Source organism: Cnephaeus nilssonii (assembly GCF_951640355.1).
Source record: "Cnephaeus nilssonii genome assembly, chromosome: 6".
NCBI lineage: Eukaryota > Metazoa > Chordata > Mammalia > Chiroptera > Vespertilionidae > Cnephaeus > Cnephaeus nilssonii.
In genome coordinates this window covers 4,683,165-4,971,522 of record NC_137077.1, presented here as the reverse complement: position 1 = coordinate 4,971,522, position 288,358 = coordinate 4,683,165, and the positions used below count along the sequence as shown (strand labels likewise).

Below are 288,358 nucleotides of genomic sequence, written 5' to 3'. Positions count from 1 at the left end.
GGGAGTGCTTTGAATCTACAAATCAGTTTTAGGAGAATTGACATTTTAACAATATTGAGTCTTCCAATCCATAAATACAGTCTACCTCTCAACTTATTTAGGTTTTTAAGTTTTTCTGTCAGCAACATTTTATAGTTTTCCATGTGTGGGGATTATACATTTTTTGTCATATTTATCACTAAATATTTCCTAATTTTGATGCTACTGTAAGATTTTTTAAAAATTTTCCATTTCTGATTGTTGCTCGTACATAGAATTGGTTTTATATATGATCTTGTATCCTACAGCCTTGATAATTCTGGTAGATTTTTTGGTAAAATCTATTGCATTTTTTCAAGAAGGGAAGGTTTTAATATATGGAATTAAAGGCTCGCACAACTGTTAGAAAGTCTGGGAGGAAAAATTCAAGGAGGCCACTGTTCTTGTTGATGAGATTAGAGTGCTAGGTTCCCAGGAAAGCATTGACCTCAGTTGCCTGCAGTGCCAGTATGGCTTTAACTCATCTGGAAGCTACTGTGAAAGTGGAAAGTCCTGTGTACTGATGCCCATGTTATCTGCTTACAACTGTTTTCAGAGAATATTGACTTCTTTTCTCCTTCCAAATATAAGGTGGGTCCCTCTCACTGACAGCAGCTAACCTAGAACAAATGGAGAATGGAATTCTGGGAAATGCAGCTCCAGACCTTTCCCTGCAGTGCAGGGAAAACCTTAGTAGGTGGTGATCACAGAGAACATTAATAGAGATATATGCAAGATCCTGCACTTGGTCATGAACTGACTTGGCAGTACTGTGAAAAATATTGGGATTGGGAGGTTTTAACTCCATAAGATATGACTTCCAAGAAGGCAAACTTGTTCTTTGACAGTATGGGCAGTGGTATATTACTATCTGGGACAAGGAAGTAGCAGGCCTACTCTGTATAGTACTGCTTTGTCAAATAACTGGATGAGTATAGACAAACTGGAACATGTTTAGGGGATGTGGAATGTTTGACGGAACTGAGAATGTCTCAGGGATGCATGATGGATGACTACAAATATTTAGAAGACTTGTTCTTTGCCGTCTAAAAGGGAAGGCTTAGGACCAGTGGTTGGAAGCTATAAGGACACAGTTTCTAAGGCAGCATAAAGAACTTCCTGCACAGCCACATTATGATTGAATAGGAGGTCAGGAGTTTCCTTTGTTACAGATTGCTGGACTGCCAGGCAAGTGTATATAAGATGTAAGAATTGTGGTTTCAAATGAGATGTTCCTCGGGCAGCATTGTAACCTTGAAATTCTTTGCAGGGAAAAATCCCCCAAATTATTGGTTACAACTTTTGCCACATGGAATTTCTGAAAGTGAAAACAAGTTCTTTTAAATATATTATCTTACTTTATTTGGTTTGAGTAATTCCAAATAAGGTTATTTCTTGCATGTGCCTCAAAATATGGAAAGAGGGAAAGAGTCAGAAGCTGTGTGTGCAAAAGTCTTACTGCCATATTTCATTGATTCTGCACTCGCTTCTTTTACATGCTTGGTATCTCTGACATCTGCATGCAGTTGATGGCACCCTTCAACTACTGATGCTTTACATTTGCTGTCATTCAGATTTTATTTTACCTGCACAGATTTGGTCTAACTATTCTTAATGTTATTAATTCAATGGAATTCCATGCATATTTTATACTACCTTAGTTGTTTAATTGCCTTCTAATATACTAACTTTATAAAGATTACACTAAAATTTGGCACTGAAACACAGATGGGAATAACAAGGCATAAGCTTGATATTAATGAGGTTATTTGTCTTTGAAGACATGAACACAATTCCATATTTTCTTGGAAAGAAACAACCCAAGTGCATTATACCTGTGAAGTTCAAGGTACGGTCCAGGGATCAGTAGCTTACTAGTATTAGAAATGAGTCGTAGGTCCTAGCCCACACCTACTAAATAAGAATCTGCATTTTAACAGATTCCCGTTAAAGTTTGAGAAGCATTGTTTTCCACAATGTTTTTCTTAGAGGATGATAACCCATGTGTAGAAGGAGCTATGTTCAATTTTTCTTCCTGCAAGCCACTCAGTGTTAGAATTATTTAAAAAAATATATATTTTATTGATTTTTTACAGAGAGGAAGGGAGAGGGATGGAGAGTTAGAAACATCGATGAGAGAGAAACATCGATCAGCTGCCTCCTGCACACCTCCTACTGGGGATGTGCCCACAACCAAGGTACATGCCCTTGACCGGAATCGAACCTGGGACCTTTCAGTTCGTAGGCCGATGCTCTATTCACTGAGCCAAACCGGCTTTGGCTGATTTTTTAAAATATGTTTTTATTGATTTCAGAGAGGAAGGGAGTGGGGGAGAGAGAAAAAAACATCAATGATGAGAGAGAATCATTGATCAGCTGCCTCCTGCACACCCCCTACTGGGGATTGAGCCCGCAACCCAGGCATGTGCCCTTGATTGGAATCGAACCCGCGACCCTTCAGTCTGCAGGCCAACACTCTTATCTACTGAGCCAAACCAGCTAGGGCTTAGTTAGAATGATGCTGTTTGGCCTTGTCTACTAATTTAATATCCTGTGCAAATTACATTAGCATCCCATTAAATTCCCTCATTCAAATACAGCAAATGAAAAAATGTTAAGGACAAAACCAACACATTTATTTGGAGTACCCTACTCTGTAATTTCCTCTGCCTTAATGGATATATTCCAACATGTTATCTTTTATAGTGTGTACATTTTTAATTAAAAATACTCCAAATGGATACTTTGAACACTTTATTTAACTCTTTTCATTATATTCCTTTTGTAATTTTCCTCACCCCAAGTACGTGTGCCATATCATTAATGCTATGATTGTTAATGATTTTGTGCCGGTTATTTTCTTATTTTATAAGTTGCCAATATTAACAATTGTCTTAAGGAAATAACTATCCATAAAAGTCACATATATCAGATGTGCTTTGGAAACCTTATATAAATCTGTGTTAGAGTTCTTAGTATATAGACAGTAAGAATTCACTGTCACTTATGCCAAGGGTTTATTAAATGGTGATGCTATCTCACAGATCCTTGGGAACCAGACCATGGACGGGGGGAAACCAGTTACGGGTGTCGGCTTTAGGACCACGTCGCCTCTACCATGCTCCCTGGGAGGATGAATGCCCTGTACCCTGTCAGTTCCCTGTTAAAGTCACACACAAGTACAACTTATTGGTAGAACATAAATCACATCTCAGTCTCTAGTTATAAAGGAGTCAGGAAACAGACCAGAAGGGGCTTGGAATGGAGTTGACTGAGCAGATGCACATGTCCTGCTGAAAGTAAATAATAGCTCCTGTTACTATTACATCACCAATTAAAGAATTATATTGTGAATTATGTGGTAGAGGAACATTTTAAATACCCCTAAGGTATCATATTTATCATATAATGTACTTGAGTCAAGGAACCGTGATTGATAAAACTGTAGCGATTTGAACATATTAGGGTAAAGTACAGTTTCTAGAATATTTTTGGAAATGCATTTCTGTGAATGTCAGGACTAAACGATTTCTAAAATTCTTTTGGACTTTTATGTGGCTTTCACAAAGAGCTATTTAAAAATTGTTTAAAGTAGAAGTCCTTGACAAAAATTTTAAAAGGCGAGTTAATGTTGGAGGCTTTTTTAAAAATTAAAAATTGTATTGAGATAATTGTAGATCCACATGTACTTGTGAGAAATAGCAGAGATTCCATGTGCCTTTTACCCAGTTTCCACCAGCGAGTTCTTCTTGAAAAATTGCAGTATAACATCATAACCAAGATACTGACTTCGAAATAACTCACTGGTCTTATTTATGTTTCCTCAGTTTTACTTGTACTTATTTGTGTATGTGTGTTTAGTTCTGTACAATTTTATTACATGTAGGTTCATATATCCACCACCACTATCAAGATACAGAATCATTCCACCACCTCAAGAATCAGTAGTGTTGCCCTTTTTTTTAATAGCCACACTGCCTCACTCCACCTCACCCCCTGATAACCCCACTTGTCATTTCAGAAATGTCATGTAATTGGAATCATACAGTATGCAACCTTTGGGATTGGCTTTTTCACTTACCATAATTATCTGAAGATTCATCCAAATTGTTGATGTATTAATAGTTTGTTCTTCACGGTGTTGGCTTGCTTCTGGCATGTTTCATGCGTTGGATGGATCAGTTGTATATGTTCAGTTCTGTCTACCTCAGTTGTGTGGAGTTGGTTAAAAACTGGAACCAAAGGTGCCACACTTACTGACCACAGAGCATGAGGGATGGGTTTGATGCTGTGATAACCAGTTATCCCCACCTGAAAGAAAAGGGAAGTTCTCTTTATAGCTGAAGATATTTTTCTGCCAAGATGAGTCCTGGTTGTTTAGCTGAATTTAGGCTCTTACCATCTTTTCACTCTAGTCCGCATATTGGTGATTACTACTTTCAAGTAAGAAATTGTCAGCCCTGCTTCTACTTGATGTTTGAGCCATGATGGGCTTGGGCACATGAATTCAAGAACCATTGGTCATGGTTTTCAAGTTTGTGGAAAGAAGTTGATTTCCTACCTTGATTATCACAAGCCATGAATTCACATGTTCAAGATTTGGTACTTAGAAAACAGCAAAAGACTGCAAGCTGTTGTCAGAGCAAGAACAGAGGTTGCTGCTCTGAAGCTGTTGTCCAGTTTGTGAAGCAAGATCCAGCCATTTAAGAAGTTAAACTATGCCCTGGCCAGTGTGGCTCAGTTGATTGAGTGTTGTCCCATGCACCAAGAGGTCATGGTTCGATTCCAGGTCAGGGCACATGGGTTGTGCGCTCAGTCCCCAGTAGGGGGCAGCCGATTGATGTTTCCCTCTCATCCTGCATCAACACCACCTAGATGCCTTCCCTGCATGGATGCCCTCTTCACCCAGCTTGGGCTCTGACTCAGCATTGGGATATTTTAAAGCTCCCCAAACAATGCTAATGTGCAGCTAAGATGGAGTACAACTCAGAAAAAAGGTGAACCCCACACTATGTGATCCATTATTAAGTGAATGGCAGGGTTTTGTTTGTTTGTTTTTTATATTGTTGTTGTTGTGGTTGCTTGCTCATTCTTTTTTTTAATTTTTTAAATCTTTATTGTTCAGATTATTACAATTATTCCTCCTTTTTCTCCCCATACCTCCCCTCCACCCGGTTCCCACCCCACCCTCTGCCCTTACCCCCCCCCCCACTGTCCTCATCCATAGGTGTACGATTTTTGTCCAGCCCCTTCCTGCACCCCCACACCCCTTTCCCCCCGAGAATTGTCAGCCCACTCCCTTTCTATGTCCCAGGTTCTATTATATTCACAAGTTTATTCTGTTCATCAGATTTTTTATTCAGTTGATTTTTAGATTCACTTGTTGATAGATACGTATTTGTTGTTCATACTTTTTATCTTTACCTTTTTCTTCTTCTTCCTCTTCTTAAAGAATACCTTTCAGCATTTCATATAATACTGGTTTGGCAGTGATGAACTCCTTTAGCTTTTTCTTATCTGTGAAGCTCTTTATCTGACCTTCAATTCTGAATGATAGCTTTGCTGGGTAGAGTAATCTTGGTTGTAGGTTCTTGCTATTCATCACTTGGAATATTTCTTGCCACTCCATCTGGTCTGCAAGGTTTCTGTTGAGAAATCAGCTGACAATCGTATGGGTGCTCCCTTGTAGGTAACTAACTGTTTTTCTCTTGCTGCTTTTAACATTCTCTCTTTGTCTTTTGCTCTTGGCATTTTAATTATGATGTGTCTTGGTGTGGTCCTCTTTGGATTCCTTTTGTTTGGGGTTCTCTGCGCTTCCTGGACTTGTAAGTCTATTTGTTTCACCAGGTGGGGGAAGTTTTCTATCATTATTTCTTTAAATAGGTTTTCAATATCTTGCTCTCTCTCTTCTTCTGGCACCCCCATAATTCGGATGTTGGTACGCTTGAAGTTGTCCCAGAGGCTCCTTACACTATCTTCATATTTTTGGATTCTTTTTCCTTTTTGCTTTTCTGGTTGGGTGTTTTTTTTGCTTCTTTGTATTTCAAATCTTTGACTTGATTCTTGCGTTCCTCTAGTCTGCTGTTGGATCTCTGAATATTATTCTTTATTTCAGTCAGTGTATGCTTAATTTCTAGTTGGTCCTTTTTCATATCCTTAAGGGTCTCACTAAATTTATCGGCCTTTTCTAGAAAATTCTTGAAAAACTTTATACCCGTGGTTTTGAACTCTATATCCAGTCGTTTGCTTTCCTCCCATTTCTTTCATTTGTGACCTGTTTCTTTGGACTTTTATGTGGCTTTCACAAAGAGCTATTTAAAAATTGTTTAAAGTAGAAGTCCTTGACAAAAATTTTAAAAGGTGAGTTAATGTTGGAGGCTTTTTTAAAAATTAAAAATTGTATTGAGATAATTGTAGAGCCACATATCCTTGTGAGAAATAGCAGAGATTCCATGTGCCTTTTACCCAGTTTCCACCAGCGAGTTCTTGAAAAATTGCAGTATAACATCATAACTAAGATACTGACTTCGAAATAACTCACTGGTGTGTTATTTTGGCTGCTTTCCTGAGTTGATAGAGTGGCTTTGTGTGCTAGGTGTCCTATAGGGCCCAGTGGCTCAGCCTCCCCAGTTACCTGAGGTGGACACTCTTGGTGCACCCCTTTGTGGGCTGTGTGCACAGTCTTGTTGTAGTTAAGCCTTGATTGTTGTTGGTATCACTGGGAGGAATTGACCTACAGGCCAATTGGCTCTGAGGATCAGCTGTGTCTACGATGGGAGAACTTCTGTGCTGGAGACACCCTTATGAGGCAAGACTTGCTTCAGTGGGGCTTTGGTGCTCACTGAGTCTGCCCCCTGAGTGTGTCCCTTATGGATCTGAGGAGTTGTAATCTGGATGGTCCTACTCTGACCCCTGGGTACACTGGCTTTTGGATCTCTAAGAGGTGCTAATTTAGCCTCTGCCTGAGGCCACCAGCAGGAGCTATGAAGAGATCTGCAAATTCCTCTTCTTTGTTTGGGTTTTGGAAGTGCCCAGATGAGGCCCAGCTGTGAAGCAATGCAAGCTGCTGTGGGGCCTTGGGCCTTCTTTTGGATGTTCTGGGTCTCTCTGACTCACCTGCAGTTTGTTAGGTAAGTTTAGATTTCAAAGGACCAGGCCATTCATATGCAAAAGCCTCCACACACAGCTTGGATCAGGCAGAGTCTGAGGGTGGAGCAAACAGCAATGGCTTCCCATCAGCCCTGCCCTAAGAGGCCCCCAGGTCTCAGTGTCCCTTGGTAATCGCTGCAAGCACCTCTGAGAGCAAGCTGCCCTTGAGTTCCACCCGCTGCCAGACAGTCCAGTTTCCCCCTGTATGATTCTGGGTCCCCAGAGTCTCGCCCGGAACTATAGTTCAGAGCAGTCGGGAGCTTGTGTCTCCCTCTGGATTGAAAAAGCCAGCCGCGTACTCAGTTGCCAGCCCTCTCCATGCACACCTCCGTACCTCTGCACTTTACTTCCGCAGCTCCTCTGAGTCTCAGTGTGCTTTTCTCTTCCCTTCTAGTTGCAGAATTTCCACTTAGCCAGCCTTCCTGTGGTTCTGGATGATGTCCATTTTGTCTTTTAGTTGTAGTTTTGAAGTTGTTGTGCGAGGCAGCAAGTTCAGGTGTTTACCTATGCTGCCATCTTGGTTTCTCCTCAAATGGCAGGTTTTTAATTTGGGTTTGGTTTTAGAAAATAAATTCTTTTGAAGGAAGTGAAATTTAAAGAGAAGACTCAATTCTACCAATATACACAGGAAAAGATCAGCGTGAAAGCACAGCCTGTCCCTGGAAAGCTTTGTAAAATATTTGTTTTGGAAGTAAATCTGCTTGTAGTGAACATGAATTTCAATTTCTTTCCCTAAATTACCTGTTTATAGGGGAAAATACTTGAAAAGGTTAGTTGTTTTTTAAGAATGTGTCTCATTAAAGACTTACCGCTTCTTTTACATTGCATTTTGTAAATGAACTTTTAATTTTAGAGTAGATTTAGAAAAATGCAACTTAATACTTTTTAAAGCATTGTATATTTAAGTAGGAGATATTCATGCTGTATTTGCTCTTTCTTAGTAATCACTTGCACTTTAAAATCTGAAAACCAAGTTATAGTATCTGGGTCATGCGGAACCCCATCTTCTTCCACTCGTATCTAGAGGAAGCAAGAGGCTCTAGAAACCAAATATAACAGGATCTGTGGTCAACCTGCCTTAGGTGGTCAACATCCATCTTGCCAGTTTTCGTAAATCCATTTTCTTAATGCATGGCTGCAAGTGGATTTTCACCTGGAGATCCACACAGACGGATGTACACATAATCTGACTCCAAAGAAATCCAGCTCTAAACCTAAGGAAATTTCAATAAAATCTCTTTCATGGTTGCAGTTATAAAGTTTTCATGGAAGTTACCTTTAGAGTGTGAATTGTGCACATTAGGCTTTTGTATATTTATGCTCAGAGGTTGTACAAGAAGAAAATGTGAATGTGGATAGAGCCACCGAAAACTTGACATGTAGATAAAACATTTTTTTTCTGTTGTTGTTTGTTTTATGTAAGTACAGCATTAATTACATATTCATGAGAGCTCACTTCAGGGTTGGTCCTCAGTTCCTTCTGTATGGGTAAAGTGATTTCCACTCCCCAAACTTGAGTCCTTCAGGAACCATCTTTGTGATTTTTGCCACATATGCAAACTTTTACCTTAATGTTTCTCTTCAATTTATCTGACTTTTAGGTCTTTCCTAGATAATATCTGTGAAACCATGGATTTGATGTGTTGATCCCCTAAAATCACCAGTACTGTTTGGTACTTGGGGACCTGGGTACTAGATCTCCAACTTGCCTTCAAATTCTGAAATTCAATAAACAAGGCATCTGGGGTCTCCTGACTTGAACTTTGAAGATACAACAATGGTTGCTTATGCATTTTTCCCAGTTGACCCATAACAGTGAAAGTTGGCATATATAAATGTTAAATTTTAAAGTTACTTTTCAAATGTGAGGTATAAATTACATTATCTTAGTTTCTTAAGATTTCATCACATTTCTTTAACTAGGATGTTTATTATTATGTATCATTTTTATTTTAATTGATTGGAGCAAAACCCGATTGTCCTGATTCAGGTGTGCCAGGAAGATGCAACAGTGAACTCACCCAATCAAAAGTACCTGATATATAGGACACTCAGCCTTAAAAACACAAGATATAGGACATTGAGTATTATGTTAATCACTTTGAAAATGTTTTAGGAGACATCTAAATTATAAATACCTTTGTGCCATAATTGAATTAATATATTCTATGTTATTTGTGAAGACTATTGCCAGAATCGAATTGGATATTGTCATATGTTCACATCACGTTCTTTGATGAATGGAAATACACTAATCGTGTGTGTGTGTGTGTGTGTGTGTGTGTGTGTGTGTGTTCTTTTAAGGAAGATCTCAAAAAAACTCACTTTAATGGACTTCTTTGAAGCCAAACTTAATGTCATGTTTTGCAAAAGGGGTGACAAACCAAAATTAGGGATAACTAAATTAGGTTTTTGCATTCTCTCAGTTTAAGTAAAATACCATGTTCTGCTCAGTCACAGAGATGAATTGTTGCATACACACCATCTACCAGCAGATATTTAACTTTCTGGTCTGACATTACTTTAACAGAGAGAAGGAGCAAGAAAGGGAAGAACAGTTAATGGAAGACAAGAAAAGGAAGAAAGAGGATAAAAAGAAAAAAGAAGCCACTCAGAAGGTGGGTTTATTCAATTAAGTTTATTAAATAATGCTGCAGCTGATTTTATTAAAACAGCAGTAAACAATACAGTAAAACTTCGATATAATGGGCTAATTTGGACAAGGGGGTGTCCATTAAAGTCAAAAGTCCGTTATATAATAAAGTAGGTTTTCTGAATGTGTATGTTAAAAATTTGACAAATTAGTTTACATGTTTTTACTTATGTAGACACATTTGTGTAATTAAAATTAAGTATGCATGAAAAGTTTAATTTCACAGAAAAGTTTTCTATATGTATTATAGTAATTTTAAATTTATACTGCATAAGTCTAGTAATGCATGCATTTATTAGTCACCACAAATAAACAAATGCACACAGCTGGGGTGTGGCCTAGCGCAGGTCTGAACATCAGCAGGCCCAAGTTAAACTGCTACAGAGGAAGCCAGCTTATCTCAGATGCCAAAGCCTGGACCAATCAACTGTGCCAGGAAAGTAGTTAGAATAAGGCAGCTCTGAACAGCACATCTTGAAGGAAGCTGCAGCAAAGGGAGGTATAGAGAGGTAGGGGTACTAGACACACAGTCCTGTGAGGGCCCAGGATCTTTTCTTTTGTAGTTAACCTTTGATACTGGCTAAAAAGATATCACAACAAGAAACTGCAAAGCCTAATTCAAAGTTCTGGCCATTTTAGTAAGCTACTATGTAATTTGACTAATCAATACAGCCATTTGACAATTGAAACATACCAGATGAGCTCCAAAAACATCACCTCTGTGGTGCCAAACTCAGTCTTCCTCCTCCTCTAGATTTGGTTTATAGAGTGAAGCTATGTCCTAAAGTTCTTTTTTTTATAATTACATTGTTCTCTCTGATGAAGTGAATGCTGGATTTTTATTATGCAATAAACTGGTATATTCTGGACTCATACATATTTGTGAATAAAAATAGCATTCACACTATTAAAAAAACAAAATGCTGCAGAAAGTCATGCCCCTTGACAATAAAACCAATTACCATGCTCAGGATGTGGTGTGATCACATGCTAATCCTTCACCGGACTTTGTTTAAAAGCCGTGACTCTTGATTTAAGTATGTAGACTATAGTTATAGGTTTGTAATATTTATTTATGTTAGTGAAATTACTGGTATTTTTTCCAACATAGGACTGATTCACTAAAATTTGTTAAAAATAACTGAATTAATAACAACAAGTAACCTGTTAATTATAAGCAAATCTTGGTTAAAAACATTTTGTAACTCACAGGTGTTGATTTTCACATGTGACATATGGACCAGAAGTTTTGTTCATTAAATCAAATTCCACAAAATCAAGGGTTTACTCTATTGAGAAAGGCAAGACATTTACTAACACTTAAAAACTCTTGTCATATTTCCTTATTTGTATCATAATTAATCTCCATTTTCTTAAGCAAGCTTATGGAATAACTTCAAAGTTACCGCAGTTTGCTCTTCTTATGGCCACCTCCAGCATTGTCATTTATATGAGCCTGCCTTTTGATAATTGCATAAAGAAACCTCCCTCCGAGAGGATCTGATGGGCCTGCTTAGTGTTTTGGGGAAGAGAATGCTGCACAGCTTTCAGGGATTTGCTTAGGGGGAAGGAGATGCTAAAAGAAAAAAAGGGTAGACAGCTGTCAACTGAAAAGTCTTAGTTCAAGTGTTTGTCTCACGGGCTGTTGGAGTAGAGATGGTTTGAGCCCTTGCCCAGCTCCCTTCGTGGCAGAGCATGCCCCTCTGCCCTGGACGTTGTCTGAGCTCATTTCTCTCACCTTGCCACGTTTTTAAGCATCACCAAATGTGGGCTTTGGCTCGGCAAGGTTGCTTTCTTTGATTCTTTTTTGGAGGCAAAATTGATTTTCCTCCTGTTCTTGTTACTGCTATCTGAAGCACTTGGGAAGCAGGGGCTCCCCGTGAGAGGCGGGTTTAAGGGTCCCTGCTGTGGTCCCAGGCTATTGCAGATAAGTTCAGGGAGGTGAAAACTGTTAAAAGGTTCAGAGGGAGCTGTACATTTAGAACAAACTCAAGGCAAACACAGCCAATGTTGTACAAGGTAAAAGGGACACTGTAAGTTTTCCCAGCATTGTTGGATATAGCATTTCCCATAATTCAGCTTTCTGAATTATTGAAATTAGTTCACTTATGAATGCCAGCCGTAAAAACAATACTGGAAATATTTTCTGAATTGGAATGCCTATGATCCTACCACATTAAACCTATGGAATGTATTTTATCTTTTCTTCATTAAAAGGAATATTGATTACTGTTTGGGGCTGTAATAGATTGTTGTGCTCTTTTAGGTTTTGTCTGCTTTTAATTGCTTCTGTTTCTATTTATAGTGCTGTGCTTACCATCACATCTTCCTGCTATAGGGTACCTGCTTCTCATGTGTTCCTTCTAACCTAAGCTTGTTAGAATTATCTAAATTGATAGTAAAGAGTTTGACTAAAGTTGTTAGATAATGACCCGGATACTTTTTAAATACTTTCTTCTGGATATGCAGCCACATTTCACAACTGAGGTTGCAAATAAGCGGATCCACCCACCAGCCATACAGTGTTATGGGCATTGCCCCCGTGCCCCACACATGCTGACCCTCCAACTGGAGTGATGGGAGAGTGAACCTCAGTGAAGGCTTCCTTTCCTTTAGGGCATTCGCATTTTATTTACTAACTTGGTACAAAAATTGTATTTTGCAGCTGTGGGAATGGATGGTTAATAGGCTGGACACTAGGGAACTTGAGCAAAGGCTGTGAACATGAAGATGCCAACTAGAGCAGTTGACTAGGATATGTGCAGTTCATTCTAGTCCTTTATGTCGGCAATAGTGTTCTTTTAACCTGAAAATGTCAATATCTAGAAACAATTAATACAATATGCATCTGTAAACTTTCATTGTGGATCCTACTAATGGAAAAATGATCAGAATTAAAGATGGTTTGGATTTATTCAAGAGTGAATTGGGGCCCTGGCCCGGTAGCTCAGTTGGTTAGAGCATTGTCCCAATACACCAAGGTTGTGGGTTCCGTCCTCTGGTCAAGGCACATACAAGAATCAAGCAGTGGATGCATAAATAAGTGGAAAAGCAAAGCAGTGTTTCTCTCCTTTCCTCTTCCTCTCTCTCTCTCTCTCTCTCTCTCTCTTTCTCTCTCAAATCAATAAATTTAAAAAATTTTTTAAAGAGTGAATTGGGATGATTTATGCAGAGAATGTAGTTTATTCAGCTGGACGGTCTATCTCTGTGCTTGCATCTGCATCAAAAATTGGTTAAGTTTTGGTAAATAGGAAAATCACCATAAGTAAAATTTCAAATGGAAAATTTGGAACAATAAAAATTCAGTCATTTTGTTCAAAAAATGTTCTAGATTGGCTGACATGAGATCTAGGCCAACACGTGGCCTTTGATACTGTTTTATCATACTGAGCTATTATGAAATTTCAGAATGAAATTGTGATTAAGCAGTTTTAAGGAGAGACCGAAAAGCTTACCATGTGATTGTCTTAGTAGTTTTCAACTTTATTATAGAGATGACACCTCAGCTGGGAGGCATAAAATGTGCTATGATGCAAAGAATGTGTAGAATGTGCCAGAGGTTCTATTATGTAGTCCTTCAGTCAGTCAGTCAGCAAACATTTGTGACCCTTTTTAGCCCCTCCACATCTTTTTTGCTGCCTGGCCCATTGCTTTATAATCATTGCTTCGCTTTTGTCTTCCCCATTAGACTGACTGTAAGTTTCTCAAGATTTTATTCATATTTACATTTCCAGTAACTAGGGTAGTAAGTGCCTGATGCATACGAGTCACTCAGAAAAATATTTGATAAATGAATAGTCAAGAATGAGTGCTGGCAACATAATTTTCTTGAAGAATTGACTTTTCAACCTAAATTAAATTATTTCGACACAGAAATTAAACATGACCTTTTCCCATTGTGTTCAATGTTTGTGGCGGTTTGTTCTTTCTAGAGCCATCACTGAGTAAACTGTTAGATTTCCATTCATGAGAGAGGTGTCAAAGAAGGATTCCATTAACATTCATTAGGCTGATGCTGCTAAAGGATCATTGTTCAGTGTTGGCAGAACACATGCTTTGATCATCCGGCTTTTCACCATCAGGGGGACATCTCTTTTAACAGAACCCACATCATAAGACACATCAACATTATTTTGGTTTGTCACTTACATTTGGGGAAGACATTGACTTTCTGTATAACTGATCTTCATAATGGCATTCTAAGAAATATTTACAATAGTATAAACCTTAAATTGCCACAAGGAATTGGTATGTGGATACAAATCTGTTCATTCTTGGTTAAATGGGGTTATACAAAAAGCATACAGTTGAATTGAGCTCTGTAACAATTAGTACTGGGAAACACTGTCTACCAGAAATTCAATCCAGTAGAATTAGTTTGTCTTTTAATGCAAGAATGTAAAAACCACTCCAGGAGGTCACACAAGTAGATTGTTTAATTCAGATTCAATGTCTGACACTGGTGTGCTGCAATCTATTGTAAAATGGGCTGGTTAGCTACAGGACATAACCCTCCAAAGATGAGCATGTTTTTATGAACACCCATAGCAGTAATTTAGTATGATTACTAGTCACAAATAATCAAATCTCTTCTATATGAATTTTTTTATTGTATAAGTCAGAGAAACAATATAAAAATGCTTTGGAAGATTGACACTTGGGAAAAGGGTTCAAAATTACCTATGATCTCAATAATCTCCTCTGGTGCCTAACACTTAGCAGTTCCTCAGTAAATGTCTGTAAGATAACCACTATTGGAATTCTGTAGCACTTTTTTTTTTTTTGAGCATTTTCTTTTGGATGTTTTCTTATGCATGCACTTTTGTGGTTTTGTTTTAGTATTATAGGGCATGTATAATTAGGCACCCTTCTTTATTTTCCTCTCTTATTAACAGAAACAGTTGTTCATGTGTCTCCTAATCATAATTTCCAAACTTTCTAATAACCCATCAGTATATTCAGCCTGTCCAACCTTTTAGGTTAATCACTTCCAAAGATATATCAGTGACAAATAAAAAAATACTTTTAACAGAGGAATCTTTATTTGTTCAAAATTTACATATTTCACTCTTGCTGTATTTCATACTAATTTACATAAACTTTGATAAAAATAACCAACATTTATTGAACATTGGCATAGCATATCTGTTTAATCTTTACAACCACCTTTTGCAAGGAATAGCTGTTATTATCTCCAGTCACCAGATAGATAGAAAACTCAGATCGAACAGCCAGGAAGTAGCACAGCTTGGTTCTGAATCCTGTTCTCTTACCATGACCTCTGATGCCTTTGATGATGGGCCTCGGAACTTTAACTTTCTAGATTTGAGATCAAGTGTGTGAGTCCATACTCACAGGGGAATCTTTTTGTCCCTATGGCTAATTTAGTTTCTGGGCCATATCCATTTGCTTTTCTCGAGTCATTAACAACCAAAATGGCAAACAGCATTCCTGGTTCAAGGACTTCATCATTTAATGAGAGTGGAATGCTTTTTGTTCTAACTTTTAGTATCCTTCATAATGATGCCATGTAAGTTATGATGGCCACTGTCTTTAGGAGGGTGTCTGAACTGACTCCCAGCGTCTTTTTCTGGGTTTTTAACTATGTCTGTGTATCTGGTAGCTAGAATTACTTGAGTTACTGGAATTAAAGTTGTCTTATAATGTCAAGTTAGAAAGCATATCTCATTGACTTGTAACTCTCCATTTATTTTGCAGGTCACGGAACAAAAAACCAAAGGTAAATTGGGTTTTGTTTGTTTTTTTCCTTTTTAAGTCATTAGAATCTTTTGTGTTTCGATTTTACACCCTTGCTGACTGAGCCTCCAGTGCACTGGATAAGTGAGAGTGGGTGTAGAGTAATAAAGTTGGTGGTTTGAAGTCACTGACGAGCAGTAGTGACAAATAAAAAGTACTTGTCATGGTGTTTGTAGTGGCCTTTTTAGTAGCCTTACATTTTTTCAGGAAGTAAAAAACTTTAGAAAAAGTGATACTTGTTTTTAAAAGCATATGGGTCATGATTTTGAACTCAACCTTTTCAAAACTTTTCTTTCATCATTTTTTTTTTTAAGTGAAAATTGTGGAGAGAGCAGGACAGGGATTTCTGTTGGAAGTTATATGCAGACATGGACTAGAGTTGGTCCTCCTACCCAGGTAACAGATAATAAAAAGCACTTCAGGTAGAAGCTAATACCCCCCGTTGTTGGATATTAGCATTGAGTTTCTGGGATTGATGCAGTAGATTTAACAGGGGTGGAGGATAAGGTTAGAAATTAAAAGATAGACTACGTAATGGAGGACTTTATACATAGCGATTTAGCTTTGTTAAAAAACTATTCAGGTGATGGTTGTCTTGATGGGCATTATCTATGAAATGATTAGTTTATAAAAGCTAACCTGACCTTAGCTGCATTAGTAAAAATATGGTATCTAGAAAGGGATGTGCAATTCCTGAATGGGCACCACACTATGGAAAGAACAGAGACAAACCTTTGTGGACAGTGTGGCATTTGGGCCAGATTGGTTAAGAAATGTGAACCTGCGTCACCACTAGGAAAGTTAAACACTCAGGGATATTTAACCCCCAGGGGAAGGCTTCCCACCTGGGGAAGATCAGTATCTGTCTTCAAAGATTTGAAGGGCTCCTCTGGTGCCTAACACTTAGCAGTTCCTCAGTAAATGTCTGTTGGGTGTTTGCTCATTGAGACCCATTCTCATCCCAAAGGTACCAATGATGAGTGAAAGCAACACAGAAAAGCTTCCAGCTCAATATACATTTTAAAAATTTAGATATTGTTGTCCAGAGCAGTAAGTCATAACCTTTACCTTCTTGGGACATACCTGCAGGACAGCATCTTTCCATTAGCATACCTGGGTGATGGACCATTGCAGTGCATTGGGCACAACTCTGTTTTTTGAGCGTATTCTAGAAGGCATATTACAGTGAGTGCATTTGGTGGTTGGGATAATTTTGAGTTTAATTTATTGATACTTGAGGTGGGGGGTTTTCCCCAAGTAAATAATTTACAAACTAAATTACTTGCAGTATTCTTCACACCTTGCAGAGACACCTGTGTGTTCTAATACTGGTAGGAGCTATTTCTTCAGGGATAGAACTGGCTTTCTCTAGGGAGTGAATGAATGTGAGGTATTATAAGACATGTGGCTCAGGTAGGTGACCCAGATGAGAGGTAATGAGGATTTGAACCTGTTTAGGAGCAGTGGTGATAGAAAGATGCTTTGGTTCAGTAGAATATAATGGTGATTAGATAATGGACACCTTCCAGGTTTCTGACTTGAGCAGCTGGTTGGATAGTGACTCCATTCCTTGAACCAGACGATAATGGGAGGGGAGCAGGGGAACAAGTTTAAGGGTGACAGGAAGGGTGGGAGAGTTCTGAGTTGGAGATAGTGATTTGGGAAAGATTTTTACATGGTGGTAGTTAAAGCCTAAGCTTGGGAGAGTTTGTGTTCAAATAACTTAAATATGAGAAGGGTACAGGCCTAACCTTCACATTAAGATTTTTTTAAAACTTATGACCAAATTCAGCTGCCATCTTGCAACTCTTATTAAGAGTATAGTCAAAAGCAGGAGCTGCCAGCTGTGACCCTTGAGCCAAATCTGACTCACTGCCTATTGATGTACAGCCCGTGAGCTAGGAATGTTTTGTACATTTTTAAATGGTTGGGAAGGAAATAAAAGAACAACAATTTTACAACAATAAAAATGGTATGAAAATTGTATTTCAGTGTCATAAAGTTTTATTGGAACACAGCCACACTTATTCATTTATACATTGTCTGTGGCTGCTTTTGCCCTGAAAGTACAGAAACAAGTCGTCAGGACAAAGATCATATGGCTAGCAAAGCCTAAAATACTTACTCTCTGGCCCTTTACAGAAAAAATTTACTGACCCCTGACCAAGAGTATGAGAAACCACCCTGGCCAGTGTGACCTTCGTTGCTTGGGTGTCATCCTGTGCACTGAAAGGTTGCTGGTTCGATTCCTGGTCAGGGCACATGCCCAGTTTTCGGGCTTGATCCCCAGTATAGGGGCGTGCAGGAGGCAGCAGATCGATGTTCCACTGTCACATTGATGTTTCTCTCTTCCTCTCCCTTCCTCTCTGTCTAAAACTCAATTAAAAAAAAAAAAAAAAGTATGAGAAACCTGCAAAGGAAGAGAGACAATCTGAAGAGCTAGCTGGAGTAGGTCTCACAAAAACAAAGAGGAAGAGAACAGCCAGTAAGGTCAAGTTGAAGAAAAGTCAAAGAAGAAAAGGTCCAGCGAGTGCCCATTAGACCAGCGGTTGCCAACCTTTCGGACCTCACGGACCACCTGTTGGCAACTCCTGCATTAGACAGCAACGAAGGTCACTGTGATTTAAGGAGGAGAGAAGCTCCTAGGGAGATGTTAGGGCAAAAGCCAGTGTACATTGGGTTTGGGGAGTGAGTGGAAGGTAAAGAACTGGAGACAGTGCTTAGAGGTTACTGAAAATGGTTCAATGCGCATGGGCCACTCACTGTGTGTCACTAATCTTTGACATTTTTTTGTACTACATTTTAACTGATTATTCTTCACAAGAAATTTTCAGTCTAAAATAATGTCTTTTCTAGGGCTTGTTTGTATTTGCTACTTTTAAACATTTTCTGTATTTTTTATGTGCGGTGTTTTGTTTTTTTTTAATGTTTTAAATCCCTTTCAAGGTATTTAAAGAAAATAGTGATTTGTATTGGTTCTGCCTGTTTCAGAATTTTCTTCATATTTTTATCTTTTAAAAAGTAGCATCTTAGTGAAATTTTCCGGAAATAGAGGCAATTAGAAGTTCAAACTGAGATGAGAATGGTATAAGATAATTAAGGCAACGGAAAGGGAAAAAATATTCAATCCTTAGAGTAAGTAAATGTTTTGGGGGAGTAAATGAATGATTTATGATCCATTCACTGAGCCAAACCGGTTTCGGCCGATTTATGATCCATTCTATCTCTGATGTGATGGTGGGGAAATGCCCTGAGGAGCTTTAGCAGGGAATGTTGCACAATATGTGATACCCACTAGATTTCTTTGGTTGTGCTGTGAGTATTGTAAAGTTAGTTGAACTGGTGTTCAGACCTCAATCCAGTAGGCTGGTCTTACTGTGTCTTATTCTATCTTAGGGCAATGAGTCAAGGCATGTAACAGACCTCGCTAACTTATAGACTAGCCCTTTTGTAGAAGAGCAGCCTCATAGGAACCTAGCTCCTTCCATCCTAAAAACTACCTGGGAAGAATCCTCCCAGCCTTTGCCAGCTTCTTGTGTATTCTCATGATGGGGAACCGGGATTGAGAATGCCATACAGTATTGAATCTTCCAGGCACAGATAGAAAATGGATCATTAAATAATTCATCTTTATTCATCAATTTATCAGTTATTTATCCATTGGCTATTATAGCAGAGGGTACTGTGTTAAAAATATTAGACAATGACCAGTTTATTTTCTTAAGTCATATGTTTATTCTGACCTACCTTCCTTACTGGGAGGCCCAGTATAGCCTCCTGGTGGGCTCAGACCCCAGGGTTGCTTTGACATTACTACTCATTTCTCCTGTTACTCAGAGTACTCACCAATGTCCAATGGGTATAGATTGAGCCCCCTGATTTCTGATGATATACCTCTCTCCTCATAAAGGAGCCAGTTCAACGAGTGACATGCTGGCCCAGCATCACTTCAGCAGTCAGAACGGTACTGCCACCAGAGCTGGCCCTAACATTACTCTGGATGTCAGGGATTTTGGCCTCAGAATCATCTGAATTATCAGGCTCAGTGATTGTTTCTGTATTACTGCCAGCCTCTATTTGCCAGGTAAATTTTCTTGGAAAGGGTGGCAGTCTTTGGTAGGATGAAGCAAGGAAGGTACAGATCCAGAAGAACAGCCCCCGTAGTGTTGAGCCGAGGGTCCTGCAGAGTATAGCTTGACAGTTACCCAACACATCCACACACTTCTTTTGCCTTTTTTTTAAAGTAAGTGAAAACATTATTAAATCAATAGGAAAAGTATCTACATTTGTTTTAAATGTAGAAATTTTTGTTTTAAATAAAGAGTTGGAAAAAACATACATGATACACTTAAAATGGGAAGAGGTGGGGCAAAAGCAAAAGGATGATAACATTTCTAATATTTACACACAGTGCCAAGCAAGAGTCTTTGAGTTCAGGTAGCTGTAGTAACCAGCGAGTTGATTTTGTGATCCTCTAGATCAGTGGTTCTCAACCTTTCTAATGCCGCGACCCTTTAATACAGTTCCTCATGTTGTGGTGACCCCCAACCATAACATTATTTTCGTTGCTACTTCATAACTGTAGTTTTGCTACTGTTATGAATCGTAATGTAAATATCTGTGTTTTGCGATGGTCTTAGGCGACCCTGCTAGCGGTTCACGACCTACAGGTTGAGAATCGCTGCTGTAGAGCCTAAGACCATCGGAAAACACAGATATTTACATTACAATTCATAACAGTAGCAAAATTAGTTATGAAGTAGCAACAAAAATAATTTTATGGTTGGGGGTCACCACAACATGAGGAACTGTATTAAAGGGTCGCAGCATTAGAAAGGTTGAGAACCTCTGCTCTAGATTGAGGTTCCCTGTGGCAGACCTTAAGAAAAAAGGATGAAAGATGTATTTCTGGCTTTGTGGGACTTAAGATCTGGTGAGGAAGAAGAGGCTGTAAAGGGAGCATTTCAATATAATATGGCAAATTCAGTAGTGAAGAGAGATGGACGGCGTTTTCCAGGAGCACAGGTGAAGGGTGCTTAGCCTGCCCAGGCCAGGGACTTTGAGAAAAGTTTCTCAGAGGTCGGTCTTGAAGAATGTGGATGACAGGAAAGGTCCCTTGGGCTAAAAGCCTTAAACCTTTACCAAAGACTTTGCCTGGGGACCACATGTACCCTCAGAGCTGCTGGGCAGCCCTTCAGGAAATTCCACTATTGCTTCCCTCTCCCTCTTAGTGGACTGGAATTCCATGATATTGGTGTCTTTGAATACTTGTCACCATCACGCCCACCTCCATCCACCCTACCTTCAGTAAACGGAAGATGCTGCAATTTGGAAAGACCATGTCCACCAGGAATCGGATTATTGGGTTGTCTTATTGTAACTGGTCCCACATAAGCATTCTTAAAAGTAATCTTTAGAAAAATGTATTTGATTTCAAAAATTGTTTCCCAATCTCTTTCAGTGCCCGAAGTGACGAAACCAAGTTTAAGCCAACCAACGGCCGCCAGCCCAATTGGCAGCTCTCCATCGCCACCAGTCAATGGTGGCAACAATGCCAAAAGGGTGGCAGTGCCGAACGGACAACCGCCAAGCGCCGCCCGCTACATGCCTCGGGAGGTGCCTCCGCGATTCCGTTGCCAGCAGGACCACAAAGTGTTACTAAAACGTGGGCAGCCCCCTCCACCATCCTGCATGCTCCTTGGGGGTGGGGCAGGGCCTCCTCCCTCCACAGCACCTGGAGCAAACCCAAACAACGCACAAGTGACAGGAACGCTGCTGCAGAGTGAGAGTGGGACTGTACCAGGTGAGGAATCGGTGTCACCGACTTGAATTCATGGCAGCTTTAGAGAGGGAGAGCACTTACATTGCCTGGTGAAAAGTCCACAAAAAACATTCATTATAAAGACTACTGAAGTTATTCAAAAGATGGGAGAGGATCCTAGTATGAAATGTACATCAGCATTTCTCTGCTGAAACTGGGTTTTAGTGTCCAGTGCGTGCATGCTCTTGGCATGAGAGGTTAGTATAGCTGCTGTTTGTCATCGCTTTTTGGAGCCTTTTTTCCTTCTCAGACAAAAGCGTTACAAACCTAAGCCTCCATTGTTCTGTCACCACAAGTATGTGCTCCAAGTATGATCGGAAGTGGGGCTAGTTCAAGAGCGTGTTCAGAAGCTTAGATGTTCATGTTTATGCTCCCAGAGTGCTAGGCAGGTAGAAAGAATGGTCTCTTAGATTACTGTCTAGAATTTGGGGATTTTTTAGACTTTTTAAAAATATTCAAAGTATTTCTTTAGGGCAGTGGTCGGCAAACTGCGGCTCGTGAGCCACATGCAGCTCTTTGGCCCCTTGAGTGTGGCTCTTCCACAAAATACCACGGCCTGGGCGAGTCTATTTTGAAGAAGTGGCGTAAGAAGAAGTTTAAGTTTAAAAAATTTGGCTCTCAAAAGAAACTTCAATCGTCGTACTGTTGATATTTATTTGGTTCTGTTGACTAATGAGTTTGCCGACCACTGCTTTAGGGGGCCCTTGATTTTGAACATTATTAAAAACTATATGTAGATACAATGATCTTTAGCTAAAGGGCTCTACTAGAACTTTTGTGATTCCCCCCCCCCCTCACCCCCAATGTGTGAATACTAAATTAGTTAATAGCTAAGAACTTTCAAATATATATTTTTAGCTCATTAACAGATTTCAGCTTATCTCTTAAAATGTTTTTTTGAGATTGCATTAAAACTCAGAACTTGAGCACAGTTAAGCACTGGCAAGGACACTTTATTCTAGGATGCTTTATTCTAGTCTAAGTTTGAATATAGAATTGCCCAGAAAATTCTCTTACTGTCTCACGTGCAGAGTAAGGGTGGAAAGAAACCTACGATGACATAGGCTTCATGCAGAGATAAGCCCTGTGCATGAGTCTTCCCTGTTGTGACCATCAGGCCAGGCCCAAAGCTCTCAGGGAAGGCCTCCTGGCACTTCCTTCTTGGCCCCTTATAACCAAATACAAAAGGAAGTATGTGAGGGGCAGTTGTGTTTGGCATTTATTTCTGCAGCCCAGTTTAGCCAGGCCCTGATGTGGACATAGGTCCAGTGTGAGCCAGAATCTCTTGTTCATATTTTTAAAACCAAGGAGGCCCCTAAATTTCAAGAATATGAGAGTCTGTGCTTCCTGACTTTTATATCACTTTATATAATATTTTCTTCAGGGTCATATTGATTTTAAGCTGCTTGGTTTAAAGGAGTTAAAGTTTAGAAGAAATTATCAGTCTTAAAACATGTCATTTTCCCCCCACCAAATAAGGTAAATTCCACCAAAATATGTACTAAGCCAGACTAATTCATCAGATTAAGTTCCTTGGGCATACACACTAATTCATGTTGATCTGCCCTTGGCATCCAGCTGGGTGGCATTTATTATTCAGCCAATGCTCACTGAGCAGCGATGGACTGGACACTGTAGAATTCAAATGTTAGCAAGATAGGGTCTCTGCCTAAAAAGCACTAACATAGGGGAGGGAAGACATGAACACAGTGTTCTAGCACTGGAGCAAATTGGCTCTAGACAGGAAAAGACTATTTTTGGTTGATGAGCTCATAAAAAACTTCAGTCAAAAATGTGGCACTTGAACTAGGCCCAGAAAAATGGGCAAATTTCAGTGTATGAATTTAGAATGAAAAAAACAGTAAGTTCTGATGTGTAATGATGCCTAGGTGAGAAGGTGCTAGTTGTGGAATGTCAAGTAGTCTGAAATGTAGATGTCTACATAGAAATAGTGGAAGATGAGACTAGAAAAGTCTCTTGGTCCCAGGTCATGGAGTATCTTGCTCAAAAGACCAAAGAGTTGAGCTTTATTCTTGTGCAACAAAGTGATGTGCTTTAGAAGAGGCCCTCCAGCCGGGAGTGTTTAGAGTAGGTTGGAGATGCAGAGCAAGCAGGGTGTTGTTGCATTGTCCCAATACAAGAAGGCCCTTCTCTGTCAGTAGGAATGGCCAAGGGATAGCTTTGAGAGATGTTGTGGAGTTAAACTTAGCAAGTACACCAACCAGGTAAGACGAAAGAGAAGAAATGACTAAAATAGGGGTGGTACAGTTCACTAAGACAGGCAACTGGGTGGATAAGCTAGTTTGTGGGGAAATGTGACAAGTTCTCTTGGGGGCGGTTTGAGCTTGAGATATTACTAGAGCATGCATAAGTATCTGTGATTGATAAGACAATCTCTTTCCCAGAGTCAACCCTTGGAGGTGCTGCTGCTTCAAATTATGCAAATTCCACTTGGGGCCCGGGAGCCTCCTCCAACAACGGCACCTCCCCCAACCCAGTTCACATCTGGGACAAGGTGATTGTAGACGGGTCTGACATGGAAGAGTGGCCTTGTATTGCCAGCAAAGATACTGAGTCTTCTTCCGAAAACACCACCGATAACAACAGTGCCTCGAACCCTGGCTCGGAGAAGAGCACTCTGCCAGGAAGCACCACTAATAACAAAGGAAAAGGGAGCCAGTGCCAGTCTGCAAGTTCTGGGAACGAATGTAATCTTGGGGTCTGGAAATCTGACCCTAAGGCTAAATCTGTTCAATCTTCCAACTCTACTGCAGAGAGCAACAATGGACTAGGAAATTGGAGGAATGTGAGTGGTCAGGATAGAATTGGACCTGGCTCTGGCTTCAGCAACTTTAACCCAAATAGCAACCCATCTGCCTGGCCAGCACTGGTTCAAGAAGGAAATTCTAGGAAAGGGGCATTGGAAACAGATACTAGTAATTCCAGTGCACAGGTTAGCACAGTAGGTCAGGCATCCAGGGAACAGCAGTCAAAGATGGAAAATGCGGGTGTTAATTTTGTTGTCTCTGGCAGAGAACAGGCTCAAATTCATAACACTGATGGACCAAAAAATGGAAACACTAACTCCTTGAACTTAAGTTCACCAAACCCCATGGAGAATAAGGGAATGCCCTTTGGAATGGGCTTGGGGAACGCCTCCAGGAGCACTGATGCCCCTTCACAAAGCACTGGAGATCGAAAGACTGGGAGTGTTGGATCTTGGGGTGCAGCTAGGGGGCCTTCTGGAACTGACACAGCCTCTGGACAAAGCAATTCTGGAAACAATGGGAACAATGGAAAAGAGAGAGAGGACTCCTGGAAAGGAGCTTCTGTTCAAAAGTCAACTGGGTCAAAAAATGATTCTTGGGACAATAACAGGTCTACGGGTGGGTCCTGGAACTTTGGCCCTCAGGACTCTAATGACAGCAAATGGGGTGAAGGGAACAAAATGACATCTGGGGTCTCTCAGGGAGAATGGAAACAGCCGACTGGGTCTGATGAGTTGAAAATTGGAGAATGGAGTGGTCCAAACCAACCAAATTCTAGCACTGGAGCATGGGACAATCAAAAGGGCCACCCCCTCCCTGAAAACCAAGGCAATGCCCAGGCTCCCTGTTGGGGAAGATCTTCCAGCTCCACAGGAAGTGAAGTTGGAGGTCAAAGCACTGGAAGCAACCACAAAGCAGGAAGTAGTGACAGTCATAATTCTGGCCGTCGCTCTTATAGGCCCACACATCCTGATTGTCAGGCTGTCTTGCAGACTCTTTTGAGCCGAACTGATTTGGACCCCAGGGTGCTCTCAAACACTGGCTGGGGCCAAACTCAAATTAAGCAGGACACGGTGTGGGATATTGAAGAGGTGCCAAGGCCCGAGGGGAAATCTGACAAAGGAACTGAGGGGTGGGAGAGCGCTGCCACACAGACCAAGAACTCAGGGGGCTGGGGAGACGCACCCAGCCAAAGCAATCAAATGAAGTCTGGATGGGGGGAGCTCTCAGCCTCTACAGAGTGGAAAGACCCCAAGAACACAGGAGGCTGGAATGACTACAAGAACAACTCTTCCAATTGGGGAGGGTGTCGACCAGATGAAAAGGCATCTTCCTCTTGGAATGAGAATTCCAGCAAGGATCAGGGGTGGGGAGGTGGGCGCCAGCCCAATCAAGGATGGACTTGTGGAAAGAATGGTTGGGGAGAGGAAATCGATCAAGCAAAAAACAGCAATTGGGACAGTTCTGCAAGTAAACCTGTGTCTGGGTGGGGCGAAGGAGGGCAGAATGAAATTGGAACTTGGGGGAATGGTGGGAACGCAAGCCTAGTTTCCAAAGGCGGGTGGGAAGATTGCAAAAGATCCCCAGCATGGACTGAGACAGGCAGGCAGCCCAATTCCTGGAATAAACAGCACCCACAGCAGCCACAGCAGCCACCGCCACAACCAGAGGCTTCTGGTTCATGGGGAGGCCCACCCCCACCACCTCCAGGCAATGGACGACCTTCTAATTGCAACTGGAGCAGCGGGCCACAGCCAGTAACCCCTAAGGATGAGGAACCCAGTGGTTGGGAAGAGCCATCCCCACAGTCAATTAGTAGAAAAATGGACATTGATGATGGCACTTCAGCATGGGGAGACCCCAACAGTTACAACTACAAGAATGTGAATCTGTGGGATAAGAATGCCCAAGGGGGCCCAGCACCTCGAGAACCAAATCTGCCTACCCCAATGACCGGTAAATCAGCATCAGGTAGGCAGTTGCTTTTCTTGCAGGTTTTGATGAAGAAGATAAATCCTAAACCGAGGTATTTTTATTAACTGCATTTATTCAATTTGGCTGTGTTCTGGGAATCTTTCCCACATTAACAGAAGCTCTTTTTTTATAAAATGATAGTGATAACAGATGCTAGTAGTACATTTTAATGTTCTTTCTTGGCAAAAGAAAAAGATGGTATCCCTGTGTTAGCTTCCCAAAATTATTCTTTTGCAATTGTATTGGTCTGCAGAATCCTAAAGACATACTATCTTGCTAAACAAACTATGCTCTAGATTTAAAAATAAGGAATTAAAATAGTAGCAGAAATAGACCTGATTTCCATTCTGGTTCTGCACATGGCCACATCCTCTGTTTCTCTTTGCCCAGTGAAGGGAAGTATTGTGTGTTCTTGCAGAGGCCATCAGAATGCTGTAGCAAAGCTGGGATCTGGAGGGTTTGGTCACTTTCCAGATAATTTTAATGATCACCTTTGAAAGTAGAGTACTTTGTATAAGAGGTTGTTATCTCATGATAATCACTTGTCCACCTTATTCGAATAGGAAATACTATACCTAGGATATGAAAAGTAGTGCTGGTAATATCATTCTTAGTTTGGCATTGTCAACTTGAATGCCCCCATGAAGCATATAGTTCAACAAACTAGAGGGATGCACTATTCAACTGCTTTTTTTCCCCCCCTTTGTTTTTTGTGGGTTTTTTTTTTTAAATTTTCTTAGTATTAATCACAATATTCAGTTTTCCACTCACTCCCCAAAGTGTTCAGTGAATTTAATTATGGCCACTTAGAAAATGATTACTTTTAACTAGTTCTTTTTTATTTCAAATATTAAAAAGAATGAGAAAGGAAATGTGGGTTGTTCATTAATTCCTTGTCTAGAATAAAACCTGCTAATATACTAAAAAACAAACAAAAACTTTATCCATATAGTCGGCCCTCTGGACCCACCGGTTCCCCATTGACAGATTTTATCCAACCACAGATCAGAAATATTTGGGGGGAGGGGAGATATAGAATTACATTGTTGTATACTATGTAGGCCTACAATGGTTGCGTCTGTACTGAACATGTACAGACTTGTTTTCTTGTCATTATCCCCTAAACAGTACAGTATAACTGTTTACCTAGTATTTACATTGTATTAGGTATTAAAACCAATCCAGAGATGATTTAAAGAATGATGGAGAATGTGCATAAGTTATATGCAAATACTATTCCATTCTACATAAAGGACTAGTGCATCCATGGATTTTGGTTCTGGAACCATCCTCCTCAGACACCAAGGGATGACTATAGTAAAAACCTTCAAACTATACAGAAAAGCAAAGGGTAATAAAAGAATCTTAGTCCCTAGGGTCTCTTCCCACAGGTAACCTCTTAGAATTTTGTGTCTCATTCAAACGTTTTGTTCATACCTATAGCAAAATATATCTAATCCTTTAATAATTATACACAGAAGGTATTGCATTATATACACTGTTCTTCACCTTGCTGTTTTCATTATACTTAAAAACTTTCCATGTTACCACATACATTTTTGTCCTTCTAATTGCTTTGTATATAGTATTCATTTTATGGATGACCCACGATTGGTGTAACCAGTCCCTTTCTGATAGATCTTTGGGCTGCTTCCAAATGGTTTCCGACAGTGGTGCAGTGGGCATTGTTGTACATGTAATTTCATCTACTTTCATAAGTTTATGGTACAATTTCCTGACAGTGGAATTACTGGGCCAAAAGTGATAATGCCAAATGCTCTCCATGAACATGGAACCCGCTTGTATTTCTCAGAGTGCCTGTTCCCCCACCAACCCACTGGATAGTATGCTGTTTAACACATCCTTCTTAGAGCCACATTTCCTGTCTTTACAGTCTGGAGCAAAAGCACACCACCTGCTCCAGATAATGGTACTTCAGCTTGGGGTGAGCCAAATGAAAGCAGTCCTGGGTGGGGCGAAATGGATGACACAGGAGCATCGACCACAGGCTGGGGGAATGCACCTTCCAACGCTCCAAATGCCATGAAACCTAGTAAGTATACAGCGTTATTTTGTAGGGATTCTCTGTTAATGTTGGGGGGGGGGGGGTGTCAGACATTTTGGGAAGGGCTGTTTAGTGTTTAAACTGTTATTACAGTGAGATTCAGGACCTTGAACCTTTAATAAATGGTTAGTAGCAAATGGTGGGGACTTGAATTGGCATGTGTTAAAATGCACACAGTGAACTAAAAGTCACAAGTTAATTTTGTTGATTTTACGTTAGGTTTAGTATCTGGACAGAATTGAAATGGTGTTGTGGTGCTTTTTCTTTCTTTCTTTTTCTTTTTTTTTGCCCAGTAACTGAAATATTGCTTTCCACATCTATTTTGCATTTCTACTTCTTTTAGTATAATTTAAAAAGAGTTTCCTTGGCTTTTAATGTGGGACATAATCTCTGCTGCCCAGTGACTTCATTCTTCTGTTCCTTCCTATTTTCCCTTTGTCTCTCATACAACATCCACCCACATAGAAACATTTAAGGTTTCTTGAACCTGGCAAAGATTTCTTCATTTGAATTTTTAAACAAAGCACGTCATACTTTGAAAATCTAAGCTATACTTGATCCAGCTGGCAATATGTAGTCACAGTAATTTGCAAAACTTTGTAAACTGATGCTTTGGAATGTCTCAGTGGATGTTCCTCAATTGAAAAATTCAGATGCCTGTTTTCATTTGTTTGTAGTTTTCCTAAAAAGTATTCCAACATCTCTTTCCTACCATGTTGCAGACTTAAGGAATTGTCTTTTGGGGGGAGTGTGGTCATCCTGAATGTTCAAAATTTGAACAAGTATAAAAAATTCCATTGGATTATGGTTTTAGGTACATTCTATATGTAATTTGACTACATTTTTAAAATTAGGAATCTCTTCCACTTCATAAAAATTGCTTTATAAAGACTTTAACTTTCATTGTAAACTGGTTGTATTGTCATGGGAGCTACCATTCTGTAGACTTGAAATACATCCAAAAAGCTGTTGAAAGACATTAAGAGACCCTTGGCACAAGGGGGTACTTTAGCAGTACTTTCAGGATCTTTATGTCTTCCCCAACCTCAGAATCACCTTTCTTTCATCATAAAACCCTCACTTTTCTCCAGTTTTAAAAAATGTTTTCTACTCTTCAGGAATATCTGTAGTCATAGCTATAGTTATAGTTCCCCTTCTCTGGGTAATTTAAATATGTACTGCTCAGAGGAAGGAGCTTAGATCATCTCAGCCTATTAATTGATGCTGGTCATTAACCTGTTATCATTGTTTCTAGACTACAAATATCTATGACTAATAATAAGTTCTCTTTTTTATCTTTTTCATAAGAAGACATTCGTTGAAAGTTCAGCTCCTTTCTCTGAAAGAAGGGTTGCATGGATGTCTTTGTTTTTGTAAAGGGGTCAGTATGTTATTTATATTGGGCTTTTAATTCCTATTGCTTGTCAGAGGATGGCAAAAGGCCTATCCTATATAATAAAAGGCTAATATGCAAATAGACCGAATGGCGGAACAACCGGTCGCTATGATGCGCACTGATCACCAGGGGGCAGATGCTCAATGCAGAAGCTGCCCCTGGTGGTCAGTGCACTCCTGCAGGGGAAGCGCTGCTCAGCCAGAAGCCGGGCTCACAGCTGGCAAGTGCAGCAGCGGTGGCAGGAGCCTCTCCTGCCTCCGCAGCAGTGCTAAGGATGTCCAACTGCAGGCTTATGCCCGCTCCCCGACATCCCCCCAGGGATCCCGGACTGTGAGAGAGCACAGGCCAGGCTGAGGGGCCCGCCCTCCCCCGAGTGCACCAATTTTGTGCACTGGGCCTCTAGTGCTTACATAATAATGAAATATCTCATATGCAGAAGAAACCATCCTGATTTTCAGTGGCATTTTCAGTAGCAGGGAAAATATCACCCAAGCCCTGCCTCTACTGTCCAGTCAGAAAGCCCTTCATGTAAGGCTGGATGAACCCCATGGAGGGTCCGTCAGGTTCACTCGGGCCATGTGGGGGTGGGGGTGCCACAGTTAGAAGAAACCAACCTCCTTGTGCCCTGTGTACATCATGGGTGCCTTCATGACTGTCACAGGCCTGGTCCTAGGGGATGGCAACAGTCATTCAAGGAGTGAGCCACTTTTTTGGCTTTAGACTCTTCATATGCAGCTATCTAAATCAAATAACTACCCCTTCCATAAATGTTCTGTCATTTGGTAAAGTGAAGGTATGGATGGAGGTGTGTAGGCAAGATAGTGAATTTTCCCTTCTTCCATCAATTTGTAGAGTCTCATTACCACAAAATGTATCCTTCAGTTCCATACAGTATTTTTAGAGGGAAGTAAAGGATTTATCCCAATTTCCAAATTAAAGATCTTTATTTAGAAGGGGATGTTGGTAGAGTACATCATGGATACTGACGTTCTACTTCCTCTAACATTAGAGCCCTCATCACTGATTTCCCTCCCTCCTTGTCTCCCTCCCTCCCTCCTTCCTTTTTTCCCTCCCTCCTATCCTCCTTCCCCATTCTCTATCTTCCAATTTTCTCCACCTGTCTTTTAAAAACCATTGCTTGCACATTGTCTTTGCCTAGGATCTTTATTAGTGTCTAACACACTTCAAGTATATCTATATTATAAAAACCCAGTGGCCCTAACGCTTTAACGACCAAACGACTGGTCACCAGGAGGTGTGCGGGGTCTGGGGTCCCGTGGTGGCGCGTGGGTGGGCGGGGCCATGTGATTTTTCTCGGTGGGCCTCTAGTATATTAATAAATTACAAATTTTTATGGTTCTCTGTGAATTTCTCTTTCACCATAATATTGATATTTAAAATCTTCTTTTTTCTTCCCCTTTTCATGTTCTTTTCTTAACTTCACTCCAAACAAGGTAGAGAGGTGTTCTTTATCATACCTCATATTTGAGATATCCATTATCAGTCACACAATGTATTTTTAGGAAGGTAAAACTATAGTAAACCATGCTCATTAAGAAGAATAGAGATTTGAAGTTTCTTATAAGTAGTGACGGGTTCTTTTCAAGCTTGAATTTCCTAAAACTTTGTATAAGGGAACATCATTAAACCAGAAGCCAGGAGATCTTAATTCTGTGGTTTATTAACTTTGTGTCATTAAACCTTTATGGGTTTCCATTTTCTGCTCTCTAAAATATGAACAATGTTTGCCTTGTCATATAGATATAGTGGATAAAATTACAGTATGTATTAACAATTAATGATTTTTGTGACTTTTGTTACATATATGTTGTATTTACAAGGAATGCTATATTAACAAGGAATGATTGTTGTGTCATTTTATATAGCTATCACATACAGTTGATTCCTTCTTTTATTAAAGATTCCAAATCTATGCAAGACGGCTGGGGGGAGAGTGACGGGCCAGTGACAGGAACTCGCCATTCCAGCTGGGAAGAGGAGGAGGATGGAGGAGTCTGGAACACTGCCGGCTCTCAGGGAAGCGCTTCCTCCCACAACTCAGCAAGCTGGGGACAAGGAGGAAAGAAACAAATGAAGGTAGTCTGCTTTGGGAATATTTGAGCTTGCTTATTCATTCATAGAAGGCAGAGCTGAGAATTTTTTAGTAGAAGAAGTAGGGCAGCTGGAGTCCCTGAGGTCCTAAGTAAGAGAGAAAAGTATTTTCTTGGGAACAAATAACTACTTCCTCTTTGCCCCTCACGTTCCTTCCCCATGACTTTGAAACCACGGACCACAGAACTGTTGCTATGGGTAAAATGGAATTTTCAAAGATAGATTGTTTTCACTTTTAATTTCTATCTTATAATCATTCTTTGGAAGCTTTCAAGGCATATTCTATGAATGTTTTATGCTATTGCGTTCTAAAGCCAAGGAAGTCCTTAGAGTAAATCTTCATGAATATGTATAGAAACCAAAGTAAGATAGCTTCTCCAGTGGCAATCAGCATGGCTGGTTTTTATCTAATTCAGGAAATTCCAAGGCCCAGAATCCTTCTCCCAACTGTGGCATTCAATACATTACATTGTTGTGCTGCCATCACCACCTATCCACAAAACTCTTTTTATCTTGCAGAACAAACTCTCTATACCCATTAAACAGTAACTACCGATTCTCCCCTCCCTCCATTGAGGGGTGGGTTTGTTTGTTTTTTACCTTTAAACATGTACCTGAACTTAAGTACCTTATTATTTTCAAGAATAATAAATTGATAGGACAAATATCAGAACACAAACAGAAGTTTTTTAACTGTAGAATGTACAAGTGCACAAACCCCCATCACATCACCCTTACCCCTAGCAAGTCCGTATCCTAGTTCCACCTGCTTTCTCCATAGAAGTAAAAGTGGAGCTGGTGATTAGTGTCTTGTTCAGGGGAGAAACTCATTTGACCCATTAAGAAACAAACAAAAACTCATGTCTGCCTTATTTTCAAATAAGTCAGTGATGGTGTCTTCTGCTAGGCTTCTTTCCCATTGGGGACCCATGTCTTTTATACCGTGAAGCAAACAGATGAAAGAACTACGTACATGGACAAGTTCTTCATTGTATCCACACAATAATGACCAGTTAAATATGGCTTTATGCAGTAGCATCAAACATTTTTTTTTTTATACCAACTGGCTTGGGTTACAAGGAGATACGAAAAGGGAAGGTGCAAGCATGCAAACATTATAATTTATAAAATCTGATATTGACTGTAAATTTTTCCAGTTACTTTTAATTCAGTGTGACAAAAATAAAATAAGAATGAAAACATAGATATAGCTAAGGCTTATTACTCTTTTAGACTAAAATATAAAATATGAAAATAAACATAATTAAAGAGGAATAATTAGGGTTCAAAAAGGTAAACTCTTGATTCTCTGCTTTCAATCTGTGTTTATGTAACTCAGATATATGAAGTTGAAAAAATAAACGATTTGATTCTGAGGTTACATATTTCATTTCTGTAGTGCGCACTAAAAGGAGGAAACACTGATTCATGGATGAATCCTATTGCCAAACAGTTTTCAAATATGGGATTGCTGGTAAGTTTTATTTTTTCCTATGTGTAATGTATCCCGACTTTAAATTTAGTACACATTTTAAGACTATTGCCACATATAGTACAAAATTACAGATTTGGAAACTAGTTAAACAGTGTTCCTGGTTTGGATTAGATTTGTCTTCTGTTCTTTTATTCTTAATCAAATACTCCAATATTTAAAGGTTATGTGTATGTTTTTAAGTTGTAGTCCTTGTATTTTTTTCTTTATGCAGGTAGGGGAAAAAGAAACAGGCACTTAAAATTGATATAGTTTTCCCAACTACTGTACCAGTTTTAAAAGACAACAATAGCAAAATAACTAGAGAGATTATTTGTGATTAATTATGTAGGGAATTCTTGTAGAATTTCTCATTTCTTTTATCTCTTGGGAACATTCTGGGGACACCCTGGCCCTGGTTGCCAAAAGACAAATGACTTTGACTTGGCTGCACATTTCCAGATTTGATGACTTGACAAGTCACGAGAAGAAGTTGTCATCATTTGGCTGCCACTTATGAAATTTGATACTGAGCTGACTTGAACTTGAGGACAGGGGTTTATTTCTACAAGCAGCTGTTTAGGTATTGCTCAGTCCATAGATGTACTGAAGCTAATTCTATGTGAAAATTGAATTTAGGAATATAGGCACCAGCAGCAATCAAAAGTATTATTGTCTTTATTCCAAGTGTTATTGTCCTTGTATAGTGCCAGTAGTAAAATGGGACTCTTACATGAATAATGCCATTTCTTCTCTGATTCAAACATTTAATTCAAACCTTTAATTTTCCCTCATTGTTCTTTACTTTTCAGAATCAAACTGAAGATAATCCAAGCAGCAAAATGGATTTGTCTGTAGGTGTGTATCACTCCACTAATATGAATGGAATAATTTTCTTAACGACATCCTGTTGGGATCCCCTGCTCAGTTTGAGTTGGGATGGATGCAGTTCAGTAGACACGTATTGAACACTTACTCTGTGGAAGGTACTGTGCCAGACACTAGGTAGGGCTTGAAAACTCAAATGACTGCAAGAGCCAGGAAAGTAATGTAAATGAGTGTGTGTGTGCCAAGTATAAGAAATCGGGACTTGGAGGCTACTGGGTAGCTGTGGAGAGTGGATGTACCACCTAAAGGAATCAGCCTTGCTCGGCTCTTAGCAGTTGTTGCCATGGAGGAGCTCAGACTCAGCAATAATACTTTTGCCAGATCTTCCGGTTTTTGAAGAGAGGCCAGAAGAAATTCAGATGTATATTGATATCCTGATTTTTAAATATTGGAAGCTAATTCCAGTTTTTAAAAATGCTGTGTGTGGCCAAACAAAGTATGTCTGTGGCCCTGCCAGACTCAGCTCTCAGGTTGCCAGTCCTGTCTGCCCTGGGATGTTTCATTACTGACTGACTCTCCCATTACAAGTGGAGCAGATGCAGGGTCAGCCCTTTGTCTGTGGGATCTTCAGAAAGACGCTGCTGCTCACCTTCTTAAAAAGAATCAAACCAAGAAGAAAGCAAAACAGTCCTGGATAATAAGGACATAGTCTTTGATCTGTGATATTTTAAATATGAGAATAACTAGGAATAATATTCTGGGCACTGATCATGTCAGTGTACAATAGCAAATTTATAAAGCCGTGAAAGAAAAGTGGAAATAATCATTGCACCTGGGAGTTACACGGCACAAGTCATGTGGCACACCATCTCTGTGTTCAAGTTCTAAATTTTTTTAAAATATATTTTATTGATTTTTTACAGAGAGGAAGGGAGAGGGAGAGAGAGAGTTAGAAACATCAGTGAAAGAGAAACATCAATCAGCTGCCTCCTGCACACCCCCCACTGGGGATGTGCCCGCAACCAAGATACATGCCCTTGACTAGAATCGAACCTGGGACCCTTCAGTCTGCAGGCTGACGCTCTATCCACTGACCCAAATCAGTTAGGGCAAATTCTAAATTTTAGAGGCAACAGTTATGCCTCTTTGATTTTTTTATTCGTAACTAGAGGCCCGATGCACAAAATTTGTGCAAGAGTAGGCCTGCCTTCTCCTGGCTGCCAGCACCGGCTTCCCTCCAGCCACCAGCAGGCACCCAGGACCCGGATTCCCTCTGGCCATCGACTTCGTCCAGAAGGACGTCCGGTCTAATTAGCATATTATGCTTTTATTGTTATAGATAACTGTGTTTCACAACCCCACTCATTTGTCTCTAACATGTTATAATAGCAGCAAGAGACAAATTCTGTCACTGAGGACATTCGAATGTATGAGCAAGACATACTCATCAAGCATATCAATAGCCAGAATAAATTTTTTTAAGTCAGATTTTTACCAGGTTAGCCTTAAGGTTGTCTTTCAGTCTTCCATAGAAAACAAACCACAACTGACACGTTGGGTCTGTTTGTTTGTGGTGGTGTGCTTTTAAACAAAAAGGACCCGTGTTTCCAGGGAGGATCACCAGCAGCCGGAACCATTGAGAGCTCTTTTGGTCTTACACCCAGCACCGCAGGGAGGAGAACGGGGCAGTTCACTCTTGGTCATGAGGGAGACATTGATTCTTGAAATTTTTCTGTGGTACCTTTCAGGGAGCCTTACAGATAAAAAATTTGATGTGGACAAGCGAGCAATGAATCTCGGGGATTTTAATGATATCATGAGGAAGGATCGATCTGGGTTCCGTCCACCTAATTCCAAAGACATGGGAACCACAGATAGTGGGCCTTATTTTGAGAAGGTGAGTTGAATCCTTTAAGATAATTCATGAGAACCACTTTGGTTTCTATTTGTCTTTTGATAATTCCAGGAGGAGGAAGCATAGAATTATTGAACTAAATTAATGAATAAAACGTAAACATCATCTGATTTAAATGGTGACATGCAAACAGTTGATTTCAACCGGTGATGATGCAGGAGCTAGAACCATGTCTTTAGGTATCGATATGAGCATTGTGAAGAAGGTCTAAGTTTTAGAAAGTTTATGAAGTTTGGAAAAGAAATTGTCTAACTGTTATACATAGTGAGGGAAATGAAAACATGTAGAAGAAATTTTAGAGACATTTCTGAATTATTTTTTCTGCTATTTTTTGTGCAGTTGAAAATTAAATTTCAATATCTTACGCAAATACTCTGTGTCTCCAAAAGCCTTGCCTTCCTTCTAACTGTCATGAGGACCCAAAACTTTCTCCTTTGCTATTCCTAAGTATTCTTTGCTGATCTTTTTTCATTTCTTTAGTGATCTATTTAGTTACAGTGATGTAATTTCAAACTCTTAACTACCTGATTTAAATAAATCATGTATACCTATTTGTTTTGATTTTTAACAATTCTAATGGAGGAGGTTATTCCTGAATTCAGAATACCAGCTTTCAGTGTTCATGGTCTTCAGAAAGCAGTTAAAACCAAAATTTTTAGATCTGGCACATTTTTGACACCATTGATGCTGGCTCAACATATTCACAAGAAGATTTACTCTGGCTTCTATTTCTGCAAAGACTAATCAATATTAGATGCATAAAAATAAAGTGTCTGGCAATTTTTGTCTTAGTGCAGTGGACAGAATGTGTTACTAACTTAGAGGATAATAAAAATCTATATCAAAGATGACAGATGGTGTCTGTTGGGCAAAGTGTGATGATTATTATCAGATCCAAATTCTGTCCTTGTTTATTGCTAATACACTCTAACATTGTTTATTCCTAGTGTTTTCTCTCTTTTCCCTTCTTGCATTCTGTTGCTTCACTAACCAACCTGGTGATTGGCTAACTACTACTTTTCAGCTGACTTTGCCTTTCTCCAATCAAGATGGGTGCCTTGGGGATGAGGCTCCCTGCTCTCCCTTCTCCCCTTCTCCCAGCTACAAGCTGTCTCCCTCTGGTTCCACACTACCCAACGTCAGCCTTGGAGCAATCGGCACAGGGCTCAACCCCCAAAACTTCGCTGCTAGACAAGTAAGGAGGCCTCTCAAATTTATAACTGCTCGACTGTGGCCTCGCCTTGGCCCTGGTCTGAAGTTTATTGCATCATTTGTCTGTCTTGGGAAATTTGTTGATTACTGAATGCACAGAATGATATTAAGTATAGGCTTTAGATCTTTCAGCCCATAGAACCCATCTCTCTTCATGTTTCTCAACATGAATTTTATTTTAAATCTGTTTCTTTTGTCTTCTCATTCCCTAATTAACTAGTAACTGCCTAAGGAAAATGTTAAAGAGGCTACATAGGTAACTTATATCATCTAATTTAGCAACATATTGGCCATTTTTAACATTATATTAAATGTCAAGTACTAATACTTCTAAGGTATTTTCAGTTTAATAAAACTGCTAATTGAGGGCGACAGCATCTTAAAATCTAGTGTCTTTAAAGTGTGAAATATAATAATTACCCAGAGGAAGTTAACTGTATTAGATAGCTAAGCTTTGAGAAGATGATGCTGCTCAGACGTGGCAGTGTTCCCTTCAGCCTGGAGCAGCCCCTCTCCTCGGGTCTGATCTGTGAGTCTCTGGGGAAGGCCCTGCCATAGAAACAAGATGGGCAAGGCTGGCATGGTGATGCCCACTTGCTTTCGCAGGACTGAGGGGACGCAGCAGGCCTTTGTCACCATGTAGGAGCTCTGTTGCAGTTTTTGTTGAGAAAACCAGGAATTTGGAGACAATTCCTTTATGACAGTGACTCCACGATGATATTTTCCTAGTCATAGTTCTGTGACTTTCACCTCAGGATGTCAGGGAAGGACATTGAATTTTTAGTTGCACTCACTTTATTTCCACATGACTTTTCACATAGAAAGAATGCTATAAAACATCTCTTACACAATGCATGTAAAACTCTTATAAAACATCTCCTCACAATGCATGTAGTTCTTTCGTATGCTTTTTAATTATTGCCTTAGCATATTTTAAAAAAATGGATATTATATCCATGTGTTCAGATTGGTTACAGCACATTTTTAATGGATTATACTATATCCATGTGTTCAGATTGGTTATCTCTAGATTGGGAGTTACAGGTAATATTTTTCCTTTATATTTCATTGTTTCTCTTAATGTTTCCACAGAGGATATGGATATGTATAACTTATATTAACATAGAAGAACAATTATCATCAGTGTTTTGGGGGGGCCCTTTTGTCTCCGGTCGAGGTATAGAAAATATAAAGTAGTCAGAACACTCTTCATTCATGGTAATTATGAACATGCTTCCAGGGTCACGTGATGATCAAATGCTGTTACACGGAAGCATTAGTGTGACAGGCCCGCGACCCCGCTGTGCACGGGGCTCTGTGAAAGGTCGTTCCTCTTTGTCTGTTGGTCTGTGGAATGCTGCAAAGTCCATCGTGAGCCAGGTCGACACACACACTCTATTCAGATGTGGTCATGGTTTTTTCATAGTGTTTTTTAAATACAGACTTAAAATGTAAGGTTTTTCTTTTCAAATCACATAAGATTTCAATCAGCTTGGTAGCTCTTTTTAATGTATGTACCTTTGTATGTTAAACACTGTAGTTGTGGCAAATTTCACCAATACTTATGAGAACTCAGGTCATCATAAAAGCCTTACATATCACAGTAAAGTTTTAGACATCCTTAACATGTGTACATTTTGGTGACCATCTTCCTAATTTCTAAAAGACTCGGCCTGAATGATTGCCACTAAATACATTGCTGGGCACAATAGCTACTTCTGAGCCAAGAAAATGACTAGCTTGTAAAGCCAACATTTCATATAAAAAAAAAATACAGAAGAAAAAAATAGAGAAGGTATTTTTTGATAGAACACTGTTGACTTCTCTATAATAAGTGACCACATCAGATATATCAAACTGCTTGGTGTAGCTTTAGAGACACTTGATAATGAAAACCTAAAGTCTTTGGTGGAAGTGGGGTAGAATCTGTCTACTAGGCATAGAAAGGAGGGCTTGATTTTACAAAAACAAAAAATAGCAAGTTCCTTTTTTTTTAATGTATTTTTATTGATTTCAGAGAGGAAGGGAGAGGGTGGGAGAGATAGAAACATCAATGATGAGAAAGAATCATTGATTGGCTGCCTCTTGCACACCCCCTACTGGGGATCGAGCCTGCAACCCAGGCATATGCCCTTGACCGGAATCCAACCCCAGGCCCTTCAGTCCGCAGGCGGACACTCTATCCACTGAGCCAGACCAGCTAGGACAGCAAGTTTAAAATGATCCTCACAAAGCAGCTTTGGACTTGTTAAAACATGGAATATGGCAAGGACTTTAGCTACCAGAAGCCCCACCATTCAAGGACCAGTCCATATGAATAATTAACATGTAATACAAGATTATTAGTTTGATAGTAAAGTGTCAGTGAGAACAGTCTTAGCAAAATATTCCTTAGACCAGCGGTCACCAACCTTTCAGACCTCACGGACCACCAGTGGTCCGTGGACTACCGGTAGGCGACCGATGCTAGACCACTCGGCACCTTAGATCACTCAGCCATCCTGCGCTTGCAGAATATTCTTAGCAAAATAAATGCTTCCTGTTTTTCTAGGAATGATTAGTAGCTAAGCTATTGACTACTACCATGGCCACAGAAAAGTTAGAGCTGAGTCATTTCACCTTAGGGTGACACTTTGATTATTAAGACAGGAGAAAAAGAGATACTCAAGTTTTTAGAATTAGTATTTTTCTTGTTTAAACAATTCTTTGGGAGATTTAAAATGTATGGTGAATCTGATTTTCTTTTTAGATAGACACAGATTTTTTTATTACCATTTCTACTTTATGTTCATAATCATTTTTATTTTCAGTGCTTTCAAGTTTATTAATTTCCTTGTAGCATTCCCTTAATCTGTTTTAAATCATTAAGCCATCAAAATGTCTTTAGTATTCTAGAACTTAATGCCATTACAAAAATTTTTAAAATACCTTATCCCCACGATTCCAGGGATAAGATGATGGTGGTTCCTTCAGTTCATTGTACACATGCTTGGTATAAGCAATGGTATAGCTGTCTTCACTGATGATGTTCAGTGGGACATCTTCAAGTAGACGAAATTGGTGGGTCATGGATGTTTGCAAATGATGTGCTCATCCTACAGACCAGGGCTTTATTGAGCTTTGGGAATACAAAGAAGGACATGTGGTGGGAAGACTGAATGGAAAATAACTAAAATGTAATTTGATGATGGACATTATCGGAGAGTTTTAAAGTGTTTTGGGAACATAGAGGTGGGCTTAGTTAATTTGAATGTGAAATGAGGAAGAAGGTTTTGGGGAAAACTTTCTTAGGAGGACGACCCCTGAGCTGGGCCTTGAAGAGGCCAAGTGGAGGTGGTGTAGAAAACTGCCTCAGTCAGAGGGGACACCGTGTCAAGTATGGTGTGTGGTGTCTTTGCTGAAGGACTTTTCTCAGAAAGGAAGGGCCGTTCAGCCCCGCTTTCTATAGCTTTTGGAATAGTCTAAAAGTGCTCCAGTGAGTTGGTCCTCCAGAAATCAGGCAGTTAAGTTTGTTTATTAACTAGACTAATAGTCATACATTTGAATGGGAAGTTGCAGGTGAGTAATGTTTGTTTTGGTGTCCCTGTAAAGATTTTTCTCTTTTCCCCATTCTTTTCATCTTGCTCTGTGATTGATTCAGATTTCCTCATCTAGCAAAGAAGGGACCAAGCAGACCCAAGACAGAGAAGAGTATTCAGATCTGGAGTAGGGTTCTCATGGAGCTGGGCTGGGCTCATAATTGGTTGGCACTGATTTTATGATTGAACTAACCAGAGAACTAATATCATGTGTTGTTTCACAGTAATATTATTCATAAGCCTGCATTTTCACTCAGTTGCCTTTCAAGCTGGATCTCAGTTTATAAGGCTTGAGAATAAATATGGTAAACCCAATCTTAAAGCAAGTTGAAATAAATCTTATATGGCATGTGCCTTTCAATACAAAAACAAAAAAAAATAAAATGAGTGCCTTTTCTAACATCTGACTAAATTTAACCCTTTTGGTTTATAGAGTTAATCAGATTACAGGGGTGGTAATGATATGGCTATGATTGAGTTTGAATAATATTCCTGAGCATTCCAAGATCAGGAACTTTTCAGGTATAAAATTCTGTAATTCAATGGAAAATAAGATATGATTCTTCTGAGGGATAGAAAATCTGGACTGTTTCTTATTTGCATGTTCTTATATTAACAAAAAGCCTTACTGTTGCATTATGTTTGCAGGGTGGCAATCATGGTTTGTTTGGAAATAGCACAGCACAATCGAGAGGTATGCACACACCAGTGCAGCCACTAAATTCTTCTCCTAGTCTCCGGGCGCAAGTGCCTCCCCAGTTTATTTCCCCCCAGGTAAGCAATTGTGTGTTTCCACAATTCAAAAGTAAATCCCACTCAGGTGGTTGACTGGTTTTGTGGGCATAAAAGGAATAATAGTAGTCTTAAATTTGAAAAATCCAAATACCAAAGATCAAGATTTTTAAAACAAAATATCAAATCTTTTTTATTTGTATTGTACATACAAAGTAGATGTTTTTGCATGAAAAGCATTATGGTTATATTCCTTTTACAGCATATATTTTTCTAATACTGTATTGGTTTTTTAATAGTATATGAATAAAACTGCTTTATAAATTTTTTTGTATCAGTATTCAGAAATTGGTTGCCCTCAAGGATTCACCCACAGATGAGCCAGAAAATTGCAAGATTCTGATTTTTTCTGCAAAGTTTTGAGGAGCTATCTGCTAAAATACAGACTAGGTACTCTGGGGGGAGTTTTAGAACTAAAGAAGTTGCAGAGACTTGTTGATGGAGCAGCTCTGTAAGGCAGTCTCTGAGAACCATGGGAACTTTTTAGGTCCATTTCTTAATAGGAGATATGGAGTAAGTTTTTTGGGGGGTACAGGTGAGAGATGTGTGCCAATCTACCACATACTGTCCCGCATATCTCTCTCAGGAACAAGTAAAAGCTGATAAGCTTGTGTAAGGGTTCAGTGTGTGACCTTAGTCTCCCTGGAATGTTACTTTAATGAACTAAGTTAGAGCAAGAGCTTTGAGTCCCACCCTACAAAAGGGGGTGAGGCAATTACTAGATCCAGCAAACTGGTTGTAAAAGGTCGGATTTTGTTTAGCTTTTTGAAACTAAAGATCAAGATTTTTAAAACAAAACATCAAGACAAAAGACAAAAGCTTAAAATGTTTATTTGAAACCATAACCTATAGATTTCAAATCCTGTTTTTGACATTGAGTCCATATCTGTCTTAGTAGAGGAAGGAATGTTCATTGTGTGGGCCCCTTTGAGTGTCTCTCATCCCCTTTATGCTCTCTAAGTTCCAGTCATACTTCATGTCGCGTACAGTGGTGTGTCCTCCAGACAAATCTGTTCCTGACTTCCCCAGGACTTGCAGGGACAGTGTCTTAATCCTTGGAGCACTTTCTAGTATGCCTTAGTATGGGATCAGCAGTCATTCATGGTTATTGAATATCTGCAGTGTGCCAGATAGTGTGTTGACAATGCACATCTCTGCCTCCTGGAGTTGAAGAGTAGGCAGAAATGTGATAAATGTTGTATAGAAATGCTTAACAGAGTTTGGGGAGCTGGACAAGGCCTCACACTAGCAGTGACATTTAAGCTGGTTCTTGAAGCATGAGTCACAGTTTGCTGGGCACAGCCAGATTAATGGTGCCTTCTAAGCAGCAGGAGCAGCTTGTGTAAAAGACAGGAATATCTGGAAGAAAATAGCACGTTCAGGGAAATGCATTTAATTTGAATGATTAGTATGAGCTTGTGGAAGCATATATTGCTGTCTAGAGTAGAATAGGAAGAAGCTAGTCAGGAAGTTTGGGACCAAATTTGGAAAAACTTTGCCTTGCTAAAGAGTTTGGACTTTGTCCTTTGGTCTGCATGGTTTATAAGCATTATTTGGGCTATTACTTAAAAAATATTTGAGTTCCTAGGTCTCCTCCAGGATACTGAGACAGAATCTTGGGTATTGGAGCCTATTTACCCCCAGGTGATTTTGATGTGTACCCTAAAGTTTGGCTGCTACTGCTATAGATCATATACTATTGGGCAAGATTTTTTTAGCTGAGTGACAGTGTAGGAAAATTTATGTTTTACAAAGTTAACACTGACAGTAACTTAGAGGACATGTTTGAATGGCAGAATTATTAGAGCAAAGGAGATCAGTCACGAGGCTAGTCCAGGAGTCCAGTGGCAGTGGGAATTAAGACCTTCTTGTGAAGGTCACCAAGGATCTTTGTGTTGTGGAATACAATGGTCTATTCTCTAGTTTCTTCTTATTCAGTGTATCAGCAGCATTTGACACAGTCGGTCACTCCCTCTTTTTTTTTTTTTTTAACTGTTAAATTGTTTATTTTTATTATAATTTCTTGTTTATCTCTTGTCTTATTTTCCAAAATAATAAATGGCAAGTAAACATTTACTCTCTGTCCAGTCACAATAAAAATTGCCTTTATTGCCTTGGCTGGTTTGGCTCAGTGGATAGAGCATTGGCCTACAGACTGAGGGGTCCCAGGTTCGGTTCCAGTCAAGGGCATATGCCTGGGTTGTAGGCTCAGTCCCCAGTGGGGGGTGTGCAGAAGGCAGACGATCAGATTCTCTCTCGTCATTGATGTTTCTCTCTCTCCCTTCCTCTCTGAAATCAATAAAAAATATAAAATAATAATAAAAAGAAAAATAAGTAAAAAGAAATTTTTTTTAATTGCCTTCATTTCTCATTACCATCTTTGCTCACTCTTCAACAGAAATAATATTCTGTGCTCTAAATTTAATACAATGTCCTGATGTGCCTCACCTGACATCAAGCATGAAATAAGTAGGTAGCAATAGCCAGAGATACTTTTCTCTGGGGAATATTCAGTGTTATTAAGGAAAGAAGGGCATAGCACTTTGTACTACGGACTCAACAAAGTATATATTCTAGCAAAAAGGGGCTTAACTTAGGAAGCCATTTTTACTTATATTTTAAATCATTTTTTATTTTTCAATTACAGTTGACATGCAATATTATGTTAGTTTTAGGTGTACACCCCAGTGATTAGACATGATATAATTTACTAAGTGATCATCCCAATAGATCTTGTACCCATCTGACACCATACATAGTTATTAGAATATTATTGACTACTAGAGGCCCAATACCCAAAATTTGTGCAAGGGGCTTGGCCCCCGCCGCCATGGTGGCTGCCTTGGTCCCCGCCTGCCACATCGCGGCGGCAGGGGGTTGTCAGGTTAATTAGCATAATATGCTTTTATTATTATAGATATTCCCTATGCTGTACTTTACATTCCCATGACTGTTCTGCTACTTCCAATTTGTATTGCTTAATCCCTTCACCCTTTTCACCCAATCCCCTATTCTCCCCCAAATCATTTTTTGTATCTATAAGTCTGTTTCTGTTCTGCTTGTTTGTTTGTTTTTTAGATTCAATTGTTGATAGATATGTACTTATTGCCATTTTATTGTTTATATCTTTATCTTTTTTCTTCCTACAGAAGACCCTTTAACATTTCATGTACTACTGGTTTGGTGATAATAAACTTCTTTAGCTGTTTTTTTTGGGGGGGATGGGGGAGGTACGGGGCATGCTCTTTATATGTCCTTCAATTCTAAATGGTAGCTTTGCTGAGTAGAGTAATCTTGGTTGTAGGTCCTTTTCATCATTTTGAATATTTTTTGCCAATCCCTTCTGTCCTGCAAAATTTCTGTTGAAAAATCAACTGACAGTGTAATGGGAGCTCCCTTGTAGGTAACTAACTGCTTTTCTCTTGCTGCTTTTAAGATTCTCTCTTTGTCTTTAACCTATGTATTTTAATTATGATGTGTCTTGGTGTGGGCCTCTTTGAGTTCATCTTGTTCTTTCTAAGTTCATCTACTAAGTTCATTGAGCATCCTTATAACCAATGTTTTTTGACTCTGCATCAAGTACATTGCTTATCTCCATTTTTATTTAGTTCTTTTTCTGGAGTTCCGTTCTGTTCTTTCTTTTGGGACATGTATCTTTGTCTCCTCATTTTGGCAGCTTCCCTGTGTTTGTTTCTATGTATTCAGTAGAGTTGCTACACCTCCTGATCTTGGTAAAGTGGCCTAATGTAGTAGGTGTCCTGTAGGGTTCAGTGGCACAGCCTCCCTGTCATGTGAGCTGGGCACTCCAAGTTCTTGCCCCCAGCCCCCCACTGTGTGAGCTTTGTACACCCTCCTGTTGTAGTTGAACCTTGATTGCTGTTGGCACATCAATGGGATCATCTGTGCAAGAGCCCACCCCACGGAGCAGGACTTACTTCAGCGGGGCTCTGGTGCCTGCTGAGTCCACCCCTTGAGTGTGTTGCTTGTGGAGGTGGTTCGGTGGTGGTGCTTCATCGTGGTCTGAAGCTTTTTCCCAGGTACTGTGGATCTGGGGCCTCCCAGAAGGTATAAGCCAAGGTTATCCACAACCTATGTTCTGCCAGGGGCCACCTGGCACGAGCTACAAAGTGATCTGCAGATGGCTGCTACCTGTGCTGGACTTGGAGGTACCCAGTAAAGGCCAAGCTGCAAACCAAGGCTTGCTGCCCTAGTGCCAGGATTGGGGCCACTTAGAGGTACGGGGCACGCTAAAGTGAGATGCTGCTTGTTTGAGAGATTTTAGGACAGTTTGAAGCATGAGCCAAGACAGGCCATTCAAATGCAAAAGCCACTGGAAATAGCTTGGGTGGGCTCAGCAAATTGATGGGGTGGTGTCTCAGGGAATCACCAGAGCAGAGCAAACAGTGATAGCCAGGTTGAAGGAGGCTCAGATATGGCACCCGCCTACTGGCTCTTTGCGGGAAGAGCTTGGAAAGAGAACAGCGGCCTCTGCCAGCATTTCTATCTGGGAGAAAGCTGCCCCACCAGCTCTCTCCCAATGCCAGACACTTCATTTCCTCCCCGTATATTCCTGGTGCCTTCCAAGTTGCTGCCCCAGCACTGGAACTCAGAGCACTCCTTCCTTTTTTGAAACACTTAATAAATTTGGCTTTCAGACTCCTTCTATATTGGTTCTCCAGCTACCTGCTCTCCTTATCCTTTATAAGTTTCTTCTCACTCTTTAACCTTTAAACATCAGAGTGCCCCTTTCTCAAACTTCAAACTTCCTTTCACCATCTGCAGTGACTGCTAGGTGATCTCACCCAGTGGAATGGCTTGAAATACTTAGAGTTCCAAAATTGTGTCTTTAGCCTAGATCTCTCTTCTTAACTTCACAGACTTCTAGGGATCTCTACTAGGGTGCCTTTAGCATCTCAGATTAACATGTCCAAAACAGAGCTTCTGACTTTATCCCACACTCCCCTCCAAAAACATTCTCTAAGGGTTCAGGTCACAGACCTGAGACCTAATTGTCCATCTTCTCACAGTGCACATCCAGTCTGTCAACAAATCCTTCCTTCACAACTTTATCCAGAATCTGACCAATTCTTACCACTTCCTCTAATAGGACCTGTGGCCAAGCCACCGCCATTTCTCTCCTAGAAAAGGCCTCCTGACTTCTAAAAACTGCGCTGTATGCAGCCATTAGCCACCTGAGCACTTGAAATGAGACCAGTCAAATGCAAGAACTAAATTTTTAATTTTAATTAATTTAAATAGCCACAACTAGTCAGTGGCTACTATATGGACAGTACAGATATAGAACGTTTATATCAATGTAGAAAGTTAAGGTAAATCAAGTTACTACTCTACTGGGTATCAATCCTCTTACTGCTCTCTCTCACTAAGAACACAAAGCCAATTCTTAACTGGGGTCTTTGAGGCTCTTGGTGATATCCCCTCCTCTGTCTGCTAGCTGCCATTTGTTCAGGCCTCTCCTGCCAACAGGCCCCAGCACACTGAGCATGTTCCTGGGTCGATCTCCCAGATTGCCACATGACTTCATCTTTATTTCCTTTGGATCTATGCTTCAATGCCCCCTTATCAGAGAGGCTTTCTCAGGCCACCACCACCCACTGTTACTCTCCCTCCCCTGAGCATGGATTTTGAGCTCAGTAAATTTATATCAAGTCATGGGAAGATACATTTCTGAATGATTTAGAAAATGGAATTGTTAGGAAAGCACTATTAAATTCATCTAAGAGACTTAGTTAAGGCTGCAAATTTCGTGAGGACCAAAGTATGTGTTCTACTTAGAAAATAAAAATACTTGTGTTCTCCTACATTTTTGAAATTGGTTTATTTAGCAAAATGTGATTAACATAGGGGCAGTCAGTATTTAATGTACACATAGAAAGAAAATAGACATTGAAACTAATCTTTACGATTTGTTACTACAGATGTTCCAGGCCTTGGGTTTTTCTGCCTTACTCAGATATTCAGAAAGGAACATATTCTAGCAGGCTTTTGTCTTGCTTTTAAATTGCTGTCATTTTGCACCTGCAGTGCTTCGTTAACTGCCATATTGGCTCCAACTAGATCTTCACTTTCTCCAACCCAGCTGGAAATTGATGGCTTTTAAGCCAGAGTAATTAACTCCCTGCTATGGGAATGTGCAAACCTGCACTTTAATTACTCTGCAACCCAGGTACAAATAGCCATTTGCCAGGAGCTAGTCGTGCTTCTCTCTGGTCCTTCTGTATCATCAGAGAAGGACTATACTCGTGCAATCTGAAGAAGGGAACGGTTGAGCAAAGCTAGATAGGAAGTCCTCAAAGTGTAACTTTTATAGTCCTTGTAACTGTCAACTTGAGAAACCTTGAGATGCTGGCATTTAAATTAAATTATAAAATGATCTTGTGTTAGCGTTTCTTTACTTTGTAGTCTTTGTGTCTGTCCATCCTTAAACAATATATAGTTTCATTTTGCCTTTTTTGCACTTTATGTCATGAAACCATACAGTGTATAGCTTTCTCTGATTATTTTTACTTGGCAATGTTTCTGAGCTTTTCCCATGTTGATTTGGGCAGTTGCAGTTCATATAGTATTTCATTGCGTGAATACACCATCACACATTTACCAATTCTATCAGTAGACATTTGGGCCGTTTCCAGATTTTTGCTATTATGGGCAGTGCTGTTATGGATATTCTTATCTTTCTCTCCTAGGATGAATTTCTTTAGGTTACTGCTATGTCATGGGCATGTTTTACTTGGAATGGTAGTTTCTTTTGCTAATTTTGAGTAGTAGGAATAGTAAGGGGAGGAAATAATAGACTCTTGGCAAGGGAAGGCATACATTCTCAAGAGAAATGCGTTGATCAGGAGACTAGCTGATTTGTTCAGTAGAGCTTTTAAAACTGACTGAAGAAGTGGGGAGAAATGAAAGTTCAGACAATGGCTTTTTATTTTGGAAGCCAGTAGATTGGGAAACAAGTGGAGGGGATTTCCCATGAATCATAGAGAAAAGCGTTGGAAAAGAAGTTAGAAACAATAGTCTAGAATAGCACTGTCCAATAGAAATAGAAATGAGCCACATAATGTAATGTGAAGTTTTTAGTAGCCACATTTAAAAAGATAAAAAGAGCCCCGGCCAGGTGGCTCAGTTGGTTGTCACCCATCCCATATACCAAAATGGTTGCAGTCCCAGTCAGAGCACATACCTACATTGTGGGTTCAAACACTGGTTGGAATGCATTTGGGAATCAACCAGTTGATGTTTCTCTCTAACATTAATGTGTCTCTCTCAACCACCACCCCCTCCTCTCTCTCCCGACCCCTCTCTCCAAAATCAATTAAAACATTTGTTTAAAAAAATAATCATAGCTTGCTAACAAGTTTTGATTTAACTCATTTCCTTCTTTAATTGGTAAAAAAAAAAAGTATCTTGGATTATAAAAATAATACAGTTGTATCTCTGTTTTGACAAGCCAATTGACAAGCTATCTCTTTGTTTCAGACAAGGTGGAAAAATGTAGGTTAAATGCTGAAACAGTTGTGTGGATTAGTAAATGACTGACTGACTATTCCCAAGCTGATCAGTTTCAGGTTGGAAAGGAGTTTTTATTGGCAGTTTTTATTACTAGATTATCCTTAGCTCTGTCAAGTTCAACATTCTCATCGATGATCAGATGGGGAAACAAAAACTGGTAATCTATATATATATAAGCCTAATATGCAAAGTGTCCCCTCTGGAGTTCGACTGACCAGGAATTCGATCGCTCGCTATGACGTGCGCTGACCACCAGGGGGCTGCACGGAGCGAAGGAAGGCCCCAGCTGGCAGCCTGCAGCCACTAGGGACTCTAACCATGCACGAATTTCGTGCACTGGGCCTCTAGTAAGTAGAATAATAAGGCAGAAAAGAATTTGATGGAGTGACTGTTGATAAGTTAAAATATAGTGTTCACTTAATAGGTATTTATCAAGCATCTGCTATGGCATGCACATAAAGATAAATGTAAGGTCCTAAGATCAAATCATAAATTAATAAAATTTTAAAACCTAGCTGCTTAAATATTATATAGGGGAGCAAAACATTTTTAAATATTGTAAATTTTATTTTTAAATATTGAGATTTTAATTGACAATAAGCTTAGTATATGAATTGGGAGTTATGATGCAATCATCAGAGAAACTGAGATCTTCGGCATTGTTAACAAAAGCATGGCTTTTAACAGAGGGGTTAGTGGTGGCCAGGTCTACTCAGTACTAGATTATTATAGAAAATGGCTTACTGTTGTGGGCTCTGCATTGAGAAATTGAATGAGATACAAGTGGAAAACAAAACAAAACACATTTAACCTAAAGATGAGACACAAGAGAACTGTAATCATTGTCTCTAGACATTGAAAAACCATCCTGAAGAATAAGAGCATTTATGGGGTGCATTTCTAAGCATTTGACATGGATTAACTCATAAAATTCTCAAGCAATCACTGAAGTTAATATTATTATTCCAATTTTGGAGGTAAGGAAAATGAAGCTCGGAAAGGTGAAATAAGTAACTTGCCCTGAGTCACATGCCTCAGAAATGGCAGACCTATGCAGTCTGCCTCCAGAACTAAATAAACTCTTGACCAGTGTGCTTCTTGCCACTCATGGAAGAGGGATTAAGTTTGTTGTCCTTGGCACCAGCTGATTCAGTGGGTTCAGTGAAAGAACGTGCAGAGAAACTCAGTTCCGGTCAGATAAAACATCTTAAATGAGGAGTCTGAATACGGGAGGGAGTCCTGTGTCTACCCCTGGAGGTTCCTGCAGCCTAGCCTAGCTCACTCCCGAGAACCATGGAGGAAGAACCAGCTGAGCCAGTCAGTGTCTTTTGTTTATCAGTTGATAATATTTTTTTATTTGTATAACAAATACTTTCTTTTAAGCATTTATTAAGTAGCTTTATACGGTTTGATATATTTTGTTTTATGGCACATTTTGAGTAATAATTTCTCAGACAAACGTCATATTGTCATTAAAATTTTCTGATCTTGCCTGTTTTCCTGATTGTAAAGTTTATCATTTTTGTTGTAAAAAAATTGCAAAGTCTAATAAAAGAATTTAAAAGCTCATATACTATCACCACTCAGAGATAACCATTGTTAACTCTTTGATGTAATTTTCCCAATCATGTAATATTTTTCAAGGAAAAAATTAACTCTTGTTTTAGATCTATTAAGATTATTTCCACACAAGAATAATTTATTTTGATAACTTCTGACAGTTCAACTTTTTTGTTCTTTTTATTATTTTTTTGGCTAGGTTTCTGCCTCAGTGCTCAAGCAGTTTCCCAACAGTGGCCTGAATCCAGGTCTTTTCAATGTGGGGCCCCAGTTATCTCCTCAACAAATTGCCATGCTGAGCCAGCTTCCACAGATTCCCCAGTTTCAGTTGGTAAGTAGCAGATTTTCCTCCTGTAAGTAAAAGGGCTATGTACTTGTTCTTTAACTTGATTTGCTTCATTTTATGTGCGCTCATCTGGGGGGTAAAAATGACCAATAGACCAAGAACTTGGTGGTACTTGATTCAGGAAGCTTAGGGCCTCTCTCTCTCTGCCCTGTAGGCGTGTCAGCTTCTCTTGCAGCAGCAGCAGCAGCAGCAGCAGCAGTTGTTACAGAACCAGAGAAAGATTTCTCAGGCTGTGCGCCAGCAGCAAGAGCAGCAGGTACATGGGATTGCAAGGGTCCCTCTCTAGTGCTCTTCGTAAGGAGTGCATTTCTACGAAACCTCTTTGATAGCAAAACAAATCATATGTAACCTTTTCCTGTGAAGTTCGGGACATTGCCTTACCGTGTGTCTGTTCCCCCTTGGGCCTCCTTGCTCTGGCCTGCCCGCCTCCAGCTGGCTCGAATGGTGAGTGCACTGCAGCAGCAGCAGCAGCAGCAGAGGCAGCCGAGCATGAAGCATTCACCGTCTCATCCCGTCGGGCCCAAGCCACATCTGGACAACATGGTACCCAGCACTCTGAATGTGGGGCTCCCAGACCTTCAAACCAAAGGGCCAATACCTGGATATGGTTCCGGTAAGTTGTTAGTAATGAGAATTACCATTTTTAAGCCTATGGTAAGGATTGAACCTACATTACCCTCTGTTTTCATAACAGCCATACGAAGTGTATATAGTCTTATCTCTGTCTTACAGATGAGAGATACCTGAGTTATCAACATCTGAGAGTTTCTATAGGTTTCAGAAGCTGACCACACAATGAGTAAATAGCAAAGACAGGGCTCCAACTTCTGACTGAAAAGCAGTTTTTTTTATGGATGAATGGCAGTCTCCTTACCCAGAAGTAGGAATTTTTAAAAACTGGTTTAAATGTTTGTATATGCTGTGAGTGCTACAGGTACCTGAGGTTATAACATATTAAAATATATACAGGTTGAGGTATTTAACTTGACATAAAATTACCTTCTCTTGAGAAAATGGAGAACTAAAATTAAATTTATAAGGCAAACTGGTAAAATTCTCCTGATATTTGTATTTCATCTGATTTAAATAGAATTAGCACAAGTAAGGTTACACCTTTGACATTCATAAAGAATTTCTTGGCAGGCAAATCATAGCTCTTTCAGAACTGAGGAACATGTTGTAAGCCGAATCCAATCAGTGAGGCAACAGTGATTTAAAAATAAATTTCAAAAATTAAAAACATACCACACACCACAGCAGGTTTCTTCTCAGATTCACGTTTAGATTTTATTTTGGTAAAGAAAGTACTCTACTATGCAAACTCAAAAGCAAGAAAACCTGAAATCCATGCTCCTAGCCAAAAAAATAATAAAAAGAACAAAAATAATAAAAAGCAAGAAAACCTGAAATCCCTGGACAAACAAATGACCTTGCTTTCTGTGTTCTAGTCTGTGAGGCACCTACTTATATATGTTTTTATTTCTTTCAGAGAGAGGAAGGGAGAGGGGGAGAGAGAGAGAAACATCAATGATGAGAGAGAATCATCTATTGGCTGCCTCCTGCACACCCCTTACTGGGGATCCAGCCTAGGTGTGTGCCCTGACCGGAAATTGAACTGGGACTTCCTGGTTCATGGGGTGATGCTCAACTACTAGCAACACTGGCCAGTCTCAGTTATACTCTTTCTTTAAAATTACCCACCTGAGAACTGACTTAAATTCAATATATCCTTTCTACCACTTGACACAGAAGGACAGACTCTCCACCATCCCATATCTTACTAGGGCATGCTCATCTGAGTATAGAACACCAGGTTACCAAGCAAGGAGGAAGCCTCCCATAATAACTAATTAAGGTGTCATTATCTCCTGGGTTTCCAGTCTGCTTCTTCATCATGCTTTCTGTTAAGGATGAAGCTTGACCTAAGAACCTGGGTGTTTTGATATGTGTTGAGTTGTTCTGAATTTAGACACCATATGTCAGGGGTAGGGAACCTTTTTTTCTGCCAAGGACCATTTGGATATTTATAACATCATTCACAGGCCATACAAAATTATCAACTTAAAAACTAGCCTGCTATATTTGGTCAAACATTTAATTAACTCACCCCTAATGCCTTGGCAAGGCCAGACCAAATGATTCCACAGGCTGGACTTTCCCCACCCCTGCCATATGCTGTAATAAAGCAGGACAACTTTGCTTCCATTTCTTTTTATCAAAGAATATGTAGTTCGCAAAGTAGAGTCCAGGCAGTTCAAAGCAAAGAGAGCATTTGCAAAGTTTGCAAGCAGCTTTTCCACGTATTTAAGTGCACATGGTTCTTTTCAGCTCTTCTCGGTATTCATCCCTAGAGCATGTCTCAGGTGGAAAGAAAGGCACCTTCAAACAGCTTGAAGGTTACTGACAGGTTACTGACACTTAGTACTCTTAAAACACATTTTCGGCCTGGCCTTTGTGGTTCAATGGGTTGGGCATCATCCTGTGCACCAACAGGTTTCTGATTCGATTCCGGGTCAGGGCACATGCCCAGGTTGCAGGCTCGATCCTATGTTGGGGGTGTGGAAGAGGCAGTCAAGCAATATTTCTTTCACATCGATGTTTCTTTCTCTCCCTCTTCTCTCTCCCTCTCCCTTCGTCTCTCTCTAAAAATCAGTAGAAATATTTTTTAAAAAAACACACGTTTTCACAATGCATTAGGGTAAAGCCTGTGGATAAACCTTATTACGTGACCTAAAGTCATGATGTATTTAGCTCAGTGACAATCAGTCTTTAGAACAGCTTTAACATTTTCTGCCTCCTATTAAAAAGTAAAAGTATACTTTGACTTTGAATCTGTTTTTAGCACATATACCTTTCTTAATTATTAAGAATATTGAAAAATTTTATCATGATGCCTTGTTAGATTACTGGTGTTATTTGTGATTATTGTTTTAGTCTTAACTATTCCTAATGGCTAAAGGATCAGAGTTCAATACACACACACACATGCATTTATGAAAAAAAGTTTGTTTTATATCATATTCCTGTTGCATAAGTAATTTATACATTTAGCTATGTATTGAAATCCTATTGAAGCAAGGAGAAAGAACATATTGACTTATTAACCTGTTTACATTTGATAACTTATTAAATAACTAGAGGTCCAGTGCATGAATTCATGCATGTGTGGGGTCCAGCTGGCCCACCCCAATCGGGACAGATCGGGACTGGGCCGGCCAAGTGGAGGGGCCACAGGAGGTTGGCGGCCAGCCCCGCCCCCCATGAGGACGGTTGGCAGGCCGCAGTGCGCGTCATAGCGACTGGTCATTCCCGTTGTTAAGGTCACTTGACTTTTATATATATAGATAGCTAAATTAATTTTATTAGGACTTTATCATATTAATTGTAATCTGACCAGTTTTAATCTTCCTTACAAGATACATTTTGTATAATTTTTCTTAATGTATATTACTTTATTTAAATTGAAAAATATATTTTGAGACTCAAAGTAAGTCTGATTTGGCTGCCTGTTTTGAATAAATCTGTAGCTATAAATTTTGATAAAAATATATTTCAGGCTTATACAGAGATTTTTTTCAAAAAAGATTATATGGCAAAGATGTAACAAAATGAATAGTATTTTAATCTTTCTAATGCTGAGTGTATCAACCTAAAAAAGATAACCTGTGGGTAAAAGTAGCAGGAATAATTAAAAGTATCTTAAGTCTTGATAAAGCCTCTTTTGGTATATTTTCTCAAAATTAAAAAGTTAAATGACTTCTGACGGCTTAACTAATTTTTAATTGATTGTTTCTGTAAAATAGATGTTTTTTTAAATTCTCTGCTTGTAGCAAAATTGAAAAATTAAATTGTCAGTTAATAATGACCTATCTAAAAGTTATGTTTTAGTATATATGTTATCAAACCCTGGGCGGGGGCGGGGGGGGAGGGAATATACTTTAAAAAGAATTCAAAGAAATAAGTGATGTTATTGTTTTTTAAAAAAGAGAAGTGATGTTGTCTTTTCCAATTTGCTTATTCATAAAAAAATTTATTAGTGCTTTATGTGTACAAAAATTTGTAAAAATAGTCATAAAATAGCATGAATTTGATCTCATTTTAATAATGTCATAGTCAACGCCAAAAAACCATTGAAACCTGTAAAGAATTTTTGTGAGTTTATTTGAGCCAAACTGTCGACAAAAGCCGGGAAGCAGAACCTCAATGAATTGAGATAATGCTCCGGAGAATGGCGGGTTACATCTGTATTTATACATTGCAATCAGAGGAAAGGGACCGAGGTGGGTTACATGAAATCCATTGGTGATAGACGAGAGGCGGGAGAAAGCAAAGGGGGAAACCCCTGGGATTGGATAAAAAATAAAATGATGGACACATACTTAGGTGGGTGCAGGAACAATTAACATGATAATGAAGGAATTTGTGGTATCTGTCCCAGCACATTAGGTTGTGCCCCAAGGGGTCCAGAAAAAGGGAAGTTACAAGTTACCCAGACATTTCAAGGGTATGTTACAATAGATGCAAAAAGATAGATAGGCTCAGCGAAGGTAAAGGTTGACCTTGTCAGTGAAGATACTGGCCTAGGACGTAACTACCCAACATCACTGCTTTTAGTTAAAGTTTAATTTCAGACCATCCTTTGTGGTGACTTTAGGTCTCTGAGTTTGCAAGACCGCCATGCAGGCCTCCCCTGAGCTTGTCAGGTTAGCAGGTGGCCCCTTTCATCCACAGTCATTAGTAGCTGAACTAATCGTTAAAACAGTCACACATCTTAATAGAAAACGCATTTCCAATTAAATCTTATTTTTATGTTTAAAATGTATCAACATTTATAATATTTATGTGTGCATACCTAGTGAAAAGTAAAGTTATGAATATTATAGATTTTTAAAATAGCAGGAGAGTAATTTGTATCTATGAATATCACAATATCATGTACATGTGGACATGGATTAGAACTGTTGTGTTAAATGGGCAACTGTGGGTGATTTGTTTCTCTTGTAATGTGTTTATTATAATTATTACAAAAGCAGTAGTTTGTTTTTTAATCTACAATAAAAGGAGTAGCAGAAAACAGAACTACAAAGGGAGTGAAGGAGGGAACAATGAAGGACTAGTTCATTTGAGAGAGTTTCCTTCAGATGCTAAGCACTGAGCCAAGTGGTAGTGATGAACAGATGATGAATTAAGGTGCATGGAAGCGGGAGAAAGGACAGATAAGATACACAAAGGGTTGTTTTTGTAAGAATGATAAGATAGCTAAAAGGGATATACTGGAGAAATGAGTCCCTGGGAAGGCAAGGGGCACGTCTTATCTCTCTGTACCTCAGTTGCTAACATAGAACCTGGCACAAATTAGGCTCTCCATAAATATTCATTAAACTGAACTAAATGGTTTGTTTGATTTGAGTTAAAGTGTTGGTGAGCTGGAGAGTTGCAGGGAGGCCACTTGGTGGACTGAGCAAGTTTGGTTTTAATGAAATAGTGTAATAAAGTCAGTGTTCTCCTGGGTTTAGAGGTATGATCGCTCATTAGTTGCCCAGAGATCACAAGTGGTGTGCTCCTCTGCTTTCTGTTAATGCAGCCACAGAGCACAGCGCCCAGAATCCCTCCCTCCAGAGTTGCTGAGTGCATTCTGTATCCTGATGTCATGCCAACGTTGCATGACATCGAGAAAAAAAGAGTCATGTACAACCTTGCACTGACTTTTTTTTTTCCTTTCAGTGGTTTTGGGTTTGCAGGGTGAGCCTTTCAAGGCAGTTTCATCTTCTGTCCTTCCTATCACCCCTTTAATTTTTTTCCTTACCAAACCTTGTTATTTAGTTATGGTGCTGCTATATTTTGGTGGCATTTGATCTCCAAGTTTCTAATGAGAATGATGCCCACTTTGCTTAAGGTTCAGATGGACTCCCCTCTCCTACGATTCATAACTCTTACTAATTTTCTACACTTCATGTGTCACAAAAGAATTCTAAACAGCTGAAATTTAATACCTTTAATTCACTATGAGTTTTAGAGAAATTTTAGAGCAACGTTAAAGAAAATTAATGTGTAAGGAATGGTTCCTTATCCTTTTACTAATCCCTACATTCTTGTTTTTAATCTTCACCAGAATCCTGAGTTATTTTCAAAAGCTCTTTCTCAATGACTGGAACCAGCTTTCAGATGGCCTGGAATCCAAGCACCTTGGGCTGGTTTTCTCTGTCAAAGGTAGAGGTGTAATTTGCCCAAGGAGCAACACACTTAGGCCATTAGAGCTTATGTCAGAGAAAGCCCTTGTTCCATTCAACTTCCCTGCCCTCCAGTCTTATTTCAACTCAGCTACCTAGGACAAAAGATGAAAATATCTTAAACCCTATTTTTAAAATGTGTTTAATTTTAAATAATTCCGGCTCATAGCAAGGATTTCTACTCTCCACCCTTCAGTTACTTAGACTAGTGAAGTCAGTTACAAACAGTGTGAAAGAACAAAGTTCTTTCTATTTATAGCAACATTTTGAACATGTCAAGAGGGTGTTAGAAATGGACTTGAACTTGATTTATTATGCATTTGTAAAACTATACCTGACAACTAGGAGAAGCACGGGGGGTGGGGGGGACATGTCCTGGACCCTCAGTGGGATTTGGATAAATGGTATTTAGGAACCAATAAGACACCAGCAGATGGTAGGAGAGTAACATGGATGCAGCATGGAGTCTTGCCTGGCCAGAGCTGCACGTTCTAGAGTAAGAATAGATTGGCTTTTGGCTCTTACAAGCCACCTGAGCTTCGGCATGGGGAATCCTGATCACCTCTCTGGGATGCTACACTTACTATACCTCTTAATCGTCTCTCTGGTTATTCATTGTTCTTCCCCTTCTCTGTTTCATTGCTTTATTTTACTTTTATGACAGTGGGTTTGAAAAAATATTAAGTACATTGTGATCCCAAATGGATGGTGGACCTTGCGAAACTCCATCAACGAGTCTCTCACTTTGGCTTTCTCCTGTCCAGCCCTCTGCAGTGGGAAAGCATTACCCACCAAAACTCTTGCGGAAAGCCTGACACCCGAGGCTTACCTGGGGACTCATGGCAAAGTCAGCTCTGAGCCTCTTACTAATCACCTGTTTGAGCTTTGGGATCTGCATCACTGCATAAAAACTTCTTTCAAATTGATCTCTCAGGTTCTACCCTGACCTTCATCTACCTATTCTCACCTTGCCAGCTCTCTTTCTAAAATACAAACCTAGCTACTGCTCTCTCACTTGCTTAAAATTTTCTTTATCTCCTGTCTAAGAGGAAAAAAGCTCCAAACTCCTTTACCTGATATATAAAGACCCTGCATGACATGATTCTTCATTTCTCCCCCATCTCCTGCCACTCTGCCTCACTTCATCCATAGTTAGCCAAGCATTGGACTTACACCGGACTCTCATGCCTTAAATATTGTCAAGAGTTAGAGCTTTGTACTTGGTTTCCTTGATTTCCTCACATACCTCCCCTAGGCCCCAGGTCAAATTTCCCTTCTTCTGCAAAGCCTCTCCTCCCCCAGTGCCCTTACCACACCTCATAGCTGCTCTCATTCTGTGTTAGTTTCATGTGTGGACACCTCCACCTCAGTTGGAGAATCACTGGCCCCAACATTCTATTTGGCACAAATGTCAGCTAAATTAATAGGTGGGTGAGATGGTCTTAATTATATGGCAGTCATACACATTTTCATATCTTAACAGAGTCGTTATGTTTTTAGCAAGCAAGAGCCAAGATCAGTATTTTGAATTAAAATGTCAGTTTCTGAATGAAACTCCTTGAGAATTAGTCTTTAAGTTACAAATGAATCCATTCGTGGGTTCTGCCTCAGAACTCTTGTTACTGATACTAGAAATTTATAGAAAGACATAACATGTGGTTTTCTGTTTTAGGCTTCAGCTCTGGCGGCATGGACTATGGCATGGTTGGCGGGAAAGAGGCTGGAACGGAGTCTCGCTTTAAACAGTGGACCTCCATGATGGAGGGACTGCCCTCTGTAGCCACACAGGAAGCCAATATGCACAAAAATGGTAAGAGCAAGCAAAGCATTATGAGCTGGAGCTCTTCTGACCCTCAGCAGGCCTTGAAGTGTCCTGTAAAATTATTTTAAAGCATGGATTTTTAGCTTTTTCTTACTAGCAAGCCTCTTAATTTCTCCCCCAAAAATCTTATGATTGCCTATGAAGAAAGATTGCGTATGCATTTCAAATTATAAGAATGCTAGTTCTAATTAAAGAGAGCAAAACTTCCCACCTGCGGTGGGATGGGATTGAGGATAGTAGAAACAAACTTAATCACCCATTTAGGGTAAAACCCTAATGAATTGGCTGAGAGAACAAAAACAGGGTTTTTTTAGGTGCATGAGATCACAACAAATATATTGATTTTTGAACCTTTCAACCTCCAAAAGATGACTAATAGATTAATACATGAGAATTGGACTTTCCACAAAGCTTTCTTGCTCTTTATGGATTACAGCAATTGAGGGCATTCTAGGCTTTGGTTGTAAATGTGGGTCAGCCCTTCATCTCCATAATTCTCTGTAAGAGCTTCTCCATTTCCCTGTAAGACAGATAAAAGGTCTCGGAGTCTTCCTTCAGCCTTCGTTTCAATGTTAGTTTCAATGAATAGTAATTGGCTTGGACTCAACTCTGTCTATGAGAACCAAGTATAATAGGAGTGGGACCGCTGCTGCAGCTCCCTGGCAGGCCTCAGCCCCGTCAGCCTGCAGCCGTCCGTGGTTCCTTTATAAGCCACTCATAAAAACGTGCCCATCCAGCGGCTGCTCAAGTGGCCACTTGGAGCTCTCTGCCTGCTATGCCAAAGCACGTCATTTGATTTTGTGCCACAAAATGAAGAAGGATTTGTAGAAACTATAAGATCTGTTTCTGAACTCAGTAACCCAAGCCCATCACCTATAGCTTCAGGCACTTACACTGCTTCCTTCCCCAAAGACTTGATACATGCATGACAATAAGTACAAAATGGCCTGTGGGAGGATATCGAGAAGGTAGAACAGCCACTTGCCTTTTTAGAGCTAACAGGTGATATTTTCCCCATTTCCTTAGCAATCTCCAAGGGACTCGAGCTTTTCGTGCTCTACTACTGCGCTGTACTGTGCCCTCAAGTCGGGGGTTTCTTTCAGAGGCTCCAGAAAGTCAGTGACTTCTTAGCTGAGCATGGAGACAGTTTTGATACTCCTGCTAGGCCAAACCGAGCAGATTCTTTTAACCAGTATTTATACATAGATATTTTAATACATAGCCTTTGCACTAATTTTATCAGTTCATAAATAGGACCCTAAGAATAGATCAAGTGACACAATACAGCATGTAAAATTGGTTTGAGAAATAGGTAGAGTGGTATCTCACGGAGACTAAAAATGTTATTTAAAGTAAAGCTCTTTTTTTGTTAGTTTAAGGGAATTTTAAGCATTTGATTTTTTTCCTGCCTCGTGGCATATAAAATGTATGAAGCGGGCACTGACAAACCGCTGAAATGCTCTCAGGAAAGTACTTACAAAGGATTTGCTGTTCTTCGTGTGTGGGGCCATGGATCTCAGAGCTGCAGAGTTCACTGCTGGTCTTGTCCTGGCAAAGACCCTAGGCAGGAATTCCATCTCATGGCTTTGGAATTTAAAGCAATTGCAGATGCTTTTCTCTCCAGTGGACTTCCCTGCGTTTATATTGCTTCTGCCGGCAAAACTAGGCCTGATCAGCACTGAAGAACTTGGGTGGGTAGTGTCGATACAAATGTCGTTAAAAAACCTTCTTATGTGCTGCAAGTTGTTTAATGTTTCTATTATTTCTCACTCTTGAGTCATTAGTGTAGAAACTGTGGGGATAATGGTGTGATTTGTAGTTTATGAAAGTTTAGTTAACTTCATAAGACCATAGAATTTTAAAACTAAAAGGAACATTCAAGAATGAAAATAGTGTTATGTGCATGAGTGAGAAATTGAAAGGCTCAGAAAAGTGAAATGAATTGTTCATGGTCATCCCTCTTATTAATTATATACTGGATCTCAAGAGTGACCCCTCATCCTAGTACTCTCTCTACTTCATAAGCTTCAGAATACTGTATTTGTTTGAGTTTCTCTAAATAAAAGATTGACAAGTTCTATTCACAGGAGTCCTTTCCAAGTGTGAATTAGTTTCCTCTCTCTTTTGTCAGGCGCTATAGTGGCCCCTGGTAAGACCCGAGGAGGGTCACCATACAACCAGTTTGATATCATCCCAGGTGACACACTGGGTGGCCATACGGGTCCTGCTGGTGATAGCTGGTTACCTGCCAAATCTCCACCAACAAATAAAATCGGAAGTAAATCCAGCAATGCCAGTTGGCCTCCAGGTATTGTCCAGGAATTCTGAACAAATTGTTTTCGCCATCCACTTTACTAAGGCATCTACTTTCATTCACTTCATTTAGTAATTACTGCCTGATAAAAGCAAAGTATGTGATATGCTGTGGGAAGATAGAAAATTTTCATTAGATACGGTCTCTGCTCTGTAGCATTCAGTCAGGAAAATAAGGTGTTGACACTGATTGCCTGCAAGGTAAGCTACTGAGTGGTAAATACTGCGTGGACTTGGGATACGCCGAAGGAAGTCTGGAGGGGAATCCGGAGATAAAAGATGGCGACTTGGAGCTGGGGCTTGGCATGCATTTGTCATAGGATGCTTTGTAACCTGGATTCTTCTGAAATAGCCATTGAATTGATTTATTTTTTAAGCAAGTATTTATTGTCAAGTTCACAGTACTGAGTGAATGAGAATATTTATTGCTTTTTTTTCCTCTCTCTCTCTCTCTCTCTCTCTCTCTCTCTCTCTCTCTCTCTCTCTCTCTCTCGATACAAATAACCTATTCATTGTAGAAAAAAATTTTAATGTAGTAAAGCAAAAATAAAAAAAACACTTGGTATATGTCCTTCTAAACCTATCTACATAGTTATATTTGTGATATGAGTATACTGAGTTTCAGTTTATTAAAGTAGGCTTGTATAATGCCTGTTGCTCATATATAATGCACATTGCTTCTCTTCATCGTGATTAGAAAAATAAAATGTTATTAACACATCACGTAACTTCAAATATGATTGAAATTAACCAATAAAAATTGTAAACACTACTTATACATATTCCAGGCTTTTTCATGAAAGCCTAATTATTCCTGCCAGTTGTCCCTGCACATTCCATGTAGTAGTGGACATTTGTATTGTGTTTTTTTCTGTGCATCTGAGCCAATTTGCGGTGAGATAAATGGAAGAAGACACTGATCCCCAACCTAGATTTTCTCTCAGTTCTTGTCCTAGATGCCTGAATAGTTCTCATGAGGACCAGGCCTTAATCCTGCCCCTGCCCCCAGGCCTAAATTTCCCTGGGAGCAGGAAGAGCAGGTATTAGGACTAGACACTGATGAGCTCTGGCATTAACTTCACAACCATAGAGAGACAGAAGGTTGACATGTTGTGATAACACAAAGGTTGCTGCCAGAGTATATTTTCAGGATGACATTTTTAAAAATTCTATGATGAAAATATGAAATAAAATAGATTATTTAGACTTTTTACAGATCTATTTCTTATATCAAAAAATAACTTTATTATACCATTTTTTGAACAACCTTCTACCTCTTGCCTGGTCAGCGTGGCTCAGTGGTTGAGCATTGACCTATGAACTGTTTGATTCCCGGTCAGGGCACATGCCTGGATTGTGGGCTTCATCCCCAGTGGGGGGGCATGTGGGAGGCAGCTGATCAATGATACTCCCTTATCATTGATGTTTCTATCTCTCTCTTTCTCTCTGAAATTAATAAAAATATATTTAAAAACAAAAACCTCTAATACTTGTTCTTCTTCTCTCAGAATTCCAACCAGGAGTGCCATGGAAAGGTATCCAAAACATTGACCCTGAATCTGATCCCTATGTCACCCCAGGAAGTGTGCTGGGGGGTACAGCCACATCTCCCATTGTAGATACTGACCACCAACTTCTGCGGGATAACACCACAGGTAAATAAGTCAAGCATTTCTGTGTTGATGATTCAATACCCAACATTTTCAAATGTGTCAACCTGTGGCTTCATTTATACTTGCTATTATCTAATAATTTAACCAGAAAACTTAAGAACATAAAGATTTTCCAAGTTTCATTTGTTATACTGACATTTATCTGCAATATTTTCATCTTATTTTTCATCTGTCACTCAAAGGGTCTAATTCTTCCCTCAACACCTCGCTGCCTTCACCTGGTGCCTGGCCCTACAGTGCCTCTGACAACTCCTTTACCAACGTTCATAGCACTTCAGGTATAAGTGTGACCTGTTTGTTTCCTTTTACACAGGACATTGGCATGTATTTCTTAACGAATACTTTTATAGTAGTTGAATAGCAGCAATATGTCAGCATGGATGGAGGCACAACTCTTGTATTGACCATGTTCTGGAGGACCTTCCAGTGTCAGAAGGGCAGGATGACACAGCTTTAGGACAAAGCAAATGGTGACACATTCACAGAGAGCTGTCAGTGTTGAAAGAGGTCAGAGGTTATATTCTGATGGCACAAGTGCTTTTCTTTTAACCAATCTGCCAGGAGAATCAAGGGCCATGGGAAGAACCAGGCAAGTCCAGGTTGTTATTCCTAAGGCAGCCAATTATAGCTTGCTTTTCTCTAAAAATCCTTCCACTTTCAGACAAAGCCTATGGGCAGCCCTGGCTGGGTAGCTCAGTTGATTAGAGCATTGTCCCGATACACCAAGGTTGTAGGTTTAATCCCCAGACATGGCACATACAAGTATCACCAATGATGCATAAATAAGTGAGACAACAAATCTCTCTCTCTCTCTCTCTCTCTCTCTCTCTCTCTCTCTCTCTTTCTCTCTTTCTCTTCTCTTCTCTTCTCTTCTCTTCTCTTCTCTTCTCTTCTCTTCTCTTCTCTTCTCTTCTCTTCTCTCTCTCTCTCTCTCTCTCTCTCTCTCTCTCTCTCTCTCTCTTCTCTCTCTCCCCTTTCCTCCCCCCCACTCCTTTCCTTTTTCTCTCTAAAATAAATAAATAAATTTTTAAAGGCTAAGGGAAAACAAGAGGACCTTGATTAATTCTACCAACAACCTTTGTTGAGTTCCTTTTTTGTTGTTTTGTTTTTGGGGAACACTAGGGGATGGAAAAGTTAATGGCTATATAATGGGTATAATAGAGCCTTTGAAGTCACTCACTTAACACAATGCCTTACAGATTGGGAGAGAAATCATTAGTAATTGTCACTTTGATCTTGGAAAAGTTGGACCTTAAGCCATTCAAGTCATTAAGGCTTCTGTTCTTTGTCTAGGCAAAAGTAAATAAAACAAGTCCTTAGCTACCTACTAAGACTCTGCAGGTTAATGACCTTACAAATTGTTTTCTTTTTTCTTTTTCTTTTTACCTCTGTCATATATCAACAGTGCAACAATAATCTGTCATTTTATTGAGTGCTCCTGTAAACCAGGCAGCATGCTAAGCCCTCAACATAAATTCCTTTTTAAAAAGAAAAAGCAATGACTTATTTCTTTCTAATGACTCAGTGGGTTCGAAGTCTGGGCAGGGCCTAGTTGGCCAGTTTTTCTGCTGCAGTTGGGGTCGGCTGGTATCTCATGAAGATGCAGACCATGGCAGCAGAGCTGAGCTGGAAGGTTTCCCTCAGATGTCACCTGTCCAACTCCCCAGTGTGCCTTCTCTCACTGTGTGTGCTGCCTCATCACAGTATTTTATCTCAAGCTTCTTCTTTTTAATTGAATTTATTGGGGTGACATACGTTCGCAAAACCATATAGAAAACATTATCTGCACACTGCATCATGTGCTTATCGCCCCAAGTAAAGTCTCTTTCGTCCCCATTTTACCCTCTTTGCCCACCTCCACCTACCCCCCAGCTATCACCACACTGTTGTTAGCATAAATTCCATTTTTTTTCTTTTTGATGTCCTTTTTTATTGATTTTTTAAAAATATATTTTTTTATTCATTTCAGAGAGGAAGGGAGAGGGGAGAGAGAGAAACATCCATGATGAGAGAGAATCATTGATTGGCTGCCTCCTGCATGCCCCCTACTGGAGATCGAGCCTGCAACCTGGGTATGTGCCCTTGACTGGAATCAAACCTGGGACCCTTGAGTCTGCAGGCCAATGCTCTATCCACTGAGCCAAACCAGCAAGGGCTTTTTTTTAATAAAAGAGAGAGAGAGGAAGGGAATGGGGGAGAGAAGGAAACATTGATGTAATACAAAACATTGATCAGCTGCGTCCTGCATGCCCCCTACTAGGGATCAAACCGGCAACCTTTCAGTGCACAGGACCACACCCAACCAACCACTGAGCCACACCAGCCAGGGCTCAGCATGAATGTTTATCTTACTTTCACTAAAAGTAAGGAGGCTCTGGTGTTATCCCCATTTTGTAGATGAAGAAACTGAGGTTCAAAGAGCTAATGTAATTTGCCTCAGGTCTGAGTGTATAAAGGAGCCAACTTAGTATTTCATGTTTTAACCACTGCCCTACATTATACTTTTGCAGGAATTCTTCCTTACATGTAAAAACTCATTTTCACCTAACTCTTTTATTCCTATAACTGCCCATATCTCAGGTTTATCTGATTTATCTTTTGTCTATAATTGGACATTCACCTGAGAGATGGCCCAAGAATTAGCCCAGATATGTCTAAAACTGAACATACACTGTCCCACCTCCAAAATTATCTCTCCTTTTTAACTAAACTCTGTATTTTTCTTAGTGATGCGCTCATGTATCACTAAGTCACAAAATGTCAGTATTGTTTTTCCTCTTTCATTTCTCCCTTGTTCCCTGGATCCAGGCAGTGATGATGTCCCCAAGTGGTTTAGTCTGCCGTCGTACCTCTCTTATCCATGTCTCTGTTCCGTTCTGTTTGCTGTCACCCAGGTTTTCGATCCTACTTTAAATACGACATACTGAATCTACTGCGAAATCTCCTGATAGCTCAATCAGTCCCCAGCCTACCTTCACGGCCTCCTTTACCTTTCTGCCCCGGTGGAAGGTTGTTCAGCCAGAATTGGGGGAAAGCATATTTGGTACAGAATGGGTGTAAACTCTGAGCCCATCTGTTTATGTAAATCCTTCAAGACCTGTCTTTGCAAAGCCTTTGCTGACAGTCCAGTATTGTCTTTCTTCTCTGTGTATTGAGCATATCTGATGTTGCCTGGGGTTACCAATTTTGTTGTTCACCTGTTTTGTCTTCCCATCTGACCTTGAAGTTCTTGGGAATAACTATTTATATTACCCACACACTGATTTAGCGTCTTAAAGCATAGTAAGCCCTTAGAGAATATGTGTTGATTGTATTTTTTAAAATCTGTTTGAATGTTGATATCTAATATTCTGGATATCAAGAAAAACGTGATTTTCTAATGTAATTTCCATTAAGTCAATAAGTATTTGTAGAATGTCTTAGTTCTGCTAGGTTTCATATTCTATATCTAGAAGTCTAATGGGTTCAGGAATACTGTCCTTGAATTTATCTTCCCTTTCGGGCTGTGTTTAGTTAAGAAAGCAGTAGGGAATTGGATATCTTATTAAAGCTTTACTCCATTTGTTAATTTGTCAATTCAGAGTAATAGTCATTGGAAATTTTATATTTAGTAAGCTCAAAAACTATTATTTTGCATTGCTGCTTTTTAAATGTGCACTTACTGTTTTTAGAATTTAAATGTGTGTGTGTGTGCGCACGCGCACGTGTGCGTCCGCACACAGAAGTTATGTGTGTATTTGGTGACAAAAGTAACCGATCTAACCTTACTCCTTCCTCAATTTTCTTACAGCAAAGTTCCCTGATTACAAATCAACATGGTCCCCAGATCCCATAGGACACAACCCCACTCATCTCTCCAACAAGATGTGGAAGAACCATATTTCCTCAAGGAACACTACACCGCTGCCCCGCCCACCACCTGGTCTGACCAACCCCAAACCATCATCTCCCTGGAGCAGCACAGCACCACGATCAGTCAGGGGGTGGGGGACACAGGACTCACGGCTTGCCTCGGGTGAGAAGGATCTGCATAAAGGAGCGTCCTTGTTCAAACACAAAGGTCTTAGGTTAACACAAATGGTGAAGATATGAAGTCTTCACAAGAGAGGAAATTCAGGTTGGCTGGTAGAGGCCAAAGTATCTCTTGAGTGGAGAATTGCAGGCAGTGTAAGGCAAAGGGACCCAAGAACTCCCAAGGTGCTGATGGAGTAAAAATGACAAACGGCAGAGTGAGAGCACTCGGAGGAAAATGTTGTCTTGTAGAGAAGGCATGAGAATGCATAGGGATCCAGGTCTCAGAGAAGAGAACTGGCTATTCAGTGACAAGATAAAGGTGATGGTGAGGTGGAAAAAAGAGACACTGATTTATACGAGGACAGAAGGAGCATGTGGGCTATATGAAAATGTTTCTCACGCGTGCCTTTTTAAATTTTTTTATGTTTTTTCCTAATCTTATTTTCTGATTGCTTATAGGCTCTACCTGGAGTGATGGTGGTTCAGTTCGTCCTAGTTATTGGCTGGTTCTTCATAATCTCACTCCACAGGTAATCATGCTTTCTTGTGATTTTCTAGCTAGAACTTAATTGTGTTAAGAGGGAGAACCTCAGAGATGGGGGCAGATACAAAAACTAATTTATTTCCTGTCACTGCAGAGAGGTCTAGCCTGCAAGGGTGTATATTCCCACCCAAGGCTCAAAGCCTACTGCTGAATGGGGGATGTTGGCCACTCAGCTTCACGCCTGCCTTCATGGTGATGTTAACATGTGTAGTTTATAAAATGGTGACAGCGGGGCATTATTACCTGGCGAATTCTGTTTAACAGAGATAACTTGCTATGTAGCATATATATAAAAGGCTAATATGCTAAGTGCCCGACCAGTCACTATGATGTGCACTGACCACCAGGGGCAGATGCTCCATGCGGGAGCTGCCATTTATAAGGACCTGGCACCCACAAAGCAATACTTGGCTTCCCCTAAGTAAGACACAGGCCCCACCACCACCCTAGAGGCCCCACCACCACCCTAGAGTGACAGCCAACCAGATTTGCCTGTCAGAATCTAGAACTAAGTGGGAGATAGCTATTTAAGTGTTTTAACCACATGCAAAAAGTTACCTGTTTTTAATTACTAAAGACTTGAGACTTGATATTAACTGTTTTTCTGCTTCATAAATAATTAACCATCTATCTCTGCAGAAGGAATGTGTCTGTTTCATGAGGCTTAAATGCTTCGTGGGTACTTCTGATTTTCTCTCTGTTACGCTCTTCTATGTAGATGGCATCACTCCTTTCCATCATCAGAACATGCCTCTGGGTTGTTTGTAGTGTGGTGGGACTTGAGTTGTACCAGAGCACCCTCCCTTCACATTGGTTGCTTTGATAACTGACATATTTGCAGCAGCATTATGTTAAGCATTCAAATGAGGTTAAAGAACCCATCGAAACTGAGCCCATACCCTTCATTTGGACTTGCCAGCACAACCTTTACAGCATCTTGTTAAAAGAGCTCAATTAGGTGCCTGGCTGGCGTGGCTCGGTGTTTGAGCATCGACCTATGAACCAGGAGGTCACAGTTCTATTCCCAGTCAGGGCACATGCCCGGGTTGCGGGCTCAATCCCTAGTGGGGGGCGTGCAGGAGGCAGCTGATTGATGATTCTCTCATCATTGATGTTTCTATCACTCCCTCTTCCTTCCTCTCTGAAGTCAATAAAAATATATTTAAAAAAAAAGAGAGATCAATTAGGCCTCCCTGCCTTCGACACACAGAATGATTTGTCTAGCATTGAATTCATAAATGAAGTTGTGTACACTTTGCTAAGCTAGCACTTCTAGAGTGGTTCCCATGGGATATTAGTAGGTGTCTGGCCTAATAAGTTGGGAATGTATACTTGATTAAACAAAATTAAGCAGGTTTCTTCACTCTGAGACTTTTTAGTTCCTTTAATATGCTAACATGTGTTAGGATCCACTGTGGGGAAATAGAGCTTCTCCTAAATTTATTTGCCCAGCGAACTTATCTAAGGTTAGATAGGTCACTTTTGTCACCAAATACACATAAATTTGTGAGTAAACCCAGGGCTTGTGTTTCATGGTACATGCTGAGAAAGGCAGTTTCCTAAATACAATTAACATGAGGAAGAGACTGGATTGGCTCTTAATCCCTGTATCTAATAACTCAGCCAGAAGCCCCAGGTTATTTAGCTAACAGTTGACTAAAGCATGAAGATTTTTTATTTTTTTTTATTTTTTTTTTTAATATATTTTATTGATTTTTTTACAGAGAGGAAGGGAGAGGGAGAGAGAGTTACAAACATCGATGAGAGAGAAACATCCATTAGCTGCCTCCTGCACACCCCCTACTGGGGATGTGCCCGCAACCAAGGTACATGCCCTTGACCGGAATCGAACCTGGGACCCTTGAGTCTGCAGGTCGACGCTCTATCCACTGAGCCAAACCAGTTAGGGCAGCATGAAGATTTTTTATAACCATCCTCAAAACTATATCTGCCTCATTATTTCTAAGTAGTCACACACAGTGTGGTGGGTGTAATGTGATTAGGATGAGAGAAGGGATACACTCTATTGAAATGAAACTGGGCAAGCTAACCAACTATTCACTCCCATTTTATTTTATTTTCACTCCTGTCTTATAATATGAAAAATAGTATGTATATATGTGCATAAAAGGAATATAGGGGTTGGCTGTGTTTGTATTTAAAAATCAACACTTGCCGGTTAGCAGACTAATCTCGGTTGTAGTTTAAAAGGTTATAAGGTCAGCCTGGCCGGTGTGGCTCCGTGGTTGAGCATCAACCTAGAAACCAGGAGGTCCCGGGTTCGATTCCCGGTCAAGGGCACATGCCCAGGTCGTGGGCTTGATCCCCAGTAGTGGGCGTGCAGGAGGCAGCCGGTCCGTGATTCTCTCTCCTCATGGATGTTTCTCTCTCTATCCCTCTCCCTTCCTCTCTGACATCAATAAAAAAAATAAAAAAAAAAATAAAAAAAAAAAAGGTTATAAGGTCAAATCTTCGGTGCCTGGATAAATTTACTTTTTATTACCTAAAATATTTTTGGAAGACATCTATCCTGAAAAGTCACTAGTGGCATATGCTGATATGCTTCTGTAGTCAATTGTCATTTTAAAAACAATGCTAAGAGCTGTTTCTACAATCATCTATAATAATAAAAGCATAATATGCTAATTAGACTGGACAGCCGAACAACCTTCCGGACGTCCTCCTGGACGACCTTCCAGACAAAGCTGGGGCTGCAAGGGCTGAGGAAGCTGCCGCAGCTGTGAGAGCCAAGCCCCTTGCACAAATTTCATGCATCAGGCCTATAGTCTGTCTATATATATAAAAGGCTAATATGCTAAAAGTGTCCGACTGGACGCTATGACGTGCACTGACCACCAGGGGGCAGATGCTCCATGCGGAAGCTGCCATTTACAAGGACCTGGCACCCACAAAGCAATACTCGGCTTTTCCCAAGTGGGACACAGGCCCCGCCACCACCCTAGAGTGACAGCCCACCAAATCACACCCGATGCTGCCGAGATTCTGTGGCGCAAAATGCGGCCCACAGCCCAGCCCAGAAACGGTCGCTGTGGGTGCCAGGTTACATACCAACGTTACATACCAACGCCCAGCTTCCTCTCCCTAGCGACTAGCCTCCTTGGAGTTTCTTCAACTCAGGAATACGACTTGCTTTATAGCCAGGTGCAGACATTTTACACTTTAACCAAACGTCTGTGAAGCATTTTCCCATGCCTCATCTCATTTGATCCTCATAGAAGTCCTGGAGTAGGTAGACAGGAGACTCGGTGGAATCCTATTTTCTTTCATTAGCCAGAAAATGGAGATTTAGAAAGTTTAGAACACGACTGAAAAGAAGAAATGTGGACCTTGAAAATGACTTCAGGTTTTCTCGCTGTGCAGAATATAGTCAAACACTGCTACAGTTAAATATTTCACCCTTTGTTCTCCCTGCGTGATCTACAATAATTATCTGCTTCGGGTTGTTATTTACTGCTGTGTTGCTCACAGTTACCTGAAAGAGAAGTTGGGGTGCTTCACTGGGCTGGAAAAGGTTTAGCTAAATCAGAAAGCAGGTCTAATTAAGGAAGTTTATTCTATATATATAAAGCGCTTGCTGGGGCTGATCGCACGCATGTGTTTGTGTGTTTCCATCTGTCATTGTCAATCGTGAATTTGGTTGACACTTCTATTATAGAGAAAGGGCAGATAGCGATATTAAAATATTTCTTCGGATTTCCTTTCAGTGTACACGAATCTGTGCACTGGGCCACTAGTTTTCTATAAAGAACTATGGGGAAACTGCCAGTCTCATCCTGCAGGGTTTCCATGGTAAAACCACAGAATGTTTCCCACTGCTGCCGCCAGTAGCACTTTGGAAGGCTCTTCCAAAAGGAATCTGTTTCACTTCCAAAGAAATGAACTGAAATGTTGGACTGAGTAGCTTAAATAAACATAGTTGAGATCTCGATACAAATAAATTCATCAGAGTGAATAAATAGATCTATTCATTTGAGTCATCGGTGAGGGCAATTATCCCCAATCACTGAACATCTTAGTGGTAAGATCCTGGCTAAGGTGAGCAACTACAACCTTTGGTCCCATTGGCAGTGGGCAGCAGAGGACAGAGCAGTAGGTAGAAATAGTTTCACCTTGAGATGGCCAAAGTAGGAGAAAGAGGATATCAGAATAGTCTGTGAGCTGGGGCAGCTGTCAGTACTTTAAATCATCAGATGGTTAGCAGTGCTTTCTTTCTTTGTGACTTTCTGTCTAGCTCTTTGTGAGGTTGTTAACTGGGGAGGTGGAAGACTACTACATTAGTAATGATGCTGAGAATTTTGTGTTTTCTTAAACTCTTCTTTGGGTAGCATCTTATTTATGCTTTTTAAAGCTCTACAAATTAGCACATGTTTACATCTTAAAGAATATAGACCACAGGTTGAATCATATGCTTTTGTTTTGAGCTGCACTTGTGCAAACTTTTTAATTTGCAAAATGGGCACATTAGATCTCCGCCCAATGCTTTGCGTATCTTAAAATTTTCCTTTAAGACCTCTGTATTCGATGCACCCTTTTATTTTGAGTTCTTCATTCATCCCTCCGAGACTTATTTAGTACTAATACTCTTTACAAGCCAGAAGCCCTTCTCATATATAAGAAAGGTCACTTGACTTCCTTTCACACCCACTTCCCGTTTTTATCTCATAAATGTCTTACTCCTTAGATTGATGGGTCAACCTTGAGAACCATCTGCATGCAGCATGGCCCACTGCTGACATTCCACCTGAACCTAACGCAGGGCACCGCCCTGATCCGATACAGCACCAAACAGGAGGCAGCCAAGGCCCAAACTGCACTGCACATGTGAGTACCCATCCTGTATGCTCACTGAGACCAATACGCAGGAAGATGCACACATGAACGTTCTGGCACCTGCTTAATTAAACAAAGATGCACGAGAACACGCCCAAAACAACACCATCGCGTAGCAGTTGTTTGGTATTAAGGTGGCTGTTCTTTACCTGCTAAGCATGGATTGTCCTGTGTGCATCACAGGTCGATAATGAGGATTCCATAAGTGAAAAATTAGTGAAGTAGTGAATAAATTTTAAGTACGGTAAAACAAAAGTTAATATCTATGAAAATGTGAAACCATAATTACTGTCTCTTTTTATAATCCTATCTAACTGCTTACTCTGGCTTCTTTGTGGGTGATGGAATATTGTGGTCTTGATGGATAGCAGGGGTTTTGCATCAAGTAGGTGGGACTGGATCAGACTTTGACCATCCCCCTCCCTGCCACTCTCAGAACAGTGGACAAGAAAGAGCTGACTCCCTGTGGCTGCATACGCCACAACAAACAGCTACACACAGAACAAGCAGATAATGGTGAGGCTCCAGCAGTGAGCCTGCCGCTGAGATGGAGCAGCATTTCCAGGTGCCTGAAGCTGGGTCAACTTGATGCTTGGTGTGTGATCTTTTACCTCCCATGGGGGTGGGGGGGAGGTGACATTATTCTTGACATATAAATTTCACACATCAAGGGATATCAATCTATAGTATCCTCCAGTAGTCTTTGGATATCTTGAGATTTTGTGATATTTTATTGCTTTAAATAAAGCACCAGTACCTGGTGGCCTGGTAAAAATGCAGGTTCTGATACTGTGATTCTGCATTTTAAAAAGCATCCAGGGGATGTGGACGCTTCTAGTCAAAGGACTGCACTTCGAATAACAAGGACTCAAAATGCTCAGTCCCTATGTGCTTTAGGATTTTCCTCAAATCCATGGTTCTTGTCTTCCCTTTTTTCCAGGTGTGTGTTGGGAAACACTACCATCCTGGCTGAGTTTGCCACCGATGATGAAGTTAGCCGCTTTCTGGCACAAGCTCAGCCCCCTACACCTGCAGCAACCCCAAGTGCACCCGCAGCAGGATGGCAGTCGCTGGAGACCAGCCAGACCCAGTCAGATCCCGTCGGACCTGCTCTGAATCTTTTTGGTGGGTCCACAGGGCTCGGGCAATGGAGCAGCAGTGCTGGCGGCAGCAGTGGGGCCGATCTTGCTGGCGCTTCGTTGTGGGGGCCCCCAAACTATTCTTCTAGCTTGTGGGGAGTCCCAACTGTGGAAGATCCCCATAGGATGGGCAGCCCTGCTCCTTTACTACCTGGTGACCTTCTAGGAGGAGGGTCGGATTCAATCTGAACTTTGAACTTTCAACTCTGACCTCGTGACCTTTTTTGGAACAGCAGCAGCACTAACTTGACCTTTTCGTTTTTTTTTTCAACTTGCAATAAATACATTTTTAAAAGGAAAAAAGAAAACGGAGAGAGAAAAAAAAGGTGGGTCATTGACAGACTGTCTGAGCACATAGTTGCCTCCCTTATAACTTCAGTTTTTTCGTTTGGAATATGAATCCAAAAAGAGAACATATCACTCTTGAAATACTTGAATCATGAACGCCAACCTAGAAAGACAATGTGAAGCAAGTACACATACCATTTAAATTTAAACACAAAAAAAATTAAAAAAATTAGTTTCTAGTTTTTCACTTTTTTCATGTTATATGGAAGTTGTTGCTAAGAAACATATATACTGAAAAATAGCTTTTTAACTTTGTTTGCACTGGGTGTGTTTCCGTCCTTAGGTCTACCATGTTTGGGAGGGAGGGGAATTCAAAAGAATTGTTGGGGTGGGGGGAGGGAAGACTTGACGGAGCCTCACTTTAAAAACAAAAACAAAAAAACCTAAAAAAAAAAAAAGGAAAAATTTGTGATTGGCTGGTTGATAAATACCAGTGTGTTCTGGCACATGTAACTGCCCAGGCATGCTCGTTCTGGTATGTGTGTGCACGTGTGTTCATGTGCATTCACGTGCATCCTTCTCTCTGTCTGTGTGTGTGTGTGTGTGTGTGTGTGTGCCTATGTCCTCTTCTGCCTCCTCCTCCTTCCTGACCCTGATTTCTCAGAAAGCTGCGTTGCTGACAGTCCGTAGGCTGGCTGGCCGGCCATCTGCTTTTTACTTTTATTATTACTTTTTTTTAACTATGAGAACACACAAGCACGGAGAGCCACTGCTACTAAAGCAACTCCTTTGGGCTGCATTAAAACGAACAGAGTGCTTTTGAATGATGAAAGCAGGGAGCTCCTTTACATCTGCAAATTAGCCTGAGTGTGAGTTTTCTCTAGCTTTTCTCTTGACCTAGCAGTAGCGCGGAGCACTGCCAAGTCCAAAAAATTAGGAGAGCAGGAGGCACCTCTGGGAGCAGCTGTGTGTTTATTTATTTCTGTTTTTTAAAACAAGTGGCCGCTAGGGCACATCTGAATCTCTGTTAAGTTTTACGCAGGCCTTTTCGTGACTTTGAATGGGAACAGATGATAAGTTAGTTTTTAATTATGTGATGTCTCGAAAGCAGAAAAACTGTGTTCTCCTCCTTTCTTGTGTAATCAGGTATGAGAAATTCATCAGAAAGTCAGGTAATGCCGAATTCAACATTTCTATCCTCTCTTTCATTTTACGGAAACAAAAACGTAAGTTGTGAGCCGCCTCCTGAAAGCATCCGCAGCTCCTCCCTCTGCTCCTTTCTCGCTGAGCGTTACCTGTGCCAGGCCGTGGCGTGTTGCAGCACCAGGCCATCACTGACAGAGACGTTTACTTAACGAATGTTCTTAAACCAGTGTGTACTTCAAGCGTTTCCTTTTGTTTCTCCGTGTTGTGTATTTCCTGTGTATGTGGTTTTGCTTAGGCAGGTATAACTTAGCAAAGACTTTTAAGTATTGCACCTTTTTTTGGTTTTGACCTCTTTTTTTTTTTTTTTCCTTATAATGTTGCTTTTTTTATTTTGGTATTTAAAGACTTTTTTTTTTTTAAGCATCAATGTAGTAGTACTCTGGGCCGAATAGGAGGCGTCTTTTAATCCACAGTTATCACCAACATGTATGTACTTATGTTGGAATCAAAATGTATCAAACTGCTTTTTGTGAAGAGTTATAGCAGCCCTGAGGGGGTACCCCTTTATACAAAGCAGATGGCGGGTGGGTGGGGGGAGGGGAGTTGTATGCCGGTAATGTGCTAGCACTTGTGTGGACATCCCAATCTGCATTATACTGTTTAACATAAAGTGCCGACATTCTGTACCAGCAAATACCTGCCCATTCCAACCCTTGGTGGGAGCAGACCTCTACTGTCCTCCATAACTTGCTGCTAGTGAGGACAAAGGAGTTTTTCTTTCTTTAGCATCTTCAGTGAAGGATATAACAATGCCTAATGTTTTGACTTTTAGCTTGTGTATTTGTGTAGGTGGGTGGGTGGGTATGTATAGGAAAAGGCAAAAACTCATTTAAGTGGTTGTGTGAGACAAAGAATGGGAATTCTGTAGTCCTCTCGGCTTACCCTGTTGATTATGAACCTAGCCTCTAAAGAGATTGACATGCATAATTCAAGTGAGCATTCGCTCATACAAGTCTTTAGGAACCCTTCGTGGGTAGGTGGTCAAACTTGAGTTGCCAGCGTTGGTTTGGTCCATTGGATGCCTTGTAGAAACTAACCGTGCCCTCCTCCTGCTCTCGGTTTTCATCACCACCATGCCCCTTCCACCTCCGCCCACGTACACAGTGTCTCCTCCCAGCCCCACTGCTGCTCGGTGTGAGGGGCAAAACCCGGCCATGTGGCGAGCTCCAGGTGAAGAGCAGCTGTGGTCAGACATCTCCAGAAGGCTAACTCTTAGCGTCCTAGGCTAGGCGAGGAGCGAGTCCCGAGGCTCCCGAGAGCCAGTGGTGACCCTGCCATTCTGGTTTCCTGCCGTGCCCTGCCCCACCCTCCACCCTTCCAGCCTGTTGGTTCCTTGACCTGCACTATGGGTTAGTTGAGTTCCTTACGATACTACGGTGAAAGCCGGGTGCTAGAGCCCCTCTTGTTTACAAGACATACTGAGGGATTTGAAATATGTAAAATTAACATGAGAAGCTAAAATGTTCTTCCATCATAAGCTTAAAGGGAAAAAATTTAAAACTTTTTAAAAAGACCAAAAAGTGCGTATATATATACATATATATATATATATACATATAAATATATATTTTAGATGAAGACTAACTCTGGGAGCATTTAACAGTGTTTTTTGTTTTCGTTTTTAACATTTATTTTCCTGCTTTAAAATTTGCAAGCATTCTCAGGAATTCTAGGGTAGGAAGCCAGTTTTTTGAAGATGGGTTTATTTAACCGTATCTTATCCTAGATAGACAGCTGTTTCTTTCCTGTTAATAAACTTTTACAAGTTCCTGAAACTTCAAAAAGTTTAAAAAATTTTTATGTAAAAAAAATATGTAAAAAGAAAAGTCTCCAAACGTTATTGTCATACTGGGGAATCACACCTTTTAAAACATGTAGAAATAAATATTTTTTAAAAATGATCAATTTAGCAGCAACAGGTAAATTCATTATCTTTAAAAATATGGGAGAAGGATTGAGCTTTATAAGTGCTCCATCACGGATTTATTTGACATTGTGTGTAATTTAATGGGAGAGTGTTTGGTGTATATAAATGGAAATTCCATCACTTTGTTCCTTTCCATTTAAGACTGAACTGGAGTCTCCCCTACTAATTTTTTATTTTTGTTAAAGGAACCCTTCTCCCTTCCCCCAGCCCTACCAACAAAAGAAAGAAAGAAAAAAACAACAGCTTAAAACAAGGTAACTCTAATCTGTAAAATAGTACCGTTGGATTGCTGAGAATCTATGTAAAGAGTTAGGAAATATAGGTTAATAACTTTTGGAACAAATTTTAAATATAGGCATTACTAGAGGAAAAATATCTATGGACTGTTCTATTAATGAAGAATGTCTGTCTTACCTCCATTTGTTATGGCAGGAGGAGAAAATAATAGAATCTAATAAGGAACAAGTGATTTTACTTTTTTTGCTCCCAGCCACTGTTGTGCTCATTTTAAATGCTGTTTTAAAGATCTGCTGCTTAACTATCCCCATCCCTCAGCCGGAGATATGGAGTGTTTCCTTTCAGTTTTGGGTGATGTCGAATTCTCCTTTTGTATTCCCTCCTGGGGCCCGGGGTCAGAATTCCCAAGCATGACCACAGCTTCTTTCAAACATCTAAGCTTCCCAGTGGGAAAGAAACTCCCACTCGACAGGTACAGGGAGTGGGTGGGGTTGCTGCCTGCAATTTCTCTAAAACCGCATTAGTGCCTTCGTACATACACCCAGGCATCCTAAGCAGGGGAACCCGTGTGTATGTGCTCGTGGTCCGGTCACTCCTCAGACGTTAAGACGCTTGCCTGATAAGGACATTGGAGTGGTTCTGGACAGGCCCCCAAGGCAGTGGGCTAAATTTAAAGGAAATAAATACACAGAAATCAAGGACGTTAAATATGCTTTTTGTCTGGACAATGTGGAATGCCAAGGTCCTTCCTTGTGTTGGTGCCCTCCAGGTGTGCCAGTGTGACAGCCAGAATGATTTGGAAAGTCTCTGTGTCAGGCCAGTAGAAAGGGGTTCGTATTTTTCTGTTCTTGTCCTTCCTCTCCTCCCTTTCCCTGTCCTTTTTATTTCTTCTCCTTCTTTTCTTCTATCAACTTGCTGGAAGCTTTGCTTTTATTGGTTGGCAGTGACTTAAGAACAGGATCTAGTGAGATGTAATGGAAGAGAAAACCTCTGCTTTCCATGGTATTCTTTGGCAAGAGCCATGTCTGCTGAGAGGATATGCGGCTTCCAAACACTTCAGAAAATTCAGTGGGAGTGCCTCCTCCTCCACCACGTTCTGGCGTGTGTGCAGAGGCTTGCTGTCACCTCTCATTACATAAATGTGCTTCATCAACATTCTGCTCATGTAAATTTGAGCTTTCCAATTTTTTACTAGTTCCCCTTTGTTTCTTTAAACACTTGATTACTAGTGGCTAGAGGTGTCCATCTCTCAAACATCACGAACCTGGTTTCTGTCTACCACATGAGGAGCCAAAACAAAAGCAGCACTAGTAGGGAAAGGGATGTCTTCATCACACTGGGGACCTCTGCTGGCAATTGAGATCCAGTGCCATTACCTAATTTTAGGTGTTATTGTTTTTTAAAAAAAACAGCAAAGTTCCTATCTCCAAGACACTGTGAAAAAGTGGATGTAGCATCTCTGATCCCTCAGGCCCTGGCCCTTGATATTTTTCATTTACGACATTCATAGACGTTAACTAGCAGTGCCGCAGTGAAAGCCCTGAACAGAATTCTTTCATCCGTGTCCCCCAGTAAATCAGCATTACCCATTGACTGCCATTCAGTTTGTTTTATTTATAGCAGTTTGATTTTCTATTACTATGGCTCCTGTTCTAAGAACTCTCCCACCTCTTCTGACATGAATGTAGCACACAAATTAGCAGTTGGTTCTTCCAGGTTCCTGTGGGCTGAATGTGGTGTATAAGATATGCAACAGAAAAGAACGGAAAATAAATTCCTGCCTAAGAATTTGGAAGAGCTTTTACTAATGCATCTAGCAGAAACTAAAATTTCACAGGCCATTAACTTGTTGCAAATATTCACTCTCACTTTCACCACTTTTTTTGGGGGGAGAGGGGACAGTTTTTGTAGAGTTAACAGCCAGATTCCATATCGACCTCAGATGCTGTGTACTTTTTAATTTTATTTTTTATATTCTGGCATCTTGACTCTTTAAACAGAATGAAGATGTCTGTGTGCTGAGCAAAATGTTTCAGCCAAGCCTGTTTTCTTTGCCGGGCAAACAGGATGTTTTCAGCAGACTTGGCTGTAACAGCCATCTCTAAGATTAGGGAACAATTGAGTCTTTATGTAGAAAAGGTCCCCTTCTCCCCCGTCCTCAGCATTCAGATTCAACATATGACACTTGTAGGTTGTTGTTTTGGATTTGGAGGGTTTTTTTTCTTTTGTTTTAATTATCTATAAGATCTTTAGCTAGGAGTAGAGATATATTTTTAGCTGTTAAAAAAAATCAAACTTTTTCTTCTCCAGTATTTTTGCCAAGTTTTTGTCAACACTTCCTGTCTGTGCATTAACTACACTTCTTAGTGTTATTGCAAAAAGAAATCTTATTCTTTGTTTTCCCTTCTATGAGTGTACAACAACCAGGCCGCATGCGATAGTGCAAATGAACATAGTCTCGCCTGTGTGTATACAGTGAATTGTCGATCTTTGACCTCAGCATCATTTTAAAAATAGGGTGCCCTTGCCCTTACCCTCTGCTGCACCCCCTGTGCCACCCCCTCTGCTTTCTTACCTGCAAGTACAGGGTGTCCACACAGTCTAGAAATAGACAAATATACATAATGTTGTCAATGATATCCTCAACCTATTAAAAACAAAATATATATAGTTTCACAGTTAGACCATTGCCCTGTAGTATGGTCTGTAGGTTCATGGCCAGTGCCAAAGGTCGTCCCCACTTGTCAATGATAGTGTTGTTTTCTTGACCTTAAATTTGACAAAGGAGGTGCTGGCATCACATTCTTTAGATTTGAAATAATTATCAACTTCCAAATCTGTGAACATTGCAATAACTTAAAAATTGAACGTTGGCCCTCCCTACCCCACCCAGAATGCCTCCTCCTCCCCACACCGCCAAAGCAAAGAGGCCATGAGCACCTACAGGGTGGTGAAGGGAACCCTGATCGGGAAAGAGTTCCTCCCCACCGCCTGGGCATCCATGCTTCCTGCGGGTGGTCACTCTGACTAGCTCTGGAGGGATTCCCCAGTGTTGGAACATTTGAGTGATTGTTAAACTGTCAATCTCTTACAGTAGCCTGCTGCCACCACCAAAAATAGCAGAAGTCACCGAAACTGCCAGTGTTTGCCGCACAGAATTTCAGTCATTCCCTTTTCAGTTAGCTGTACACCTGAATTTGTTTTTAACGAGAAATTGCACACGAGAAATAATGGTACTACCCTGGTCAAGGGGTCTCTGCCAGCCTCAGTGGGCTGAGTCTTCATTCTGCCAACGCTCGCTTTGATCACGGGAGGGGAAAGGTCAGATAAAGGCAAGAAACGTTCTGTTTTAAATTTTAAAAAAGGAAGTGTTTCCCTAGTAAATCATTGCTTTGGAAATGAAATCCCAATTGGAATTGACCCATTCTGAGGCAATATTAAGAAGTTGGGACTGTGTTTTAAAGAAGTAAAATTCCTTTTTACAACTGAGAGTGAGCAGCAAAAGACGAGCGGTGAGGGTGGCTGGCAATACGTGGCGGAGTTGTGACGGGCTCTCCTTCCCCCTCGCCTGCTCTCTGGGACCGCATGCTGAAGGCGGCAGCTGAAAGGTGTGCGCCCTCCTCAGAGGGTGGGGTTGGAAGAGGCGGCCGGGGGGGGGGGGGGGGGGGGCGGGGCGGGGTAGCCTTCCTGCAGGACCAGCCTGACAGCAGAGCTTTACGGAGAGCAAGATAGGTGTCCTACCTGTGTTCGCCAAAAACGAAAAGGGGGAGGTGTTTATACGAGACCAAGGGAAAAAAACCTTTGGAACCATTAAGTTACATACCTTCTAAAGGTAGTATAGTTTCTCACTAAGTGATGCCTTCAGCATACACTTCTTGCCAGAAATTTCGGGGTAAGTTAGAATAAATGTGTTTAAAACACCACCTCTACCCCCCCCCCCTTTTTAATTTTGTCCAAGGAATTAGTTACTTAGGTGTAGTATTTCTGGATGTGCCTTGGTGAGTCCAGAGACCGTGTGTTTTAGGAAGAAGCTGTCCATTAGGAGAAAACAGAAAGATGGTCAGCCTTGTCTGGAGGGAAGTCAGCCGTTCTCCTGGCGGTCTCCGGGCAGCTGTGGGAGTTCATTAGCATCCATGTTGCACAGTCAGGGTGTGGGAGAGGCTCTGGGACCTGGGAGAGGGGCGGTGAGGTGATGGTGCACAGGTGACAGACCCAGGTTAGGCCAGGAGCGCAGGTTGAATTTATCATCTGCGTTACCTAGTTTTCTTCGTGTATGTGTGTGTGTGTGCACGTCTGGTTGTTTCCCTTTTTGTTTTTCTGTAAGCACTGGAGAGCTGAAATATGGTGATGTTTGTGACACATTCACGCACGTCAGGACGGCGTTTCCCAGCGTCTGCGTGCAGAGCGGGCGGCGCAGTTCCACCCTCTGAGTCTGTGTCCTGAGAAGGCAACTCCTTTCTCAAATGGAAGTCACTTCGTGTTGCTGTTTCTGCGAACAGGGTATTACACACAAGGAAAAGGCTTTGAAAGGATAAGATTGAAGTGCTTGAGAAAGAAAAGAGAAAAATCTGAAATCATATTTTATTTCTTCAGAACTATTATAGCTAAAACATAGAAACCTGCAGCGTGTCTTCATTTGTTTTTATTTGTTTTAAACGATTCCACCTCTTCTCCCTACTCCCGATCTTCTAAAGAAATATCAAGTGAAAACTAAGGGCCATTCCCATAATTCCTCAGAACTCCCCAAAGAGGAAACCGATCCCTCCTGCAAGATTCCTTCCACTTCCTTCAGCTTCATTCAGGAAGACAAAGGGAGGAGAGATGCTGCCTGCCGCTCTCAGTGCTTCACTCTCATTCCTCTCTAATGGCCTTGAAATGTATTATTATGCAAATGTGAATTTTGATACTGAATTTAAGAAGAGGTTGTTGGATTTTTTTTCTTTTTTCAAAAAAAAGGTCCCATACGTGGTCATCATTGCTTCTTTATTTTGTAACGTGAATTGTAACTATGCATTCTGCAAAAGGGGGGGAGGAGAGGGCCGAAAGGGGAAGGAAGTAGCTTTGCATCTTGTTCTATGGTTTCTGTGTCCATGGTATCCCATGTCCTGGCGGGGAAGGGGAGTGAGAGCAAGAAGCGGTAAAGGTCTGCGCAGCGAAGTGCAGCGACCTCTGGGTCCTCCTGTGGTCGCTGGCAGGCCTGGCAGCCCAGCAAAACCAGTCTGGGACAGGATTCTCCATCCTAGCCGTGCAGTGTTAACCCAGGGCTCCCGTGGGGCCCTGGAGGCTCCGGTGTTCTCTGGAAAAAAGTACTCATCCTTTTCTGAATTCAGAACCCTTTCAAGCTCAGGAAACCATGTCTCACTCGTGCTGACCTTAAAGTTCATCTTACATCAACTTCAAAAACCTCCTCCTCTTCCTCCTCCTCCTTGCTCCTTTTTAATTTTTTGTTCTTCTTAATCATGTTTAAGTGAACTTAATTATAAGGAAACTGTCTCGCTCTAAGGGGACGAGGATTGTTGTTTGGCAGGCAAAAAGGATTCTCTGCCCCATCCACTACCCCTCAGCCAAACGTGATCTCTCTGCTTCCCTGGCATTCCTGAAGCTGCGCATAGCTAGCGAGCAGGGAGGTGTTTGCCACGGGAAAGCCAGCAGCCTTCCCTTTGTCCTAACAGAATTCCTTTGTGGATCTTGCCTGTGGTGAATCGTGGCCCCGGCATTGCTCTGGTCTAGGCATTATTTGCAACACACAGTGTCGTACACAGGAGGTTGTTCTGCCCGTGTTCAGTGTTCCATGCAGCAGCTCTTGTCCACAGTACTGTAACGAGTCACAGACGTGACCAGTCTCCCGGTGCCCAGGCGAGGCTGCATGGGCACGATCTTATCAGGGTTCCAATCTGTTAGATTGCCTTCAGACACACACAAAAACAAAACCAACAAAAAAATTAAAATCCTGACGTTTCAGCTGTCTCACACAAAATAATACCTCAAGGTACATTTCCCTGCAGTATAGGCCTTGACTCCCCTCCTTTTCTGACAACAGTGGGTCATCCTTTTGAAAATATGAACGTGTAAATAGCAGGATAACTTCTATAATTTTTTTTTTGCTGTGAAAGTAACCCTAAAATATGATATGATTTTCTTTTTTTTAAGTCATCAGAAGTTTCGGATCTTACTCTTTCATGTTTAAGAAGAGAAAGCAGAACCGGTCAGGGTGCGGACTTGCATTTGTGGGCTGGTGTTCCCTCCTCCCCCCCCCCCCCCCACCCACCCACTCACAGTGACAGCAGGCCAGTGTCTGAAGCCTGTTTTGAACAGATGCCATCTATTCCAGCCTTCTCTCTCCAGGTGGGGAGGGTCTGAATTTCTCTCTTCTGGAAGCAGAATGTGTTCCGTGGGAGACCTTGAGCTCTCAACCTTTTTTGATTTACACACACACACACACACACACACACACACACACACACACACAGTAACTGAGTAGCATTCTGTAGTTCACGGGGGGAGTTAGTCCCTGGCATTTCAGTTTGGCGCTGTAGAATTTGTAGCCTTGTCCTCTTGTGATACTCTGGACATGTTTTGATTTGTTACTTACACAGAAGCTCATCTGAGATGTGCACACAGCCACCCTGCCCCGAAAGGCTTGTGCACCCTCAGACATTGCCCCCTCCGTGAGGCTTGGCCGGCGTTAGGTAGAGGGACATGAGTTCAACAAATGCTGCTTGTAGGGCTCCGTCAGCTACTGTGCTCTTAGATTTGGCCACTGACAAGGCAGGGTCGGAACCGCTTCTTCACAAACACCTTACCCCCTTACCTCCATCTTAAAGACACACGCTGTATCTGTCAAGAAGCCCTTTTTAGTTTTAACTTGTACAGTGACGACTTCCTTTGAGGGGAAGAAGCTTGATTATAAATGCATGTATGTTCACCACTCGCCTTCTGATTTTGGCTATGTTGACCTTGGGATTTGATTTCTGTTTGTTTGGAGACCTCTTTTCCATCTGTCTCCTTCCTCTGACCCCTCAGAAGTTCTTCCTGCCCGTATCCCTCTACAATCCTCCCAAAGGGCTTTGCTGATCTCTGCACTTCTTCCCTGGGGCACTCACTCCCCCACCACCACCTTTGCACACACACCCGTGACCAAAGTGTGTCCAGTGATCTCACAGAAGACATCAAAAATGGTGCCTGCACCATGAATGTGCTCACAGAGACACGTGCACAAGGATCCTGCACCCTTGGCCTTAACCTCAGTATGACTTAAGGTGCAGGAACGTTTTTAACAGGTTTTAAAATAAAATACCCATCTGGGAGGTGGGGGGCACGGGGGAGGCAGACACAAGAGCTCAGCTGTGCCGGCTCCTAACTCTCACTATTTGCTTACAACTTCAAATTCTGTGCCCATCCTGCTCCCGTCCTTGTTCTGAGTAACCAAAAACAGACAAAAGCAACCTGAGGAGAGATTTCTGGACTATTTTGTCTTTCTCCATTTAGATGGAGATATAAATGCTGCTTTGGGTTCCATAATCTTAGGGGGCTATGTTTACAGAGTAAAATACATCCTACCAAATCAGGAAACTGAAAAATGGAACCTCTGCAGTGAGAGTTAGGTCACTGACGGTGAACAAGAGAATCGAGGGGCTGGGGGGTGCAGAGGAGGACAGACGGAGAAGTCCCATTTCAATGACTTGTGACATATTGCTCCCTTCCTCCGTTCTCCTCCCTTCGCTGCTCTCCTTGCCCTTTGAACAGAAGGTGCAGAGAAGGGCATCAGAAAGAGGCTAGACTTTTAAAAGGCAGCTTTCCAACTTTGCACACAAACAGGTAACAGGAAGGTACAGTAAAAACCCTCTCCTCTGAAACTGTCGGCAGAAACTGAACCTGTAACATGACTGAATAGCTGCACAACATTGATGCTCTCTCTGCAGGTTACCTAGAAGTGTTTTGTTTTTCTTATACTTGAAATAGCTTTTACAATATTATTTTGGTGGCTTTCTTTCCTCTCTTCCAGCGGGCAATAGAGAAAGTGGATGATGGGATTTAAGGAAGTTTGAGGGGAGAAAAGGAAGGATATGGCATTGTCTTTTTTTTTTTTTTTCCTTAAACATAGAGGTTTAATCAAACTCCCATATGTTGAAATTGCTCCTCATATTACTGGTTTTACATGGACACAGAAACTAGGCACTTTAGAGGTGCACTTGCATGGCAGGCTGGGCCCCCCTTTTCTACATGTTATTTTACTTTTTTAGTATAGTGGTACTTAAAATCACTGGTTCACTTAAAAAACAATAAAATGTTAAACTCTACTAATGTACAAATAAGCTGAAAAGTTGCATTTTATGTGTATTTTTTGCCATAGCAGGTACTGTATTTCTCATGCTGGATTTCAAAAACAAAAAAAAAATCAAAAACAAAAAAACAAAAGGGTGGTGTTTTATTGGATTGTGACAGGTTGAATAATAAGGAATTAAGTCTTCGTCATTTCATTAAAGCTGAGAGATGATGTAATGCATATATAAGAGTTTTCTGAAGGGTTTTTTTGGGCTTTTAAACAGCTTATTTTTGTTTTTGTTTAGTATTTTATTTTATTTTGGAAAGATATGATTGTATTATGTGCAACTCAGTTGCTTACATTATAACTACAAAATATTTTTGGGTTCCTGGAAAAAAAAAAAAGAAAAAAGACTAATAAATGTGTTTGGCTGCTAAGCATTTATTGAGGTTTCCTGTTTTATTCTGCCAATTTATTTTGCTCGTTAGTTGAATATTTGTATTTTGCTACTCTTCTTGCTCTCTCTGCTCCACACCTGAAAGCTATCCAAAATTCAGCATCTAAATTGGGCCTCAACTTCATCTGCCTTGCCTTGATATGTTTTTCTTGCTGTGCGCCTGCCGCCCCAGCAGGGCTGAGGGGACTGGGCGCTGCCATCTTGTGGCTGTGGGCACCGCCATCTTTGAAGATGAGGCAGTCAATTAGCATATTCCCTCTTTACTGGCTGAGGGTGCCACCATCTTTGTGATGGCGTGGGGGTCAATTAGCATATTCCCTATTTATTAGACAGGATGAGTAAACACTGGGAAATCTGAAGAGAGAAGAAGTGAGCTCTTCAAAAACATCTTGAGGGCCGGTCTGTTACAAGTAAGTGGTGGTAGTGTTTTTTTTAAGAAATAGAGATCGCTGCAAACAATACAAAGAACCTTATCAACAAAGATGTTGGATATTTTAAAAATGCATCAATGGCTAATGGGGGATGTTTTGTAGAATTAAAGGTGGTTGTTAAGACTTTAGCATCTTACTCAGCCTTCCTCACTGGTGTGCCCTGCTGTCACCTTAGGTGACCTCAGGGTATACCTGGAAAATCATGCTAACAGCAGGCTTCTACATGCCTTCTGTCCACCCCAGCTACACACTCCCATACTCACCCAAAATTGCTTCTCTCCAGAATCACTAATTGCAGCATTCTTGACCTTGACCTTCTGTCCTCCCAGCCAACTGGTTCTCACTTCTCTTTGGCTGTGTCTTTCTCCCTCACTGGCCTGCTTTCTTGCTCCTTTTTCCTCTGAGCTCTAAATTTTGAAGTGTCCTGGGCTCAGGCCTCAATTCTGTTTTCTGTTCACATTGCGCCCCCCCCCCCCCCCGCCACCTTCCCCAGAAGAGTTCAGTCAGCCCAGTGTTTTTAAATACAACACATGTCTCCTTCCTACCTAAATTATATCTCCAATCACCCTATATGCTCACCTGAACCACTGCAGTAGCTTCCTAGCAGTCTATCATCTTTCCCTTAACCCCACCCCAGACTATTCTCTGTTCATGTCACTATCCTCCAATGGTTTCTCCTTACAATTAAAATCCAAACTCCATACCATGATCCATAAACCCTTCACAAATCCCACATGCGCTCTCATCTCCTCTGACTCCTGATCTCAGTCTTACAGTAGCCTGATTAGCCTTCCTTTTTCTTAATCCAACCAAGCTCATGTCTACCTCAAGGCCATTATATTTTCCCATTGCTTGGAATGCTCTTTCCTCTGCATCTTTGTCTAGTCACTGAGGAAATGTGAGATCTTACTTGAATATCCTATCAAAAATGGTTGTCACCTCCTCCATCCATACCCTAAACCCGTGGTCGGCGAACTGCGGCTCGCGAGCCACATGCAGCTCTTTGGCCCCTTGAGTGTGGCTCTTCCACAAAATACCACGGCCTGGGCGAGTCTATTTTGAAGAAGTGGCATTAGAAGAAGTTTAAGTTTAAAAAATTTGGCTCTCAAATTTCAATCGTTGTACTGTTGATATTTGGCTCTTGACTAATGAGTTTGCTGACCACTGCCCTAAACTATTCCATGCTTTTGGCCTGTGTATTTTCTTCATAGAACTTACCACTTTCTAAAATTATCTTGCTTATTTTTTAAAATATATTTTTATTGATTTCAGAGAGGAAGGGAGAGGGAGAGAGAAATAGAAACATCAGTGATGAGAGAGAATCATGGATTGGCTGCCTCCTGCATGACCCCCACTGGGGATTGAAACTGCAACCTGGGCATGTGCCCTGACCAGGAATAGAACCGTGACCTATTGGTTTGTAGGTCAACACTCAACCACGGAGCCACACTGGCCAGGCTTGCTTATTCTTTATTATCTTTCTCCCTCACTGGAATGTCAGGACTAAAAAAAGACAATTCTCTTCTGTGTTGCTCACCAGCTTTAAGGCCTAAAACCCTCATGACTTTAAATACTATCTATATGCTAAATTTGTATTTCCAACCCTTACCATTGAGCTCCACACCTGTATATATAATTGTCTACTCAACATTTCAAAACACCTGAATTTTTGTTTGTTTTTCCTCCTGCCACTGCCACAAGGATACCTTGGGTTCTATTCATTTTCTTTTTTTAAATATGTTTTTATTCATTTCAGAGAGAGGAATGGAGAGGGAGAGAGAGACAGAAACATCAATGATGAGAGAGAATCATCCATCAGCTGCCTCCTGCACCACCACCCCCTACTGGGTGGGGATCAAGTCTACAACCCGGGCATGTGCCCTGTCTGGGAATTGAACCATGATCTCTTGGTTCAACGCTCAACCATGAGTCACTCTGGCTGCGCAAAAACAACTGGAAATCTTAATGGCACTGCAAACTCAGGTCCATCCTGCCCGTTTGCCCCTCCTCCCACCCCATGGCAAATGGCATTGCCAGATGGCCATGATAAAACCTAGAAACCGAGGAGCATCCTTAATTCCACCCCCTCACTCTCCATAACTAACTCATCATCAAGCTGGATTGATTGTACCTCTTTAATTAATCTCTGTTCTTAATTTCTTCTGCCAGTTCCTTTGTGCAAGCTAGATCGCCTACACCCCTAGGTCTTTCTTATCTAGTCCACTGCATTAGCCCAACTGACTTCTCACTTGGTGTTCATGCCAGTTCCCCTGCCCACACTCCATTCTATACATAATAGCTGGGACGATATTTTTCAAAGCAAATCTGATGACGTCATCCTCCAGCCTACGGCTTTTTAGTGGCTTTCCATTGCTTAGAACACAACCACTCAATATCCTTATTTCCAAGGTTCTCATGATCTGGCTACCAACTACTCCAAATTTACCTCCCTCCCTCTCTTCCCACCTTTGTCCTCTCCAACCTCATCAGCTGAGCGTTGTATCCCACTGCCTCATACAATGCCTGGCACACAGTGTGCACTATCATGGAATGAATGATCCTAATGGGTAACTGGGTGCTACATTAAGAATTTGTTTAAGAAATTAGGTATTGGTAAAGCCTGAAAGACAAGGATAGATACAAAAGAGGAAAAAAAAAATCAGATCTGTTCATGAGGGTACAAGAGATGCAAAAGTAAATTTAGAGATGTTGCTCTTGGTAACAGTGACAACCAACCGGGAGTGTCTAGGTGACCTTTGGAGATCAAGAACAAAACTCTGGAGAGCCTGCAGACTCAGAAGGTAAGCCTGGCAGATATGCGAGCTGTCTCCGAGGGGAGGAAAAGGGGGTTAAACCTTGAGGAAACTCCCACTACTTTCCTTTCCAGGAGTGAGAGAGGAAGCGTCATCAAAGAAAGAGTAGCACATCAAAACCGGTTTGGCTCAGTGGATAGAGCGTCGGCCTGCGGACTGAAGGGTCCCAGGTTCGATTCCGGTCAAGGGCATATACCTTGGTTGCGGGCACATCCCCGGTAGGGGGTGTGCAGGAGGCAGCTGGTTGATGTTTCTAGCTCTCTATCCCTCTCCCTTCCTCTGTAAGAAATCAATAAAATGTATTTGAAAGAAAAAGAAAGAAAGAAAGAAAGAAAGAAAGAAAGAAAGAAAGAAAGAAGCAGAGAGGAGAATAATACACTTTAGGTTTTGTGGAGGTTGTTTTTTTTTTTTTTTTAATTGATTTTGAGAGAGAGAAAGGGAGAGAGAGAAACATCTATTTGTTGTTCCACTTATTTATGCATTCATTGGTTGCTTTTTTAAAAATATTTTTTTATTGATTCCAGAGAGGGGGAGAGAGATTGAAACATCAATGATGAGAGAGAATCATCGATCAGCTGCATCCTGCACACCCCCACTGGGGATCTTGCCCACAACCTGGGCATGTGCCCTGACCAAGAATTGAACCATTATCTCCTAGGTCAACGCTCAACCACTGAGCAATGCTGGCCAGGCTCATTGGTTGCTTCTTGTGTGTGCCCTGGCCAGAGATTGAACCCAAAACCTTGGCATATCGGGATGATGATCTGACCTACTGAACTACCCAGCTAGGGCAAGACAATTTAGTTTCAAAGTAGGAGGAAGAGGTTGTCAAAAAATGCTAAATACTGCAATTACACAGGAAAAATGATTTAGTAAAGGGGGAAAAAACTATTTGGCTCAAAAATCAAAATTATGTAAACATGACTAGAGGCCCGGTGCACGAAATTTGTGCATTGGGCGGGGTGGGAGTGTGTGTGGCCCTCAGCCTGGCCTGCGCCCTCTTGCATTCCGGGACCCCTCAGGAGATGTCCAACTGCAGGCTTAGGCCCAATCGCCCAGGGATCTGGGATCCCTCTCGCAATCCAGGATCCCTCTTGCAGTCCAGGACCCCTCATTCCTTACTGCCTGCCTGCTCACTGCTCCTTACTACTCCGCTCGCTGCTCCTTAGCGCTGCTGCGGAGGTGGGAGAGGCTCCCGCCACTACTGCTGCACTCGCCAGCCATGAGCCCTGCTTCTGGCTGAGCCGCACTCCCCCTGTGGGAGCATACTGACCACTAAGGGCAGATCCTGCATTGAGAGTCTGCCCCCTGGTGGTCAGTGCACATCATAGTGACCAGTCGTTCTGCTGTTCGGTCAATTTGCATATGAGGATTTTATTATATAGGATATACAGTGGGAATTTTGCTCCTAGTTTTGTTCCCTGCCCATCTCATTCCCTGCATGTGCCCCCCCCCCAACATTTAGACTTTATCATATTCTGTATGCAAACATATGTTATGGAGAAGGACCTTTTGCTTATTAGAGGAAGTTGTTGGTAATCATGAGAATGTGGTTTGGAGGAAACGAGAGAGGGCAAGGAGTTGTAGGGCAGTGCTAAGGAATAAGTCAGGGAGAGGAATGAATTCGTTGAATACAGGTCCCGGACACTGAGTTAGGGAGTCGGCATCTATTTTTAAATCAGAGGAGAAGGGAGACAGAACTGGAGAGATTAAAAATCCATGATAAAATAATTAAAAGCAAGATAGTTTCCTGAATGAAGAGATAGAAGGCTGGAGGCAGAAACTCGTATTTTGTGGAGGAAAAGTAACAGCAAAGTGAAGCAGAGGCAGAAGAAAGGGCTGAAAGGCTAAGGAGACAGTTGTATTTGCAATAGTCACAAGTGAGAACAGTAAACTCCATGGCACATCAAAGCTATGAAACACTGCAAAGAGTGGAAAGTTGAAGGAAGTAAACTCATCTTTCCAGAATTGTCTGCCCTCATCCCCAAAATGAATCCTCTGCCGCTCAAGAGGGGAGATGGAAGAAGACCTAAATGATGAGCCCAGGTGACTGATGGGTTTCTCTGGTTCAAGGCATTCTGAAAGTGATGCTGCCGTCAACTAATAATTCTGGAGTCCAGATGGAGACATGAAGGAGCCATCCAATGAGGACACTGAAGAGGTGTTACAGAAGTTGGGGGAGAAGTACAGTGTCAGGATCTCACTTGTATCTTGGCTATTGTGGGCCTTATTTCTCTTTCTGGGCTAAGCTCCTTTGTGCATTATTCATTCATCCAGGAAACATTTATTGGACACCCATATTATGCTAGATCCTGTGCTAGGTGCCAGGGATATGGGTGACCAAGACATGATGGCCGAGTTTGCCATCAATGGGAAAAGTAAATTCTCTGGTGAAAATTATGAGAGGCCTGTAAGAAGCCATCTATGAAATCCCAGAGGTGGGCAGGGAGGACACTACAGGAATGATCTATATATAGGTTTTTGAGTGAATCTGACATAAATGAAACAAATGGAAAGATGACAGGAAAGTTGTCAAAAACAAGATCTTTACTTGAGATCTAATCAGCAATGTTTAATATCCTTGAAATACGGTTACTGGGAAAGAGGAGTTCACCTCACCAAACAAGCTGGGACGTCTTACTTTTAGTGAAGGGCTCAGAAGGCAATTTAAAATTTTTACTGATTGATTGATTTTTAGAAAGAGAGGAAGGGCCAGGCCGGAGGGGGCAGGGTGGGGAGAGAGAGAGGGAGAGAGAGAAACTTCAACTTGCTGTTCCACCCACTGGCTGCCTCCAGAATGTGCCCTGACCAAAGATTGACCTCGTAACCCTTATGCTGCCTCATCCAACTGAGCTATCCACTCGGGCCAGAAACAGGTCATTTTATTTTTTAAAAATATATTTTATTGACTTTTTTACAGAGAGGAAGGGAGAGGGATAGAGACTTAGAAACATCGATCAGCTGCCTGCTGCACACTTTCTACTGGGTATGTACTTGCAACCAAGGAACATGCCCTTGATCGGAATCGAACCTGGGACCCTTGAGTCCACAGACCGACGCTCTATCCACTGAGCCAAACCGGTCAGGGCGAAACAGGTCATTTTAAAGCAGCGTGGTACCTTTGGAGTACCAAGGAAAGGGTACATTTGGAATTAAAAACCAAGTGTCTGGAGACTATCCGCCTGCAATTAACTCCTAGTTCTCCCCTTCGTCATGAACAAACTAAAGACACTCACCCTGCCCATGCCTTTGTTTTGTCATCTGCAAAATGAGATCATAATGACTAGCATTTCTTGGGTACTTACTCTGTGCATTGCACCAAGGGCTTTACTTGTAGTATTTCATTTAATAATACCTGAGCAACTCAGGAACACAAGGACTTAATGAGATCACTTATGTAAAGCAGTGCTACCTCCATAAACTGGGGAGCTTTTATTGGTATTAGCCAACCAGAGGACAGAGCGGCACCATCCGGGAACAGTCTCTGGACTGGGCCTCACGTAGTGAGAAAAGAGGTGTTCCAGAACCGGGGAATGCCTTCACCAGTCCCAGGTGTGAGCCGGCGTGGTGTGTGCTGGGCACTGTACCGCTTCGTGGCTAAGAGAGCAGAATCTCAGGTGGGGCGGCTCCACGTAGCTGGGTGAGTGACCCTCGCACGTCTCTCAGCTTCGGAGTCTCAGCTCCACCGCTTGTTGAGGTCCAAGGCGGCCACTTGCAACTCAATCAATGCCAATGCCAGTTTCCCTTAGGCGTCTTCATTTTTCCTCAGAACCAGACAGGCAGTTAGGAGCGGGGGGAGAGGAGGCGACAATAATAGCAAACACATGCACGGCTTTCTAAGTGTCCCAGACATCCATCTGATGCTCAAACGTCACAGCAGTCTTCAAGGCAGGTCTTTTTTTTTTTTTTTTAATATATTTTATTGATTTTTTTACAGAGAGGAAGGGAGAGGAATGATGAGAAACATCGATCAGCTGCCTCCGCCACACCCACTACTGGGGATGTGCCCGCAACCAAGATACAGGCCCTGGACCGGAATCGAACCCGGGACCCTTGAGTCCGCAGGCCGACGCTCTATCCACTGAGCCAAACCGGTTTCGGCAAGGCAGGTCTTAATGTACCTTTTCCGGATGAGGAAATGGGGAACAGAGCGGCTAAGTCATGTATGAAGCGCTAACCAACGTTTCTGGTAAACGAAGAGAAAATTGTTAACCCTAGACAGCGAGCTACCAGCCAAAACGCCGCACTCTTGACCCCCCCCCCCCCCCCCAGGTTTTCCGGAGCCGCAGGGACGGGACCACGTGGAGGAAGTCCCGCCCCCAGCAGAGGAAGTCCCGCCTCCAGACGGCTGCTTCCGCCCCGGCTGTCCCGTCCACTCTGGTGGGGTCGCGTGGTCGGCATGGCGGCGCGAGGAGACTGCGGCGGGCAGCCGGCGGCCTGCGGGTACGACAGCTACCGCTCGCCGCTCGCCTCCCGCTACGCCAGCCCGGAGATGTGCTTCGTGTTTAGCGACAAGTACAAGTTCCGGACGTGGCGGCAGCTCTGGCTGTGGCTGGCGGAGGCCGAGCAGGTAACGGGCCGCGGGGCTGAGGGACCCCGCGCAGGGAGGCGGGCCCGCTCCGGCTCGTGCCGGGCTCGGCGCCCACGTGGGTCTAGCCGCCAGGGGACAGCTGCCCCTCTATTTTCGGCCGGGTGTTCCCTTTCGTGAGGAGCCGGGGCGCCGCCACCTGTTGCCTCACAGGCTGTTCGTCTCGGAGGGCTGGAGACGCGGCGGCGGCCAGTCTGTGATCGCAGGTCCGGAACCTGGGACGTTCCTGCAGGAGCGAATCCCGGAGCGCTCGCGGCGTGCTGTTGTGCCCGTTTCTTTCTTTCTTTTTTTTAAAATATATTTTATTGATTTTTTTACAGAGAGGAAGGGAGAGGGATAGAGAGCTAGAAACATCGATGAGAGAGAAACATCGACCAGCTGCCTCCTTGCACACCCCCCACCGGGGATGTGCCCGCAACCAATGTACATGCCCTTGACCGGAATCGAACCTGGGACCTTTCAGTCCCCAGGCCGATGCTCTATCCACTGAGCCAAACCGGTTTCGGCATGTGCTCGTTTCTTTACGTATCTTTTCTCATTTAACCCACAAAGCCCTTGCAAAGTAGCTGATGCTCTTCCCGCATTAGAGGGGAGAAAACCAATAACCAAAGGCGTTGTGTGCGCCGGGCCACCCAGCTGCTGGAACGGAACTGGGATGTGAGCCTGGCTGGGGTCAGTGCCGGGCCTGAGCGCTTGATTAGCAGCCACTTCGTCTTCCCCCGTGTCTCTAGGGACTGGGCTGTCACTGCAAAGTCCGTGTTTCCTAGGCCACTCTCCTCTTCACCAGTCCGCGTCTGGCCTCCGAGGAGGAGGCAAAGTAGAGGTTTATTAGACGGGACTTGTGGTTTGTTTGATAAGAACTGCATGTAGAGCTATTGGGGCAAAGGTTTCAGAAATAGCTCCAGAGGGGCCTTCCCAAAGGAGTGAAAGGAAACTGAAGGTGATACAGAGAGCTGTAAAGTTTCAGAGGAAAATGCCCCAGCAAGCAAGATGGCAGTGCCCTCTGAAATGGCACGCGTAAACACTGAAACAGTCCTGACTAGGTGACTAGGACGGTGGTACAGTGGAATTACCCCCAAGGAAATTTTCGTCTTAGCTTACCCCCTCCATATCACTGTGCTCAAGGAAATAAAGTGACATAGTAATGGCAGACATTTCTATAGGGCCTACTATGTGCTGGGCCCTCTTTAAGATTTTACGTATTAGCCGAAACCGGTTTGGCTCAGTGGATTGAGCGTCAGCCTGCGGACTGAAAGGTCCCAGGTTTGATTCCGGTCAAGGGCATGTACCTTGGTTGCGGGCACATCCCCAGTGGGGGGTGTGCAGGAGGCACCTGATCGATGTTTTTAACTCTCTAACCCTCTCCCTTCCTCTCTGTAAAAATCAATAAAATATATTTTAAAAAAGATTTTACATATTAATAGCTTATTAATCCTCAAAACAATCCATAAGGTTTTACCGGTGTTGGAGTGTAGGCAGAGAGGTTTCATAAACTGTTGGCTCAGGTAACAATAATGGGTAGTAAAAGAGGAAATGAATCGTGTCTTGTGGTTTATTATGTGCCAGCATGTACTTGACTTTCTATAGCCTTTGGTATTTTATTATACAGGTTAGGGTAGTGGAATTCCAAGACTTTGCAGGGTCATCATGGCTAGTCAATGGCTTCAAGCTGGAATTGAACTGTAGAGTTGTCTGAATGTGTTCTTTCCTCTGCCCAGTCTGCATATTGCCTGAAATGCATACACTTTTGATATGATCCCCTAAACTTAGTTTACCTATTAGTTAGGGTGTCAAAATTAGCATAAGTTACATAATTTAGTAGTGAAGGGGGGGAAATGAGGACTGAGAGATTAAGAGTGTAGAAAATGAGGAATCTGGATTGAACTTTGAGAAGATACATTGCTTGCGGGTAGGAAGCAGTTTGGTCATGCTGCCCCCTGCTGCTTTGCTCTGGGAGGAGCCCTGAAATGGCATAGGTCCCCCTAAGATTCAAGGCAGAGCACTTGCAATGTGGCTAGTGTGACTGAGGAACTGAATTTGTACTTTTTAATTTTAATCAGTTTAAATGTAAATAGTCTCATCTGAACACTAGTTACCATCTTGGACAGAGAGTTCTAAGATGCAAGATCCTCCCCAGAACCAAGGCTTGGGAGTTTCAAATGAGGTTTGAATAAATTTCACCAATGTACACATTCAGGGTTCTGAGCTGCCTGGGCAGCCAACTGTTTTTTGCCAGCATGATTTTTCCAGTGATGGATGAATGCAAGATGTTGTTGTGTAGCCCTAGCCGGTTTGGCTCAGTGGATAGAGTGTCAGCCTGCGGACTGAAGGGTCCTGGGTTCGATTCCGGTCAAGGGCACATGGCTGGATTGCGGGCTCGATCCCCAGTAGGGGGCTTGCAGGAGGCAGCCAATCAATGATTCTCATCATTGATGTTTCTATCTCTCCCTTTCCCTTCCAATCTGAAATCAATAAAAATATTAAGAAGAAAAATATGTTGGTGTGTTTATTTTTTAATCAATATCTTTTGGAATTGCTTTTGGTTGCACTGAATTTCTGTAGCTAATTTGTTGGGAAAACAACTTACAGCATTCATAATTTTGCTTTCTCTGAATAAATCCATCTGGGTCAAATGTAAAGCTGTGGCTTGGATCCCACAATTTGGGCACTTACATGCCAGGCACTAAGGAGTAAGCAATAAATATGACAACATTGCTCATGGAGTATATATTCTAATGATTAGGATGGACATCTTTAAAAATGTCGTGATGAGTGCTCTAAGTAAAACCAGGCTAAGGGATAGAGAGACACAGAACGATGTGTCACATTGAGTCAGGAAAGAGATCTCTCTGAAGAGGTGACATTTGAGCCCAGAAACCAAAATATATGAGGGAATGAGCAGAGATATAGGGCCAGAGGGAACAACTATCAGAATTACATTGTTGTATATATTGGATTCATTGAGAAAGTCATCCCCTCCTAACCATGTACTTTGAGGTACACCAAATTTTAAGAATTGGGAGATAGAGCATAAATGATAGCATGAACCAATTTTTTTTCCCTCAGTGTTACTTCAGTTCAAATAATTGTGACACCTGAAGTTATGTTATTTTATCTTGTGTGTCCTGCAGACATTGGGTTTGCCTATCACAGATGAACAAATCCAGGAGATGAAATCAAACCTAGACAACATCGACTTCAAGATGGCAGCTGAGGAAGAGAAAAAATTACGACATGATGTGATGGCTCATGTGCACACGTTTGGCCACTGCTGTCCCAAAGCCGCCGGCATTATACATCTTGGGGCCACCTCCTGCTATGTTGGAGACAATACAGTAGGAACCCGTGTTGTTTTGTATCCACTTAGGACTCAGTCATCATTATTTATAATGCATTTACAAATTGTATTTTACTTTATCCAATTTGAGAAAGTGATTCCATAGATCTTTAAGTTTTAGGGATAACTTAATGCTTAGGAATTTTCTGCTTTTGATACTCCTCCAATCTAAACTATAAGCCCCTACTCACCTCCATAGACTAAGACCTGCAGATACTGCTTACCCATTGGCATGCTGGGCGTAAACCAAGGTCTTAGCATTTTCGTGGCCAAGGTAATTTTCCAAAGGGATTTTTCTTTCCCAAGTCCATTACAATTCCTTACCGTGACATCAGAAAAGAAAAAAGGGTTGCATTATAATTCTTAAACAAAACCTTTAATTAGAAAAAGCATCAGCATATATTTTCCTAAGAGTTTACTAGGTGCCTGGCACTATTCAGAGCACTTTATGTATATCCTAGAGGCCCGATGCACGAAATTTGTGCAAGGGGCTCAGCCCTTGCAGCCCCGGCTTCGTCCAAAAGGTCGTTCTGCTGTTCTGTCTAATTAGCAATTATCTCTTTATTATATAGGATTCATTTATTCTTCATGACAGTCATAAGAGTTAGATGCTATTATCTTCATTTTAAAACAGCTTTATTGAGGTATAGTTTACATACCATAAATTTACCCATTTTAAATATACAGTTCAATGAGTTTTAGTAAATTTGTACAATTGTTAGCCTTCATCACACTCCAGTTTCAGAGTACATCCCTCACCCCAAGAAGTTCTCTCGTGTCTGTCTGCAGTCAGCCCTCACTCCTGCTTCCAGACCCATACTATCACTGGCCTGCTTTCTTTCTGTATAGTTTTGCCTTTCCTAGAAATTTCATATAAATGGAATCATAATATGTAATCTTTGGAATCTGGCTTTCTCATCTCCATCTCTACAGCTCAGGAAACTTAAAGAGAGGTTACATAGCTGAAAATGGTACAAGACCCCGTAGAATGGCTCGAAAGCTGTGCTTTTAATCCTAGTGCACCAGTGGGAACAGAAGTTACATTCCAGATACACTTCCAATTCAAAAGCAAGCCACCAAATTTTAAGTTGCCCCAAATACTTTATTAGTCTTAAATGGTACATAATTGAAGGCACCTGTGTGTAATTAGTGAGTCAACAGAAGAAGAACAATCCTGTCACTTCAAATGCACTTTTTAAAAGTGCCCAATATGTAGTTGGGCTCAACAATTACTGTCTTGTGTAAGTATGTTTCAGAGTTGTCTGAAATACATCTCTTATCTCCCTCAAAAACAGCTTTAATTTCCTAAACCTTGATGTTCTGGTTCATGTCTTTGTCTGTTAGCAAAGATAGACATGATAAAAAGGAGAGGAAACTAATGGAATGGGCCCTGTGGAAGCTTCTCGAGACTCAAGCACTCTGTGGGGAAGTACAGACCTTGTTGACCTGGGCATCTTCACAGTATTCAGGAGTTACTCCTTAAGTATTTTCCGATCATTTTAGATACCACATATTGGGCTTTATGAGTATAAAGGTTTTGTTCCTTACCGATTCCAGTAGTTCCACTCTCTAAGTTGGTGTGCTTTTAAAGCAGTAATCAGAAAACGACATCCATTAGCATCTTCTGGTTTGCACAATAGGTTGCTAATAGTGAGGTAGATGACTAGCTGAGAAACCCAGTTATGATGGCCAGAAAATGTTATGTAATAATGTTTGGGCAAAGCTGTTTAATATAAAACCATTGCATTTTCCTTTGCAGGACCTGATTATTCTTAGAAATGCATTTGACCTGCTTTTGCCAAAGGTGAGTTGACAGAAATTTCCTACCAGCCCTGGATTCCCTGTGATAGGGGATGGGCACCACTTACGAGTAAATCAATACAATAGTCATCTAAATAAATGCTCATTTATTCAGGTGAATGATCCTACATCTAATTTCTAGTCAATTCACTTTTCAAATGTTCATTGCTATGAACTCTTTAAGGCACTTGAGGATACAAACATGAAAAGATGCCTGTGCCTTCCATGAGCTGGAGGTCTAATTCTGTATTAACTTGTGTAAAAGTTTAGTTCCTGATTATGTAATGAGCTCAACCTGAATTCACCCTCTTTCTACCACATGGTCTTTCTTATAGCTTGCCAGAGTGATCTCTCGGCTTGCTGACTTTGCTAAGGAACGAGCTGATCTTCCCACCTTAGGTTTCACACATTTCCAGTAAGTGATATGATTACATCTTGGGAATGGGGCTTGTTTATGTGCACCTGGCTTTCATTTAGTTTTCAGTTCTTCTGCAGGGAAATCTTGAGGTGAATAATCTCAAAACATAGCGTAAGCAGATACCTGATACCTACCCTCCATGCTGTACTGGAGAGAGAGTAAATGCAATAGTTCATTTGGGAAGCATTGGGAAGTACGTATCAGGAGCCTTAGAAAGTATTCATGCCCCTTGATTTAATACTTCTATTCTAGGGAATCTAGACCAAAGAAGTAATCCAAATTATGGGGAAAGTTTTATGTACAAAGATCTTTGTTAAAATACTAGAGGCTCGGTGCATGAAATTCGTGCACTGGGGGAGGGGGTGTCCCTCAGCCCAGCCTGCACTTTCTCCAATCTGGGACATCCCCCTCAAAATCTGGGACTGCTGGCTCCCAACAGCTCGCCTGCCTGATTGCCCCTAATTGCTTCTGCCTGCCGGCCTGATCACCCCCTAATCACTCCCCTGCCAGTCTGATCGACGCCTAACTGCTCCTGTGCTGACCTGATGGCCCCCAACTGCCCTCCCCTGCTGGCCCGATCGCCCCCATCTGCCCTCCCCTGCCAGCCTGGTCGCCCCCAACTGCCCTCCCCTGCTGGCCTGGTCGCCCCTAACTGCCCTCCCCGGCTGGCTGATCACCCACAACTGCCCTCCCCTGCCGGCCATCTTGTGATCACATGGGGGCGGCCATATTGTGTGAGGGTGTGATGGTCAATTTGCATATTACTTTTTATTATATAGGATTATTTATAATAGGAAACAATCTGAATGTCCCACAATAAGGGGATAATTAAATAAGCTCTATTGTATATCCACAGGTTAGAATAATATGCAGCCATTAAAATTATGCAGGTAAGACTAATACAGAAACATGCTTAGGTTAATGTTAGGGATAAAGACAGTATATAAATAGCACAAAAATTGGAAGAAATTATACCAAACTATAAATATTGATTGCTATGGTTTAGGAGATAGTAGGGTAATTAATCTTTTTCTCTTAATGCTTTTTTAATTTTTAAAATGCAAATATTTTTATGATTACTCCACAAAACCCTGTTTAAAAGCTGATTATGTGATTTTTGGAATGAGAGTAGCAGGTTTTGAGTGATGGTAGTTCAGAAGTGATGAATTAGCATGTGCCTTATGTTTTGATGGGGTATTGCTATGGTAACAAGATTGTCATCTCCTATATCATCAATTTAGGAAAGCCCAAGTTGAGTTTAATCTTCCTAAAAGTTAGGGCCTGTATTTATTGGTAGAAACCTGAAGAAATTGTCCATGTGAAGGAGGCAGTGCTCAGCGTCTGTGTGTTCCTCTCTGCTGCCTCCCTACACAGCTAGCATGACCTGTGTTGCAGCTTCTCTTCCTCTCCTGCATCTGTTGGAGATGCTCAGGGCCTGCAGGCATTCCAGTGTTCCGCTGGGGATAGCATGATGAGAGGTGTCTGCTGCCACAGTTAGCAGGCATTGGGAACTCAGAAAATGGTGTAGCTGTGTGGGCATCTCCTCGGTATGTGTCAGTCCCTGCAATGAAAAGAAACAACTGTATTGAGATATAGTTCACGTATTATAAAATTCATCCCTTTTAGTGTACAATTGAGTCGTTTTTAGTATATTTACAGTTATACAGTCATCACCAATATATAATTTCATAATATTTTCATCACCCCACAAAAAATCTGTATCTATTAGCAGTCACTCTCATTCCCCCACTCCATGGCCCCTGGCAACCATTATACAATATTCATCTCTTTTGTTTTTTTGTGTGTTTTTATTTTAGTTTTTTTAGTTTAGCACAATGTTTTCAGTGTCTACCTACATTTGTCCATTCATCAGTTGGTAGATATTTGGATCATTTCCATTTGTGGCTATTATGTAAAATGCTGCTGTGAACAGATCCATGCAAATTCATTTATTTATTTGCTTGTACCTGTAATCTGTTAGCAGGAGTGAGCAAAGAAAACTACTTAAGATTAATTTGGAGATGTATTATAGCATGTGGTCTGTCTGCTAGAGACATTCCTGTTGGTGTTTCTTGATTTCTCCAGCTATCAGTGTCATCAGCCTAATAGAGAAATTCCATCTGGAATGGGCTAGTAGGACTCCTGCATTATTGCAGTTTATTCATAATGTTTTATGTTCAGAAACAGACCTGTAGTGGATTGGTTTAGACTTCAGACTACATACAAAGTCATTAGCTGTTATGTTCGAGTCCTTTGGTTATGTGTGATTTGGGGATCTCCACAGTATGGCTGTTCCTTATAAAGTCTTGACTCCTTACAACAGTGATTTCAACCTTTCTAATGCCGCGACCCTTTAATACAGTTCCTCATGTTGTGGTGACCCCAACCATAAAATTATTTTCGTTGCTACTTTGTAACTGTAGTTTTGCTACTGTTAATGAATCGTAATGTAAATATCTGTGTTTTCCAATGGTTTTAGGCGACCCTGCTAGCGACGCACAGGTTGAGAACCGCTGCTGTAGAGCCTAAGACCATCAGAACAGTAGCAAAACTAGTTACGAAGTAGCAACGAAAATAATTTTATGGTTGGGGGTCACCACAACATGAGGAACTGTATTAAAGGGTCGCGGCATTAGAAAGGTTGAGAACCACTGCCTTACAAGGAAAGGCCTTCCTTGATTGCCCATCTAGAGTAGCATTCTCCATTGTCCTCATTTTCTTTTTTCGTATTTTGCACAACAAATCAACAGTTATCTTGTTTATTTGTTTACACTACAGTGTGCACTCCATTGGACAGGGTGCCTGTTTTGTTTGTTGTTTTATTTCCAAAATCAAGAAAACATTAGATACTTGGCAAATGGTTTTTACATGAGTGTATGTATATTTCTTACCAAAGTCTGGGGATAAACAAAACAGACATTGTCTCTGCCCTTACATTTCCTCTTGATGATGAAGAGACAACTGTGTTGGGAGCCCTTTAGCTTTATAATCTTTGGATATTTATAAGTGGCATAGAATCTCCTTAACTATTATTTGTTTAAAGTTTTTAGCTCCAGTTTTGTCCATACGCGTTTCTCCATCTCTTACTTTAATTCTTCCCAGGGGTAACAGTGATGACTAGAGGAAGCAAGGAAGCTGTTATGAAAGTCAGTTCCTGGTTTGGAACTTCCCTGTGTTCTCTTTGGGTTGCCTTCAGGCCTGCTCAGCTGACCACAGTTGGGAAACGTTGCTGTCTTTGGATTCAAGATCTTTGCATGGATCTTGAGAATTTGAAGCGTGTCCGAGATGACCTGCGCTTCCGAGGAGTGAAAGGCACCACTGGCACTCAGGCCAGCTTCCTGCAGCTCTTCGAGGGAGATGACCAGAAGGTACTCTGAAAGCGACCTGGGGACACAGAAACTCGGTGGTGGAGCCGTAGGGGATTGATCTCGGGATGCGTGGAATCTGGACTGGAAGGGGTCCGGGGAGCGCAACCTGAGCAGGATGAGATATTCTCATCCTAGACACGCCTGGATTACTATAGGGATGTCTTTTCTTTCCAAGGTAGAGCAGCTTGACAAGTTGGTGACAGAAAAGGCAGGATTTAAGAGGTAGGTAAATGGGAAAAGTGTTTGTCTCCCTATTAAATGATGAACGGCCTGTGTTCACTGTATCTGTAGATTTGACCCTAACTTTTTTGGCTTTTTCTTTCCACCCATTGCCTCTCATCGCTTGTCTGGGATTTGTTTTCCTATAGCCTGGATTCTGTTTTCTTACAATCTGTAAAGAAAAAGGAAACTTTTACTTCGGAGGTTTTTAGAATAATAGCCTTACACATGTTGCTGTTTTTGTTTATTTACTGAGGCCTCCAATGCATTAGTTAAACCTGGCCATTTCCATCGAGGGCCACCAGGCTCCACTGTGGCTCCTTCCAGGCACATCCATCAGCTGCAGGAGGACACAACAGGCACATGGACTGTATTTCCTTCTTGAGTCAGGGGCTGACTGGGTATTAGTAAAAAGGGTGGAAGAACAGTTTGTTCCGGGAACTAGTTATCAGTGAAGTCCTCTGGGCCGAATGTGACTTAGTATACCAGTGAGACCAAGCTTTCACTTAGGGTCTGTTTTTGTTTATTTGTTTGACACAGTCACATTTTGAAATATTTCCACTTAAGGCTCTTTTCTATTTATTTCTAGAGCTTTCATCATCACAGGACAGACCTATACACGAAAAGTGGATATTGAGGTGCTGTCTGTGCTGGCTAGCTTGGGGGCTTCAGTGCACAAGGTGAGTGGTGGTAGCTGGTGGGGTGGGATTAGAGCGTTGGACACCACAGACAGACCAGTCAGCCTCAGACTTTTACTTACTGCGCTCAAGCGATGTCAGGTTTCATTTTTAACAATATGGGGCCCATAAACGAAGCCTCTTAAGGTGTGTCAAAGGGAAGGACTAGTTGTGGTGTTCTCATTAAAGTTCATCTTGCCATTGTCTTTCCACAATATCTTACGCAATGTTTCACAAAAACATTCCCATGCTCCCTGAGCTTGTCTTCCCAGCTCTTCGGGGGTCAAGAGAAGTCTGAGTACGTTTCTCTCCACGCGCTCTTAGGGAGGACATGCTAATGAAGGAGATGAGCTCTTTAGACTCAGCAGTAGCACACTTAGAGAGCAGTCCCCTTCAGAAGTCTAGTCCCTGCATTCCTGTATTCAAGAGTGTGGGGTGATGCCTCCACCCCTGCTTTTCCTCAGATCTGCACCGACATACGACTCCTGGCAAACCTCAAGGAGATGGAGGAACCCTTTGAAAAACAACAGATTGGTGAGTGTGTGTGAAGACTGGCACACCGCAGAGGTGCTGCTGGCTTGCGGGCGTGTGTTAATGGCTCACCCACCAGCATGCTCAGGCTCTCACTCCTCTGAAGTCTTTCTGTTTCTGCTTCTTGTCCTTGTACGTGGGCAGGCTCCAGTGCGATGCCGTACAAGCGGAACCCGATGCGCTCAGAGCGGTGCTGCAGCCTTGCCCGTCACCTCATGACCCTGATCATGGACCCGCTGCAGACGGCATCTGTGCAATGGTTTGAACGCACGCTGGATGATAGTGCCAATCGGTCAGTGGAGTGGGGATGTCACAGAAGCATGTTTGAGTATCTCTGCATTTTCTCATTGTCCCCAAGGAGCCTGGAGTCTTGCAGGGAGGCAAGAATATAGAAAACGGTGTGATAAGTGTTAGGATCAAAGTGTGTACAAGGTACTCTGTGAGGAGTCAGGGAAAGCTTCTCAGGAGGTGATGCTTAAGACTAAGAAATAAATAGACATTTTTAAAAGACATTTAAGGCAAGATCGGGACCATGTATAAAAGCCCAAAGACAGAAGAAGAAAATTTTACGGAGTAAACTGAGTTACTAATAGGTAGCACTGGGGAATGAAGTCTATATGTGGCAAGAGATGAGGTGGGACGATAGGGATTGTAGCCAGTTGATGAAGGGCGTTATAGGCCCTGATAAGGAGTTTAGATAATGTTCTGAAGGCAGGTAGATGTCAGCTGTGGTGCCTGGCACAATGACATGTTAATGAGGTGGGTCAGAAGTAATTTCAACATGTATGTGGTTTTCTACTGTATGTGTGTATGTACTTATTTAAAGCAGATTCACATTACACTGGTTTGCTTGCATTGTACTGGGATTTCTTGAGTAGAGGATACATAGTTAAAGCTAGCTTTTTGGGATATCTGTGTAACCCAGGGTTTACCTATGGAAATATGACATATGTACTCATTCAGAAATTAGCCATTGAATACTTTTAGCAGGGTGTGACCTAGTGAGATATGCCCACTAAAACACCCTGCAACAATTAGGACATTCAGTTATAAGGGGACATTAATCTAGTCAGAACAAGTTAGGAGGCTATTTTATTTTTTAAAAATTTTTTATTGATTTCAGAGCGGGAGGGAAAGAAAGATAGAAACATCAGTGATGAGAGAGAAGCATCAGTTGGCTGCCTCCTGCAAGCCCTACACTGGGGATCTAGCCAACAACCTGGGCATGTGCCCCAACTGGGAGTTGAACCGTGACTTCCTGGTTCATAGGTTGAAGCTCAACCACTGAGCCATGCTGTCCGGGCTAGGAGGCTATTTTAAAAATCCAAATCCACACTGGCACAGTGGCCACGTGGAAGGAGAGGAAGGATGTAGACATAAAACAGTGGCAGATGAGCCTGGGCCAGCCTTGGTGGTTGACTAGAGTGACAAGGTGGTTGCCTTGGTGATGGTATGCTAGTGCCATTTACTGAGCCAGAAGCCACAGGGAGAGGGAGAGCAGTTTTGAGAAGGTGAGCAGGAGGCAATGGAAAGGTGGCTGAATTCAGTTTGGGGTTTGAGATACCAATGGATCAACCAGGTGGAGCTCTTTGAGTATATGGTCTGGCGCTTGGGCAGGTGGTCTAGACAAGAGGCGATAGATTTGAGGGTCGTCAGGATATTGAGGTAGTTGAAGTCAGAGAATGAAGGAAATTGTCCAAATAGCACATATGACATGAGAAGTCAATAGGACTGCTTGGGACGCACCCTACATTTCACTGAAATTGTTATTAGTTTAAAGAGATAACTGAATTGGCTGTTTGTTTTCTAGACGTATCTGTTTGGCCGAAGCATTTCTCACTGCAGATACTATATTGAATACATTGCAGAACGTTTCTGAAGGACTGGTGGTGTACCCCAAAGTAAGAGGCCTCAATTAAAAAGCAAAACATTAGGGAGGGGTTAGCGGGTGGGAAGGGGAGTGTAACCTCTTCCTGCTCTGGAGTGGGTATGTTGGGGGAGCTGTGGTGTGATCCAGTAGTTCTTCCCAACAGGAGCTCCTTCTTCAGGTTTTGACATGAAATCTAGGGAACAAACATGTGGAATTTATAGACATGTTTCTAGAAAATGGGGCAAAGTACTTTGAATTGGCTTAAACAGTCTACCAGCAAGAATCATCAGGTCTGGTGTGACTAGCAGAGTAGACTGTCCCTTAGCATATTTGTTAATCCTCACCGAAGGATATTTATTCCATTGATTTTTAGAGAGAATGGGGAAGCGGGGTGGGGTGGGGTGGGGAGAGAAAAAGAGAAGCATCGATGTGAGAGACACACATCGATTGGTTGCCTCCCACATGCGCCCCAACTGGGACTGGGGATCAAACCTGCAATTCAGGTACGTGCCCTTGACCGGGAATCGAATCTGTGACCCTTCAGTACATGGGCCGACGCTTTAACCACTTCACCACACCAGCCAGGGTCTCCCTTTTCCTATTTTTTTGTTTTGTTTTTGTTTTTACTTTTTAACTGTTATTTTCATAAAGTAACATTTTTTCTCAAAAACAACATTCAAGCTTCATGTAGAAAACATTCTCAGTGTGGCCTCTTCTTTACATCCTTGGTTGTAAGGGTTCTTTCTCTCCAGCTGGTCTTCAGTTGGTTATTCGGGATGATTTTTCTATATCTTAGTTGTAATTCCAGTTTGGTCGAGGGAGAGTGTCAGTGTGGCTTCCATGTAATCCGCCGCCATCTTGGAACCCCCTTTGCCTGTTTTTAAGCACCTGAGGCAGATGGGTTCATTTCCGTCAGGTACTTGGCTCTTGCAATGGCGCTGAAATTTAACAGTTGAGGTTTTAGGAATTGTTTTCAGTGAAGCAACTTTTAAAAGTTTACTTAATATTATTTTTAATCAATTTTTTTTTTTAAAATCAAAGAAATATCTGGATTACTAAGAAAAATTAAGCCCTGGCCTGGTAGCTCAGCTGGTTAGAGTGTCGTTCTGATACACTAAGGTTGCGGGTTCGATCTCTGGTCAGGCCAACCAATGAATGCATAAATAAGTGGAACAACAAAATCAGTGTTTCTCTTCCCCCCAGAATCAATAAAAAAAAATTTTAAAGAAAAATTAAACATATGGTGTAGATTTAATTCATAACCCTGATACGCATTTTGCTGGTCATAGTTGATATCTTACTGTGTCTATGACTTCGCAACTTTGAGGCCTTTCATTCATTCTTCTAGGTAATTGAGCGGCGCATTCGGCAAGAGCTGCCTTTCATGGCCACAGAGAACATCATCATGGCCATGGTGAAAGCCGGGGGTAACCGCCAGGTTTGTAACTCCTTGTGCTCCTGGGTAAATTGAGTGCACCTTTAGTCCTGAAGAGGAGTGGATGAAGGAAGGCGTTTCTGTCATTACCTTCAGTCACGGTATTGGTACAAAACAATGACCATATTCTGTTGTAAAATAAGCTTATTCTGGAGGGTGATTGTGTAGACTCAGTTTATTAAAAGTGAATCAATCCCTTGTAGAAAAGGTCCACTCTTAGTGAAGGGCTGAGGTCTGAATTTCCAAAGGGAGTGATGGGAAGTAGGCAGGACACAGGCAGATGGTTCAGAGGCTTTAGAGGAGCCTGCCCTGTCCTAGGTTGTGGTTAGAATCACGATCTTGGTGGAGCCAGACTATAAGGGGAACCACCTCAGCCTGGAGGGCTTTGTACCAGCCAGAGACAGTATGACGTGAAGTGTCCGGGGACTTACCAAGGCATTCAGGTGCCCTGTTCGTAGTGAACCAACAAGGCCTCACTGTCTTCCAGGATTGCCATGAGAAAATTAGAGTGCTCTCCCAGCAGGCAGCTGCTGTGGTCAAGCAGGAAGGAGGCGACAATGACCTCATAGAGCGAATCCTCGCTGATGCTTACTTCAGTCCCATTCACTCCCAGTTGGACCGTTTACTGGATCCTTCTTCTTTCACTGGGCGTGCATCCCAACAGGTAAGCCTCAAAGCACTTCAGTGCAGCTGCAGGCTTCCCAAATGCCATCTTTTTATACTGCTGGGCTGCGGGAATACGGGAAAGTTTCCAGTCTGTGTGTGTGTGTGTGTTGGGGGGGGGGGGGGGCGGGGGTGATGAAAATGGGGCCAGTTAGAATTCGAAGCAGGTTGCTGGCTAGACTGTAAAATTTTGGTTGTTTTGAGCTGCCTTAAGTATTTTCTGTGTGAATTTCTCTGAATTCTCCTTTGGTCTAGAGCAGTGGTCAGCAAACTCGTTAGTCAGCAGAGCCAAATATCAACAGTACAACGATTAAAATTTCTTTTGAGAGCCAAATTTTTTAAACTTAAACTTCTAAAGCCACTTCTTCAAAATAGACTTGCCCAGGCCGTGGAATTTTGTGGAAGAGCCACACTCAAGGGGCCAAAGAGCCGCATGTGGCTCGCGAGCCGCAGTTTGCCGACCACGGGTCTAGAGAATGTGGTATAATGGACAATGGTAGGGTTTTATCCCGTAGATATGAGTTCAGTCCTGATTTCTGGCATTTACTGACGAGATAAAAATACACATCTCATAAAGGGATGTGAGATTGAAAGGCCTAGCATGATGCTTGGTGCATAGTATGTATTCAGTAAGTGTTTGCCATATTTCCTCTTGGACTTTTGGGGACCACAAGAGTCGATTCAGAAGCATTTCTCAAGGGTTTAATTTGGGGGCTTTAAAGATGTGTAGATTCTCCAGGGAGCTCAAAACTTAGTGAAGACTTGTAAATAGTTCATTATAATACCAAGCAGTACATACAGGAATTGAGGGAAGCACATCTTCTGGGGGATCACAAAGGATGACATAACCCTAGAATAGTAGAAGGTGATGAAGACTGCTTGGACAGCATGACATCTGAGCTGAATCTTAGGGTCAAGTAAGAGTTAACCTGGGATCACCAGGCTGAGAGGATATGTCCAGCATTGGAGAGAGAAACCGCAGTCATCTGCTGGCATATCAAGTGCCCCAGAAGTAGTTATAGGATTTAAAGTTGAAGACAGGCAAGAGTTTATCATTTATATTCAAATCACTCTGGAGTTTTGGATTTGAAAGACTTAAACAGGAAGTAGGGAGGCCAACAAGGAGGCTGCTGCATGGGCCAAGCACTGGATGATGAGGGCTTTGAGCCAAGGCAGTGGCAGGTACAGGCAAGGGGAGAGATTTGAGGGCTCTTAGAAGGGTGAGCATAGCTGGTTGAATGAGGGGCGGGAAGAAGCAGTGATGATTTTAGCTTGGGTAACTGCGTGGAGAATGGTGAGACCCATTGAAAACCCGGCTTGGAAGGATAGCATATGTGGGCATGGTGGCTAAGCTGCCTGTATCTAGGGAGAGAATTCTGACAGGCAATTGAGAAAAATAGCTCATTGGTGGAGTAAATTCTTTATCAAATTAGGTCTCAGTGATATAAACTGACATTGAGAAAGTATTATCAAAACTTACATCTTAATGTGTTGTTTCATATTTGCTTTCCTTTTTGGCAGGTACGGAGATTCTTAGAAGAGGAGGTTTATCCCCTGTTAAAACCATATGAACATGTAATGAAGGTGAAAGCAGAATTATGTCTATAGAGTTGGAAGAGAATTAAACAAAAAGTCATTGTTGGCTGTGTTAACTTTAGTGCCTTATTTTACCTCAAAAATTGTTACCTTAAGTTAATATAGCACTTTTTTCTTTCTGTGGCACTTTCACATTTCTCAAGGTTTACAATGCAGAAGTAAATTGCCTTGTAGTTGGACTCTGGTTTTTTTTTTTTTTACAGCAAAACAGACTTACATAATAAATGTAGCTCACAGTTTGCCCTCTGTTCTTTCGAGGCGTATTTTCCCTCTAATCTAGTCCTTTTCACATGTTCACTTGATTTCCAGTTAGTAAGCAAGTTCCTGGTCCTCTCTTTTGAAGGTAAATTTGATCTGGGTCTAAGACACAAAGTAACCTGGATTCAGTGACTCAGTACGGTTGGATATCTTTATTTCAGCTACGTTTGGCTAAAATAAGTAATGACATTTGGAGATACAATAAATTCTCAATGAAACTGATTTGATCATCAGGCTTACTCAGCTCAGATTGTACCTGACCTTACTTCATCTTTTGATAAGACTTTTATATATCAAGTAAAAGCCAATAGGGAATATTGATTTCATCAAGGCCTTTGACAATCTTCAGTCCTGGTTACACAAACCGATAGTTTATTGAATTAGCTGTAGCTAAGGAAGATAGATTATAGATCTCCTCCACTGGAGGGAGGGCACTAGTGTTAGGTCACAGCTCTCTGTCACTAGCTGTGCTGATACATATTTTTTAAGCAAAGCTGGGAAGAAGAAAGCTGCTTTATCAGATTTGCAAATGACACAAAACTAGGAGAATTAACCAATACATTTATTTGATAAATAACTAAGATTTTATCTAACCTTAAATAGGCTGATATGTGGCCGAAACTAAGAAGAAAAAAATAAGATAAATGTGAATAAGTTAACCTTAGACTCAGTATAAACCAGAAAGGGTTGCCAGTGAGATGAGACCGTTTTAGGATGTGTTAATGGTATGTGTCCAGAAAACTCACCAGTCTTACTGTTCCACACTCATGGTATTATGTTCAGTTTTGGACAGCCAGTTTGAGGAACAGTTCATTGGAGAGCCAGCTTCCAAAGAAGACCTTGTCATGAGGGGTGAAGGAATGTTAGGGCTCTTCATCCTGTAAGAGAAAACTTAGTGCTTCCAATACGGTTGTGAGGAGGAAGAATGACTTAATTATCTGTTGTCCCAAGAGACACAACTGAGACCAGTATCCATTGTTGCGAGTCTGAGGCTGGTTTGGACCCAGACATTGGAGATGCTAAAAGTTAGTGATTCTCCCCCCACCCCACCCTTTCAGGTCAAACAGAAGACTCCCTAGTTGTCTAGTTGTCGGGAATGGGAATGTTTTGAGGGAGGAGAGGCTTAATTGCCTCCAATTGTATCTAATCATAGGTAGAAGTAAAGAGCTCAACTTATTGGAAAGAAAGGAGAATAAGGCAATCTTGAAAACCAAATTTTATAATACAGTTCTGTGTAGCAAGCATGGATGGTGTGGAGCCATATGACATTTCAACTCTTTTAGAAACAATTTGTTACTCCTCTCGTGCGGATGTTTAAATCGGGTCTGGCACAAGGAATTGAGTCACTGGGCTCTGATCAATCACTCTACTTCCTTCTCTAGTGTGGGCCACTTCAGAGGAAGCGCCTACCATCAGTGTATCTGTAATCAGAGGATTTCTATTACATAGACACACTGGGGATATCCGATACCGTGGAGTTTAGTTAATAGATTTCCTCAGAGGAAATAAGATCTTGACAGTCTTGTTCTGACAATTCTGTTGGATTTCTGAACTCGTGATTGGTGATCCTGGGCTATTTGAATGGGTACATTGGTTTGTTGTGTGTTTCTTCTTTCCTCTTCCATGCTCATTTTTATATATTTGTGATATACTCTTAAGTGCAATTTTGTTATCTTATTTTCCCATTTAGCACTTTAATTAAAGGCATTTGGGTGGGCTGATGTTTGATTGAGAAGAGAGAGCATTCATGCCTTCTCAAAATTAGGTTGAATTCAGTTAACCAGTGATGCAAACTAGGAGCTGAACCATCCAGAAACCAGGGTCTGGACAAACCCTAGGACAACTGGCTTCTGTTCAGCTGCATTCAGAGTCCTGGACACTTTACTGCCCCCTCCCCCCTGGCAGATGGTAGATTTAATTTAATAACAGGAGGGCCTGGTGACAAGTGGAAGCACAGGCTAGGTGCCTCCTGAATGGAGACATCCATCCTGGGTGGATGTGAGGTTCAGTGACTGCAGTGGCATAGCAGAGTCTGACAAAAGAAGGCGCTCTGAAAATGTCCTTTTCCTTTCTGAGCCCAGGAGCGTTCACCAACTTTCTTCTCTGTGGTCATTCGGGGAGCTGGCTGAAACTGGAGGGTGCTGCTGTTGGTTTGGTTTGCCTCCCATGGGAGAGTATATCCTGAACTAGAACCAAGTAGAGATTGGGGAATGAGTCAGAAATTAAATAGAAAAAAAGTAAAAAATTAAAGAAGTTGGAAAGCTACATAATGAAATATTAAGTGTGGTTTCTTGGCTAATGAGTTCAGGTGGTTTTCATTTTGTTTTTGTGTATTTTTTTAAGTTCTTAATGAAATTTTTATTTAAATAAACTTTAAATTTTAGAAGTTTGTATTTACAGAAAAATTGCAAAGATAGTACAAAGTTCCCATATACCCCATACTTGGTTTCCTCTATTATTAATATATTTGTATGGTACCAATGTCACAATTAATGAACTAATACTGATACATTATTAAAGTCCTTAGTGTTTAGCTCATGTCCTTTTTCTATTCCAAGATCCCATTTGGAAGAGAAATTACATTTTATCTGTAACATTTTAAATATTGGAATTCATATGTATTACTTAAGATATGTTCTTTATAAGAGATGTAGTCTAATGAACACAAAATCTAGCTCATACATTTAGCTAATTCTGAATGTAACTAGAAGTCAAAGCAGAATTTGGTTTTCCATTCTGGATCCGAGTGACCTTGTCCTTACCTTTTTAAATGATGTGTACAGTAAAGTTCTTAGAGGCCACATTTCTGGAAAAAATGGTATAAGTGGTGAGTGTGGCTATAAATTTGCCTTCATGAAAAGTCCAAGCTCAAGAAGAAATAGCTGGGTTTCTGGCCCAGCTTTCAAGATGTGCTCATCAGAAGACAAGATGATCTGCAGGTGACTACTTGGTCAAAAGGTTAAATGAGGAATGGGTGGGTGGATGAAAATAAGAGGCCCTGTGTATCTTATATAACAGGGCCCTTTAGCCTTAGAAAAGCGAGGTTTGACCTGCCCTTTCAGATTCTGACTTTGTACTTGGTTCTGCCAGTTCTCTTACATTCGTGGTGTTATTGGGCCTTCCTCTTCTATAGAGGGCCAGAAATTGTGGTTAGGCAACATCTCAGCCCAGGATAGCAAGGAAGGAGGGGTTTGAAGATATCTTTGGGAACTTCTGTAGACCCCTGTCCCTAATCCCCATAAGGGGTTTCGTAGGAAATAAGCTCATTTTGAATAGTGGTTTTAAGTGGTCACATGTGAGACGGCAGGAGATGAACCATGAAGGCCTCCTATCAGTTTCCATCCATGAGCGATCTAGCCTTTCACTGCTATGGCTCTAGGACATAAACATTTAAGACAATGGGAAGCAAACCTCTTCCGTGGTTTTAAACTTTAAAGGACAGCTGTCTTTAAAAGTTGTAAGAGTACAAGCCAAATTTGTTTAAAATACATAATGCGGAGCCCAGCTGTGTGGCTCAGTGTTTGTGTGTCAACCTATGAGCCAGGAAGTCACAGTTCAATTCCAGGTGAGGACACATGCCCAGGTTGTGGGCTTAATCCCCAGTGTGGGGCATGTAGAAGGCAGCCAATCGATGATTCTCATCATTGATATTTCTATTTTCCTCTCTGGAATCAATAAAAATGTATTTTAAAAATAAAGTAATCCAGAAATCCAAATAACATCTCAGAAGGATTCATACCACAGTTCCTTAAATTGCTCATTTCTTTCAAGGAATAAGTAGGAGGTAAAATAAAATAGAAAGCTTTATTTCTTAGTGATAACTTGGAAGAAATAAGTATTTACAAAATGATTTTTTTTGATGGAGGTTTCATACTTTAACAGGTATTTTTCAGCACCCGACTATGGACTAGGAATAGTGGTGAACAAGACAGTCTGCCTTCCTGGAGCTGTGGTTCCAGGGCAGGGAGCCGACCACAGAGTGATGAGTGGCTCCTCGATAATGGGACATACAGAATTCAGCCTCTGAACACGTAAAGTTCAGTAACCTCCACCGAGAAAAGGTGCTCCTGAGATGTAACTTCAACAAGAAATCCACACTGCAGGGTTTTAGCGGCTTGTAACTCACTCTTCATCATGAGGCAGATGCTTTTCCCACCTGCGCGGGAATTACTGGCTGAATTACTTCAGTACACCTAGCTCCCCACCCACCCTTCCCGTGGCATTAATTAACGGGGGCCTTGCCGTGGGTGCTGTCCTAGGAACTTAAGAATTCAGCATTTTTCTTTCTCCCTCTTGTCTAATGGAGGCCAAATGTGTATGTTGTATTCTTACACAGCATTTATAAATAAGTACGTTTTATAGAATTGGTAGCTAGTCTATCTCCTGTGGCCTTTGGACCTGCTGGGTATTAATCTCTGACAAATGTAAGTCCTTAGTTCCCTATTAAGTCTGTAGGGAAAATAGGCAAAGACAAAATGATAATGCTTTATTGCAAAAACCTAAGGGGCCTATGCTGAAACTAGCGTTAATCAGCCGTTGAGTTTTGACACAAGTTTACCTTACAATTAAATTTGTGTTTTTCTATAAAGATATATTTAAGAAATAATAGCCCTTGAAAGTTGTGATATGAGAGAAAAGGGATGTTACCACACCAAAAAGGCTGGAATTAATTGCTCTATGTCATTTAAAAAAAATTATTGGTTTTTTGAGATAGAGAGAGGAGGGAAGGGTGGGAAGAGAGGGGGAGGAGACATTGATTTATTGTTCTACTTATAATACATTATTGGTTGATTCTTATATGTGTCCTGACTAGGGATCAAACCTGCAACCTTGGTGTATCAGGAAGGCAATTCTTTTTTAAAGAGCAGAATTTGTAAGGGCTAGTGTAGTTGGGAAGAAAAAATGAACTTGGCCACAGAAACGGTTCAGATCCCGGCTCTGTCAGTGCTTCACATTCTTTTGGCCAACTCCTCTAAAATGCAAATGATAAAACTCACCGTGCTTTGCGTGTTGTGAATTGCATGGAAGTGCTTTGTAAAGTAAGCATGACACAGTAAGATGACGGAGACTGCCTTCCTGTGTTTTGTGGGCTTTGCCTATGGTTCCATTCATTTACCCTGGAACACCACTAGGAATCCATGCTTAGGTTAGTAAGCAGCCCTCAAATGAATCTCTTCGGAATAGGGTGAAATTTCTAGGAAACATTCCCATAATACCATTGTAGCTTTTGGTGACCTTTCTAAAATGTGGCAATCGCGTTGTTTTTCCAACCTAGAGTCTGATGTCAGCTAGGACCCGGATATCAGAGATGGGCTTGCCACCCTCTTGGATTATTAGTTTGTATTGTGCATTAACATTTTCTCAAATAGCATTTAGTTCTCAACCATAAGTTCACCTTCTCATTTTGTGGGTGAGCTCAATGTTAGCGTGGTTTAGTGACTCAAAGCAGGCCTCTGACTACTCCCACCGCATTGCGAATACCCGGAGCGTACATTTCTTGGGCATGACCTCAGCCAATTGTTCCAGTTTGGAGCTCCTTCCAAAGCGTGTGAACTGTGTAAGCGTTGGGTCAGGCTGGTCTTGTACTAGTTCGGTACACTCGTAAAGAAGGCTCTTAAATATTTAGAAAATGAGCATCAAGTAAGTGCCCCTCCTTCCCAGAGACCTGTCGCGTCTATCCCCCATCCTGACAGCTGGTTCACCCCATTTTGCCCAAAGTTCCTCGGGCTGCAGTGCAGACAGGAGGCCGGTGGACATCGCTAGGATAAAAATGGGCTTCGAAGGTTGTTCAGCTCTGAAAGGCGGCTCCAAAGCGGGGTTGGGGGCGTGTAAACCTCGCCGCTCACGCCCATCGGACCCGGAGGACTTCAGCCCCCAGCATGCCCCGCGGCCGCCCTGCTGGGTCCTGCGCGCGTGCGCAGTGGCGTCGCCGCCGCCGAGCGCTGACTGGATCCAAGGCGCGCAGCAGCGAGCCCGACCCGGGTCGGCACTGAGGTGGCGGGGACTCGCGGCGGCGAGGCAGCTGGACATCTCCTGTGAGGCAGGTGAGTGCGCAGGGAGAGGCCGACGGGGCCGGCTGGGTCTGCGGGGCCGAGGCCCACACATGCCCCTCGGGTTGGGACGCGGGGGCGGCTGCGGACGGGCGGAGGAGGGGAGATGCACCGCCCGGGCCGCCCCTCGCAGGTGCGACGCCTGATTTGGGGCCGGGGCGGGGGCGGTCAGGTGCGGGCTCTCGCGTCCGGGTGCGGGGCCTGCGGGGCGGGGACGATGCTCCGACCCGCGAGCCCCCGCGTCCCTGCTCGGAGCGGGGGCGGCCTCCGAAGGCGGGACCCCCCCCCACGTGGGTCCGCCTGGCCTCGCGGGAGGTGGGGGCCGCCGGCGTCCCCTGCCTCAGTGCCGGGGCGGAGTGGGGGGGGCCTCGAACCCGAATACGTACGTCCCTTCCCCTCCGGCAGCTGGGAGCAGGTTTACAGAAACCACCAAATGCGGCGGGGGGGGGGGGGGGTGTCTTTATTTTTATTTTTATTTTTTGAAAGAACCGCTGCCTGGAGCACACTCACAGCAGAAACTCCTCCTCAGGTGTAACTTGTGAACATGCTGGTCGGGGTCCCGACACACCAGGATGTTGTTTGTGTTTAACTTTGGGGAAATTGAGAATAAATTAGTCAGGATCGCCCGGTGTGACGAGGCCTGGAATTGGGAAATGCGTTCTCATACCTGGTCTAAGGACCCAGTGCTTCCTATTCGGGGGGACAGGTGGGGAGGCCCAAGTTTCTTTGCAGGTCCTTGTGCTGCTCGCCAGGCTGCGGTTCGGGCTGGCTCCGGTTTGGTTCTGGTGGGGTACTGAAGGTGTCCTGGAGGATTTACCCTTCTGTCTCCTTTTTTTGGTAAATTCAAGTTCCTAATCAGACTGAAAAGAACTGAATTTTCTATTTTGACTTGTTTACTTGTAGCTTTTGTGATTCTTTGTGGATACACATGTATTTCCTACTTCTTTTCTTCCTCATCTCTTCCAGTTCTCTCTGAACGCGGCACAACAGCTATACCTTCTTTGTTTTAAATCTGTGTTTCTCTTCTCCATGATCAGCTTGTAACTGACTCTAAATAAAGGCCAGTATCTTTCCTGTCCTTTGGTAATCCTTAGTGCCTGTAGCCTTTTCATCACGAATTGCCGCATTACCTGGCGTTAGTTCTCTTTCCCATCCCCCTTCTTAAGCATGGAGGTGTGTGATCTGGGAGAGGGGTGGTGGTGTTTCTGTTGATCAGATATAGGTAACAGGTGCGTGACCAGAGCATTAGCTTTAATTTAAAAGGCTGTGAACAAAAATTGTTTAAATATAAAAGGGCTTACTAACCTTATGAATTTGGGATCTTGTCAGGTTGACAGAAAAGTCCATCAACTAGAGTAGCACCTCACAGAAATGAGCCTGACACTAGGGTGAAATATTGAGAAAGGAACTCAGGAGAGAATCAATCATCTCTTATCATACAAGCCATCTTTCCGTGCCTGGAGTGGATGCTGGGCACACCTGTTGTCTTAGACACTTACTGTTCTGTGTTTCTCTCTTCTTAGTTCTCAATGAGAGTGTTGGCAGGAGCCCAAAATCTTGTGCATTTGATGATTTAACATCAATTTCATCTAGTTATTCTCCGGATCCTCTCTGCTCCTCAGCTGGTGACATCAGTAATTTTCCATAGCAGCATTCGTGCCCTCATGCACTGTCACAAGGAAGTGGAGTAGCACAGGGGGTGGTACACACAGAAGAAATAAGAACCCGGTTTCTTTGCCGTCACACAGTACACACAGATTAGAGACAGGAAATCTGGACTGGAGCACACATTATATGGTTGAGTTAGTCCAGGCTTCCGCATACCGTAAAAAGCATTGATAACATTCATTGAACATCTTCTGTTTGCTAAGTGCTGTAATTGTCACCGTGAGGTGTAGGTATTATTCTCATTTTATGTGTAAGTGTAAGCTGAAGTACAGAAATTCAGTGAATTGCCTACAATTATGGTGACAGGGCCAGAATTCAACTTCAAGTCTGACTCTGACCCCCTGCTGTTTCTACTGTGCTTGCTGTACTACCTTACCAACAAAGATGTTCAAGTCTTTCTCATATTTAAAAATGTATAAAACTTTACTGTGATCGCATTTCTCCTTCAAACTACTACCATTTCCCGCCCTTCTCTTCCATTTACTCCTTAGTTCAGCAGTCGCCAACCTTTCGGACCTCACGGACCACCAGTCGTCAGCAGACCACCGGTTGGCGACCGCTGCTAGTTCATTGCGGTCTGGCTTCCATTCAACCATTTATTGAATACCTACTGTATGTACCATCTTCTAGATGTACAAAGAGGCCAAAACATGGTTCTTGCCCTGTTGAGGGACTAACGAGGAGGAAAAAGAAATTCATACATGTCAGTGTGATGTGTTAACTGCTGATGGAGCAATCTTTGCTCTTGGGAGTTGGGAGAGGAACACGTCACTGAGAGAGTGACACTGGACTGCCAACAGAGAGAAATCTACCCAGTGGTTCTCAACCTTTCTAATGCTGCGACCCTTTAATACAGTTCCTCATGTTGTGGTGACCCCCAACCATAAAATTATTTTCGTTGCTACTTCATAACTAATTTTGCTACTGTTAATGAATCGTAATGTAAATATCTGTGTTTTCCGATGGTCTTAGGCTCTAAGACCACTAGCAGGGTCGCCTAAGACCATCAGAAAACACACATATTTACATTATGATTCATAATAGTAGCAAAATTACAGTTATGAAGTAGCAACGAAAATAATTTTATGCTTGGGGGTCACCACAACATGAGGAACTGTATTAAAGGGTCGCAGCATTAGAAAGGTTGAGAACCACTGTTTTAGACAGAGGTGCTGGGACTGCATACTTAGGTGTGTGTACTTTTAGGAGAAACTGTATCTTGCCAGTGAGAGATGATACACTTGAAATATACAATGTAGGTTTTTGAGTCTGACCTGGGAACTGATCCTTAATTTTTTTCTTCATGATGCCTGCCTACAATGTAAGCTCTATGAAAGTAGAGTCTGGCTTTTTCACCACCTCACTTCTATCTCCTAGAATAGTGGTAAGAGATCAATAAATATCTGTTGAGCGAACACTTCCCAGAAGGTTGTGTTCTGCAGTGGTAGGTGCTGTCTAGTAATACTATGTGACTGAAAAGGTGAGGCAGGCTTTCAGTGTGGCTTGTGAACTGATTTTGAAGACACCATCGTTTGAATAGTATCACCTCTCCCTCTTTTTGACCAATTAGGCTTGTTACCTTTGGTCACAATTCATAAATGAGGAGCGAGACATTAACTACATTTCGATCGGCACTGTTAACTATGTCTTCACTTCTAACATTGTGCCTCTTTTGCAGTTATAAACACGTTCATGCTTTTTCTAACTGTGATGTAGGGCTTTTTCTGTGCTAATGATGTGAATTGTTTTGGAAAGTTAACTACTTTGGCATGATTAAATAGCTTTATCAATAAGAGTAACATCAGGCCTTGGCCGGGTGTCTCGGTTGGAGCGGGTTCGATTCCTGATCAGGGCACATACCTGGGTTGGGAGTTCGATTCCTGGTTGGGGTGTGTACAGGAGGCACCTGGTCAATATTTCTTTCTCACATTGATGTTTCTCTCTCTCTCTCCCCTTCTTGCCCTTCCTCTCTTTCATATATATATATATATATATATATATATATATATATATATATATATATGTAGTGGGGGTTTTTTCTGGAAGGATTTAAAAATAAAAAAGAGTAACATCAGAAATGAGATTGAACACACTAATCCAGTTATCAGAAGGCTTGTTCTTGAGAAGGGCCTGATTTCCAATTAGGGCTTCCTTTTTTTTTTTTTTTTTTAACAAAATGATAAGACCTGGGCCTCTCTAGATATCTAGTTAGCCTTCTAGCTAACATTCTAAAGACATGAAACAACAAATCATTTCCCTCTTCTTGTGTTTGAGTTTCATTTGTAAATATTCTTAATTTGTGTGACTTGAGGTTAGGGTTAAAGTCCAAATACCACTGTGTGTGTGTGTGTGTGTGTGTGTGTTTAATTCTGAACTTAGTAGAATATAGTAATTAGGAGCACCTAACAATGAAGTTCAAATTCTGGCTCTACCACTTTAAACTTTGATATTACTTCCCAATGCCTCATTTTTCTTTTCTGTAAAATTGGAATAATTGCTACTACTACCACCACCACCACTCATAATAATAGTTAATATTTGTTGGGTATTTACTATATACTAGGCACAGAATTTTATTGTATTAACTCAGTCTTTACAACCACCCTATATATTATTAGTATTATGCCCACTTAATATGAGGAGACAGTCACAGAAATGTTGAGTAACTTGCTTAAGGCCCCACAAATAAGTGGTGGAATCAGCATTTGAACCTGGGTAGTCAAGACTCCAGAGTTTGTGCTCATAACCTCCTACTTCATAGGGTTGTTTTGAAGATTAAATAAAATCTATGTAATGTGTCTGACAACTACAGTTGTACTAGTCAGTGTGGTGTAATAGAAGGACGGCTCAGGAGTCGCTGAGTGTTCGACGTGAGCATTGCTTAACCTCTCTGAGCCCTGGTGTTCTCAGGTTTCTTAGCTCAGTGGTAAATGCTCAGTAAATATTTTCCTTGGTACCTCCCTTATAATACCTCAGTCCATTCACTGCCACCGAGTAAATAGGGTTGGATTACCATACTTTAGGGTTATTATGTAGTTATTTTCATATCTGCAATTGAAACATCCCCAGTAATTATATAGATGGTATGGCCAAATAAATGACTTAAAGATAAGATAGTTTGCAGACCTGTATGGTTTAATTATATGAGGAATAGGGACCTTATCAACTTCATTTATGATCTCATGTTAAGTACTGTATGCTTCTAGGTTAATATAAAACTTTAAATATAAAGTTCTCCGTGGCCTTTTTTTGCCAGTCGGCCCTCAAGGAGCTTATTTTCCTCAGACACTCTTGCCTGCCATTTTTCAGAGCTACCTGAATGTTGAGCTGCAGTTAGCTAAGGGTTATTTGTTTCACTTTTACTTCTAAGGAGGTGGTTGCCTCCCTCCCCCCTGGTTGTGGGAATGACAGAAGGTCCATGCAGCACCTTGCTTTTGCTTCCTTGTCACTATCCAGGTACTGCTAGGCTATAAACTTAGGGGAGTGATCCTGGGAGGGACTCAGGGAGGTAGCTAGATTACCTTGGATGATTAATTATTTTACAGGAAGACCTAGAGTGGATGAGCATGGTCCAGAAGTCTGCACAGCAGAGTTTCATGTAGCCGGTGCTGCTGTGCAGAAAAGGGGGAGCTGTACCTGAGCTTGCAGAATTCTGGGGTGAGGTTCCTGTTTCCATGGTCTGTTCTTCCACAGTCTGCTCTGCCTTGCACAATCACCCCCAGCTCTTGCCTAAAGGAACACTCTCTATCTCTGATCACAAAGGAAATACTGACTCAGGGAAGGGAAATCAGTCCTAGCTGTAGACCTGTGGGAGCAGGAGCAGGAGCAGGAGTGGAGCTCAAAATAGAGTCGATTATTGGAGTCATTTTGCTCTTCTGATGCCAGTTTTGGGGGAGTCAGTTGAGAAATTTGGATGACGTAGTGGGTCTTTACTTGATATGTCTTTGGCAATAAGGGAGATAAAGGGTGATATGAATAATAAAGATGTTTCCAAAAAGAATGACTGCGGTGACCGGAGCAGGGAACCAGTTCTGGAAGATTAGTGCACTAGCTGCCTTATCATGGTGATTGTCGGGGCCCAAGGTTCGAGACTTTCTTTACATATTGTTGTTTCATTTACGTAGCAGCATGCTCTGAGAGAAAGTAGGTGGGTTCCAAAGTCAGAAAGAAGTATTCTATGGCAGGAGCATAGAGCATGGGTTGAGGGCGAATGAGAGGTAGGTGTTGAGAGATGAAGCTGGAATGGTTAGCAAGGATTACTAGGTCATTCAGGGTCTTATAAGCCAAGTTATCAAATTTTGACTTTTTCCTAAAGTCAAAGGGAAGAAAAGGGGGTTTAAAGAGAAGGAAATCACTAGTTGCATTTTTAAAGGATTTCTCTGGCTGCAGAATAGAGAGTAGGGGCTTGGGGGCGGGGGGTGGGGTGTGGGTAGGGATCCCAGTTGAGAGATTTGTAATAACCATGGTTGTGAGAAATGAAAACTAGCGACAAGTTGAAGAAAAAGAAAGGAAATTCACAAAATATTAGGAAAAGCCTGAGAGTTGGGGGTGGATAAAGGAGAATCCATTAGCCATGAGGCTGAAGAGAGTGGGTGAGTAGGTGATAATGCCTGTTTCCTGAGATAGGGATCACTGTTTTTGCTCTTTGCCTTTTTCACTTAATGCTGTATCTTGAAGATCATTCCCTATTAATGCATAAATAGTTGACCTATTCTTTTTTGATAGATGCACACTATTCCATTATATACATGTACTGTCCTTTATTTAATCCCTTTTAATGGGTATTTAGGTTTTCTAATATTTTGCTATCACAAGCAGTGTTGTACAGATTGTCCTTTCTTTTTTTTTAAAAAATTGATTTCAGAGAGGGAGAGAGAGATAGAAACATCAATGATGAGAGGGAATCCTTGACTGGCTGTCTCCTGCACACCCCTTACTGGGGATGAAGCCTGCCAACCTGGGCATGTGCCCTTGACTGGAATCGAGCCCGGGACCCTTCAGTCTGCAGGCCGATGCTTTATCCACTGAGCCAAACGTGCTAGGGCGTGAGTGTCCTTGTATATGAATCATTTTGCTGAAATGCAGAATAAGTTTCCAGAAATGGAAATTGGTGGACCATAGGGCCTATAAATGTTTTAATACAGCTTTTCTTATTAGAGTTCCTGGCACTTAGAAAGTCTGCAATGAATGGTAGCTATTAAGATGAATGTGTTATAGAGGGGTTGTACGATAAGTTACAGATAGAGTGAATAGTGGCATCTGACACAACCAGAGAGGGATGTCAGAGAAGGCTTCCAAGAGGAATTGCCTGGTCTGAGCCTTGAGGAATGAGAAGTCAGGTGAAGTGGAGGGCATTACAAACAAAGGAAGCTCAAGGAGCCAGGCACAGGAACTCAAAAAGGATCTTGTACGTGGAGATCTACCAGGAGTTTGGTATTCCCTCCACTCAGCAGTCTACCCCTGTCATGGGTCAAGGCTCTTAAGAGTAAGGCAGGCTTGCCCTAGCTGGTTTGGCTCAGTGGATAGAGTGTCGGCCTGGGGACTGAAGGGTCCTGGGTTCGATTCCGGTCAAGGGCATGTACCTTGGTTGCGGGCACATCTCCAGTAGGGGGCGTGCAGGAGGCAGCTGATCGATGCTTCTCTCTCATCGATGTTTCTATCTCTCTCCCTTCCTCTGTGGGAAAAAAAAAATCAATAAAATATATTTTTAAAAAAAGAGTAAGGCAGGCTTTACTGAAGATATGGAATAACAAAGGGATCTTACTTTGCAACAACACAGTAATGGGGTTTGGGATTATCCTTTTCTGCAAAAGCATTTATTTGGTCCCGACCCCGAGGCCTCCTCAAACCCAGATGCACAGAGTGTTAATGTCTCATAGGTGGTTCTGTTGTACAGGATACAGCTCCTTACCTTGTCTTTGGACTTCTCTTCCCCTCCCCTCTGTAGTCCAGGCCACCTCTATTGTCCGTTCTCCCCTGTCTCCAAATTTCTCCTGATTTCTTTTGCTAGGCCATTGATAAATCTTTCCTTTCTTCTAATCTATGCCTTCAAAGTTTACCCTCCACCTTTAGGGAGTTTATTTTCCCCAAACAAAGATAAACTCTTTCTCTGAGAAGCCTTCTGGAGCCAACTATTAAAAAGCAATTTTCCACTCTGCTATAATTATACAATTTTAAGTTCACTTTAGGGGTCATTAGATTTATTGTCTGCTTCAACTGGCATCATGTTAAACTCCATTACCAGTCATTTGTCGCTAACCTAATCTTATACTTTGATTTTTATTAACAAAGTTGACACTAAAGTCAAGAAAGCAGACTTTAAAAGTCCAAATCCTCTCCCAAATGAGACAGATGTGTTAATGTCATTTTAAAAAATCTTCAGAGGGAGAGTACCTTACAGCATTGTTTTTATTGCAAAAATTGCTTTTTAGGTGCTTCAATATTGAGTTTTAAAGTGTTGTGAGTTCTTTTTCCAGCGATTACTTAGACTGTTGGGAAACTTGTTACAGTCTTTTATAATTTTTACCTTTTAGTGGCTTAGGGAGTTCCTGACTTCACAGGTTGCTAAGATGTCAAATTCATGCTGAGTAGTGTAAGTAAAGTGTTAGTTACAAATGAGAGAGAAAGGGATCCTTTTCACAGTTACAAATAAGCTATTGCTAACAGTTTACACCTTTTTATTTTTCACTTGTGCTTTTCTTGGTTTTGAATAAACATTAAATCCCCGGAGGAGATGGATATTTAAGTTGATAAGTAGTAGCTTTGACAGAGAAAGAGCAGGGAAGACAGAGGGGCTACGGGTGCTGTATGTTCAGGACTTCATTTGTGGATCTCAGAACACACTCAGGTAGGACACTTCTTATTCCTCAACGTTCTATGATACTTAAATGTAATTTTAAAAATTGAGATATAATTCATGCACCACAAAGTCACCGTTTTAAAGTATACAGTTCAGAGGTTTTCAGTGTATCCACTGTGTTGTGCAACCATTACCAATGTCAAATTCCAGAATATTTTTATCATCCCAGAAAGGAACTTCATACCCTTTAGGAGTCATTCCCTATTTTCCCCTCCCTCCAGCCCCTGGAAACCACTAATCTACTTCCTGTCTCTATCGATTTGTCTATTCCAGGCATTTCATATAAATGGAATCATAGAAATGTCACTGGCTTCTTTCATAAGTATGTTTTCAAGGTTCATCCATGTAGTAGTTTGTGTCTGTACTTCAGTCCTTTTTATGACTGAATAATAGCTTAGAACATGGATATACACATTTTGTTTATCCATGTGTCCATTGATGAACATTTGGATTGTTTTCATTTTTAGGCTATTATAAATAACTAGAGGCCACTACTCTGCATTGTCTCCTCAGCCATGACATCTACTCCTAATGATTCCTAAATTCACATCTTCAGTTCTGACTTTGGTGAGCTCTCTTGATTTCTTTTTTTAAATATATTTTTATTGATTTCAGAGAGTAAGAGAGAGGGAGAGAGAGGTAGAAATCAATGATGAGAGAGCTGCCTTTTGCATGGCCCCTACTAGGGATCAAGCCCATATCCCAGGCATGTGCTCTGACTAGGAATTGAACCATGACCTCCTGGTTCATAGGTTGACACTCAACTACTGAGCCATGCCAGCTGGGCAGATTTCTAACCCTGAAACCTGCTCTTCCCCGAGTCGTCCCTCATCTTGGTTGATGGGACCTATATAGTTGCTGGGGTCTAAAACCTTAGGAGACACTATTGATTCCTGCTTTCCATTATCTACCTCTGCACTACCTCCACATTATATCCAGAATCTAGTTAGTTGTCATCATCTCAAGATAGCATCCTCACCTGGACAATTGTAATAGCTTAGAGTCTTAACCCCTCTGCAGTTCACTCTTCACCATAGCGAATGTGATTTCTTTAAAAACCTAAGTCAGAGACCATGTCATACCCTTCCAATGGCTTCCCATCAAAATAAAAGCCAGAGTCTTTGCCATGGGTAGAAGGCCCTACCCAACCTAGCTCCTGCCTGTCTCTCCAGTGCTTTCTGCTAATTTCCCCCTCATTGCTCTACCTCAGACACACTGGCCTTTTATTTCTCCAGTGCCATAAACTGTTCTTTAAGGCCTGCATTGCAGGAGCCATTTCCTCTGCTTGGGCTGCCCTTCTAGGTCTTTGCAGAGCTGGCTCCTTGTCAGAGCTGCCATCAGCTGAAATGTTACCCCCTCAGAGAGGCTTTCCCTGACTCTTGTCAAAAATAGTCCTCCTGCCACTGCCTGTCACTCTGTAAATTATTCTGTGTTTTCTTCATAGCATATATTATTACTCTGAAATTATTTTATTTACTTACCTATTTTTATTGCAATAATTTTTAATTGAGGTCTAATTGACATGTAACATTATATTAGTTTCAGGTGTATAACATCAAGATTCAGTATTTGTATACATTGTGAAATGATCACCACAATAAGACAAGGAAATATCCGTTACCTTACATAGTTGCAAAACACTTTTTCATGATGAAAAGTTTTAAGAACTTTCTTAGCAACTTTCAAATATGCTGTATGGTATTAGTAACTATAGTCACCACGAATTATTTATTTTAAAACTGGAAGTTTGTACCTTCACCCATTTCTCCCCCCCCCCCCCCCCCCCCCCCACTCCCTGCTTTTGGCAACCACTAATCTGTTCCCTGTATCTATGAGCTTGGCTTTTTTGTTTTTGTTTTTTGAACGTTCTACATATGAGTGAGATTTTACGGTATTTGTCTTTTTCTAATTTATTTCACTGTTTACTTATTTATTGTCTGTTTCTCACTAATATTAATAGCCAGATTAAGCACACACTATGTTATAGGTATTTATTTACATTTTGTCATCCCTATTTTATAGATGAGGAAACTGCAGTTCACAACAGTAAGAACTTGGTCTATCTTGTTTTACTGCTATATCCCTAGCACATTAACAGTGTCTGGCACATAGTAGTTGCTCAAAAAATACTTGTTGGTTGGGTAGAAGACGGGAAGACTCCCAAATTTATATCTATAGTACTGCATCTCCCTGAAGATGTACACTTGTGTATCCAGTCACCTACTAACATCTCCACTTGGTTTTCTAAGCAACATGGAAAATATCCCACAACTCTTAACTCCCTCTTTGCCTAAACCTGTTTTTTCCCTCTTCCCCATATTAGTAAGTGGCATCACCATAAATCCAAAAGCTCAGACCTGAAACCTAGGCTTCGCTTTGGTTGCTCCCTCTCTCCATTCCCCACATCAACCCAGCAGCAAAGCCATTGGTTCTGCCTCTGATTGTATCTTGAATCCATTCATATCTCTTCATCTCCACCTCAGCTGTCACATTAAACTCACTCCCCATCATCTCTCTTCTGGACCTTGCACTTTCAAACTTGTCTCTCTGCATCACTCTTGTCTCTCTACAAGCCATTTGCCAAATAGCAACCAAAGTGATTTAAAAAACAAACAAACATATCTTTATTGATTTCATAGAGGAAGGGAGTGAGAGAGAAACATCAATGATGAGAGCGAATCACTGATTGGCTGCCTCCTGCATGCCCACCACTGAGCACGAAACCTGGGCATGTGCCCTTGACCTGAATCGAACCTGCTGAGCCGATGCTCTATCCGCTGAGCCAAACTGGCTAGGGCCAAAGTGATTTTTTATTTTTATTATTTTATTATTTTTTATTTAAAAAAATATATTTTATTGATTTTTCACAGAGAGGAAGGGAGAGGGAGAGAGAGTTAGAAACATTGATGAGAGAGAAACATCGATCAGCTGCCTCCTGCACACTCCCTACTGGGGATGTGCCCGCAACCACAGTACATGCCCTTGACCGAAATCGAACCTGGGACCCTTCAGTCCGCAGACCGACGCTCTATCCACTGAGCCAAACCGGTTTTGGCCAAAGTGATTTTTTAAAAACAATGTAGTTCGCCCTAACTGGTTAGGTTCGATTCTGGTCAAGGGCATGTACCTTGGTTGCGGGCACATCCCCAGTGGGGAGTGTGCAGGAGGCAGCTGATTGATGTTTTTCTCTCATCGATGTTTCTAACTCTCTATCCCTTTCCCTTCCTCTCTGTAAAAAAAAAAAAAATCAATAAAATATATTTAAAACAAAACAAAACAACATGTAGTTCACACCACTGCCGTGTTTAGGACCCTTTTGTGGATTCCCATTGTTAAAATCTGAATCCTTCACTCTGGCCTACAATCTCCTAGTGATCTAGGTTCCTCTGCCTCTTATTTCCCTCTTCTTATTGCCCCGCTTGTTCATTGTGTTTCTGTTCCTCCAAGATCTTCCCCACCTTAGAGCTTTTGGACTGGCCATTCCTTCTGCCCGGGACTCTCTACCCCTAGATCTTTGCAGGACTGGCTTCTTGTCCTTCAGATTTCAACTCAAAAAGCACTTCATAGATTTCTCCCCTGGATTCTATATCACATCAGCCTTTTGTTTTATTCAGAGCACCTACCACACTCTGGAATTGTCATTTATTTATCCATCTATTTATTTTCTGTTTGATTTTCCCCTCTAGATTATAAATCATTGTTGCCCTAGCACATAATATGTTATAGAAATATTTGGGGAGGGAATGACTGAATGATATACACATTCTGGGTGTACATGCTATATTATAATACCACTAGAGGCCCAGTGCATGAAAATTCATGCACTGGAAGGGGGGGGGGTCCCTCAGTCCAGCCTGCCCCCTCTCACAGTCCAGGAGCCCTCAGGGGTAGGAGGCAATCTGGCGATCAGGGAAAGGCGACGCCCCCATCACACCTCTGCTGCCACTGCCGGCAGCACAAGCCTCAGCCGGCCCTGGTTACCTGAGCCTTGGGCGGCCCTGGGCAGCTGGGCAGCCACCATCTGAGGCTTGCCTGCGCCTCTGGGTGGCTGGGGGGCTGAGGGGCTGAGGGGACTGGGGGACTCCCGAGGCAGGTTCACGGAGCGGCCGGACCCGCCTGGGGGTGGGCCCGGCCATTCCGCATGCCTGCCACTCCAGTGGGGCTGAGGGGACTGGGTGCCGCCATCTTGTGGCTGTGGGTGCCGCCATCTTTGAGGGTGTGATAATCAATTAGCATATTCCTTCCTTATTGGCTGTGGGTGCTGCCATCTTTGCGAGGGCATGATGGTCAATTAGCATATTCCCTCTTTATTAGATAGGATGTGTTCCCCGTAATGTTAGATCATAAATAAGGTCAATATTTCTTTAGTCCCCATAATTGGGATTCTTTTTATATTCTTGTGACTGGCTTATTTCACTAAGTATACTATTTCTTTTATGTTATTAAAGTTTACATACAATAAAATTCACCCCTTTTAGTGTGCAGTTCTGCAAGCTCTGACAAATACATACAATCATGTAATTACCAACACAGCAAGATACACAACAGTTCTATCACCCTAAAAAATTAGCCCATGTCACTATGTAGTCCACTTTCCTATACCCCTTTCTGATAGAAACTACTGGTCTGTCTTTTTGCCAATGCCACACTGTCCTGTAGCTTTATAGTAAGTATTGAAATCTGGTAGTGTGAGTTCTCCAACCTTCTGCTTTTTCAAAATTGTTTGGAGTATTCTGGTTCCTTTGCCCATCTATTTAATTTTAGATTCAGCTTGTCATTTTCTCCAGGAAATCGTCTGGGTTTTGATTGGAATTATGTTAAATTCTTTCCTGTTCCCAGTCTTAGGGGGAAAGCCATCAGTCTTTGATCATTAAGTGTGATGTGAACTGTAGGATTTTTATAAATGCCCTTTATTAGGTTAAGGAAATTTTCATGTATTTCTGTTTGAGTTTTTATCATGAATAGATATTAACTTTTGTCAAATGCTTGTTCTATTGAGTTAATTGTAGTTTTGCTTCTTTGGTCCATTGATATGGTTTTTAAATATTGAACAAATCTTGCATTCCCAAGATAAAGCCCACTCAGTCATGACGGTATTGTTTTTCTAAGTATTGTAATTTTATATGTATTGTGTGTTTTTATGTATTGGCATAAAGTTGTTTATAATGTTCTCTTGTTACATCGATTTTTCTCTATTTTTTGTTTTCTACTTTATTGATTTCTGTTTTTATCTTTGTTTTCTTTTTTCTGCCTACTTTGGATTAAATCAATCAATAAATTCAACAACTTAGATAATGGACAAATTTCTTAAAAGTACACAAACTACCAAAACAGAGCTCACTCAAGAAGAAAAAGATGATTGGAATAGTCTTATCTCTGTTAAAGAAATTATAGTTGGAAACCTTCCTACAAAGAAAACTCCAGGCACACGTGACGTCATTGGTGATTTTTACTCAACATTTAAGAAAGAAATAATACCAATTTCTATACAAACTCTTTTTGAAAATTGAGGAGAGGAGACTGCTTTCCAAATCATTCTATAACGCAAACATTATCCTGATACCAAAACAAGAAAAAGGTATTATCAGGAAAGAAAAATACAGATCAGATATCTTCCATGAACATAGCTGCAAGAATTCTAAACAGAATTTTAGTGAATTGCATTACACAAATATATAAAAAGGTTAATACATCAGGATGATTCCGTGGGGTGAGCTTCGGGTGTTATTCCTCTTACAGGTGGTTTTTCCTAGCTTTGGGTGGTTTCCTCACACATGTGTTGTGACCAGTATTAAGATGAAGAGTTGGGTCCTGGCCGGTGTTATCAGTGGTTAGAACGTCAGTCCATGCACCCAAGAACCATGAGTTTGATTCCTGGTCAAGGGCACTTAGCTGGGTTTCAGGTTTAATCCCCAACCCTGGTTGATGTGCGTGTAGGAGGCAACCTCTCTCGTGTCTCTCTCTGTCTCCCTCTTCCTTCCCCCTTCCACTCTCTCTAAAAATCAACGGGAAAAATATCCTCGGGTGAGGATTAACAAAAAATAAACAAATAGCCCGGCTGGTGCGGCTCAGTGGCTGAGCACCGTGCACCAAGAGGTCGCCAGTGCAATTCCTGGTCATGGCACATGCCTGGGCTGCGGGCTCGATCCCCAGTAAGGGCATGCAGGAGGCAGCTGATCAATGTTTCTATCTCTCCCTCTACCTCCCTCTCTTCCTAAAATCAATAAAAATTAGACAGATGGATGGATGGATAAAGATTTGGGTTGCCCTGTACAGATTTCTGAATTTTGTCTGTGTCAGTCTCTCTTCTCCATTTCTCTGCTCTGCACATTCAAGCTGCTTTAGCTTCTAACTCTCACCTCAGCTCCTGGGTCACTCCCAGCACTATAGCCTGCAGACTCTCCAGGCAGCGACTGAGGAGAGGGTTGTTTTCTCTCTCTCAGGGTTCACTGCCCTGTGCTGCTTGATCTCCAGCATCTGAAAATCAGTGTTTCGTCTATTTTTCCAGTTTTTTAGTTGTTCAAGTTTGGAGAGTAATATATTTAGTCCTTGTAACTCCATCTTGGCCAGATGCAGAAGTCCAGAGTTGGAATGTGAAATGAGTGAATCAGATTTATTGTGTCAGTATACCAAAATTTGATGAATTTGCCTAATGTTAAACATTTAAATTATTTCATATTGTTGTGTGTAGGTAATGCTGCAGTAAACCTTTCATGCACATATCTTTTGCTTTAATTGAATTATTCTATTAACTTTCTAAGGAAATAGTTACTGAATAAAGGATGTGGAAATATTTATGTATATTCCATTCCTAAAGGAATGATCAGTTTACAGCAGTTCATGAGTGAAGTAGATTTTTATCACAAAACTAGTTATTGCCGGCATTGAGTATTTTATTTAAAAATGTATTTTTAATTTTTAACATATGTATATGTACATATACATATGTACATATATATACATTTATATGTATTTGTATATACATTTTAATATGTATATACATATAATTATACCAACATACATACATTCGTGTGTGTGTGTGTGTGTGTATATGTATATGTATATGTATATGTATATGTATATGTATATATAGGATGGGGCAAAATTAGGTTTAGTTATTCATATGGAAAATAATACAATCTATACTAATAAAAGGATAATATGCTAATTAGACTGGACATCCATCCAGATGTCCTGCCAGACAAAGCCACGTGGTGGGGGCCAAGGCAGAGGTGGTTAGGGGCGATCACGTCAGCAGGGGAGGGCAGTTAAGGGCGACCAGGCCGGCAGGGGAGGGCAGTTAGGGGCGACCAGGCCGGCAGGGGAGGGCAGTTAGGGGCGACCAGGCCGGCAGGGGAGGGCAGTTAGGGGTGATCAGGCAGGCAGGCAGGTGAGCGGTTAGGAGCCCTCGGTCCCAGATTGTGAGAGGGATGTTTGACTGCCGGTTTAGGCCCGATCCCACACAGGGACCGGGCGTAAACCGGCAGTCGGACATCCCCTGAGGGGTCCTGAATTGGAGAGGGTGCAGGCCAGGCTGAGGGGAATCCCCCCCCCCGCCCCGTGCATGAATTTCTTGCACCGGGCTTCTAGTAATCCTATATAATAAAGAGGTAATATGCAAATGGTTCTTACACTGTGACGTGTAATGACCGATCACCAGGAGGGCGGGCAGGGAGCTACTTGCAATGGAGAGCTACAGCGGCTGTGGGCAAGGCAGCCAGCCAGCTGAGGCAAGCGGCAGCAAGCTACTCGCGCACGGATTCGTGCATAGGACCACTAGTAAATAATAATACAAGAATAAACTCTGAAAAAAAAAAAAAGGAATAAACTCCTTCACGTACTCACAACTGTAAACCTACTTTTGCTCCACCTGTATGTGTGTGCTCCAGCACTAAAAGGGATAGACCTCCTACGCTCTTTGGTTCTCAAGTTCAAAATCTCCAAGAAGAGATCTATTCGACCATTTTTGGTCAAGTGCTCACACCTGGTCTGATCACTTTGGCAGTCCTATTAAGTGTTATCATTGGCATTGCTCAGATCTGTGCTCACCTAAAATCAGTGAGCTTGGCTCAGGTAGATGAAATCGTGTAAATATCAACAACTTCCCCAAACCGGGCAGTTGGGAAGAGTAAAGGAAGCAGTTTCACAAAGTGTGGGGTCAGCGTGGTGGGCGGTTGCTGCTTTCCAGACACCTCAGAGGAAGGGAGAATATGGAATAAATAAAATGCTAGTTATTTATTACCATGGCATGAAATGTGCCTTTTGTTTACTTTTTTAAAATTGGCTGTTCATTCATTCATCTAATTTATGTAGCAAATGTTTATTGAGAGACTTTTGAGTGCCAAGGATGCAGAGAAACAAGATGCAGTGAGTCTAGTGGAGTCATTTGGCTAAAGAAAGGGAAAGGGATAAAAATGTTATGAGGTAAGTTCTGCGATGGATTTTCTCACAGGGCTTCTTATGAGCACAGAGAACCTCAACTATAGGCAGAGAAGAGTCATGAAGGTGTAACAGATCACCCCAAAATTTAGTGGCTTAAAACAACAATAACCATTTATTATCTTTTTACGGTTTCTATGAATTGAATTTGGGAGCATCTCAGGAGATTTTGGATCATGAGAGAGAAGGGTCTCTCTCATAACATTGTAGTCAGACATTGGCTGGGTCTGCAGTCATCTGAAAGTTTGGGACGAGGGGATCTACTTCCAAGGGGCTCACTCATGTGGCTGGTAAATGGGTGTTCTCATGACAGGACATGGTGCTGACTTCCCCCAGAGCAAGTGATACAGGAAACCAGGATGGAAGCTGTAATGCCATTTATGGCCTCTCCTTGGAAGTTATCCACGGTCACTGCTGCTGTGTTCTGTTGGTCGCAGAGGGTAGCTGTGATTCAGTGTGGAGAGGCCCTACCCAGGGAATGAATACCAGGAGGTAATCATTGGAGCCGTCGTGGAGGCCAGGCCGGTACCACAGAAGGCTTCTTTCGGTGACAGGTGTCCTTGAGTTGAGTCTTACAGTATAAATACGACTCTATTTGGCAGATAAGACGACCATTAGAGACAAAGCAATGGAGACACTGGGCAGCTGATAATAGGCCACCTTGACTGTGTAAGGCAGGTGTGGGGATGGTAAGAGAGAAAGAGAACCAGAGCTTGTAGAACCTCATATTGCTAGAGAATGTGGCCCTTATTTTGGGGATAATGGCAAGCCATTGAAAGAGTACAGCAGGAGATGCAGGTTTCGCATTTGCATTAGGAGGATAATGTTGTTAGGAGGAAGTAGCTGGAAATAGGAGTCTGGAGCTTGCAAGAAAGGTGTCACCTGCCCTAACTGGTTTGGCTCAGTGGATAGAGCATCGGCCTGCGGACTGAAGGGTCCCAGGTTCGATTCCGGTCAAGGGCATGTACCTTGGTTGCAGGCACATCCCCAGTAGGAGGTGTGCAGGAGGCAGCTGATCGATGTTTCTCTCTCATTGATGTTTCTAACTCTCTATCCCTCTCCCTTCTTCTCTGTAAAAAATCAATAAAACATATTAAAAAAAAAAACTTAAAAAAAAAAGAAGAAAAAAAAAAAGAAAGGTGTCACTGGATGAGGAGTCTGACAGGTGGTTGTGGAAGCTCTGGCAGGTCATGATATTGTCCAGGAATAGCTCCAGTGAGAAGAGCAAGGGCAGAGGGCAGAGCCCACACCCATTTAGAGATTCTCTGAGGAAGAGAAAACAGAAAGAACTTCATTATTTTTCTACTCTACCTTCATAAAAGTACTCATATATTTTCCTTCATTTCCAATAAAATGTTCATATCATATTGAGCATTTATTGTCTGATTTTACTTTTTAAAAAGCATTTCTAGTAGCCACATTATCATCTTTCTCCAGCCTTTCTCAGACTTTCCTGTTTTTGTATTCTCTCCCAGTTTGTTGTTAGCGATAGCTCTCAGTGTCCTGACATTTCCCGGAACAAAACAATAGTCTTCAGGATATGAGAGGCCTCTTAGAATACAAGTATTTTTGCTTTTGCTGCTTACAGCTTTTGTGTTCCCTGGAAAATGTGTGACCACCTATGCAGTAGGAGCAACTCTGCTGTATTGTCAAGAAAACTAGGAGACAGAACAGGTTAGTAGGTCAGGAGTAGATAGAGGACGAGATCTCTTTAATCTATATCAAGAGTCCCCTACCCACCCCCTGCCTCCCCACACCCCAAGGATTTAGAATGACATCTGTTGATCTTCGCTTTGTGAACAAAATTTGTCTTGTAGGAAATGTGGGGTCAACAGACTAGGGAGAAAAATATTGGAGGCCGAGTAAAAAGACTGATACCTTTAAGCATTAAATAAAATTTAATTTTTAAAGCTTCTGTTTTAGAGCACCTCAAAGTTGCTTGCATCAATCCTGTTTCTCAAAAGTTTTCCCCTCGCAGTACTTCTGTGACAACAGCAGGGCAGTGAGTGACGTGGCTAACTCCTCATTTGCTTCTGCAGGCTCACAGATGGCTGGTTTCCATAGTGACCAGAGGCAGGAAAAACCTGCCTGCCCAGCTTAGCAATATCACATCTGGCTCCTGTTGGGAATTCAGAGACTCAAGGGCAGTTGATGGGAGATATGGCGCATATGTATGTATGTGTGTGTGTGTGTGTGTGTGTACACACACACACACACACACACACACATAATTGCAGAGACTCCTTAAAATATATCCAGAATCTGATCATTTCTCACTGTAGTAAAGTCAACATCATTCCAACCCCTTCTGCCTTTCTGTTTCTGCACCACAGCCAGAGAGAGCTTTTATTTTGTTTTATTTTATTTTTAATCCTCACCTGAGGATATTTTTTCCATTGAGTTTTAGACAGAGTGGAAGGGAAAGGGAGAGACAGAAACACTGATGTGAGAGAGACACATCCATTGGTTGCTTCCCACATGCCCCCTACTGGGGATTGAGCCCTCAACCCAGCATGTGCCCTGACTGAGAATTGAACCTTAACTTCTTGGTTCATAGGTCGACGCTCAACCACTGAATCACACTGGCGGGGCCAGAACACTGTTTTTTAATCCTCACCTGAGGATATGTTTTCATTGATTTGAGAGAGGGAGGAAAGAGGGGAGATAGGTAGGTACGTAGGATGGATGGATGGATGGATGATAGGAGATGTGCCCTGGATCTCTCAAAGCCGTGGCCTGGCACTGGAGCTCAGAAGAAGCGGACGTATAAGAACTGCCTGGGGTTCCAGCAGCCTCCGTGTCACTCAGCCACAATCCTCGCTGGTCTTTATAGCCCAAAGTTACGAGGACTTCTCTTCCCAGGTCTGGAATCCTGGGCTGGGAGTCTGGGGTGGGGCTGGGACCCCCCCCCTTTTTTTTAAAATATATTTTATTGATTTTTTACAGAGAGGAAGAGAGAGGGATAGAGAGTTAGAAACATCGATGAGAGAGAAACATTGATCAACTGCCTCTTGCACACCCCCTACTGGGGATGTGCCTGCAACCAAGGTACATGCCCTTGACCGGAATCGAACCTGGGACCCTTGAGTCCGCAGGCCGACACTCTATCCACTGAGCCAAACCGGTTTCGGTGTGGGACCCCTTGATATCCCTCCCAACTGAAACAAAATGCCACCCATGGTGTCAGACCAGCCTTTCCACACCCCCGCCCCTCCTACTGGTCTCGATGTACTTTCTTTCTCTAGTTGTAGAATCACCAGTTTTCAGGCGGTTGTGAATGATGCTTGTTAATGTATTTTTGTTATAATTTTGATGTGGTTGTGGGAGGCGGTGGCTTTTACCTACACCGCCATCTTGGTTCGTTCTCTCTCTCTCTCTCTCTCTCTCTCTCTATCTATATCTCTCTATCTCTCTCTATCTCTCTATCTCTCAATCTCTCACATTGTGGTTTTGATTTGCATTTACCTGATGACTAAAGATGTCAAGCATTATTTACCTGCTCATTGGCCATTCACATCTCTCTTTTTGGAGAAATGTATATTCAGATCTTTTTTTTTTTTTTTTAATTTCTTTATTGATTAAGGTGTCACATATTTGTCCTCATCCCCCCATTCCCATCCCACCCCCCTCCCCATGGATGCCCCAACCCTCTGTTGAACTTAAGCATTGGTTAGGCTCATATGCATGCACACAAGACCTTTGGTTGATCTCTCCCCCCTCCCCCCACCCTCCCCTATCCTCCCTCTGAGGCCCAATAGTCCGATCGATGCCTCCTTGTTTCTGGTTCTGTTCTTGTTCATCAGTCTATGTTGTTCATCATTTCCCCTAGATGAGCGAAATCATGTGTCACTAGAGATGTACTTATAAGAATTGAATGTGCGACGAGCAATAATAGTTATGCTGACAGGCAAATGAATCAGTCTGTAGTGAGTTTCTTTCTGGTCCAACAGTTCTTTTGAGACCCAATATCAATGTCCACCAGTTCCTTATGAGTACATGTCGGCACTGACCCCTCAGCTCTGGATGGTGGACAAATGGTGGTAATGCAGGTCCGACTCCCTCTGGTTTGGTCTCGGCCGGATCCAGGGGCCCACGGCCTCACCCGGACCCGGGATCCAGCCTCACCCGGATCTAGGGGCACACGGCCTCGCCCAGACCCAGGATTCAGCTTCATCCGGACCCAGGGGCGCATGGCCTCACCCGGACCCAGGGGCGCGTGGCCTCTCCCAGACCCAGGGTCGCGTGGCCTCACCCGGATCCAGGGGCCCACGGCCTCACCCGGACCCGGGACCCAGGCTCACCCGGATCCAGGGGCCCACGGCCTCGCCCGGACCCGGGGCCCAGGCTCACCCGGATCCAGGGGCCCACGGCCTCGCCCGGACCCGGGGCCCAGGCTCACCCGGATCCAGGGGCCCACGGCCTCGCCCGGACCCGGGGCCCAGGCTCACCCGGATCCAGGGGCCCACGGCCTCGCCCGGACCCGGGGCCCAGGCTCACCCGGATCCAGGGGCCCACGGCCTCGCCCGGACCCGGGGCCCAGGCTCACCCGGATCCAGGGGCACGCGGCTTCACCCGGATCCGGGACCCAGCGGGGTTTCATCTTCTTGATCCCAATTCCTGTTGGTCAATTCCCTCTCAGCAATTCCTTCGGCCATTTTCTCAGAGTTCCAGGGCAGCCACCGCAGAACTCGTTGGGCGGCGGGCTCGGCGAAGCTCCGGTGTGCCCGGTGCGCGGCGGCGGGCTGGTCCGGGGTGGCTGCGTCGGCCCTTGGGTCTGCAGCGGTGGCCGGTCGCTGAGCGTGCGCACCTGGCCGCTTCCGGGGCGTTGAGATTCTTGAAGGACTCGGAGGTCAGCAAGCGCGTAGTCTCCCACCCCATGTCTCCCAGGGGCTTGTCTGTCCGTGCTCGGCAGCGAGTGAAGCCTTCCCCTCAGCCGGAGACCGCTGGGGGAACTGCGCCGAGCACGATCCAGGCCGCCATTGTGTCGCCTGAGCCGTAGTTTTTAAAGTGTGGTCTTTGGGTCACCGGCATCAGCTTCATCCCGCGTACCCCTCTCTTTTATTCTAGTTGTAGAGCATCTGCTCAGTCAGCCCTCCGGTGGTTCTGGATGGTGTCTGCTCTGCTCTCCCGTCGTAGTCTCAAAATTGTTGTGGTAGGCAGCAATCAGGTTTCTGCCCTATGCCTCCATCTTGGTCCTTGTTTGTATAGTTAAGTCTTGATTGTTGTTGGTGTCACTGGGAGGAATTGTCCTCCAGGCCAATTGGCCGTGCGGACCCTCTGTGTCTATAAAGGAAGAGTTGCTGTGCGGGAGACACGTTTATTTGCCGGGTCTTGGTGCAGCAAGGCTTTGGCGCTCACTGCGTCTGCCTCTTGAATGTGTCCCTTATGGGAGTGGTTGAAATCTGGTGTCATCTCACACCGACCACTAGATGCCTTCGTTTCTGGGTCTCCAATGGAGTGTAGGTCAGCTACTGCCTGTGGCCCCTCAGCATGAATATAGCATCCCTTATATTCGTGACCTGTTTCGGTGTCTTCCCCTTTTGGCTGCCTCCCTATCGCTCAGCTTCCCCAATCTCCCTAGGTGGTCGCTCTTGATACCCCCCTTTGTGGGCTGAGTGCAAAGTCTTGGTGTTGTTAAGCCTTGATTGCTGTTGGTACACTGGGAGGATGTGACCTCCAGTCCAATTGGCTGTGAGGATCAGCTGTGTCTATGCCGGGAGACAGCCCCATTCAACTAGACTTGCAAAATTGTAAAAGCCTCTGTGTTCAGCTTGGATGGGGCAGAGTTACAGGGCGGAGCCTACCGCCTTGGCTTCCCGTCAGCCCCGCCCTAAGAGGTTCCTGTGTCCCTCTGTACTCCCAGCAAACACCTCTGAGAGAAAAGCGCCCTGGAGTTTCGCGCGCTGCCAAACAGTCTAGTCTCTCCCCCAATGAATCTGGATTCCCAGATTCTCGCCCGGAACTGGGTTTCCGTGTAGTCAGAATTGGGGCTCACCGCAGTCTGGCGCTTTTGTCTCCTTCCCTCCAGGGCGACTCAGCGGCACAGTCAGCAGCCCATCCTCCGCGCACAATCCCCTGCGCGCCTCCGGTGCTCTGCTCTTCGCCGCCTCTCTGCACCTCTGCCCCACATCCCAGCTTTCCCCAGTATGAGCTTCCCCGGGTCTTTCCCGGAACTGGGGTTCAGTGCAGTTGGAACTGGGGGTTCAGCACAGTCCGGAGCCCTTGTCTCCCTCCCGCTAGGGCAATCCAGCGGCACAGGCAACAGACCCTCCTCTGTGCACATTCCCGTGCGCGGCTCCTGCGCAACTCCTCCGTGTCTCCGCCCCACAGCCCAGACTCCCCCAGCATGAGCCCGGCTTCCCAGGGTTTCGCCCGGAACTGGGGTTCAGTGCAGTCGGAGCTGGGGTTCAGCACAATCTGGCGCTTTTATCTCCTTCCCGCCAGAGAACGCCAGCCAGGCCGTCAGCCGCCCCTTCCTCTCCGGCTCCGTCTTCCCCGCACGCGCGCGGGCTCGTGTCTCCGCCCGTGTCTCCATACCTCAAGCTTTTACGGCTTCCCTGATTTTCCTTGTGGTCCTCTCTTTCCTTCTAATTGTGGGCATTTCAGTCAGCCAGCTTTCCTGTGGTTCTGGATGATGTCCGTTTTGATTTTTAGTTGTGTTTTTGAAATTGTTGTGCCCGGCTGTAGGTTAGGTGTTTAACCTATGCCGCCATCTTGGTTTCCCTATATTCAGATCTTTTACCCATTTTCTAAATTGAGCTATTTGTCTTTTTGTTGAGTCCTTGATTTTTTTGGTTAACATTTTAAAAATTAATTTTAGAGAGAAGAAGCGGGGAGAGAGAAGGGAAAAAAAATATCAATTTGTTGTTCCCCTTATTTATGCATTCATTGGTTGATTCTTGTATATGCCCTTACCAGGGATAGAACACCTAACCTTGGTGTATGAGGATGTCACTCTAACCATCTGAGCTACCCGGCCAGGCAAGTCTTTTTTATTTTTTTAATATATTTTTATTGATTTCAGAGAGTAAAGGAGAGGGAGAGAGGGAGAGAAACATTAATGATGAGAGAGAATCATGGATCGGCTGCCTCCTATATGCCCCTACTGGGGATGGAGCTCTCAAACTGGGCATGTGACCTGACCAGGTCGACGCTCAACCACTGAGCCACGCCGGCCAGGCAAGTCTTTATTTTTAAGTGAACAAAAAAGGGAGGGGAGGAAGGCAGGGGTTTAAACAGTGACAGTAGAAATCTGAATTAGATTGCAGTTTTCTAGTTTCCAAGCTATCAGGTTAGTGGAAATGTGGTAGAGCACACTGTTGGAGGAAGTGGGATGTGTCGGTGTTGACTCAGAAGCTGAGTTGTATTCTCTCTAAAGGATTCCTCAAATATTCTGGCTCAGGAAAACCTATTCACGGAGGTTTTGATGGTGTTGGGTTTTATTTTCTTAACTAAACATTTGTCTGAGCATAGGGCATCAGGAAGTCTGGATGTGTGATTCTCTCCTTCCTTAATATGGGAACTTAATGAGCCCTCCCCTTGGCTCACAAAGCTGTGGAGAACATTGGTTTTGTAGCTTCTTCAGAGTGTATCTTCTCTCAGATGAAATGTTCAGAAAAAGGCCTTTTCCAGTGTGATTCTCCCTTCCCTTGTTGAACAGTGGCCAGGACTTCCCTCCCCACCGCCGCTGGGCCAGCAGACTCAGAGTGGTGGGTGGAAAGGACTCAGGAGGGGCTGCTTCAGAATGACTTTCCCCTTTGCTTCTGCCAGGGCACATGTTTCTGGACCAGATGAAGCCTGAGGAGCCTTCCAGCTGTAAGATATTAGGAAGGAAAAACTTCTAAGTCTGGATCTGCAGAAGACGGCCTCACCTCTTCACCATGTCAGGTGGGAAGCAGGGACCTGGGCTGGAAATGGGTGCGAAGCTCTGCAGAATGAAGGAGAGCTCTGATCCAGGAGGACCCACCCACTCAGTGTGGTGAAGCGGGCTTGTTTGTTTTTCACATACTTTTGAGGGTAATGACCATCCAGGTAAGAGGTTGAGGAAGGAGGAAGGAGGGAAGTCTTCTGACGGAGCAGCTGGGAGAGTTACAGCTCTCTTCTCAGCTCAGCTCTCCAACTTTCCTTAAGTCTCTGTCCTCTTTCCCCCTTCCAGCTGCAGATCCTCACTCTGAGTGGAGGGAGAGGCCAGGAGAGGGAGTTTGGTGGTGCTTTTAACATGCTGGTTTTTGTGTGTTTTTTTCCTTTTCCTTCCTCTAGAAATTTGCACATTCCCGAGTTTCTGCCTCTCCCTGTCTCACTTTAGATGGTGCAGTCAGTCCCTTTAAGCTGGAGCTCTTGGGGTGGGGGTGGATATCTCAACTTGAATTTTCCCTGTGTGCTCTGCATTGCCTTCATCTCCTATTCCTGGTTTTCCTTGATTTCAGGAAGCCACATACCTTCTGCCTCTGGTCCCTTCTCAGCCCTGACTCCGAGCATATGGCCCCAGGAGATCCTGGCCAAGTACACGCAGGTACAACAGTGACCAGTGGCTATGCTCCCAATTTCTGGTGCTCAGGGGACCTGCCGCTGCAAGCTCCCAGTGGGTGGCCATGCATCCTGTTCACACAGGGTCAGAGGCCACCATCAGAGATGGCATCTTAGCTCCACATTCTCTGTGAATGAGTCGTTAGGTTAGAGTATTATGGCATTATGTACTCAGTATTATGAGGACACAAATGCCTTGATCTTATTTCATTTGACATATGGGGAAATGCCAGGCGAATTCGAGAAGGTAGCTGAGTGATGAACACAGAGGCTTCAGAGGAACACTTAGGTCTTTGATCTGAGTCTTGGCAGCATCATGGGCGGCATATCCAGAACCTGTGGTCCTAGATTGGAGGCATGACTGACTCTTCCTACTCCTGGTTCTAGAAGGAAGAGTCAATGGAGCAACCAGAGTTCTGCTACGATGAGTTCGGTTTCCGGGTGGACAAGGAAGGTGAGATTGAGCCCCTTGAGTGTCATCTTGCAGGTGTTCTGGGCGAGGACCCTAGTTCCAGGGTCTCTCGTTATGCAGCTGACCCACGCAGTTTAGTTGACCTGCTCTTCAAGCCCAAGTTGATTAGGGGTCAACTGGTGGTTGGCAATCTGTGTACACAGAGAGCCAACTTAAGTTATACTCGATTTTTGATCGTGAGGGTGGACAGTGCCCCTAACCTGTGTTGTTCAAGGGACCTATGATTTTTTTAGATTAATTTTATTAATTTTTTTTCTCACTGTCCCCAGCTTTAATTTAATAAATGTACTCTCAAAATCGAAATAAAAAATAAGGTTTTTAAAAATTTTATTAATCTTTATATGATAATAAAAACAATGTTCCTTGTAGAGAAGTTAAAAATACAGGAAAGTATAAAGATTAAAACAAATTAACCTATAATCCCACAACCTGAAGATAACTGCTGACATTTTAGTGTATCCTTTTCTAGGTTTGTGTTTATAACTATATATCGAATTGCACCCGCCTTGGCTGGCCTGGCGCCAGTGTGTGTCATAGTGTGGTCATCAGGACAGTTGTTCTGCTGTTTGGTCAATTTGCATATTATGCTTTTAGACTAGTGGCCCAGTGCACAGATTTGTGCACATTGAAAGAAAATTAGAAGAAATATTTTAATATTGCTATTTGTCCTTTCTCTCTAATAGAAGTGTCAACCAAATTCATGATCAGCAATAACAGACTGAAACACACACATGCAATTGGCACCAGCGAGAGCTTTATATGTATCGTGCATGCATGAATCAACTTAGCCTTTTATATATATAGAATAAACTTCCTTAATTAGACCTGCTTTCTGATTTAGCTAAACTTTTTTCCAGCCCAGTGAAGTACCCCAACTTCTCTCTCAGGTAATTGTCAGCAATAGAGCAATAAATATCAACATGAAGCAGATTATTATTGTAGATCACGCAAAGGGTAAAATATTTAGCTGCAGCAGTGTTTGACTATAAGGGTAAAATATTTAACTGCAGCAGTGTTTGACTATATTCTGCGCAGTGAGAAAACCTGAAGTCATTTTCAAGGTCCACCATTTCTTCTTTTCAATCAGGTCAAGTTTCTAAACTTACTAAATCTCTGTTTTTCTGCTAATGAAAAGAAAATAGGATTCTACTGAGTCTTCTATCTACCTACTCCAGGACTTCTGTGAGGATCAAATGAGATGAGGCACGGGAAAATGCTTCACAGACATTTGGTTAAAGTGTAAAATGTTTGCACTTGGCTATAAAGCAAGTCATGTTCCTGGACTGAAGAAACTCCAAGGGGGCTAGTCGCTAGGGAGAAGAAGCCGGGCGTTGTTACATGATGTCATTACCCTGTGCCCACAGCAACCATTTCCAGGCTGGGCTGGGCTGTGGGCTGCATTTTGCGCCATTGGGTCTCGGCAGCGTTGGCTGTGATTTAGTGGGTGTTGTTCCAGGGTGGTGGCGGGGCCTGTGTCCCACTTGGGGGAAGCTGAGTGTTGCTTTGTAGGCGCCAGGTCTGCAGTGCCATTTCTTTGTACATGGCCAGTGCGTGTCACGGCAGCTCCTGCCTTGAGCATCTGCCCCTGGGTAGTCAGTGTGTGTCATAGCGACCGGTCGGAGGAACACTTAGCATATTAGTCTTTTATATATATAGATTATTGACTATATTCCCAATGCTGTACTTTACATCTCCGTGACTATTCTGTAACTACCAATTTGTACTTCCTTTATTTTCTTTTTTTTAAATTAACTTTATTGGGATGACATTGATTAATAAACTTAGGTTTTGCCCTGGCCAGTGTGGCTAAGTGGGTAGAGCGTTGGCCCATTTACCAAAGGGTCTCAGGTTCAATCCCCAGCCCATCAGGGTGCACATGGGAGGCAACCAATTGATGTCTCTCTTTCTCACGTGGATGTTTCTCTCCCCCTCCTCTCTGTCTCTCCCTCTTTCTTCCTCCCATCCACTCTCTCTCAAAATCAATGTAAAAACTATCCTCAGGTGAAGATTAACAAATTTATTTTATATATTTTATATTGTTATATATTTTATACATGTTTCAAGTGTACATTTCTATGATACATGATCTGTATATTGCATCGTGTGCCCACCACCCAAAGTCAAATCATCTTCCATTACCATATATTTGGCCCCTTTTACCCTTTACTACCCCCCCCCATTGTCCTCATATACATATTTGTAGAGTTTTTAAAAATGCTAGTGGCCCGGTGCATGAAATTTGTGCACTCGGGGGGGTGGGGGGTCCCCCAGCCTGGCCTGTGCTGTCACAGTGCAGGAGCCCCGCAATCCATCGCCTGAAAGAGGTAGGCCCTGCCCACCCATCTGGGGCTCCTCGATGGATTGCCCCAAAGAGGTAGGCCGGAGCTGGGGTCCCGCCTCCGCGCTGTGCGGAGCCGCGGGACCCCCAGGCCTTGCCATGCAGAGCCGAAGGATCCCCAGGCCTCCTGGTGATGGATTGTGATGGCGTGACGCAAGTCCCCGATGCTTCAAGTCCCCGCCCACCCACTCCTGTTGTGCACGCAGCATGCTGATGGGTCGTTACTCGTGAGGGCATCCTGACCATTTGCATATTACCCTTTTATTAGTATAGATGTTTCTATTGAATTTTTTAGAGAAAGAGGGAGTGGGGAGGGGAAGGGGGAGGGAGGAAGAGAGACACATCAATCGGCTGCCTCCTGCACACCCAGCACTGGGGGTTGAGCCTGTACTGTAACCCAGGCATGTGCCCTAACCAGGAATCGGACTGGCTACCTCCTGGTGTGTGCATCTGCTCAGCCAGCTGAGCCACACCAGCCAGGCTATATGTTTTTATATTGCTCTTAGAGCTCAACATCATACCATGAGCACTTTTTTCTCAGTTAAGACCTGTTTTAAAGCATATTTTTCAGTGGCTGCATAATATCCATTATAAGGGGTTTATCATAATATTTTTATAACCATGTTTCTGTGAGTGGGCCTGTTTCCTAGTAAAAATGCACCTGTTAGTTCCTGAGTGGGCTACGGCGAAAGCCATTTTCCAGAACTCACGATGGCCTCTCACCAGGATATAACTGTGACTAGAAGATTTTAATTGGTTGAAACCAGTCATCTTCAGGACATATTTACAATTCTGGCATACGTTTTCCTTATTCTCTAGTTTGCAGGCATATATTTGCAAGTCAGAGCTCAGGGAACTCAGGAAACTTTCTAGTATGATGGAAACAGTCTATCTCCATGGAGACAGGGTTTATACATTTGTTTATTGATACTCACCAAAATGTTCCCTTAACATTTGTGCATTTTACTGTATGAAAATTCACTAAAGGTGGAATTCTAGAAAGCTGAGGCTGTGACTTAGGATGAGTGAGGACGAGGCTTTCTGCCAGGTGGCTGGCGGCTGTCCATGTTGATTGGAGCAGTTCAGGCCACTGCTGACCACTCCCCCTGCTGCATCCCCAGTACCTTGAACAGAACCGAAGGTGGTCTTGGTCTCATGGAGTCCCCCAGCAATAAACAAACCAACAAACAAATATATCATATGCTGGGGGGAAAGAGCTATGAAATAATTCCGGGAACTAGGAAGCCTTCTTATAAACTTTATAGGAAGGCTTCTCCAAGGCGGAGACCTTTGATCGGAGACTGGGAGGAAGAGAGGCAGTGAGTATATATAGCCAAGGAAGTGGAACAATAAGTGCAAAGGCCCTGGAGCGGGAGTGGATTTGGTGGGGAGTAGCTGGAGTGGAGGAAGCAAGAGGAAGGTAGGAGATGAGGCCGGGGAGAAGACGGGACAGGAGGAGGTGGGTCACAGTGTGGTGAGGCGCCTCTACCAGTGGCGATCGGTAGGAGTGAGGCGGGCGAGTGAGTGGCACTAGAGGGCTCTGAGCAGAGTGACGTGATCTGGCTTGCCTGGTCAAGGGCGCTGTGACTGCTGTGTGGAGGATTGCTCTTAGGGAGGCAGGGGCGGAACAGGGAGGAAGGCTGTGGTGGTAACCCGCAAGGAAGGTGATGGCTTGGAGGGCAGTGGTCAGAGGTGGTGAGAGTGGAGAGATTCTGCCTGTGCTCTGAGGGCCCAGCCAACAGTATTTGCTGAGGGATTGATCCTGGGGTAGAAGTGGAGGTGGTTCTGAGGTTTAGGCCCGAGCATCTGGAGAATGGAGGGGGTTCTGTGGGTCTGGGAGATCATGGAAGGGCAGGTTTGGGGGGAGAGTGAAGAGCTCGGATTTGCTGGTCCAAGTGCTCCTTGGGCCATGGAAACTGGCTCTGGGTTTCCGTGGTGGATCTGGGCCCTGGACTGGAAGTCCAGAGAGATTTTCCTTCCTCCTGGCTCACTGCCCTGTCCTGGGTGCTCTCCCGGCAGAGGGTGCCGACCCCAGTTCCAGCAGGCTGCCTGCTGTGTCTCTGATGGAGGACCCTCCCCAGCGGCTGCGGTGGCAGGCCCACCTGGAGTTCACCCATAACCACGACGTGGGCGACCTCACCTGGGACAAGATTGCCGCCTCCCTGCCCCGCTCAGAGAAGCTCCGCTCCCTGGTGCTGGCTGGCATCCCACACAGCATGAGGCCCCAGGTGAGGCCACGGAGGCCAGGCCACAGAGGGCCACAGAGGCTCAGGGGTCTCACCAAAGACTGAATGCTTATCGGCTCCTCCCCTCAGCTGTGGATGCGGCTCTCTGGGGCCCTGCAGAAGAAGAGGAGCTCGGAGTTGTCCTACCGGGAGATGGTGAAGAACAGCTCCAACGATGAGACCATTGCTGCCAAACAGGTGAACGGGGGGTCCTGCAGGCAGGCAGTGGTCTGCCTGGGGTTACAGGAGTCCCCTGTTGGTCTCTCCTTGGCAAGGCTGGCGGGGGAGAGCACAGCAGCTGCATAGAGGCCTGGGCAGTCCTTGCACCCACAGGTGTGTGGCTGGGCATTCTGGCTCCCTCCCGGTTCTCTGTAGGCAGCAGGGAGATTGTCAAAAAGGCCATCTAACCGGGTGCACAGTAGGGTCACCTGGAGACTTAAGTACACATTTCCAGGCCTCGTTCCAGAGACCCTCATTCCATAGTTCTGGCCCAAAGCCCAGGAATCTGCCTTTTGTTTGTAAGTTCCCCAAGTGGATCTGGTAGAATCAGCCACAAACACTAGCTGGCTCTACCCCTGAAGAGAGGAGCACAAGGACTCCCCACTCCTGGGAGAGAAGCCCACCTGGGGAGTGCCCTCTTGGGTCAGGGTGTCACCAGGGTGGAGGGGGTGGGCCCACAGGCGTGCAGCGGTCTCATGGGGCTTGTGGGCGGGCCGCTGACAGATTGAGAAGGACCTGCTCCGCACCATGCCCAGCAACGCCTGCTTCGCCAACGAGAGCAGCATCGGGGTGCCTCGCCTGCGCAGGGTTCTCCGAGCACTGGCCTGGCTCTACCCTGAGATTGGTTACTGCCAGGGCACAGGCATGGTGAGCACAGCCGGGGAGGGGAGGGGTGTCCCCAAGGGTGTTCTCCAGGCTGCAGGGACCCATCCAGGGCAGTAGGACCAGAGCAGGGGTGGAGGTAGAAGTACCCAAGGAGGGCTGTGGCTGCCAAATACGGTGGTTCTATCCTGAGGAAGGCACGCGGTCCGTGACGTGACCCTCAGAAGGGTGCTGCTTCTCATTCGTGTGGAGACCTGGGTCGAGGCCCCTTGTCCCCCTGCCCTGGCCAGGTGGCCGCCTGCCTCCTGCTGTTCCTGGAGGAGGAGGACACCTTCTGGATGATGTGCGCCATCATCGAGGACCTGCTCCCTGCCTCCTACTTCAGCACCACCCTGCTGGGCGTCCAGACAGACCAGCGGGTCCTGCGCCACCTCATTGTCCAGTACCTGCCCCGCTTGGACAAGCTGCTCCAGGAGCATGACATCGGTAAGGGCCGCCTGTCCTCTCCGGGGTTGAGGGCTCTTGCCAAGCCGACTCAGATACTGTGGATCCGGGGCTTCCTGACAGAGCCCGCAGGGGGCGCAGCAGCTGGCCGCCTTCGGGGAAGAAAGGACTCCTCTGCCGATGATCCGATGACGCGGCACTTGCAGTCTTTGTTCTCTGACGCTGCACTGTCTCCTCCCTCCCCTTGGAGCAGGGTGGGTCTCCTGCTTTTTGGGAGACACTTTTCACCCTCCCCAGCTCCTGGCAGTGCCCCTCCTCTCAGACTGTCTCATGCCACTGTCCCTGGTCTGTCCACAGAGCTGTCCCTGATCACGCTGCACTGGTTCCTCACGGCCTTCGCCAGCGTGGTGCACATCAAGCTGCTGCTGCGCCTCTGGGACCTGTTCTTCTATGAGGGCTCCCTGGTGCTCTTCCAGGCCACGCTGGGCATGCTGCGCCTCAAGGTGCGGCTGCAGCCCCCCTCCGCCCCCCCCCCAGGGGCTCGCTGCCCATGAGGAGCCCATGGGCCAGACACAGCTGGTGCTCCTCTGGGGGATGCAGTGGGGTCCACGCTTCAGCATCCTGTGGCCTGAGCACGAGCCCCTCCTGAGAGCCCCTGGGGGGTGTTTCCTGGGGCCAGGGACTCCCTTGTGCTCAGCTGATCTTCCAGGGAAGTCACACATGCCTGGGGATGCTGATAGGGGTCAGCTCCTGGGCCTGGTGCCGGGCAGTGACTCCCCTTTCCCCTCACATGGCCCAGGAGGAGGAGCTGATCCAGTCAGAGAACTCGGCCTCCATCTTCAACACGCTGTCAGACATACCCTCGCAGATGGAGGACGCGGAGCTGCTGCTGGGGGAGGCCATGCGGCTGGCTGGCTCCCTCACGGACGTGGCTGTGGAGACCCAACGCCGCAAGCACCTGGCCTACCTCCTTGCAGACCAGGGTCAGCTCCTGGGGACCAGCACCACCACCAACCTCTCCCAGGTGGGCCTGTGAGGGAGGAGCCACGAGGATCCCCGCTGTGCCGTCCCCTCCCCAACTCAGCACCCAGGCTAGCCTGGCCCAGCAGACCCAGCTGTGGGGTGACACCAGTTTGGGTGTAGGAAGACCAGCTTTGAACTGAGCACATTTCTGACCCCGTGAGAGGCCCGAGCTGCCCCAGGGAAGGGCTCTGAGCCCTTCCTCTGGCGCCGAGTAGCCTCCCCTCGGCGGGGCCCTGGGAGCCCTCCTGCTGCTGACCCGTTCCCGTGCCCGTGCCTGCAGGTGGTTCGTCGCAGGACGCAGCGGAGGAAGTCTGGATTCACCTCCCTGCTCTTCGGTGAGTCCTGGCCCAGTTCAGCCGTTTCTTCACGGCCAGCGAGTCTAAGCTCTTGGAGCCTGGGGTTGGAGGGCGGCGAGACCAGGGGGTGTCCGTCATCCTCACTCCGGGTGGACCCGGAGCTTCCTTGGCGTTGGGAAGGGGACCAGGCAGGAGCCATGGCTGTCACAGCCTTGTGGACCCTCAGGGGAGGACGACCTAGAGGCACTCAAGGCCAAGAACATCAAGCAGACGGAACTGGTGGCTGACCTCCGGGAAGCCATCCTGCGTGTGGCACGCCATTTCCAGTGCACTGACCCCAAGAACTGTCATGTGGTGCGTCGCATGCTCCCAGTCCTGTGCCCGATGGATTGACTTGGGGGCTCTCCTTTCCCAGCCCTATCCTGAGGCGCCTTCCCACTTCTCTGGCAGGAGCTGACCCCAGACTACAGCATGGAGAGCCACCAGCGGGACCACGAGAACTACGTGGCCTGCTCACGCAGCCACCGGCGCAGGGCCAAGGCCCTGCTAGACTTCGAGCGACACGATGACGACGAGCTGGGTTTTCGCAAGAATGACATCATCACGGTGCGTGGGGCGAGGCTCGGGAGGTGGGTGCTCAGAGGCAGGTGGAGCCTGGTTGCTGGGAGCAGGTACCGTTGGTCCTGCCACCTGCTGGCCCTGAGGGTACAGCCGGTTATTCAGCCTCACCCACGCCCTGTCCCTGCCGAGGATTTCCATCCACCCGGCCGAGGATGAAACCGGCTAGTGTGCGAGGCACTGGGCCCAGGCAACCAAAGCTTTGCCTCCTGCTCTTTTCTACAGATCATTTCTCAGAAGGACGAGCACTGCTGGGTCGGGGAGCTGAATGGCCTAAGAGGTGAGGCTGGTCACTTCGCTGCATCCCTCCTGGCCCCCTCCCCTCACCAGGAACTGGGCTGAGCCTGTCCTCAGCCACTTTGGGCTGGTGGGGGGACGGGGGTTGGAAGTGTGGGGACAACCAGGCTCCTTACAGGACCCTGCCTTTCCCACAGGCTGGTTTCCAGCCAAATTTGTGGAAGTCTTGGATGAACGGAGCAAAGAGGTAAGAGGGGCACAGGGCAGGGCTGCCCCTGGGAGCTGCTGCTGCCTCCACCCTGGCAAGGCCTGTACCCTCCTGGCCAGGGCCCGTGTCTGAGCGAGTTCTGGCTTGAGGCAAGGGATGTGAGGACAGGGAGAGGGTGACTGGCTGCAGGTGCAGGGCTGGAGCCTCTCAGACCCCGCCCCCCACCAACAGTACTCCATCGCGGGGGATGACACTGTAACGGAGGGCGTCACAGACCTCGTGCGAGGGACCCTCTGCCCAGCCCTCAAGGCCCTGTTTGAACACGGACTGAAGAAGCCGTCTCTGCTTGGGGGCGCCTGCCACCCCTGGCTGTTTATTGAGGAGGTGAGTCTGTGGCTGGACCCATGTCCTCCACTGTCCTTTCCCCAGGTCCCTGGGCTCTGTGGAGCTGGCAGGAGGAGCTCATGGGGTGGTGATGTGCACTGACTTGGGCCCTGTAGCTTTGACTTGGAACCTACCCCGTTGTGCCTGACGTTCTCTCCCTACAACCTCCAGGCAGCAGGCCGGGAGGTGGAGAGAGACTTCGACTCGGTGTATTCTCGCCTGGTGCTGTGTAAGACATACAGGTAACTGGGCCCCAGGCCCCCACCCTGGCAGGGGACCTGGCAGCAGCATGGAGGGGGAGAGCAGCCCAGGCCTGCACATCTGGCAGCTTTGGGTCCCCCTTCCCCAGGTTGGATGAAGATGGCAAAGTTCTGACCCCGGAGGAGCTGCTCTATCGGGTAGGCAGGGCCATGGGTGGGGTCTGGCTCCTGGGCTGGCAGCTGGGGCACCTGTGTGACAGCTGTGTCCTCCCAGGCTGTGCAGTCTGTGAATGTGACCCATGACGCTGCACACGCGCAAATGGACGTCAAGCTCCGCTCTCTCATCTGTGTGGGGCTCAAGTGAGTGTCTGCCTACTGTGGGCGTGACAGTCCATAGTTGTTTTGAGTGGCAGCCAGGCTTTGGCCCTGTGGGGGAGCAGGGGCTGTGAGCTGGGCCTTCCAGGCCCCCAGGAGTTGGACAGACAAATGGAAGGTGGCAAGGGTAACCCCCAAAGACCTTCCTCCAGCACGAGACCAGCTGCTGCTTTATGGGGAAGGTTCTTGAGGATTTATGAAGCACAGATGACCAGTGAAAGGCTTCCCAGAATGAGTCTACTGCCGCAAACTAGGGAGGGGGCCTGCTGAGAGGCTTGGGCATTTGTGAGGCTCAGTCTGGGTAAAGGAGATGTTTCTGGATTTGCCCTCTGGGGTGAGAGGAGGAGCGGTTTGCAGAGACACGCTCAGAATGTGGCCCCAACAGGCTGGTGAGTATGCACTTCACTCCTGGACTGACAAGCCGGCAGTGACCTTACCTCCTTTAGTCTCAGATGCAGAGAGGAAAGAGCTGTGACAGGACTGAGGGCTCTGGGGCAGTGTGTCCCTGAGTGTGTCTCCCAGTGTGAGGGAGCTAGAGCCAGAGGCTGAGAGTAAACGAGGTGGGGTCACCTGAGGAGTGAGAAGTGGAGGGAAGGGGACTGGGGTTAGAGGAGCCCTGGAGTGGGGATAGCCCAGCCCAGCACTGGAGGGGAGAACCCACCCGTGGTCCTCAGAAGGCTCTGTGGATGCCACTTCCCCACCTGTCCCAGTGAGCAGGTCCTACACCTGTGGTTGGAGGTGCTCTGCTCCAGCCTGCCAACCGTGGAAAAGTGGTACCAGCCCTGGTCCTTCCTGCGAAGCCCCGGCTGGGTCCAGATCAAGTGTGAGCTCCGGTGAGGACCCTGCTCTGGTGCTGGGCTTCTAGAGCCCAGGCCCAGTGGCTCTGGGGGAGGGGGACAGAAGGAGCCGACCTGAGGGTGACTGACAGCCTCCCCTTCCTCCTCTCTAGTGTCCTCTGCTGCTTTGCCTTCAGCCTCTCCCAGGACTGGGAACTTCCTATGAAGAGAGAGGTGGGTGGTTGGGGTTGGTCCTTAGCCCAGCAGCCTGCCTCCCTCCTGGAGGGGTGCGGTGGGTGGTGGCTGAGGCAGGGCCCCCTCGCTGTGTGCAGCCTGTCAAGTGGGCGCTGTCCCTGTGTGCAGGAGGAGAAGCAGCCCCTCAAGGAGGGCGTCCAGGACATGCTAGTGAAGCACCACCTTTTCAGCTGGGATATAGATGGGTGACGCTCTTCCTCCAGAGGCCCCGTCACACCCAGGCCTCTCCCAACCCGTCGGCTACCAGAGCAGCTGCTTCCTTAAGCAAGAAGAGAATGGCGTTGGGATGGGGCTGACATGGTCCAGGCCTAACCCAAGCTACGGGATCAAGGGAAGAAGACACTGGAGTTTGGCCAGGCACCATGGTGGCAGCAGGTGGGGCCTGGCTCACTCTATCCCTCCCAGTGTCTGTGGAGGCTCCGGGCCCCACCCGTACTACTTGTACTGACCAAAAACCTCGTGAGGAGGTAGAGAGCCACCTCGGTCCGCTTTTGCTCAGGAAGGGAGTGGGGGTGGCTAAAGGCTCCTTGGCCTGTAAATAAATTGTCTTTGAGGAAGCACCTTCTGTCTTCAATCCAATCCGGGCCATGTGTCCAAGGTTCTGCCCTTTCTAGAATGGCCTAGAATGGAGAGCCTGGCTGGGAAGGTGGGGTTAGGGTGTAGGGCCCAGCCATACCACCCACCTTGTCCATAGATTGACCAAGAGGGACTAACAAGCTGGTGTTTTTGCTTTTATTTTAAAAAGTTCACACAGCTTCCCCACCTCTGTCCCAGGCTGGTGCCCCCCCCCTCCCCAAACCCCTAGAATAACAGTGACAGCCAAAGGGGAGGCTGGGCCCCAGGGCAGGAGGAAGCCATAGCTTGAGGGCCACGTCTGGCCCCACTGTGGGGCTAATGCCCCTCCTGTCCCAGGGCCGTGGTGGCTGCAGTGAGGCAGCAGGACGGAATGTGGGCAGGTGGCCAAGATGCACCTCTGCCCTCATGGCACTGATAACGAGCAGGACAGGTGGGGTACAGGGTGTGATGGGGTGTCTACATGTCAAACACACGTGATGGGTGGAGCAGGGGTCTCCAGACCCTTCTATATGTGCACAGTAGGATGGGAGGGAACTTCACCTCTTACCCCCAAAAATATATGTATATATATGTATGGCGATATATAATATAGAGGTATATACACCTGTACAGAGCATGTTTGCCACCAACCACTAAACGGTTACTCTACAGCAAGACACTAACATGGCAGCGCCTCCCCCAGCCTAGGAAGCCTGGGGTTAGGGTCACGGGGAATGGGGAGGTAGAGGCCCAGTTGGTTTCTTTCCCGAGGAGGGAGGGAATTCATACCTCGCCCACCTGAGCAAACTGTAGCCAGGCAGGGTACTCCAACCTCACAAAAGGAGGTCAGATAGAAAGTCCCGGCCTGTCCAGGTCTCCAAACCCCTGGGGGACCCTGAGCCCGGGAGGGGAAAGCAGGGCCTGTGATTGTCAGGACTCACGACCACGCAGAGCTGGACCCCGCAGGAGAGAGCGGAGCTCCCTATTGTACCTGAGGCTCCCCAGCTTCCAGCCCCTCAGTCCCCTGGCAAACCTGAGAGCTACAAGCAGGAGTCCCAATGCAGCTGCAGGTCATGGCCATCAAGGAAGTCCGTGGAGAAGAGGCTGGGGGCCGTGTTGCTGAGTGGGGCCAGGCTGAGCACGGGGCCACCTGATGACAGCTCCAGCCAGTCCATGCTGTCCAGGTGGCCATCAGCCAGGTCCAGGCCCATGCTGCTGGGCTCGGGGGCAAAGTGCAATTCCGAGGTGTCCATGGGTGAGGGGGGGTGGTCCAGGATGGCAGAGCTGCTCAGCATCTGGCTATGGAGGTCGTCAATGAGGGAGAGGGGCTCTGGCCCCTCATGTCCGCCAGTCAGCAGGGGTAGCCCAGTGCTGCTCTCCAGGAAGTCCTCCAGGCGCCCAGGAAGGACAGGTGAGGTCGATGAGGGCAGGGCGGTCTGGGGAAGCTCAGCAGAGGGTGGGGACTGTGTGGCCAGGGGCGACCCACAGGCTGCTGTCGCGGGGGGCTTCTCTTTCCCTGGCAGGGATGGTGGCTCCTTGAAATCTGCTGAAATTTCTACCAATCAAAGTGAAAGGATGTCAGAAACCAGGCCTCAATAGGACCTAAAGTTGGACTCTACCTTACACCATGTATGTACAAAAATTAACTCAAAATGGGTCAAAGATCTAAATTCAGGAGGTAAAACTACCAAATTCTTGGGGGGAATTTTCATGACATTGAATTTGGTAGTGATTTCTTGGCAACAAAAGAAAACTGGACTACAGTAAAATTTAAAATTTGTACATCAAAGGACACTATGAAGAGACTGAAAAGACCCAATCAAAAAATGGGCAACGGACCAAAATAGATACTTTTTGAAAGAGGACATAAGGCCAAGAGACATATAGAAACCTGCTCTAAGTCACTAATCATCCGAGAGATGCAAAGCAAAACGACAATGCGGTACCATCTCACACCTGTCAGAATGGCTATCATCAACAAATGACAAGTGCTGGTGAGGATGCGGAGAAAAAGGAACCCTCATACACTGCTGATAGGAATGCAGACTGGTGCAGCCACTGTGGAGAACAGTATGGAGTTTCCTTAAAAAACTAAAAATGGAACTTCCATTTGACTCAGTGATCCACTTCTAGGAATATATCCTAAGAAACTGGGAACACCAATCAGAAAGGATATATGCACCCCTATGTTCACAGCAGCACAATTCACCATAGCTAAGATTTGGAAACAGCAAAAGTGCCCATCAGCAGATGAGTGGATTAAAAAACTGTGGTACATCTACACAATGGAATACTATGCTGCTGTAAAAAGGAAGGAACTCCTACCATTTGCAACAGCATGGATGAACCTGGAGAGCATTATGCTAAGTGAAATAAGTCAGAGAAAGATAAATATCACATGATCTCATTTGTGGAATATAATGAACAACATAAACCGATGAACAGAGAGAGAAGCATCGAGTAGATACTCAAACCTCAGAGGGAAGGTGGGGGGGGGGGGGTAAGGGGGAGAGATCAACCAAAGGACTTGTATGCACACATATAAATAAGCATAACCAATGGACGCAGCTACCAGGGGGTGAGGGCATTAGTGGATTGGGAGGGGGGTGGGCAATGGGAGGATAAGGACACATATGTAATGCCTTAATAAAGAAGAAAAAAATGAAAAGAACTCATGGAATAGAGAGGAAATATTTGCAAATCATACATCTGATAAGTGATTCATATTCGTAACAAAACCCAACTAAAAAATGGGCAAAGGACTCAGAATTTCTCCAATAGAAGAAACACAAATGGCCTATAAGCATATGAAAAAATGCTTGACATCACTAGTCATCAGGGAAATGCAAATCAAAACCACAATGAGGTACCACTTATCCACTGGGATGGCTATAATGAAGAATATACGTATTAAGTGATACAGGGAAATCTGAACCCTGTACACGGCTATGGAAAAGTTTTGTGGTTCCTCAAAAAGGTAAATACGAAAACTTTATGATCCAACAACCCCACTCCTGGGGATACACCCCAAAGAAGTGAAAAGCGCGCTGGGGCTGAGAGATCTGCACACCCATGTGCACAGCAGCATTACGCAGAGGAACCAAGAGGTGGAAACAACCTGGGTGTCTGTCCATCAGTGGATAATGGATCAACACAATGTGATACACCCATTCGATGAAGTATTCAGCCATAAAAAGGAAATTCTGGCACATGCTATGTGTATGAATCAAGGACAATATGCAAAGTGAAGTAAACCAGAAACAAAGGGGACAAAGACTGCATGATTCTACTTATGTGAGGTCCCTAGGAGAGTCAACATCATGGAGATAGAATAGGTCAGAGGTTACCAGGAACGGGAGAGGGAGGCAGGTTACTGTAAACGCGTGTCAGTATAGGATGATGAAGTTCTAGAACAGTGGTGATGGTTGCACAACACTGTGAATGTACTTAATGCCACTAAATTGTACATTTAAAGTGGTTAAATGGAAAATCTTATGTGTATTTTACCACAATAAATCAAAGTTATGCAGAAACTAGGTTTGCTCTCTGACCCTCTAGGCCCTATCTTCCCACCCACTCCGCTCCCGTCCAGAAGACCAGCTCCCTCTGAGGTAGCTTGTCAACCTGCCCAAATGCCACCACTGAGGACGCTGCCACCCTACCCATCTGATTCAAACGCCCTCCTCCTGGCATCCTCGCCACCTTCCCTCTGTCCACTTCTCAGCACTCCCCTCCTCTCTCTGCCATCTCGGGGCTGGAGCTCAGGGCCTGCTCCCTTTCCATTCCTGCACAATCTCTCTCTGTTCTCGGACAGCCTCGTCCCTCCCAGTGTCGGTTCCTCCGAAGCTCACGCCCAGGTCTCCAACTGCCCCCGAGGACCTCCCAGCCCAGGAGCCTCAGTGCTACCTGCCCTGGTCAGCAGTGCTCCTCAGGTCCCACCGCAGACCCTGGCGTCCAGGGAGTCTCCCTAAGATCAGAACCAGTGACCTTGAAAGTAATGTCAGCTTTTGAGCTCTTTTTATTTTTAAAAAAAGATGATATAAAATTGGCCATTTTAACGTGTACGATTCCATGGCTAAGCTCCCACTTGACCATCTTACTGAATCCTCTTCCCACTGACGTAATCAAGGCAGTTGAAGGAGAACTTCCACACGCTCTGCCTCATGCCTGCTGCCACCAATGCAATCGCCGTGCTCAGACTCCTCCAGCCCTGCTGCTTCCCACACCTTCAACCCACCTAAACAGGCACCTGCCCCCTGTACCACCCTGGCTGAGGTCCCCGTCTTCCCTGACCGCCCACCAGCAGCCCTTGGCTTCAGAAGCGGCTCACTGCCCAGCCTCATGTTTGTGTCCCCAACTCCATCTCATTCTCTCTGTTCGCCCAGACCTCACCTGGGCGGTGTCCACATTGATTCCTCCAGTTTTGGGACATATCTAAGCCCAGCTGAGGCTGCACCTTATGCGTCCCCCCCACACCCCACCGGAGCTCCCCCACAGCCACACAGCTGCATCCTAGTGACTCAGGCTGAAACCCTTGGTGTCATCCTTGGCTGCCAAACTCCTAAGCCATAGGAAATCACACTGGCACTCCAAAATACACTGCCTCCCAAGCCTCTTGCTCCTGCCCTTCCAGCTGAACATTCCTCAGAGTTACGCGGTTCTGGCATCAGAGTCAAAGCCCCTCTACCCTGCACCCAGGAGGCCTTGTGATCTGCCCCTGCCCTGACTTCTGCACCTGCTCACCAACCAACCACCGTGCACCTCAGACCTCTCTTCCCTCTTCACAGCACTTCGCTAACATGATACAATTTACTTGTTTTGTCGTTTCTCTCTCACAAAAAGGCATTCACTAATTTGCTCACTGCTACGTCCAGGGCTGCAGGGACAGTGCCTGCCAGGCAGTGGGTGCTGGGTAAAGCGAATGTGTGTTCCACACCCCTTCCCCCAGCCCCCGGAGAGCGTGCATCTCAGCCCTTGCTGCATCTAAGGTACAAAAAAACAATAGGTCAACCCACTGAGGGCTGAAGACAACCTATGGAGAAAGGAGGAGGTTGGGGAGGCAGCTCGGGGCCTTACCTCCACTCTGAATAAGAATGTCAAACAGGTCATCCATCTGTTGGCTCGAGGAACCATTTTCCTATGGGAGAAAAATAGAAAGAAAAGAAAAAAAGATGAAAATCTACAACAGGAGCCCCCCAGCCAGGCTCAAGGTACAGGCCTTCTTCCCCTCTGCCCCTGAGCCGGCAGCCAGACCCGAAAAGCCCACCTGCCCAGAACAGCCCGCTCTCTCAGGCCTCACAAGACTGGCTCCTGCCCACCCCTATCCTCCCCCTGGACTCGGGGGATTGCGGGAACCCAGCAGCCTAGGTACCGCCCACCGTGGCCAGGCCTCAGTCTACCTTCTTCACCTGCTGTCTGGGCTGCTGGTTCACGGCTTCCTCATAGCCAGGCGGCTCCTTCTTCGGCAGAGAGGCGGAGGTCCCAAATGGGGGCTGTGGCAGGTGCTCCAGGTCCATCTGGGCTGGTGGGACGGGGGCTGGAGAACCAGGCTGGGACAAGGGCTGGACAGGAGGAACGGTGAGAGGAGCAGTGATTGGCGTGAGGGAAACAGCCCAGGGCTCTGCACACTCCAGGAGCACAGGCAGGAGGCACCTACGTTCTAGCCCAGTGGTCGGCAAACTCATTAGTCAACAGAGCCAAATATCAACAGGACAACGATTGAAATTTCTTTTGAGAGCCACATTTTTTAAACTATATAGGTAGGTACATTGTTATTAACTTAATTAGGGTACGTGGTATTTTGTGGAAGAGCCACACTCAAGCGGCCAAAGAACCGCAAGTGGCTCGCGAGCCGCGGTTTGCCGACCACTGTTCTAGGCTAAGCCAACCTGGCCAGCTGCACTGGCTTTCAGGAAGCTTTCATGAAAGCCATTGGGGAAGAAGGAATAAGGGTTGGGGGAGGCCCTGACCTCTGATCCTGCAGAGTGTGGGGTGAGCATGGGGTCTGGTGCAAGCCACGTGGGAGGGAGGGAGGGAGGCAGGTAGGCAGGTTCTGGGCTGATTCCTCGCTGTCTGTCTCAGAGCCCTTGTCTCCCATCCTGAGATGCCTGGTTCCTGTCACTGTCCCCTCCACCCTGTTCTGCAGGGCTGCGGCCACACAAAGCCTAAAGCTGGGTGAAGGGTCTGGGCTGTGTAGGTGGCAGCAGCAGGGAGTCAGCTGCCAATGGCACCTTGGTGGGGACAGCTGGCCTCTCTGAGTGGGGAAAAGGAGTGAAGGTCACCCCAGGCTCAGCCCAGCAGCCCCTCCCTGCCCTCATCTGGGGCCTGTCCCACTCCCATGGAGCAGAGGCAGGAGTGGGCCCTGGCCCGGGTGGGGGCTGCTCAGAGCCCTCTACCAGGGTGCAGGAATGTTCTGGTATCAATGGCCAGAGGAGGTGGGCAGTCACTGACGCTTCACCCTCATGGGTGTGGGGTCATGGGCAGGCTCCTTAACCATCCCAGATCTTAGTACTCCTTGGTGACATGGGGATGGCGATCCCTCAGTTTGGAGGGTTAAAGGGAAAATTAAAGGAAGCAAGCCTAACTGCCCGCCATGGGGGCGCCCAGTAAACAGGGCTGTCGTTAGAAGTATCATCTCACACTCCTGTGTCCCCTGCCCTCCCACACCCAGGTACCTGCTGGGGGCTCCCACTGGCCAGGCCAGGGCTGTCTGCATTCTTATTGGTCACAGTGAGGACAAGGTGGGTCCCTGTGGAGTCAGTGATGACGGTGGGAGGTGTCACCCCTTTGATGAGGCTGGGGCCCTGTGGGCCCAGAAGCAGCTGGGGTGTGGGGGCCGGCTCTGGCTCCGGCTCGGGCAGCATGGCTTCCTGCTTCACCACCACCGAAGGAGGCACCAGGGCACAAGTGTCTACATGGTGGGGAGTGGGGGCTGCCAGGCTGGGACTGAAGGGATGAGCAGGGCCCAGGGGCTGCTGGCTCAACTGGCAGCTGGAGAAGCTGTTTTCTTGCTTCACTGGGACGCCCAGAGGGGCGGAGGCGGGGGCTGGCGCTGGCGTGGGCTGCTGGGCCCGCTTCTCCTGCTCCAGCTGCAGCCTGAGCCACTCCACCAGCTGCTGCTTCTGCCGGAGCATGCGGGTCAGCTCCTCAATCTGCTTGTCCTTTTCCTGCAGCATCTGGTCCTTGTCACGCCCCTCCAGCTCTGCCCGCACCCCAGGGCTCACGCAGCAGGACCCGGCCCGGGGACCCTCCTCCTTTACAAGGATCTGCAGTGGTGAAGCCTGCAGGGTGAGCTGGGTGAGTGGTGATGTCACCATCTCGCCAAAGGTGTCCCCAGGTGTGGAGTTCTCATCTCCTGTGCTGAGTAGCGAACGCTCTGAGGGAGTGGGAGACACGGGGGGCGTGGAGCCCGTGCTGCCAAATTTCACCACTCCATTGCTAGTCACCGTGGCCACTACCACCTCGGCTGGGGCCAGGCCTGCTGCCACCAGAGCAGGCCCCGTGCTTAGCCGGGCCGCCGGGAAGGCTACCACCACCTCGCCAGCCTTGGGCAGGATGGAGGTGGCAGCAGGGACCTTGGGGGCTCCTGGGGCAGGGCTGACTTGTTCTTGGTAGGCACGCAGGCGCTCAATCAGGTCTGTCTTGGTGCCAGAGACGGGCAGTGACCGCAACTTCAGCTCCTGCTTCAGTTCTGCCACCTGCAAGGGGATGGAGAGTCAGGGCAGCAGGGGATGAAGGGAACTGGGTCCAGGCAAGAGGGCATCAGGGAAGGATGGGAGGGACGAGCTTTTTGTCTGTTAGGCCTCATCTATTCAGGCCTCACTGATCAGTAACTATACATCAACTGCCTGACCCTCCCACCTGGAGGGTGAGACACATGCCCCCAGCCTCCTCCCGGTCCCCGTCCTCACCACCCCAGGGGCCTGGTTAAAATGCTCCCTACCCCGCATCTGGGCGGGACATGCCCTCAGCTATCCCCAGCATGATGCTGGTGCTCAATACATATTTAATGAAGCGACTGAATTTTACAGAAGAGAAAACTGAGCTCACAAAGAAAAACAATGTCTTCGAGGTCACAGAGCTAACGAGCGGCAGAGTTAGGAGCTACGGCCAGGTCTGACGGGCTCTGAAGCCTGTGCCCAAATGCCCCCACGAGGCCTGTGACTTCCTGCAATCAGGCCTGCTCAGGAGGGGCCTGCCTGGTTCAGGGGGCAAACCCTCTGAGGAGAATTTGATCCACCGTATATGCTGACCAGGCTTAGAAAACAGGCCAGGCCCCAAACATGACCCGCCCTCCAAGGTCCCAGGACACGAGGATGGGCCATCCCTTCCCCGGTGGCTCAGCACTTGCCCAGCGGATAGGGGAGTGGGAAAGGTGGAGGTGCTGAGGTGGGCAGCCCCGAGTCTGAATCCGGGCTCTACCACCAGCCAGACCTCCACCCTGAGACACCTCCGCTAGCTCATCCTTAGCGGGGAACACTTCCTGTGTCCCACCTGCACCGCAGAGGCCGAAGAAGAGAAGGGACACACAGGGCTGGGGAAGCCCCAGGCCTGGACAGGTGCTGGCTGATGCTGTTCGTGGTCATGACTACCATGACAAGGCTGATGTCTCGACCAGGGCCAGGCAGGCCTTGAACAGATTCCAGGTGCCTCTGCCGGAGGAGACCCGAGTCTGGAGCTCTGCTCTGCCTGCCGCTCTGCTCTGCCTGCCATGAGCGTGGGCCCAGGGCTGGCTGCTTTCCCCAACTTTGGGGCGACCGCCTACCTTCATGTCGTCCAGGTTGGCGGGCAGGGCTCCCAGCTTGCCAGTCAGCGAGGTGCTGTTCTGACGTGTCAGCCCACTGGGCGCAGGGGTGCCCGAGCTGGAACTGGTGCTGGAAGTGGAAAGGCTGCGCATCGGGGGAGCCTCACCTGCCGGCCTGAGGGGAAAGGCAGAAATGAGCGCCCGCCAAGGCCCTCCGCCCAGGGCTGGGTGCGGACGGTGTGGGACGAGGAGCCTGCCCATAGGCCCTGCCTGGGCCATTCCTGCAGGATCCAGACCAAAGGATCCTCGAAGGCTGGGGCTCACCCCCCCCCGCCCCGAGACCTGGCATCTGCCTATCTTGGGGTACCCACGAGTGAGACGGGAAGGAGTGGGAGGGGGCTCCTACTTTGGGGGGGCCGGTAAGATGGTCTGGTAGTTATAGTGCTGCTGCTGCTGCTGGTTGAGGATCTGCAGCTGGAGGAACAGCTGCTGCTGCTGCAGGATCTTGGCGTAGGAGGAGTCCATGGGGGGCGCCCCCTTGTCCTGCTTTTGGTCCGGGGGGATGTACTGGTGATACTTGAGCTTCTTCACCTTTGGCTTCAGCTCCTTGGCTTTCTTGCTGCGCTGCGACTTCTCGCTGGCAGACTTGGGTTGGCTTTGCTGAGGGCACAGGAGACAGGGCCGTCAGGGGCATCCTGGGCTTCCAGAGGGAGGCCCCCAAGTGGGAGGCCGATGCCGTCCTATTGTAACGGAGTGGCTCCTGAGGAGGCCTCCTGCCCAGTCCCACTCTCTCCCTCCAAAATCAGTGCCCAGAGTGTCCCAAGGAGGGGCAAGAGCTGACAGAGGGAGCTGCTTCTAGGCTGGAGGGAAAATCAACCAAAAAATAAAGTCACTGTCACCCCAGCAGAGGGAACATGACGAGAAGTAAAAGAGCTGGCTGTTGGAGCGTGTGCCTTCCACACCAGGCACTTCACACAGACCGGGTCCCGCAGACCTGCCAGCATCCCGCCTGGGCAGGAACCAGCAAGTCCGCGTGAAGATGAGGAAATGGGCCCGTGAAGTCCCTTCCCAGGGTCGCAGTGATCTCGATCTCACCACGTGAAGCTGGGACTCCAAAAACTCTGTTCCTTCACCAAATGGGCCTCAGAGACCCCCGCGGGCACACACAGCCTCCCACGTGAGTGTCCATGAGGACCCAGCAGACCAGGAAGGGCCAGCAGGTCCTGCCCGGAGGCCTGTGTCTGGCTCAGGAAGGGTGGAGCTGGACGGGGCAGGGCGGGCAGGCAAGGCTGTGGAGGGCCTAGCCGCCTCTGAGTGGAGAATGCTAGACAGAAGGGTGGAGACGGCGCGGCGTCAGCAGGGGTCTCGACCCGTTGGCAGTGGGAGCCAATACGAAGGTTTGGGTAGACGGACTAGAGGAAGAGGGGACAACAGGAGCATGAGGCAGGTGAGCAGTTCAAGGGTTTATGGCTTTGAGCGCTGGCAGCTGTGACAATGGTGGTCCCTTCGTGGGAGTCAGGAAGAGGTTCTGGGTTTGCTATGGAGCATGGAAAGAGGAGAAGACGGCAAAGCTGGCAGAGCAACTGGTGCCTGAAGATGGGCCTGTGGGGAGGAGACCCAGAGCAGGCTTGGGAAGGGTGGGGCCGAAAGGGACTAAGGATGGAGGCTGAGAGCGGGGCCTGGGGCACCCCACTGAGAGGGAAGAGGAGGAAAAGCCAAGCGCAGAGCAGCCGCAGAGGAAGGGCAGGAAAAGCCAGAGAGGAGAGAGAAGCATGACCCGTGGGGGTCAGAGGCAGATGGGGGGCTGGGGGAATTAGGAAGCCTTGAGGAGGGCTCACTGGCAAGGCTGGGGGGCTCTTCCCAGAGAAGAGGAAGTGTAGACAAACACATATACATTCTTTCAAATGTGTGGTGATCAAAGGAAGGCACCAGTCAGATGACGAGATGCAAGTCTGGAGGAGGAATTTGGGGGGAAACCTCTGACATCCGTGGCCAAAGAGAAGTGCCTGTGATGAGGGAGCAGCCCGGAGCCAGCAAGCGCTCTGGAGCGCCTGTGACCAGGCCAAGGCGCTGGTGCTTCCTCTGGGCCTAGGGGAGGCCTCACAGACCATGGACACGGGCGGGCCTGGGGCACAGCCACACAGGAGGGCACCAGGAAGCGCCACCGATGAACAGGCAGCAGGGCTCAGCTAAGGGGAGAGAACCGCACCTGGTCGTTCCCAGCTGTGAGACAGGAGTGGAGGACCAAGGATGACCAGAGACGCCCACTGGGCCCGGGCCTGTGTGCCAGGGGGACCAGAGAATGAGGCCAGACAGGGAAGCAAGCGGGGCCGGGAAGGAGGGGAACCTGCCCAGCAGGAGCACAGACTCGGGTCTCAGAGGCTCTAAGGCGGAGGCTCTGAGGGAGGGAGGACTGGGCAGTGGCTCTTGGTGCCCAGCACAGTGTCCCCCACGCAAGGTCCCCAATAGGTGTCTTGTGGGGTTGACGGTAAACCCAACCGCCCCTGCAGGTATTTCAGGTCAGGCCTTGACGGAGAGCAGGAGCCTACACCCGGCTCTGCCAGCAGTGGCCTCGGGCCCATCTGCACTTCTCGGCGGTGTCGCTTGCAGAACAGGGTTCTTCACGGCCTCTCGAGGCTGTCAGTGACCCCGATGGGACGGGTGGGCATGTGTCCACGGGGAGGGCAGGACTACAGGCCTGGAAGCCCAGCCCAGAGCCTGGCACACTGTGCTCCGTAAACGGGGGCTGTAACCATGACAGCCAGCATCCCGGAGAACAGGAAGCACTCCCACATTCCTCAGCGCTTCGCTGAGCCCTGACCCCCTGCAGTTGTCCCCACCCTGGGATGAAGTCTCAGCAGGGCTCGGAGGGGCATGGGGTACAAGCTGGAGAACTGTACCTTAATGAGCGTGGGGGTGGGCTTGGCGGTGGGGACCGTGGTTCCGTTGGTGAGGCTGGGAGGCAGAGGAGGCTGCTCTGCCAGGAAAAGCGTTTCTCTGGACTCTGGGCCCACTGGGAGTTGAGACACAACCTGAGAGAGAAGGGGGAGTGAGGACGCCTCCCTTTCTGGCTGCTCCAGAGGGCGGGGCCACCTCCAGGTGGCAGCGCATCCCAGCCCTGCCCTGCCCGGAGGTGGGTGGCAGCCACTTCCTTGGACACCATCACTGTCAGGGGGCAAAGAGGACTAGAAAAGGGAGAGACGGCAGGTGGTGAAAGATCACAGAACTGAATGCGGGGCCACGGGGCGGGCCAGGGAGGCTAACAAACTGCGTCCACTGCCGGCACCTCCCTTCCCTCAAGCAGCCAGCCTTGAGCTCCCGGGCAACACCCCTCCCACTTCCCTGTCTCGCCTGGTCCCAGTGAGAGTCCTTGAACTGGGCAGCTCAGCAAGTCTGGGGCCCTGAGGAGCAGGGGAAGTGTGTTGAGGTCAGCTCACCTGAGTGGGGGATACAGAGGTGGCACTGGGCAGTGGCTCGCTGACTCGGGCTTCCAGGGGTGATGGCACTGAGCCCTGGGACTCCTGGCTGGCAGGCTGCTCAGGGGATAAGGCATCGCTGCTGTCCTCATCGAAAGAAGAGCTGTCTGCCACTTTCGGGTAATTCACCTGGCCCACTGAAAGCCAAAGTGCGAGTAAGACTCCTCTTCCGGCCCAGGGAAGGGGGAGGGGGTGCTGCTCACCACCCAGAGGCTGTCCCAGCAAGGTGCCCGCTCCTCAGCCCCCACAGCTCCTCGCCTCCACGCCCCAGCGAGGCAGACAGGAGACGGGAGACCCGTGTGCTCATCATCATGACCCTGGAGACAAAGGCTGGGAAGTCCTGCTGAGCCAGCAAAGTGCTCCCTGGGAAGGAAAGACCTGTTCCCTCTTGCTTTTCACTCTCCACTGCCGTCAGTCTTAAAAGTCAAGTTCTTTACGCGCCCCCCCCCCCCCCCCCCCAGCCACAGCCTGCTGTCTTCTCTGCCTCCGATCCCCTGCGGTTAAAGGCATTTTATTTCCATCCTATGGCAGCACAAAACTCCTCTCTTCCCTGGAAGCTTGTGGGCCCGCAGTGAGGGCTGAGTGTGCGGAGGGGCCGGAGGAGCGGGCCACCTCTGGAGTGAGCTCCTCCCTGGGCTGCCTGAACAAGGCCAGGGACATTCCAAGGAGCTTCTTGGAAAAGGAACTCCTGCCTGCATAAGGGAAACGGCCCACGGGAAGTGGCTTCCCATTAGTGACGCAGAGTCCCAGGGCCAGCAGAAGAAAACCCATCCTATGGGCTTTCCCACCCTCCCTGCCCTGGGCCGGTGGCCGTGAGCGCAGGGGCTCCTGGGCTGGCTGAAGCCAGGCTGAGAGGGAGAAACAGGAGGGGCAGGGCCCTGGCATGGAAATCCCAGGATACAGGCGGAAGGAAAGATAGTACAGGGGCAAGCAGGACATTTCCAAAGACCATGTCCCAGCACGGCCTCAGCGCAGTCGGGGGAGAGGTTCTGCACCGACGGCTGTCGACAGAGGAACTGAGGTGGTGGCCACGTGGAGGTGAGCTGTCGGCCACAGCTGGGGAAATGTGCTGTGGTGGGAAGACCACAGAAAAGGAACAAGAACAAGCCAGTAACTCCCCTCCAGGGCCATGACCCGAGGCTCTCTCCTCCCCGGGACTGGCAAGGAAGTCCCTGAGTTTGTTCCTCCACCAGCCGACTACGGAGATGGAGCCAGGAAGGCCCAGGGCTGGGCTGGCTCGCCCCTCCGCCCCATCTGTCCTAGCAGAGGCACACACAGCACACGGAGGTCAGGTTGCTGGCCACCGTGGACTTCCTGCCCATCACACACCTACATTTTCTCCCATGATTGTACTCCCAGGGAGGGGGCCAGCTATGGACAGCAGCCACATGATGGAAGCAGGAAGAAGAGCTGCAGCTGCATCCCCGGGTCCTCCAACCCAAGGAAGCTGCTGGCCACTGGAGCAGCCCGAGGCCCGGTGCAGGCCAGGGTCCCAGCAGTCTGCTCCTCTCTGCTGTGCCAGCTGTCGGCTGCGCGCAGGGTGTGGAGGGACAGAGACGGGTCCGGGCCCTCTGGGAGTTTATGGTGCCATCACCTTGGAGCACAATATATGCTCCACACATATACTGTGTGGAGGGAAAGGACGCTGAGGGGACAGTGAAGGGAGGCTCAGGGAACTCTCTGGAAGACAGGGCCTTGGCATGAATCACATCAACCAGGGGTGGCCTGGAGGCAAGGGTGTGAGTGTGAGCAAGCAACTGTGGGAGATAGAAAAGCCCCCTCCCAGCCCCCTCTTGCAGGCTCCAGAACTGTCTCAGCTCCCTCTCCTCCCTCTCCTCCTCCTCCCCCCCCCCCCGCCACTCCTTCCTCAGCCAGTCTGCTCCACTCCTCCCAGCCTAAACATCCTTCCTACCCACCACACCTCACTCTTCTCCCTCTCCCCTCACCTTGTGAACAAATGGGCCACATTTGCTGTCACCATTTCCTTACCTCCTGCTCATTCCTCAGCCCGCATGATCTGCCTTTTGCTGGCAAATGCTTCTTTCTCTCCCATCACCAGTGATTACCTCATTGCCAAACTAAACTACTCCCAGGCCGTAATCGAGCCGCACTCCACCAGGCCTCCAGGCCACTGCTCCTACTGTCCCCTCCGCCTGGAATGTCCTTCTGGACTCCACCTGACAATGTGATTCAACCTCCGGGATGACCCCAAATGGGCCATATCCTCTATGGAACTTCCCCAGCTCTGAGAGAAGCCCATCTTGGCAGCGCTCCCTCTGACCTCACACACAGGCCACTATTCCCTGCTGTCCCCCATGGACGGCACGACTGACAGCAGCAGCCCTTCCACGAGTCTCCCCAGGACCAAGGGTGTGCCCGGCTCCTTGTCCCGCAGTCCACACGACTCAGCTATGCCACAGGGCACATGCCTTTCTGCTACACAAGGCTGGCAACTGCTCGGAGCCAGACTCAGAGATTACTTGTTTATACATCAGTTTATACATCAGACCACATTCTTTGAGGGAAGCATCATCGTTTGTTCATCTCTGTAGGCCTTCATAAGGGGCCTGGAGCATTGCCAACTCTCGGCCAACATTTATCAGGTCTTGGCTGGCTGGAGAGTCCAGAACTGACCTTGGCTCAAACACTGGCCTGTAAACTAGGGCCTGTTGTGGAATCTGGTGACGATCTGGGTAGGAAAACACTGAGATGAGGCAGATGGATGCCAAGGCAAAGCAGTGAATAAAAGGGCTCTTGGGGACCCAGGTATGCCCACCTCCAGCGCAGTGGCTCCTCCTCCACCGTGGCACCACCGTCTGCAGGGCAGATAAAGCCCTAGACACCACAGTCCCCCCTTGAGAAGTGACCTTCTCAAGCTCGCCGTGTTACAACTCGCCATGCCTTGGGGTCCGCTCCTGTGGTTCTCCTCTCGTACTCTGCCCAAGGCGGGAGCAGTTGAGCCCCCTTCCCCTGAAGGCACAGCTACCTCCTGAGGGCAGGAGCATGCAGCCTTGCCCAGGTTCAGGTTTTGGGTCCACTGTTGCAAAGAAGACATATCTGTACCAACAATCACCAACATCGAAGGGATTCGTGTCTAACCACCTGACTGGGGCACATGAAGCCCTGCCCGCCTTCCAGCTCCACATCTCGCTCTGCCTCTCTCCCATGCACGCGCTTTGCTTTTTACTCCCCTGCAGCCCAGCCCAGCCTCTGACACCACGCCCCACCATCAGGGTCGGGTTGGGGGGCCCTCTCTGTGTGCCCCCTCTAGCACAGAACTTGCTTCTGCCTATTTTACCTGCCTGTGTCTGCTCCTAGACGTGAGCTCTGTAAGGCCAAGGGGCTTGTGGGGCTGTGGTCCTAGCACCTAGCCACTGCGTGGATCAATCAATATTTGAAAAGTGAAATACCTGTGGAAAGTGCCAGGCTCCAAAAAGAGATTTCACTAATAGAAAACCCAGTGGGTACAGATTTCTAATCTCTGGCATTTCCGCATATTTACACTCATCGATCCTGACCCCCACCTACCCTGTGAGAGGAATCAGCTCTGAGTTTACAGAGATGAGGGTGGACAGGCCTCTCTGTTATGCACCTATGTTGCCATGGCGCTGATCCCTGTGGCCCCTGGCACTGTCCCAAGCTAACACAACCTGTTTATCAGGCTCTCACACTCTGTACCTCAGTCCCCAAGTCAGAGCAACAAGTTGAAGGGCAAGAAGCCCAGAGCCCGCCCCACCCCCACCCCCTGCATCTGCCTGCAATGCACACAGGGTGTCTGGGCCTCCTCACCGATGAGGGCTTCTTTCAAGCTGGACTCCACAGGCAGGATGTTCTTCTCCACCAGCTCCATGGGGCCAGGCCTCTGTGCAATCTTCTCGTTGAGGTCATCAGCCAGCCTGGCTCTCTTCAGCTTCAGCTGCTTGGCCTGAAGGGAAGGCTCAGCCGAGGTCTCTGCCCGTGGGAGAGAATGGAGTGCAGGAGGATGTAGAAATGGACCTGGGTTTGCCCTGGGAACTCCAGAGCAGTCTCCTTCCCTCTGGGGAAGGAGCAGAGACCATCAGAATGCAAAGCGCATCCCAGGCGGAAAAGGGTGGCCCAGCCTCAAGTTTCACGAGGACGGAAGGGGCCCCTACTGTGGGCGATGTGTGGCCACACACAACAATGGCCACCAGGCCAGAGGACTCCCTGAGGTGGAGCTACAGAGCTGAAAAGAGCACCAGACAGCAAAGTGACCTTCTCAAGCTTGCTGTGTTACAGGGGCAATTCACCTCCCTGCTCTGGGCCTCAGAGTCTTCATCAGCAAAATGTGGGGTTCACCCTAGGCAAGTTCTCTTCCAACCCCAAAGGTAGTTCAAAACTAAAAAAATGGAGATTCAGACTGCTCTCCGCAGCCATTGCCTTCACCAGAAGGTGGGAAGAAGCGTGTGCTGGAGCCAGGTGGAGTGTGTCTAGGATGACCTTACTTGTACATCACAAGTGCTCAAGGAAATGCTGAGTGAATGAATGGATAAATGAATGAAAAAGAGAAAGCAAACGCATTTGAAAAACAGATCTTAGAGGGAAAAAATTTACATCAAGAGATGACCAGCCCCAGGGCCACCTCGTGGCCACAGGAGAAAGGGTAAGCCAGCCCAGCAGAAGGCATCGCGCCCCCAGGAATTCCCGGCAACCACAGCACTGCTGTTTCAGCGTGCTAAGGCTCTGGCTCACCCACTGCCTACAGAAATGAGAGTGACAAGAAAGGGAAGAAGAAATGTGGGTGCTGAGGCGGTGAACACACAGTGAGAACAAGGGTTTAGAAGCACTGCCATTTTAACACACCTTCCAAAATGTGCATCCTGACCAACTCCGATCTCTCTGGCCGGGAACGAATCTTCCGTTTCAGATAGTCCTCCGTCTATAGAAAAACAACAACACCAAGAAGCTCTCAAATCCAGATCACAAGCTTTATGGCACAGACGGGACCAAAAAGCAGGGGTGGCTGTTGGTCACCTCTGCAGCCCCCACCAGCTCAGTGTGGAGACCGCAGGGTGCGGAGGCCCAGGGCAGCCAGGGGAGGACGTTTCCACTTCCAAGTGCACCTGCCAAGGGCACCATCCGTCAAGAACGTTTGTCAGTCTGAGGTTGGACTACCGATATATATATTTTTAAAATCAATTACTTTCACTGTTATAATAATATAGTTTCATCAAAGAAAATGGAAAATTACCAAGCAAAATGACAATAAAATATTTTAATCATCCACTGTTAGTATTTTGGGATATTTATTTCTAATCATTCTTCCACATGGAAGACAAGTTTAATTTTGCAGAGCTGTAATCATGCTGAATATAATTTTATATCTTGTTTCAAATAATTTGCATGATCTTATAAGCATTTTCCACTCATTTTGAATGACTACCAAATGGAATACTAATATTGATACATGTTGTCAAAGCTCTAGTTCCTTAAAGTCCAATGTAATCATTTCCACATTTCTGAGACTCCAGGCAAATGAAGCCATTTCTTCAACAGTCCCAAGCCACCCCACTGCCTGGCGCTCATGTTATAATGCATATAATGTGACCCCAGATCTGTCTGACTCCAGAACCCGGGCTCTTAATCTCTGCACCAGAAATTTTCAAACCATAGGTCAAGACCATTAGTGGTTCAAGATCAGCAGAGAATGGGATAGGATAAGGTACAGTAGGGTAGAACAGAGGAGAGTAAAAGCAGAAACAGTATCAGAGCACACTGCACGTAGGAAAGTGTGTAAAGACCTGGCTCTGTCCTGCCTGGCTCCTGTCAGCTGCCTGGGCTCTGACTGGGCAGCCTGTGCCAGCTTGGGTTGGTGCTGAGCTCTCCGTGAGATGGTTTAAAGCGGCTGTGGGCTCTGGATCTATCACCCCATCTGCAGTGGGCAGAAAAACTGCTCTGGCTGCTGTAGAATATGCTAGAACAGGTATCGGACATTGCAGGTCTTCACAGCCATCAGAGCAGGCGTATTTTCTAAGCCACCTGAAGTTCTGAGCAGTGACCAAGGCCAAGGCAGAATACAGTACTGATTAAGAAAATACCTGGAGTCCACAGACCAAGGTTTGAGTCCCAGCTTGGCCACTTGCTAGCTGGACACATTACTTAACCTCTCTTAGCTGCAACTATAAAATTAAAATGAAGATAAGAACACCTAATTCTTAAGAGCTGATGTGAGCATACACAAGAAAATGATATAATTTTATATGAAAAGTACTCAATAAAGTAACAGCTGCTCTAATTGGCTCATATTTACTCCCTGCCTGCTTGAGAAGCAGTCAAGAAGTGGCGCCAAGCCTTACAAATGGGTTGGGGGCACAGGCAATGCCCTTCCAGCCCCCCGGCCCCCCATATTCTCTAGCACTCCCAGCACTACAACAGTGCAGTTTGTTACTGCTTTGGTTCCCAGTATCCATGACCTCATTCTTCTCCTTCTAAGAACTAATCATGATTTTCCTTAGAACATTTTTAAAAAATAATTTAAAAAGAGCAGGTAGTAAGGGAAGTGTTGGAGGTAAACATTTTCGTCTCTGAAAGAGCTGTGGGTCTTAGGGTACCTCAGTCTGTGACCCTCCCTCTGGGAGGTTCTCTTCCTTTGTCTTTTACGTGAAAGACCAAAGTGAAGGGGGTGCGAGGGGGAAGCGTGTTTTGGCGACTTCCCCATCTCCGCCCACACTGGGCAGCAGAACATCCCCCCGAGGCCCCTGAGGGAACTGAAAGCAGGGGAATAGGCAGCAAGCCAGGTGCATCAGCACGAACCCGGGCTCAGGGGGCCCAGCTTCTGCTTCCACGGCCGCTAGTGGACACTGGCTGCTTAGGGCACATGAAGACCAGTGCATGCCCACCCTGGAGAGGTGTGGGCAGTGCAGCCACTGACACGGAGGAACCACCGATGCTGTCCATGTCCTAACATCCACAAAAGGTTGTGGCGGTTATAAATGGGAAAAGACTAGTGGTCTCCAAAACAACAGGAGAAAGGCTCGGTGAGCACTACACACTCGTAAAGGTGATAAAGGAGAAAACTCATTCTGATCACGTTCTGCATCATCGCACTAGGAGACGGCCGTGTGGAGATGAAGCAGAAAAGGTAGAGCCTGCTCATTAGAACTGTGAGGCATGGGCTGGCCCTGGTGGCATGCTGGGCTGGAAGGAACATGACCGGCAATGCCAGGGGCTCTGAGAATGCTCTTCGGAGGTGCTCGAAAAGACTGTGTGCCTTACCCTGGCCCGCTCCAAGCTCCTTCTCTGTTCATGAAACGCAGCTGGACTTTTCAAAGCTGTTGGGAGAGGAATCATAAAAGAATTACTTTATTAGGGAAGCATCATGTCTACTGCTACAACTTACCATGGAGAAGGCATCTTGAATTCAAGTTAATTTTAGTGGTACTATTAATATCAGCTGAAATGAAGAAGAAAATGGCACGCGAGTAAGCGTACACCTTTATGGTTCAGCTGCCCCATTAAAATAATTTTGGTTACTTTATTCCTAATAGGAGATGTCACTGGCCTAAGTTTAAGCTCTATAAAGTGCACCCATCAAATATAACTGAAAAATATCCTGGGCCCATTAGCTGGACTGTTAGCGGCACAATCCTCATTGATCGGTCAACCTCCACAAACAGCTACTGGGCCTCACCTTACTCTCGGGGAGACGGGGACTCAGGAAGGGTCAGAGCTGCATGTCGGGTCCACCTGACTTCTACCTCATGAGGAACCACAAAGGGACCAAACTGAATGGGGCTGTTAAACAAAAAAGACATGTCTACTTGCGTGCCATTTCCTTCTTCATTTCAGCTGATATTAATAGTGCTGCTAAAATTAAACTTGAGTTTCATCTCTAAGGACTAAAGGAACTTCACATTGGTTGTATGTTTGACGCTGGTGCACACACACAACCAGCAGCTGACAAGAAGGGCTCTCTGCAGCCCCTGTCAAGGACATCGCTCTATTCTGGGGCCACCACCACCACCACCACCACCACCACCACCAGGACCACAGCTCTCGACTCAGCAAACAACACTGCGGGTGGGGAGACCCAAACAGGACCCTCTACAAATTCGGCACCATGAGGAGAATTTTGTGTCGAAACTTGGCTATCGTGACAAATGACGAGTTGGGACACCCTGAGGACAAGAGGGGGAAAGGCCTGACTCACTTCAAGTGGGGAACACCAGCAATAAGAGAAAATTTTACAAGACAGTGGTCAGTTTCACGGCTGCTGCCCTGGAATTTCAGAACAGCTGCAAAACTGTGTGAGGAGATAACTTTTGCTAGGCTGCGGCTGTGGAGGAGGGCAGGGCAGGGAGACGCTAAAAGTAGCCAGAGCAGAGATATGACCCTATCCTGCCTGGGCCTTTGCACTTCCTCCCTCCATCCTAACCCTGGGTCTCAGCAACAGCAGTTCCAGAACAAAGCTCCAAATGTCCCAGGAGTACTTATTAAAAAATAGTAATTAAATCTTAGCATTAAACATACACACACACACACACACACACCCTCTATTTCAAAAGACAATTGGGAGACCACCCCATCTTTTAACAGCAGGGGGAGCTATAGATTTAACAAATGATCTGGAAGGAAAATACAGCACAGGCTGGAGCCCCAACAAACCAGGCTACCCAGCTCTGCTCTGGGAGTTCTTGGGCATCTTAGTGGGTAAGTCGACAGCCCTTGTGCCTGTTTCTACTGCGTTGGGCTGACTCAACTGCAAAACCCATCTCCAAAGGCCCTGATATGTAGAAATCTGTACTAGACATGATGGGCCAGCAGGGAACGCAGCCTTACTCTCTCCTCGGAGAGCTTATCACATGGATAAGACAATAAGCAGAAGGAATCAAAGAGAAAACTCACAGTGTCTGGTCTGCCCCGCTCTGCCCCGCCCCACCCCGCCCCACCCCACCCCAGCTTTCTTTCTGCCTTGTTTGTCCCACAGCACTCCTCCGGGCTGACCCTCTCTACAGTAATACTACCTCTCTCTCTTACTTGTGTATGGTCAGCCTCCTACCACAGAAGCTTCACCGGGGCATGGCAGGGGTTTTGTCCATGTCTTTCATTTCTGACAGTATCCTCAGTGCTAAGAGTACCCAGCACACAACTCATTCAATGAATTAATGAATATTCTGTAAGAAATGGATACCAAGTATAGACGTGACAGGAAAATTGGAGGATTCTGTGGCGAAGCACTAAATTTTCATTGGGACAGCCAGATCTATGGCTGTCATCTGGGTTCAAAACCTCACACAAGTCCTGTAGAAAAATCAAGGCATCCGTGTTCTTGTCCTGGGTTCTACCAATGACAACTGGCGTGACACCGGTACGACTGATTCTGGGGTCTCATTTTCTTCTCTGTAGAGTGAGAATCTGTCCACCTCCCAGAACTCTTGCAAGAGTCAAACGAGAGTGAGAGTGCTCAGAAGCAAATGGTGCACTCTCCGATGCTCGAAGGTGCTGCTGTCATCAAACGCAGTGTCTGGGTTGAATCATGGGTTCAATTCCCAAACAAGCCAGTTATAGTTTCTGTACCACAGCCACACATTCTGTCTAAAAATCCGGCTGACTTGCTGAATCAACAACCTATGTTGATTCCCTAGGGCTAAGGCACAAATCCAACTTCTGAAAAATAAACTCACGACGCCCAGAATTTGATGGAAGGGAACTGCATCCTCTTCATGTACAAGGACGATGCAGCACTACTGGGGACACGGGCTGTAGTGTAGATGACCACGTATAATAGCAGGGAAGACACTGATATCTACTGAGCACCTGCTTATGTGGCAGGCACTGTTCGAGATAACTCCTAAAGATTAGGCCTGTTCGAATACTCCTAAAGATCCCAGGTGGTAGGTAACATTCCATTTTACAGATAAGAACAGGAAAGGCTAGCAAATGGCAGTTAGGATGACAACCTTAGTTCTTTCCACTCCTCTGGACTGGTTTCTTAACTTCTTCAAAACAAGAGAGAAGAATGACCCTAGTACAAGCATGTCAAACTTGGGGCCTGCTGGCCGCATGCCTCGTTTATTTGGTCCGTGTTAGCCTTTCAGTTTGACATGTTTGCCCTATTAGATGGGGAGGCAAGGAGGTTTCAATTACACAAACTTAGATGTAGGGCTGAGTGCAGGCAAGGTGGAAAGGTCAGTTCAACCACAGCCCTGAGCACAAACCAGTGTAAGAAAGGCTCACAAGAAGGGTTCAAAATGACCACAGGCACAGAGAGCCAAGGTTCAAAACGCGGGTCTTACTGTAGAACTTAAGGGGCAGCCTTCAGCACCGATACCAGCTGAGCTGGGAGGGGAATGAGAAGACGAGAAGAACTGAATTCATTAGCTGTTCAGGGCCTGGTTAAGAGAACCAGAAATGAGGACCAAGAAAATAATTCAAGACAATAATGACCAATCACAAAAGACAGTTTCATTTTGTAACAATAACACATTGTAATTGCATCCTTTTAACAATCTGGCGGTAGGAAGCAACATTCCAGTTTTATGTGCGATAAAACCAACACTGCAGCAAGCTGTGAGGTCATCCATCGAGTGGTGGGCCCAACCCAGGGCTAGTTCTGTCTTCTCTTTCTTTCTTCTCTAAAACTTCTGACAACTGAGCCAGTGTCTCTCAGTCCTTGAACAGCCCACTCACTCTGTGCAGCTCTTTCCGCATTTCTAGCTGCTTTCTGATAGCAAGGGCAGCAACTCAGTAACTAATCTAGCAGGTGAGAGGAGCAATGGCCCCTCTTCCTTCAGGACTCTGTCAAGCCTCCTGTAAGGCACTTCGCAGGCTCAGCTGGGGCAGCCAGTGACACACTGGGGTGCAGGGTCGAGAGGGCACCCCTATGCATGTCCAGACAGCTTTGTTAAAAGCCACAGCGGTGGAGGGTTGAAAGAGATGGCGGGGTGATAAAAAGGTGAGCCCTGGGCCTTCCTGACGTAGGAACAAATGACAGTCACCTCAAGCTTCCACGCGAAGGGAATGAAACACGAGGAAGCTCAGCAGAGCAGAAAATAGGTCATAAACTTTAGGCTTCTGCTGGTTGTGGAAAAATCCAAAAGACTTAACGTTAACCCATAATGTGTCTGACCAGGAGGGCTGCATTCATCTTGGACTTCCATCTCCCTCTGCCTTGCTGGTTTTGTCAGAGGAGCCAGGACATTACTCAGAAATTTCATTTTCCCAGGAAGTCCTGGAAGGCAGTCTCTGAAAGAGAAGCCCCCAAACCACGGCAAACCCCAGCGCTGTGCACTGTTTACGGGAATATACATTTTGCTGTTGGAGGGCAGTTCTTGGTCCTTCACCCCACTCTCTGGGAGCTGCTCTGCTGGAACCCTTGCAGGGTTTTGTGTGAACCAAGGGAAGTGAGCAGCACACCCTGAAAGGGAACAAACCGAGCTCCCACAGAAGTCAAATGCACAGAAGTGGCTAAGAGGTGTGGCGTTCCGAATCAGTTTCAGTTCTAGATGTAGGTCCCGCCCCTGGCAGGCTAAAACCACCAATTAATATTCTGTTCCCTGCCTCCAGCACCCATTTTCTTTCTCCCTTACACATTTGCTACATTACTTAAATGAGGTCATTGGGAACTAAAAAGGGAGAAATGGTTTCAACTTTCTTTTTAAAGATACACGGTCAGCCCTAGCTGGTTTGGCTCTGTGGCTAGAGTGTCGGCCTGCGGACTGAAGGGTCCCAGGTTTGATTCCGTCCAAGGGTACATTCCCGGGTTGCGGGCTCGATCTCCCCCAGTAGGGTGTGTGCAGGAGGCAGCCAATCAACGATTCTCTCTCATTGATGTTTCTACCTCTCTATCCCTCTCCCTTCTGCTCTCTGAAATCAATATAAATAAATAAATAAATAAATAAATAAATAAATAAATAAATAAATAAATAATAAAAACACACAGTCATCCCTTAGTATCTGTGAAAGACTGTTTCCAGGACCCCCCTCTCCCCCCGGATACCAAACCCTTATATAAAGTAGTATCTGCGTGTAACTGAGGCAATCCTTCCTTATTATACTTTAACTAGAGGCCCGGTGTACGAAATTCATGCACTGCGGGGGGGGGGGGGTTCCTCAGCCTGGCCTGTGCCCGCTCACAATCCGGGAGCCCTTGGGGGATGTCCATCAGTCGGACATCCTTAGCGCTGCCGTGGAGGCGGGAGAGACTGTGGGAGTGCACTGACCACCGGGGGTGGGGTGGGGAGGGCAGCTCCTGCATTGAGCATCTGCCCCCTGGGGGTCAGTACGCGTCATAGCAACCATCGTTCCACTGTTCGGTCAATTTGCATATTAGCATTTTATTATATAGGATCATCTCTAGATTACTTATAATACCCAATACAATATAAATGCCATATAAATAGTTAATATACTATATTGTTTAGAGAATGACAAGAAAAAAGTCGGTACCTGTTCTGTACAGGGCTAACTATATAGTACCCATCAGCAACCACATAACATTTTTTTCCTGAATATTTTCAGCCCAGGGTTAGTTGAACTCATGGATGCAGAAGCTGGAGATATGAAGGACTGACTGCATTGCCATCCACTTCCAAGGGGGAGCTCAAAGACGTGTTCAGCGTGTCTATAGGCTCTGTGGCTTACAATGCAGGAGCACTGCGATCGACCGGTCTTGGTTTAATCTAGCACTGAGTAAGTGGGAACCCTTGAAAACCAAACTATCATGTTAATTTAGGACATTAAACCGCACTTTCCCATCACCATCCCCAGATTTATTTGCACACGAAGGCAAGTGAAAGTCTAGAATCCAAAAGCAGTTCTAGAAATAAGTCTCAGCAAGGAAGGATAGCAATTAACCATCAAGACTTATTTCCTCATCATTATCATTAAAAAGGACTAGGTGATCCCTCAAAGGCAGCTCAGGGTCTGCTTAGGAAAAAAGACAAATAATTACAATACAAGACGAAAGTACAATTGTAGAGGTGATTTAAAGTGCTATCTAGGACAGAAGAGGCAACACTCAGCCTGAGAGAAGTGTGTGAAGTGACCAAGTAGATTTTACAGAGAAAATCCACGTGAATGGAATACAATCTCCACAGGCCGACAAGGAAGGGAGTCAACAGGTCACCTGAGGCCGAGGAAGAGCAAGAGCTGAAGGGTGAAAGCGCACCATTTCAAGTAGTCCGGCATGGATGGACTTAGAAGTTCATGGGGGCACCATGAGGCCGGAAAGGGAGGCAGGGACCAAGCCCATGAAGAGCTTTAATGTACAGTATTCTGATTCTGGGGAGATGTAGCAGACACACTTTCCTCTATTCCTCCCACTAAGTACAACTAAACTCTGCACATTGTACATAAAACAAACATAAGCAAGTTCTGAAAGGTGGAGAGAAGAAGGCAGACTGGCTAGGGGCCTTGGGCCCGAAGAACAAGACAGTGGTGAGTTTCCTGGATTTCCTTTTGCTTCATGCATACCAGACTCGGAGCTGAAAAAAGCCAGCAATTTGGAAATGCCAATGAAGGTGGACCAAAACAGCCCTTACGAAACCTACTCTCACTGGCCGAAGGAGCAGGAAAAGGGCAGCCAGCAAGAGGGAAAACTCTCAGACAATAATCGTTCTATTCCAGCCGGACACCAGAAGAAAGAAAGAGGGGACTCAGCCCTACCAGGGAAGGTCAAGTGGGGAGTCCAGCCCTCTCCCCTTGCAAGGCTGTAATGAAGCACCCCAATACCCCTGCCCCGGCAGTGTCAAAGGCCAGAACTGCATGGATAGGGTGGGGGAGTTATTTCTAACTTGATTTTTTTTCGTTAAAAAATAAAACGAGCAGAAACACACCTGGTAATTGGCACATGTTTGTGTCACCCACATGCCTGCACTCACATGCTCTCCTTCCCATGCCCTCTTTTAATTTAGAATTTTTCAAACCCCCAAACATCAAAAGAACAAATAATGAACAGCCCTATAACTGACCTAGATTCACCAATTCTTTTTTAGCGGTATTTGTTTTACCTCTTTCTCATTTGCATACAGGAATGCACACCCTTTGTTATTCTTTACCAAGTCACTTGAAAGTAAACTGCAGATAATAATCACATTTCATCCCTAAATTCTTCAGTGCATATTTCCTAAGAATAAGAACATACTCTTTCATAACTACCATTATCACATCTAAGAAAATTAACAATAATTCAATAATATAATCTAATTTAGTCCACATTTGAATTTCCTCAACTGCCTACATGATGTCTTTCATAGCTGTTTGAATCCCCCCTTCCTCCCCGCTCAATCTAAGATTTAGTCAAGAGTCCCATACACCACATTTAGTTGTTGTCTCTTTAGTCACAATCTAGAACAGTATTCCTACCTTTTCCATTTTTAATGGCACTGAATTAAGTATGTAAGCCAGTTGTCTTGCAGAAAGATGTCCTATATTTTGAGTCTGTTTCCTCATAAGATTTAGGCTAAACATTTTTGGCATGAGGACTACATAGATGATGTGTAATATCAGGAGGCACATATATCATGTTGTCCAACCACTGACGGTGCTACAAGCTTGGAAGGTGACACCAGAGCGTATCACCGTTTGTAATGAATATGTTATCTGTGGGGTAACATTTTGAGGACATGTGAAAATCCTATTCCCTAACCACCATTTACTTAATGGTTTTAGCGATGATCCCTGCATGAAACCAATTCTTACAGCAGGAACTGCAAAATAATGAGAATTGCATTTTTAAAGATCACTTAGTAGTGATCAAGAGGCCATTTAGAAGAACAAAATGGAATGATTGGGTGAATGGTGCCATTAACACTCCCAGACAAGGGACACAGGATGATGAATTTGGGACAGGGTGGGAGAGACTGTGTTCAGTCTGGGGCATTCGTTGATTGTGAGACATCCTATAAAGAGACTAGGGGCCCAGTGCATGAATTTGTGCACCCTGAAAGGAACTGTGGGCCGTGAGGCTGCGGTGGGCACAGGGGTGGGTCTCGGCCCATCTCCCTGCCCCCATCCGGCTCCTCCAGCTACGGCCCCTGGTCCCATCTGCTGGCAGCCCCTCTCCCGCCGCTGCTGCTCCCACGTGCTGATGGTGCCAGCCCACTCACACCCGCTGACAGCACTGGAGCAATTGGGGCCGATGCCAGCAGCGGGTGCAAGAAGGGCCGGCGCTGTCAGAGGGTGCAAGAGGCGACTGCTGTCCCAATTGCACCTCAGGAGCAGCAGATGTGAGCGGGGCTGGTGCCGGCAGTGGGTGCAAGCAGCTGCCACTCACACCGATGGCGCTGAGCGATCAAGGCCGGCGCCAGGCACTGGCAGCGGGTATGAGCAGCGGCTCTGGCACCGGCAGTGGGTGCGAGCAGGGCTGGTGCTGGCAACAGGTGCAAGCATGAGGCGGGACCACGCGTACGGGAGCCAAGAATTTTCAGTAACCATCAGAGGCTCACCCCTATGACAGCAACCAGCGCCCCGCCTTGGTCTGGCACCCCCACTCATCTGCTCCACCATCCTGCTGCAGTCGATGCCCACCATGTTCCGCACACGACCCCTGGTGGTCAGCGCACGTCATAGCGACCGGTTGTTCAGTTGTTCCGCTGTTCGGTCTATTTGCATATTAGGATTTTATATATATAGATGTATAAGTGGTGTGTGTGTGTGTGTGTGTGTGTGTGTGTGTGTGTGTGTGTGGTCATCTAGGGATAATGTAACACAATATGTAGGACAGAAGACAATACCTCCCAGGCTGAATCTAAGGGAATCCCAGAATTCCCTTAGGTCATCATGAGAGTCCAGCATAGGAACGTAAGGCTCACAGAAGCAGGAAAGGGCCAGGCAAAGAGTAAGCATAAAGAAAAAGAGTGTAGGAAGAAAAAGAGAGATGAAATAAGGCTTGCTAAGTGTCAAGAGGATTACTTATACTAAGGACATGGCTAGTGGGCTCAGAGCTATGCCAGTGGGTTGGTGGAGGCAGAAACTAACCACAACAGGTTGGGAGTAAGAGGTGAGGAAGTGGAGTCCGGAGGTTTATGTCCCTGAGAGCTTAAGTTGTACTAACAGTTAATTACTCACTCTCCCAACAAGTATTTACTGAGAGCCCATATGTGTCAGACTCTGTTTTGGTGCTGGGATACCCATGTTCTCGTGAGGCTTACACTCTAGTATAAAACAAAGATACAACACAGTAGTAGGTGATACATACTATAATGAAACATAAAGCAGGCTATGGCGACAGAGAGTGGGAGCAATTCATATGGAGTGGTCAGGAAAGACTTTCTGAAGTGACAGTTGAGCAGAGGCCTGGAGGAAGGGAGTGGGTCCTGCAGCCACCTGGGGAAGAGCGTCCAGGCAAGGAAAACAGCAAGGAGGGCCCTGAGTGGGAAACTGCCTGAGTGACAGAGGGACACGGAGGCCAGAGTGGCAGAGCAGAGTGAACAAAGGGGAGAGTGGGAGGAGATGAGGGGTAGCCACACGGGGCCCTGTAGGACTCTGCTCCCAAGTAGTACTAGAGGAAGTAAATTCCAGCATAAGAAAGCAGGGTTGTGCCCATCAACCTTGCCACTGATAAAAAGATTTGTAAACTGCTTCCTTGCCCCCGCCCCCATGGTTGCCTAGGGTGCTGGGAATTACCTTACTTGAGCTGTTATTTTCCATGTTATATAATGGAGAACTGACTTGAGATCACATCCTCATCAGCTGCAGAACGAAGACTAGACTCTGGTTCTTCTGATTTCAAAATTCAGACCTTTTATTTATGTATATTTCAGCATAAGGGAGGAAGGAGGAGGGGGAGGGTGGTGGTGGGTTGGAAAAGAGATATGCCCCTGATTTTTTCCCTCCAAAATGTGACAGTTACCAAAACAAAACAAAAAACACCTCCAACTGATTTTAATCTGGTCTTTCACATTTTGCTTTCTTTCCCTGTTATTCCTCTGGAAAGAAATGCTGCCTTGTCCTTTTCTTCAATGTTGGCAATGGAACAGAAGGGAGGACTTCAGCAACAGTCAAGGGACCCACATTCTCCCACTCCTTTTTCCCTCCAGCCTCTCTTGAAGGACACAGCAGAAGAGGGAGTCGCTGAATAATCAAACTCCTTCCAAAGTTAACTGAGTCTTTTGCCACATCGCTTGGCCCTAGCTCAGAAGTTTGTCACACTGCTCCAGGCAGTTTGTTAACTCTGCCAAACTGACCACTGACCACTAACATGGTACAAGGCCATAAAGAAGGCAGGCTTTTCCCAGCACTGAAGACAGGGGTTCATAAGTTCTCTATACCCAACCCTATATAATAAAACCCTAATATGCAAATCGACCGAACAATGGAATGACGGGTGGAATGACAGTCACTATGATGCACACTGACCACCAGGGGGCAGATGCTCAATGCAGGAGCTGCCCCATGGTGGTCAGTGCGCTCCCACAGGGGGAGCGCCACTCAGCCAGAAGCCGGGCTCATGGCTGGTGAGCACAATGGCAGTGACAGGAGCCTCTCCCGCCTCCGCAGAGTGCTAAGGAGCAGCAAGCTGAGCAGTAAGGAGCAGCGAGCAGGCAGGCAGTAAGGAGCGAGGGGTCCTGGGCTGTGAGAGGTGTCCCAGACTGCAGAGGGATGTCCGCCTGCCAGCTTAGGCCCGATCCCCCCAGGACATCCCCTGAGGGGTCCCAAACTGCGAGAGGGCGCAGGCCAGGCTGAGGCACCCCCCTCCAGTGCACAAATTTCATGCGCCAGGCCTCTAGTCATTTTATATGATGCAGCCTTAACTGTCTTAGAAATTTGTCATCAAATCTTGACTTATGTGGACAGGGCCATCCTCTACTTCAGAACCCCTGGGGAGAAGAGAATAACAGTAGTCTAGCCATCAGTAAAAATGAAAAGGGGAAAGATACCAGCAACCCTTGGTCCAGTGTTTTTCCAAGTGTAGTTCAAGAACCATCTGCATTAGAATGTCTCTGGAGTGCTGATTCCTGGGCTTCAAGAATTTTAATCTTGCCCTATCCGGTTTGGTTCCGTGGATAAAGTGTTCAGGAGGCAACCACTCTCTCACATTGAGGTTTCTTTCTCTGTCTTTTCCCTCTTCTTTTCACTCTCTAAAAACCAATGGACAAATATCCTTGAGTGAGGATTTAAAAAAATTTTTTTTTAATCTTTAGTAAGATCTCCGAGGATTCTGATGCCACCAAAAATTAAAAAGCCATTGTTTTCCTAGTCTAAAACGCAGAGGAAAGGGACACTGCTGATAAGAAAGTAAAGACCTTTATTTGCTCATTCTCTACCACCAGAGGCAAAGTGACTAAAAAGTACCTTTCTCAACAGCTTAACTCAAAATTTCAACTCTGGCCTGCACAGGTGCTCATAAATTGGCAAACGGGTTACTCTCCCGAGCCCCTTTCAGGATCAGTGCTTTGAGTTGCAAAGCGTTTGTTTCTACGAGTCAATGGATCAAAGCTTTTTGCCCTTTTCTTCACAAGCCTTGCAGGGGCCTGAGTCCACACGCTGCTGTTAGAATCTAGGGCAGGACAGTCGCACTCAGTGGAAGGCAGCACAGAAACGCAGTCCTTGGTGTTAGCACGCAGCGAGTGAGGAGCGAAGAGTTCACTGGTGCCAGTACAGGAAGTGGGGAGAGTCACTTCCCCGCTGAGCAGGGAAGCACAGAGGTCGGCTGTGTCACTGGTGTGTACGGGTCTAGACTACTGCCATTATGTAGATGATGTTTCTTAGGATTCCGTATCCAGGCAGAGCAGAGCTTCTTAACCTGGGATGCACTGTACCAGCTTTAGGGTATCTGTGAATCCCTAGAAACTGTGTGCTGAATTTGGGGTCCTTGCTTGGGCAATGTCTAGTGAGAGGTTGTGTAAAATTTTCCAAGGAGCAATAATGGCACAAAAGAAATCAAGAACCTCTGATTTAAATAAGGGTTATTATGACAGATGTGGAAACATGCATGCATGCCTGTGGCCTTTAAGCCTCACAACCAGCAGACAAGAGCAGCAGCAGCAACTCAGAAGCAATTTTTTAGAGGACTTAAAAATGACAGGTTTACTCTCACCCCCACCACCAACTTTCACCTTACCTCACCAACTAAGGGTCCTGATTTGATGCTATTTTCAAAGTTGAAATTTTGGTGAAAGTACAACAGCCTACCCTCATAAAATTCCTATGTCATTAAGAACCATTAAACCATGGTCTTCAGTAATTAGCATGCAATTTGGAGCCAGAAACTTGGATGAGATGTGCCTGTATTTAGTGGCGGTGTGACCCTGGGCAAGTCGCACAACCCCTCTGAGCCTCAATATTCTCATCCACAAAATGGCAATTATACAAACTACTCTGATGACTTAGCATTAAATAAAGTGAAAATACTTTGCTAGAAGCTCTGTTAAGCTTGAGGCATTGTTACAGTTTTAATTTTTTTCCTCTCTGCCATTCTCCTTTTGAAGAAAACAGTATGTATAGAGTCAAATGCTGAAAGCTAAGTAGGCTTGACTTCCATTTTTTGTTTTACTGTTTTTAGCTGTCATACCAAAATGCCTACAAAAATATCCTGCAACAAAGACCATTAACCAAAGAGTTGTGTCAACATTTCCAAATACTGGCCATGACAATGAAAACCAGAAGTAAGTTCATGTGAATCAAAGAAAGAGCTTGGGTGGTGGAGTATGGGGAAGGGACCACACATTCTGAGACAAGCAAGGATCCAAACAGTCAGAAAACGTGCTTCATACACTTCCTGTTTTGGTACTCAGACTTGCCACCACCCTGTTTTGGCACCAGGGCTGTCACCGCCACCCAAATCAGCAGGAAAGCCAAGTACCAAGAATGAGTATAAAAAGTAGAGACTCAAGGATGCTAAATCTTTACCTTCCCAGAAGTGCAAGCTGTTCCAGTCTCGCACCCCTGACTCACTGACGGTGAAAGAGACTCCAGACTGGGAGAAAAGGTCAGTGCACAATCTTGTATAGCATGAATATCAACAGGTACAGTGAATTCCAAAATACCAGGGCCCAAATATTTTGAACCTGACTTCCAATCTTCTTTTCGACATACGGTATATGCCAGCCCTATTAATATCTGGTTTTCAAACCGTTGCCCAATCTAATGTTCTGGATCAATCATGATCCCAGTATACACACACACACACAAGTTAGAACATGCTGCGAGAGAAGAAAGGAGAGAGAGAAAGAAGGAGGGAGGGATGGACGGACACACAGACACAGACATCGATGTGAGAAAGAAACATCAATCAGTTGCCTTCCATACATTCCCCACATGAGGATCAAACCCCCAACCCAGGTATGTGCCCTGACTGGAAACTGAATGACAACCTTTCAGTGCACAGGACGACGCTCAACCAACGGAGCCACTCCAGCCGGGTTCCCCTCTTTCTGAAGCCCTATAACCAATATGCCTAAGTCATCTGTTTAGATAAAGCTCCAAATCACCTTGCTCTTCTGCAAATAACATCCCACTAAACTGAAGAATTATATTATTTTTTTTAATCCTCATCCGAAGATATTTTTTCCAATGATTTTTAGAGAGAGTGGAAGAGAGAGGGAAAGACAGAGAGAAATATCGATGTGAGAGAAACACATCAATTGGTTGCCTCTTGCATGCGCCCTAACCAGGGCCCAGGCTGGGGAGGAGCCTGCAACCAATCTACATGCCCTTGACTGGAATTGAATCAGGACCCCTCGGTCCACAAGCCGATGCTTTATCCACTGAGCCAAACCAGCTAGGGTTAAACTGAAGAATTTTAAATTTCCAACCCTGTCATATATCTACCAGGGCTCCCCCTTGGGTGTATAATGCTTTAGGATTTATATTGTTTAGGTAAAATCAGTGAGTAGTTTCGACAAGTGACTATAAATTCCTTTACTTCCTTTACTATCATGAAAAGAAGTCAGCCTTGGATATCTCAGACATTTCCAAAACTAATAATTAAGTGAAACTGAATACCTACCATACCTTTTAGACTTTCAATTGTATCAAGAACTCATATCAAGAAAACTACTTTCGAGGGCTTATTCAACAGAGCTCCCTGTTGGACCCTTCTTTGCACTAAACAACGAATATGCTCAGAATGTGAACATACAAACTCACTCAAGAGCCCTATTTTAGGAGTTGTTAGCAACTGGCCAAGGAGAAGGTTCTATCCTAGTCACTGACCACTGAGGTGGGATACCCTACAACAGCAGGAAGAGAGAAAGGATGATGACATCGATCAGAAATGCCTGGGATTGATGTACCCAGCTGGCTGTCTCCTGAGATAAAAGAGAAGATTTCTGAGGTCACATGCCTAACACAATTTTCTCTCAGCTTCAAGTCTAGGGAACAGGTTAGCCACAATTCTAGAACACATGTTTTACAAATGCCATTTAAACTTGGAGTCAACTCCAGTTAAACAATCACATTCCTGTGCTCATTTACATCATCTAAATGACGTAGGATTCTTCGATTCTTTAAAAAAAAAAAAAGTTACGGTATAACACCTGAAACCAATATAATGCTATATGTCAATTACATTTCAATTAAAACAAAAGCAAAAAGGAAACTAGCTATTTTTAAAATATATATATTTTATTGATTTTTACAGAGAGGAAGAGAGAGGGACAGAGAGTCAGAAACATCAATCAGCTGCCTCCTGCACACCTCCTACTGGGGATGTGCCCGCAACCAAGGTACATGCCCTTGACAGGAATAGAACCTGGGACCTTTCAGTCCACAGGCCGAAGCTCCATCCACTGAGCCAAACAGGTTAAGGCGAAACTAGTTCTTTCATCCAGAGATACCTGTGGATCTAAAAGAGCCAAATGGATGGCACTAACGTGTGAGTGAGGCTCTGAAAGAAGCATGAGCCTGAGGGCACTGACCGGAAGGGAGCAGTGAGCCAATTACAGAGCTTGGGGGACGCCTTTTCTGAGTTCCAGGGACAGCAGTTCAGAGACTACCACGCAGTGCTTCTTGCAGCTCGCAGTGGACTGGAGCCAATGGGAAATGACCACAGCCCAGATGAGGATCTGCTCCCACTCTAGTCCCCACCCAAACTCATAATTTACAAAGTCTCCGTGAGACATACATCTCTTCAATACTATTAACACTTCACTTAAAAGCAAAACAAATGACAGTTCCTTGAAGCATACAATTTTGTCATCTTAAATCTGTAAGTTGTTGTTTTTTAAAGGGCAACTCAGCCTCAAACCAGACCGTCTCATCTGCTCTGGAATCACTACTATGTCCCCACTGGTGAACATTTCTGTCTCTTGGCAAGTTGCCCAGAAACAAACAAGCAAATAAAAACCATTATTTCTAATCCAGCCACTTGTTAGTTTTAAGAGAGTTTAAAAAAGAAGCATCCATTACCACAGAGAGGGCATGCAAATAAAATGAGTCCTGTTCATAAAGGACCAAAAAGGGAACAATTTTAACAGAACCATACTGATTAGTGGTTCTGTGATTCTTGACAATTTTCAGCAATTGTTTTTAATTCCACAAGTAGGGAGAAAAGTAGAATTAAGGAGGATTTGGTTTATTGAAAATAGTTCCTGTTCCCAAACACTGGTTTTGACAGAAATTAATGATGTGTGTGTGTGTGTGTGTGTGTGTGTGTGTGTGTGTGTATTAAAAGCTGCTTTCAGATTCACAAGATGGCAGATCAAAGCTAATGCTCCTCTCCTGGTTTGAAGAGAAAAACAATGCCTGTATTTCAAAAGCATGAACAACATGTCATCTCGTATCGTACATCTCCAAACCAATTCTGTGGGGTAGGTAAGACAGGCATTATTATCCCCATTTTCTAAAAGTTGAAGTTGAGTTCAAAAGAGTTAATTGAGTTGCCCAAAGTCACCTTGTTCCTAAGTGGCAGAGTAAGGTCTAAAACTTTACTGTCTAATAAAATAGCCACCAACCATCTGTGACTATTTACATTTAAATTAATTAGGATTAAATTAAGTTTAAAAATCCAGCTCCTCACTCAAGCTAATCTCATTTCAAGTGTTCAACAGCACATGTGCCTAATGTTACAGAATAGTTCTATCATTTCTGAGAGTGCTATTGGGCAGGGCTGGTCTAGAGGCTAGTTCTTCCAAAGTCATGGAACTTGGGGACTAAAACACATGGCATCCCAGTGCTTAATAAAAATGGACTGAAAGTGAGTCTCTTTCTCATTACAAGAAACTGAAACTTCAGGAGGTTGTTTTATCTTCTTAAGGATTATAAAAACAGAAATTAGTTTTTAAAAAATTTAAACTGATTTTAGAAAGGGAGGAGAGGGAGGAGAGGGAGGTAGGGAAGGAGGGGAGCATCGATGTGAGAGAGATACATCGATCGGTTGCCTCCCCTATGCACCCCAATCAGGGACCAAACCAGCAACATTAGGTTTGTGCCCTGACCCAGAATCAAACCTACAAACTTCCAGTGCATGGGACGACACTCCAACTATCTGAGCCACATTGGCCAAGGCAGAAATTCATTTTAAAAGATATTTACCAAAATGCATTTGATCCATATGTACTCAGGAAGGAAAATCTTGAAACTCAGTTTGTATATTTGGTGAAGAATAAGTAATAATTCCTCCAAGTTATAAACAATAAAAACATTATTAAGAAGAATTTTAGATTCAGAGAAAAAGGGATCAATCATAGCAATCAAACTTGTTACTTCCAGCCATAAAATAACCTCTTTCAGGGATTAGAATAAACTTTTTCTTGGTGCAGAGAATACCACAGTCAGATGGACAGGAGATTTTCAGCTAACCCTTAGGTCCAGTAAAATCACAGCTTAGACTGGCTCTAAGTGCAACTGGGCCACACAGTCTCTGTGAAGACCACTTAGCTCACACTGACAGCTGAAGTGTGACAAAGAGATCGGACTGTAGAACTGAAGGGTTAGGGAGTGAAGATGTGGCAAAGTTTATTAAAAAAGAGCTGCAAGAACTCATGACATGAAGCCACTGTTTTCAGCTTCAATGTAAGGTACATGGGGCCAACTTAGAGACCCATGAACCAGTCACAACGAGCTGGCCAATTTGTTCACTTTTCACTTAGCATCTTGTTTAAGCACCTTTCAGGGCAAGGTAGTTTGTGAAGCCTGTGGATTGACACTAACTGGCTGTCCCCTCTGAGTTGTGTTGCCCTCAGACTCTTTGGATTCTCCCAACCATTCAGAGATAAATGTTACTAATGACACTGGCTGGGTGCACAGAAACACCATTTAAAATGAAAAACAGCCCTGACTGGTTTGGCTCAGTGGATGGAGCGTCGGCCTGCGGACTGAGAGGTCCCAGGTTCGATTCTGGTCAAGGGCATGTACCTTGGTTGCGGGCATGTCCCCAGTGGGGGGTGTGCAGGAGGCAGCTGGTCGGTGTTTCTCTCTCATCGATGTTTCTGGCTCTCTATCCCTCTCCCTTCCTCTCTGTAAAAAATCAATAAAATATTTTAAAAAAATAAAAATGAAAAACAACAACAACAAAACAAAAAAACAAGCTCACTCAAGAACTAGAGCAAGGTCCTTAGAGAATCTGTAAGACAAAAATAATAATTTCTTCATGTGCTTGCCAAGGTACCAAGATTTTTCTACTACATGCACTTGATAAAATAATAAACTGAGGGTTAACTACAGCATCAGGAACATGTTACTTTGTGCTTTTCTCAAAGATTCTCAACAGAATAACAAAAGGTAGAGGAGGAAGAGACAAACAAGTGTCTTCTCTCATAACCAGAAAGATTACAGGAGACTTTTCTCAGTTGTCTGGGTCGGAACTTCCATGTTTCCTTTAAAAGGTTATTCCTTTACAGCAGCTTTCATTGCCAGAACATTTTTCTTAATTTTCACCTTAACCTTATGATCTTGTGCACCTTTAAATGTCAAAGAGAAAGGCTGTGGGGGATGCTTTGTTTGAGAACAGAGTGTACCACACAAGACCCATCTCTTCTATGAGTCTTCACTCTGAATACAGAAGCATTCCTGATCTTAATCTTTGGATTTAAACACCAGCTTCCTGTCTGTGCCATTTCTCCTCTCCCTCAAGATATGCAGAGCTTCAGACATCATTAAAGAAAGCTTAGGGCCTGGAATATGTAATCCTTTGCTATCTGGCACTCTGTATTTGGTAGGGTTTAAGTGGTGTTAAATGAAACATATGTTTACATGATGAGAATGAAGGATTCTGGGAAATGATCCTGTTTAAAAATACATCAGAAATCAACTTCTATACCCCATAGTTTGGATGCCATGAACAGAGCTTATCAAGCAGCAGAGAGAAATGTGTCAGAATTGAGAGATTCTTTAATCCCCTGAACTTTATGGAAAGGCCATATCCCAACTTTGAATGATATGTATGAGAAGCATGGCCAATCCTGAAGGCAAGAGAGCCACTGGAGACATTGTATCCTACAGACATGATGGAACTGAGAGCCAGTCCTACATGGGAACTATGCAAAGTATTCTGGGAGATGAGGTGGGTGGGTTTTTCTTCCCAGAACTAGAAGAAAAAAACTGGGATGAGAAAAATTTGATAAAAGATATGAACACATAAATGATGAGGGACAGAATATAGCCATAACTACACTGCTCCTTTCCCTCAGCTTGAGGGCCCTTCCCACTTCCTAATTTGTAAAACCAAGGTAAATATAAAGGCACTTTCCAGAAACTCCTCAAGCCAGCAAGATGGGAATGGACGTGGGCACTTCAAACCAAATGTTACTTTTTCAGGGTTCCAAATCTCCAATAATCAACAACTTTCTGGTCATTTACAGTTTGCCCCAACACTGCTCATATTTTCTTGGAAAGACTGGAGACATTGGTGGAAGATGGCACATGATGATGTCTGGGAGGTGGAAGATGTTGGAGATTACAATAGGAATTAAGGTAGCAGGTGCAGGGTTGTGGTGAGGAAGTAGGGTTACTCACAGTGTGTGTGTGTGTCGGGGGGGTGGGGGCGGGTTGGGCCTAGCAAAAAGTGAGCCTCCTCTTGTATAACCAGGTATGTAGATGAGCAGGATATTTCATACCGGAAGCTATTCCCAGGCCTCAACATTCTCTCTCAGAAGCGTTGGCTACCTACTTCCTTCACTAGAAAAGCTGAAAACCGAGACTGTGCCCACAGCTGACAGGGGCTCTTGCTATGAGGGAAGATGCAGTATTCTCAAAGAAGCAGGTCATTTCTATTCCTATAGGAAGGACAACTATTCTCACTTCACAGATACAGAGAATAACCCCAAGTATACAATTAGATTTATTCAGAACATTTTCGAATCTAGCCTCCTAACAGAACTGGAGTGTTGTTTCAAATTCCATGTCTCCAGGTCCAGAAATTCAACAAGTTTGCAACAGAGTAGTATCTGTTCTCTCTCCCTCTCTCTCCCTCTCTCTCTCTCTCTCACCATACTTCACAACTGTGTGTCTTCACCCATTCATTCATTTGGTGCCAGGCATTGGGTACAGAAATATAAATAAGACACTTTCTCAAGGAGCTCACAGTCTAGTTGGAGAAACAAACACATAAGCAGATAACTGCAATAACTGAAGCATGATTAGTCCTAAGCAAAGAGATCACATTCAGTAAATCCTATTAAACAATGATCTCCAGTAGCCCCTGGTATCAAATGAAAGACAGGAAGAAGACTGCAGGGCACCTCTGCATGGCTTTTAGATCCCGAACATATTACAGATTCTGAGACGTAGCAGTATGCTCTCAGAACTAGTACTGTAATTACAGTCAACATCCACTGATCAGCAATGAATTGCTCCTTATATTGTGTACGGGTAAGTTTTAGCTACCCAAATAAACAATTAAATGTCTTGAGGGCAGGTACTATGACATATTTCTTTAATCTCTATAGCAGCGGTCGCCAACCTTTCGGACCTCACGGACCACCAGCGGTCCGCGGACCACCGGTTGGCGACCGCTGCTCTATAGCATCTAGGACTACCCTGGGCACAAAGTAGCTGCTAAACACCTGATGTTCTTGGTGAATGGAACAAGTAATGAGACTCTTGGTAACTTGTTCCTCTACAAAGGTTTGTAGATTGGCAGATCTGGAGGGTTCTGTAAAGCACAACACTGCCCTACCTCATCCCATTACTGATCTACTGCATAAGCCATCTGCTCTATCTGGCACTTTAAGGGTTGGGGGTAGGGAATCCTTCACTGGAGGGCCAGAAAAGAAGACAGTATAATGTGGGTGAATGGCTTGGTAGTTCATTGCAATAAACAAAAAGATGAATTTGACACTAAAGTCCCCTGGCTGATGCTTAGGATAGAAATAGAGCCCAGATTCCTTAAACTTGTCACATAATTCTAGCTTTCAGAAATGGGCCTGCCGTTACAATGACATAAATTAAATCCCACCCTCACTTGCTTAAGAGCCTTCAATGGCTTCCCATTGTACTTAAAATAAAATCCACCTCCTCTGTGTGGTTGGTAAGGCCCTCATTCTGGTCTTGTTCACCTTACCAATCTTAACTGGCCTTGCTCTCCTCTCACTTGCCAGGCCCCAGCCACAACAGCTTCCTTGAGGTTTTCAATATGCCAGGCCCTTTCCTGTACTAGGCCCTTACACTTGCTCTTCCGTCTCCCGGGGCCCTCTTCCCACTCTTAAATGGCTAACTCCATCTCATCCTTCAGATCTCAGCTCAAATATTTCCTATTCAGGGAGGGCTTTCTTGACCATCTTATCCAAAATGACCCCATCTCATTTCTTTTGCTTATTAACATACCAACCAGTTAATTTACTTCATAGCACTTCCCATACTCTGCAATTATCTTATTTGTCTCCTTGTTAATTACCAGTATTCTTCTAAATAAAAAACTCCCGAGACCAGGAGCTGGATTTATCTTGCTGAATCAGCAGGCATACACTAGGCACTCAAATATTTTGAGTGAATGGATGAATGAGAATTAGGAAAATACAGTGGCAGTAGGTGAGCAGGCACTGAATTAATGTGAAAAACATCAGTTTTCCTACTGTGAAGCTAGGAATTGTTGTCCGACATTTTGTTTTATTTTATTAGGGTACATTCAAGTAGCAATAACATACAAAGAAAAACGAAAGAAGGAGAGTCTAAGCCCACTGTTGACTTAAAAAGAAATGCCAAAAAGAGCAAAATCTTAAAAAAAAAAAAAAAAAAAGAGCAAAATCTTGCTGGTTCCAGCTTCCACTCAGTTTGTAATAAATATTATTAATGTTAGAAGCAAATTTTATTATTCTAACAGATTCCAAGGTTGGTTTCATTTCTCCCTGAGTAATGCAGTTCTGCCCCCAGCTCTGCAACAAGCCATCTAAGTCTCATTCAAGCACATTCACACCCAGGCCAGCCTAGAGTACCTGAGGATCTCACTCTAAAAAAACCAAAAAACTCTTGTTGTTTCAAAACACCAGGCAGAGAAGAGTTTGAACACAAAGCAAATCATATGCACGAAGTGGGTTCTTCCGCACAATACTTCAGCTCAAGATCTGCTCCTCCAATAAAGGGAAGTGTAACAGGGCGTGTAAGTGTAACCCTTTTAAAGGTGCATTCAAAAGCTAATGCTGACACCATCAAAACTACTGCTGCTGGTTTCACTGAACTCCATCAATTAGGGCAGTTACCTTCACTCTTAGCGATGAAGAGTCCTGAACTTGGAAAAACACAAGCAAGAAGAGTGAAAGATGAAACCTGTTGCCCTTGTTTTCTGTTGGATGCCTTCTGTGGCATACTGGGTACACACAATTATGTCCTAAAAGCAACTCAATCAAATGCTGAAAGAGAGAGTACTTACGAGGCATGATCCCTTGGCTCACCAGCTCTTCCCGCGTCCGCCGCTGCTGGAGCTTCAACTGCAGCACTGCAGGGCAGCAAAGAGAGAGAAGAGATGAAGGCTCAGGAGGGCATTCCACCACAAAAGACACATTTTCAAATGCAAAGAAAGTCTCAAAACAGAAGGGTGTAGTGTAAAAGAAGGATCCCCTTGAATTGTGACTGTAATTGCAGAAGTGGCCTGATACAGCAGGGTTTCCGTATTCTGCTGTGGGCGGCGAGAGGAAGTTGCAAAGGGTCTTGCAAGGCGATAACAATCCACAAAGTACCAAACTCTTGCCTCTTGCTCAAAACCTCCTACAACACTGTCCTCTCAAGGTTGAAAAAACACACAAATGCTTAACTCAAAGAAAATATGAGGACCACTACCCAGCAGAAAAAGCTTCCCAGATATTCTACACTTTCCTCCCGGTAGCAAATGTTTACCACCATAAATATAGTGAATGATACAGTTATTCACACAGATCAGGAAGTATTGGTAAAATCTTTTCATCTGCATCTAAAAATCATACCTATTTTCACCAGAAAATATTTTACCATTAATATAACTCTTTTCTTCCTATTCACTTAGAGCCTTTTCTGTTGAGGTGAAACACCAACCAACTAGATCGGTGGTCGTAAACTCATTAGTCAACAGAGCCAAATATCAACAGTACAACGATTAAAATTTCTTTTGAGAGCCAAAATCCGACTTCTGCACATGGGCCACGAAGTTTCAATCGCACTCTACATGCGCACCCGCCCATGGTATTTTGTGGAAGAGCCACATTCAAGGGGCCAAAGAGCCGCATGTGGCTCGCGAGCCGCAGTTTGCCGACCACTGGCCTAGATGATTAAAGCACAGAGGCTAGGGGAAGGTGACAGGTGTTTCTCCTATTTCCACTCTGGCAACACCACTTAATTGGACAACTTATTAGGAATTTTTTTAAACTTAAAACTCAATGATCTATATTTCAAATGCCAATGAAACCTAAAGAGTATTATCACTGCACACATGCAGAATGATGATGCATGTCATAGCCTGCATTCAGAGGCTAGGTGAGAAAATGTTCAAAAATTTCACAGAAGGGTCCCATGGGCCAAGGACAGTACCCTTACAGGATAATTCTTTCAATTATAAGGTCCCTGCAAGTCACATCTGAGAGGGACCTGCCTCTATTAGGAACCATATTACCCTAATATCTGTCTTTTCCATCCATAGAGCCGTTTTTAAGGCCTCCAACATTCATAACTAGGCTTCTGACTAGATCTCAAATCCAGCAGGCCCAAAGTAGAACTTGTCTTTCTCCCAAAACCCTAATCCACTTCCTATTCTTTTTCTCTTTAATGGTATCACTATCCTTCCCCGTACTAATATTAAAATTTCTGAGCCACTTCATCTCCTTCCCCTCTGCAACTCTCCTATTTTATAAAGTTTACTGCACTATGTTTTCCCATGTTGCAGTATTAGCTCACTGGCTTGTGTCCTTCCTTGTGCTGTGTGTCTTCCTTCTAAGTCACCCCAATGAAGGTTGTCCAATTTACTCTTCCTCAAGTACCATGCACTTTTCCAACTCTTTATTCACTTCACCTGAAAATGTCTACCCTCTTCAACTGACCTTCCCAACTCATCCCCCAGCATTCAGAATTAGCCCAGGCCTACTGTGAGCTACTTTTTATCTGATATAAAAGGTATAGTAATATTTTGCCCTGTGTAATACTTACCCTCTGAATATATTTTCTCTCTCCTGCCAGTTTATACACTCTTGGAGGGCAGGAAATATATCTTATTAATGTATGCCCCCCCCATAGCACTTAATACACCGTAGGCATTTAATAATTGTTTCTTGAATTGAACTGAATCTCAAAATGATGATACATACAGTCTAAGAAATCTAATCAGGAGGTTATAGCTATAATTATATATATATTTTTTCTTTTTTCTTTTACAAATTAACACTGTTAAAAGCAAAGCCTTGCAGAATAAAATAGGTATAAACAGCAATAGCCACTCTAATAGCTAATATTTACAGGCTATATGCTCTGTGCCAGACACTGTTCAATGTACTTTCATGTTTTAACTCATTTACTCTTCAAAACCCCCTATGGCAAGAGGAATATTATTAATCCTATTTTACAGATAAGGAAAATGTGGCCCAGAAAAATTAAGTAATTAACCTAAGGTTATCCCACTAATAAGAAGTGTAACAGGATTTGAACCCAAGCATTCTGATTCCAGACCCTGGGCTCCTTACTCTCTGCTTCTCCAGGGTCTTCTGGAACCCTGTGCTGTTGAGATAACAGGCATGGAATGTGATCACCTGGGTTCATTCTCTGGAGAGAGAGACAAAGGGCCTGAGGAAAATAGATACTTCAGGCCAGGGTCAAAGAAGTTTGGGTGATCAACTTCAATAAAACAAATTTAAATGAATCTAGGAACTTGATTTCAGAATAAATTATAACCATAGATCAGTAACAATAACAATTATAATAAAATACAAATAATAATAGTTAGAAGTTAGTGTTGCTGAGACAGCCATGTTAAGTAACTGACAGGCTTTTAACTTACTTAAAAAAAAAAAAAAAAGGCCCTGTGACTCTAAAAGTGTGGGCACTTAATACTAACTATCCCATATGAAAGAAAGAGAAGTGCCAAGCAAGATAAAGAGGGGGAAAAAAAGGCAAATATTTGTCATTTTCTATAGTATTTCTAAGGCCACTGTAAGATGAGCTATTAGAAAAGTATAAAATACAAGAAATTAATTTGATTTCAGAGAATATGAAAATCTAATGTAATTCAATAAGTCTGAACACCTCAAAGAAATGAGAACTATGGCTGTTGGCCAAGAATAATTTTGAAATATCAATCAGCAACCCTCCTAAAAAAAACACACCAAATATATACAGATAAGGCCACAGGAATATTTTATGCAAGCTTCTGGATTAAAAAACTTCTTGCTTCATGAAAGCAAAACTTTGAGTCTATGATTCAAGTTTTTTATAAAGAGCAAAGTAAAAAACTTTTTAAGCTTTATATTTTAAGAACTTTAGTTCAAAGAGGAAAGTTTACTGAATAAACCGTTTTCATCTCTAAAACTAAATGAAATTAAAGTTTAGTTATTTGAAAATTCCATTTGTCCCTCTCAGTGGGTTAACTTGGGTTAACTCCAAATTCCATGCTTATCTGAAATCTGACCAAGTTCCCCATTCAAATAACAGAAGTTGCCCAGCATCAGTATTATCTTGGGTATCACAACTTGATTGTAGGTATGTTCTATTTTATACATTGCATAACCCTCTCCTACTAACTCTAACAATCTTTATAAGGAGGGTGAAAAGACCTAAGCAGTAAACTCAGAATTATGGTAGTCAACCTATACTTTATTTTATACTTTATCTGATTGCCTCTGTGTGTGTGTGTTGTGTATACATGCAATGATCCTTTTTCTAAGATTTCAACTACAAAGAAATGAATATTTATATGAATATCCTCTTTTTTTAATATATCTTACTTTCTCTTAATTTAAACACTAAATAAAATGCTTTTATGTTTCCAATCTTAAGGATTATTCGTTTTAGAAGAAATCATTTAGTAACTCACTTTCAGTAAATAACATTACAAGGCATATGCTCTGTATTAGCTGCAGAAGGTACCCTAATCAGAAGTATATTTCACAGGCCATACATTTAATGCACATCCACCCTCAACAAGACCTAACACTAATTCAAATTAATATTTTCACAGACAGTGCTAGACCAAAGAGATCCAAAAAAGTAAGAATTCAACGAAATCTATTTAACATACATCAACATTTAGTTTTCTTCTCCACTCCCCAAATCAATAAAAACTAAACAAAAATACCTATTTGTGTACAAGTCTTTCTCTGTTCACTGTTACTGAATTCCACAAGTTTAATATATCATCTGTTTCTAAGTGGTTCTGTGCGAGCAGCCTATATATAGATGAGCAGATGTCTTTAAAGCTAGTGGATGGTAAATCAACTGAGTTGCCTGCCAAAATGATTGGAATGAAAAGAAACTGGACCATAAAGTGGAAATAATAAGGTTTTCCACCTGTTTCAAACAAAAGCGATCAATTGCTATTTGAATAACTGGCTACTTGAGAAATCAAAGCAAAGGAATGAACATCACATATTTCTGCCCTGTAAGAACATGGAAGTACCTTGATGATATTCAAGGCGTAATGCCATCAAAACAATTGGGTCAATCAGGACTGTAAAAAAAAAAGCAAAAATAAGTGCAGTGTTCTCAAGCCCAGCTCTGTGGCTTCCACTTGGGAAGATGGGAGAAGGAACAGTGTGGATTTTAGCCTTAAAGCTTAGCATGCTGATGTTAGAATGTTCACCTTTGCAGTAGTGAATTATACCTACTTTACTGGTGTATTTTATACTTCAGTTTATCCTACATGCCTGAAAAATCATTTAGTGACACCCAATTGTAAAACCACATTACCTATCACTCAGATCCCAAGGCTATTATTCTCTGAACACTCAACTAGCTTCATTCTTAGAGGGTATTCCTCATGTTCTACTGCCTGAGTTACTTTACAGCATCACCACCAAAATAGGAACTGCGAGTTGGGATGGAGAGAGTTCTTCTCCATTCATTCATCTAACACATATTTACTAGACAACTATTGGTATACCTCATTTTATTGCACTTCAACAAATGTAGTGGGGGGTTTTCTCAATCCCCCCCCCCACAACCTCCCTGACAGCTGTGAGCCTGCTCTCTATGCACATATGAGTGAAATCATATGGTACTGGTTGTGTTTCTTTTTTACAAATTGAAGGCAAGACCCTCCACCAGCAAAAGGGATTATGACTCACTTTATTGTGATATTCACTTTATTGCAATGGTCTGGAAGCAAACCCATAATATCTCTGAGGTATGCCTGTGCTATGTGTCAGGCCCTATGCTGGGTGCTGGATACACCTGTGGTCTCTGCTCACACAAAGCTTTCAGTTCAATTGGGGTAAAAGACATCAAGTCACATATAAATAAGTACAAATTATGATCCATCTTTTATAAGAAAAGAATAAAGGATATTAGAGAGGTCGGATCCTCCTTTAATATTCTGTGATAATTAACTTTTCACATTTCCTCTTTACTACCATACAGTCAATTGTTTAAGATACTAAAACTCGCCCTAACCGGTTTGGCTCAGTGGATAGAGCGTCGGCCTGTGGACTGAAGGGTCCCGGGTTCGATTCCGGTCAAGGGCATGTACCTTGGTTGCGGGCACATCCCCAGTGGGGAGTGTGCAGGAGGCAGCTGATTGATGTTTCTCTCTCATCAATGTTTCTAACTCTCTATCACTCTCCCTTCCTCTCTGTAAAAAATCAATAAAATATATTTTTTTAAAAAGATACTAAAACTCCTTGAAAAACAGAGAGCTCAGTAAGCTGAATGAAAATAAGTAAGAGAAGGCACACAATTTCATTTATTCTTTACACATATTTGCTTAGTGGGTCAGCACATCTATTCACTTCATATTCATCATGCCTTATTCAGATCTTCCTTAGTTCCTTGTCAAAACTTTCCTTAGGCATTCATTCAAGAAATATAAGGGTCTACTATCCATACCAGACACTGATTGCTGCTGGGGATATAGTAGTGACCAGACCAATTTAATAGCTGCCTTCAGTGGAGTTCATCCTTTTGTTGGGGAAACAACAATCAAATAAGTACTTAAAAGAGTGAAAAGTATTTTCAAACAAAACATACTCAGACACTACATCCTAACTAAGCAGTTTGACTGTTCCCATGATTCAATTCATATATTCAAGTATCTTTTGTACTCTCAAAGCGAGGGTTGAATGCTAGAGATTCATATGTGAATATGACACTGTTCTCATCCTTGTTAAATTTTTAAACCTAATGGGGGAAAAGAGACTCAAATGAGTAATTTACAATGCTATAAGAAAAATACTGTTATCTGTAATACAGAGTTTTACTTAAAAAGTCATTGGAAAATTCCATTTTAGTTAACACACATGCAGTACTACTAAAGGTCCCTGCCAAATTCCAATCATCTGGTCTTATGTGTGATACACAAATGTGCATAAATAATAATAATAAAGTTGATTTCTTAAAAGCAATAAAAATTCAAATAGTTATCTATTTTTTAGGTGCAAAGGTGTACTAACCAACACTGGAAGTCACAAAGAAAGAGAAACAAGATCCTTTCTATGTGGAGTAAGACTGATGAACATATTAAACAGGACCTTAAAAAATATTTTATCCTCAGGGTCAGTTTTATGAAAGTTTCAAGTAATTCCCTGATATCATTCCTAAGAAGTAACATTACTCTGGGCCCCTACTTACTATAAATTCCAACATGTCTTTCCTGATACAGCCTAGAAAGATGCTCCCTATTTCTCAATCCTTACCCCATCCTACAGCATCTCTGGATTTTTTTTCTATTTCTTATATATAATTTCCTCAAACTTTCTAAACTAAGTTTCTCTGATCCTTTTCATGATTAATTTTCTTCCTTCGACTTGGGAAGCGAGCCTGAATGGGTTAGCACAGTGTACACTACACCAAAAATGTATTTCTGGCTTGTGCTTTTAACATAAACAACAGCATTTTAAAGGCTCTACATATTCTATAATTAGCTCTACCCTTAAGCAGAAGGATTTACTGTCAACGTAACTATGATTTCTGGGGAAAGGGGCAAGCATTGTATATTGAGTTGATTATATGAATATTGTATAAGTTCCAAGTGAATGCAATATACTTACAGAATCACCCTTTAAGTGGAGACCAAAAAACATAAGAGAAAGAATCGGAAGACAGGGGAAAGGAGGAGGGGAGGGACGAACTGGAAAAGAAGGGAAAGGACAACTGTTTCCCTTAGGAAGATAGTTCTGGAATATGTAGTCAGCAAAGATGCACTCTCTGCTCCCAGACTCTAGGCAAGCTAGTATGTATAAAGCAAGACTTGGAGAAAGGAGAAGAATCACTACCCATCCTATATAATAAAGAGCTAATATGCTAATTAGACCGAACAGCCGAACGACCTCCTGGATGACCTTCCGGACGAAGCCAGAGCTGCGAGGGCTGGCTGAAGCTGCGAGGGGCTGTGAGGGCCGGCCGAGGGCAAGGGGCTGCAAGGACCGAGCCCCTTGTGCGAATTTCATGCATTGGGCCTCTAGTTCATTAATAAAATTAAATATACAATGAATGTTGAAAGTATGCTCCTGAAATTCTAAGTTGTCATTATGGAAATAGTGGTTAAAGGATCCAGAAAAGTCCATTCGTTTGTTACCAGAGAAAGAAGGACCTGCTGAAATTCAGATCTAGATTTAAAACAAACAAAAAGTGGAACTGAGAAAAAGAAAGTGAATTCTCTCTGGGATCCTACTGATTCAGCATCTAAAAATCATATGCAATGTGGTATCTTGGATTGGGTCTTGGAACAGAAAAAGGACATCAATGGGAAAACAGATAAAATCCAAATAAAGTTTGGAATTTGCTTAGTAGTGTACCAATGTTAATATCTTAGTTTTGACAAATGTACCATGGTTATGTAAGATGCTAACATTAGGGGTATATGGGAACTCTCTGTACTATCTGTGCAACTTTTGTAAGTCTAAAATTATTCCAAAGGAAAAACTTTACTTAAAAATCCCATGGATTTGATTCTCCTTTCAGAAAGATTTATGAATCAATTACTAAAACATATCAAAGGTCAGGTTTTTTCAAATTGAAATGTTACCTTGTCTTGTACAGAAATATATTATTGATTTCTATAAATGATTAATTAATTAAAAATAAATAATGCACCTTTTCATAAATGCAATTTATAAAATGATTTGTGGCATATGTATATACACACAATCCTCCTATATAATAAAAGAGTAATATGCAAATTGACCCTAATGGCAGAATGACTGGGAACTACCAGTCGCTATGACATGCACTGACCACCAGGGGGCAGACGCTCAATGAAGGAGCTGCTCACTGGTGGTCAGTGCGCTACCACAGGGGGAGCACTACTCAGCCAGAAGCCAGCTTATGGCTGGCCAGTACAGTGGCAGTAGCGGGAGCCTCTCCCGCCTCCACAGCAGCACTAAGGATGTCCGACTAAGGGCCTAAGCCGGCAGGTGGACATCACCCGAGGGCTCCTGGGCTGCCAGAGGGATGTCTGATCGGGCCTAAGCCATCAGTCGAACATCCCCCGAGGGGTCCTGGACTGCGAGAGGGTGCAGGCCGGGCTGAGGGACACCCCCCCCCCCAGAGTGCACGAATTTTCGTGTACCAGGCCTCTAGTCCTAATATATAAAAACCCTGGGTCCGTCACAACCAGAGGCTCGACCAACCAAAAGTCAGTCCTGCAGTCAGCGCTGGGTTGCCGTGGCGACCCAGCGCTGACTGCTATGGCAGCAGGCATGGTAACCCAGCACTGACTGCTGAGGGGGCTGCAAATCAGGCCCTAAGAGAGGCCTGAAGAGAGAATCAGGGTCTAATCCGTAGCCTCTGTGGCAGCTGTTGACCAGCACTTGCCTCTCTCTTTCTCTCTGGGCCTGGCCAGCAGCTGCGCCTCCATTTCTCTCCAGGCCTCCACCGGGGCTGCTGATCAGCCCCGTCTTTCTGATCAGGCCCCGTTAATAGGCCCAGAGACGCTGACTGGCATAGACACCGACCAATCAGAACCAAATCTGGGTGAACTGTGAGGAGCCAATGGCTGCCTAGGAGGTGGAGCTTTTGATGCCAACTGGCATAGAAACCGATTAATCAGAACCAAATTGGCTGGCAGAGGAGGGCAGATGGGGGTGAGATCAGGCCTGCAGGGGAGGGCAGTTGGGGGCAAGATCAGGCCAGCAGGAGAGGGCAGATGGGGGTGACCAGGCTGGCAGGGGAGGGCAGTTGGGGGCGATCGGGCCGGCAGGGAAGCAGTTAGGTGTTAATCTGGCCAGCAGGAGAGCGGTTAGGGGGTGATCAGGCTGGCAGGCAGAAGCGGTTAGTGGCAATCAGGCAGGCAGGCAGGCGAGCGGTTAGAAGCCAGCAGTCTCGGATTGTGAGAGGGATGTTCGACTGCCAGTTTAGGCCTGATCCCACAGTCATACATCCCCCGAGGTGTCCCAGATGGGAGAGGGTGCAGGCTGAGCTGAGGGGCACCCCGCCACTCAGTGCACGAATTTCGTGCACCAGGTCTCTAATATGTAATAAAAGTCTAATATGCTAAGTGTCCTGTCGTCCAGTTGGCCATTCAACCAATCAAAGCGTAATATGCTAATGATATGCTAAGGCCACTCAACCACTCGCTATGATGTGCACTAACTACCAGAGGGCAGACAGTCGACTGGTGGACCGGTTGCTATGATGTGCACTGACCACCAGGCGGAAGACACTCTGACCTGTAGTTTAGCTTGCTGCTGGGGTCTGGCCAATTGGGACTGAGCAAGACGGGCCAGACATGCCCTGAGGCCCTCCCGCGGTCCCTCCCCAGCTGGCCAACCTCCCGCATCCCTCCCTGACCCTAATCATGCACTGATGGGGTCCCATGGCCTGGCCTGCGCCCTCTCGCAATCTGGACTGAGGGACCCCGCCCCGCCCCCCGAGTGCACGTATTTCATGCACCGGGCCTCTAGTAAACAATAAAGTAATGTTGCAAAGACTTGAAGAGAGGAATTCCTAATTCTGTTTACAATCACAATGTCAATAGTCATCTATAATGAGATTTCAAGTTTAAGTTTTATCAATATGCTCAATCATTCATCCCTTTCACAATTCCATAAATTTCTCTTCCATCTCTGTATATAGTGTGTAAATATGAGTTAAATTCTCTCTCAATCAGCTTCGGAAATTAGAAATAATACCCCCAAAACTGGTAAATATTTTCAATTTAACCTGAATATCATCAGGAATACAGGCAGAGAGATAAGAGATCTTTCTGGTTTGGTAAACCTAGCTACTTATACATCTATCCTGCTAATTTACGAAGAATAAGCTTATGAAAATTGAACATGAGCTACTAAAATATTCAAAATAAAAGCTCTCTATATTGTGTAATAATCTATAATAATAAAAGCATAATATGCTAATTAGACCAGACGTCCTTCCTTCCGGACAAAGCCGCAGCAGGCGGGGACCGAGGCAGAGGTGGCAGAGGCCCCTGGCCGCTACAGTGCCGGGTGGGGTCCGGGTCCAAGGCCCTTGCACAAATTTCGTGCATTGGGCCTCTAGTTACTTATAAAATGGTAAAAACACACATGCATCATTTTATTTAATTCTTAAAACAAGGCTTTGTGGAAGACACTATTATTATCCTATTTGTAGATGAGGAAATTGAGCATTAGAGAAATTAAGCAACGTGCCCAAGATATCTATCGCAATCTACAGCCTGAGCCCTCAACCCCTATTAAATGTGGTGCTTCTCCTTTCATAAAACACACCAGTTCCCTGTGTTTAAAAATGACACTACACTAATAGTGCTATCTGCATGAAGTGGCTAGAAAAGACCTATATATTTACTAACTAGGAGAAAATCCAGGTGATTTCAGTGAACAGTATTTGACATTTCACTACTCTACAATCGGAAAAGAATTCTTATATTTAAATTCCAAAAGGAATAGGAACTCTAACAGGGTAACAATGGTCAAAGTAAAGGTCATTTAGAGGGACTTATCCCAGAGACAGGAGACAGTATAGAAGGTTACAAGAGAACTTCACAGGCCTACTTGCCACTTGGTTCTCAAAGCAGAAACATCCACACTGAAAAGGCAAAGAGCACTCACTTCCTGGTACAACTACCTTTCTGCATTCTGCCAGGGTTATTCTCTGGTACTAGGGAAACTCTAGGTTAATTCATTAATTCATTTATTGAACTAATATTTATCATGCACCTATTATATGCTAGGCACTGTGCTAGGTGATGTAGCAGTAAAATGGGCAACAGATGAGGTCCTTGCCCTCACAAAGCACGTTTTAGTGGGAGAAACATAACAAATTTTTGGTGGTACATTATGTGAAGAAAAATACAGTGTAATAAGAGAATAGAGAAAGTGACTGAGGGTGGTAATTTCAGACAGAGTACACAGGAAAGACCTCTGAGTAGATAGATGACTCTTAGGTAGAAACCTAAATAGTATGATAAACCATAAAAAGATCTGAAGAAATAGCAAATGCAAAGGCACTGAGGTGAGAAAAGGCTTATATTGAGAAAGAAACTCAGATATAAAATGAGGAATTTAATATGCTGAATTCCTACATTATGCAGTCACACTGGATTGGGTGTACTACTTCAGTGATTCATTTTCATTTAATCTCAACAGCTAGCTGAACTATGTATTACCTTGATTTTATGGATGAAGAAACAAAGGTTCAAAGAGATTAAGTAACTGTTTGCACAGCTAATAAGAGGCAGAGCCAGTGTTCAAACACAGATTGACCTAATACCAAAGTCATTGCTTTTTCTACTATTTAACCCCAGAATCACAGCAAAAAATATTAATAATCTATAATAATAAAAGCATAATATGCTAAAATTAGACCAGACGTCCTTCCAGACAACCTTCTGGATGAAGCCTGGTCTGCAAGGGAAGCCCAGGTCCTGGGTGCCTGCCAGCGGCCAGAGGGAAGCCCGGGTCCTGGGTGCCAGAGGGAAGCCGGTGTCAGCAGCTGTGGGAAGGAAGGCCTACTCTCGCACAAATTTTCGTACATCAGGCCTCTAGTATATATATATAGAAACCTAAGTGACCAGCCAACAGGCCAATGGTTTGATTGACCGACTGGTAGCTATGACATGCACTGACCACTAGGGGGCAGACACTCAACGCAGGAGCTGCTGAGCTGTGGTGACTTGGCAGCTGCGGTTCTCGGGTGATGCACCCAGAACCACAGAGGAGGGAGGCCAATTCTGGGGTGTGTCACCTGAGAATCGCCCTCTCGCAATCTGGGATCACTCGGGGGATGTTGGAGAGCCGGTTTCGGCCTGATCCTCGCAGGCCAGGCTGAGGGACCCCACAGGTGCATGAATCTGTGCACCGGGCCTCTAGTTATATATAAATATATAAGTAAATAAATCAAACCCTTTCCCAAATTCTCAAAAATCTGGGGCTACCATTTCATTTCAGGTAACTGCTCATCTCCACCTTGGAGAAAAGAAGTCATTTCCTTCTCTAACTGCAGCAGACAGATCTCAAACAGCCAGCTGCTTCAATGTCATGAGTCCCTATTCTGAGTATCAAAAGACAATGCTCAAACAACATCATCGCATGAGATTGAGCATAACATGTACCTGTGCCAGATGTATGAATGGGGTGAAGATACACTGGGAATGTCATTCCTTTAAACTGGCAGGGCCATATCAGGGATCCCTCCAAAGTCAAAGGACCAGGGACAGCATTTTCCCAGCTGCATTCGTTCTGTACGTTTGCCCAGAAAATATGGGCAGTCTCGAATCTCATTTGCTATTCCCTCCTCGTATTACTGATGATGACTTTATACTCATCTTTGTTGAGGGTAGGGGACAGGTTAGCAGATTTAAAACCTGGAAAAGGGTAGTTACTCCACAGCAAGCCAGAAGTGACCAAAAATTTTCCCTTAAAGCTACACTGGAGTACTTACTCTTTCTATAGCTTTATAATATGGACTTGAAAAACATATAGCATGGTAGAATAATCAGTACTAACTCTCCTGATAGGCTTTCTTATCTATCTATCTATCTATCTATCTATCTATCTATCTATCTACCTACCTACCTACCTACCTACCTACTTGCCTACCTACCTATTTATTTACTAGTATATCTTCACTCCAGGATATGTTTAATATGTTTATTGATTTTAGAGAGGGAGGGAGGAATAGACGGAGGAAGGAGGGGGGAGAGACAGAGAGAAACATCGATCAGTTGCCTCTTGTACGTGCCTCAACCAGGGATAGAACCCACAACCTACCTATATGCCCTGATCAGGAATCAAACCTGAAACCTTTTGGTGTACAGGATGACCCTCCAGCCAACTGAGCCACCTGGTCAGGGTTAGGCTTTCCTATTTAGTTTCTTGATGTTTTTGAAATTAATTTACAGTGTTTTATTAATTAATGACATTTCATTTAACTGACATTAAGAAAAATAAAAATGTAAATTCAGATAAAAATAATTTTTAAGTTAGAAGAAATTTTTCTAGGGGAAGGATTAGGGAGCAGAGAGGGTTTTAGAAATTAAAATTTTGGCCAAATGGGTTAAAAATACATGCACACACACGCACACGCACGTGCGCGCACACACAATCTAAAAGTTCTTCAAATGTTTATGTGTATAGTACTCTATGGATATGTAAAGAAAAAAAAACAATAATTTCTCACCCTCAAATCCTAGCTGATATAAAATTTTATATATTTGTCTATAAAATTTTGGTAAAGGCTACAGCAAAGTTTTTCTTCTTTATAGAATGAAATTCATAAAATTAAACTTCACACAGCATATGAAGTATGAAAGTCTATTAGCTAAAATTATTGGATTAAAATTCTCAAGTCTATTATAATATAGCAGCCCATTTTACTACAGGATTTTCCCACTCCCATCCCCTAGATTAAGTAAAGACATCTTAAAAGTAAATGTACATGTAACTGTAAAGGAGTTCATGTTGTTAGAACTGCAACTTTATATTTCCTGAAGTTTGTGTGGTTGAATTTGCAAGTGGAACATTTCATTACTGCAGGTTTTGCACAAAATTTTACGAAACAAACCTGCATTAAGTTAAAACAGAACTGAAATCAATGCCTTTTCTGGCCACTTCAGGAATGATTTCCAAATATTTTCCTATCACAGAATTCTCCTTTTTATTTTGATGTTTGGCTACTTCAACACACACCATGGGTGGAGGGAACATTCAAGCTCTAAAGCTAAAAAAAAATGTAGAATGCAAAGTGATCAAACTATTACTCAGTTACCACATACCACATTTTTCTAGCGTAATTTTGAGTGAAACAGAGTGCCACACCTATCAGCAGAATGCTTATTTTTAAAATGTTCTGATAGTAGCTTGCAGTTTCCCTCTTCCTGCATTTTCAAATTATCCCAGTATTAACATCCCTCCCTAAGAAGCCACAGATAGTTGTTTCAGAAAAAATGCATTAGACTTGTCTGATACTCCGTGTGACACAAGCAAGCCCCATCTTTTTGTGGCTTTTCTGCCTCTCCCAGCCATGAAAACAGCCAGAACTACAGCAACAGCTGGGGATCATTAAACCGACAGAAATAGCTTAGGAGACTCCATTGGTGTGAGAGGGGGGTGGGGTTGGGGAGGAGAGTATCAGATTTTAAAAAATCAAAAGGGCAACAGGAAAGGGGCGGAGAGAAAAGGTGAAGCCTAAGGAGTGTGTCATACCCAATTTTCCTTTCACCCACTGCAAAGGGATTCACTGAAGCAAATGAAGGGACAAGTGACTACAATCTAACTTGCCTAGCCCCCACCTATTCTTGGATGGAAGGTTTAGTCAAACCTAAAAATGTGGGTCAGTGAAGACAGGCTGGGGTGGGAGGCATCTCAAAGGCTAACCTTGGGTCATCCCAGTCTGGAGGAATCACTTGGAGGGTGTGAGTCAGTTCTGGGGCTATGCTGACAGTAAAAATCAACTCCAAGATGGGGTAGTAGGGGCAAAGGATGTAAGGATATATGCCAACCCCTAAGTGGACTCAGAGATCAACCCAGTCCCAAGGCATTCCCTCAACTGGAGAGGACCAAACACTAGATGAAATGCAGGCTCTCCGAGTTGTTCGTGCCAGAGAACAGCCATGCCTCCAGTGCCAGCTGTGTAACCTGGCAGGCTTCCGAAGGTCGGTACAGGAATGTGCCATCTTCCTGGCCCACTGCCGGAGTGTGATCAGCACATATCTGGTGCCCCAGAGGACCTTTAATCAGATCACCCCATGGGAGTGAGATTGCATAGCCTGACCTATGCCTTAAAGTCTGGTTAGTCCCAGGATCCTGGGGTACCCTCCCCATCTCCACACTTGCTAGGTTGTCATTTAGTATCATCAAGGCCTCTCACACCAAAGCATTCTCTTTATAACTAATCTTACAGAACTGCAGTTTCAGACAGCTCCCCACCTGCAAGCCTGAACAGGAAATGATTCGATTGCAGATATTGTGACTGCAACTCTCTTTGGCAAGAGTGTTTGGTAACTGTGAGATTGCATGAACTTCAGCTGAATATCTTATTTAATGCATATGATTTACTAGAGAAGGCTCTAGGCTGATGGTTGTTCTCAACAAAAAGCAACTACTGCAATACCCTCTTCTAGAATGGCTTGATTCTTTTCTAAGCCATGAACCTGGCAGGAAAACATGCTCATGAATATTTTCCAATGACACTAGTTTGGCTAAGTATCTGTATTTGAACGTGGATTTCTATAACAAGTCCAAAAACTTCACAATAATTAGCTCATTCTGAATATTTTAAGTTGCTAATTAAGGAGGGTAGAGGGCATAAAAAATAAATCCAATAGATAGGAAACTAAAAAAGAGTCGAAACTATATATAATTCACACACACATATCAGATACAGTTCATTTTAAGGCTGTATAACATCAAAGGACAGGATATATGCTAACCAAACTATTGTGACTGTAATCACTTCTCAGTGTATGCAGTCTAGGTGGGAGTAATTACATCAACATAGCTCTCATCAACCTTTAACAAAGTACATTCTTTACTTAAAATATAAAAAATTAATGTCAAAATATTTATAATCAATCACTTACTATGTACATGCCTTGGCACTAGGTACAAGGAAGAAATTGAGAAGGAAAATAACCCTATACATTTATATATAACACTTTACAAAGCTACTTTCACACATGTAATCTTATTTAACCCTATGAATTAGGATGGCAGACATTACACCCACGCACAACGTAAGAAACTGGTTTGCCAAGCTTCAAGCAACTTAACCAAGCGCATCATTGGCAAGATCAAACCAAGAACTTCAGGTTCCTGACTATCAGCTCAGTGCTGGAACACTAGCTACTTATCAGAAAAGGGCTTCTGCCCTCAAGGAATTAATCTCTGACACTTAATGCCTTGGCCAGTGTTTCTCAGATGTACCAAGTTTCTTCTTAATACAAATCTCACCAATCTCTTGGTTCAACATCATATTCTGAATTGAATTTAAGACAATTATGTGACAAGGTTATTCATTAACACTAACAATTAAAAGATGTGAGCTCCTTATGAAGATTAGAATTACTAATATGAGACTGAATAAAACTAAATTAGGACCGAGTGCTCAAAATATATGTCACTTCGGGATAAACATTTTGTTTATGGGCATGATACTGCCCTCTAGTGCCAGGAAACACAGTAACTTCAGTAGACTAACTCAGCTAATGCATATGAATCACCTACTATGTATAAACATATTTTGCTAAGCACTTGGGGGCTGGGGATGGGGGTGGAGAAAAGGTTAAGCCTACCACACACCTATAATCATAAAAACTATATAGGCCCCTCAATGAATTTATAAATATAATGGGGAATATAAGAAATATAAAATAAATCACTGTAATCAAAGACAGTGCTATAAATGCTTTAAGAGTTGGCAGATAATAAATTACTAGAGTACAAAAAGGATTAGGTAAGCTTCATGAGATCAGCAGCATATAAGCCATCTTTGAAGGACTTCATAAACCAGAGATGAACAGTATGAATCAAGACCTGGAAGTAGGAAATACTATAAGGTTAAGAAAATAACTAATATGCTCCAATTTAGCTTGTAAGGGTATAGTAGAAGGTAGCTGAAAAGACTGGCTAAGGTTAGACTGGGAAGGGTCTGGAACTGCACTATCCAACATTGTAGCCACTTGAAGTATATGCCATTTAAATTTAATCAAAATAAAAATTTCAGTTTCTTAGTCATTCCAGTCATGTTTCAAGTCTCAATAGCCACATGTGGCTAGTGGCTACCATATTGGACAGTACAGATATAGTCCTGAGCAGCGCTGTACCAGCAAGTTGTATTAAACCACAAAACATCAATCTTTCAAGGCTTACTCCTCCTAAAATTTGCATATCTGATCCTTGCCAAAATCTATTAATAAAGAAACCCATAGGTCCTAATGCCATAAGAGGTAAATTTAAAAGTTTGGTTCCTATTCTTCTGGGCATTTCCAACTGTCAACTAAAACAAAGAGAAAAGTAGCACACGTGGCCTCCTAATAACCCTAAACAATCGTATTTTAAAAAGTGTACCAGCCTTTAGAATCTCTTTCTTTTTTTATTGGGAAAAAGAAAAGACAGAACTAAGAAAACTATGAAAGAAGGAAAAGACTATTAGGGCTTTATCTATAATGATAAAACAGAAGACTAAGAGGAGTCATTTCCAATGGTATCTCTGAGTATTTAAAGCAAGTATTTGAGTATTTATCCCTCAAACACCTGCTTTGGCCCCAAAGGAGTAACATCAGTCATCCTTTATACTTTTCACTATCTAATGCACAATCTATTTCTTTTGTGCAATTTACAAAATGACAGCCATTAAAAAACAACAATGTGTATAACGTATTTGTAGAAAGCATAATGTGAATCTTCTAAAGATCCAGTAGACATTCAGAATTCTAAATACAAGTTCTAAGCACAGTATAAAACCAGAAAAACAGAGTCAATTGCTTAGGGTAGTTGTCTAAAATTTCCATTCCAATCCTACTTATAGCAACAAGTCTGCATTTCTAATTCTTATCCACATCTATGAGTAAAACAAATATATTCTTAATGATCAGATTGGGAATCTAAAACACTGCAATCCTCTCCTCCAAATTACAAAAAAAACCCAACAGTAACAAACAGCTCAGAGATACAAGCCCTGAGCCATACTACCTGTCTCTGACTCTCAAATAATCTTCCTTCTACTGTAGCTTTGGGTTTTGACATGAGTGCAGTACATATTCAAAGAAAAATCAACTTCTCTCAACCAGTTTTTTTATTCTCTTTGCAAATTGGGCACTGATAATCACTCATCTCCCTCTTCAGTGGATTCATTCTTTGCCAATGCTACATGTTCAATTCATCTTGTCAGATGTTCATAAAGTCCCAAGGAGATCTCAAAAATTCAAGAGAATTATCTAAGTTTTTAGGAAAGTGGCATTTATGTATCAATATTTAAAATTGCATATAAATTCTGATAATGAATGAGAGAGGGTCTCCAAGATAGGAGAGGGAAAATGTCAATAATTATTTTCCATTCACATTTGATAGAATTTGGATAAAGTCCCTATCCCCCTCCCCTTTTTCCATAATATAAAACTCTTCTGAAAGAATTTGCCTCCAATTTAAAACTGAACTTTTTCTGCAGAACTCAAATGTGTCTGTTCTACTCTCAAATAGTATTTTCTTAGCAGTTTCAGAATACAAAAGAGGGATGTTCACAAAGGAAAACTTTATGGGTGTCAACCTAATAAAGAGTTTCTTGCTATCTTTCACATGCCTGGATGTAATTCTACAATTACTAAAAAGATTTGCTAAGGCCAGTCCAAATTGTTCACCCAAACCAAAACTAACATGGAATACAAGTGTTATTTTATTTTAAATTACGTTATCTTAGTGTTATGAGATCTTAGAGGTTATCTACCTACTTTTAGTATTTAGCAGAGAAGAAACTGAAGTCATTATCATCCATAGCCCCTTGTTTATTTGTAAAATACCTATGGCTAAATTATGTTTTATTGATAAAAACACTGTATTGGACCCACATAAAGGAGAAGAATCCCACCTTACTAAAGAAAAGTTTTTCATTCTTCTTCCATGATCTCAGTTTGGTAACATGAGCTCTGCATGGGTGGAAGGAGAGGAGTAAGAAAGTAAAACATCCTGAACACTGTCTGATCAGGTCATGAAATATGTCCTATAGTACCATGCCCAGCTATCTATCTGTTGAGTGCTCAAAAAGCTTTAATAAAAACCCTGGGACAATACACCACCAAAAGTCAAAGCTTGAAAGACTACAGAAAAATGGGGAGGGGATAAAAAGACAGCAGTAAGTTGAGGAGGGAAAAAAGCATGCAAATCCCAAAGGGATAAATATGCCAACCTTCCCGCAAACTGTGATAAGGGGCCAGGCACACTGCTGAGTAGCTGTCCTTTCCCGGCTTCAGGACAATCCATGAGAGTGGCAGAATCCTGCACGTGGGTTGATGAATCTTGGTCTTCTCCTCCAGCATGCTGGGGGAGATGTGAGACTCCAAAAGCCAGTGTTGCAATAAACCCGTCTTCCTTCCCTCACTCTTTAAAGAGGCCATTTATTATTTGCTGAAGATTTGATTAGCATTGCTCTTTAGGTTAAAGTGGGTACTTCATTTCTGCAGTACTAAGGTTTGCAAGAACAGCTAGATCCCAAGTTTACTTAGGGAGTGGGGCATTAAAAGTAGTGACAGCAGAAGGTCAGAATCAGTAAGTCTCCTGGAAAACATTTCTTCCTGTCAGCACTGGGCCTTGACACAGACACCTCCCTCCTCTACTCAAATGCCAAAAAGCAGGACTGATTTCAATGTGTAGAGCTGGAAGACAAGAGGGTTCCCTCAGAGAAAATGCTCGTAGCAACCAACCAACCTCATTCACCCAAAATAGTAAACAGTTGGTTTCTCTGCTCAGAACCAAAAGACTTCTGCCAGACAAGCAGTATCACATGACCAGGTTCCCTCTTCTCTCCTCTGCCTCCCTCCCTTTTTGTGCAAAGTCTGCACTGAAGTGGAACAAAGAGCTAAAACACTGCACTATTTTATTTCACTTGACATTTGTTTTTAAAATGTTTACAGATGAAACATACCAAATTGGGAGGAAGGGGAGGTACCAATGGAAAAACCAGGAAGCATTTACTTTGAATTAAGCCATACCACAGCATTGAGAAGAGTACCATTAAACAAAATGGTTAACTGGCAATTCAATGAATGAACAAATGAGTAAATAGATGGACACTTAACAATATGCAAATATTTTGCTGATAAAATCTCTAAAAGAAGATATAGCTCAGTACATATCTGACTTTTTCATTTAGAAAGAAAGGCTGTTAGATGCTGGCTAGTGCCAGAGACAATGGATTGCAACAACAGTGGCAGCCCACCAAAAATATGAGAGTCATACCCTTATCTTGTCAATTTCACATAATTTGATTTTATTCCTTATATCAGTGGTCGGCAAACTCATTAGTCAACAGAGCCGCAGTTTGCCGACCACTGCCTTATATCATAGGCCCGTCATTCAAATCACTGGGTAGACAACCAGGGCAGCTACACCAAAAGAATGAATTGAAAAATCTACCCAGCTAATTATGGAAACAGCTGCCATGACACTCACTAGCATTCACACCTAAGGGTGGTAGTGGTGGTAGATTTAAATAAGGCTGGCAACACAGCTAGAGCCAGATGTGCCACCAGATTCTTCTCCCTACAAGGTTCCTTAGCACTTGAAAGCTGAGCAAGGCATAGTGTAGAGGCATGGAAGCAAAAACCTCTATGCAGAGCAATTTGTTCCAGTAGGAAAATAGGTAAAGTATAAGAATCAACTGTGTCACCATCGTCTACCATGGCCCTACCCGCAGGGCCAACCAGGGAGCTTTGAGAATAGAGTCACTCATCTTTATCCACCCCCTTGCATTATAAGATGCTCAATAAATATTTGTAAAATGGAAAAGAAAAAGGAATATATGTGTGTGTGTGTGTGTGTGTGTGTGTGTGTACACACACACACACACACACACACACACACACACACTGAGTGGCCAGATTATTATATGTATCACTCAGTGATACCTACATAATCTGGCCACTCAGTGTGTGTGTACACACACACACACATACACACACACACATTCCTTTTTCTTTTCCATTTACAAATATTTATTGAGCATCTTATAATGCAAGGGGGTGGATAAGGATGAGCAACTCTATTCTCAAAGCTCCCTGGTGTGTGTGTGTGTGTGTGTGTGTGTGTGTGTGTGTGTGTGTATTTTAGAGGCCCGGTGCATGAATTCGTGCATGGGTGGGGTCTGGCCAGCATGGCCAGGGGGAGGGGACATGGGCGGTTGGTCGGCCTGCCTGCTGGTCGAACTTCTGGTCAAGGGGACAATTTGCATATTAGCCTTTTATTATATAGGATATACACTGAGTGGCCAGATTATTATGCATTCAGAGATCATAATAATCTGGCCACTCAGTGTATATATCAGAAATCATTAATTTAACCAATACCTTTCCCTAGCAAGACCATGCTGAGATAATTGTTACAGGAGGTCTTCAAGATAACATTTTTTCATTACAACATTGTTGAGATGCCATAGGAGCTTAACTCTTGTTTCATCAATTAGCCTATGTAAAACTGGTTTCATTATACATCATTTAGCGTAAAGTCACAGAACCTATCTGCGACATTAGGTGAGGACTTAACTATACTTGGCTAGTGTTAGAATACAAATACTTCCAATAAATAGTTCGCTGGCCAGGATGAGGAGCAAATGGAACTCTCAGACATTACTGGGCACAACACAAAATAATAATGCTACTTTGGAAAACAGTTTGGAAGTGTCTTTTTAAAAAAATATTTTTATTGATTTTTAGAGAGAGAGAGAGAAAAACACTGATGTGAAAACATTGATCAGCTGCCTCCTGCACGCCCTGCAACAGGGATCGGCCTGCAATCCAGGCATGTGCCCTGACCGGGAATCCAATTGGCAACCTTCTGTTGCACGGGATAATGCCCAACCAACTGAGCCACACCTTTTACACTTACCATACAACTCAGTAAATCACATTCCTGGATATTTAAACAAAGGGAAATTCGAATGTATGTCCACATAAAGAGCTGTACATGAATATTCATAGCATCTTTATTTTAATAGCTAAACACTAGAAACAACCCCAATGTCCTTCAACTTGTGAACAGAATAAAAATTGTGGTACATCCATACAACAAAATACTACTTAGTGACTAAATAAACCCCCAACTATTGCTACCTACAACATATACAAACCCCAAAAGCATTATGCTAGTGAAAGAAGACAAACGCAAAAGGCTACATACAGAATGATTGCATTTACACGACATTAAGGAAAAGGCAAAACTATAAGGGCAGAAATAACATCAGAGGTTGCCAGGAGTTGGGAATAGGAAGGAGACTGTCTGTAAACAGGCATGATGGGACTTTTTGAGGGAAATATTCTGTATGTCTTGATTGTGACAGTGGTTTACCTTTTACCAAAACTCTCCGAACTATATCCCTATAAAGGGTGACCATTGTTGCATATAAACTAATCTCAATTTTTTAAAAAGCAGACTATGAAATAGTATGCATAGAGGCAGAATGGAACAGTAGTTAAGAATATAAGCTCTAGAATTAGATTGCCTGGGTTTAAATCTTGGCTCTACAACTTACTAGCTGTGTTACCTTGAGAACTTGAACATCTCTATGCCTCCATTTAGTGGGGATAATAGTATTTACCTCAAAGGGTTGCTGTAATAAATGAGCTAATACACTTAGAACAGTGCCTATTCTGTAAGCATCCAGTGCATGCAAGCTGTTGTCATCACACAATTATTTAACACAGTGGTCGGCAAACTCATTAGTCAACAGAGCCAAATATTAACAGTACAACGATTGAAATTTCTTCTGAGAGCCAAATTTTTTAAACTTAAACTTCTTCTAACGCCACTTCTTCAAAATAGACTCGCCCAGGCCATGGTATTTTGTGGAAGAGCCACACTCAAGGGGCCAAAGAGCCGCATGTGACTCGCGAGCCGCCGTTTGCCGACCACGGATTTAACACATACATATATCTCTGGGCACAGAAGAGAGTGGAAGGATGGCCACTATCTGGTTGGTGGGAAAGGATGATTTTATTTCCTCACTCGCTGCTGTTTATCTGTATTTTCTACATTAAAGAATACTTGCCTTTATACTAAGCAAAAAATAATGATTTTTCTCAAAAAAAAACAATAAAAGAAAGGACACTGGGCTATGATTTAGTTGTCCTGTTTTTCAGCTGTGCTAATTATTTAGTTGTATGACCTAAGGGTGTCACCTGCATCTCTAAAAAGGAAAGGCTAGAGCAGATAGGGTGTCCTCTATCTCTAAAAAGAAATAGTTTTCTAAGACTTATGGTGGGACTAGGTGAGTTATACCCTTTATTTTGTCTCACTTTTCTTTCCATATTTGCCATCTGCCTACCATGTACAAGGCACAGTGGCACACACAGATAAAACATCCAAGTCCTTGTCCTTACGGAGCTTATAGTACAAGTTATTCAAAAAAACAAAGACAGGCTTAAACCCAATTATTCAGCATGATAAGTGCTTTGAAGGGAACACAGAAGCAGACTAGCTGGGTTTGGAGGAGTCAGAGAAGATACCTGAGCCAATAACTGAATGGTTTAAAAAAAAAAGTCAACCAAAGAGATGGGGAAGGAAATTCTAACCAAGGGAACAGGAATGTACAAAAGCAAAAGGTGTGCAAATAGCAATTTCCTGGAATGAAGGATAGCAGTATGGAAATGAGGAGGGCCAAGACCAGCAGCAGGGAGGCTGGTTAGAAAGAGGGAGATGAGCATTTGTTTATTCAGACCATTGATAATCTCCAGAAAGCATATGAGACTGTTTTATTATTATTCAAATGTCTCTATATGCCACAAATAACCCTGATAAATATTAGTCTAAATGTACTTTACTATATTTATAAATATAGCATTCTAGAGGCTTGGTGCATGAAAATTCGTGCACTTGGGGGTGGGGGTCGCTCAGCCCAGCCTGTGCCCTCGCAGTCTAGGACCCCTTGGGGGATGTCCACCTGCCAGCTTAGGCCCGCTCCCCGGGGGATCAGGCTTAAGCTGGCAGTCAGATATCCCTCTGGCAGCCTGGGAGCCCTTGGGGGATGTCCAACTGATAGCTCAGGCATGCAATCGGACATCCTCAGTGCTGCCAAGGATGCCACTCCTGCACTCATAGCCGTCAGCCTGGCTTGTGGCTGAGCAGAGCACCCCATGTGGGAACACACTGACCACCGGGGGCGGGGGGGCAGGGGGGCAGCTCCTGCGTTGAGCATCTGCCCCCTGGTGGTCAGTGTGCATCATAGCAACTGGTCATTCCCCGTCATTCTGCCTTAGGATCAATTTGCATATTACCCTTTTATTATATAGTATTATTATATAGGACTAGAGGCCCAGTGCACGAATTTGTGCATGTGTGGGGTCCCTCTGGGTGACCTGCAGGGATCGGACTGAAACCCGCAGTCCAACGCCACCTGGAGCTCCTACCTGCCACTCTTGCTCATCCTGGCCCCACTGTGCCTGCCACGGGCTTGTGCCCAATCACTCCCAATCAGGAGAGGATCGCGTTGCCTTAGCAGCTCTCGCCAGCTATGAGCCCTGCATTTGGTGCCCTCCCAAGGGGCGTGGCCTGTGGGATCAGGCTGAAACTGGCTCTATGACATCCCCCAAGGAGTCCTGGATTGCGAGAGGGTACAGGCCAGGCTGAGGGACCCCACTAGTGCATGATCAAGTGGGGGAGGAACCGCAGGAGGGCTCCAGGGAGTGTCCAGCCATCTTGTTCAGTCCCAATCGGCCAGACCCCCTCAGCAAGCTAACCTACTAGTCGAAGCATCTGCCTCCTGGTGGTCAGTGCACATCATAGCGACTGGTCGACCAGTCGAATGTCTGTCCCCTGGTGGTCAGTGCACATCATAGTGAGCAGTTGAGCAGCCTTAGCATATCATTAGCATATTACACTATCGACTGTTCTGCCGTTCAGTCTATTTGCATATTACCCTTTTATTACATGGGATGGTTTCATTGTAATTTTTCACCTTCAGGACAGCTCATGATCTCTCACTATACAGGCAAAAATACAGGGTAGAAAATAGGGGGAACGAGGTATAAAAATCCGTTTGACATTACTAAATTAACATTTTAGTGATTTCACAATTGTTTTCTTATATAGATGTTATGCTTGGAACTAACATTCCTTTAGCATTTCTCAAGCTGCCTAAATTACAGAACCTAGTAAATTAAATAAAAACCATCACCCAAAATAGGGAGCCAGTCACAATCTCTCCTGGGATTCATCGTTCTGACTCTAACACTGAGTCATTTAAAGAGCAGAGAAAACGCAGAGTACTGATAAGTAGTCTGAACACAAATGTGGAGCAGAGTTGCCAGAGCATACTGCATATGCAGGCTGACCATTTACTGCAAGCTGAAACAGAAAAACCAAGATGGAAGGGGAATTGTCTAACTGTGCCTTTGAGTAATCACAGCCTCCAAAAGAAAAGAGGCGAAGCAACTGTTTCTCAAGCAAACAAAGAAAGCAAAACCCTGCTGCCTCCCTATAATCACATACTCAATATGTTTTAACTTCATTTTACTAGTAAATCCCACTTCAAGGAATATATCTTTCTGATCGAAACACCAGTCAGAAAGAATGTATGCACCCCCATCTGGAAACAGCCCAAGTGCCCATCAGTAGATGAGTGGATAAGAAAGCTGTGGTATACTTACACCATGGAATACCATGCAGCAGTAAAAAAGAAGGGTATCTTACCCTTTGAGACAGCACTGAGGGACCTGGAGAGTATTATGCTAAGCAAAATAAGCCAGTCAGAGAAAGAGAAGTATCACATGATCTCACCCATATCTGGAATTTAATGAACAAAATAAACTGATTAACAAAATAAATCCAGACATAGAAGCATGGAACAGACTGTCAAATTGCAGAGGGGAGGCGGGGATGGGTGGGTGGATGGGAAGAGATCAACCAAAGAACTTGTATGCATATATACATAACCCATGGACACAAATAATAGTGTGGTGAAGGCCTGGGGTGGTGGGTGGGGGTGGCTAGAAGTGGTCAATATGGAGAAAAGAGGGACATATGTAATACTTTAACAAATAAAGATTTTTTTTAAATAAAAATGTTTATTTCTTACAAATGACTTTGAAAACAATAGTCAGTCATTTTAAGATTTTGAAGGCAGAACATACAAAAATGTCTTCTCTGTAATCTGAGACCTTAAGAGCCAAAATAATTTTATTTAAACTTTCCCCCCAAACGTCCCTTCATAATGAAACCAGGCAGTAATACTTCAGCTCAAACAGAAGAATTTAAGAAGCAGAGGAGAACCTACACAGGATTTTTTTAAAAATATATATTTTATTGATTTTTTACGGAGAGGAAGGGAAAGGGATAGAGTTAGAAACATCGATGAGAGAGAAACATCGATCAGCTGCCTCCTGTGGAGGCCCTTGACCGGAATCGAACCTGGGACCCTTCAGTCCGCAGGCCAATGCTCTACTCACTGAGCCAAACCGGTTAGGGCCTACACAGGATTTTCAAGTACAGTCTATAATTTTTTTATACTGAAATAAAAGTCTACATCTATAAACAAAAAGAATACCATACTTTTACATCTCTTCTCTTATTGGTGGTTTACAATCTCCTTTATAAAGATAGTTCTCTGCATGCTTCCAGGGAAGCCCAGGTCCTTTTTGCCTACCTAATACTACAGAGGACACCTTTTGGCTGTGTTCCTCCACTCTCCCTCTGTCATCAATGCACAGGGAAGCCAGCAGCTAGTGAGCCTCTGAACAACCTGAGCATCCCTGCTATGCTCTATTCTCTTAAAGGTCTCCAGCTGAACTTTAGGCAAGAAGAGCCTACCACAAAGCCCTTTAGATACAGGACAGCTGAGCTAATGAGGCTAGAAATCCGTTCACGTGTGCTTCCCATAACTGCTTGTGGTAGCCCCATTACATACCACCATTTGTTCTTTTCTCAGTGGTCCAGCTGTCACCAGCCAAATAAGCTCTGCACATTATGAACTGGCAGTAAGATTAGAAGTGCACAGTTCCAAGGAAAAATCTATTTAGATGATATCAAACTACATTTCTGCTGGCTTTCACATGACTTCATTGTTTTTTATTATTCGCAACTTTCAAAGTCAAAAGCTGCTAGAACTCCTCCAGGACAAGGCCATCTCCCTCCACTTATCTTCTCTAAAGCAAGAGTCAGTCACGTTAATTTTTCAGCAAATCCAGGCATTTTCTCCTAGAAATCAGGTTGCCCAGCAGCCACTCACTCACTAGGGTTACATGTTCTGCTTCATATAGTTCAATCCTCTAGTTTTACATAGATACACACAAGCCTCAATCGCAGGGCAGTACAAACCGGAGTCCCATTTAACTCCAGGGTGTCTGTAATTTGGGAATCTGAAAGACAGTACATTTATTGAGCTCCTTTAATGGTACTATACTCAGAGAGTCAATTCCAATTTGGAATGCTTCATAATTTTAAAAAGAGTGGTGTCCTTCATCAGACACCTTACCTTGAGACTCTGCCACTATTCAACAAAAAGATTTCTTAGCAAGACTGTACTGCAAAGAAGGTATCAACATTTCCCAGGTATCAACATTTATTTTTATATACATTATAAAAATAAACTATCCAAGGTTGCATAGGCCCACTGAAAAGACAGTTAAATTTAGATGAAAATAACTAATTTCATAGCTTTAAATGTAAATGGTGAAGTTAATAAAGTTCTAAGCTGGATTGGTGGCAATGAGTCTTTTCTGTAAAAGTTTGTTATTTTAAGAAAAAAAATTATTTTATAATTGAAAATTAATTTTAAAAAATAAAAATTGATACCACTTGCTTTGTAGTTGAAAAAATTAGCCTAGTTTTTTCCCCCCTCAAACTTCTTAGATGTCAAATTCTCTCAGGTAGGTAATCTCAAGATAAATGCTGTGTCTGGTCAGATTTCAGAACAAAATTTGGTTCTGAACATATTTAATACATCAGTCTTTCTGTTAGGAAATAGTAAGTTTTCTGATTAAACTAAGTGAATGGTGAAGAACAATTAAAATTACCTCTAACCCATATATTTTAATGAAAAGCAACAGAGTGCCAAAATCTATTTTCTGAATCCAGATCATATAGTTAAACATCATCCCCACAAATTCAAGCAATCAAAATGATAAGGGGAAGCATAGCAAAGCAGTCATTTAAATAAGTGAGAGACTAGGTAAGAGTTTGATCAAACAGAATCCTCAATTTATAATCTCAAATTTAGATGTGTTACAAGGGATACTCCACTCTTTAAAATAATAAAACAGCCCTAGCAGGAATTTGAACTGCTTAATTCCTTCAGCTTTTTCACCAAGTCCCCAACCCCCACTCCCCTCTGGCAATCATCAGTTTGTTTTCCATAGCTATGAGTCTGTTCCTGTTTTATTTATTTTGTTCTTCAGAGTCTGCATATAAGTGAAATTATATGTTATTTGTCTTTCACTGTCTAACTTTTTTCATTTAGCGTAAAAACCTCTAGGTCCATACATGCTGTCACAAATGGTAAGATTTTCATTCTTTTTATAGCCAAGTAATATGCCACTGTATATATGTACAACTTTTTTTATGCACTCGTCTATTGATGGGCACATGGGTTGCTTCCATATTTTGGCTACTGTAAATAATGCTGCAATGAAAATTATATCTTTTAGTGTTTTGGGTTTTTTCGAATATATACCCAGAAGTGGAATTGCTGGGTCATAAGCCAATTCCATATTTAATTTTTTAGGAACCTCTATACTATTTTACATAGTGGCTGTACCAGTATGCATTCCCACCAACAGTGCATGAGGGTTCTTTTTTCTCCACATCCTCACACTTGTAATTTGTTGATTTATTGATGACAGTCATTTTGGCAGATGTGAGGTGATATTTTATTATGGCTTTAATTTTCATTTTCTAATGATTCGTGATGCTGAGCATTTTTTCATTTATCTATTGGCCATCTCTACGCCCCGTGTCTATTCAGGTCCTCTAACCATTTTTTAATTGGATTGTTTGTTTTTTTGGTGTTGAGTTGTATGTGTTCTTTATAAATTTTGGATATTAACCCCTTCTCGGATATATCACTGGTGAATTTCTTCTCCCACTCAGTGGATTGTCTTTTTGTTTTGTTGATGATTTCCTATTTTTTTTACTGTGCAAAAAGTTTTTACATTGATGTAGTCTGATTTGGGTTTTTTGTTTTTGTTGTTTCCCTTGCCCCAGGAGATATATCAGAAAAAATGCTAAGAAAGATGTCAGATTTTACTGCCTATGTTTTCTTCTAGGAGTTTTATGGTTTCAATTCTCACATTTAAGTCTTTAATCCATTTTGAATTTATTCTTGTATATGGTGGAAAAAGGTGGTCTAGTTTCATTTTGTTGCACTTATCTGTCCAATTTTCCCAACACCATTTATTGAATAGACTGTCTTTACTCCACTGTATATTCTTGCCTCCTCTGTCATTGGTATGGGTTTACTTCTGAGCTCTCTATTCTGTTCCACCAATCTGTAGACACAGATCAATACCATGCTGTTTTGATTACTATTGCCTTATAGTATAGTTTTATATCAGGTGGCATGACACCTCCAATTTTGTTCTTTCTCAAGACTGCTGTGGCTATTTGGGCTCTTCTGCGGTTCCATGTACACTTTTGAATTATTTGTTCTCGTTCTGTGAAAAACACCATTGGTATTTTGATAGGGATTGTGAATGCTAACTCTTTGCAAAAAGGATTACATCTTGTTTCTTACAGGGAACCCAACGGATACTCAATAAACATTATCAACATCTAGTCCACTATCTTTCAACCAGATGCTAATTATTGAACCCTTAGCAATGTTATTTACCATTGTTGCCAGATCCTAGACAAAGGGAAGTAGAAAAGATCATACTCAAATTAGACCCTGGTGCTGATCAGACCCAGACTGCAATGGTCTATATTTATGATAAAATAAAGTTTTAAAAATTACCAGAGGGAAAGAGGGGTGGGAGGAGGTAGAAGAGGGTAATGGGGGAATAAGTGTTGACAAAAGGAATCTTGAGTTTGGATGGTGAACACACAATATAATATATAGATGGCATATTCTAGATTTGTACACCTGAAACCTATATAATTTCATTAACCAATGTCAGCTCAACAAATTAAATTAAAAATTTTTTAATTATCCATAAATCTTATCTAAGCTCTTTCAACTGATTTAATTAATATGTAGTCAGGTGCATTGAAGTCAAAGGTGTGACCCCTAATTCCAGCAATTATCAGCTAGGTTCCAGGTTCTCTCAAAGTAAAATTTTACTTAACTTGAAGAACTACTGTTGAAGTTAAATAAGATGACTACTTAAAGTGCCTACTATAAGGGAGGCAGTCAATAAATACATGGCAGCTATTATTGCTGTTAAAATTATGATTAAGTATAAGCTAAAAATTATTCATAATATAAATTACATTACATTAAAGTACATTACGAAATCAATATTCTGGTAAAATATGGGACATAAAACATAAACCCTTCTTGAACATGATTTGCTTACCACTATGATAAACTTCCCCAGAAAAATGATCTCTGTAGAAAGATAAACTTGTCAAGGATCTGGGGGAAAAGGTTTTGCATAGATACAAAGACTATGCACTAAAACTCAATTTTATGCGACATTTTTATATTTAATAGGTGCCTTAGGATCCGAATGCCCAGCCTTTTACTATTAATGAAATCTTGTACTCATCCCCTGATTCCTTATAATCCATATCTCACTGTCATTTCAAGATGTGACTGCAATGTCTATAGAGGTTGGGTTGAGATTAAAGTAACAATGAGCTATCACCTTGTTCCTATTAGACCAGTTAAAATTTTAAAAGAGTTGCCCTGGTCAGGTGGCTCAACTGGTTGGAGTGTTGTCCCATACACCAAGGTTATGGGTTCGATCCCCAGTCAGGGCACATACAAGAATCAACCAATGAATGCATCAATTAGTGGAACAACAAATCTCTCAATCTCTCTCTCTCTCTCTCTCTCTCTCTCTCTCTCTCTCTCTCTCTCCTTTCCTCTCTCTAAAATTAATAATTTAAAAAAAATGAAAGTGGCAGTGTGCATAAATAAATCTTACTGGGAACAGACAAACCCCCTTTTTTACATTCTATCATCATTTGTGCTTTATTTTTAAGTTTTGTTACTTTTGTTATTTACTTCATCAAATGGGAGACTCAATTATCCTAAATTTCTGCTTGGAAAAACACTTATTTCCCCCTAGAAACCACCATATTAATCTTAACAGCATATGTGCCAGGCACTGTTCTATGTGCTTTATCAACCCTTTTATTCCTCACAAAACCAGTGTAGTTCTCAACCCGAGGTGATTTTTGTCTCTCCACCCTAGGGAGCATATGGCAATATCTGGAGACATTTTTGCTTGTTACAACTGAAGGGTTGCTACTGGCATTTGCAGGCAGCAGCCACGTATACAGCTAAACATCTTACAACACACAGGACAGCCCCCCACAGCACAGAATTATAAAGCCCCAAATGTCAATAGTGCTGAGCTGAGAAACCCTGCAATGACCCTACAAGGTAGGTACTACTGTTGTTCCAATTTTTCAGATGCAAAAACTGAGGCACTGAGAAAGTAAGTAAAGTGCTTAAGGTCACAGATCTAGCAGATGGCAAAGCCAAGATCTGAACCTAGCAGTCTAGCTCCAGAATCCATACTCTTTTTTTTTTTTTTAATCCTCACCCGAGGATATATTTTCATTGATTTTTAGAGTGAGTGAAAGAGAGAGGGGCCCGGGTGAGGCCACGCGCCCCTGGGTCCGGGTAAGGCCACGCGCCCCTGTGTCTGGGTGAAGCTGGATCCCGGGTCCGGGTGAGGCCACGCGCCCCTGGGTCCGGGTGAGGCCATGCGCCCCTGGGTCTGGGAGAGGCCACACGCCCCTGGGTCCGGGTAAGGCCACGCGCCCCTGGGTCCGGGTGAGGCCACGCGCCCCTGGGTCCGGGTGAGGCCACGCGCCCCTGGGTCCGGGTGAGGCCATGTGCCCCTGGGTCCGGGTGAAGCTGGATCCCGGGTCCAGGTGAGGCCATGTGCCCCTGGATCCGGGTGAGGCTGGATCCCGGGTCCGGGGGAAGCCGCGCGCACCTGGGTCCAGGTGAGGCCACGCACCCCCTGGGTCCGGGTGAGGCCACGTGCCCCTGGGTCCGGATGAAGCCGTGCCCCTGGGTCCGGCCGAGACCCAACCAGAGGGAATCGAACCTGCATTACCACCATTTGTCCACCATCCAGAGCTGAGGGGTCAGTGCTGACATGTACACATAAGGAACTGGTGGACATTGATATTGGGTCTCAAAAGAACTGTTGGTCCAGAAAGAAACTCACTACAGACTGATTCATTTGCCTGTCAGCATAACTATTATTGCTCATCTCACATTCAGTTCACATGATCTCGCTCATCTAGGGGAAATGATGAACAACATAGACTGATGAACAAGAACAGAACCAGAAACAAGGAGGCATCGATCGGACTATCGGGCCTCAGAGGGAGGATAGGGGAGGGTGGGGGGAGGGGGGAGAGATCAACCAAAGGACTTGTGTGCATGCATATGAGCCTAACCAATGGTTAAGTTCAACAGGGGGTTGGGGCATCCGTGGGGAGGGGTGTGGGATGGGAATGGGGGGATGAGGACAAATATGTGACACCTTAATCAATAAAGAAATTAAAAAAAAAAAAGAGAGAGGGAAAGGCAGAGAGAAATATCAATGTGAGAGAAACATATTGATTAGTTGCTTCCTGCATGTGCCCCTACAAGAGCCCAGGCCAGGGAGGAGCCTGCAACCGAGGTATGTGCCCTTGATCAGAATTGAACCCGGGACCTTTTGGTCCACAGGCTGATGCTCTATCCACTGAGTCAAACTGGCTAGTGCCAGAGTCCATACTCTTAGCCTTTCAGAAGGAAGACATAGTTGAGAAGCTTACCCACAACTTTCTCTCCCTCCTGGATTCCAAGCTTGTTTGGGAGAATAAAGTATTTATTTGGTCATTCATTCACAATTCCATCTATCCATCTATCTATTTAACAAGTATTCATTGAGCATCCACTATGTGTCTAATACTGCTCGGTGAACAAGAAAAGGCCTCTGTTGTGATATATACGTTCCTCACTCATATTCCCCCACCATATTTACTAGTTCTTGAACATGCTAAGCACAATCGCACCTGTGTCTGGAAAGTTTTCCCCCAGAAGAATACGAGCATGGATCACTCCTTCACTTCATTCAGGTCTCTGCTCAAATGTCACTTTCTTAGGCTTTTTCTAATCACCCTTTCTAAATTAGGTACAGACTTTTACCATCTATCCCCTTTCCCTGCTTTATATTTCTTAATAGCATTTCTCATTCCTAATATTACATTACATTGTATTGCTCATTGTCACTGACTTCCCTCTCACCAGTAGAACATAAGCTCCATGAGAGCTCTATCTTCAGAACTGAGAAATCTACCTACCACATAATCAGCATTCAATAAATATTGGTTAGACTAGCAAACATCTTTTTAATATAAGCATCTTCTCATGAATACCACAGTTCACCTGGACTTCTGCAACTACCTCTTATTTGGTCTCTCTGCCACCTTTTGTAGCCTCATTCAATTAATCTCCTACATTGAAACCAGAATAATCTCTAAAATACAAATCTAATGTCATGCCTCTACTCAAAACCCTTTCCCATTGCTCTCAGGATAAAGACCAAACTCCTAAGGCTTTTCTGGGCCTCCGTGAATCTCTAAGTTACTTTTACCATTCATCTTCTCACATTTAATAGCGGTAGTCATAGCAGTATCAGTAAAGCTAACAGGTACTGAGTACTTGCTGTGTGCCAGGCATTAATCTAAGGGCACTATATGTCCTAAATAATTTAGCCCTAATCTGTAAAGTAGGAATTACTGTTATATCTATTTTCAGATGGGGAAACTGAGGCACAAAGAAATAACTGTCCAAGGGCAACTAGTAAGTGGTAAGGCCAGGATGTAAACCCAGGCAGTCAGGCTCCAGAGCCCTCACTCATATCCAGATACTCTACGCGGTCTCTCTACACCAGGCGTCCTCAAACTACGGCCCGCGGGCCACAGGCGGGTGTTTTTGCCGTTTTGTTTCTTTACTTCAAAATAAGATATGTGCAGTGTGCATAGGAATTTGTTCATAGTTTTTTTTAAACTATAGTCCGGCCCTCCAACGGTCTGAGGGACAGTGAACTGGCCCCCTGTTTAAAAAGTTTGAGGACCCCTGCTCTACATCAACTGTAACAAAAGTCCATCACTTCCTCAAATGTGCTATTTCATTTCACACCCCCAGGTCTTCATATTGTTCTCAATGGTGAAACATGCTTCAGATCATAGCTTACACATTCCTTTCTTCTGCAAGGCCTTCCTGCCATGTTCCCTAGAATTGTTTGGATCCCCCTGCTCTGTTCTCCCATAGCACCCTAAGTTTCCCATTATAACCCCTATTCTATTTTATTATAATTACTTGTCTTCCTTCACCAATAAATTTCAGGCTGCACGACGACAGGAACTATGTCTATCTTGTTCACCACTGTACCCCCAGCACCTACCATAGGCCTGGGATATATGCGGGGCTGAGTGAATAATTTCTTATGGTACTAGCACCATGAGGCCTTTCCTAACCCCGTCCTAAAAGTAATTCATTGTTTCTCTAAGAACCCTGCTCATATGGCACATATTTTATGCTTTATATTTTACTAGAGGCTCAGTGCATGATTGAATCATGCACGTGTAGGGTCCCCTACACGCTTTCGCTTTCGATCACGGGGAGCTGGGTGCCTGTCCGCTGGTGTACCAGGCGCCGGAGGCTTCTGAGAGGCCTGGTGCCTGAGCATAAAGGCATCCAGCTCCCATGCTTTTGCTTTCGATCGCTGGTGCACCAGGCCTTTCAGAAGCCTCAGGCATGGCGGAGGCTTCTGAAAGGCCTGCTGCCTGAGTGGAAAGACACCCAGCTCCCACGCTTTTGCTTTTGATCACGGGAAGCTGGGTGCCTGTCCGCTGGTGCCTGAGTGGACAGGCACCCAGCTCCCACACTTTTGCTTTCGATTGCGGGGGAGCTGAGTGCCTGCTGCCTGAGCGGACAGGAACTCAGCTCCCCCGCTTTTGATGGTCCGGGCGGCGGGATGTCAGCTCGCTGCCCCAAAGGCCCCTTCTGTGCCGCAGCACAGCCATGGCACAGACGCTGAGCTCGTGCCACTGCTGGCGATGCAGCTCAGCATCCCGCCGGCCCAATCAGCTACCCCGGCCACCACGAGTCCCGCCCCCCCCCGCGCCTCCTGGCCAATCATGGGCATAGCGAAGGTACGGTCAATTTGCATATTTGTCTATTATTAGGTAGGATTACATATCTATTAAAATAATGTATATACATGTATTCTTTTCCTGTATGCTTGTAAAAATCAGGTACAATATCATATATTTAAGAAATTTTTGGAGTGACTTTCACAAACTTAGCACTTAATAATTATTGTATATAAAGGATCTCTCTATTATTTCTTATAGATGCCTGTAAATCAACTTAACAGTAATAATTGAAAGAAATGGACTGATAATTACTCAAGAGTTTAAAATGACTCCCCACTCCTGATAAAGGCCAAGCTCTTCAATTTAACACTCAGGGTCCTCAATAATCCAGCTCCTTATTACCTATGCAACTCAATCTTCTTTTCCAACGATCCCATATCTATAATTCTAATCAAGGAGAAAACCTTATTTTTCCTCGCATACCATGCCTAGTCTAGTTTCCAGATCTTTTTTTTTTTTTTAATATATTTTATTGATTTTTTACAGAGAGGAAGGGAGAGGGATAGAGAGTTAGAAACATCAATGAGAGAGAAACATCGATCAGCTGCCTCCTGCACACCCACCTACTGGGGATGTGCCCGAAACTAAGGTACATGCCCTTGACCGGAATCGAACCCGGGACCTTTCAGTCCGCAGGCTGACGCTCTATCCACTGAGCCAAACCGGTTTCGGCTAGTTTCCAGATCTTGCCTTAAGGATCCTCTTCCTGCCTGTACACCTTTGATTCACCCTTATCTTCTCTGACTCCTCCTGCCTATCCAAATCACACTTTCTCTCAAAGGTCCAGCTCTAATCTTACCTCCTCTATGAAGTTTTCCTGACCTTATTTCTCTCTCTTTTCTAAGGAATTTATAATTCTCTGTAACCCCTGTATCTCCAAAAAGAATATGTTTTCTGAATCTCAGAATCATTCCTTCTACTTCTCAGAAATCCCTCAGAGTATCTACCAGATTGTTAAGTATATAATCAATAATAAATACTTGCTAGTTAAAAGAGAAATCTCATAGTAGCCATACATATTATCACCCCATCAACCACCCATGCTAACAGTAGAAGCCATTGCACAGAATGACAACCTACTGGATGAGTGCAACTATCTTTTAGAGTGGGCAGGAATGCCTGTGTTTGTAAGAAGTACTATGTACTTGTTTCCAATTTTCCAGAAAGTTACAAAGCTGACACAAATGGTCTAACTACACAATTCTTCCATTGTCAGGGCCCTGAGCCTGCTCAGCTTATCATTCCATAAAGGCAAACAACTGTATAACTTTTCCTCATCTGTGACACAAAGATAAAAATAAGCAGAGGTAGTCATATTCTAAACATCTGCTGGTTCACACCTTCTCCTAATAGGGAGATCATCTATTCTAACTCTTAGTGTTTGTATCAATCAAGTGCTTTTGTAAACAGAATACAGTGACAATAAAAATAAGAATTTGAAAGAGAGATTTGCCAAAGAAAATCCCTGTGATGATCTACTCTTAGTATAATCCAGAACTGATAAAAAGCCAAGTTTTTCCCATAATCCCTACAGATTTGCCTCGGCCTACAGCTATTTTCCCTGAGAGTTTCTAAACTCCTAAAACTCTGGTTAACTTCTCTTCCTCATCTAAATGGTCAAAGTTTTCTTATAACAACATACCACACAACTGAAAAGCTAAGTTCCTCAGTCTGAATTTTTGTTTATACCTGACAGAAGCTACAGCTTTCTCCCAGAAGGATTTCAAAATGCTGAAGCTTATCTCCAAAAAACTCTACAAATACTTTTCAGTAATCTAATGGCAACTGCTTTGCTACTAAAAAATTTCCCAACATCTTCCTGCTTGGGCAGGCCCTGCTGAAATCCCCCTCCCCATAGAGGGGAATTTGAGTAAAAACACTGCCAGCTTCCAGTTCCCTTAGGCAAATTTCCAGCCTCTGTGCAAGGCCATGAGGTTAAACATTTCTCAATGACGCAGACTCCCTCGGAGGGAGGAACAAGGAAAAAATAAAAATCAAGACTTATTCTTCCCAGTGCAGTAAATCAAGAGAGCAGCCAACTCCTAAAAAATAAAATGTGAGTGAAGCTAAACTATATACTGTTTGCTTTGCTAAGGCCCACAGTAGGAGCATAGAACCAGGATGAGAGCTGTGGAATGGGAGAAAAAGTTACTACAGAACCAGCAGTCCAGCCAAATTGACAGATAGATTTCCAGGTTCTCTAGAGAATCTCTAGAATATTAATACACATGTTTCCAGCCACTGTATAATTTATAATTAAAGCATAGTGACTGAATCGGTGGTTGTGGAAGAAAATGGAGTTACACATGAAGCAAATCATTACTTAGGATTAAAATGTGTATTAGGTGGAAGACTGGAAAAACTAAAGGAAAGTATGCTTAATCGACTTGTTGGAAAAAGAGTAGAAGGCTGATCACAGGGACGGTAAACTCATCTGAGGGGCTGGTAGAGGTCTTGAACCTTTGGCCCCCAGCATTTAGAAAAAATGAATGAAATAAAATCAGAACTGTTCCCCTGGAACTGATTTATAGATCACAGAATTTTAGAGTTTGAAAGGGCCTATTACTTATAAGAAAATTCCTATGTTAAAAATACTGTTACATTTGTACAACACTTTAAATAAAAAGTATTACATACTTGCTATGTACTGGGATCTGGGGAAACAGAAATAAGACACTTCCCCTGCACTGATGAGACCTGCTAGGAACAATAATGTAATTAAACAATTGCTCTGGTGCTTTGTACCAAGTATGGGGAGAGCACAAGAAGGAGTACCTAAGTATGTCTGGAATCAAACACAGCATGCATTTCGGAAGAGGCAGCCCTTGCTGGGACTTGAAAGATGAGTAGAAGTTAGTAGTCTGGCAGGCAGAGAGAGAATAGGTCAAAGCAGAGGGAAGATGATATGAAAAGAAACAGAAAATTAAAAGAGCACAGGATGTTTTATAAAAGCAGTTCAGCATTGCTGGGGACTGAAGTTGGAAGCGATAAGAAATGACTGAATAACCGGAAGCCAAATAGACAAATATAATAGTTTAAATTTTACCCCACAAGAAGTTGAATAATTCTGAAAAGAAAATTATTAGAACTGACTGTAGGAAAAAGTAGGTTGGCAGCTGTAAAAATGACAGATTAGAAGAGTCAGGTTATAGGCGGGAGACCAATAGGAAGGCTACTGAAACCACAGTGAGAAATTATCAGAGTCTGATCTAGGGCAATGAGACAAAATAGAAGTCTAAATAGAGGTACAATCTACAGAGCTCAGATACTAAATAGATGTGAGGAATATAGGAAAAGAAGAATTAAGAATGACTCCTAGTTTTCTGGTTAGGCAACTGGTACTGAGTTAGGGAATGCAGGGGTAGTCCTGGAATGATGACATCAATTTTAACTATGTAAAAGGCTGAAGTGTTTATGAGTCATCTAGATGTCTACGTGGGAAGAATTCACAGATTAAATGAATCCAGAGCTCAGGATACAGATACAGATGCCCTAGAGATACAGATACAGACATCCTGATAGGTGATAGCTGAAACCACAAGTTGGGATGAGATTGCTAGAGAGAATGTATAGGGCGGCATAGGCTGAGAAGAAAAAAAAGTCAAGGACTAACCCTGGGAAATACTTAGAGAAGCAGGATGAGTAGGCTGAGAGACAGAAGGCAAACTGGAGAGAGAATGGTGTCTATAGTTTAATTGCCCAGGATGTGAATGCCTTTTCCATTTGGGGGAAATTCCACGATAGGGGGAAGGCAGGCCCCTCTTATTACTACGGAAGCTGAAGAGGAACAGATAGTCCCTCTCTCAGCATACTGGCATCTAGTTCACAAACACAGCCCAAGTCTAGCCAACAAGGTCCTCCCATTTAGAAATTTAAAAATTGGGGGAATGACACAAAGGTGGAAAATATAATCAGAAATTATTCATGGCACTGCCACAAGTGTCTACTGGTGGCAATGCTAACAGCAACAGGAGTTCGTTGGAGACCAGGCCAGCAGCAATGGCAAAGAAGATCCAGTGAGCAGTGCCAGTGAAAGAGTCCTCAGCAGACCGGTTCTGTGACATGGTCATCACTGTTTTAAATGTGCTTATTTCTGTACATTTTATTTTAAAAATTTTTATTTAGTGATTTTAGAGAAAGGAAGGGGGAGAGAGAGAGAGAGAGGAACATTGACTTGTTGTTCCACTTATTATGCATTCATTTGTTGGTTCTTGTATGCGCCCTGACCAGAGTTTGAACCCTCAACCTTGGCATATCGGGAAGATGCTCTAAACCAACTGAACTACCCAGCCAGGGCCTCTGCTCACTTTCTGACCTTTATTATCCAGCTTTTTTATTAAGCTATGCACTATCCAATACTTTTCAAAAAAATTATTTTATGCTTAGGTTAATCAAGATTATACAAAGAACCCCAAGTAATATAGAATGAGGAGAGAACATCGAATAGGGTCCAATGGTAAAGAAAAATCAAGTAAGAGGCCTAAAATGGGCTCACTGAATAGCATGGCTAGGACAGTGGTCGGCAAACTCATTGGTCAACAGAGCCAAATATCAACAGTACAACGACTGAAATTTCTTTTGAGAGCCAAATTTTTTAAACTTAAACTTCTTCTAACGCCACTTCTTTAAAATAGACTCGCTCAGGCCATGGTATTTTGTGGAAGAGCCACACTCAAGGGGCCAAAGAGCCGCATGTGGCTCGCGAGCCGCAGTTTGCCGACCACTGGGCTAGGAGCTCAGTGGTAATCTTGGTAAAATTGTCCACGTGTTATCTCATTCCATCCTTACAACACTTTCTGAGGAAGACGAAACAGGTACTACATCTTTATTTTTCGAAGAATTATTTAATGAAAAATTTGAGGCTAAAGATTAAGAGGATTGCTTAAGGTCGTACAGTTCTTTTTACTATCCAAGGTTGTCCTCAGAAAGTTATTTTATAGATGCTCATTAAAGGAGATGTTAAATGTGTATACTAATTCTTATACCAAATGTCAACTAACACAGATGATGACCCCACTGGTTCACAATAGAGGACTTTCAGCTTTCCAATAGGTAATATAAAGAGGATCCTAACCAAAGCACTAGGATCCTGGTAGACAACCATCCAGAAACATACCTCAAAGTACAAGAGGTACCTTGCCACTCATCTTTCTCATAGCTCATTTATTGGTCGCTACGTAAAGAACACATCATCAACTATAGGATTCAAGTGGAATAATAAGGAATCTTCTATCCCTGGCCATGAGAACCACTGTGGGAATGAGAGGTTGAGAACTATCAAAAGAAGATGATTATTTCTCAACTTCATTCCTTTGGGATATGTCACAGCCAGGAAGAGAGAAATTGGAAAAAGCAGCTTTCACAAGCTGCCAAATCCATGTCCCAGTCCCAGGGGATAATTAGCCAATGAGGTTTTGTGGAACTGATGTAATGCTGGCAGAGGCTAAGTTTTATGGTTGAACATGTAGCCTCTTGATATTTAGCTAGAGGCTAAAAAGGATGACATCCTGAAAAGCCAAGAAACTCATACCCATAACACCACCACTTAGCAATTTGAATCTTAAATGTAATTTGTAAACTTGAACCAATCCATCTTTATTATGAATAGTTTATGAGAGCATTTGTTAAACTACAAATTTTCTAAATCTTATTTTATGTAACTCTTTTGTTAGGAAAAGAAATTTCTAAGCACCTCCAAAGAACAAAGACAGTTCAGAAAGCTTAAAGTAACAAAAGAAATTAGAAGGGAAGTTTTCCAAGGAATGAAGTCTGTTTGTGGTACTTTAATCCTACCACCAGCACACCAAATTTAAAGCTGTCTGACGTCCTTATGAAAAGAATTTTTGAAACTGAGTACACTAAGCCAAGAGCTTTCAGGAGCACCACATATCTCATAAAAATTGTCCATCTTCACCTTAAAAGTGCTCTGAGATGCAGGAAGTAAGAAACCAGCGGGCAGGGAGCAGAAGTACTCAGACACTAATACTCTTGATTTGAGCTTACGTGATTAAGTTTCAAAATGAATGCTTGCCATTTTAATAAAAATGGTTAAGTCACTTGAGTTAAATATGCCATGATGATATCCCAAATCCTGAGTCAAAACTAAGTATATTAAAAAGAAAAAAATCAATTTCAAATCAATTACCGGAACAGAGGGCTCTCAAATATGTGCTAGCGGCCTACTTGAAATAAGATACAATTTCTGGTTCAACCCTGAGCAGAACAGTATCTAGTGATAGGAATACGAATACTCTGTAGGTTTACATATCTTGACCATTTCATGAACATTGAGGACCACCTTTCTCAAAATTAATAAGGGACAGGGAAAGATGGCACACAAAAACATGGCTGCTACATCTTTATAAAGGAACTAGAGTCATCCTTAGCAAGACGGTTTGTACTTGCTTTGTGAGAAATAGTTTGGTTGGGGGACCTGAATACCAAATACTCCAGGAGTGGCTTTCTTCTTCCCAGTCTTTCCAATATTTCATGCTCACTTCATTCATTCAATAACATACATTTATTTAGCATCTACTAGGTATCAAACTAGATAGATGCTGGATATAAAAGGGTAAAACAAAGTGAACAGTAACAGATATAATACCTACATTCATAGAGTTTATTATCTAGTAAGGGAAATACACATTAAAAAATAAAAAACACACCCATAAATAAAGTATAATCTCAAAGTATAAGTGTGTGAAGAAAAGAGAAAAAGAATGAAAACCACTGGAGAGGAGGGGCATTCTCTGAGACCTGAAGGATGACTAGGAATAAATAAAACAGGTAGGAAATAGGAGGGAAGAAAAAATGATGAATGGAATCTAGAAAGTAAAAGGGCAAAGAACAGGAAGTGAAGCTGAAGAGGTAGGCAGGGAAAGAAAAAGGGGGGCCATGCACTTTGGGACACTCACCTGTTAGTCCATAAGCACAAATACTGACTTCAGGACTAAATATTATCTAAACCAGAATACGATCCCTATGCAAGTGGGGACCATGTTTTTCTAGATTCTAAAACACCTTTCATGAAACACCTAGCAAATTCTATGAGTACATCAAAAACATATTTTTTCTTTAAATTCACCTAGACTTTTCTAAAAAATAAAAATAAAAAGTATACTACCCACCTTAATTGGAAGTAAATATAAATTTAGTAAAATCAAGTCAGTTGACCAAAAGCCTAACTCCAAGGTGATGATCAGGATAAAACTAATGAAAGATCTGCAAACATCTCATGGACTGACTTAGCAGAAATAAAATTCGGCTGTTAAGAAGTTCCTGAAAGCTCAGTACTACAGAGCTCAGAAGAAAAGGGGGAAGGAGGCCAGGACCTTTTTTCTTTCCAGAGCCAGCAAGGACCTTCACATGGAAAATGTTCCTATTCTATAGATATACAGTTTCAATTCACTTTTTTTTTTAAATTTCTTTATTGATTAAGGTATTACATATGTGTCCTTATCCCCCCTTTGCCCCTCTCACACCCCCACAGAAACTATTTGCTACGTCGGAAAAAATTTCTAAGGCACGTTTATGGCAAGACGCTCAGGAGGTTTTAGTTAGTGTCAAACATACGATGCTGGTTTGGGCATGGGTATAGAGTTAGAAATCTTACTGCCATGTAACTCAAAACAGCATCCTTTCTGATCATTGTGAACAGGTACAAGAGTCACTGTTAAAACCAGGAAAGCTCTAGGCAGAGGTTAGAGCTTGTAGGAAAGCTTTCTAAATAAGTTAAATGCAGGAAAAAAAAAAAAGGCCATCTCTATACAGAGAGGAGGTCTAGAACAACAGAATTTAATATAGGTATTCAAAAAGAGCAAAAGGTTAGAGGTATTTTTTGTTCTTAACTATTATGTCATAGTGTTCTAGGGGAAAAATAAGGCTGGGAAGGAAGGGGGGCAAAAAAGACAGGTAGGTCTATGTCTTGAGAGAAGGGGACAAAGGAACTTAGACAAATTGGGTAGCCTGTCAATTACTATATAATTACTTGGGGATAAAAGGATTTTGAGTTCACATGGAAAGCAACATAATGTAGTGGTAAAGAACATGGAATCTTAGCTCTATCACTTACCAGGTGTGTAGCATTTCACATATTCCTTATCTACTTTGCACCATCAATTTCATAATCTGTTAAAGGGGATAATAAGCCCTGGCTGGTAGCTCAGTGGTTAGAGTGTCGGCCTGTACACCAAAGGGTTACTGTTTCGATTTCTGGTCAAGAGCAAGTACCTGGGTGTCAGGTTTGATCCAGGCCCAGTAGGATGCATGCGGGAGGCCACCAATCCATGTGTCACTCTCTCCCTGTCTGTCAGTCTCCCCCCACCCCACCCTCACTCCCTCCCTTCCACTCTCTCTAAATATCAATGGAAAAAATATCCTCTAGTGAGGATTAACAAAAAAAGCAAAAGGGGATAGAGAATTAACAAAAAAAGTGGGGGAGGGGTAGTAAGAGCATCCATTTCGCATCTTTGTTGTAAAGATTAAGAGTTAACATATGTAAGAAGTTTGGGACACTGTCTGGCATATGGTAAATCCTATTTAAGTGTTAGCTACTATTTTATTTTAAATACGAGGGGCCCAGTGCATGAATTCGTGCACCTTGAAAGGAACTGTGGGTCGCTAGGCTGCGGGTAGGCACAGGGGCGGGGCTCGGCCCCTCCTCCGTGCCCCTGCCTGGCCCCTCCCGCCGCAGCCCCCGGTCCCCTGTCTGCCAGCAGCCCTGCTCCTGTCACTGCTCCTATGCGCTGATGGCGCAGAGCAATTGGGGCCAGCACTAGCAGCGGGTGCGAGCGGGGCAGGTGCTGTCAGTGGGTGCAAGAGGCGGCTGCTGCCCCGATCACCCCTCAGGAAGAGAGGGAGATGGAGAAACCCTCGGGGATGACCAGGGCTGGCAGCCGCCGCTCGCACCCGCTGATGGTGCCGAGCGATCAGGACCAGTGCCGGGCACCAGCAGCAGGTATGAGCGGAGGCTCCTGCGCTGACTGCAGGTGAGAGCAGGGCCAGCGCTGGCAGTGGGTGCAAGCGGCGGCTCCGGCGCTGGCAGCAGTGCGAGCGGGGCCGGCACTGGCAGCAGATGCAAGTGCCAGGCAGGACCGCAGTACGCGGGAGCAAAGAATTTTCAGTAATCACCAGAGGCTTGCCCGGATGATGGCGACCAGTGCCCCGCCTTGGTCTGGCACCCCACTCGCATGCTCCAACATCCCGCCGCAGTTGATGCCCACCATGTTCCACACACGCCCCGTGGTGGTCAGCACACGTCATAGCAACCAGTTGTTCAGTTGTTCAGGTTGTTCTGCTGTTCGGTCTATTTGCATATTAGCCTTTTATTATATAGGATATATTTATATTTTGCTATAATTCTTACAAAACCCACTTAAAATTCCATAATCGAGAAATGTGTCTGTTGTGTTTGGCATTTACATTTTTTTGCACTTTCCTATTTGGTTTCTACTAGTTCTTAATGGTTTGTTTTTAAAATACAAGGCTGCCTCAGCTATGCTTAAGGAAAATAAATTATTTGTCCACCTGTGGAGCAGATTTTAAGTGGGAAATACTCAAACCCCTGGTTTGGGGCATGATCAGGCCCCAAAAATGAGTGAGGGCAGGGGAAGAAAACCTCAGGGAGAAAGTTCAGGAGCCACCTACCGTTAGTATTTCTAACTTGGTGATCATCTTCCAGAACTGTTCTCAAACCTGGGAGGGTTTTGTGTAATTATAGCACATTTCCTGGCAAGGTATCAGGGTTGGGAGACAGAGGTGATGTAGGTGGAAAAGAAGTTCACACACTTGGTATTTTCTTAGTTTTGTTTGTTAGCATTACCTAGCTGTGCTACCTCCTCTTCATCGTTTGCTTACTCCCTTGAAGAGTCACTTTAACTTCAACCTCCTAGAACCCAAATTAGCTCCAGGTGCTCCACAGCGGAGGTGAAAGGCAATCAGCCTGATTTTTAATACCCAATGAAACATTATTCTGTTGTACATAAAAGGAAAAAAAGCAAATGCCAATAGAATGTTCCACAAGTTTAAAAATATTTAGAACAATTACACCCACTCACAGATTTTGAAAAAGCACAGCAACAGAATTATGCTAGTTCAAAAGTGTAAGAGCACAGTCTGACTAAAACTGATTAATCTAATTTCACTTTGTAAAGTGACTAGATGGAAAAAGGAGAGAGAAATTAGCAATATAAGTCAGAATCCCTAAGTTAATATTTATAACAGCTGTTAGCCTATATTAATAAAAGACAGTTTTAACCTAAAGGTCACTTTAAGCTTACAAGAATTAGAGATAATTTTTATAAAATTTAAAATCAATTTTATTGAAGTTTAATTTTGATATAATAAACCTTGCCCATTTAAAGCATACAGTTCAATGTGTTTTGACAAATGTATACACCTACCATAACCACTATGACAATTAAGATATACACTGAGTGGCCAGATTATTATGATCTCTGAACGCATAATAATCTGGCAACTCATGCAAATTATCCCCTTGACCAGGAGTTCGACCAGCAGGCAGGCCAGCCAACCGCCCATGTCCCCTCCCCCTGGCCAGGCTGGCCGGACCCCACCCATGCACGAATTCAAGCACCAGGCCTCTAAAATATATGTGTGTGTGTTGTGTGTGTGTGTGTATATATATATATATATGTGTGTGTGTGTGTATACACATACACACAGACACACACACACTGAGTGGCCAGATTATTATGCGTCCAGAGATCATAATAATCTGGCCACTCAGTGTACATTTTCATCCCCTAAAGTTCTCTTATGCCCCTTTGTAGTTATCTTCACTTTCCACTTCCGGTCCCAGGTAACAATTTTCTGCTTGTTGTCTATCACTCTAGAGGAACCTGCATTTTTTCTCATACAATTTTTTTTTATTGAGATATTCACATACCATTTAATTCAGTCACTCAAAATATATAATTCAGTAGTTGTAAGTATATTCCCAAAGTTGTGCAACTACCGCCATTATCTAATTCCAGAATATTTTCATTACCTGCAAATGAAACTCATATCCACTGGCAGTCACTCCCCATCCCATCCTGTCACAAGGCCCTGCACCACTAATCTACTTTGTCTCTATGAATTTGCCTATTCTGGACATTTCATATAAACTGAGTTGTTCAATATGTGCTTATCTTCATTCACATAGCATGTTTTCCAGGTTCATTCATTTTACAGAATATATAAGTATATCATTCCTTTTTATGGCTGAATACTATTCCATTGTAAGGAAATACCACATTTTGTTTATCCATTCATCAGCTGATAGACATCTGGGTTGTTCCCACTTTTGGCTAATGCTGCTATAAATATTCATGTACAAGATTTTGTGTGGGCAAATTTTTTCAATTTTCTTAGGTCTATACCTTGGAGTAAAATTGCTGGGTCGTATGGTAACTCTGTTTAGATTTTTAAAAAGCTGCCAAACTGTCTTCATTTTTTAATTAAACTTATTATTTTGAGATACTTATAGATTAGTATGCAGTTTTAAGAAATAATACAGTGAGATCCCATCTCATGTATCCTTTACCCAGTTCCCCCACAATTATAACATCTTGCAAAACTATAGTGCAACATTACAACCAAGACATTATGGATATTGATAGAGTCAAAATACAGAACATTTCCAACACTACCAGGATCCCACATGTTGATCTTTTATAGCCACATCTGCCCTAGCCCTTGACAATCATCAATCTGTTCTCCATATCTATAATTTTGTCATTTTAATAATGTTATGTTACTAGAGGCCCGGTGCGCGAAATTCATGCATGGAGGGGGGTTCCTCAGCCCGGCCTGCACCCTCTTCAATCTGGGACCCCTCAGGGGATGTACCACAGGGATTGGGCCTAAACCAGCAGTCAGACATCCCTCTCGCAATCTGGGACAACTGGCTCCTAACCACTCGCCTGCCTGCCTGCCTGCCTGCCTGATCCGGCAGTCAGACATCCCTCTCACAATCTGGGATGACTGGCTCCTAACCACTCGCCTGCCTGCCTGCCTCATCACCCCTAACCCCTCTGCCTGCTGGCCTGATAGCCCCTACCTTGTCCCCCCGTCAGCCTTGTCACCCCTACCTTGCCCCCCCACTGCCGGCCTGATTGCCCCTAACCTCTCTGCCTGCCTGCCTGATCGCCCCTAACTGCCCTCCTCTGCCGGCCTGATCTCACCCCCAACTGCCCTCCCCTGCCAGCCTGATCTCGCCTCCAACTGCCCTCCCCTGCCGGCCTGGCCTCGCTCCCAACTGCCCTCCCCTGCTGGCCTGATCACCCCTAACTGCCTCTGCTTCAGCCCCCACCATGGCTTTGTCCGGAAGGAAGTTGGACGTCTGGAAGATGGCCAGTCGACCCGGTCTAATTAGCATATTACCCTTTTATTAGTATAGATATTAATGAATCATATAGTATGTAACCTTTTGGGACTGGCTTTTTCACTCAGCATAATTCTCTGGAGACTCGCCCAGGGTATTCTATGTATCAACTAGAGGCCCAGCGCACGAAATCGTGCACAAATAGAGTCCCTAGGCCTATCCTGCGATCAGGACCATGTCCGATGCTCTGTGACACCCTGCGCTGCCCCGCGACGCTCACCGCCCCGCGAAGCTCCACGATGCTCCCTGCCACCACCTTGCAACTGCTCTGTGACGCTCCGCCACGCTTGCCACTGCTGCCCCACAATATTCCGTGTAGCTCCTCGCCCCGCGATGCTCTGTGACGCTCTCCACAGCTGCCCCACGACGCTCCCGGCCACCGCCCCACGACGCTCCGTGAAGCTCCTCGCCCCGTGACGCTCCGTGACACTCACCACTGCCACCCTGTGATGCTTGCCACCGCTTCCATTGGATGCTCACCGCCGCTCAATAGTCCCCAGTCCTGCCCCGCCGCCACTCCCCCTCCCCCCGTTCACCGTGGTTCCCCGTTCGTTCGCCATGTTGCAATTGGAGCCTGCAGGGCGGGGGGAGAAGGGACCGAGAGGTGGTCAATGCATCTCATGGCGACTCGTTGAGTGGTCTTTCTGGTTGTTACACTTATGGTCTGGCCTTTTATTATATAGGATAGTATGATCCTTTTTAAAATTTCTTAATTGCTGAATAACATTCCTAAGAACATTATATAAATGGACATTCAATGTGCACTCACTTGTGTCTGGCTTCTTACATTCCACATAATGTTGTTGAAATTCATCCTTTTTTAAAATGAATCAATATTTTGTTAATTTTTATTGCTAGTAATTTTCTGCTTTATGGTTGTACCACAATTTATCAATTCACCTGTTGATAGTTTGGGGTCATTAAAAATAAAGCTCCCCTATGAAGCTTCATGTACAAATGAATCTATGTTTCCATTTCTCTTAGGTAAAGACCTAGAAAGAGAATTGTTAGAATTATGTGGGAAATATGTTTTTTTTCTTTATTCTCTTTTTTAATTTAAATTCTTTGTTGTTTCAAGTCTCCTTCCCCCTACCCCCATTGACCTCTCCCCAGCCATTCCCACCCCCCAGAACATGCCCTCACCCCACTATGTCTGTGTCCATTGGTTATGCTCATATGCATGCATACTAGTCCTTTGGTTAATCTCTTACCCCATCCCCTCCCCTGCCTTCCTTCTTAGGTTGGACAGTCTGTTCGATGACTATGACTCTGGCTCTATTTTTGTTCATTTGTTTATGTTATTCATTATATTCCACAATTGAGTGAGATCATGTGATATTTATCTTTTCCCAACTGGCTTATTTCACTTAGCATAATGCTCTCCAGGTCCATCTATGCTGTTGCAAATGATAAGAGTTCCTTCTTTTTCACTGCAATGTTGTATTTCATTGTGTAGATGTACTACCATTTTTTTAATCCACTCAGTGCTGATGGGCATTTAGGCTGTTTCCAAATCTTAGCTATTGTAAATTGTGCTGCTATGAGGTGTAGATATCCTTTCTGACTGGTGTTTCTGATTTCTTGGGATATATTGCTAGAAGTGGGATTAGTCGGTCAAATGGGAGTTCCATTTTTAATTTTTTGAGGAAACTCCCTACTCTTTTCCACAGTGGCTGAACCTCGACAGCAATTGTTGTTTGTTGATATGTTGATGATAGTCATCCTGACAGGTGTGAGATGGTACCTCATTGTCGTTTTGATTTGCATCTCTCAGATAATTAGTGGCTTTCAGCATGTTTTCATATGTCTCTTGGCATTCTGTATGTCCTATTTCAAAAAGTGTCTATATAGGTCCATTGCCTAATTTTTAATTGGATTGTTTATCTTCCTTTTGTTAAGTTGTATGAGTTCCCTGTAAATTTTGGAGATTAAACCCTTATCGGAAATAACATTGGTAAATATGTTCTCCCATGCAGTGGGCTTTCTTGTTGATTTGTTGATGGCTTCTTTTGCTGTGCAGAAGCTTTTTATTTTGATGTAGTCCCAGGAGCTGTATCGGTAAAGATATTGCTACAACATATGTCTGGTATTTTGCTGCCTATGGATTCGTCTAAGATTTTTATGATTTCCCATCTTATGTTTAATAAGTCCTTTATCCATTTTGAGCTTATTTTTGTGTATGGTGTAAGGTGGTGGTCTAGTTTCATTTTTTTGCATGTATATGTCCAATTTTCCCAACACCATTTATTGAATATGTTTAACTTTTTAAGAAATAACAAATTGTTTTTCAAAATGATTATACTGTTTTACATTCCACCAGTCGTGTATGAATTCCCATTGCTCCATATTCTTGCCAACACTAGGGATTGTCAGTCTTATTTTTGTTGTACTGTCAGTCTTTTTAATTTTAATTATTCTAGTGGATATGTTGTGGTATCTCATGGTTGTAATTTAAATTTCCCTAATGTCCAATGATTTTGGAGCATCTTTTCATGTGCTTATTGGCCATTGCATATTTTTTTTGAAGTGTCTGATCAAGTCTTTTCCTATTTTTTAGTTTTAAGAGTTTTTTATGTATTATAGATACAACCCCTTTGTCAGATACATGTGAATATTTTTTCCACACTCTATGGCTTGTCTTTTTATTTTCAGCAATGTACAAAGAGGAAACGATGTGTTTAAACTTCATAAAGTCCAATTTAAAAATTTTTCTTTTATAGTTCATGCTCTTTGTGTCCTTTAGATTTTGCATTTATGTCTGTGAACCATTTCAAGGTAATTTTTATGTATGGTATGAAATAAGAATCAATGGATTTTTGTTTTGATTCATTGTTTTTGGAGTTTGGGGGGACATAGGTAGCTAGTTTTTTCAGCATTCTTTGTTGAAAAGGTTTCCTTCCCTGATGTATCAACTTTTATTTAAACAAAGAAAAGAAAAAGGAAATAACACTACTTCTAAATACTCAAAACCACTGCTATTCCCACCTTAGACAGCATAGGCCTGAACAGCAAGGTCTGTACCTTCCCTCCTTAGACAGCACAGGCCTGAACAGCAAGGTCTGTACCTTCCCTCCTTAGACAGCACAGGCCTGAACAGCAAGCTCCAATGGTTCAGAGAAGAAGCAGCCTAACTTCTAGACAACAAGTAAATGTGTGTTTTTTTCTGAAGCTATTACCTATTCTTTCTTCCAAAAGCCAAGAAAACTTACCCTAAAAAGATGTCGAATTGTGAACATTTATCACATGGTGAATACTGTACTAAGAGCAAGTTTCCTTTTTTTTGTTTCCTATTTTATCCAATGTTTCCATAGTAATTAGACATCATATAATCTTTCCAACCATTGTAGTTCTATCTTCTGATTTTTATCACTTTGAACAGTGCTTACTACTCAGGAAATACATCAATACATCATCATTTCACCTGTTCACATCAACAACAAAAAAAGATCAATAAAGTATCTGTTGGAACAATACTTCTCAACTTTAATGTGCACCTGAGGATCTTGTTAAAGAGAAGATTCTGATTGCATGCCTAAGGTGGAGCCTGAGACAGTGCTCCCAAGTGATACAGATGCTGCTAGTCCTTGAAACACACTATGAGTAAGTAGCAAGGTGTTAGAATACTGAGTGCATAGTATCTATTTGGACAGCCTAATTAATATTAATATTACAAGTTTTCAATACTCTATACAGCTAAATATTTTATAAATTATTTTTATGGCACTGATTTGAGGAATATAACCTAATTGATTCTCAAGAGAACATACGAAATATAACAACTCAGAAAGTCAAGGTCAATTTAGCTTTTTTGTTGTTAATATTTTTTGCATTGATTTTTAGAGCGAGTAGAAGGAGGGGAGAAAGAAGGGAAGAAGGGATTGGGGGGAGAAAAAGAGAGAGAAATAGCAATGTGAGAGAGACACATCAATTGGTAGCCTCCCACACATGCCCTGACCAGGGCGGGGGAATGAAAGGAACCTGCAATCCAGGTATGTGCCCTTGACCAGGAATCAAACCAATGACCCTGTGGCGCTCTGGCTGATGTTCTACCACTGAGCTATACCAGCCAGGGCTAATTAACATTTTAATGCTTGAACTAAGTGCTCTAGGTCCTATTTATAAAGCAAAGATGAGGCAATATGAGTTATGGCTTTCTGATAAAGAGTAGATGGGTTGTTACGGGATTTTCAACCTACCTTCAGGTCAAAGAACAAAATATATTACAGAAATTTACTTTCAAATAATTTTTTAAAATTTATACCAACACCACTCTTTATGCCTAAGAGATCTCAAATTATTCTAACCCATCAGAAACAAAAAAATAATTTAGTGTGTTTTTACTTTATAAAAACATCTGAAAGGTTCAGCAAATTGAGAGTAAGTCAGTGTGCATAGGAAGGATCTACAGCTCTGCCAAGAACATGGCCTAATACAAACACTGCAAAGATAAATTTCAATAAATCTTACAAAATAGTAACAAAGGGAAAAAATGAAAACGGGATTTATACAAACTAGGCTGTCAGAAGGAACAGCTTAATGGGATGAAGTGCCTCTTTATCACACATTGTTTGGTCAGTGGAGTGCTTTGACTACAGATGTCCCAAACTAACAGTTCTAGCTCCCAATCCAAGATACTATGTTTTCAGCCATTTTCTCTCTCTTTTATCCATACCTACAACACACACACATACACTCTCTCTTGCTCTCCTATTATAATACTAGAGGCCCGGTGCATGAAAATTCAGGCACTGGAGAGGGGGGGGTACCTCAGCCTGGCCTGCTCCTTCTCACAGTCCAGGAGCCCTCAGGGGCGGGAGGTGATCCGGCGATCAGAGGAAGGTGACGCCCCATCACACCTCTGCTGTTGCCACTGCCGGCAGCGCAAGCCTTGGCCAGCCCTGGTTACCTGAGTCTCGGGTGGCCCTGGGCGGCTGGGCAGCCACCATCCGAGACTTGCCTGCACCTCGGGCCGGCCCTGGACGGCTGGGGGGCTGAGGGGACTGGGGGACTCTGGAGGCAGGCAGGGCTGAGAAAACTGGGCGCCGCCATCTGTGGCTGTGGGTGCCGAGATCTTTGAGGATGTGGCAGTCAATTAGTATATTCCCTCCTTAATGGCTGTGGGCAACTTTATGATGGTGTGAGGGTCAATTAGCATATTCCCTCTTTATTAGATAGGATTACTGTTTTACAGATGAAATAACAGGTACAGAGAGGTTAAGTAATTTACCCAATGTTACCAAGGACACACAGTTAATTAGTGGCAGAGCCAAGAAACCTGGACTCCAAAGTTCGTGCTCTTAAACATTATCCCTACTCTTCTCAAACTTTTTAATGTCAGGAATCCTTTACCCTCTTATAGTTATTGAGAACTTCAAAAAGCTAATGTATAACACACTTGTTTATGTGGTTTATACATATCAATGCTTTTCATGTAAGAAATTAAAAAATAAAAATGAAAAACATTTAAAAGATTTACTCTTCTTTTAAAACTAGCAACAAACCCACTACATATTAACATATTTTTATGAAAAATACTATTATTTTCTAAAATGAAAAGACAACAGGGAAAAGAATGCCTCTCTTTTATCATTTTTGCTCATCTCGTGTATAATTTACTAAAAGACAGCTGTATTTTCACATGATTCTGTACTCAATTTGTTGGGATATTGACTATCATGTACCTCTAGAAAAATACATTGTACACTCATAAGAGAACAATTGGAAAAAAGACAAATAAAATTTTAGTATAAATATATGAAGTTTTAATCTTGCACCCACTGAAAAGGACACCCAGAGAGGTCCCCAGACCACATTTTGAGAACTACTATACTAGTTAGTGCAATGCATGTGATACAAAATTAAAATGCATGGTCTCAGGAACATACGTGCCTAAAACATATTCCACATTTTTTAGTAAATCATTTATTCAAGAATTACTATTAAGCACATATTATGTGGAGGTACCCTTACAGGCATTGGAAACAGCAGAAAACGAGAGAGAAACCCCGTACTTTGATGTATTTATATTCTAGTCGGGAGAGAGCAGTAATCAATAAACAAACAAATAAGTCACATATTCTGTCAGGTAACTAGCATGAAGAAAAATAAAAGCAGGATTTAAAAATATAGGGTGGGTCAGGGAAGGCCTAACTGAGAAAGTGGCATTTGAACGAAGATCTGAAGAAGGTGAGGGAGCAAGCCATGGGGCTACCAGCAAAAAGTGCTCCCAGTGAAAGAAACAGCAAGTACACAGCCCTGAAACAGAAGCATTCCCTGAGGGGCCCAGGGGACAGCAAAGAGGCCACTAGGCCAGGGCAGAATAAACAAGCGAGAGGAGGAGATGCAGCAGAGTTATAGGAGTGGGGGCAGATCACGTAGAACCCTGTGGGCACTATAAGGACCTGAGCTTTTTCTGTGAATGAGAACCACTGGCAGGTTCGGAGTGAGAAAGGCTATGATCTGACTTTCATTTTAAATGAACATATGTCAGTAGTGACTGCCATGAGATGAAGGATGCCCAAGACCCCTGACACCGTGAGCTCAGCCAGATAGTGCCCTTTAGTTTGTTGAGAGCAAGACAGAGAAAACTGATTTTTGTTGTTGATGGGGTTTTTTTAGTATTTTTTCCTTGTTATTATACAGAAAATCCTTTAAAAAATAATGCATGTGGTAATCATAAAAATGAAGCTAAAAAAAAACCACACACCCACAAAACCAGGAGACTCATCTTTATTTAATTTGGCACTGTTCTAATAAAGCTAAAACTGTGGTTCATGGTCTTGACAGCTTGCCTTATCCAAAAGGAAACAAGAGGGAGGAAAAAAAGATACAGACAGACAGACGAATTCAGATTCCTTTGATCTGGGTCCTAACTCTTAAGGGGATCCCAGATAAATCAATGAGTCAGAGAAAGGGGAGTAAGATGTAATCCAGAACACTGATGACAACAGCTGTCTGTCTGCCTACCTGTCTTCTGAGATCATCATCAAGGTATGAGATCATCACCCAGGCCAGAGAACACAGGGCAAGATGGAGGTCCACCATAGAACTATGGGGCCTGTAGCATCTGACTCCAGTTCTTAGGGGCAGGAAGTGGACACCCAGGCACTGTTCGTTTGTTTTTTTTTTAACATGTTTTTATTGATTTTAGAGATGGAGGGAGGGAGGGGAGGGAGGGGGGAGAGGGGGGAGAGGGGGGAGAGGGGGAGAGGGGGAGAGGGGGGGAGAGGGGGAGAGGGGGAGAGGGGAAGAGAGGGGGAGAGGGGGAGAGAGAGAGAGAGAGAGAGAGAGAGAGAGAGAGAGAGGTCAATAAGAGATAATCATTGATCAGCCACCTCCTGCACACCCACACTGGGGATTGTGCCCCAACTGGGAATTGAACCATGACCTCCTAGTTCATGGGTCAACGCTCAACCAAAACAGGGGGAGAGGGGATTAACCAAAGAACTTATGTGAATATATGTATAACCCATGGACACAGACAATGGCGTGGTGAAGGCCTAGGGAGGGGGGTCAGGGTAGAGGGGGTCAATAGGAAAAAAAGGGGACATACGTAATACTTTCAACAATAAAGATTAAAAAAAAATTTAAAGCAAACAAATCTGTTTCTAAGGGATAAATCAAAGAGGGCAATTAGAGATTTCAGTGTATATTGTACTCTTTCTTAGGTTATATAATGTGTCCATGGGTTCATGCACTGTGTATATTGTTGGACTCTATTCTTTCACATTTACAGGGTGTTCCATAATCATAATAAACTTAAAAGAGAACTCAATTGATTTGTGGGACAAAAATTCTCTTCTATTCCAATCCCATGAGGAAGTCACTGTTACTAGTTACTTCCAGAGATATGCTATACATAGATAAGCATGGGGTTGGAGGGTAGGGTGTGGGTAGTGTGTGTGTGTCTGGGTGCAGTGCATGAGAGTGGGTGGATGTGTGCACATATGTGCACAAAAGAGACAGAAAGAACAAACTGACTCCCTGACTGTGCCTCATCAAGATCAGGTGTATGTCAGGGACCAAAGCATACCTAGGGAACTGCTTCAATACTTCTCTCTACAAGGGAACTCTGTCTCACTACCAGAGTTATCCTATATAATAAAAGGCTGATATGCAAATTGACCGAATGGCAGAACGACCAGTCACTATGACACACACTGATCACAGGGGGCAGACACTCAACGCAGGCGCTGCCCCCTGGTGGTCAGTGCGCTCCCACAGGGGGAACGCCACTCAGCCAGAAGCCGGGCTCACGGCTGGCGAGCGCAGCAGCAGTGGCTGGCGAGCCTCTCCCACCTCCGAGGCAGCGCTAAGGAGCAGCGAGCCCGGCTTCTGACTAAGCCAGAAGCAGGGATCACGGCTGGTGAGCAAGCGGCGGTGGCAGGAGCTTCTCCTGCCTACCCAGCAGCGCTAAGGACCCCTCAGGGGGTCCCAGACTGCAAGAGGGTGCAAGTCAGGCTGAGGGATGCCCCCCTCATCCCCCTAGTACACAAATGTCATGTACCAGGACTCTAGTAAATTAATAAGACTGCACTGGCTGAATGCTGGGATAAGGCCTGCCTGGTCAAAGCCTTACATATTAGCTGAGAAGAGCTGAACCCCAGAATTTCACTGTTCTAAAATACATGAGACATAGTACTGTGTCCCAATATTTCCTTAATGTTAGCTTCAGAAATCCCAAATATCCATCTAAGATCATCAGTTTTCTAATCACAAGGATCTAGATAGGTTTCCAGAATGGTAATAGATGCTTTAATCCTGTACCTGTGCTTGATCAGAACACTTAGATGTAGCAGTGTGCCCTGTCTTCACAGGCAGACAGACAGGGCACACTGCACATCCTGAGATGTAGAAGAATCTCAATTTTGAAAGTTCTGCTGTCAACAGCGCCTGCTTTGAAAGGATTGGCTAAGATACAGGATGGTGGTTAGAAATGGATTTATTTCTTAATGCAAAAACAGATCCCAAAACACTTCAATAAATTCCTGATTTAAAAAGGCTTATGCCTATTAGGGGAAGTATGTCGAACCATTTTCATTCATTTAAAAAAAATTTTTTTCTAAGGGTCTTTATGTGCCAGTGTCAGGAGCCAGTATATAGGTTAACATATTGCCTTTGAGAAGTCAATAGTTTAGGGAGGCAGGTAAAAAATGATAATTAGTCTACATTGTAAAAGTGGTACTAGGGAACAAACAGGAGGAAGGGCTGACTCTATTGAGAGAGGTTTCAAAGAAAGGCAGTATCTGAACTGGATCTCAAACAGTCAGTAAGAAACCACCACCAGTAAGTAAGATGAAAGTCTTTCTGTGCAAATATGCCTCACCAAAATCCCCAAGCTCCAAATACTAAATGAAAACTGTCAGTAAGTACACAATGAACCCTGGAACTTTGCTATATAATATTCAGTATCCTAAAGTTTAATGTAGGGTAAAAACTTTTGCATCTTGAATTTTTTCTTAAAGAGGTTTAACTACTTTAAAATCTTATTAAACAGTAGTTTCACCTAAAAAGCATATATTAATGGAGGTCCCAAATATTTTACTGCTAGAAAATATATTGCTCACATAGTCTAAATGTCAACTTAAAAAAAAAAAGTTGGCTTTTGGTTTATTAAGGCTTCATAACAGATGCTTTTTCACTTTCCATCATAAATTTAACTGTCAGATTACTATTATATTTCATAACTTCTTCTGAAGGGTAGAGCTTCAGAAGAAAACAGTAACAATTTCACAAAACCAACACATTATTAAATTTTTTGAACATTTAGGAATCACAACTATTATAGAAATAGGTTTCCTATTACTCCTTCCTATACCGTTTCTCTTTTACACACACAGGCAAAACAAAGAGGTCCACATACATGCTGTTCTCTGCAGACCTTTCATTCTACCTGTTTGCAACACCCTTGCCAATTTCATCTATACTTGTCTTACATACTATTATCCTCTGAAAGTTTTATGAAGTAGTTAGTTGGTCCAACAGATGGGTGGCTAGCTCTGCCCAACATATGTCATAGGAAAAACAGCTCTTAGGCAAGACAAGAAAACAAGTAAATCCCTTTCCCTTATCCAGCTGGGAAGAGTGAGACCCTTTAGGAGAAAGCAAACAATCTTTTAACCTTTATTAAGAAAAGTGATTAGACTGAGGTGATCTGTAAGTAAAAGATGATCAAAGAAGGGAGAGAGAGTTCAAATGCTAACATCTACTCCCTAAGATGAACCATGCACTTGCCCGCAGACAGCAGAGAACTAGAGTACAGAAAGGAAAAAATAATTGAGTCAGTGTAACTGGGAGCTATTTCATCAAAGACAGATGGGAAACATTCAGATAAGCACATTATCTTGTTTAGAACATAGAGCTCAACAGATTTGGGGGAGGAAAAGGAAAGGCAACCTGGAACACATAGCATATTATAAACAGAAAAACTTAATTAAATGTCTCATCCACGGTCTTCTTTGTAAAAAAAAAAAAAAAAAAAAGAATAGCAATATCTTTTCTCTTTGCCCCTTACCTGTCCATAAGCTTAGCCAGATAGCATCTGATCCTATCTTCAGATGGATATCTGTGTCTTTCAACATACTATCTAATCACTCCCCAAGGAAAACAGTGAGACCAATTCTGCCAGAGACAGTATCTTCCAGAACCAAGGAGTCTCATTCTCCTTTGAGTAAAGGCCAGTGGATGGGAAGAGATCCTCAAATGCCACTTGTACGAATCTATCAAGCTATGCTGTAAAACAGGAAAACACTAGACTACATTTTAGCAGAAGTCTAAAAATAACAAAAGAACATTCCCTATTTTTAGATGTCTAACTTATAAGTTTAAAAACACTAAAAGTAAAACAAACCATTAAAAACAAACTGGAATTTAAAATGTTTTAAGATACTTTTTGAGTTGGGGAGACTGTTTTTAGAGAATTTCAAAAATTCTTTGTTTTCTGTCTCCTTGCTCAAACTTTCCCATCTCTAAAACTTAAGAGTCCTAATCCTATGTGTTATCAAGAGCATTTCCAAAGACCCAAAACACGAAATAGAACGAAGGTTATACCACAAGAGAGAAAGAACAGCTAGGAAAAAAATTTTAAATATGCTTTCACATAAAGACATAAAAATAGAGTATAGATTACTGCCTGAAGACAATAATGTATAAAACAACAAAAACAAGTTAATTATCTTACATTAAAAGCAGTGCCACAGATGATAAAATAATTGATTAAAGGAAGATAGTTATTTTTTCCCCACATAAGTCTCCTCACTGAACAGTTTTAAGGTCAGTAAACATCTAATTCAAAGCTATGTCTGAATAATCAGAATTTGCAATTAGAAAAATAATTTTTTTTGCAATAAAAATCTGAAAACACATACATTTACTGGAACATTAATCTTAACCCCTATGTTCCTCCCCATCTCCATCCAATCCTAGCACAAATATTCCCAACCTTTTTTAAGAAACCTATGGCAAATAGGATTTGCAGGAAATATGGGAAATTACCGGACTGCACAGCCATCATTAACATCTCAGGTTCCAGTAGAGTCATGACAAATTCTTCTCAAAAACAACAGTTCACAAATATAATGAAAAAATTCAAAGTCGCAGAAGAAAGATGTTTTCAGAGGCTACCGAAGCTTTCATAAATTCAATCTCATGCCTTATGCTCAAAGCAGACTGTGAGAACTCCCCTTCTCAGTGCAGTTACCAGTTTATCCACCCTTCAGGCAAGTTAAGATGACACAGAGTTGAATTACTGCCGACAGGAAACCAAGAGAGCTCTCAAGTTAAGACATATGAAGTGTGGTTAGAACAGTGAGTGAGCTCCTCCCCTTGCTATTTGTCTCTGGGGGGAGGAGAGAGAAATACAGAAAGAGATATTCAGAAAACCAATTAACTGCTTCCCCGCCCCCCTCTCTTTTTAAAAAGGGAAGTTGAGGTTTTATTCAAAATCTTAGTATAAGAGACTCTGCTTCTATGCAATTTAGAGCAACAGATTAAACAGAATCCCTCAGTCTTGTGAAAGAGACAGCCCAATTACTGACCCACTGATAGGAGGTGAGGATGAGGATTAGGTATATAGAAACATATATATATATATATACATACATATAAATATGCATGTATGGTGAGTTCATTTTATGAAAAATGGTTCCAATGGCTTTTTCATCTGTGATATTTATAGATAACAGGCTAAGGAACTTGAATATTTAACTACAGAAGCTCAACTATTTTTCCACTCCCACTCCAAATAAAATATCTGTTTCAAAAAGTCATCTGAGGGGACATAAGTAATACTTTCAACAATAAAGTTTAAATTTCTTTAAGTCACCTGAATGCATTCCAAAGCTGTAATCTGTCTTTCAGATCTGCCAATCCCCTAGAAGAGCTTCTAACTTGTTCCTAAGTGAGAAATGTGATCTGTGACTAGACAGCTTACTGATGTTATTTGACTTTTCTAAAATACTTTATGGTCTTGTTGAATGTATGGAACATATAAGAAGGCATAAAATACTTTATGGTCTTGTTGAATGTATGGAACATATAAGAAGGCAGTTTCAAGACATAAGAATTTCCTTTTTCTGATAAAGAAACTTCAATTATTTTTCTACTAGCACAAAGCAGGATCTTCTGAATAAGGACGAACATGGGCACTTTACCTTCCATTGCAAAAAAACAAACCAACTGAAATCCTTCTAAATTATAGCAATTTCCAGTTATCCAAAATTAAAAGCTCCCTTCATACTACTTTTTACTAACAGATATTCAATAAGAATAATCAGATGCTTTTACCATATTTAATTAAGTTTTAAATAGCTCAAAACTAGAAATCCATGTTTAGGCCCTGGCCGGGGAGTTCAGTTGGTTAGAGCATGGTCCCAATATGCCAACATTGCAGGTTTGATCCCCAGTCAGGGCAAATACAAGAATCAACCAATGAATTCATAAATAAGTGGAAAAACAAACTGATGTTTTTATTCTCTCTCTCTCTCTCTCTCTCTCTCTCTCTCTCTCTCGCCCCCTCCCTCCCCCCTCCCCCCTCCCTCCCCTCCTTCCTCTCTCTCTTAAATAAATTTTTAAAATGTGTATAGAAATCCATGTTTAGTATGTTTACCTAGAATTCCTCAATCTTTCTGGTAAAGTATCAGCCTGTATTTTGAGAGCCTACTGCTGCAAACTCAGCCCAGTGAATGCCTAAATGCTCACATAGTCAAACAAATGATAAATTAAAGTACCAAAACACTTTAAAAGAGAACACTTTCAGAATGACTGAAGGCAATATTTTGTTATTAGAAAAGAAAAGCAATGCAAATTTGGGGGGTGGGGGGAGAGATTCTATGGCGGAGAGAAAAAACTTCCTTTCTTTCTCACTCCAAGAACATCATGTTTGAAAGAAAAGCTCTATATAGAACTGTGGGAATGACTCAACAGGCAACAGAGTGGCAGCCAGTGTGGGCTAAATGCTGCTCTGGAAAGACAGAATCATTCCCTCTGGCCCCTTCTGGCAAACAAGCTCACAAATTGTCTTATGAAAAATGGATAAATTTCAACTCTCATACTACATAGATAGTCTGGTCAGAGGTTAGGAACTAAAGGAAAAGCATCCCTAAAAGGTTGAGTCATCCCTTTGTCCCTATGTGGGCTGTAAAATCTGCTGTGTGAGGGTTTTTCAAATGAAACAAGTTCTCACAGCTCTGTACTTACATGAAAATATATACAAACTAGAGGCCCAGTGCACGAAACTCATGCACAGATAGGGTCCCTAGGCCTGGCCAGTGATCAGGGCCGATCAGGTTCCCCGCCTCCCTGAGCACTGTCACCATGCAGTCCCCCCCCCTCCCCCAGCCCTTCCCTTGCTCCCTCAGTGCCCTGCCTCCGCCATGCCACCCCCTGGTGGTCAGCGCATGTCATAGTGAGCGATGGAGCTCCCATTCTCCCGGTTGAACTCGCGAGGAAGACACTTTGCATATTAGCCTTTTATATATACAGATAGAAGATAGTGAGATTACTGCACAGAAGATGGTTGGAAGGGCAGAGGGCTATTTCCCTCCTGCCAAAACTTCTCTCTTTGCTGTTTAAGAGTGTTCGGAAAGCCACAATATTTCAGCCCTAACACAGATACTGATGGTCATATAGTGGAAGTAACAATAACACATCACATTCCAATTGACTTATTAACTTTTTCACAGCAATTCCACATCCATTATCTATCTCATCTGCCCTTTGGAATAAAAGGAGCTGCCCTAGCTGGTTTGGCTCAGTGCATAGAGCCTCAGTCCATGGACTGAAGGGTTCTGGGTTCGATTCTGGCACATACCTCGGTTGCAGGCTCGATCCCAGTCAGAGCACAAGTGGCATGCCACCAATCTATGTGTCTCTCTCACATCAATGTTTGTCTCTCTCTCTCTCCTTCCATCCCTTCCACTCTCTCTAAAACAAATCAATAGAAAAATATCCTCAGGTGAAGATTAACACCAAAAAAAGGAGCTAAAGAAAAACAAATTTTAAAACAAAATTCTAAAAAAAATCAATCTAAAAAAAAAGGGAAACAACAAGCAACATAATCTTTGCCTACTGCTAGACTGTTTGCATTTACCCTGGAGTATCAGCACAATGACAGGTTTCACAATTCCAAAAATATGAACTATGGCAGCTTCAGTTCCACTATTTTTTTGTGCAAATTGACAAAATTTTCATAGATAGAGAACTAAAGTAAAGTGTGACAATGTTTCTGCACAAGTGAACATGATTTTCAAGTTAATGGCACCAAAGAAATGAAGGATAATGATCTTAATTTCTAATAAAAGAAAAGCTCTCTTGCTTTTTTTTTTTTTTTTTAAGAGAGAGGGAAAAGAAGGGAAGAGAGGGAGATAGAAACATTCAACCTAAGAGTGAAACATTAGGGTTGTCTCCCATATGCCCATATGTCCATATGCACCCCTACCAGGAATGAACCCACAACCTAGGCCTGCGCCTTGACCAGGAATCAAACCTGGCAACCTTTCTGCGCACAAGACAACACTCCAACCAACTGAGCCACACTGGTCAGGGCCAAAGTTCTTTTGCTTTTAAATCATAACTCTCTAGCTAATCAACACAAGTTTAATTTGACTTACAGTCTCTATTAATCTACTCTAAAGGGACTTGATAAATGCAGGATATCAATAGTTTGCCCACAAAGCTTTCTCAACACACACACACACACACACACACACACACACACACACACCGACCAGCTCCTCAAAGGATTTTAATGTTCATAATCAAGAGGAACTAAACAAGTTCTGCCCTGACTGGTTTGGCTCAGTGGATAGAGCATCGGCCTACGGACTGAAGGATCCCGGGTTCGATTCCAGTCAAGGGCATGTACCTTGGTTGTGGGCACATCCCAGATGGCGGGTGTGCAGGAGGCAGCTGATCGATGTCTCTCTCATCGATGTTTCTAACTCTCTATCCCTCTCCCTTCCTCTCTGTAAAAAGTCAATAAAATATATTAAAAATAAATAAATAAATAAATAATAAAAATAAACAAGTTCTAATCCTATTTGACCTTCCTAGTGGATTTGTCATAGTTTTCATACTCTTCTGAAAATTTATCTCCTTGATTTTCTTAAAAATCCTACTTTCCTAACTCTCTGACCTTCTTCTCAGAATCCTAAGTGGCTCCTCTTTCTCTATCCCTCTCAGGGACACTTCTTTCCTTTTACATATTCTCCCTGGCCAGTTTCATCCTTTCTTAAAGTAACTATCACCTACATACTGATCCATATCTAGCTCTGACTTCTCCTAAGCTACCAACCATGCACCTCTATTCAGATTCTTAAAACTCAGTATGTCCAAAAGCAAACTTCCAATATCATCACCCTGTTCCAACCGCTCAAAGTACATTGCTTCCATTTTCCCTAGCTTAGGTAACAGTACTCAGGTCTGAAGCCATAAACTTAGACTCCTGTCCCTCCAACCCCAAACATCTAAGTATTACTAATTATCACGTAACTTATTCCTCAAATCTATCCTTTTTGTTCCATCACTACAACCAGTACTTTTTATTTCAGGTCCTTAATAATTATTGTCTGGAGTATAGCAACAGCTTTTTAAAAACATATAAAAGTTCAAACATACACAAAGGTAGAAAGAATGGTATAATAAGCTGTATGTACCCAGCACCTAGCTTTAAAATGTATCAACAAGTAAATGCCCCTCCTCCACACACATAGCACCCAGCTAATACTGGATCTCTCTGAAGCCAATTCTAAGCATCATCTAATTCCATCATATATACATACATATATATATATATGTATATATATATAAAAATTATTTAACAGAAGCACAATACCATTACCACACCTAAATTTTTTTAATCCCTTAATAGCATAAACTATCCAATCAATGCTCAAGTTTTCCCAACTGTCTCATAAGTGTTTTAAGGTTAATTTATTCAAATCAGAGTCTAACAGGGAAAACACATTGCATTTTCATTGATGTACCGCTTAAGTTTTTCTTAATCTATAGATTTCTCCCTCTTCCTCTCTTCTTTGTTGAAAAAAACAAGTTGTTTTCTCACATTTTGGATTTTGCTAACTGTATCCCCTTGATGTTATTTAACCATGCTCCATACCCTATATTTGCAGTAAATTACTAGTTAGATATAGAGGCTTGATCTAATTCAGGTTAAAGTTTTTCACAAGAATATTTCATAGGTGGTACTTCAGCAACAGCTTCTTAACTGGGCTCCTTTCTCTCCATCCTTACCTCAATTAAAACTTACCCTTGTTACCACCCAATTCTTATTCATTCTTCAAAACCAGTTTAAGTGCTGCCTTCTCCAGAAAGCCTTCCCTGATCCTGGCACTTTCCACACCCTCCATGAATATGATACATATCCCTCATTTTTGCTCCCCCAGAACCTGTGCCCACCTATATATATTGCTTGTTACCACATAACTTAATGCCTCTGCATTAAAAGATTTAGCACAATGTCTGAGGTGAAAGCATTCATAAATGTATGCCAAATGAAATAAAAAGCCCTATTTATCGCAGAAAATTCTAACAGCATGGTGAAAATTCTTAACAAAAGAATCCCTACATACCCAGAAAAGACAAGTAGTTTGCTACAGTTTTCATTAGAACACATGCTGAAGGTGTTATAACAAAACTATTTGAGGAAGACAACTTATCCATAGCAATGAAGCATAGGGTTAACATAAATAGAACATCCATAATAATACCCTCAGCAATATTAAGTGCTAATGACAATGAAAATGTCCAAATTGTAGGGAATGAGAAGAGAAACCAGAGAAACAGAAGGCCTATCTCGCCCACAAAATAAGCAATCCTTTAACCTTCGAAAGCTGTCAACCTCACTAACAAGTGATATCAATTTCTATGATGGACTGTAGTATAAACAGGTATACACAAAATAACAAATGATCTCTGTGGGATTTCAGAACATTGAAGTGTAACCTTGTTCCTGTGTCCATTTCTGATTTGGGTTCTCACAAATACATATATGAGTTTACTGATGTTCAGATCTACAAAAATCTAATCATCATATTGAAATTTTACAGGCTCTAACCAATTAAGTCTCTCCCCCAGACACCGAGTGTTGAGCAAAGTTAAAACACCCAAAAGATAACATAACCCAAGACCCAAGCAAGTTGCTACAGATTCAGGGCAGCTTCTATTTCCTGTGACCACAACCTACTACTGATGAGAAACCCTGTCAAGACGAGCAGTCCTGGTTTTGAGTAAGTTACTGCAAATATAGGGTATGGAGCATGGTTAAATAACATCAAGGGGATCCAAGTTAGCAAAATTACTCTAGGTATGCTCTTCCTTGGCCTCAGAATAGATGAAAGCTGTATTTTCAGCTAACTTTTCAAAATATAATAAATGTTAAGGGCTATGACAGCCATAAACATAAACAGCCAATTCATTCATACTGTATGTCCGAAATACTGTCATTATGCACAATGGCAATGCCAATGGGGGCACAAAGACAGATGAACCAGATTGACACTGCTTCTGCTCTCAAGGGCCTTATAATGAAGTAGGGTAGAATATCTCTAACCAACAATTTAAAGAAAAATGAAGCGCTAAATAAAAGGACAAGCAATGAGCTAAACAAATATAAAAGCAGCAGCAATTCATTCTGGGGAAGAATGATGTGAGCTGCCTCTTAAAAAAGTAAAGGCACCAGAGTTTATCAGCTTCTTTTCAAAATTCCAAATCCATAGACGTGTATACTTGTATACCCAATAAACAAAGCCAAAAGAAACTCAGTCTTGACCTAATCCAGCCCCCTATCCAGAGTACTAAGAGTGAAATACATGTAGGAAACTCTTCTACAAATTCCTGACAAGTGGTTCCCAGTGTGTTACTAGAGCACTTGTGGAACAACTTAAAAATAATGTTTTAGTGGGCAAGGAAATGAACTGAATGGTCAAAAACAATGAAACACCCACCAGCCGCAAACATTTAGGGAAAAGTTCTTCCTCACTACTAATCAAAGAAATACAAACTGATATGAAAACATTTCATCTATCACACCAGCAGTCTTTTATAAATGACACTATCAATGTTGATAAAGTGAACCAGGCACTCATACAAGATTGACAGAAATATAAATTGGTAAACCACTATGGAATGGAACCAATGTATTTCTCAAGAACCTCAATTCTTAATAAGGCCTACAAAGGCCAGTGTGATTTGGCCCCTATATAACTACTTATTTCACGTCACTCTCTCTCAATCGCTCCACTGACATATTGGTATTCTCTTAGTTTTGTTGTGCCAAGTTTCCCACAGTAAGTCTTACTTTCCCATTTCCCTTTCCCCTAGCCTTAACGCATGCTAGTCCCTCTCTCCTTTGTTTGCCTATCATTCTTTGTGCTTTGGCTATCAGCTTAAATGTCTCTTCCCTCAAGAGGCCTTTCCTGACCAACACCTCACTACCTAAATTAGAACCATCACTATTAAATCTGTTAAAACATCTTATGCCCTGCCCCCCTCCAAGTTTTAACTATGAATTGGCTTGTATAAATCTGTTTAATCTTTCTTTCACCCACTGTAAGTTCTGTGACGATGAAAACCTTATCTGTGTTGTTCCTTACTGTCTCTCCAATACTTAGCACACGGATGGTGCCATAAGTCATTGAATAAGTTTTCAATGTTAAAATGGTTAAATTCTTTAAGCTAGTATTTCTACATCTGAAGAAATAATAAAAAATACCAACAACAACAACAAAAAAGCTTCAAAAGATGTTCATCAAATTTCTGTAAAGTGTGAAAAACAGAAAATGATTCAGTGGGTGGGGAGCTGGGGGAATTAAATAAATGATGGCACAGAATGGAATATCAAACACGCATTAAAATGGCTACTTATAAAACTTGCAGTGACATATGAAAAATCTTAAATTATATAATGCTAAATAAAAAAAACCATAGTATTAGCTTATTTATTTTTAAAACATACATTTGGAAGAAGAGGGAAATAAACCACATACTATAGCAATTTTCTCTGGAAGATGGAATCCACTGGGAGGTTCTTGTTTGTTTTGTTTTTTAAAGAGGGAGAGTCTATCTGGTATTTGTTCTCTAGGAACCTAGCACATTTGACAAATGCATGAGAATGGAAACTTGATTATCTTTAAGTACTGGAATGAATTAGGTATGAAATTCTATAAATCACATTATAAACAGAATCAATGAGTTGACATGTTTAAGATGTGGGCATTTTCACATTGGCTGGGAGACCTAATCTGCAGAATCCCTGACAACCAAGCTGCCTGAGGAGCATAAGTAACAAAGCTCTTTCCTTTCCCAAAGAAAATATTGTAATTTGAATCAGAAACTGCCTACTCAAAATTTTTACTTCTCCCAGCAGTTAATTAGTACCTCCTGTGAAACACTAAAGCATGAAAGGATACAATGCGTACCCTTACAGAAAAAAACTACATTATCTGCCCTTTCTTCTACAGGCTACACATGTGAAAAACAAATGAGTACTTCCTAAGTTTTACACAAAGAAAAGAAAAGCCTATGAAAGGGGAACAAGAGAGAAACCAAGATGGCGGCATAGGTAAACACCTATGCTGCCTCGCACAACCACTTCAAAACTACAACTAAAAGACAAAACGGACATCATCCAGAACCACAGGAGGGCTGGCTTGGTGGAAATTCTACAACTAGAAGGAAAGAGAAAAAGCACACTGAGACTCAGAGGAGCTGCGGAAATAAAGTGCAGAGGTACGGAGGCGTGCGCGCGAAAAGGGCTGGCAATTGAGTACGCGACTGTCTTTTCAATCGGGAGAGAGTCACAAGTTCCCGACTACTCTGAACTCCAGTTCTGGGTGAGACTCTGGGGACCCAGACTCATACGGGGAGAAACTGGACTGTCTGGCATTGGGCGGAACTCGAGGGCGGCTTTCTCACAGAGGTGCTTGCAGCGATTACCAAGGGACACTGAGACCCGGGGGCCTCTTAGGGCAGGGCTGACGGGAAGCCATTGCTGTTTGCTCTGCCCTCAGACCCCGCCCCACCCAAGCTGTGTGCAAAGGCTTTTGCATATGAATGGCCTGGTCCTTTGAAATCTAAAATTACCTAACAAACTGCAGGTGAATCAGAGAGACCCAGAACATCCAAAAGAAGGCCCAAGGCCCCACAGCAGCTTGCATTGCTTCACAGCTGGGCCTCATCTGGGCAGCTCCAAAACCCAAACAAAGAGGAAACTGCAGATCTCTCCGTAGCTCCTGCTGGGTGGCCTCAGGCAGAGGCTAAATTAGCACCCCCTTGGAGATCCAAGAGCCAGTGTACCCAGGGGTCAGAGTGGGACCATCCAGATTACAACTCCTCATATCTATAAGGGACACACTCATGGGGCAGACTCAGTGAGCACCAAAGCCCCAATGAAGCAAGTCTTACCTCATAAAGGTGTCTCCAGCACAGAAGTTCTCCCATCATAGACACAACTGATCCTCACAGCCAATTGACCTGGAAATCAATTCCTCCCAGTGATACCAACAACAATCAAGGCTTAACTACAACAAGACTGTGCACACAGCCCACAAAGGGGTGCACCAAGAGTGTCCACCTCAGGTGATTGGGGAGGCTGAGCCACTGGGCCCTACAGGACACCTAGCACACAAAGCCACTCTATCAACACAGGGAAGCAGCCAAAATGCGGAGACAAAGAAACAGGTCACAAATGTGGAGGATATAGAGTTCAAAACCATGGTTATAAGGTTTTTCAAGAACTTTCTAGAAACTGTCGATAAATTTAGTGAGACCCTCGAGGATATGAAAAAGGACCAACTAGAAATTAAACATACACTGACTGAAATAAAGAATAATATACAGAGATCCAACAGCAGACTAGAGGATCGCAAGAATCAAGTCAAAGATTTGAAATACAAAGAAGCAAAAAACACCCAACCGGAAAAGAAAAAAGAATCCAAAAATATGAAGATAGTGTAAGGAGCCTCTAGGACAACTTCAAGCGTACCAACATCCGAATTATGGGGGTACCAGAAGAAGAGAGAGAGCAAGATATTGAAAACCTATTTGAAAAAATAATGACAGAAAACTTTCCCCACTTGGTGAAAGAAATAGACTTACAAGTCCAGGAAGCTCAGAGAACCCCAAACAAAAGGAATCCAAAGAGGACCACACCAAGACACATCATAATTAAAATGCCAAGAGCAAAAGACAAAGAGAGAATATTAAAAGCAGCAAGAGAAAAACAGTTGCCTACAAGGGAGTACCCATACGACTGTCAGCTGATTTCTCAACAAAAACTATGCAGGCCAGAAGGGAGTGGCAAGAAATATTCAAAGTGATGAATAGCAAGAACCTACAACCAAGATTACTCTACCCAGCAAAACTATCATTCAGAATTGAAGGTCAGATAAAGAGCTTCACATGTAAGAAAAAGCTAAAGGAGTTCATCACCGCCAAACCAGTATTGTATGAAATGCTGAAAGGTATTCTTTAAGAAGAGGAAGAAGAAGAAAAAGGTAAAGATAAAAATTATGAACAACAAGTACATATTTATCAACAAGTGAATCTAAAAATCAAGTGAATAAAAAATCTGATTAACAGAATAAACTGGTGAATATAAGAGAATCAGGGGCAAAGAAAGGGAGTGGACTGACAATCCTCAGGGGGGAAAGGGGTGTGGAGGGTGTGGGAAGAGACTGGACAAAAATCATACACCTATGGATGAGGACAGTGGGAGGGGGGTAAGGGTATGGGGTGAGGTGGGAACCGGGTGGAGGGGAGCTTTGGGGGGGAAAAAGAGGAACAACTGTAATAATCTGAACAATAAAGATTTATTTAAAAAAAGAAAAGAAAAGGGAACAAGCATGTCCTTTTCACTTCCATTTTCTCCTTACTTCTCTTTACATAACTTCTCATCCCAACTAGCAGAGCAGATAACTGTACATTGTTTCAGACAAATATTTGGGATCAAATCAAGAACAGTTATAAAATAATTCTTTTAAAATAACACAACAGCATTAAAATATATGAAACCTTTAAAATAAATCTAATAGATGTATAAGACCACCACAGAGAAAATTATAAAACCTCTTTGGGAGATCTTACTGAAAATATAAATAAATGAAGAAATATACTATATTCATAGTATAATATTCTAAATATGTTAATTCTCCACAACTTGGTTTACAGATTTAGTGTAATCCCAATCAAAACCCCAGAGTAACTTAAAAATCCATATGGAAAGACACTCTTGGAAAATAAATAGGTGGGAAGATTGACTTCTCCCATATAACAGGGCTTACTACAGTTATCATTAATAAGACTGTGAGGTACTGGTGTAGTTGTAGACAAATCAGACCAATGCAAACAGTGAGCTCAGAAACACATCACATGTAGGTAGGTCCTTCATATATGAAAGAGGTAGCTCTGCTGATCAGTGGGAAAAGACCAGTATTTTCAATAAATGAGAATCCATTTGAAAAAAAATTTAAATTGGAGCTTACTTTACCTCCATACAAAAAATTAAGACACAAAACTCACTAACTATAAAAGACTCATAAATCAATTACACTAAATATAGAAATTCTTAATTGAAAGATACCATAAAGAGAATGATAAAGACAAAGAGTGGGAGAAACTATCTATAGCATATTTAAGAACAACAAACTAGTATTCCAAATATATAAAGAATCCTATTGGTGAGCCAGGCTGATGGAAACTCAGATATGGTGCCTGCCAGTCAGCTCTACAACCGGGGTGGTCTCAGGATAGGAACAATGACCTCTGTGAGCACTTTTGTCTGGGAGAAAGCTGACCTTGAGTTCTTGCCCTGATGCCAATTTAGTTCCTCCCTGTATGTCCCTGGATCCTTTCAAGCTGCTGCCCCAGCACTGGAGCTCAGAGGGAGTGAGCCTGAAAGTGCTGACAACACAAGAGAAAGGCTTCTCCACCTTTTTAGCATCTGCCAGATAAGGTGTTAATGAAATCAAGTTAAGAGGGAGAACCTCTAAGCCTTGGGATAGGCAAGACTATGCCCCTTAATAGCAGGAAGTAGTTAAAAGAAGATGGAGACCTTCGTCCGTTTCTCCTTTGAATTGACAAATTCAAATAAAGTTCAGAATTCATTCTGTGGAAATTGAGCTCAAGAAGAATTATAAGTCAAGATGTGGAAACAGCCATCAGCAGATGAGTGGATAAGAAAGTTGTGGTACCTCTACACAATGGAATATTACCTGGCTGTAAAAAAGAAGGAACTCTTACTTACCCTTTGCAACAGCATGGATGGACCTGGAGAGTATTATGCTAGGTCAGTGGTCGGCAAACTCATTAGTCAACAGAGCCAAATATCAACAGTACCATGATTGAAATTTCTTTTGAGAGCCAAATTTTTTAAACTTAAACTTTTTCTAATGCCACTTCTTCAAAATAGACTCACCCAGGCCGTGGTATTTTGTGGAAGAGCCACACTCAAGGGGCTAGAGCCGCATGTGGCTCGCGAGCCGCAGTTTGCCGACCACGGTGCTAGGTGAAATAAGCCAGACAGAGAAAGACTAATACCAAACAGTCTCACTAATATGTGGAATCTAATGAACAAAATAAACTGACAAAAAGGAAAAAAAAAACAACTATTAGTTGACAAGAAAAAACATGACAACAGTAGAAAAAAATAGGCAAAAGATTTCACTAGGCACTTCATAAAAGAAGAAATCTAAATGGCTAGTAAATATAGGAGATATTTAACCTCATTAGAAAACAGTATTTTGAAAATCAAGAATGTCTTAAGATACCTTTATATAACTAGCAGAGTAGTAAACATTAAAAATCTAATGATTCCAAGTATTGTCAAGGACATGGAGCAGTGGAAACTTTCATATACTGCTGGAGGGTATATACATTGGTACAACTTTGGAAAACACTTCAGTATTACCTAATAACTTTACATTAAAATATAATATTTTATATATATACTAGAGGCCCAGTGCACAAATTTGTGCACCAGTGGGGTCCCTCGGCCTGGCCTGCGGGATTGGGCCAAAACCTGCTCTCTGACATCCCCTGAGGGGTCCCGGATTGCAAGAGGGTGGACCCCAGCAGCAAGCTAACCTACCAGTTGGAGCGTCTGCCCCCTGGTGGTCAATGTACATCATAGCGACTGGTCGACCAGTTGACTGTCTGCCCCCTTGTGGTCAGTGCACGTCATAGTGAGCGGTTGAGCGGCCTTAGCCTATCATTAGCATATTACACTTTGATTGCTCGACTGGTCAACCGGACACTTAGCATATTAGGCTTTTATTATATAGGATGTAAAATTGGAATCTCCATTCCTATGTATATATGCCTGTACCCATATACCAAGATACATGAAAAACAATTCACAGCAACATATAATAACCTAAACCTGGCAACAACCCAAATGTTCATCAACAAAGTGGATTTTTGTAAAATTACAGAATAATTTTCCATGGAAGCATCCACTATACAGTAATGAAAATGGGTGAACTAAAGCTATATACATGAACGAAGACCACACATGTTGAGCAAAAGAATAATACAGATTCATTCATATAAACTTCAACTAAACTATATTATTTAGGAATAAATATATAGTAGGTAAAACAAATGATTGTCAAGAATAGCAGCCCTAGCCAGTTTGGCTCAGTGGATAGAGCATCAGCCTGTGGACTCAAGGGTCCCAGGTTAGATTCCGGTCAAGGGCACATGCCCGGGTTGCGAGCTCCATCCCCAGTAGGGGGTGTAGGAGGCAGCTGATCAATGATTCTCTCACCATTGATGTTTCTATCGATCTCTCCCTCTTCCTGACTCTCTGAAATCAATAAAAATACATACTTAAAAAAAAACCAAAAGAATAGCAGCTACTCCTAGGAAGAAGAGATGGGGCTGTGATCAAAGAGGAGCACATGGGAGGCTTCCTTGGGCTCACAATGAGCAATTGTTGGGCTGAGTAGTGGTTACACAGCTCTTTGTTTTGTGATTATTCTGTAAATTATCTTATGATTTATGCACTTTTCTGTATATACTAGAGGCCCAGTGCACAAAATTCATGCACTGGCAGGGTCCCTAGGGGCTGGTGGTGACCAGCCGGATACTCCCTCCCTTCCCCTGGCCACCTGCCACCGGCCAGGGCCTCCCTCCCTTCCCCCGGCCGGCCCCACCCTTTGGTTGAACTCCCAGTCGAGGGGAGAATTTGCATACTATGCTTTTATTATATAGGATGTTATTATTTCTCCCCCCCACCCCCCGCTGCCCCAAAATAAAACAAGACCTGAATGGTAAAATATATATATCACCAATCTAACTTCAAGGAAGGCGTTTAGTACAAGAAGCTTTTTTCAGCATTGCCAACCTCATTGCAAATATTCCTTTCTATTGTTCTGTAGGTATATTCATAAGTGTTGGACCATGAACAAGCTATGATTCAGAAAATAAGTTTCCTATACTTGTTGATATAAGCAATTTTTTGTGGGTGACATTTCAAGTTTTTATTTATTCAATCATTGGTGGGTTGGAGAACGGCACTTTCTCAATAATAGGACCGCCCCCTTCCAAATGCAAAAATCCAAGTCATACAAAGTTCTCATCAACTTTAATATCCAATCAAGGATTTGTTAACCAAAACACAAGGAGTGCTATCAAGGGGATGCCTAGGAAGGGGGACTAAGCAGGGAAGAGGAAAGGTAAATCTTACCAGCTTAAAAATGTTGCCTGATATTCAACCTCTATCCAAGATCCAAAAAATTATCCCCCATAAACAGATCACTAGTCCCAAATTTAGTTTGTGTTTCCGAAAATGGAAAGGAAAAACGACGAATTTTGGTATTTATTAGATCTGATAAAAGAGCTAATGGTTTGTTCATTAAAGGAATAGGAGGGAAGGAGGCAAAACCAGTAGCTGTAGTACAACTTTTTGAACCTTTCAATGTCTTCCTCAGTGTCTCATTTACTATAGGTACTTTATAAATATCTGCTGAATACTAATTTCCATAGGGATCACACCAGTGAATAGAACTGCAGGAAGGCACAAATGACTGTCCTGAAATAAAATTTTAAAAGTCAAGGACAAAATAAAAGGTCAAGGATATAACCCTAAAAATGACATTTTCCTCTTGGAAATCTTTATGAACTTGTCATCTATTAATTTATCCAATGCCTTCTCAGTAATGCATTTCATGTAATTACTATCACTGTGTCACAACTCTATAATTCACAATCATTAAGAGGCACATCTCTTAGGATATAAGCAAGTCTCCAACTTATAAATGGATTATACTCCAAAAGCTCATTTGTAATCTGATCATTTGGAACATAGAATGCACTTTCCCACAAAAGCCATGAAATATGAACTATGGTAAAATTCCCAGGCTTTCCTACAAAAGCCTACAGGGTAACTAAAATGCCATATATTTACAATGAGAAAAAAAAGCAAACGGTATTTCAGCTCCCGTTCTAGAGGCTCCTGAAATAGTTTTATGCAGTCTCAGCCAGTTCTAAAACTTATTCATACTTAAAAGACTGATCCAGATTATTACGAAGAAGGAATAGATATGTAAGGAAAAGACAGCCAAATAGCACTACACCATTAATGGAAGAAGCAAAATGAAACTTAAATTTTCTAGTATGGCACATTCATTCAATGTGTGCCAGAACTCCTTTAGCTGGAGCCAAAGAGGATGGGGTTAGGTGGTTACTGAGCTCAGACTGGACAGAATCCACAGTTGGATCAATTAATCTTTTAGACCCAAGTGCTCAGCTTAGAAGAAGACAGAAAAGTAATATTTGAAAATACACCTTGAAACTTTCTCAACTTTTTCCAATTACACCAATAAGGGTTGGGTTAACCAAAGGCACCTTCTCTCATTAGGACTCCAACTCCTCTGTTTAGGATAGAGCTATCAGGACCTTGACTGCCTACTGCCCTGCAAGGACCCTTGCTAACTCACTGAATTTCTATATAACATAAGCTTCTATATAAAAGATATAAAACAAGCCCTGACCGGTTTGGCTCAGTGGATAGAGTGTCGGCCTGCGGACTGAAGGGTCCCAGGTTCGGTTCCGGTTGGGGGCATGTGCCTTGGTTGTGGACACGTCCCCAGTGGGGGATGTGCAGGAGGCAGCTGATTGATGTTTCTCTCTCATCGATGTTTCTAACACTCTATCCCTGTCCCTTCCTCTCTGTAAAAAATCAATAAAAATATATATTTTTTAAAAAAAGATATAAAACAATAAATTTCTCACTCCACCTTTTCAACACATGGTATACCATCCACAAAAAAGCAGCTCCTCTAACTCCAGAAATCATTCTGCTCTAAACTCCCCACTTTGCAATTTTACTATCCTCTTAGGGATTTTCCATTTCTACTCCTACTTTTACCTCCCTACAAATAACCATGCAAAGAAGACTTCGTGTAAAATACAATAATGATTTTCCAGCCTTCTTCCTCTTTTGACAGAAGAAGCACCTTCAAGGTGCACTAACAGGAGACCCAATAATGGACCGGAAAGCCCTGCAACTAGACAGTAATATTGCCCCTGTCCAGACATGCACCTGATAGTTGCTGAAAACAATGTGCACGTTTCACAGATAACAGCTACTCTGCAACTTCCTATTCTCTTAACTTGATAAACATTTTCTATTTTCTCTATAATAACAGAATCTGATTTTGACAGTTACTTTAGTGATTTTTGCGAAGCAATTAGTATTTCTGATCACTGGCCATCAATGAACTGAGTAATTATGAGGAAATTTTAATTTTCTTTTTTCCTATACTTTATCTGATTATAAACAAAACCTTTACATTTTCATATAGGAAGAAAACAAAGCAACCCTCTGGTATGAACATCTGGGTGGACGGAGGTATGGTTTCCTACAATGGAGAATTCAGTAGGAACTGCAGGTGAGGTAATGAGTTTAACTCTGAGAATACTGAGGCCAGTGGAGGTGTTCAATAGATAGCCAAGAATATGAGTCTGAAATTCAGGGGAGAGACTTGGCCTGGACCTATAGGATGGGCAAAAGTAAGCTTACAGTTGTAAGTGAAACAGAGTTTTCTTATACTGGAGGCCCAGTGCATGAAATTTGTGCATGGGTAGGGTCCCTAGGCCTGGCCGGCGATCAGGGCTGATCTGTGGGGTGACTGGCAGGGCAATCGGGGCCCCGGCTGGCACCCGCCTTGGCTGGCCTGGCGCCATCCACTCGCTGGCTCTGCCCCCTGCTGCCGCAGCCACTGGTCGGGGCCTGTGAGCTGGGGGCAGTTCCTGCATTAAATGTCTGCCCCCTGGTGGTCAGTGCACATCATAGCGACCAGTTGTTCAGCCAGTCATTGCGCTGTTCGGTTGATTTGCATACTACGGTTTTATTATATAGGATTATTATTTATTGTATTTATTATTATTATTAACCTACTATGCCCACCTCTGTATAAGATGGGAATCGACAGCATATGATGATGATGGTTAAAGTCACAGTTCTGGGGGAAATCATTCAAGGTAAAGATATAGAATAAGCCCTGGCCGGTTTGGCTCAGTGGATAGAGCGACAGCCTGTGGACTGAAGGGTCCCGGGTTCGATTCTGGTCAAGGGCACATGCCTGGGTCACGGGCTCGATCCCCACTAGGGTGTGTGCAGGAGGCAGATGATCCATGATTCTCTCTCATCAATTATGTTTCTCTCTCTCTCCCTCCCTCTCCCTTCTTCTCTGAAATAAATAAAAACATATTTAAAAAAAAGATAGAATAAGAAGTAAAGAAGCCCATAAATAACAAAATTTAGGAGATGGGTAGAGAAAGATAGCAAAAGATCTGAGCAGAAAAGAGAGTGGCTGGAAAGGCAGAGCTTAAAAACTGCTTTAAAAGCCAGGAAAGAGTAATGTCACAGAAGTCAGTGGAGGAAAGTTTCAGGTCAGAGGGAGTTGCCACCATATCAAAAGTTGCAGAGAGGTCAATAGACTAAAGAGTGCCTATCTGATCTACAATGAAAAGAACACTAATGGCTTTGGCAATGGTAGTTTCTGAAGAGAGGTAGGGACAGGAGCCAGAATGCAGTGAAGTCTCTAGAATGTGGGAAAGTAAACTACTTTCAGGAGCTTGACTCCAAAGATTAGAGAGTTGTATTTCAAAATGGGGGGAAATTCAGTACATTTATATACCAAAGAGTTGAGAAAGAAAGGCTGAAGATACACCAACACCTCTGCCCCAACAGCAACAGCTGCCTTCTACTCCACTGAGACCAACACATCTGTCGGCACCAATTTCCTCCACTCCCTGCCCAAAACATAAGAAGTTTGTTGTTTGTTGACTGTCATCACCTTTACTGCCATTCCTCCTATCCCTGAGGAGTGCTGGTCTTCACTCTTGCTCAAGACAAAGCCAATACCTTTGGATCCCATCCTCTCCTATCTCCACAGGAACCTTGCTCTATCAGGTATCCTTGCCTTTTTTCTGTGTTCAGCTTTACCCTCTGGACTATTTTCCCTTAACATATATAAATAAGTTAAAGTCTATACAATATGGGGGTAAAAAAGTAGAAATTATGAATGGGAAAAGCACACACAAAAACTGCTTGAGTATCCACTATTTCCCAAAATAAAAATGCTTGAGTTTTCATTACTTGTCCCACTATGGATGTAAAAATACAAGTAAACCATTCATTTATTCATTCAGCAAATATTTATTTGGTGGCCACTATGAGCTAGGAGTTGAATATACACCTGTGAGCAAAATAAAGTTTCTGGTTTTATGAAACTTATTAAAGTGGGGGTGGTATAGACAATAAACACACCAAATACACACATCAAATACACACATGCCAAACATCCACATCATAGTAAGTGCTTGGAAGACAGAGCAGGACAGAGAGTAATGGGAGGCATTATTTTGTAAAATAGGCAGGGAAAGCCTCCCTGAGGAAATGACATTTGTGCAGGAACTTCAGTATAGGCACAGCAAGTACCAAGACCCTGCGACAGGAGCATACCTGATGTGTTCAAGAAACAGCAAGTGTGGCTGGAACAGAGTAGAGTGAGTTAGAGAACAAAGATAAGAAATCAGGTCAGAGAGGATGCCAGTGCCTCATCATAAGAACTATAATATCATCGTAAGTCTTTAGGAAGACACTAATGAGTTTTGAGAGGAGTGTAACAATGTCTGATTTCAGTTTTCAAAGGGTCACTCATGTTGCTGAGTGGATAATTACCATTATAATCCTATCTAGTAAAGCCTATCTAATATGCAAATTAACCGTCACTCCGTCACAAAATGTCAGCACCCATAGCCACAAGATGGAAATGCCCAATCCTCTCAGCCCTGCCAGGAGCGGCCGCTGAGAGCGGGCAGCATGAGCAGCCGCCCTGCCAGAGCCCTCCAGTCCCGTGAGTGGCCTGGCGGAATGCTTGCTTCATCGCCACAGCAAGTACAATAAAAGTTGGCTCCAAAACAGCCTGTTTCTTGGCAAGTCTGGGCAAGAGGGGGTTCTGAGAGCTCCTCTGCTGGCTGCTCAGGAAACAGCGCTGACGCGGCTGAGGGAGCCGTGGGGGAGGAGGCGGTAACCGCCGCTACGGAGCTAGAGTGGAGGAGGTGGGGGAGCGGAAGCAGAGGAGGCAGGGCTGCCTCTGCTCCCACAGGGGTGGCAGTGAGCCACAGTTCAGGAGCCTCTGGGAGTGGCAGCACCAGGCCATCCAGTGCTGCATCCAGTCCCTGAGGCATACCCGCCAGTACCGCAATGCCAACTGCCCGCAGCCGTCCTGCTAGAAGATGAGATGGGGTGTGCAGCACATCAAGGGCTGCCAGTGCAAGACCAATGGAGGTTGCAGAGTGTGCAAGCAGATCATGGTCCTTTGCTGCTACCATGCCAAACACTGCCAAGAAAACACATGCCCCATTCCCTACTACCTCAACATCAAGCAGAAGCTCCACCAGCAGAAGACACAGCACCGCTGGCAGCACGTGTAGCTCATGTGCCAGCGGATGCCACCATCAACACCCACATCGTGCCTCAGCTGAGTGTGCCTTCCCCTCCTTCAGTTCCACCCTTCCCCCCCCCCCCCCCCCCGCACTGCATCCCAACACACCCTGGACACCACAGCCCCCGACTCTGCCCCAGACCTTGCCTGTGAGCATGTCACTAGCCGGCTTCTCCAACGTGGCCAGAACTCAGCCCCCCACCACAGTTTGCACTGGGAAGCCCACTAACCAGGTGCCAGCCCCACCGCCCCCTGCCCAGGCCCACCTGCAGCAGTGGAGGTGCCCGGCAGATTGCACGTGAGGCACAGCAACAGCAGCATCTGTACTGGGTGAGCACCAACAATGGTATGCCCCTGAGGCACAGTGACCCCTGAGAGCCAGATGGCCCCCATGGGCCTGAATGTGAACCAACCAGGTCAGTGGGCCTGTTATTCTGCCCCCCAAGCTCCAGCAGTGGCGGCCGGCACCCATCCCCCAGCAACAGCCAATGTGAGGCATGCCCAGACCCATGATGTCTATGCAGACCCAAGGTGCAGCCACCTCAGAACGTCTCTCCAGGTGCCCTGCAGGGCCTGCTGCAGACCCTGAAGTCTCCCAGCTCCCCCAGCAGCAGGACATGCTCAACATCCTCAAGTCAAACCCTCAGCTGATGGCAGCTCTCATCAAATAGCACACGGCCAAGTAAGTGGCCAGCCAGCCCAGCCTTCAGCTCTAGCCCAACCTGCTGAATCTGAACGCCATGCAAGCCAGCGGGCCACGACCTGCTGTCCCTCCGCAGCAGCAAGCAATGGGAGGCCTGAACCCCCAGGGCCAGGCCTTGAATATCATGAACCCGGGGCGCAACCCTAGCATGGCGAGTATGAACCACAGTACAGAGAGATGCCACAGAGCAACAGCAGCAGCAGCAACAACAACATTGTGAGAGACGTGTCCGACTGACGGTTGTAATGGGCGTCGCCTTCCCCTGATCGCCGGTTGCCTCTCGCCCCTGAGGGCTCCCGGACTGTGAGAGGGGGCAGGCTGGGCTAAGGGACCCCCCTCCAGTGCATGAATTTTCATGCACCGGGCCTCTAGTATAGGGTGATAAAGATGATAAAGGGCAATTGGACAAACCAAGAGAGAAACACCTAACAATGAATATGGGTTAGGACAGGCTTTGCAAAAGAAGTGATGCCTGAACAAGAAAGAGTTAGCAAGAAAGGAGGTGGGGGGGTGGGGGGGGGTGGGTCTATGCCAAGTAGCTGGCATAGGTGTAGAAAAGCCACAAGAGTTCTGAAAAGATTTGGTATTTCAATTTCCCAGCACCAAACAGTCCAAAATATTTTATAAAAACATACCTCTTATAATGTCTACCCAAAAAAAAGACCTAGTAAAGTATTTACATGACCTTTATGGAGAAAATTATGAAACTATTGGAAGACATTAAAGGAGCCCTAGCTGGTTTTGCTCAGTGGATAGAGCGTAGGTCCAAGGACTGAAGGGTCCCGGGTTTGGTTCCGGTCAAGGACACGTACCTCGGTTGCAGGCTTGATCCCCAGCCCTGGTCAGGGCACACGCAGGAGGCAATCAATCTATGTGTCTCTCTCATAATGATGTTCTTTTCTCTCTCTGCCTCTCCCCCTCCCTGCCACTCTCTAAAAATTAATGGAAAAAATATCCTCGAGTAAGGATGAGCAAAAAACAAAAAAGACATTAAAGGAGGCCTATTTTATTGAAAGATTCAACTGGTTGGGAATTCCCAATATTTAAAATGTGGCCCCTGGCCGGGTAGCTCTGTTGGTTAGAGCATTGTCCCAATACACCAAGGTTGTGAGTTCGACCCCTGGTCAGGGCACATACAAGAAACAACCATTGAATGCATAAATAAGTGGAACAACAAATAGGTATTTCTATCTGTCTTCCCCGTTCCTTTCTCTCTAAACTCAATAAATTTAAAAATGTTTTAAGTGTGTATTCTCCCCATTAACCTATGTATATTTCAAATAAAAATCTGAACAAGTATATCAAAAGACATGTACAAAAATTTCATAGGACCATGAATGATAATAGTCCCAAATGAAAACAACCCAAATATCCATCAAAAGTAAAATGGACAAATTACAGTATAGTCATAAAATGGATTTATTATAAAGCAATGAAAATAAATTACATATAATTCAACACAAATCACTCCCTAATTTTAGCACAGTTTATAATACAGTGATGCTCAATAAATATTTCCTGAATTAATGAATTTATGGAAGGAGTGAGGAGGGAAAAGTAGAAAAGTAGGAAGACAAATTAAAAAGCAATTATAATAACCCAGAAAGAAGATGTTGGGTTCACAATGACCACCTAAACTTACTATTTCTCTGTTTTACAAGAAAGAATAAGATTATAAGAAACTTTTAAGAGACCTAAAATAAAATAAGACCCTGGGTCAAATCAGGCAATGCAATAATTCCCTGTCTACTCACCATTCTTCCGCTCACTAAGTGGAGGCAAATTGGGATTCCTGCCAGGGTGGAGGCCAAGGGTCAGCTCGGGCTGCAAGGAGAGCTCCTGCAGTTCATTGGCAACAGCTTCGCTCTGGGGGCTGGGGGCCGCAGACAGGGACACCAGCACTGGTTCATCATCATTTTCGCCAGCCCCTCCTCCGTCCAGCCCATTCACAGCAATGACGGAAGGGGGCAGGCACACTACACTGGAGAAATCCACTTTGGCTTTCGTGATGGCAACCTGGAAATGGAAGGAAAAACAAAAAGCTTAGATGTCACTGTAAAGAGATTATTTTACTGAGAATAAGCTGGATACTAATATTATAAATTATATTATTAGCAAGCTACCATCATTCTTTAAAACATTTGGTAAAATAAGATAGCAGCATTATTAAATTAACTATACTAACAGAGTGCATGAGATTGAAAGTCTGATACTTTCCTCAACTACATCACTCAGGAGGACAACATACAATTAAAATAAAGGTAGCATGCGCAAACACACACATACAATGAAACAAAAGGAAATAGTGGCCAAGGAGAAATAGCTGACATCAGTGTTACCTTCCAATTACTATGGGAAAGTATCCTGAGAAATAACACTTAATGAGTATCCACAAGGTATGAAAGTGTCATATACTACCAACACAATTTGGGGGAGAAATTTTCTTTAAGAAAACAATTCCCCAGCCATTAGATTCCGTAAAGAAATATAAATATAGAGATGTCTGTTTGATGATGGGTAGTAGCTTACATGAATATTTAATCATAGTACCCAGGAATAGGATAATAAAAACAAAAATAAAAATGGCAACATGGGAAAGGACAAGATCTTTAAAAATGAAAGAGCCTGGCCTGCATGGCTTAGTGGTTGAGTGGCAACCTATGAACCAGGAGGTCATGGTTCGATTCCCAGTCATGGCACATGCCCGAGTTTCGGGCTAGATCCCCAGTATGGGACATGCAGGAGGCAGCCAATCAATGATTCTCTCTCATCACTGATGTTTCTATCTCTCCCTTCCTCTCTGAAATCAATAAAAAAAAATGTATTTTTAATGACAAAGTACTTACAACAGGAAAGTATTTTCAACAACATGGGAATTCATGGTTAGGTGGATTAAGAATATATTTATACATCAAATCCTATGCAGTTAAGAATAATTTTTATAAAGCATTTAAAATGCATAAAATATTTTCTAAAGTTAAGTGTCAGAAAAGTAAAATATAAAATGCATACTAATACATAAAAATATTATACAGGTTAAAAAGACTATAAGGAAGTATACCAAAACTCAAAACAGGTTTTGTTTCTTTTTACTTTCTTTAGTTTCCAAATCTTCTCTAAGACACTTATGTGCTCTTGTAATAAACTATATATTGCTTTTATAATGAAAAAGGTATAGTTCTTTAGAAAGGAGGATCTAGGAGTCAGCTCCCTGCAAACTTAGTGAGGACTTCAGTTTGCTTCAGATGGAGAAACCAATATATTAGAAGTCTTAAAATGAAGAAAGGCATTGAAAACTAAAAAGACCATCACATTGCCCTTCATGTAAGGCTTTTGTGTGCCCAAACCTGAGTATAGTTCTGGTTGATAAACTGCATAAAATAGAAAACTAATTGGAAAAGGTCCAGATAAGAGCAATTAAGATGGGGGGAAGTGGCATTAAAAAGAATAAAGATAGCCCTAGCTGGTTTGGCTTAGTGGACAGAGCATCAGTCTGCGGACTGAAGGGTCCCAGGTTCGATTCTGGCCAAGGGCACATGCCCAGTGGGGGGCATGCAAGAGACAGCCAATCAATGATGTTTCTATCTCTTTCTCCTTCTCCCTTCCTCTCTGAAATCAATAAAAATATGTATATTTTTTAAAAGAATAAAGATATTAAGAAGAACTCTCTGCTCAATAAAAACCTGGAAGAAGACATAAGTGAGGCAAGTTTAACAGAAAAAAATTTAGGAGCTCAATACTTTAAGAGGAAGTATAGGCAAAATTGGGAAATGGACTTTTTTAAGGGCTTGAACAATTTTAGAAATAAAAAACAACAAATGTCTACTAAGAAAATCCAGAATCTAACCTTCTAAGAATTTTTTTCCATCTTACCTATGACTTACCATCGTTTAAGCCATATCTCTGTGTGTACTGAGAAAAAAACTATTGTTATACATGATTAATCCATTTGGCTCAGTATTCTTTGCCACTGAACCTTTAAGAACATGTCTGCTTTCCTTAACAGCAGCCTTATAAAACTAAAAAGATTCCATTTTATGATATTCAAAGGATCCCATGAGACCTGAACACCTTAGGGCAGTAGTCCTCAATACCCTTCCACACAGTGATACATATGTGACCACGCACGTGTGCACATGGATGACACACTAACATGTTCATTTTAAAAACAACAAAAACTCTTAAGTGAGCTGTAGAAGGACAGTATCAAAATTTCAGCCCTAAGACATAGGAAAGGTGGCTTCACACACAGTAATAGGTTTTCAATAAACAGTTGTTGATATTCAATGGAATATTATCCAACCATAACAAAGAAGGAAATCCTGCCATTTATGACTACATGGGTGGACCTTGAGGTCATTATGCTAAGTGAAATAAGTCTGACAGAGAAAGACAAATACTGCATTATCTCACTTATATATGGAATCTAAAAACAAAAAAACAGCCTCCCGCCCCCCCGCCCCCAAAAAAAGAAACAAACCCAACTCAAAGAGATCAGATTTGTGAGTACCAGAGGCAGGGAGTGGGAAAATTGGATAAAGGTGGTCAAAAGGTACAAGCTTCCACTTTATAAGATAAATAAACCCTGTAGAACATTACATCAGGCTGTATGCTATATCTGAAAGTTATTAAGATAGTAAATCCTAAGAGTTCTCATCACACAAAAAAAGTTGTGTTTTTTGTTGTTGCTTTTTTTGGTTTCTATATCAGATTATGGATGTTAACTAAACTTACAGGTGATACAATATGTATGTTAACCCTTTGCACTCGCTTGCTTTTTTCTCGATTCCTTTATTCTACTCGGGATTTAATTTTTTAAATACCCCAGATTTTACAAAGCGCGGCAGTAGAATAAAAAACTGGAGTTTCTTTTCATACAAACTTATTTATTTGGATTTTTTTATATTTCAAATTATTGATACATTCAATACAATTCGACATACGAGCTGCTACCGATGCTAACCGTGTCGAGTCACACTCGACATCCGAGTGCAAAAGGTTAAGTCATTATGCTATGTGCCTTATACTTACACACTGCTGTATGTCAATTATATCTCAATATATCTTGGAGGGAAAGTTATTCAATCATGGATAATATGAGTTCATTCCTCTCATTAGAAACTGAGATAGTAACAACTCTAGAGAGACCCTGTAGATACTAGTAGCATTTGCACATTAAGGGGCACTCAACAAATACTTGTCTGAACAAAGACAGAAGCAAATGAAAGACACATGAAGATAACCTGGGACCCAACACAAGCAGATCTTGAGGAAAATCTGAAGGAATTGGAAAGACTGCATGAAACATACAGAAAGACTTAGAAAAATGTTTAGAAAAGTCAAGGAAAGGAACCAGTAAACTTCATTCCATTTAAGTACACTAGTTAAACTGTTGGGCTAGAATCATAGTTTCATATAAAAAGTTCTTATCCAAACAGCAAACCCCATTATTTCAGACTTACCTGGTATCTGTGGTACTATAACTTATTCTGAAATTAAGTAAAATGTGCTAGAGCGGGAGGAGGGGTCTATCAAATAAAAGAGTACCAGCAATTTTACAGTATTTACCAGATTAAGAGAAAAACTAAAATACTGCCTCATAATTCATTCTTTACATGATTTCAAGAGAGACTAACACATTCAATGTTAAAATGTAAATAAGTATTTCAAATGAGTTATTTTTTCATTAAAAATGGTCTGGCACTAATTGACATCTTCAGAGCATTTCACTCCACAGCCACTGAATATACGTTCTTCTCAAGTGCACATGGGACATTTTCAAAAATAGACCACATATTGGGCCACAAGCAAAGTCTCCCAAAATTCAAGAAGACTGAAATCATATCAAGCATTTTCTCAGACCACAATGGCATAATAAACTACAATAAAAACATTCCAAAAAATTCAAACACTTGGAAGCTGAATAGCATGCTATTAAGCAATGACTGGGTTACCAATGAGATCAAAGAAGAAATTAAAAACATCCTGAAGACTAATGACAATAAAAACACAACAATGCAAATGCTATGGGACACAATGAAAGCAGTCCTGAGAGGGAATTTTATAGCTCTACAGGCCTACCTCAAAAAATAAGAAAAAATGGTAATAAATCATCTAACTCTACAACTCAAAGAATTAGAAAGAGAACAACAAGAAAAGCCCACAGTGAGTAGAAGGAAGGAAATAATAAAGATCAGAGCAGAAATGAATGACATAGAGACCAAAATAACAATACAAAAGATCAATGAAACCAAGAGCTGGTTCTTTGACAGGATAAACAAGAGTGATGAACCTCTAGCCAGGCTCACCAAGAAGCAAAGAGAGAGGACGCAAATAAGCAAAATCAGAAATGAAAGAGGTGAAATAACAACAGACCCCACAGAAATACAAAGGATTGTTAAAAAATACTATGAACAACACTATTCTAACAAACTAGACAAGCTAGAGGAAATGGACACATCCCTAGAAAAATACAACCTTCCAAAACTCAGGAAGATTCTAAAAATCTCAATAGGCTGATAACTATGGAAGAAATTGTAGTTATCAAAAAGCTTCCAGCAAACAAAAGCCCGGGGCCAGACGGCTTCACAGCGAGTTTTACCAAACATTCAAGGAAGTACTAAAACCTATCCTCCTCAGACTATTCCAGAAAATTCAAGAGGAACACTTCCAAGCTCCTTCTATGAAGCCAGCATCACCCTAATACCAAAACCAGATAAAGATAACACAATGAAAGAGAATTACAGGCCAATATCCCTCATGAACATAGATGCCAAAATCCTCAAAATTCTAGCAAATAGGATCCAGCAGTACATCAGAAAGATCATACACCATGACCAAGTAGGATTTATCCTGGGAATGCAAGGATGGTACAATATTCGTAAATCGATAAACGTGATACATCACATAAACAAATTGAGAGATAAAAATCACATAGTCATATCAATTGATGCAGAAAAAGCATTTGACAAAATCCAACACCCTTTCTTGATAAAAACTCTCAGCGAAGTGGGAATAGAAGGATCATACTTCAACATAATAAAAGCCATATATGACAAACCCACAGCCAACATCATACTCAATAGGCAAAAACTAAAACCATTTCCCCTAAGAACAGGAACAAGACAGGGATGCCCACTCTCACCACTCCTGTTCTACATAGTGCTGGAAGTAGTAGCCATTGCGATCAGACAAGAAGAAGAAATAAAAGGCATCCAAATTGGAAAAGAAGAAGTAAAACTATCCTTATTTGCAGATGACATGACACTGTACATATAGAAAACCCTAAAGACTTCATCAAAAAATCATTAGACTTAACAAATGAATTCCTCAATGTAGCAAGATACAAAATTAACGCCAAGAAATCTATGGCATTTCTATACACCAATAATGAACTTACAGAAAGAGAGACTAAAAAAGCAATCCCATTTACCATCGCACCAAAAAAATTAAGATACCTAGGAATAAACTTAACTAAAGAGGTAAAAGACCTATACGCGGAAAACTACAGGACACTGAAAAGAGAGATAGAGGAAGACATAAACAGATGGAAGAACATACCGTGTTCATGGATTGGTAGAATCAACATCATCAAAATGTCCATACTACCCAAAGCAATCTATAAATTCAATGCACTTCCCATTAAAATACCAACGGCATATTTCACAGATCTAGAACGAACTTACAAAAATTCATCTGGAATAAAAAAAGACCCCGAATAGCTGCAGCAATCCTGAGAAAGAAGAACAAAGTAGGTGAGATCTTAATACCAGATATCAAGCTGTATTACAAAGCCACTGTTCTCAAAACTGCCTGGTACTGGCACAAGAACAGACATATAGAGAACCCAGAAATGGACCCAAACCACTATGCTCAATTACTATTTGACAAAGGAGGAATGAACATACAATGGAGTCAAGACAGTCTCTTCAATAAATGGTGTTGGGAAAATTGGACAGATACATGCAAAAAAATGAAACTAGACCACCAACTTACACCATACACAAAAATAAACTCAAAATGGATACAGGACTTAAACATACAACGGGAAACCATAAAAATACTAGAGGAATCCACAGGCAGAGAAATCTCAGACATGTGCCGAAGCAATTTCTTCACTGATACTGCTCCTAGGGCAATGGAAACTAAAGAGAAAATAAACAAATGGGACTACATCAAAATAAAAAGCATTTGCACAGCAAAGGAAACTATCAACAAAACAACAAGAAAGCCCACTGCATGGGAGAACATATTTGCCAATGATATCAATGATAAGGGTTTAATCTCCAACATTTACAGGGGAATCATAGAACTTAATAAAAGGAAGTTAAACAACCCAATCAAAAAATGGGCAACTGACCTAAATAGATACTTTTCGAAAGAAGACAGAAGGAAGGCCAAGAGACATATGAAAACCTGCTCAAAGTCACTAATCATCCGAGAGATGCAAATCAAAACAACAATGCGGTACCATCTCACACCTGTCAGAATGGCTATCATCAGCAAATCAACAAATGACAAGTGCTGGTGAGGATGCGGAGAAAAAGGAACCCTCGTGCACTGCTGGTGGGAATGCAGACTGGTGCAGCCACTGTGAAGAGCAGTATGGAGTTTCCTCAAAAAACTAAAAATGGAACTTCCATTTGACCCCATGATCCCACTTCTAGGAATATATCCCAAGAAACTAGAAACACAAATCAGAAAGGATATATGCACCCCTATGTTCATAGCAGCACAATTCACCATAGCTAAGATTTGGAAACAGCCTAAGTGCCCATCAGCAGATGAGTGGATTAAAAAACTGTGGTACATCTACACAATGGAATACTATGCTGCAGTAAAAAAGAAGGAGTTCTTGCCATTTGCAACAACATGGATGGAGCTGGAGAGCATTATGCTAAGTGAAATAAGCCAGGCAGAAAAAGATAAATATCACATGATCTCATTCATTTATGGAATATAATGAACAACATAAACTGATGAACAAAAATAGATCCAGAGACAAGAGAAACATCGATCAGAATGTCAAACCTCACGGAAGGTAGGGGACAGTGGGGGTAAGGGGGAGAGATCAACCAAAGGATTTATATGCATGCATATAAGCATAATCAATGGACACAGACAACAGGGGGTAAGGGCATGAATGGGGGGGTTGGAGGGTAATGAGGGGAATAAGAACACATATGTAATACCATAATCAATAAAGAAATTTAAAAATAAATTAATTAAATAAATAAAATAAATGGTCTGGCAATAGTGTTTACTGGGTATAAAGTTTCAGTTTTGCAAGATGAAAAAGTTCTAAGAAATATGTTGTACAACAATGTGAATATACTTAACACTACAGAGCTGTATACTTAAAAATAGTTGAGATGGTAAGTTTAATGCTATATGTTTTTTTACCACAATAATTTAAGAATGGCCTGGCAAGATTTCTTCTTAAAAAGATAATTTACTTCCCTGGCCCGTGTTGAGCTTTGGCCTGCATACTGAAGGGTCTCTGGTTCTATTCCCAGTCAAAGGCATGTACCTGGGTTGCAAGTTTGTTCCTCATCGCCAGTAGGGGCACGTTTGAGAGGCAACCAGTTAATGTGTCTCTCTCACATCAGTGTTTCTCTCTCTCTTTCTCTCTCCCCCTCCCTCCCACTCTGAGAAGCAATGGAAAAAATATCCTCATGTGAGAATTAACAACAAAATAATAATAATAATTATTATTACTATTTACTAAGCTAACCCACATTATTCATCAAGCTTGAAAGAATAAATTTTCTATTCTTTAAAATATTAATTTACTTTTCACTAATTCAGGACCTCCTTTGAATGTGATTATTACTACTAGAGGCCCGGTGCACGAAATTTGTGCACTTGGGGGGGGTCCTCAGCCCAGCCTGCGCCCTCTCGCAGTCCAGGAGCCCTCAGGGGATGTCCGACTGACAGCTTAGGCCCGTTCCCTGTGGGGAGCAGACCTAAGCCAGCAGTCAGACATCCTTAGCACTGTCGTGGAGGCAGGAGAGGCTCCTGCCACCACAGCTGCACTTGCCAGCCGTGAGCCCGGCTTCTGGCTGAGCAGCACTCCCCCTGTGGGAGCACACTGATCACCAGGAGGCAGCTCCTGCATTGAGCGTCTGCCTCCTGGTGGTCAGTGTGCATCATAGCGACCGGTCGTTCCACTGTTGGGCCAATTTGCATATTAACCTTTTATTATATAGGATTTCTGGGATTCAGAGATTTGACATTCACATTTGTTACTATTCCCAAAGAGACAATAAATATGATTTTTCTAATGAAGCATGAAGTTAAACTGCCAAGATTCTGTAATCCTGGTATGCACTTAATGCATATAACCAGTATCCTTGAAAATTATTTTTTAAAAGAAGCTGTAGAAAATGGCCCCCAAAAGAAAGACAATACAAGCCTAGTGCTAGGCATGAAGAGATAATGAAGAAGTTTAAAAGTAATGTTTCTTAGAACACATACATTTTTAGTAGATTAAATAAAGAAGTATCAAATTCTGTAGTAACTTGGGTCACAATTGTGCCTGTCACTGCCTGTAATGAAAGAAAAAGCAATTCAAAAAACTGTTTTAGTGAGTGTTTCATTCTGAATTTATTTTAATAGCTCAGTAACAAGTTGAGTTCCATGTTTATAGGATCATTAAGGGCTTAAAGAGATCACTTAAAAATTTTATATATATATATATTACCACGTGTTTTATTGGGTAAATTATATGCTATGGTGTTAATTTAGAGATTTCAAAAATTTCAGGATATGTCCTTTAAAAATGCTAATATTAAACTGTATTACAATAAAATTCTTCCATAAAAATTAGAGTTAGGGGAAAATGAAAGAAGGGTAGGCAAAACATTGATAAATGGTGAAGCTAAGTACTGGGTATAAAAGCTTCATTATACTATTATTCTCTCTACATTTGTGTATGTTTGATAATATTCTTATAATTTTGTAAAAAAATAAGATTCTTCCATAGAACAAAGTGAAGACTTGGTGAAACATACAGAAAGGTCTCCTTTATCTTGACCTTAGAAAATGAGCCAAACAAAAGTCAAGTACAAGCACTGACAAAAGAAAGAATATTTAGCATAAAATATATACATTGGGAAGATTTATTTCTCTAGCAAACACACTACTTTCTACTCATTGTTAAATAATGCACAGGAGAAAGTCCTAGTAAACTCTGACAATCTAGAGACAAGATCCAAAAATGTGAGGTACAGCCATCGTGTATTAAGTCTCTACTATCAATTCCTGAACACTACTAAAATTTTACTGTAAAACTTGCATGAACAAGAAAACCTAAAAGAGTAATATTTATCTGTAATATTTTCCATGAGAAGGAAAACATGGAAATGAAGGTACAGAATCTAGGTATATTATTCAGAAAATTAAAGTTTTATCTCAAACAAAATACTTTCTGAAATGTTTCAAAGGAAACATATTTAAAATAACCAAAAGAAAAAAATCTGCATCATGTTTTAGTGTTATACATTTATAATTCTACTGAGTCAAGATCAAACTTTCTTTTTCATCTTAGGATCACCAACTCCAATTTCTTGGCTGCTGATTCACATATGATCAGTAGCAGCCAGAACAAAAACGACATGGGGGCAGGGTCATCTCCCACAACCCATCTGCTTCCTCTTGCTGGTTTGATTCTACCTCATCTTTTCTCCACCCCACCCCCTTTTGGGGCTGCAAGCCTTCTGCTGGTGCTGAGCACATATGCAACTTAAAAGCAACAGTACAAACTGTGTTAGAGAAATGGAAGACAGCTGATAACTCTAAAAAAGTATATACTAGCAAGATTCTTTATTATGACCCATGACAAAGAGTTCGTTTCATACAACCAAATTATATGATTCTTGTGGAAAAAATTGCCTGTATAAAAATCATTGTTAATCAATTCATGAATTTTAAGATGGTCAGATTTTTTTACTTTGATTTTCCCCAATTTATCTTCAACATTGTAAATAAACCAAAATATTTAAAATTCTTCCTACCTAAGCAGACATATATATATATAAAATTAGACACAAAGGAATTTAAGGAGAAGTATTTTCTGAGAGCTTACTATATATGTACATGCTAGGTATTAGCCAACACTTGATATTTTCCTCACAGAAGGTGACAAAAATATCAAGTCTTGACTAATTAGCTGCCCTTATCTCCATCACTACCACCCTCATTATCTTCAGATATCTTAAAAACTACTCAGGCTTTAAGAAATGGCAAAGAAAAGGCCTCCCTCTTCATCTTAGAAATCATCCAAAACCAAGAATATGAGAAACAGAAAAACATAAAATTTACCTCAAAACAATAGAAAGCAATGAGAGTGGTATGGCATATTAAAGATGACGACAAATTTGCTAACGCTTCTCCCTTTGATAGGTGAGATCTATTTCCGCTCCCTTGGGTCTGAGTTGGCCTGTGAATGCCTTGACGAATGGAGCACAGTGAAAGTGATGTGCCAGTTTCAGGTGTAGACTTTAAGAGGGCTGGCAGTTTTTACCTTGCTTCTCTCACTGCTTACTTTCACTACTACTTTAATGAATTAATCTTCCAGTAAATGGTAAGGACATTGAGGAAAGGAATTCCATTCTATTGTCTTTTTGACTCAAGTACCTAGATACAATACTTGACACAGAATAGGAACTCAATAAATATTTGTTAATTTACCGACTCTATTATCCTCACAGCAGCCACAGCATATATACAAAGTCAGCATTGATTCAGAAAAAAAGAGGGAAGATGATTCTATCACAGGTAGATATTTATGTTTAAACAGAAATACACAGAAGACCAGAAAAGACTCCTGAGGTAGGTAACATTAATATTTAAGAACAATAATTTAAAGTGGTAAGGATTGACAGGATTCACTTATTTTTCATTCATTCTTTCAATAAATATATATTAAGTAGCTACTAGATGCCAGATACTGTTTTGGGTGCTGAGGATAATACAGTAATTAAAACAAAATTCCTGTCTTCAGGAAGTTTATATTCTTCCAGGAGACAGAACATCATGAACAAAAACATGGATGTGAGCAAGTGTGGAGAACGTTCTAAAAGGGCAATCCAATTTGGCAGGTAACATGACTCAGGTACAAGTTACATGAGATGCGCCTGGAATGGCTCTAGAAAGCAGGGAATGACATGGTCAAACCATGTTTTAGAAAATTAATCTGACAGTGGAGTAAGTACAATACTGGATTGGAAAAAAAGAAATATGAGGTTGGGGAGAAAGTTACAAAGCTACCTCAATGGGCAAAGTATGACATGTTGAGATCCTGAATTTGGGTAGTAAATGTAGAAAGAAGGGAACCGCCATACAAAATAGAATCACACCTGGCACAGAGCAGGAACAAATTTTTGTTGAATTGATGTTGAATGAATGAGACAAAATGTATATGTGATAGGATGGGTTTGTGTCTGGATGTGGCGGTAAAGGAAAGGGAAGTGTCAAAGATGATACCTAGAGTGACTGCCAGAATGATGATTCTGCTAATAGAAACAGGGAAAAGAAGGAATTTGATTTTGGTTGTTGGGTCCAGGAGCCAAAGCCAAATCATTTACCTAATGTCATTTGAGTTTTCATTAGGTACATGAGAAGGAAAACATGGAAATGAAGGTACAATGATAGAAACAAACAAAAATACACAAATAGGAAGAGAACAACAGAAAACAGTTGGAAGAGAAAGAGGCAGAGATATTGATATAAGGCAGTGGTTGGCAAACTGCGGCTCGCGAGCCACATGCGGCTCTTTGGCCCCTTGAGTGTGGCTCTTCCACAAAATACCACGGCCTGGGCGAGTCTATTTTGAAGAAGTGGCGTTAGAAGAAGTTTAAGTTTAAAAAATTTGGCTCTCAAAAGAAATTTCAATCGTTGTACTGTTGATATTTGGCTCTGTTGACTAATGAGTTTGCCGACCACTGATATAAGGGAATGAAAAATTGCTATCAAACCTGACTGTTCATAACTCAGGAATTCCCAGTCTCAGATTGCCTACTCTGGATCTTAAACCATCCCTCTGACGCCTAAAATTATCATATACAGCTGAGTATCTAATTTCGTATCAGTACTTTCTACTCACACTATTTTAGAAGCTCAATAAAGCTGTAACTTTATAATGCTGAGGGGCAACCAGCTGTCCCCAAACTTAAAGACACAAGAAAGCTCAAGGGCTTATATAAAAGGACATGAACTTAACAGCTGGAAGCAGGAAAAATAAATAAAAACAGAAGAAAAGTAAAATATATATTTTTATCTCCAGGCTCAATTCCTTCTCTATTGATTATTAGTACCTCTGCGCCATCTTAACAAGTCCCTACCAGATATCCATAACTTAGGACAGCGATTTTCAACCTTTTTCATCTCATGGAATACATAAACTAATTACAAAAATTCTGCAGCACAACAAAAAATATTTTTTTGAATCTGACCAAAAAAAAAAAAGGTATAATTTTGATTCACTCACACCAGATGGCTATGGTTGTACTGGCTGTTGTCATTTTTTTATTTGACAATCTAAAGGAAAAGAGTCAGTGCGCCCCTGACTAAACAATTAGATATTGCATGTTCTAAAAATTCTGCAGCACACCAGTTGAAAATCGCTGGCTTAGAACATAACTAATGGTTTTGGGTACACATGGGGACATCTTCTCTTAACTTTCCGTCTTATGTCACCTAAGATCTTATGGAGCGGACCTGACTTCCATTAATTCACTCAATAAATATATATTGATCAAGCACTCTTCTAGGCACTGGGAGTGCAATAAACAGAAAATACCCCTGCTTTGATGAAGCTTTCATGACAGTGAGAGAGACATATAAATAAAAGTAAATAAATATACAGTAAAATAATTTCAGGTAACTATATTATGTGTGGGGGGGAGGATGGCTAATTTAGATTAAATGGTCAAGAAAGGTCTCATTGAGGAGGTCCTATCTGAACTGAGATTGAATAATAGCCAACACTTAATG

The 288,358-nt window shown here is 43.1% G+C and overlaps 4 protein-coding genes across 8 annotated transcripts in view; 3 read left to right on the top strand and 1 right to left on the bottom strand.

Annotated features, from left to right (window-relative positions):
- TNRC6B (trinucleotide repeat containing adaptor 6B) overlaps nucleotides 1-86,181 on the top strand; it is a 216,025-nt gene extending 129,844 nt beyond the window's left edge. For all 3 annotated transcript variants that reach the window (XM_079774127.1, XM_079774129.1, XM_079774128.1), the window contains 21 exons: nucleotides 9,698-9,785; nucleotides 15,539-15,560; nucleotides 21,039-21,380; nucleotides 23,804-26,137; nucleotides 28,035-28,193; nucleotides 31,523-31,698; nucleotides 33,113-33,187; nucleotides 33,997-34,042; nucleotides 35,761-35,909; nucleotides 41,366-41,491; nucleotides 50,799-50,930; nucleotides 51,100-51,201; nucleotides 51,378-51,558; nucleotides 58,848-58,985; nucleotides 61,129-61,305; nucleotides 62,819-62,965; nucleotides 63,166-63,261; nucleotides 66,774-66,998; nucleotides 67,457-67,527; nucleotides 72,244-72,383; nucleotides 73,333-86,181. In XM_079774127.1, the coding sequence (XP_079630253.1) occupies nucleotides 9,698-9,785; nucleotides 15,539-15,560; nucleotides 21,039-21,380; nucleotides 23,804-26,137; nucleotides 28,035-28,193; nucleotides 31,523-31,698; nucleotides 33,113-33,187; nucleotides 33,997-34,042; nucleotides 35,761-35,909; nucleotides 41,366-41,491; nucleotides 50,799-50,930; nucleotides 51,100-51,201; nucleotides 51,378-51,558; nucleotides 58,848-58,985; nucleotides 61,129-61,305; nucleotides 62,819-62,965; nucleotides 63,166-63,261; nucleotides 66,774-66,998; nucleotides 67,457-67,527; nucleotides 72,244-72,383; nucleotides 73,333-73,720 (5,314 nt within the window). In that variant the 3' untranslated portion in view covers nucleotides 73,721-86,181. The remainder of the gene's footprint in view (nucleotides 1-9,697; nucleotides 9,786-15,538; nucleotides 15,561-21,038; nucleotides 21,381-23,803; nucleotides 26,138-28,034; nucleotides 28,194-31,522; nucleotides 31,699-33,112; nucleotides 33,188-33,996; nucleotides 34,043-35,760; nucleotides 35,910-41,365; nucleotides 41,492-50,798; nucleotides 50,931-51,099; nucleotides 51,202-51,377; nucleotides 51,559-58,847; nucleotides 58,986-61,128; nucleotides 61,306-62,818; nucleotides 62,966-63,165; nucleotides 63,262-66,773; nucleotides 66,999-67,456; nucleotides 67,528-72,243; nucleotides 72,384-73,332) is intronic.
- A 7,339-nt stretch (nucleotides 86,182-93,520) lies between these two features.
- On the top strand, nucleotides 93,521-109,897 carry ADSL (adenylosuccinate lyase). The gene is made up of 13 exons (XM_079774019.1): nucleotides 93,521-93,726; nucleotides 96,876-97,079; nucleotides 98,841-98,885; nucleotides 99,217-99,296; nucleotides 102,496-102,667; nucleotides 102,843-102,889; nucleotides 103,476-103,566; nucleotides 104,028-104,097; nucleotides 104,239-104,386; nucleotides 105,905-105,995; nucleotides 107,313-107,402; nucleotides 107,887-108,063; nucleotides 109,584-109,897. Exons 1-13 carry the CDS (start codon nucleotides 93,556-93,558, stop codon nucleotides 109,668-109,670), a joined length of 1,473 nt encoding a protein of 490 aa, XP_079630145.1. The 5' UTR covers nucleotides 93,521-93,555; the 3' UTR covers nucleotides 109,671-109,897.
- Nucleotides 109,898-115,826: 5,929 nt separating this feature from the next.
- SGSM3 (small G protein signaling modulator 3) lies at nucleotides 115,827-152,855 on the top strand. Its single transcript, XM_079774278.1, has 22 exons — nucleotides 115,827-115,960; nucleotides 140,703-140,819; nucleotides 141,359-141,444; nucleotides 141,846-141,912; nucleotides 146,288-146,496; nucleotides 146,584-146,691; nucleotides 147,217-147,360; nucleotides 147,606-147,801; nucleotides 148,117-148,262; nucleotides 148,559-148,783; nucleotides 149,063-149,117; nucleotides 149,305-149,432; nucleotides 149,529-149,684; nucleotides 149,922-149,976; nucleotides 150,131-150,180; nucleotides 150,373-150,525; nucleotides 150,697-150,767; nucleotides 150,875-150,923; nucleotides 151,000-151,085; nucleotides 151,811-151,933; nucleotides 152,050-152,110; nucleotides 152,240-152,855. The coding sequence occupies exons 2-22, from the start codon at nucleotides 140,813-140,815 to the stop codon at nucleotides 152,318-152,320; spliced, it is 2,256 nt and encodes a 751-aa protein (XP_079630404.1). The 5' UTR covers nucleotides 115,827-115,960; nucleotides 140,703-140,812; the 3' UTR covers nucleotides 152,321-152,855.
- Nucleotides 152,856-152,926: 71 nt separating this feature from the next.
- Nucleotides 152,927-254,025, bottom strand: MRTFA (myocardin related transcription factor A). 3 transcript variants are annotated; one of them, XM_079774277.1, is made up of 13 exons: nucleotides 212,684-214,157; nucleotides 193,611-193,676; nucleotides 172,139-172,194; nucleotides 169,727-169,802; nucleotides 168,695-168,856; nucleotides 164,867-165,042; nucleotides 164,330-164,461; nucleotides 161,836-162,089; nucleotides 161,451-161,604; nucleotides 159,361-160,383; nucleotides 158,095-158,247; nucleotides 157,763-157,823; nucleotides 152,927-154,241 (listed from the first exon to the last, which is right to left on the bottom strand). In XM_079774277.1, the coding sequence occupies exons 1-13, from the start codon at nucleotides 212,889-212,891 to the stop codon at nucleotides 153,727-153,729; spliced, it is 3,036 nt and encodes a 1,011-aa protein (XP_079630403.1). In that variant the 5' UTR covers nucleotides 212,892-214,157; the 3' UTR covers nucleotides 152,927-153,726. The 3 variants fall into 3 exon arrangements, with proteins under 3 accessions (XP_079630403.1, XP_079630402.1, XP_079630401.1); XM_079774276.1 differs by lacking the exon at nucleotides 212,684-214,157 and adding an exon at nucleotides 252,689-254,025 and having other exon boundaries at nucleotides 152,928-154,241; XM_079774275.1 differs by lacking the exon at nucleotides 212,684-214,157 and adding an exon at nucleotides 252,689-254,023 and having other exon boundaries at nucleotides 152,929-154,241; nucleotides 158,086-158,247.
- Nucleotides 254,026-288,358: the final 34,333 nt, after the last annotated feature.

What these genes read in the sequence shown, in the direction of transcription:
- ADSL (XM_079774019.1), top strand. Translation starts at nt 93,556, where the DNA reads ATGGCGGCGCGAGGAGACTGCGGCGGGCAGCCGGCGGCCTGCGGGTAC. An exon ending in TGGGGGCTTCAGTGCACAAG is followed by an intron (nt 103,567 to 104,027) that starts GTGAGTGGTGGT and finishes GCTTTTCCTCAG; the next exon opens with ATCTGCACCGACATACGACT. An exon ending in AAGCCGGGGGTAACCGCCAG is followed by an intron (nt 107,403 to 107,886) that starts GTTTGTAACTCC and finishes ACTGTCTTCCAG; the next exon opens with GATTGCCATGAGAAAATTAG.
- SGSM3 (XM_079774278.1), top strand. An exon ending in TGGATGAACGGAGCAAAGAG is followed by an intron (nt 150,181 to 150,372) that starts GTAAGAGGGGCA and finishes CCCCACCAACAG; the next exon opens with TACTCCATCGCGGGGGATGA. An exon ending in CTCATCTGTGTGGGGCTCAA is followed by an intron (nt 151,086 to 151,810) that starts GTGAGTGTCTGC and finishes CACCTGTCCCAG; the next exon opens with TGAGCAGGTCCTACACCTGT.
- MRTFA (XM_079774277.1), bottom strand. Translation starts at nt 212,891, where the DNA reads ATGGCCTCTTTAAAGAGTGAGGGAAGGAAGACGGGTTTATTGCAACAC. An exon ending in CCACCCCCACGCTCATTAAG is followed by an intron (nt 162,090 to 164,329) that starts GTACAGTTCTCC and finishes CTGTGCCCTCAG; the next exon opens with CAAAGCCAACCCAAGTCTGC. An exon ending in CCAACCTGGACGACATGAAG is followed by an intron (nt 160,384 to 161,450) that starts GTAGGCGGTCGC and finishes ATCCCCTTGCAG; the next exon opens with GTGGCAGAACTGAAGCAGGA.